Source organism: Andrographis paniculata, unplaced genomic scaffold (assembly GCF_009805555.1).
Source record: "Andrographis paniculata isolate CXL003 unplaced genomic scaffold, ASM980555v1 Contig71END, whole genome shotgun sequence".
In the NCBI taxonomy this organism is placed as follows: Eukaryota; Viridiplantae; Streptophyta; class Magnoliopsida; order Lamiales; family Acanthaceae; genus Andrographis; species Andrographis paniculata.
The window spans coordinates 5,204,842-5,493,199 of NW_026137608.1; the positions used below are offsets into that span (position 1 = coordinate 5,204,842).

Below are 288,358 nucleotides of genomic sequence, written 5' to 3' on the forward strand. Positions count from 1 at the left end.
CCGAAAATTCATACCGATACCGTACCAAAAACTTCGGTACAATATTCATACCGTACTGAAATTTTCAGTATTTTCGACACGATACGGTACGATAAGTTGATATTTCGGTATGTTCGGTAAATTTCTCCATCCCTAATCTTGTCGGACACTATTATCAATTTTTTTTAATATATATAAAATATAATTTAATTATTATATAAATTTTATATTTTTTTATTATTTTCTAAATAAACAAGTCGCCTTAATTCAAACAGCATCCCGACTAACCCCTTATATCAACATTTCTTTATATGTATATATGTATTTTATATTATTTATCTCTTTGAGAATATTATAATCAAATTTTTTTTTTCTTTTTAATATTACAATGAACTTAAAGATCGTAATTTTATTGAATCGATAATTGCAACTAAGCCCTACAAGTACAAGAAATAGCACATGGGACCATATATAACAAACAAATAGACTAATTGATGTGCTAGTGATAGTGATCGCATTTTTGTTTGACATATTTATTTTTATTTTTTATAATTAACTTCTTTTTTAATATCGCAATTTTCTATAAATATTATTTAAAAAATATATTATATACATATATTAATACAATATATATAACATATATATTTTCTTAATTCACAAAAAATTAATAATTCAACAATGTTTGGGTCATACTGGCACGGCCCGGTTCAAATCTGGGCTTGAAAAGCCAAATCCGAGCACAGTCCGATTTCAAATCGGGCTGTGCTAGCCTGGCCCGTTTGGCCCATTAAATTTTTTTTTTTTAAAAAAATATGATTTTATTTTTTCCTAATTCTAAAATAGTTTAATAAAATTTTATATGTTAAATGTGAAAATTAAACTCATAACCTCGTACTTACACCACGTAAATTAAAGCATTAAACTACACCTTCATTTTTAACATATTTCATTTTGTTAATATATATTTATAATATTTTTAAAAAATATATATTTAATTTAAAAATCGGTCCGGGCTAAGTACAAGTCGATCTTGATGGGCCTGAGCACGGCTCGGTTCATACTCGTGTCGGGCCAGGCATGGTCCGAAATTTTTCGGGCCTATTTTTTTTTATTTTGTCAAAACACAATATTTTCGCGTCAAATTCAAATCAAATTTTCGAACTGTACCAATTTTTGCCCGGTTCAATGAACACTACAATCATTGGAGCATGCTTTTGAAGAATCTCTTAAGATCAAAGGACTATTAGAGAGTTATAGAAAAGTGAATTCCTTTCATGGAAAAATGAACTTAAGTAATGTTGAATGGAAAGCAATTGATGGGGTGAAGATTATGGATATGAAGGCTAAGAAACTATTATTTCCAAGTCACTATATATCAATCCTTGAAATCATCTTGGATAAAAATTCAACCCAATGTATATGTAATTCCCAAAAGAAAAACTATCGATGAACTACTATGATACAATGAGCTCCGCGTAAAACTTTGCAAAAGGAATATAAAATATAAGTATGAACAAAGATGAGAGTGTCGATGAATATATCGAGTGCACTCTTGCTATTTTTAATAAATTATAAACTAATAAGACATAGGTAAAGGATGAAGAGATCACTGAGAATATTTGAAATTTTCAGAAAAATTAAATTTAACTATGTAGTGTTATTGATGATCTGCAAAACACCATATTAGTACATGAGTAGGCTAATGAAATTTCGAAATTTTTAAGAACATGTATTGAAAGTCACTTCTACATAATCATGGGAACAATGAAAACAAGGTTAAGGTTGATGTCGAATGAGAGGTTGTAATCGAAGTAAAAATAGACGTAATTTTGAGAAATTGGTTGTTGAGTGATTCAATGCTATGAACATGGATGTTTTCAATACGAATGTCCTGTTATTATATATTAGATATATAATTATTTATATATAAGTTTTACTTAAATAACAAAAATAGTAATAAATATCATACATTTTCTCCATCTGTCAAATTTAGAAATATTTTCTTTATAATTACAAATAAAATATTTTTAAATTTGACGGACAAAGAGAGTAGAAAATTAAAAATACGCAAGTTTGTTTCTAAAGTAGTATTATATATCAATTTTATTATTATTGTTATTTTTTTGTTTAAAAAACTTAATTAAAAAATAATAATAATAATAGTATATAAGTTCAAAACATATAAAACACAAATTTGTGGTATTGATTGATAGTGAAAGATAATAATGTGTTGTTGGACCATCTTCAATCTATTTCATCAAATTATGTGGTCAGTCATGGTAATTTCATTTCAATAATATACTCCTTTATATATATATATATATATATATATATAAATTCTTTTCAAATTTTCTTCATAGCTCATATTATATTATAATATACTCAATCTGTCCATATTTTAATGTCCTATTTAATATTTATACGTATTTTTAGATAATTAGGATTTTTGTCATAAAAGGACAAATTTGTTATTAGTCTTGCGTATAGAAAATGAAAGAGTAAATAAAATAAAGGCAAAATTGTAAATTTTGTGTATAAAAATAAAAAAAATGACAATAATTGTTGAACATTCCAAATAAAAAAGTAGGACGATTAGTTGGTGGAACGAGGGAGTATATATATATATATGGAGTAATACTTATCTTAAAATAAATATTTAATAATTATTAATTCTACTACAAGACAAAACTGCTTTTCTTCACTAATATTTTAAATAATAAAACAACAATATATGCTTTCATTTTTGTTGTAGCGTTTGTTCGGTGGTTTGGATTTTGAGGTAGAATTTAAATAGTAAAAGTTTTTGAATTTAAATAGTTGTATGATGTGATATAAATAGGTATTGATGTGATGTTTTGAATATAAAATTAATATTTAGTATAATATAAAAATAAAAAGTAGATATTTGATTTGATATTTTTTGGAAGAAAAAAATGGGATGAATAATTATTGAAAATCCAATCCCCCAAACAAACATGTTATGTGTTGCATGTAACAAAAATATTCAGTATATAAGCCTGAATTATTATCTCTAAATAACTCAAGTGGAAATTAATAAATAGTAATAATAACAATATTGATTTGTTCACTCGATCTTTTTCTTTTTTTTTTTTCTCGATTTGTCGTAAAGAGTATAAAAAAAAATAATATTCTCTCCGTTTTAAAAGTGTTGTCTTTGTTTTTTCATTTTGATTCGTTTCAAAATAATTGTTTTATTTTTTTATTTAGCAATTGCGGTCTCTATTTTACAACAAAAGTATTCTTATTTTTCCAAAATTACTCATAATTATTACTCTAACTTACTCTTTAAAATTCTTCAAAAAGTAAAAGTATTTTACTCTTTTGCATTATACTTTATACACATTTTTAATTAAATATTATTATTATTTAATTTTCGTGTCCACTCTGACACTTCTTTTAGGACAGAGAGAGTATATATTAATACAATACATATATAATATATATTATATTCATTCACAAAACTCAATAATTCAATGCAATATATATTATATATTACAATTCTCATAGTTCATAATTAATATAAAAAATACATTCATTAACAAATTTAAGGTAATGAAAAGTACAAAAACAAAATAAAAACACAAACATGCATGATTCCATATTTCATGTAATGATAACGAAATTATATTTTACATGTACACAATGGATGTGTTCATTCACCGAAAAAAAAAAAAAAAAAAAAAATCAATTAATTTCATAAAAGAAAATATAGTACATTCGTGCAATTTGAAAGTATTATTTCTTTTTAGGGCAGAGTTTATGAATTAAAAGTATTTTAATTATAAAGGTAAATTGTTTTTTTAATCTCGTAACTGGACCCTTTTATCATATTAGTTCTGTAAGTGGAGCATGTCGCAAACTAGTACTATTAATAAAAAATTTTCGTTGTTTTAGTCCTCCGGCGCCGGAGACGCCCGCATGGCTCACCGGAATCCATGTGTCCCGCCAGGTTGGCGACACCTGACGGACAGGTAGATTTTATTTTATTTTTTTTTTTTTTTCAATTGGACCAAATAAAAAAATTAAAAAAGGCAAATAAAATGAAAAATTAATTTTTTTAAAAAATAATAATAAAATAAAATCCACGTGTCCTTCAGGCATCGCTGACCTGACAAACACGTGGCCTCCGGCGAGCCACGCGAGCGTCTCCGGCATCGAAGGACTAAAACAGCGAAAAATTTTCACTTATGAAACTAGTTTGCGACACGCTCCACTTGCGGAACTAAAATCATAAATGAGTCCAGTTAAGAGACTAAAAAATAGTTTACCCTAGTTATAATGACTAGTTAAAAATAGTATAAAGATTATTTTATCCATACTAATTTCTCAAAACTTTAGAAACTTTTGGCTATTTTATTATTTGCAAAATAAAAAAATATATATATTGTATTAAAATGCTTACTAAAGAATGCAACCAAAAATTAAAAAAATAAAAATAAAAAATCATAGCATTATTTTTATGCTATGAGAATCACAAAAAATAATTTTAGAAATAAATAATGTAGTAAAATGAGAAGATAAGTTGTAAAGAAAAATAATGGGAAAAAAAAAATCAAAATGCTAAATACATAACTTTTAAAAAACTAGTTTTATTAGAGTCAAGAGTAAATTCTTTCAAGAAGCTTCTTTATCAAATGCTAATGTGTTAATTTTATCTTTAAAAGTATAAATTAAATTTTAATAATATATTTTATATTATTCTTATCAATTTATTTGTGTTGATTAAAATAAAAATATATACTATATTTTAAATAAAATCAAAATACATAAAAAAAAATATATTATTATATTTATATAAAATACCTTTAAATGTCTATAAATAAGGATAATTTAGATATTTCATTAAATAAGATTAAATAATACTAGAGAATCAGATTGTGTTAATACTCGTACAAATTAATATTATTGTATAAAATTTTTAATTATATAATCTGAATATATTCAAATAAATAAAAAATTAAATTAAATAAAATAATATTAACACAACATAACGTGTATATATATTATGTATATATATATATCACTTTGTGGACAGAGCATAAAATAAAGTGAAATTTGCAAGTGATCCCATCTCTTGGAAGACATACAAAAATATGTATGGAGGGTGGGGTAGTGGTAGGGTGGGGTGGGGGTGTGTTGAATTAATGAGGATGGTGGGCCCATGGGCTTAGGTAGACATTAAATTAGGTAGTTTTCATTTGTCCATTTCTGATATGTAAGGCCCACTTTCTATTGTGATTAGGACCACAATCAATCAAATTCATCTCATTTTCATTACATTAGCATCCCCACAGCCCCTAAATGCATTCAGAAGAGGATTTTTTGGTTTTATTCGATTAGAATTATTATATTTTTATTTGAATAATAATGTAGACACTAAAAATATATGTCTAAAATCAATTAAATATCATGTATTTTGGAAGAAAATAAAATTCCAATAAAATAAATATATGGTATTTAATTATGCACATATGTTAATTTTTGTACAATAAATATCAACCATTAGTGCAAAATCTGCTTAAAATGGAAGATATCGTACAAATATTACGTGCATAAATAGAGCCATAATAAATTTGGCAGCAAAATAAATTAATCTTGTCAATAAAGGAAGTATATAAATTAATATCTTCCAAACAAGGCAATGATATAAAGATCTTGTCAATAAAGGAAGTATATAAATTAATATCTTCCAAAAAAGGCAATGATATAAAGATTTTGACGAGAAAGGAAGGTGCATAATCAAATCCGTCAAAAATGGAAAACGGCATCCGAGGGAAAAGGAAAGATTATAAAATCTTTCCATCCACGTGGCACCATCCGAAAAGGAAGCCAAGGCCACCCTCCCCTATAAGTAGGAGCCTTGGCCAATTCATTTAGACACCGAAGTTCATTTGAAGACTCGCGCAAGGGTAAGTCTCTCTAGACTCTCTGCAATGTTCTTCATTGTTCTTCGTGTCCTTCGAAGCGTTCTTCGTCGAAAAGTCACCGATTTGGACAAATGATCAAATATTGGTTGACGAATCGATGAAGTTAACGTTCTTCGTCGTATGTCCGAGCCGGAGGAAGGATCAAATCTCTCAAAGCTATCGAGGAATCCATCAAAGCCAAGGAAGAGCCTCCAAAGTCGCTCCCAAAGCTTGAAGATGTTCGTCGCGTTCTTCATAAAAGGCGCAAACCAGGCCCTCTTCGATCCAAAAGTCAAAGGGACACGCCGCCAAAAGCGTTATGGAGCACTAAATCTCTCCCTCAAAGATCAAATTCCGTCGGATCATCCAAAGGAGGCATCAATCCGAAGCCGACGATCAAAATCGCCAACATGGATACCAAAGTCCTTCAAAAACCGGCGAAGTCAAACCGAAGACCAAAATCCCTTCGGATCAAAGAAGCCACCCAAATCCAAATTGGAAAAATGGATCGACCCGGAGAGAGAATCAAAGGATCCGAATAGAGAATAGGACCCGCATTAAATTTAAATACAAATATAATTTGTACAAATTTTGTGTTTATAAATATAACACAATTTTTTTGTCTACAGATTTTTGGCACGCCCAGTGGGACATCTCTACCTTTCATCTCTCTTTCCGTCGAATTCTCAAACGATCAATGGCTTCCTACAAAATCAAGACTTCCAATGCTGTGTCGAAAGCTGCTGCTCTAGCCGCCACCGCCAAAGGAGTCGCTGCTACTACATCAAGAACCTCAAGTGCTTCAATGAATGCTGGAGTGATGACACGAAGTATGGCTAAAAGAGTACTGTCATTTTCCGAGGATGCACATCCGAAAATCACAGAGCAAAACTCACTCTATGAGGAGGACGAAAGCTTCAAGAGTACCTCCGCACCGGGCACCCCTCAAGAAGTTGCAACTCGTTCGACCGCATCGAGTTATGCCCCGGTGATGACCACGAACGCTTCAAACATAGAAGACCAACTTGTTGCACTGGCCAAAGTTGTTGAAGGGATGTCTCAACACATGCAGCAACAAGACAATGTCATCGCAAAACTGCTTGCAAAATTGGACAAGCCGGAACCAACCAACCAGAATGCTTCGGAGGCCCAAAATGAAGCAGAAACATCCATGGATCAACGCCACGGTAAAGAAAAAATGGCGGGACCAATGCCGTTTCAAACATCATCTGACTCTTTCATCCATCTATCCCAACTTGACGAGTATATCAAAGGAGCTCTCAAAAGGGAGTTTGAAGGAAGTTCAAGGCCAACAAATATGTATGCCAAGCCTTACACTTCAAGGATCGACGCCCTCAAGATGCCGTTGGGATATCAACCACCAAAGTTCCAACAATTTGATGGCAAAGGCAACCCAAAGCAGCATGTGGCACACTTCATGGAAACATGCAACAACGCTGGGACATACGGCGATCTCTTGGTAAAGCAGTTCGTACGGTCATTAAAAGGCAACGCCTTCGACTGGTATATCGACCTGGAGGCTGGTTCCATCGACAGTTGGGAGCAGTTGGAGTACGAGTTCTTGAACCGGTTCTACAGCACAAAAAGGACCGTCAGTATGACAGAACTCACCAATACTCGTCAATGGAAAGATGAACCAGCAATCGACTACATCAACCGCTGGAGGAGTTTGAGCTTGAACTGCAAAGACCGGTTGTCTGAGGCCTCCGGTATAGAGATGTGCGTCCAAGGAATGCACTGGGGGTTGAAATACATCCTGCAAGGGATCCGACCCCACACTTTCGAAGAACTTGCTACCCGCGCTCATGACATGGAGTTAAGTATGGCTTCAAGCGGGATGCACGGACCACCAGTTCAAGAATCTTCAAAAGCAAAAAGATACGAAAGATATGATGCCGCAAAGAAGGGGAACAACGCCCCTATCAAGTCTTTTGGAAAAGAAGCCTTGGCCATAAAAGCGACGACCAAAGCACCTATGAAGATCCAAAGTAAAGAAAAGGAAGTTGCAAGGAAAAGACAATCAACTCAGACAGAAAGACCGCCAAGGCCAACCCTTAAAGAGTTGCAATCCAAAACTTATCCTTTCCTGGATTCTGACGTCTCGGGAATCTTTGACGATCTACTCAGAGAAAACCTCATTGAACTTCCGAATTCAAAAAGACCGGAGGAAGCTGGAAAGGTTGATGACCCAAGATATTGCAAATACCATCGTGTCGTAGGACATCCCATCCATAACTGTTTCATCTTTAAAGACAAAGTCATGGAGTTGGCTCATGAAGGAAAGATCACCCTTGAAGACGATTCTACTTCTGTTAATGTCACTTCAATCATGTTCGGGTCTCTCGAAGTTGACATAAAAGACAAAGAATCATATTGTCTCACTACCGAGAAAGGTGGCAAGGCGATCAGAGACAAATCGAGTGAAGAATGTGCCACGATAACTTTCACTGATGAAGATTTGGTGTTAGGATCCAAACCCCATAATCGTCCATTACTGGTCGTGGGTTATATCCATGAACAAAGGATTAACCGGATATTCTTAGACGGAGGAGCTGCAGTCAATGTCCTTCCTCTATACACATTGCAAAAATTGGGAATACCAGTAGATCAGTTATTCGAGAGTCGTATGACAATACATGGATACAATCAAGAGGGGCAAAGAGCACTTGGCACCATAAGATTGAGACTCTTAATCGATGAAATGGAAACTAACCCTTTGTTCTACGTGATAGACGCAAAGACATCTTTCAACGTTCTTTTGGGAAGACCATGGATACATGAGAATGGTGTAGTTCCATCAACGTGGCACCAATGCTTCAAATACGCTCAAAATGGAGTGACAAAGAAAGTTCTTGGAGACACAAAGCCATATGCAGAAGCCGAGTCACACTTTGCGGACGCCAAATATTTCTCTACAGAAGCAAAAAAATCCAAGGTACATGAAGATGTCAAAGCACCACAACCAAACTTGGGGGCAAAGTTAAGAGATAAAGAAAAAACACCTGCCTCAGGTTCTGCAGACTCATTAATTGAGCCTCTAAAAGATTTGACTCTTCCGAAGACCCCACTCAACCCAATCTCCCCATCACAGACAAGGAATGGAAAAGAAGAAAAAATAGAGGCTATGCGATTGCAAAAGGACAAAAGCTTTGGCCCAAAAGCCTACAAACTTCTCACAAAAGCTGGATATAATCCAAATGAGGAATCACTGCTGGGAAGGTTACCACCACAGACAACCCAAGGTTCGAGGGCTGGTCTTGGGTACATGCCACAAGCTCCCGTACGCATCGCTATCAAAAGGGCTGCAAATCATCATATCACCGAAAGCGAGACTTTGTCTTCCAATTCACCTCAAAAGGGGAAGAATGCAAGAGTATCGGTTTTCGAGAGGCTAAAACCTTCTGTCTTCACAAGGTTAGGACCAAAGATCAATAAAGAGAAAAACAAGACGAATTCCACATCAACAAAATATGTGGAGATGGATGAAGAAATCAAGAGCCGCTTTCCATCCCGCATGACGCGTCAAACAAAAATGACGATACATTGCGGTAAAGTTTTAAAGGCTAAATGGCAAACCGTTGTCTTCACCAAACCCAAAGAAGATAATGAAGAAAGTGTTGCATCATCCTGCTACATCACTGAAGGGGGAGAAGAAACAATGATTGAAGAAGATGCAGGAAATGCACCCGCCGCGCTTGAAGAAGGGATCAAAGCTGCAGTGGACGAGTTAGAAGAAGTCAACTTGGGAAATGAAGATCACCCAAGACCTGTCTATGTCAACAAAGAGCTGGGTGAGGATGATATGAATGCCTACATCCGACTTCTCAACGAATTCCAAGATGTCTTCGCTTGGTCATATAAAGAAATGCCCGGCTTAGACCCGAAAGTTGCGGTCCACCATCTAGGTGTGAAGAAAGGAGCTCGCTCTGTGAAGCAAGCGCAACGAAGATTCCGTCCTGAACTCATCCCTCAAATTGAAAATGAAGTCAACAAACTCATTGAAGTGGGGTTCATCCGGGAAGTCAAATACCCCCAATGGATTTCCAACATCGTGCCTGTAAAGAAAAAGAATGGACAAATCCGAGTTTGTGTGGATTTCCGAGATTTAAACGAAGCATGCCCAAAAGATGATTTTCCTTTACCCATAACTGAATTGATGATTGATGCAACGACAGGACATGAAGCGCTTTCTTTTATGGATGGATCATCTGGATATAACCAAATTCGTATGGCACCTGAAGACGAAGAGTTAACCGCCTTTCGTACACCGAAAGGTATCTACTGTTACAAAGTTATGCCTTTCGGATTGAAAAATGCTGGGGCAACCTACCAAAGAGCAATGCAAAAGATCTTTGATGACATGCTACACAAAAATGTAGAGTGCTATGTTGACGACTTGGTTGTCAAATCCAAGAGAAAAGAAGATCACCTGCAAGACTTAAGAAAGGTTTTTGAAAGGTTGAGGCGCTACCAATTAAAAATGAATCCTCTCAAGTGCGCTTTTGGAGTCACCTCCGGAAAATTCCTCGGATTCATTGTCCATAGTCGTGGAATTGAGATTGAACAGGCAAAGATAGATGCCATCACAAAAATGCCTGAGCCTCGTAACATCCACGAGCTAAAAAGCTTACAAGGAAAATTAGCATATATAAGAAGATTTATCTCTAACCTCGCTGGACGATGTCAACCTTTCAGCCGAATCATGAAGAAGGGAGTGCCTTTCCATTGGGATGAAGCATGCAAGAAGGCATTCCAAAGTATCAAAGACTACTTGACAAAGCCACCAGTGCTGACAGCCCCAATTCCTGGACATCCGTTGACGCTTTACATCGCTGCACAAGAGCGTTCAGTTGGAGCCTTGTTAGCACAGGAAGCCAATAAAGGGAAAGAAAATGCCCTTTACTACCTCAGCAGAATGATGACACCAAATGAACTAAACTATTCACCGGTGGAAAAGATATGCTTGGCGCTCATCTTCGCCATAAAAAAGTTGAAGCATTACTTCCAAGCGCACACTATCCGGTTGGTGTCCAAAGCAAATCCCTTGAAATATGTCATGTCAAAGCCTGTCCTTTCTGATCGACTCGCGAGGTGGTACCTGCAGCTGCAACAATTCGAAATCATATATGTACCACAGAAAGCTGTAAAAGGACAAATATTGGCTGACTTCCTTGCTGATCATCCCATCCCCGCTGAGTGGGAGTTGTCTGACGACTTCCCTGATGAAGACGCGTTTTTTCTCGAAATCACCCCACCATGGAAAATGTATTTTGACGGCTCATCACACAAAAATGGAGCTGGAGCCGGAGTAATATTTGTCACATCACAAGGAGAAGTCCTTCCATACTCTTTTGCCTTAAAAGAAAAGTGTTCAAATAATGTGGCTGAGTATCAAGCACTCATCCTCGGCCTAAAAATGGCGGTAGATATCAAGCAACGCCAACTTCAAGTATACGGGGATTCCAAGCTGGTTGTAAATCAAATCACTGGAGAGTTTGAAGTGAAGAAACCAGAACTAATGCCTTACTTAAAGTATGCTAAGGCACTCATTGAGTTACTCGGGGATGTCTCTATTGAATATGTCCCAAGGAAAGAGAATGGGCAAGCTGACGCTCTGGCTAAATTGGCATCGACTCTATCCATCCCGGATCAACAGGTGTATATTCCGATACGCAAAGTTTGGGTGGATTCCTGCAAGTATGAAGAAGAAGAATGTGTTGAAAAAGAAGTAAATCACCTCATCGAGGTGTTTGAAATTGAAGAAGAAGAAGAAGATTGGCGGCAACCAATATTAGATTTCTTAAAATATGACAAGCTCCCGAGTGACCCGCGCAGACGAGCAGATATCCGAAGAAGAGCTGCACGCTACGCCTACTTCAACGGCATACTCTATCGTCGGTCGTTCGAGAACATGTTCCTTCGATGCCTCGGCAATCATCAAGCCAAACAAGCTATGGAGGAAACTCATGCCGGAATCTGTGGAGCTCATCAAGCTGGCCCAAAGTTACACTTCCGAATAAAGAGGATGGGGTATTATTGGCCAACCATGGTTAAAGACTGTATAGAATTCGCACGGAGCTGCCAACCGTGTCAATTCCATGCTAACTTTATCAATCAACCACCGGAACCATTGCACCCAACTATTGCTTCGTGGCCATTCGATACCTGGGGCATGGACGTTGTAGGACCACTCACAAAGTCGTCCGCTGGACATCTCTATATCTTGGCCGCAACAGACTACTTCTCCAAATGGGCAGAAGCAGTTCCTTTGAAAGAAGTCAAAAAGGAGACGGTAGCTGACTTCATACGAGTCAACATCATTTACCGTTATGGGGTTCCTCGGTGTATCATCACTGATAATGGAAGATCTTTTGCCAATACTCACATCGACAAGCTTTGTGAAAAGTTTGGCTTTCAACAAAAGAAGTCCTCGATGTATTATGCACCGGCAAATGGACTCGCAGAGGCATTCAATAAAACACTTTGTAACTTGCTGAAAAAGGTTGTCTCCAAATCAAAAAGAGATTGGCATGACCGCATCGGTGAAGCTTTGTGGGCCTATCGTACTACATTCCGCACTCCAACACAAGCGACACCATACTCACTTGTATATGGGGTCGAAGCTGTCCTCCCATTGGAAAGACAAATTCCTTCACTAAGGATTGCTCTCCAGGAAGAATTGACGACTGAAGAAAATGTCAGATTAAGACTCGAAGAGCTAGAGGCTCTCGACGAGAAAAGACTACAAGCTCAACAAAGACTGGAGTGTTATCAAGCACGATTGTCTCGAGCTTACAATAAAAAAGTCAAATCACGATCCTTTCAAATTGGGGACTTGGTTCTTGCTGTGAGAAGGCCCATTGTGATCAACTTTCGTTCGGGAAATAAATTTTTATCCAAGTGGGATGGACCCTACGTTGTCACTCAGGTTTACACGAATGGTGCATACAAGTTGACATCTCAAGACGGACTCCGGATAGGGCCAATCAACGGGAGGTTCCTCAAAAGATATTATGCGTGAGACCTTCAAATCAAATCAAGACTCCTTAGCATGAGGATAAACTGCAAAATAACAATAAAAGCAAATTCAAGTTGCTTTGAACTACGTTATGACTTGATCCCTTTACCGGGTACGTAGGCAGCTTGAGATATACCTTCAAGTTCAGTCAAATAAATAAAGAAATAAATAAATAAGTGATAAAGGATTTGGGTGAAAAAAAAAATGCTCAAAAAAAAAATATATATATAAAAAAAAAAAGAAGAGAGAATTTAAATTTATTGATTGGCAATCAAAATGAAGAGTACAAATTGATCTTAAACATTAAGATTATACAACTCTTCTTTGCTAATATCCAACAACTCTTCTAAGCTTTTTAAGTATTCTTCGTCTTGCGCGGGGACATTCTCTACAGCGGCGAGTTCATCCTTGACTTCAGCAATTTGAATGGTGATATTCTCATTAACTCCTTGACGTCGCTTAATAAGGGAAACATTCTCTCTTTTTTGCTCTTGTAAAGAGCGAAGCTTCACGTCAATATTCTCCACACACCCCTCTAACTCCTTAATAGCTTCGCACTCCTCAACATGCCTCGTCTCAAGGTGCGACAGTCGATCTTTGATCTCGGAAATCTGTTGGTTACGAGCCGCTAAGGATACGGCGTCGATCGAGTCAGAACATGCCTCATCAAAAGATGCAGCGTCATCAAAAAGGGCCTTGACTCGGTCCTCAATATGAGAAATGTCAGAATACTGAAAGCTTTTCATTGATTGGAGCACTACATCAACCTCGTCCTTAATCGAGGAAAGCAAACGAGCTGGTGTCCTCAAAAGCTTACCCCGAAGATCCGACCATACTTTTCCTATATATTCGCGTTGGATCTCTTTCACAAAATTCGCGCCACAGAATTCTGAAACCGCGGGCACAACGGAATGAACAACTATTGGCTTGGTTGGAGCATCCTTTACTTGCTTATTGCAAACACCTCTAGTTTCTCCAATCACCTCAACAATAGAATCTCGGCTCGCCATCTTTTCATCCATACTCGGGATTCTTTGCTCCAACTGAAAAAGGGGATAAAAAAAAACGGATCATGTTAAAAAAAAAAAAAAAAAAAAAAAAGAGATAGAAGTTACCTCTCTCGCGAAATCGCTCGAAGAATGGTGTCGGCTCGAACGAGGACTTGACGGGTTGATGATATGAGGATCTCGACGAGCTCGCTTCCAATGAACATCATGCTCACTACTGCTTCGTTCAGAGACCGAGGGTACCGTCCGCTTTGAAGAACCGACATTGTGAGTACTTGAATTTCCATTGTTCCTCTCAGGAACACCCGAGATAAGTAGCGGCATTTTTCGAGCTTTATCCGATGGCTTGGTCTGATCGGTGGTCTTTTGTACCGGCAGGATATACTTATCCAAGAAAGACCCGCAAACTTGAGTCCACCACTTCTTGTATACGTCGGAAGAAAATCCCCTCGGAATCGCAGGAATGCGTGGAAGAATAACTTCGGCTGAAGATTTCAAGTAAGTACTTTGGTGCCAATGTTGATAGCCTTCCTCAAAAGCGCAGCAACGGATGTCTTTCAAAAGAACTCCGGGAATCTCTTGGAAAAAACCAAATTGACGGCAAAAACGATGGGGACTATACGGCTCCACGAAGCATCGAAATCCATCCCGCAAAGTCAGAAAACAAGAGCGAATGGAGATGAAGTATTCTTGCTCGTAGTCTTCGCGCTTCCCGTCATCAACAAACCGTACGTCGAAATCTTTCGTGATCATGGTGCAAGCCCAACGAAAGTAGTCACCGCGTAAAATCTTTCGGCATGCAACATCTGCTCTATACGCACGAGCACTAACAGCCCCGGAGTGCTTCACCATCCCCGGACCACGGATTCCCTTCCATACGCCGTAGTGGGTCTGAAAATACTCAGCGATCCATCCAGTCAAAAAGTGGAGAGGAATTGTCGACCGAACTTTCCCAGGACATGATGAATCCGCGATCTGGTTTAGCCCCCTATAAATACTGGTTAAGACTGGAATGGCCAAGCTTACTGGAAATCCCGACGCTAGGACACTTGCCATCCTGAAAGTCGAAGGACGTATCAAACCAACATCGTCGAGCGGAAGCACAAAGATGCAAAGCCAACAAGAAAGGAACGCTGCGAGAAAAGTCTCCTCAAGGTGCTCTCGTCCAACTTTGAGTTTGGCAAAAGATGACTCCTGCGCCTTCGACCATGGCTCGTGGGCACCAATCTCTCCGGTAGGATTGTAAGTCGCATCAGGCCGAGAAGAACGAGTAGACTCCTTGCCACGACGAATTTGAGGACGCTCGTATTTGACGGTCTTTTCGCACCAAAAAGAAATCCAGTCGGTTGTGCGGACGCCACGTCGACCTTTGTCACGACTCCGAAGAAGGTGATAGGCATGCAACAGGTATCGGCACGAACGGGGAACCAGCTTCCTATCCTCTTTACTGCCATATAGCTCCTTTGCGCTTGGTACCACCTCTTCGTAAAATGAGCCGAGTATGGGGAGGCCCGCCAAGGACGCCAAGTCACGGAGAGAGATCGACACTTCACCGGCGGCAGTCAAAAGGGTGTTGGTTTTGGGACACCACGCCTCGCAAACGGCCTTGACGATCTCCGGAGAATAGTCGTAGGAGAACAAGGAAGCATAGACCGCATCGTAAATGCATCCTCTCTTTAGTGGAATCTCGCATCGATCCAGCACATCCTCCGCCCATTCCCAATAGCCGGCCACGTACGAAAAGTTGCCATCAAAAGAAGGAAGACCATTCCAAACGCACGCCCCATCCATGATCCGCCGCCCCAAGGTTGGAAGTGGAAGAACATCGTTTGACACGTGTTGATGAAGTGAGGATTGCAAAGTATGCTTTCCGCCAGCAACATTCCGAGACCACGTCTTTGGAAAATTTGGGACCTCCAAGCGAGGGCGAGCAGCTCCGCGTCCTATGAGTGGTGGATGCACCAATAGACGAGTCGCCTTGTCCAGCGGTTGACCTTCAAACTCGCAAATCACCAACTCGGCGTTTCCAGAGGGGGAGGAGACATCCTTGAAGTAAGCCATCTCGCCTACAAAAAAAATATATATATATAAGCAAAGATCAAAAAAAAAAAAAAAAAAAAAAAAAAAAAAAAAAAAAAAAACACAAGAGGAATAAGCCTACCCTAGAATGAGAGAAATCAAAACTGTGAGAAGTTGAGAATGATAAGGTTCTCTCATGGTGAGGGGTTTATATAGTGTCTAAAAATTGAGATATGGAAAGACATGTATAAGGAAAGGAAGGAAGATAAAAATAAAAACAAAGAATAAAAGAAAGAATATATATATATATATGATATGTGTATATATATATATATTTTGGCAAATACGCCATTTAAAAAAAATGGCAAAGATGCCATTTAAAAAAAAAAAAAAAAAAAAAAAAAAAAAAAAAAGAGAATTTTGCAAAAAAAAAAAAAAAAAAATTGCAAAAAAAAATGTCAATTTTGCAAAAAAAAAAAAAAATGGCAAAAACGCCATTATTAAAAAAAAAAAAAAAAAGAAAAAAAAATGTCAATTTTGCAAAAAAAAAAAAAATTTGCATAAAAAAAAATGGCAAAAACGCCATTTACAAAAAAAAAATGCAAAAAAAAAAAAAAAATGGCAAAAAAAAAAAAAAAAAACGCCAGTAAAAAAAAAAAAAAAAAATTCTTTTTCTATGTTTCGAGACTCGTTCACGCCTTAAACATTTTGCGTCGGCTTAAACAAGTCTCGAGGGGGCATTTTGTAGACACTAAAAATATATGTCTAAAATCAATTAAATATCATGTATTTTGGAAGAAAATAAAATTCCAATAAAATAAATATATGGTATTTAATTATGCACATATGTTAATTTTTGTACAATAAATATCAACCATTAGTGCAAAATCTGCTTAAAATGGAAGATATCGTACAAATATTACGTGCATAAATAGAGCCATAATAAATTTGGCAGCAAAATAAATTAATCTTGTCAATAAAGGAAGTATATAAATTAATATCTTCCAAACAAGGCAATGATATAAAGATCTTGTCAATAAAGGAAGTATATAAATTAATATCTTCCCAAAAAGGCAATGATATAAAGATTTTGACGAGAAAGGAAGGTGCATAATCAAATCCGTCAAAAATGGAAAACGGCATCCGAGGGAAAAGGAAAGATTATAAAATCTTTCCATCCACGTGGCACCATCCGAAAAGGAAGCCAAGGCCACCCTCCCCTATAAGTAGGAGCCTTGGCCAATTCATTTAGACACCGAAGTTCATTTGAAGACTCGCGCAAGGGTAAGTCTCTCTAGACTCTCTGCAATGTTCTTCATTGTTCTTCGTGTCCTTCGAAGCGTTCTTCGTCGAAAAGTCACCGATTTGGACAAATGATCAAATATTGGTTGACGAATCGATGAAGTTAACGTTCTTCGTCGTATGTCCGAGCCGGAGGAAGGATCAAATCTCTCAAAGCTATCGAGGAATCCATCAAAGCCAAGGAAGAGCCTCCAAAGTCGCTCCCAAAGCTTGAAGATGTTCGTCGCGTTCTTCATAAAAGGCGCAAACCAGGCCCTCTTCGATCCAAAAGTCAAAGGGACACGCCGCCAAAAGCGTTATGGAGCACTAAATCTCTCCCTCAAAGATCAAATTCCGTCGGATCATCCAAAGGAGGCATCAATCCGAAGCCGACGATCAAAATCGCCAACATGGATACCAAAGTCCTTCAAAAACCGGCGAAGTCAAACCGAAGACCAAAATCCCTTCGGATCAAAGAAGCCACCCAAATCCAAATTGGAAAAATGGATCGACCCGGAGAGAGAATCAAAGGATCCGAATAGAGAATAGGACCCGCATTAAATTTAAATACAAATATAATTTGTACAAATTTTGTGTTTATAAATATAACACAATTTTTTTGTCTACAAATAATAATTTAAATATAATATTTTATGAGAAAATTAAATAATATATGCACTCATTTTGAACAGTTTAACGTGTTTGATTAGTAATATCAAATCTAAGTTAATAAAATTTAAGATAAACCGTATTTTTAGTATTGTAACTGTACCCCTTTATCATTTTTGTACCGTAAATGGAGTTTGTTGCAAACTAGTCTTATAAGTGAAAATTTTTCGTTGTTTTAGTCCTTTGGCGTCGGAGACTCCCGCGTGGCTCGTCGGAAGCCATGTGTCCGCCAGGTCAGCAACACCTAACGAACACATTAATTTTATTTTATTTTTTCATTTTTCTAATATTTTTTTAATTTTTTTTTTCAATTGGATCAAATAAAAAATTAACAAAAAATTAAAAAAAAATAAAAATTCCACATGTCCGTTAGGTGTTGCTGACCTTGCGGACACGTGGCCTCCGGAAAACCACGCGGGCATCTCCGGCGCCGGAGGACTAACAGCGAAAATTTTTCACTGATAGGACTAATTCGCGACATGCTCTACTTACGGGACTAAAAAACAATTTACCTTAAAATTTAATATGTTAATCACAGTATAATATAGGAAATTGTTACTGTGCTAAAAAATTAGTATTGTGCTGATTTTTTTTTAAACAATACACATCAAATATAAAAGCAACATATGTTTTTGTCACATATGATATGTACTGTTCGTAATAAAGATATGTGATATTTATTTATATTTACAATATAAAATTATATCATATATTAAAATCAATTATTATACGTGTTGTATAAGACTGTCATATAGTAAGAAAAATGGCACTTGGAAAGGCTTCTCACTCCTCGCAATCTTGTCGGCTTCTCTCCCTCACCCTCACTTTCCCGGATGAAAACTTATCACGGTTTTCCTCTGTAGAGAACTATTTCACATACCCCTAAACTTAACTACATAACAAACCCTTATCTATATGGGTTAAAGAGAATTGGGCTTGGGTTTAAAGTTTGGATTTGAGAATAAAGGATTGGACCGATCCTCTGGGCCGAGTTTAAAAGTGAGTCAACTTAAAATATACTATATTCGCTTCGACTACAATGGTCTTTTTTTTTTTTTTTTTCATATTGATTTTAGAATATTAATTATATCATCAAAATATAGTAAAAATTAAAAAAAAAATTGCAAAAATACTTACATTAATGTCTTATAATACTAATAGAATGATATTTATACAAAAAAAATTACACAAATATAAGGATATTTTTAATATTAAGTACAATGATGTAAAAGGTAAATGAAACTTTTCGAGACGGACGGAAAGAATATTTTTTTGGAGAGTCGCAAAATTCAGATAGTACAATTTGGAAAATTTTACAAAAAAAAAAAAAAAAACTGAAAATGAATTGCATGATAAAAAATTAAAATAAAAAACAAATAATTTATTTTTGGGTCTAGGGTTTGGGCTAAGTTACAATATTTGGATTGTGGAGTATTTATTTATTTATTTATTTTTGTTTTAATATTTCACGATCCATAGTTCTTTTTTGGGCTAAGTTTGATATCGGGCCGGATCATATAACAAAGAGTAATATATTAAGGTTGTGTTTGTTTGGGGTATTGGATTTTAAATCTATTATTCATCCAATTTATAGGGTGTGTTTGTTTGGGAGTTTGGATTTTAAGTTGGAATTTGAATAGTAAAAATTTGAATTTGAATAGTTGTATGATGTGATATAAATAGGTGTTGATGTAATGTTTTGAATGTAAAATTAATTTTTAGTATAATATAAAAAATAAAAAATAGGTGTTTGATTTGATGTTTTTTGGGGGGGAAAAATTGGATGAATAGTGTAAATCTTGATTATGAATTTAGGCTATTTATATTAGACTTTAAACAAAATGATAAGAAATTTTATATTTAAATACCCGAGTTTAAAATATGTATTTTTGAGTAATTTCACGATCGATATTATCTAAATCTTGAATTAATAAAATCAGTGGTAATGAAAATAAGTGATTTTATAATGCTTTTGATTTATTTATTTATTATATGATGTAGAATCCGCAATAACTATTATTCAAATATGTTCTAAAAAAAATTTCGGACAAATTTAATAGTTTCCAGACTATGCTGATAAAGCAAGTTACTAGGTAAAACATATATAATAGACAAGATCAAGTGACATCGAAAAAATTTGAACCTATAATTTTACTGTCACAAATTTTTGTAAAAAATAATTTGAAACAACACTTCTAGATTGGAAACTTCTTAATATTTAGAAGCAATTGTATCATGTTCTTAATAAGAATCCCTCTATTCGTTTACTTGAAAAAAAATTATTGCTTTTTGTTTTGATAATTTTTATATAAAATAGTGGTTGAATGCAATGTTTTTGAATAAAATTTTGGTGCTGAATATGCTTAACAAATCATAATAATAATAATAATAAAATTTGAAGAATTAAATAGTAAAAATTTTAAATAAAAAAAAATCCAAATAAACATATCAATAAATAAAAACAACTAACAATCACTTTAAACAATTAGGTAATAGACACGTGTTTGTCTACATTTTTTTTTTTTTTTTTTTAATGGAAGAAGGCTCTAATAACAAGTGAAAGATTATTATTATTATTATTATTATTATTATTATTATTATGTCCAACAAACATGCTCATTAGTATTGTTTTAGACCTAAATTATTGGACTAAGACATGCCACGTAAACTTTTATTATTATTATTATTATTTTTAATAACGCCACGTACACCTATATTTGGTACTTTTAAGAGTTGGAATATGATGTATACATATGACAACTTTTCCTTGATTAATTTTATTTTTTTTAAGTATAATTTTAATTGGTACTTGTCACTCGTTATATTTTGCAATTTTCTCCATTTTAAAGTATTTTTTTAAGTAGATTAAAAAATAATAATATTTTATTAAATAGTAAAAGTGTGTGAAAAGTTTTGATATTTTTGTCTTTTGACATTATGTATAAATTAATTATATATGTAATAATATATTTCTATTTAGATAAAAATTAAATATATTTTGATATTAATGTATAACTCTTTTTTACTAAAATAAAAAAAAAATAGTTTTTAATGAGACATACCAAAATGATAAAAAAAATACTTTAATTTATGATAAATGAAGTAATAATTTAAAAATTATTAATTTAAGTAGTTTGGGGCGGATTTTTTCCAAACTCATAACCTGCCCTAGACTTGGCCAAATTTAAATTTTCAAAACTCATAATTCGTTCCACTAAACAAAATTGAACTCGAATCATTTTAGTCTCATAAGTAGAATATATATTGGATTAGTCTCACAACTAAAAAAAAAAAATTTGCATAAATGATCCTCAAACATTGTCCACGTGTCACCCACACAATCTTCGGCTTACTACGACAGCAACTCCAACGCCTGCAAACCATTTCTTCCAACTTTTTTAAATTGTGAAACTAATCAAATATAGAGTTTAGTTATGGTACAAAATGATAAGGGACATATACGGGACTAAAAAACTAATTTTTTTTATTTTATACTCCATTCGTCCGGCTCTAAGGGTCTCATTTACCTTTTGCGTCATTGTATTTAACATTAAAAATATATTTATATTTGTATAATTTTTTTGTACAAAAATTCTTCTATTAGTATTGTAAGATATTAATGTAAGTATTTTTGTAATTTTTTTAAAAAATTTGTACTATATTTTGATATAACAATCAATATTCAAATATCAACACGCAAAAAATAAATAAAATCCTTAGAGCCGGACGGAGGTAGGATGTTTTTAAGTAGAAAATAAATTTTGAATAGATCATCGTGTTTATTTAACTTTTGATTTTGTGCATTTTCTTTTTCTTTTCTTTTTGTAAAAAGTTTGTTTTTTTCGAAATGAAAAGGAAATTTATGATATTGTATGTACTAACCACATCTTTTCCTAAAAGTCCAAAAGTTATTAATATCTTTTGTTGTTGTCCTTTCCATTGTGTATTTAAATATCTTCTACTTTAAAATCTCTTTAAACTATTCTTTAAATAAACTAAATCAAATATCTTGTCTTCCAAGTTAGCTCAAACTCAAGTCATTAGAAAATTTTAAAATCAAGATTAATCTTTATGTATTTATCCCTTCCTCCCATAACAAAATATTAATTTTTTTTTTATTTTAATCTGTCCCATAACAAAATATTTATTTATTTTTCTAGTAATTGTACTATGTACCTAACATTACAAATACTCTTACAACTTACAATATACTCCCTCCGTCCCAGATACCATATCCACGTTGCCGTTTCTGTACGTCCTATATACCATGTCACTTTCTTTTTTTGGAAAATGATTACACACTTTAATCTCATTTTAAAATTTTTAATTCTATTTTTTTTAATTTTAATAAAACTAATTAGTTATCTTAATCTTAATTTATAATTATTTATATTATAGAATAATTATTTTTACTAATACATTCTTAATTATCTGCTAATTACACCCCACCTAAAACACCGTGTTTACAGTGTAGCAGACACGGTATCTGGGACGGAGGAAGTATTACACAAATACCATTACCTTTATATCACACAATACTAATAAAGTTATTTTAGTTATTTCTACTTTATTCCTACTACATTCAAATATAATATTAATATTTATAATACTTCATGCAAAAAACAAACGGATACTTAATTATGGGACGGAGGAAGTGTTATATATTAAAAAGATAGGTGTACTATCTTATTAAATCAAAAATGGTTAAAGGACTAATTAGGGATTAATCAGCATAGTTCTAAAAACACAAAATATAAAATATTGGTATATGATTTGAATCAATAAAAACATATATTGTGTAGGTTATTGCTTAGTTTGTATATTTTACTATTTTACTCATATGTTGTATTAACATACTCCCTCCGTCCCGATCAAGATGACCAATTTGCTCAAGGATACGGTATTTTAGGCAGTGTAGATTAGTAAATTATTAATAATAAATTATAATATTATTTTATTATTTTTATATGATTAGTGTTGTTGGCATTTTAAATATTTTTAGAATTATATATCAATAAAATATATAAAATATGGATATCATTTTGTAGATAATAAAATTTTATATAATACAAATAAATAAATTTTTTTATTTATAATTAACTTAAAACTAATTTTATTAAATATAAGAAGTTTTAAATATAGATAACAATATTTATTTATTGAGGAAAAAGATAGAAATAAAGGAGTTTTGAGTGGGTCTTACGTGTAAATGTTAGAAATTTAATTTAATTAATTTATATTTATTAAATATATTTAAGATGAATAAATTTACTAAAAATAGAAATTGATCATTTTAATGAGACAGACAAAAAAGGAAAATGAGTCATCTGTAGTGGGACGGAAGGAGCACTTTTTATGGTGTGATGAATTGTATAATATGCATTTTGTGGATTATTATCATAAATTGTTTATTTATATGTATTTGTATTATATTAATTAATATATTTTTTGATATCGTTTTATATATTTTGTGCTATCAATCTATATTTTGTATAATAGCAACACGATGTTGATTAATCTCATTCAATACAATATTTTCTCCCAATCAAATTTAGCTTTGATGAATATCGTGTGTTTGTACGGGGGTTTGGATTTTGAGTTTTGGGATTTGAATAGTAAAAATTTTAAATTTGAATAGTTGTATGATGTAATATAAATAGGTGTTGATGTGATGTTTTGAATATAAAATTGATTTTTAGTATAATATAAAAAATGAAAAATAGGTGTTTAATTTGATATTTTTGGGGAAAAAAATTGGATGAATAGTGCAAATCCAATCCAATCCCCCGACAAACACAAAAATAATCAACTCATCAACTTTTATCTAGTTTTGTGAACCCAAAGACTATACTTAAGTTGATAAAATTTAAAATATATTTGATTTTTTGTTTTTTTAGTTATAATTAATTCTATAACCAATTATTGATAGGGATGACAATGGGTCGGGTCCAGCCGGACTCGAGATCCGACCCGAATACACATGGTTGGACTCGAGACCCGAACTGGACCCGATTATACCCAGACCCGACCATACCCGGACCCGACCCGAATAATACCCGACAAGACCCGATGGATCCGACAGACCCAAAATTATTTTTTTAATTTTTAAAATTTAACTTAAAATTGTACTCGAACTCGGATCCAGGCCCGGCATATATTAAAATTTATATATTTTATTCAAAAATTTTATAATAAAATAATAAAAATAAATAAATAAAACTAAAAAACATATTTTTAATTTAATTTATATTATTAAAAATTAATTTTTTCATATATATAATTAATATATTAGTAATATATTAGTCAGGTCCAGGTCTGGGTAGGGTTCACTATTGGACCCGAGACCCGACCCGGACCCGATAACGGTAACAATACCCGACTCGGACCCGGACTCGATGCCTGTATAATTGGACCCGATCCCAAATAAATGAATCGGGTCCGAGTCGGATCTCGAGTCTACCTGAACCCATTGCCAGCCCTAATTATTGATGGTTGAATGTAATCTTCCACGAGACATGGGTGTTGCTTTCATGTCCAAATTAAGACAAAGCATATATTATCATCATGTATGACCTAGTATTTTCCATTTTTATTACTATTTGATTTTATCAATTTTGTTTCAACGCAACGCAACCCGTCTACGTCATAAAAATCGAACTCCAAATATACAAAAATGATATATACCATATTTGATAAATTGATAAATTTAGCGAAATGGTATCTATTCTTCACTTTTTTGTAGATTATTATTAGCATTAATTTAATTAGTATGATGTGCCAAATTTTGTTTACTTATTAGTTTTCGATTATATTTAATTCGACAGGTAATTTACATCCATTAAAAAAAATTATACATTTTCGATAATATGAATAGCCTTTATAAACTCAATTGATTTTTTTTTTTTACCACATATTTATGTAAAAGCATGAAAAAATAAATGAAAAAAATTATGAATTAAACAATCTACTAATAAAATGATTATTTAATAATAAAATGAAAGTTAAAAAGATTAACGTAGTATATATTAAAAATATTTTAAGAAAAGTAAATTAATCCTATCTAATAATAATCTTTTCAAATGAACATAAATTATTTTATCTTATAATTAATATAATATATTAAAATGGTAAACTCTTTTTTTAGTCCCGTAGCTGGACCCCTTTATCATTTTAGTCTTGTAAGTAGAGCATGTCGCAAACTAGTCCCATAAGTGAAAAATTTTCGCTGTTTTAGTCCTCCGGCGCCAGAGACGCCCGCGTGGCTCGCCGGAGGTGACGTGTCCGCCAGGTCAGTGACACCTGGCGGACACGTGGATTTATTATTATTATTTTTTATTTTTAATTTTTTTTAATTGGACCAAATAAAAAAAATACAAAATAAAATTTAAAACAAATTAAAAATAAGTTTTAAAAAAAATTAAAAAAATGAAAAAAAAAAAAAAAAAAATCCACGTGTCCGCCACGTCAGCGACACCTGGCGGATACGTCACCTCTGGCGAGCCACGCGGGTATCTCCGACGCCGGATGACTAAAACAATAAAAAATTTTCACTTATGGGACTAGTTTGCGACAGGCTCCACTTACTGGACTAAAATGATAAAGAGGTCCAGTTACGGGACTGAAAAAACAGTTTACCCTGTATTAAAATAAACTCAAAATTAGCTCGAAAATTTGTGTGCAACATCGCGCAAAATACATACGCTTATTTAATACTTTTAAATTGAATTACGCAATAAATTTTACTAGTAAAATTTCATGGGTTTATATTTCAAATAATAATAATAATTACATGGTTCTTTTTATGTTTTTGTTTATATGTATACACTAGGATTTTTATATCAAAATAATTGGTAAGTATTATTTTGCATTGAAAAATGTTAGGTATAACAATAAATTGAATAGTAAAAATTCAAAAATAAAAACCACAAAATATAGATTAGATTCTTGTACATACTTTGTTGGTAATATTACCAAGTGAACGTTAAGTATTTTTCTCATGAAAGCGTATTCTTCATTTTATTTATTTGTAACTCATATATCGTCACTCTAGTGATCATATATTTGCTCGTGTGATACTTACATATGCATTGCGCGTACTTTGGATTAATTTACTTGAGATTTGATCTTGTGTTCTAATTTTTTAAAATTTTATTTGAATTGTTGTTCGAATGTGATATTTTATAAGAAAAAATAATACATTATTTATTACATAAAACCAAGGGATGGCATAAAATAAATAAATAAACATCTTAATTTTTTATATATTATTCTTGTAAGCATTTTTAAACCCTTTAGAACAACTACCAATGAAATAGACAATAATTTTGTAGGGGATTTATTTAAATGATCAAAATAATAATTTGTACCACATATAGTACCAAATTAAATTGTATTTAAATTTCATATACTCAAAATAATAATAATAATATATATATATATATAAATCCTAAAAGAAATGAATTATTTAATTAAAATGTAGATGTGAATGCAATTAGATCCCAATGGAATGGCTAGAAATGAAGCCACGCAAAAGGTTACGTAAACTGCCCTTTTCACCACTCAAGAATCATCACTAAAAATTGATCTATATATATATATATATATATATATATGGAGTTCAAAATATTTATTTATTTAATTTTCATATTAAAATAATAATAATAAAAAAAAAATCCATTTTATTAAATGTATTTAATTTGTTCTGGTTGATGGGTATTGCTTGTAGTGAGTGGTACTGTTTAGGACCACATAATATTATGGGCACATTAAATTAAAGGCATGAAAGAATCTTTATAATTTAGTGGTCATTTTCCAGCGCACTGGGTAAACCTCCGATCAAACATAAATCACGCTAGACGAATTATGTGTGACAGGTGACTTAAAATTATAGTAATTTTTTTAAAAGATTGTACCTTGGCCAAAGGTTTCATTTAAATATATTAAGAGATATTAATTTTTTTTCTACCTATGGTTATTTTTTAAAATTAGAATTTTTAACCGCTGCCATTAAAAAAATGCAATTCTATATATAGTATATATATAATAGGGGTGCCCGAAGCCCCTTCATAGATCTGCCACTACTTAATCTATAGTAGTATTTTATTTTTTTAAAAAAAATAAATTGTATATAATTATGTTAATTTGTCATCATTTTTAGATTTATTATTTTGTTATGTGTTTTGTGTTTTTTCTTTTTTATCCATTATTGTGGTAAGAAGAATTAAAGGTATATTTCTTTTAGATTAATTTTCCTAAATTTTATTATTTGGACTATGTATTTTTTATTAAAAAAAATATTTTTTTCTCTCATAAAATATTTCATCAAATATTATTTTAATACCAAATTTAAACCAATTTTTTTCAAACTCAAAAAAACAAAAAAAAACAAAAAAAAAAAACATACCATTAAAGGCTCTGAATCAGTTAAAGTAAACCAACATTCAACTCAAATTTTTGACATTTTATTTTATTTTATTATTTTGATTTTTTCTTTTACAATTTTTATGTATATGTTAGTGGAGCTACAGTTTCTTTATTTTTGTTCACGTATTAACTATATAATTCACTCTATTATTTTATTTTTTTTTAATTTTGTATTTATTTCTACAATTTTTAGAATATTGTTATTAATGGTATTTTTTTTCTCCCCTTATTTATTATTAATCTCCAATAATTAAAAAATATTGAACATTTTGTTGTGATTTTTTAACTTTTTTTTTACCAATTTCATATGAAAATGATTCAATACTATTTTTTTTATAGTTTTATTTTTTATATATTATATATTATATCCGATTATACATATTTGAGTAATTCAAAACAATTATAATAATTTTAAAATTTCAATAATTTGATAGATATTTTTTTTAAAAAAAAATAAAATCTTTTGTTACGGTTATTTTTATTCAAATATGGAAGGAAACAATGTTTTTTTTTCTATTAATTTTATAAAGTAGATAGTTTTTTTCTTTTAATAAATTTTAATTATTTATCTATATATAGGATTTTTCATATATAATTTGAAATTTCTTCTTTTCAATTTATTTTTCAAATGTACTTTTCATTTCTTCTTATCTGTTTATATTTTATAGTAATTGATTTTTACTCATCCTAAATTATTTTACTTATTTTTTTCTATGCAAGAACAAAAGGTCTACAAACAGAAATTATTATTGTTGTTGGAGGATACTACTATTTGGATTTCAGGAAAGTGTGTTGAAAGTCCGATAAAAGCTCGGCAAAGATTTGGTGATTCTCCCTTCTACCAATACTATATTTATTTTCAAATGCTAATATATTTTGCAGATAAATTACTGTAAAGAATAAAAAGAAGGTAAACATATAATATCCATTAATATTTTTATTATATTTTATAGATATTTTCTATTTTATTTATTTTGCAGATAAATCACGAAAAAGAAAAAAGTAAAATATTGATTTATTTGTTTATATATATTTGCAGATATTTTTTATTCTATTTATTTTGCAAATAAATCAGAAAAGAAAATAAACACATAGTATTCATATAATAAAGTATAAATATAATATTGATATAAAGATATATTAAATAATATAATTATAGTTTATATTTTTTCTATATAAATTTTATTTTATTTTTTATTTATGATATGTTATATAAAGATATTGAATAATATAATATTGTTCTACGTAATTTTTCAATTTTCATTTTATTTCATTATTTTTGGCATATTTTGATTTTTAAAAATTTTAAAAAATATAATTAAAATTAAATTTATTTATTTTATTTTTAGTATTAATTATGACTAATCATCTTAATTTTTAAAATTGATAAACAACAATTTATATAAAAATACAAATATATAAACACATGAGATAATATTAATTATTTTCTAAATATTATTTTTTTAAAATTAATTTTTTCTTATTAAACATAAATTACTTTTTTATTTTAAATAAAAAAATATAAACAATATTTATTTGATAAAGATTGTTTTATTTTATTTATTTTTCTTATTTTTTTAAGTATACTTTATATACTTTTATCATTCAAATATTTTGTTTGATATTAATTAATTATATATTATTTAAAATTAAATTTATATATTTATTAATTGAATATAAATTTTAATGATACATTCAATTGAAATTAAATTTGTATTTTTATGTTTTTATTTTTGTTCTTTTATTTCAATAAATTGAAATAATACTATTTTATGTTACATTTTATAAAATGTAGTTTGTTATTTGTGAAATATATATAGAAAATAGAAATATAACATTCATAATAAATATAATTATTTAATATATTTTGCAATTTTTACAATTTTAAATCAATTTTATATGATTATCTACTAATAATTTTATATATTTTAAATTGATGGTTTACTTATTTCAATATCTGCAATATTAAATTAAAACAAATAATTAATTATTATTCTGCTAAATTAAAATTAAATGTAAAAAATAAGTTTTAATAATTAATATAATTATTTTTTAAAATTTTTTTTAAATAAAAATTAATATTTAAACATACATGTATAATGTAATATTATTTTAAAATAATTATTATTTATATTTCATTTATTATTTTTTAAATATTTTTATTATATATATACCCGTACATAGCACGAGTTCAAACGCTAATTATAATATAAAATAATAAAATAGCAATAAGAGATTCTATCATACTATTATAATATAAAATAATAAAATAGCGATAACAGATTCTTACGCCATAAAATAAATAAAAATAAGAATAATAATGTATTACTAGCAAGATGAAATTAAGGCTTCTTTTCATTTGAAAATTAATTTCTATTTTTTAAAACTCTACAATTATATAATTTTTTTATAAAAATTATCATTGAGGTGCCCTCTTTCTATTTTTTTATTTTATTTTTAAATATTTTATTCATTTAAAATATCGTATTTAATATATTTTCCATACAAAATATTATATTCAAATAAGTATTCTACACTGCCCCACTAGGATTGATAGTTTTAATTTGGGTTCAACGTTTTAGATGATATAATTTTGATCATGTTTTCGTTTTATTCTTTTTTATTTAAAATAATTTTATAAATTGGATTTTAAAGATAAATAGAGATGAGTACAATAATTTTGCAATATTACAAATTTAAAATAATAAAAATATACTGAAACGAAAATAATAAGTATATATTCTGTCTAAATAAATATATATATATATATATATATATTTGTAAATCTCCAATAATAGGTTCCCTTTGGGGTTGCTTTCTCTCCAAATTAGTACAAACGTTATTTGGTCTGATTAATAATTTTTTTTTTACTATAATTAATTTATATATTGAGAAAAATTATGAATATTTTATTTTTATTTAATTATATAGCAGCAAATGTTGAACGCAATCAATAAATGCACAGGGAAAACGAGGGTTTGATGTCACGTCATTCAATATTTTATTTAGTAAATTAAATATTATTATTTCGAGGATTTAATAAATTAAATGGTCTTATAAATATGTCAAAGTATTGGTCTTTATAAAGATGCAGATTAATTTTATTGCTATTTTGTAACTATGCACAATTAAATTAGAAGTTACTATATTTTAATTTTAAATTTAAATAATCCAACATATCTATTAATATGGTGGGCTACCTTTGTATTTAAGTTTTAGTTTTCATTTAAATTTTAAAATACATTTATATATAAATGAATAATACTATCTATTATAATTTATATGTAATCGATAAAAATTAAATGTTTAAGAAAACAAGAGTTTAGGATACAGATTTATATAAAACAAATAAAATCTGTGGTTATAGTGGGGTTCATATTATTTTGTAAATAATAATAATAATGAAGAAAAAAAAAAAAGATTTATAGATTGTGTTATGGATTTTTATTTAAGCAATATGGGCATGTCGGTGCGAAGTGGCAAAAGAAATTTTATGGTTGGTTTTTGTTTTTTTAAAATATAAATTGATATTTTTAAATTTGTACGATTTTTTTTTTTATAGAAATATATTATTTATTAAAAAATATTTAAATAAAAAATCAAATCAAAACCAATTATAGGAGTTTGTTCTTTTTTGTGATTTAAAATTGAAATCAAAATTATTTATTCTAAAAAATTTTCGATAAGAATATAATATATTTTTTCACAAAATACTATTTAAATAAAATTAATTAAATCAATAATATATCCATTCCAAATCGATTTCAAACTACTGCCAGACAAACTAAACCCTATGTTGATGAATGATTTACCATAGGTTATTACACAATATTTCCTCTATTTTGGACAAATGTACCTTTTGTTAAGATTTTGTATCAGATCAATAATTAATATTTTATTGATCAGTAAAGTATGTAAAATAATACTGACATTTTTGTTGTTTATACTTTATGTGGATATGTTATGGTATATTTGTAATTTATATAAAAATTATAATATTTTTATATTAATATAATTATTTTTACTATAATAAAAAAATATATTTTCTTTTAGTAAAACGTACTAAAATACTAAAAGAAAATACTTTCACTCGTGGGACCCGTATCTCCCATGGATTGAATTGAAGAAACAAAATTAAAGAAATATCGATAAAAAGAATGTAAATGAAACAAATAAAAATTGAAGGAAAACATATTACAAAAAAAATGCAATAAAAAATAAATAAAGAAAATAATAGTAATCAAAATCTTGTACTTTTTCAATGACCTTCTATGAATTTGCTAAGATATTTTTGCTTAGGTTTCTAAATTTCTTGAGTACTAATACAGTCTTTTTCTTCCTTTTTTTTTTTTTTTTTAAATTCTCTATCGAATTTAATAATTTGAAAATTAAATTCGATAAGACAAATAACACTAGGTGAATTATGTGTGACAGAAAAAATCTTTAAGGCTGTCGGAAGTTTAAATCTATGACTTTATGGTCACGAATCTACCCCCACACCACCAGACCATCTCTTATAAAAGTCGATATGAACTTTCCCTTGAACCTCGTAACAGCAGACAGGATCCTCGGTCCCGGATCAATATTCAGTCTCGGAGTGCCCACACACATCTGCGGGCACTCTAGGACCGGGTCAAAGCCCGAGACCGAGGATCCCATGCGTGGTAATAGCAATTCTGAACAAAAGGCATCTGGTAGTTGGAATGTGATTTTTTAAAAAATAGTTTTTCTATAGACTTGGCTTTCTTCTTGACTCTTTGGTAAAATATTTTTACAACACTTTTTGTCTTTACTAGTAAGTTAGTGATAACATATATTTTAATTGAATTTTATATGCTCTTTTCGTTGTACTTAAATTATTCATTTTAGTTTAGATACGATATTTTAGATATTGGGTAATTAGTAAGTAATAAAAATTGTATTAATAAAAATAATTATACTTTATTAAAAATAATTATAGATTAAGATTAAAATTATACATTATAAATTTTAAAATTTGATTAAAGTGTATAATCATATTTTTAACAAAAAATGACAAATTATGTAGAACAAATGAAAATAGAAATAGTGGACATGGTGTGTTTGTTTGGGGATTGGATTTTAAATACACTATTCATCCTATTTTTCCCCCCAAAAAACATCAAATCAAACACTTATTTTTCATTTTTATATTATACTAAAAATTAATTTTACATTTAAAATATCACATCAACGCCTATTTATATCACATCATACAATACTTCGGGTCTGTTTGGTTCAAATTAGGGGAGGGTAGGGGAGGGAGGCAAAGGGAGGGGAAATAATATTAAAATTGTAATAGTGTGTTTGGTTTATATGGAAGGGAAGAGAGACTAGACGAGAGAAAATAATATTTTTGTGTTTTGTTAAACAATGGAGGGAAGAGAAAATATAATAATTTTACTATTTTACTTCTGTGTTATATAAATAAAGAAAATAAAAGTATTTAATAAAATTTGATTAATTTATTTATAAAATGTGATACAAAATTTATTTGTCTAATATAATAAAAACAATAATTACATTATTACGCCTTGGAAGAATCAAATATTTTATACATTAGTTATTTATTAAATTTACCAATAAGATAAACAATAGTTTTATGTATAAATAATAACACTATAACAAAAATTATATAAACTAAGTATATTATAAAAATATTTTATATTTTATAATTTATAGTTTTTTAATATTAATTAAGCTATTTAATCTTAATCTTAATTCATAATTATTTTTACTACACAATAATCATTTTTACTACTATACTTATTAATTACTTACTAATTATATTTTATTTAAATTTTCGCATCTACAATAATGCTCATATTACACGTCACAAAAAAAGTAAAATATTAGTATTAATGATATAATTATATGTTAATTTATTATTTATTAAAAAAATAATTAAACTTAATTAAAATTTTTAATTAAAACTATTTCAAAATATATAATATAATTTTAATATATATTAATATTTATTTGATATAAATAAATATTAAAATTTTAAAAGATTTTATAAAATTTATAATAAAATATGTAAATGATATAATAGATAATTAAATAAAAAAAAAATTGATAAAAGCTCTCCCTTCCGAATTCCCCAAAATTCTTACCTCATGGCTTATATCATTTCAATATTTCTTTAAAAATTTTTAATGTGAGACCTATTTGTAATCTCATATTTCTATATTTTTTATACATTAAAATTTTTCTATCACTTATAAACCAATTCATGTTAACAGTATGAACAAATTTATTATATATAAATTTATTTTCTGTAAAATAACATATTTATATAGAATACTTTATTTAAGGATAATTTTTAAATTATTTAAAATATATTTTATATGAATTTTTAATCACATAAATTATTTTTCAAACCAAATTCCAAAGCCAAAACACACAAATCAAACTCTAAGTAAACAAGTCCTAAATTAAATATTACTATTTCTATCCTACATAAAATTGTTCATATTTTTTACTTTCGTCCATCTTACATAATTTGTCATTTTTTTAAAAAAATATAATTGTAAATTTTTTAATTATATTTTAAATTTTATAATTTACAATTTTCATAATTTTAATTATATTTTCTTAAAAAAAAAACTTAATTTATAATTATTTATATATATTGCGACTACTTTTGTTAATATATTTTTTAATTATTTGCTAATTATATCACTTATAAAATTTTGCATTTACAGAAAAAAATAAAAAAAATGAATAGGGTATGAAATAGTTATTTGAATTTAAAATTTATTATTTCTAAAATTCTATTACACATTAAAAGACAGCCTAATAAACCCAAAAAGTAAATCTTTCTTTTGAACCAGTTGGATTTGAATGGAGATATAGATGTGAAAAAAATGTATTTTTATAAATAATAGTAACACAATTTAAAAATAAAAAAATAAAATTGTTTTCTTTTATTTTTTCTTTTAATATTAAAAAAAAACTAATAAAAAAAGAGGCGCACACGTACACAAACAAAAACAAAAATTAACAATAAAACCATATTTAAATTGTAGAGTGGAAGTCTAAACAGCAGCAGCAATGGTGAATTAGGCAGCCACCTACCCAACCAAACTACCCCCCCACCCCCACCCCACCCCACCCCCCGAAACAGGACACAGACAGTATGAACAGAATCAAACTCCAAACTCTCCTGGAACTTCTCTTTCCATGCTTTTCACCACCATTTCCCATTCATTTCCCAACAAAAACCTCCAACTAAACTCTCTACACTATAATATATATATATATACACACCAAAATACAATTCAGCCTTCCCTTTTCTACATACATACATATGCTCACCTGGGTCCTCCCCCACCCTGCCTGCCTGCTTCTTTCCTTTCCTTTCACCGCCATACACAACATATTCCCCAGAATCTTCTCTTTCCCAATCCACCGCAAGTGGGTTGCTGTTTTCTTCCCTCTCTAAGATTCTTCGACCAGAAAAAAAGTGTGAGACTGAAGGAGAAGAAATCTCAATTATGTGTGTTCAAGATGCCGAGCAGGTGAGTGAGGGGATGGAAGACATGAGCCTCCCCGGTAGGGATGATAGTCATGAGCCTCTGCAGTCAACTCATCCTGATTTTCCGGGCGGCAAGGCTTTGGATTCTGTTGATTTGATGGGGAGGAAAGGGTTTCCTGTGAGTCCAATTGATTGGAATCGATTTGATTTGATTTGAATTGAATGAATTGAATTTTCCATGGTTTTTTATTAGGGTTATTTATTTTGTAATTTTGGTCTGTTGATTCGTAACTGTTGCTTAGAATTTCTTGCGCCTGATTTGGGGGAATGATTTTTGTTTGCAAATCCTTGGGTTTTGATTGACAATTCATGAGAATTGTTGCTGTTTTGTTGCTGAGTTCGTCTATTAGTTTCAGATTCAGTTGCGAATTCACGCGGATTTCGTGATGCTTACCTTCTTCAATCGTATACAAATCGAATTTGTCTGTTCCAGTAAAAATTTGGGGGTTCGTTAATTTCGAGCTGTGGAGTTTCATTATCAATTATTGAAGTGTTGCAGGGATTTGTCTTTTCTGAAGCTAACCATAGATGTTTGTTTATCTAATTAATGAAGCTTCACCAAGCTGTTCTGCAAAACTCAGATTTCATTACGACGTTTCCTTTTATGTTTAACTGATTCCATCAGTTATCTTCCCGATTGATCTTAGTTTCTCAAGTTTCATCGATTCCTCCATCTCTGCAGCTCGAGAGCATTTCTGAAGATTCTGCTGCCGCAGACAGACGCCAGATGATGAATAGCTTCGTCCCTGTCCTCAGGTCCGGGGAGTGTTCCGACATCGGAGGTCGATCAGACATGGAGGATACTCATATTTGCATCCCCGACTTGGCTATGAACTTCGGCTACACATCTCGTTGCGAAGAAGTCGTATCCTTCTACGGTGTAAGCTCTTTTGATCCTCTGTATTGAATTTCGAATTTAATTCGATTAGTTGATTGAAATTGTCGCAAATTCGACAATAGGTGTTTGATGGACACGGTGGGAAAGGCGCAGCGCAGTTTGTACGCGACCACTTGCCGAGGATCATTGTCGAGGACGCGTATTTTCCGGTGGAGCTCGAGAAGGCAGTGACGAGATCTTTCATGGAGGCTGATGCTGCATTCGCTCGATCTTGTTTACTCGAATCTACATTGTCGTCCGGCACGACGGCGTTGACCGCAATGATATTCGGACGGTAAAAATTGATTGCCAAATTCATCTTTGTTGTCAACGAGGAGTACTTTACGTTAAAGCTGTTAAATGAACCGAGTAGCTTGCGAGCCAAGCTTGGCTCGGCTCGTTTTAAGAGCTCGACTCGGTTCATTTATAGAAATAAACGAGCCGAGCTCGAGTTCAAAAATTATTTTTTTATATATGAGCCGAGCTGTTCGTGAGTAGCTCAATTGAACTCGTTAGCGACAATTTATTTATATATTAATATAATATATAAAAAAATTTATATCACAATTTACATTTATTATTAAATTTTGAACATTTTATTATAAAAATTATGAATAAAAGTAAATATAATTAATTTGTATATTAAAAAATATATAAAATATGTATAAAATTCAAGCCGAGCTCGAACTCGAGCTCAAGTTCGAGCCTTATGAGTTGAGCTTGAACTTGAATTTGAGCCTAACGAGCCGAGCTCGAACCACTATTTTAGTTCGAATTTTTAACAAGCTGAGCCAAGCCTGTACCGTTAGCAAGTTCGAGCCACTATTTTGGTTCGAATAACTGATACTCGAGCTCGCGGCTCGTTTAACAGCTCTACTTTACGTAATATATTTGGATTTATTCGTTGTGTTGTTTGGCTGAATCTGTCGAATTCAAAATAGGTCGTTGCTTGTAGCGAACGCGGGAGATTGCCGAGCTGTCCTGTCCCGTCGAGGCGTCGCAATCGAAATGTCCGAAGATCACAGGCCGTGTTGCACGAACGAAAAGATAAGAATCGAGTCGCTAGGCGGGTACGTCGACGATGGGTATTTGAACGGCCAATTGAACGTGACACGGGCTTTAGGCGATTGGCACATAAAGGGCCTGAAGGAATGGGGAAATGCCGGGCCTTTGAGCGCAGAGCCGGAGCTGAAACTTACGACATTGACGAACGAAGACGAGTTCTTGATAATCGGGAGCGACGGGATATGGGAGGTGTTCAGAAGCCAGAACGCCGTCGACTTTGCGAGGAGGAAACTTCAGGAGCACAACAATGTGAAGCTCTGCTGTAAGGAAATCATAATCGAAGCAAAAAAACGCGGGGCTATGGATAATCTGACGGTGGTCATCGTGTGTTTCAATTCCGAGCCACCGCCTCCTGCCGCCGCAGCGCCGAGGTCGCGCGTGAGAAGGTGCATATCGGCGGAAGGGCTGCAGAACCTCAAATCCGCGCTGCATTGTTGATTTTCTTGTTGTCGTTGTTGTTGTTGTCCGAGCTTTGGACATTGTCTCTTGACGGGTGATTTAAGGAGGTAATAATTCGAGCGCCGGAGGAGGATGTATATCGACGGATAGAATTGATCGGCGCATTCTTACTACATTTAAGGTATCCGTAGTTCGGTCGTTTGGTCGTTTCGATATGTCGAATGGAGACAAGAAATGTGTGTATACGTTACTTACATACATACATACATACACTGAATTCGATTGTTTGCCGTATGGCCAATTTTCTCAACCCATTTTTTTTATGGTTTCTACAACATCGTATGTATGTATGTATATACTTATGTTCTTACTGAGATCATTCTTTAGTACTAAGCCTACGAACAAAACAAGCAAGCATTGCAATATCACTTTTGGACATAAATATAGCTTTTATGATTGGATTACGTTTCTCTCACAAAATCTAACCCGTTGAGTAAGAATACAGTTGGATCCAGCTCTTGACCTTGTGGTTATGACTTCAAACTTTGTGACACCTTCAAATGGTACTTGCTATATATAATTTGTTTAATATTATTTGTTCTATCAGACTTAGTTTGAAAATTATTAGTTCGATCGAAATTTTATTTTTCAAGCCTATTTTTACAAGATATTAGGTTTTGATAGAATTTACTCAAAATATATTCGAAGTATAGTGGCTATGATAAAATAAAAATTAATAATAAATAAAACACAATTCGATCTTTTTCTCTCTAAATGTATTATATTTTTCAAAATATTGATAGATGGCATAAGTTTTTTTGCCCCACTCCAAAGGGTTTTTTTTAGAGTTTTATAATATATTATAATAGTATTTTATTGGTTAGAAGGGTTTTTTTTAGAGTTTTATAATATATTATAATAGTATTTTATTGGTCAGTAGAAGTGTGTAAGAAATTTTGATATATATCTTTTTTAATTTTATTTATAAATTAATTATATATGTAATAGTATATTTGTAATTTAGATAAAAAATAAGAGTAATAGAAAATGACACTTTAGAGTGAAACGGACGAAAATGGTAAAAATAGTATTTTGAGTTGGGACAAGAAAGTACGTTGTAACGTGCCCAGAAGCTAACACACCTGGCGGCTAGGCCACGCCCGCGCTGAGACCCACACCAGTTGTCTCATGTGCGCAACATGCCCTGGATATATTATAGAATATGGGAGAGTTATGCGGAACACGTACCTGCACCAAGACATATTCCATCAATCAGCCGTACATGATGAAACGCTCGCACATATAAGACGGATTATGGTCGAAAACTTGGGGCGGAAATATCATGTGACAATACTCCCCAACTTCAAGTCGCAATCGCTTTCATGCGACGCTACTCAAGTGCACCGACGTAGGCGTCAATCCGTTCCTACATACCTATATTTTTTGTGCTCACCAACCGCTAGCGAGGTTTCCCAAAGCTGATCCACAATTTGCCCACTCTTCCGCTCGTCTTCGCACACTGTCTGGGACACCATTTGTTGCGGCTTGCACATTTTTCGCCCGAAGATTGTCCTTAACGTGATTTTTCCCTTACGAACAAAGCTCGGCCACCATGGCTCACTGGCAATGTCGAGCGCACTCCCTCCCTCAAGGAGTACTCCCCTCTGGAATGTCTAGCTTTGTTAGGACATGCTCATCTCTGACGTGCCACCGGCAGGCTCTCCCGCAGAGCACTGCTCACTCGCTCGCTCGCTTCGTCACCAGCATCAAGGTCCACTCTGATAACATATGTAACATGCCTGGAAGCTTACACACCCGCCTTGAGGTCTAGACCAGCCGTCCTTTATGTGTTGGATTAAAAATCCAATTATGGGTTAAATGTAACTATTTTGGCTATCAGTTAGATTAAACCTATATTAAGTGATTTATAAATTTATTGGGCTTAAATGTAATCAGTAAGTACAGACCTCCTATGTTCAGAAACTCGGTAGCTTATTAATTGGGTGATAAGACCAATTAATAATAATGGATAGAAATTAAGGTTGTGATCCCAGGTCTAGGTGCAATATTCATTACTTTTCGTATCTCATTGTGGAAGTAACGACAGAAACCCTAGATGTTTTCTTAGGAGGGCTTGCATCATAAGCTTGAATAACACAAAACCCTCAATTCATTTTCAGATCTGAATCCGACAACGCTTTTGGAATCATGTCAGATTTATTTACTTTATTTTTTATCTCAATTATTTCAACACGACATATTATGGACTTATGATTTAATTCCTGATAAGTTCTAACAATTGGTATCAAAGCGGTTATGTGTTGAATTATTGAGATATTTGGTAAAATCAATTATGTTAAATTCTAATTGAATCGATTTGTGCACGAGTACATCATGATTTTCTATTTTGGATCAACTAATCTGACCGAATCCTTGGTATCCCAATTTGAGCAAGTGGTCAATATTAGTTATTTAATGAAATTCAATTACAATAAATTTGGTGGATATATGCAATCGTTTGTATGTCGTGCCTGTGGATTCTTTAGAATATACATAAAACAATTAGATATATATATACAGGCATGTTCGTGTACAATCGTATATATAACTGGATAAATCAAATTAGATATATTTTCGTTATATCTATGCACATCTATTTATTTATTAATGAATATATGATTGTTTGTACTTGTGTATAAATATTTTCGATTTTATTACATTGGAATTAATTTGCAAACATACATCACTTTAGTATCTGTCCGAAAATGTTTGCATGTATGTAAAATCACGATAATGTGTCCCCTAGTATTTGAAATCAAAGTCGATGATTTTGTATTAATTTATTTTGCTTATTGTGGATCCGTATTGTACTTTTTGTTTGAAAATCAGATGTAAACTGAGGGTTGTTATTTATTTATTTACTTTCTCCGTCCCACTTAAATTGCTCCTTTTAGCTTAGGCACAGAGTTTAAAGTATTGGATAATTAGTAAGTAATTAGAAAATATATTAGTAAAAATAATTATGATTTAATAAAAATAATTTTATATTAAGATTAAGATACTAAATAATTTAATTAAAATAAAAAATTATATATTATGAATTTTAAAATGTGATTAAAGTGTATAATTATATTTAAAAAAAGAAAATAATAAATTATGTGAGACAAACATAAATAGAAATAGTAGAAAAATTAAGTGAGACGGATAAAATATTTATTTACTTTGGGAGTAATTTTTTAAATAGAAATTATTTAGTCCACTGGTCATTTATTACACGCTATACAAATTTTCATCCGAATTAGTTTGATTATTTTATTAGAACAACAAAAGATTGGATTGGAAATTACACACAAATGAGTATATATAATCACATATACATGTCATATGTGTATTGAAATAGGATATGCGTTCATAAAGACACATTTATTTATTTATTTTTGTTAATATTTATGAATAATCAGAACTCTAGATTTGTTATGAGATGTTTTATGATACAATTGAAATTGTGAATCATCATGCATTTTTGACAATATGTGTTTGTTTAAATTCAACTATAATCATCATGCATTTGTGCATTCTCCAAAAACTCATCAGTCAAAAGCCTAATTCGAACAGTGACAATATCATTTATTAGATAAAGTCTGACATGGACTATACCCATTGCTGCAATTTGAGCAATAACAATGTCATTTATTAGATAAAGGATCGATACGGACTCTATTCATTGCTGCAATGATCCATTATAATCCGATCAATTCCAAGGTCAAACTGTTTAATTAAATAAGCAATTGTTGTTACAATTCATGATAATAAAACAATTGTTGCCATAATTTATGATAACTCACAAATCCGTCTATAAGAAATTGTTGTCATGATTTATGATGACAACAAACATAATGAGCGTTTGTTTAATTAAGCCACAAGTAATGCAATGTGATATCCGAATATTATGTCCCAAAATTGACAATCAACTCAATCAGTGAGTGATCGACAAAATTTTAATCTGAATGTAAATCACACTGCACATAATAATTTTACTTAATAAATCAAACCAAAATTCTCTCCAAAGATTGAGATCTAACCAAATTTGAATCGATAAAACGTCGAGATCAAAACCCAACAATAAAAAATCGACCCAATTTTTCCTGGTAATGGAAATGAATACTCATATTAGACAACCAAAAAAATAACACAACGAGCATTAAAAAATATTACCAAATCGATCAACAGAACAACCCAATCATTGAAACAAATATAAGCATACAATATTGGCCTAAAGAAAAGTCAGCGATTAAGTAGTTACATTCATGTTTAGTGACATTTAATGTGGTGATGATAATTTGGTTATTTGTGTGTGAATAATAGATTTTTTCAAAAACAGAATATTCTTTGAGAACTACTTTATTGTCAACATTTAATTATCAAAACAAGTTGAAAAAATTGTCCATATCTCCCTTGTGGTTTCGAAATTCAACGTAAATTCTCAATTTACTTTAAAAATTGCATAGCACCACATATAATTTAAAAAATATTGCAAGTTTATGAGCGCTTTTACCGAACAAGTTTATCACTGGTGAGTCGGTAATTTTTCCAAAGACAATTGTTGATGTTGTTTGATAACTTGTGATATTGTTGCTAGTTTATTTTATAAATTCACATACGGAACATTAAGCTGTTTATAGACATGTGCATTCAATTGCGTATACACATTGTTATTTTTATGGAATCAGATTCGTATGCATTGAAAGCAATTTTGATTCTAATTTGATTTTAAAAAATTGAAAAGTCTCGATAAGGTTGAATTGATTATAAAATGTATACTAAAAGGATTTGTTCATTCTCCAAAATCTCATCAGTCAAAAGTCTAATTCGAGCAATGACAATGTCCTTTATTAGATAAAGTTAACATGGACTACACCTATTAATGCAATTCGAGCAATAGCAATGTCATTTATTAGATAAAGGATCGACACAGACTTTATCCATTGCTGCAATGATTCATTATATTCTTTTCAATTACAAGGTCAAACTGTTTAATTAAACAAGCAATTGTTATTATAATTTATGATAATTCACAAATCCGTCTATAAGCAATTATTGCCATGATTTATGATAACATATAGAACGAACATTTGTTTAATTAAGCCACTAGCAATGCAATGGGATATCTGAACATTATGTCCCAAAATTGACAATGAATTCAATCAGTGAGTGAGCGACGAAGTTTTAATATGAATGTATATAACACACAATAATTTTACTTAATAAATCGAACCAAAATGCTCTCCAAAGATTGAGATCTAACTAGATTTGAATCAAGAAACGTCGAGATCAAAACCCAACAATGCAAAACCGACGCAATTTTTCTTGATAATAGGAATACACAATCATAGGAGACAACTCCAAAATTTAGAAACCCGAACAAAAATGAAAATAACAAAATAGCACGAAATAGTACGAGCATTAAAAAATGTCACCAAATCAATCCCACGAGACGACCCAATCATTGAAACAAATATGAGTAGAAAATATTGACCTAAAGGAAAGTCAGCAATTAAACAGTTACATGTATGTTTATTAATATTGAATGTGGTGATGCTAATTTAGTTATTTGTGTATGAATAATAGATTTTTCCAAAGATGGAATATTGTTTGACACACTACTTTATTATCAACATTTAATTATCAAAACAAGTTGGAAAAATTGTCTGTAGTTTCCTTGTCATTTCAAAACTCAGCGTAAATTTCCCATTTACTTTAAAAATTACATGCAACTCCATATACCTTAAAAAACGTTGCAAGTTTATTAGCAATTTAACGAACAAGTTTATCACTAGTGAGTCGGTAATTTTTCCAAAGACAATGTTTTATGTTGCTCGATAACTTGTGATATTATTGCTACTTTATTTTATAAATTCATATAAGGAACGTTAAGTTGTTTATAGACATGTGCATTCAATTGCTTATACACATTCTTTATTTTATAGAATCATACTTGTATGCATTGAATACAATTCTGATTCTAAATTGGTTTAAGAAAATTGGAAAGTCCCGATAAGGTTGAGTTGATTATGGAATGTATACTAAAATAATTTGTTCATTCTCCAAAAACTAATCAGTCAAAAGTCTAATTCGAGCAATGACAATATCATTTATTAGATAAAGTAGACATGGATTACACCCATTGCAGCAATTTGAGCAATATCAATATCATTTATTAGATAAATGGTCGATACGGACTCTATCCATTGCTACAATGATTCATTATAATCCGACTAATCACAAGTTCAAATTGTTTAATTAAACAAGCAATTGTTGTTATAATTTATGATAATAAAGCAATTGTTGCCATAATTTATGATAACTCACAAATCTGTCTATAAGAAATTGTTGCTATGATTTATGATAACACACAAAATGAGCGTTTATTTAATTAAGCCACAAGCAATGCAATGTGATATATGAATATTATATTCCAAAATTGACAATCAACTCAATTAGTGAGTGATCGACAAAGTTTTAATTTGAATGTAGATCACATTACACACAATAATATCAAAACCCAAAAATACAAAATCGACCAAATTTTTCTTGGTAATGAGAACGTCCACTCATAAAAGACAACCCAAATTTTGAAACCCAAACAAAAAACATTTATTAGATAAAGGATCGATATGGATTCTATCCATTATTGCAATGATTCATTATAATCCGACCAATCACAACGTCAAACTGTTTAATTAAACAAGCAATTGTTGTTATAATTCATGATAACAAAGCAATTGTTGCCATATTTTATGATAACTCACAAATCCGTCTATAAGAAATTATTGTCATGATTTATGATAACACACAAAATAAACGTCCGTTTAATTAAGCCACAAGCAATGCAATGTGATATCTGAATATTATGTCTCAAAATTGACAATTAACTCAATCAGTGAGTGATCGACAAAATTTTAATCTGAATGTAGATCACATTACATACAATAATTTTACTTAGTTCGAATCAAAATGCTCTCCAAAGATTGAGATCTAACCATATTTGAATTGAAAAACGTGAGATAAAAAACCAACAATGCAAAACCAACATAATTTTTCCTGGTAATAAAAATGCACACTCATAGGAGACAACTCAAAAATTACAAAATCCGAACAAAAACAAAAATAATAAAATAATACAAAATACAACGAGCATTAAAAAATTGTAACCAAATCAATCTCATGAAACGACCTAATCATTGAAACAAACCTGAGCATAAAATATTAATTTAAAGAAAAATCAACAATTAAGTCCTTAAAATTCATGTGTAAGTATCAATAGTAAAATGAATATATATATATATATATATATTGTTTATTAATATTTCTATCTCAAATTGTTGTCTTATAGGTGAAATGGAGAATCTCAAAACCCTATAAATAATAAAAATAAAAAATTATTGATAATTCGGGTGGCGTTTTGAAAGCATATTTTTATTTTTTTTTAATTTTTTTTTTACAAATTTCATTTATAGTTTTTCTTCCAAAGATATTAATGAGAATATTCTTTTTGTATCTTGTTTTAGATTAAATAGTAATGTGATATTTTGAAGAAACAATAATTATAAGAAATTGTGAAAGTTAAATAAAAAAAAATTAAAATAGTTTTTTTACGACTTCAAACTAAAATCAACATTATATACTTGATACAATTTGCTATAAAGATATATTATTTTTTTTTATAAAACATTAAATTAAAATATTATTTAAATAAAAATTCAAGTCAAACTCATTTCCATTCAATTTCAAAGCACAAAATAGCACAACCATTATTAAAATCAACACCAAATTTAGGTATAAATTTTTACATTAAACATCCTTGTATTGAGCATGATATTAAAGTAAGGGAAATAAATAAATAAATAAATAATTTAAATGAGGGGAAAAAGAGTAATAAAATCTGTATTAAAGGTATATATAAATAGCATTTATTGTTACTAATAATTGTAAATGATTCTTCCTCTCCTTTCTTCATAAGAGCAGCTGCAATATGGAGAGGCAATATCTTCATATTAATATTTTTTAATCCACATTATAAATTTAATACACATATTTTAAATTTCTATATATTATATCAACACTAATTTAGAATTTTTACTTATAAAATAATAAATTTATTACAATAAATCTTGGTTACGTTTTCTTGTAATTTGGTTATATATATAAACAATAACTTGGATGTTGAATGATATTTTGTGGGGGAAAAAATAGTAATATATTTTTATAAAAAGAATTATAGTAAAAAATTCATTAAATCTTCTTTAAAAAAATATCAAATTTAAACTTTCTATTTAAATTGTATATTTTCCAAATGGTTTGTAGGGTTTTAGTAGATATTTAGTATTATAAAAAATCTTGAAAATATTATCAAATATCTAATTTTAATTTTTTATATTCTACTTAAAATTAATTTTATACTCAAAATATTAAATTAATATATATTTAGACGATATTATATAATTATTTCAATTTAATAATTTAATATCAACAATCCAAAATCCAAACTCCTAAACGAACACACTACACAAAATTAAAATAAAATCAGTACACAAACAGTCAAACACAAATAAATATATCCCAAATTTGCTGATATAACATTTATATAAAATATTTATACTCTCCACCCCTTAACAATTTATTTATTTTTTTATTCGGGTTTTTTTCATAACAAAATAATAATTATTATTATTATTATTTTTAGTAATTCTACTATTTACGTAACATTACACATATCATTCCAATTTACAATATATTACACATCAGTTTTATATTATACAATACTAATAAAATTAATTTAATCTTTTTTTAGTTTAATGATTTTTTACTTATAAGAACAGGATTTTATTTTTTTACATAACAATCCAAAAAAAGAAGTGAGTTTAATTTAAACTGACGGAGGTAATAATTTAAAAGAAAAAAAAAAAAAAAAAAAAAGTCAAACATATCTGAGTCAATCCAAAATCCAATGCTCTCCGTCCAAGCGCACGCCGAAGCCGTGGCGCCGAGCGAACATATGCACGGCTCGGCGCACGCCGGGCCAAGCATAGTCATGCCCAAACAAAACCCCGCCGGGCCGCAAAACCTTGTAAGCATTATTAATGTCGAGCCAAGCCGAGTGAAAGTCGTGCGCCGCGTCGATTTCAATCAAGTCGCCGTACACTCCCCACTCACACAGCCCCCCCAGCGCCGTCGTCGCCGAGAACGGCAAAAACAGCACCGCCGCCGTGGCGTTGCCTGCGGCGACGTTCTGCATAAACTGGTACAGCAAATAACTGTCGCCGTTCACCATTCCGAGGTTCCGGCCGCCGTCGTAGTACCCCGGCCACCCCCGGAAGTCGTCGACGCAGAGAATTAGGGTTTCGTCGAGACCGAGTTTCCGATTCAATTCCGCCATGTGAATCGCCGACGCGCCGAGGAACGTCCCGACTTCGATCACCGTCTTCGGCCGGACGCGGCGGAGGAGCCGCTCGAACACGGCGGCGTTCGACCCCCAGCCCTTCTTCCATTCGTCGAACAGAAGAGGCTTCGCGTGGGCCGGCGGGAATCCGGCCCACGGCGAGGAGCCGTTGAAAACCCGGTCGAGGATTGTTTGCCGGACCCGGTTAGTTTGAATCGGGCCGGCGCACCGGTTCGGGAAGGTGTTGTGATCCTGAAGATCGGCGGCGGCGGCGCCGCCGTCGGAAAATAGCGGATTTGTACGGCTGCAGAGGTATCCGAGGAGGAAGGAGAGGACGAGGAGGATCAAGTAGGCGATCGGATTGGCTAAGGTTTTGTGGGCTATGGTACGGAGTTTGTGGCGGTGGTCGTCGCGGCGGCGCGGCGGCGGCGGCGGGGATTGGTCGCCGGCGGTGCTCATGGTTTTTTAGATAGGGTTTTCTTGCGAGGGTTAGAATGAGATTGTAAATTTGTAATGTTATTTGGGGAAATAATAAATGTGTGCAAATATGTTAATATATTGTGGAAGCATTTTTTTTTATTTTTTGTTTGGATGAATTTAAAAAAATTCAAATAAATACTGTTTGGTTATTTTAGAGTTTTGTCTTAATTTTTTACCATATAAACAAATTGCAATGTTGTGTAACGGTATATATTTTAAATTATATTATAAAGTAAATATTTTATCCATTGCAATTTTTAGTAGAAATATATATTTTCTTAGTCCGTTATAAAATAAATATTTGGACGTTTTTGTCCGTTCCAGCATATTTTATTGGTCATTGTAAGAGGTTTAAATATTTTTATTTTTTAATATAAGTCCGTTATAAAATAAATATTTGGACGTTTTTGTCCGTTCCAGTATATTTTATTGGTCATTGTAAGAGGTTTAAATATTTTTATTTTTTAATATAAATTAATCGTATATACAATTATATATTTGTAATTTAGTAATATTATATTGGTATTAATATAAAATTATTTTAATAAAAATAGAAAAAACTATTTTTGATTGGTTATTCCAAAATAATAAAATGAATATATTTTAGTTTTTAGTAGTTGTGGATCTATGCATTATAAATACATATTCTTTTTATATTTATTAACATTAATACTATTCTTTTCATCCCATGAGAAAAAATATATATTTGAATTTTTATAGTAGATTAAAAAATATTACTTTTTCTGTCCCGTCATAAATAATTTATTTAATTTTTTGTCTATATCACAAAAAATAACCATATTTTTTGCGTAATATTTTCTTTATTAATAGAAATTAACTTATTGATTTACTTAAATGATATTAAAATAATTCAAATGTATATTATTTCACATACTTCAGACCAAAATAATATTATTTACTAAATTAAAATCAATCATTCGTTTCAAATTAATTTTAAATCATAACATAAACAAACAATATATTTAGGCCTTACATATTAATGTTGGTTTTCCAAATACTAAATATGCCATTATGAACCGAATTTTGAAAAGCTAATTTAAAAAATAATTAAAATTTTAATTAAATAAAAGTTTTGGCAAATATTTTAAATCTAACCGAATCTAAATTGAATATAGTATAATTATTAATATAAAATATAAAATATAATAATATAAATATATTTGATTCAATTAGAAAAAAAAAAAAAAAAATCAAAAACTAAAATCAAATTAAACGGAACAATATTTTTATACAAATCAAATTTGTTCGGCTAAAGAAAATTTTTCAACCATCCATGTTTCAGTAGTTTTTTTTAGTTGGATTCCAAGTTAAAATGTAACTCAGATTAAAGCTAAGTGTTCTATTAATTTATTAGACTTAAATGTATTTAGTAAATGTGTATCCTGCATGCAAAAATACGGTAACTTAATGGGATGATGAGACCAATTAATAATAAGAGAGATAAATTAGAATTGTAATCCAAAATCTAAACGCAATAACCATTACTTTTTATATCTTATAGTGGGAGTAAAGGCAAAAAAAAGCCCTAATGATTTTCTCAAGAGGGGCTTGCGCCATAAACCTGAAGAACACAAAACTCTCAATTGTTTGCAGATCCGAATCCGACAACGCTAATAGAATCAGTTTAGACCTATTAACTTTATTTTTCTATCTCAAACCCTCGACGCCTCATGTCACCTGCCCACACATGGTTTGCCTAGTATGACTTTCCCATCGAGCCTGGTTTGCAGGGTATTAGGTTCGGCCGGGAGTTTACCCAGTGCGGATTCCCACGTCATATAAAAAAAAAAAAAAAAGTTTAAATTCTCGTAAATTCCAAATTTTTTTTCCACAATGATTATACATATATATGATCATATGATCCATACCACAAATATTCATACAAAAAATTCATCAACAATCAAACAACAAACACAATATACATATATATATATATATATATAACCTCTAAGAAAAAACATATATCATCCTTACATGTCGAAGAATGGATTATACTTAAACCCCTTATCAATGCTGCTGTTGTTGATCGACAATCTCGCAGGTTGCTTCGCCGACGATTGCCGCCGATCATGCCGATGGACGACGTTCGGATGCGCATTCTCGTCCTCGTCATCGAACCTCGTCCATTCTATCGAATCATGTTGTCCTATGTTGTCCTTACACAAATCGCGCCGCGGTCTGTCGAACATTGAAAGGATAAGCAAGATGAATTGTCGTAAAAATCGAAGTATGAACAAATAAAGAAAATCTTACTCGGTGAAGAGCTTCTTCCTATTATCATCGTCGATTCGATCATCTCTGCGATGACAAATTCAAAGTAAGAATCGATACAAAATGTGTCGTAATAACAAATTAATTACTAACACTCGCCGGAAGTTATTTTTCGGCTCGACTACGGTTAGCTCTTCCTTTGCGTTAGGACAAGGCTTCTTCGAGTTCTCGGTTAGCGACAACAACATTGTTTCGTCCTCGGAATCGTTTTTCTTCCATTTAACCAACCGATTGAACCCCCAAAGCCCCGACTTCTTCATCGATTTTGCCTTTTCATCATTTCTATTTTTTTGAAACAGAGCATTGATTTTCTTCTTTCCATTTTCGATCGACTCCGGCGGGGAGCTTTCCGTCATGAGAATCGACTTCGATTCGATTTCTTTCTCCGTCGACGAATCAACCCAAAAAGGATTCTCCGTAGATGACAATACCGAAACACCAATTCGATCTTTTGGAATTCCCACACCATTCGATTTTTTTGACTCCAATTTGATCGGTACCATTCGATCTTCCTTTAGGTCTATAAAAGACCAATCTTTATCGCAAATTTGTGTCCCAATTATTACATCCTTCGTCCCGATCACAGCTCCTTGCACCGCTAGCCTCTGCAACAACGGCCTCTTCGACGAATGGTACTCGTCCTCCGATATGCATTTAGCCAAGAACAACTCCTACATTTATGTAACAACATCCTTACAAAAAAATCTCGAAATGAAATAAATGGTTAGATTTTTATTCCCTTTACCTGTAAGAAAATGAGTTTGTCCCTTAATACCGGCGGCGGCTCGTGGTCGACCGGCGGCGGCGTGAGGATGGTCTCGAGGAGATGTGTACGGAAAGACGAAACGTCGTCGTTGGGAATGATTCCTTCGTTGGATAGACCGATTAAATTGAGGATCTGGTGGAAGGATTCCTGCTGCCATTTGAGGTTGTCGGACTGCTGCTTGGAGAGGCGGTGCTCTGCCGCGGCAATCGCCGGCATACGACGGTGCTTTTTGAAGGGGAAAGGGAGGATGGTTTTGCAGATGGAGGTGATGGAGTCGTGGAGGGAGGTGTAGTAGGTGGGGGTGTATGTGTACACCATTTTCGTCTTCCTTGAAGCTCTGGTTTCGATTCAGTTAGGGTTTTGGGGAGATCTGGGATGTTCTGTTTTGTATGATGTTTTCTTTTTTTTTTTTTAATCTTTTTGTTTTTGAGGTTTTATAGATTGGATGTTTGCAGAGGAATTGGTGTTAGGAGCCTTTTTGACTTATGGGCTGTGGCGGTTGAACGGTAAGAAGATGGGAACTAGCCGTTGGGATTTTTGAACGTTGGTTCGCGGTGATACTGGAACGACGACGTTTTAATGTGTGTACTGTTGTCTAACGTATTAAAGGGGTTCATACGTATGGGCTTTATGGCCACTAACTGCACTGGAATTTGAGAGGAAATATTGGGCTTTGGCCCAATAATCTGTAGTTACTTTACATAAACAAATTTACAATATATATAAATATAAACTCCCTATACTCCCTACGCTACCGTGCAAGATTGTCGGTTACCTTTTGCAAGTAAATTTTTTAATATTAGTGTTATAATTGATTGTAATGAAAATGACAAAAATATTTATATTAGTATTGTGTAATATAAAAGTAATGACATTTGTGTAATATTAATGTAAGTTGGAATGATATTTATTATGTTAGGTACGTAATAGTAACATTGTTTTTAAGACGACAAAAATGAAAATGATTACCCTTTTAACAAAAAAAAATAAAAAAATAAAAAAAAAATAAAAAGATTTAAGCACATTTTTTAGGAGGCAAAACTGACTCAAATAGTTGACATACACGCCAGGGGTAAAGTGGTAAATCACCATTTATCGTGCCCTCCTTCAATCTGAAAAATCAAAGACGAACTAACTCAAAAAGAGGTGGCATGAAGCTGAATAACTGTTGTATATATTAAATTTTATTTTATATCGTGCCCTCCTTCAATTTATCGTGCCCTTCTTCAATTTAAAAAGTAGTGTAATAACATTTTTGTTTTTACTTTTTGACGTAAAAGTAACGATGTGATGTAAAACAAGGATATTTTTGAAGAAAAGTGAGGTATTTAATGAAATATTTACTTTGTAATTAAACATTTCAAAATAAAAATATGTATACTTTCTAACTAGACGGATGAAGTATTTTTTATTAAAAAATAAAATATTACCTCCATCAGGCTTTAAGAGTTCTAATTACTTTTTGCGTGTTAATTTTTGAATATTAATTATTATATCAAAAAATGTAGTTCAAATTAAGAAAAATTTATAAAAATTAAAAAAAAAATTGCAAAAATACTTCTACTAATGTCTTATAATACTAATAAAATGAGATTTGTACAACAATATTATAAAAAATATTAAATACAATAATACAAAAGATAAATACGAGGGACAAAAAGAGTATTGAAATATGAATATTTTTAAATGAAAAAAAAAAAGAAAAAAAGAAAATTGGGGGTTTAATATTTTTGGTGCGAGTAAAGTGAGTGTTTGTGTAAAAGGCGAGTAAAGTCACCCATCCTTGTCCGGCTGACTCACTCCGTTACGTTACTTTACCTTACCTGCGATGTCATCAAATCCAACTTGTCTAAAATTTCTCCCTACCCTACCCCTACCCTAACCCACCCCCCCCCCCCCCCCCCAACCCAACCCTATCCTTATCCATAAACACACACGGACACGGCCACTACACGCCCAGCAAACACCAAACACCTACAAATACATACATACATACATAAATACATATATATATATATATTACATTCCCAATCCTTAATTCCCACAAACCCACTTTCCAAACTCCACACAAAAATCAAATTCTAGTAATATATAATTATACAATGGACAGGTCTCAACAAAACCCATTCATCCCCGCTGGCGATGACGTCGACGAAGCATCCTCCGCCGCCCCATGCGGCGGCTGTTCCCGTCTCTTCTGCTGCGGCGCTGACACCTGGATTCCGGCGAAAGTCCGGGACCTGACGGAAATGGCGGCGGGGCCAAAATGGAAGAATCTGATAAGAAAATTTGGCCGGAAATGCAATCCGAGGAGACATACCGCCGGCGCCGGCGCGCAGTTTCAGTACTCGCCGGAGAGCTACGCCCTTAACTTCGCCGGCGATGAAGACGCTGCTCTTCTGCACAGCTTCTCGACCAGATACGCACCGGCGCCGGCCGGCGCCGATGGAGATCGGCATCGGAGAACTGATCTGTGATGATTGTATTGCAGTATTGTATTAATTAATTGATTTTGTATAATTGGATTTGATTATGTATGCTCAAATTAATTAATTGATTAATTTGAAATATAATTTGAGGTATAAAAATAGGTATTGGGTTTAAGGAGAGATGTTGATGAATACGTGGATGGTTCGATTGTTTCAATAATAATATTATTATTATTTCTAATGGACACGGTTTATCGAATTAATTTGGTGGAAGCTTCGACAGTTGCCAAGAAATCAGCACGTGTTTAATTAAATAATAGGGAGAAAATAAAATTTTATATAATAAAATATAAAATATGAAAAAAAAAAAAAAAAAACATAAAAGGCACACTTTAGATTTAAACCGATGCAAATATTGATTTTTCTGAAAACAAATTGTCTTAAATCATTTTTCAAATTAATTATTCCAACAGCATTTTTAAGCTTAGAATAGTTTCAATTAAATTGCTTTACATATAAAATAAGATTATTTATGTAATTTTCACGTTAAACTTTCGCTAATACGAGATTATTTTTATTTTTTAGATAATATGAAAATTTGTAATCGCTACTCGTTGAGTGTCCTCTGGATTGCAAACTATACCAACAAAGACAAATTATACTAAATGAACCATGTGTGACAGGTGGACCTGAAAATATCAAAAATTTGAACTCATAATCTCACGATTACGAGTTCACCCCTATACTACTGGACATATTAATCCTTCTAGAGTTTATATATATATTATTATTGTCTAAGTACATTATAAAGGTAAGCACAAATCACATTTATTAATCGCATATTAAGATTCTTTTGGACGACAAAGTGCACTAAGTAATTAAATGTTTTTATGATCATGATAAGCGAATACGTCTATTCAATATCAATGTTCAATTTCTAAAAAAAAAAATAGAAAAAAAAACATGGATTATAAGACTAAAAGCTTTTCGTTTATTCAAATCGGATTGTATTTTTTCATTTTGGTCAATAATTTATTTTCTAATATTTATCAACTTATTTTGATTTATAATAGTCGTAATTTTCTATATATCAAGTGCTATGTACATGCAAAAACATTATTAAATAATTATTTTCTTTTTGTTCCAAATTTTTTAATGGTGATATAATTAATTGAAGTTTCTTTTTAGATATATAATTACGGTTAATATATTCACTAGTATTCTCAATTTTATTCTTTCGTGAAATTTTATCTTTAGAATTAAAATCAAATATTTATTTTTTATTTATTATATTAAATTAAAATTTAATTGTGTATTTAAAATATCATATCAATACATATTTATATTATATCAAATAACTATTTAAATTCAAAATTTTATAATTCAAAATCCAAACCCAAAACTCCACGAATAAACACACGAAAAAACATAAGTATAAATTGAGCCAAATATTCGTATGTTAATTTATGCAATTAGTTTAATTTAATTTTGGATGTACCTATCTTTCATACGTGGGCAACTAATAAAAGTAATTATTTATATTTATATTTATATTTTTACTTTTAATAAAAGTAATTAGTTAGTGAGTGAGATACAAGTGGAAAGAGTGTTGACTGAGTCACGCAGGTAAAAAGGTGACAAGTAGTCAAAACCCAACCTTATCCACTTCCTTCTAGAACATTGATCATATGAATATCCACCTCATGCAATCAAATCTTGGATGACATGATACCGTCTGCTACACTGTAATTACGGTATTTTAAAATAAATATAATTAGTAGATAATTAAAAATATATTAGTAAAAATAATTATTTTATAATATAAATGGTTATAAATTAAGATTAAGATAACTAATTAGTTTAATTAAAATTAAAAAAAAATTAAAAAATTTAAAATGAGATTAAAGTGTGTCATTTTTTTTTAAAAAAAAGAAAGTGACATGGTATTGGGACGGACAGAAATGACAATGTGAACATGGTATCTGGGATGGGACGAATGGAGTATTTTATTACATACTTAGCCATTCCAGTGCCATTTGAAATCATGCGGCCGTTGCTACATTCCTCCCATTTTTTTTTTAATTTTTTAATTTATTTTTTAAATTTATTTTCTATTTTTCTAAATTTTTAAAAAAATTATTTTAAATTATAAAAATAAAAAATTATTTAAAATAATTAAAAAAATTGAATATGTGAAGAATAATAGTGAAAAATAGAGTTATAATTAAAGTAAAATTACTGTAACAAGTGCATATTTAGAGTTAAAACTATATAAATGGAGTTGATGAATTGGAAATGACTTTACGAGACTGTTTAATTTAATACTGATTGTTTAATTTAATACTATTACACTTCACGCAATAAATAAAATATAAATTATTTTGTGCATATTTTTGTTAAACTACAAGTATTATATAATTTATTGTATTCTAAAAATATATATTATTTATAAGTAGTATAAAAAAAATTAAAATATTTTTGTAAATTAGAGTCCAAATATTTCTGTTTAGTTATGTTTGAAATTGACGGTTAATTTGAGTTTTTATTTAAATACTACTCCCTCGTCTCGGCTACAGTGTCTCTTTTATTGTAGATACAAAAATTTAGAAGGTGTATATTTAGTAAATAATTAAAAATGTATTAGTGAAAATAATTATAGTATAATAAAATTAATTTTAGGTTAAAATTAAGATAACTAATTAGCCTAATTAAAATTTAAAAAATTATAAATTTAAAAAGTAAATATATACTTTTTGTTTGGACGGATGAAATATTAAAATTACAAGTGTAGTATAAATTTGCTGAAATATGAAGTCGGGCCCAGGCTGCTTTGATCTGGGCTCATTTCATCAAACTTGGACCCAAGTTAAATAGTGGGCCTAACTTGCCCAAATTAATACTTGTTTCTCCATATATATATATATATATATATATATATTTTAGTTAGGGTGGTTTTGATTTAAGATTGCCTATTTTATTTTTATTTGAATTGGAATTTAAATATTATTTTAGATAGTATTTTTATATATAACAAAATGATATAATAATTCTAACGAAAATCATGTAAATTGAATAATGCTAATTTTTATTTGAAGCTCAAACCAAAACATTCCCTTTGTTATCAAGTGTTTGACATTTTTTAAAAAGTGTAAACTTCATAATATCATAAAATATTCTCTAATTCAAATCAAGAGATTAAATATTATTTAGATAAAAAAAAAATTTGGAATTATTTCAGAATTAAAAATGAGAAATATTTTAATACTCCATTTAATATCATATAAATACATTTTTGATACAATATTTTATAGATAAAATAAGTTTTTGATGCAATATTTTGAATAAAAGTTCTATGTTTGATATACTCCGTCCGTCCGTCTAAGGGTCACATGTATCTTTTGTGTCATTATATTTAACATTAAAAATATTTTTATATTTATATAGTTATTTGTACAATATCATTCTATTATTATTATAAGACAATAATGAAAATATTTTTGCAATTTTTTATTAATGTGTACTACGTTTTGATGTAATAATCAATATTCAAATATCAACACGCAAAAAGTAAATAAGACTCTTAGAGCCGGACAGATGAAGTAATATATATATATTTTAAAATGTATGTAAATAGAGTTTGGATTTCTTATTTTACGACAATACATGGATATTTAGTTTTGTTTACACAATAAATTTTAAAAATTTGCCACTATTCAATTTTATTTTATTTTTTTTCAAAATATCAGATTAAACAAATTTATTATCTCACAAGGCTAGGGGGTGTCAATTTGTGTTTTTAATCGTGTTTGTGTTTAGTTGAGTTGTGAGTATCATAAAAAATCTATCAATTTGAACACAATCCAAATCTAATTTTCAACCAGAAACTCTAAACTCGAACACGGTATAAATTTTTTCCAGTAAGGTTCAAGTCAACCTAATTTTATTTTACTTGAAAACCCGAATAAACTTGAAACAAACCTATCTAAAAAAACTTGATACGAACAAAAAAATTTGAAAATGTTATTTTGTTCTCTATAATTAGCATATGTCTTTCATAATTTTAATTTTTTATATTATTTTGTTTTGTTTATATCATATCTTTTAAAATCATAAAAGAAAAAAAAAATTAGTTATAAAATCTGTTGGATATTTGATCGGTCTAAAAGAGGCCCAGCATCTTCGAATTTTATACGCGGTGAAAATATGAAACTGTCGGTGGTTAATACAACTTTGTATATGAACTATTCTATGGGTAAACAACTACAAAACAAGAATAAACAACACACGATTTGTTGACCTAGATCGGTATTAAAACCTACATTTGGAGATACCAATTCATGAGTCTTTCACTAAACCAAACATTTGGTTTACATCATTCAATACACCAAACAAATCTACAAAATATATCTTCTACCCAAACTCCTCTTTATTTTACAAACACTGACGGAGTATAATGCAGCAACAACTCCAGCAGACTCGCATAAAGTTAAAAGTAAGATGGATTCCATGTTGGTTATCTCTATTGGTTCCGACTTCTTGTTCACCTTGTTTTGGATGGTTTCAAACCTCCATTAACATACTTCTTAACTCAGTGTAATGAAGAGAAAACAAAACCTTAAGAAGTGTGAATAACTTTCACAATTCAAACAAATACATACAAGCAAAACACACACTCTCCACACATAAGGATAAAATTGATTGTGTGCAATTTTGGGGCAGCGAGTACAAGACAATAAATATCTTGTTGGGTGAGTGCAGTGAGTACAAGACAATAAATGTTTTGCTTGATGAGTGCAGCATACCAACATCTTTTCTTGCATGTCCTTTACATGAGATAACTCGTTTTATCCCATTTCATTAAATAAGCGACATGTTTGACTCATCAAATGTTGGCTCCTAGGTCAAGGTACGTGTCAGTGCTACAGGTTTTCCAAAATGTGTTAAACAACAGCTGCAACGGAAAATCAGGGATTTGGTCGTATGCCAAAAATGAAAAAAGATTTTTGTCATTTTTCTAACAAAATTGTGTTAAAACCAAATCAGATTTGGATTTTGGATTATCCGACCTAATTTCAATATTTCGCGGTATCAGGGTTGGATTTAGATTTTGGATTATCCGGCTTGATTTCTATATTTCGAGGTATTAGGTCAATTTGAAACCCGACTTGATCCAACCTTTTTTTTTTTTATGATTGATCTGCTTTTTAAAATAAACCTAAATCTACAAACTCAAATTTGAAAATTTTTTGGTCAAATAGATTCATTTTTTTGGATGAAATTTCAATTTTAACACTTCATAAATATTAAATCAAATGCTAATTTTTTTTATTATTTTAAAATTTTAAAAATTTCAAAATTTTCAAAAATCTTTTATACAAACGAGTTGGTCTCTGTACATTATCTATCAAATATAAAATATCAATATTTTTATTTAATTAACATACGAACAGTAAAAATGAGCTTTTGGATGGCATGTTGATGTACAAATCAATTCAACATATGTAGAATTACTTCTTAAACATTGATTAAATAGGGATAATTTAGTCCATTCACATATCTATTTTATATAAAAGATGAGATTAACATTCAACAATGCTTAATTAACTAGGGTGTGTCCTTTTTGCATAACAACCCCACACAATTCCTCCAAAAACAAATTAATATATTATACAAATTTATTAATATAAAATTAAACAATTATTCATTTAGGGTAAACCCCCGGTCAAACCCGGGGATTTGAACCAATGACTTCATGGTCACAAATCCAATTCAATGGTCACAAATCCAACTCCTACACCACCATGTCATTCCTTACGCGACAATAAATGATTTATTTTACAACAGGCAACAATTGTGTCTTCGCTGGAAATGAAATAAAAGTAGTAGTAGCCAGCATGTGGTTGCTTTGCTTACTTGTTCGATCATTTCATTTCATTACATTTAATTGAATTGGAACTGTCTTCAAATTAACTGTCAACATGACAACTACTTCAATTATATGTATTAGTTAAATTTTTAAATGTTTTTGTTATGAAATATGAAAATTTATTATAGGAAATAAAATTTTGTATGTTTTTATAAATTTTCATGTTATATATTGTACTATTTTTATTATAATATTTTTTTTTTTTTAAAAAAAAAATTGTATATGAACAAAACACTATTGATACACCACCTTTCACTTACATGAACTAACACAAATAAATCATACATACCGGCTAGAAAAATGGTCATATATAAGATCATATACAATGAGCCGTTCTATAAAAAGCTTTAGAGATGGCGTTTTACTTATATGTTCAAACATGTTTTTTTTGTGAGAGGAGAAAATGCATTTTTTCGAAAAATATAGAGTCCAAATTATATATATATATATATATATAGTCTCAAACCTTTAGAATTGAGGCATTTAATTTTGTGAGGCAAACAATAGTTGACATATATATATATAGTCTCAAACCTTTCATTTTCCTTAAATTACTCCCAATAAACGGGGTTTGTTTGCTTTGTATTTTGGTCTGAAGAATTTTTTTTTTTATATGAATACGAGGGATTGTACAAGTAATATAAAAATAATGAATATGTATAATATATTGGTTTGTCTCACATCTTTTGTTTTTTCCTTTTTTTTAAAAAGAATATTATTAAACCCCCGACGCCTCAGGTCACCTGCCACACATGGTTCGCTTAGTGTGACTTGCCTGTTGAGTTTCGTTTGCAGGGTATTAGGTTCGACCGGAGATTCACCTCAGCTCAGAGTTTCCACGTTATTAAAAAAAAAAAAAAAAAAAATGAAATGGCAGAAATTCTGTTAACATAATATAATTCATATGACACAAAGCATTTAATGATATAAGAATAGACAAACACAATATGATAATCAAACACAGTAACTAACCCGAGGAAATTAATTATATTCTTCATTTTTTCTTAGAAAAAAATGATAATACAAATCTACAGTATAATTAATTATGATTCTACAATCACACAATTATGCTGAGAAAGACAATGAAACAATCATACATTGCTTAACAAATTTGCAGATTCAATCATCACGCAATTTGTTAATCATCATTATCACTTCGTAATTACCATTTTCCAAAAAAAAAAAATCAAAAATCAAATTATCAAATCGATTAAAAAAAAAAGTTCGTATACGAAATCGAACCACCAATCACGACGGCGGAGCCTGGTCGCCGTCCTCGCACAGATCCAGCTGCGTCGGCGTCCGCAACCGCATCCTCCGGACGATTTCCCCGCCGGTCGCCGGCGACAGCGCGAGGCAACCGTCGCTCCACGTCCTCCGCATCGGATAGGAAACTCGATTAGATCGGCAAAATCCCGCTCGAGCGGAGGTGGCGGAGACGTCGCCGGAGTTGCTAGGGTTCCGCCTGTGCAACGCGCACTTGCAATTCTTATGGTAGGGGCGCCTCTGGACGTCGGCGTCTCCACCGGCGATGCATCCGTCGTAAATTCCCCGTAGGAGGCCGTGGTCTCCGGCGGCGATCGACATAATAGAGGCGGCGATGATATGCCGGCGGCGATGATGAATGGTTATGGAAAAAGTTGAGGGAAGGGAGAATGAATGAATGGGCGGGATGGAAGAGGCAGTTATGGGGGGCGGCACGTGCGGACGGTTCTAGAATCTACAGCTAAGCACGTGTGTAGGTGTTGGCGGTTGGCCGTAGGGGGGCGACACACCTTTATTAATTTCGGCTGCTCTTTAACTCTCTTTATTTAGATTTTTATTTTCTACACGTGATTTATAGAAAGAAATTTCGGAAAAATATCTAAAATTTATTTTTATTTAAAATATTAAGTTATTTGTTTTATACAAAATTTATACTCCATTTTCATTCAAATCTATATTTACTTTTTTTTGGATTATCATAAAAAGAAATATTCTTGTTTTTAAATAAAAAATATTACACTTGTATTTTTTTTACTATAAAATAAAAAAGTAACAATTATTATTCATTTTTATTAAAATTTGTGTCTGATTAAACGGACACACATTTGCATGCCGGAGGAGTATTAAATTTCTTTATATTAATTTTTTTATTATTTTCAAATCAATAAAAATTTCTTTTCAATACATATTCAAATACAACTTTTAGGAATTTTTTTGTGTGGATATGTGATTTTAATAAATGTGCGTGTAATTTATTGGATTTAAAAAAAAAAAAAAACTTTAATAATAATAATAATAGGGAGGGGGCATTGTTAATTGTTTGGCTACCAAACAAATAGGCTATGATAAATTACGTGGAAGACAATTAAATGATAATAATAGGAAAAGTATTTACGTGGAGTTTGATCTACATTGTGGAACAATCTTGATTTAAAAAATAAAAAATATATGGCATATATTAAATGATTTTTTTTTTTGCTTCAATTCTTTATTGTGTAACCTAAAAATATCCACAAATTTTTTTATTTTCCATGATAATAGATAGAAATATTGAAATTGTATGCACTAATAGGTTACTAATAGGTTACTTGGTTTGTCTTCCTCCTCTTTTATTATTATTATTTATTTATTTTAATTTTAATTTGAATAATATTTTCATTAAAAATGTGTTAGTTGAATAGTAAAAAATAGTAATTTAGAGAGCAAAGGAAGCAGTTTGTTCACATAATATTTATCAATGAAACATTTTTTCATAAATATTATTAAAAATACAAATATCTACATATATTAATATAGTATATATATTATACATTTATAAAAAATTAACTATTTAACACAAAATATTATTTTTTATATTACCAACACAGTTTCTTACAAAAAAAAAAAAAAATTAATTCATCTACAAACGCTGAATGAACAGACATGTTATTTTGACCAAAAACTCATGCAATAAACATTGGATAAATTTTTTATATGCAAATTATAATACAACATTTTTAAATACTATGTTCGTCCGGTTCTAAGGGCCTATTTATTATTTGCGTGTTGATTTTTAAATATTAATTATTATATAAAATTATAGTATAAATTAAGAAAAAATGACAAAAATACTTCTATTAGTATCTTATAATACTATTATAATGACATTTGTGTAAAAAATTATATAAATATAAGGATATTTTTAATGATAAAGTAAAATAACACAGAATGTATATGAGAACTTTAGAGTTGGACGGAGGAAGTATTATTATTTATACAAAAATATAAATGGTTTGTTTAAGTAATTTGAATAATTTTTAAAAAATAAATATTTATGTTGAATGTGAGATAGTTGTGCTCTAATTGGTGATTCATGTTCATGAAATTCACTGTAAAATTAGGTGTGTGTGATATATAATAGATGTATTTAGATAATATATATATAACTATAAATTTTAATTATATTTTACAAGATTATTTCACCTATTGCTAGGATATAATTATCTCATATATTACTATACTAATTATATATTTAAGATAACCATGGATCTTGGATTTTCTACTGTGAAAAAAAGGTTATATATATATATATTTTGAGTTTATTCTTTTGAGTTTATATATATATATATATATATATATATTTTTTTTTTTAATTATCTAAACTTCAATTTTTTCAAAATATTTACACATTTTCTCTTTAAAAATCTCATGATCATATATTACTTAAATAAAAAATCAATATAACCAAACTCAATGCAGACTTATAAACAATCTCATTTAATTCTTCGTTCTTTCATTTTACTTTTTGTAAAATAGCATTACATAAAAAATGCATACTATAATTCTATACACCTAATTCTTCACATCAAAATACCTACTTCCTTATTCGAGGTTCTACTATTCTAAAAAATCGCCGAAACTCTTTCAAAACATATCTAAACACGATCTAAATTCTTACGAGATTATGATACATATACACATATATATAACTAAGGATTAGAATTCGCGATTGTTTATTCATTTGGCTAAACACAAAAGACATATGCACACATTCAGCAAATCCACCCTTAGATCAATTCAATTCTTGAAAGTTATTTGGCAAAATAGCTAAAAACCCCTTGTGGTTTGCAAAATTCGCTAAAAACACCTCTCTGGTCATAAAATTTCATTTTATCTAGGCAAAAGATAGAGGAAGTTACAAAAATGCGAGCAATACATTCATTAAGAGGTGGTTTTTTTGCAACATTAAATAAACAAGTAGGTAAATCAGAATTTTAGGACCAAGGGGATTTTCAGTAAATTTCGTAAACCACATAGCTTTTTTTTATGTTATCTTGCCATGTTATTTAACATTCTTCCAAACAATTTTGATAATAGTAATTGTAGTAGTAAGTTCATCCCAAACTAGAATTTAAATAAAACTCATGAACAGCATATAATGCAATACATCCTCAAGAAACTCACGAAATAATTCAAACCAGTAACTAAACATCTAGAATGGAATACCGCACAAAGATCCCATGACAACAACAAAAGCCAATTATCATCGACAAATTTCTTGTTCCCCAGCATTCAAAGATTTTCACCAACAAAAGAATATAACAGCCACTGCTCTTCCATTAAAATTCACTAATAACCGATAAGAACAAATTTCAAAGAAAACATGCAGTAAATTGTTCAACAAAATTTGGCATAATCACTAAAGTCTTATTGCAGTAATAAATTTCTATTAAATCCAAAGGCAAGGATCTTAATCAAGCTTCACCGAAGAAAACAGATAATATACGAACCAGAACGAAGAAAGGAGCCCCACAGTGCCAGTAGCAAGCATAATCGCAAGAACCATGAAGAGAGAATAGCCGAGGTAAAGGGTTGCCGAGACAGGGCCGCTCAGACTCTTCAAGTCGAAGATCAGATAATTGATGGAGTAAAGGAAGATGTATATAGCAACAGAACCAGATGCAAAGAACGATTTCCACCACCATCTCCAGTCCTCCACACAGAGATGCATGTAAGTTAAGACGAGGGATACTTCAGCACAAACAACTACCAGAAGGATAAGTACGATGAAGAGAAATCCAAACACATAGTACACTCGGCCCATCCAGATGCTGGACATTATGAAGAACAGCTCGATAAAGAGCGTCCCGAAGGGGAGGGTACCTGCTCCAAGAACCAAAAGCCAAGACGGGTATTTCTGAGGTGGGATTTCACGGGGTATTTGGTTGGTTCTAACGGGATATTCAATGTGAGTTGCCTTGACGCCAAAATAGCCACCGATAAGAGTAAGGGGAACCGAGATACAGAACCAGAGCAAAATGAGTACAACGAATATCGAAAAGGGGATAGCTCCGGTGCTCTGGCTGCCCCATAACAAGAAGTTGAGAGTCGTAAGGATAAGGAAGGAAATCCCGGGGAAGAAACAAGCTACTTTCCATGAGATGGACATCCATCCCTTATGATCTCCGCAGAACATTGTCCTCCACATTCGAACTGCAACATATCCAGCTGCAAGTCCAAGAACCATATAGAAAAACAGCATGCCCGTTATCAGCGTGCCGCGAGAAGCAGGGGACATGAATCCGAGCGCAGCAAACATAATCGTCACGACTGCCATTCCGAGTATCTGAACTCCATCTCCAACCATGACACAGAGAAGCGACGGATTGGTGGGCGCCCGGAAAACATCACCCACAACAAGTTTCCATCCCGACAACTCCTCGTTCATCTGCGCTTGTGCTTCCTTGTCGAGCTCCTCATACCGAGCAAGATCGCGCCTGACAGTCCTTAAAAGGATCACCAGCACAATACCGGCCAAGAAAGTGATCACCATTAGAGAGTTAAGAATCGAGAACCAGTGCACTTTCGCTCCCTCCATCTTCAAATATGCATCCCACCTCGACGGCCATTTGATGTCGGTCTCCACAAACAACACCTCGTATGTAAAAGCCACCGGCTCGTTCTCCTTAATCACCATAGCCACTGTTCCTGGATCGCAGTTGATATGGTTTGGATAATGATCGTACATCTTTAGTTTCTTAAGCGAATCGGCATTGTGCTGGAAACTACAGGGCACCACTTCAAACCCGACAACCATGTATCCAGGTTTATCAGATCCCTCAATTCCAGTTGTAGGGATCACCTCGGCAGCATCCCCCGTGCCCATAACACGAGCCACATTGTTTTCCTCATACTTACGGACAAGAACTGTAAACTTCAGATGATTGAACACATAATAAGCATCCTGAACTTTCACACCAACAGGGAAACCAGTCCACCTCAACAAAAACCCTTCCTTCTTCGCATACCGAATGGCCGGCAAGTTATCCAAAATCACATTAACTTGGTACATCTCATCAATTCTCTCTTTCAAAAGCTTGAACTCGTCGGCAGACAACGGTTTAGTTTGGCACAGATAAATATCACTCTCATTTGTGAACATCTTAAACCTATAAGGCGAATTCTCTATCCTATCACCCATCAGAAATTCCCCCAAATTTTCAGCACTATCCTTAATTCCCTCGCTCGGACGACAAAATGGCAAACTATAATAGCTATACGGAATTTCAGTATCAATTGAGGTCAAGGAATTGACCTTCATATTCAAGAAATCACCGACTTCATACTTATGAGGGTAAGTGCCAGGAAGATAAAACCCCTCGCCAAATTGGGAAAACGCAATGAAGAAAACAAGTAAGATCCAGACCTTGATCCCGTGAAACGACTCCATTTTTCACCGTTTCCCTCCTAGATCTGGACGGCGGCGCCGATCGGGAATCCACCGACAAAAATCAGTCCTCTCTAAAGGGATTTCACTTCCTATCAAGATCTGAGAACGGAAACACACGGAATCTCATCAATCAACACACTCCTGATTCAGATCAAACTGCGTGAAAAACATTTCGAGAAAAATCCACAACGTAGAACAGCACGACGGGACAAAATCGCTATAAAATTGAATCAAAATTAGGATGAAAATGCAACAGAAAACTCACCTCAATTCAATTCCTCTCCAAAAGAGGAATCACTCACATTGAACGCCTGGACGTGGAAATTGGAGACGGGGCGGAGATGGAGAGAGCCGCAGCACAGGCCGGCAAGGTATCGTATCCGCCATTTATACCCATTTGGCCATTTCTAGCGTCGGTGCACAGATCCAGCCGCAGATGATAATACTTCGGTTCATTTATTTATTTCATTAAAATAAAAATTAAAAGAATTATTTAGAAGAATAAAGTTAGATAAATAATTTAGTAGTATTAATAATATTATTAATATATTTTTTTACTATTTTCAACTCCATTCATCTTTAGTCATGGCCAGCCACATACAGCATTTACTGCCCACAAATATTCGATATCCTTGAATAAAAATAATTATTTAATAAAGAGTGTTAAATATAAAATAATATTTTATTTAAACAAAATTAATAGTAAAAAATAAGGAAAAAAAAGCACTTCAAAGATAACCTTTAGGGCTCTATATTTTCATTTATTATTATTAATAATAAAAAGATTTCATTTTCATACAAACTTTGTGTTTTATAGCTATTTTACGTACTTCCTTCGTTTCGAAACGTTACTCTTGGTTGTATTGGATACGAAATTTAAGGAATATTGATATTATATTGACAGTGAGTAAAAAGTATAGGTAAAAGACATTTTTGCCCTTGTAGTATTATTTATGAAAATAAGACTATTGTTTTGAAATTGACAAAAATAGTAAACAAGACTATTGTATTGAGACGGATGGAGTAAAATAATAATATAATAATAATACAAAAAATACAAAAGAAATACATTATATCGTTTGTATACAATAAATATGCTTACATGTGATATGAGCTATTCAAATTTGTATAGCATAAAAGTTGTGACACAATTTTTTAGATAATTTATTGTTCCTATACTATATGGTGATACAATATGACGTTCTATAATCAATTTATTTATTTATTTAATTTTTATAATATGGGAATTCGAAATCGTTATCATTTGGGTGCGCTCCGAGTAATTTCGATCAAATTTGATAACTTGCAAACTAAGTAATTTATTTTACAATATGAAACTTGTTTTATAATGAATATATATTATTATTGCATAAGTACATTTGTTTAGTATTTTAGTTTAAGATTTTCATATGTGAAATATGAAGAATCGTGTTAATAATATAAAAAATAATATAGTTTTGTTAAATATTAATTTTTATGAAAGAAAATATATATATATTAAGAATCATACCCGTCGGAACAATCAATACCTGAGGCAAAATAATCGGTAATCGACCATTATTAAATATAATTAATATTATAAATGAAAATAAATCAAATTTTAATTTTAATTTTAATTTTATTATTAAATATAAACTAATATATGAATTACCTAAAGATAAATAACACAAAAATATCTATAGACGTAAAAATATATAAAACTATTTATATACAATACAAAATAAAATAGTATAAGTAAATTATACATTAAAGCGACGCATCATCTTCAAATTATGTGACACCCCAATATTTTATAATTCTGATGATTAAAATGTGAGGAAAAAATCTATATTCGGTAGCTAAGGAAAAGAAACGCTACAGAAATATTAATCGGAAAGTCGCCGAGAAAATATTGTCAAAAAAATGAGGAAAATTAAGAGGATGAGAGAATACTGTGATTGAAATAGGCGAAGATTATGTGTATAAATGGACAAAAAATTACATTATAATTTAGTTTAATCATAAAATTAAATCAATTATTTTATTATATTTAAAAATATATTAATTATAATATACTTAATAGCATTTAATACATATTTATTTTATTAAAAAAATCAAAAAAATAATAAAAAAGATTCGGTGAAGTAGACCCACACCGATCTCTTTTATATATATAAATAATAATTATTGTTGTGTAAATTTTATTTATATATTCTATATTTTCAGTAGTAATTGAGCTTGACGGCATATAATTTGAAATGTGTATATTCAAATTATGTGCCGACAGTTCACATTTTAAAACATGTATTATGGATATATTTTTATATACTGAAATTAATAGTAATAGGTATTGTATAAATTATTTTTAACTATAGCCATTTTATATATTATTTATATTATATAAATATAAATTGTATTATTATTTAATATTGTAGAACTTTTTATATTGTTATGCATATAGCTTTTATAGTTTACATTCTAGTATATTGTAGGATAGTGTGAATATAATTATTGGTCTATAAAAATATGTACACTACTCATTTGTAATCATCAATGTTTCATTTGTAATATATAATCTCTTTTTAGTATTTGTGGATGTTTAGCTAAGCCGGAAAATTTGTCTTAATAGCCGATATAGTGAGTCGACGAGGGGTGCATAGTTAACTCGGGGAATTGAAGTTTATATGTGACTCTATAAAGTCTTAAGTATGTTTGCCGGAGATTTGAGAGTTGGATTTGAAATTGTTAATAATAAAATTTTGAATATAAAGTTAATTATTAATATAATATAAAAATAAAAAATAAATATTTGATTTGATATTTTAAAATATAAATAAATAACAAAAATTTGAGACAAAATTACAAACAAATATAGCATTATTAATTCTTATATATATTTATTTAATATCCGGCCATAACTTTTTTTTTAATACATATATAATATTATAATTTTATTCTATTCTTTTATAAAAAATTTAATAATATATTGATTTTAATTATAATATATTTATACTAAAAAAGATTTATAATTAAATTATGGCCTCGACCACCTTCCATTTATCTTATTAATTATTGCCACTTTTTTTTTTTCTTTTTACTTTTTTTCAATTTATTATATTTATTTATTGATTTTTTCTTCTCTTAATTACTGATTCGTGCATTAATGGTTTTTTTTTTGTTTTTTTTTTTTTTTCTATTGTTATAAGCTTTCAAACTATGTATCAAGAGATATACGAAGGAGGTCTATAAATTGAGTCTAAATTAAATGGGGCTTCAAGTTTTTGTATTTTTGGTGATCGAAATTTTGATATTGGTAAAATACATGTTTGAGACAATAGATTTGTCGGGGAGAAATTGATTATTGTTGTATATAGAGACGATGGCGGGTGTTGTATGGATTGAATTGGATAAATTTTATTTGTACTTTGAATGAAATGTAATACTTTGTTTATGATGCATATGAAAGAAAAATGATTGCAATTGTATTTGTTCTACTCTAAGGTCTCCGAATCGATTAAAAAACTTATTAATGTGTTGTTCTTTTGGGGCCAAGTGCATTGCAATTCTCTATATTTGATTAGTTAAACTTGCAATTATGATTTATATTATGTATGATTTGCATCAACATGGGAATTAAGTTATGTCATTTTCAATGTTTTTGGAGAATTTTGAAATTTTGTAAATTTGAAAAAAAAAAAATATTTGATTTGATATTTTGTAAAAAAAAAAAATGTTTTTGATTTGATATTTTTTTAAAAAAATAAATAGTGTCAAATGAGTGAAAGTTGATTGTGCACTTCTTTCAACGTCTCTCGTGGGACTCACCCGACCCATTCAACCGGGTATGTCTGATGAGTATTCTCGTCACATTCGGTTAGAGCCTATTCGAAAACTAGATGGATAGAGTGTAGATCTTGTGAGGGGGAGTTTGGCACTTAATTTTCATGCAACCGTGGCGGAACAATAGATCTTTTAGGAATTACGCCAAAGGAACACACGCTATATTCAATACATAGATACACTTACAAACTTTTGTTAGTTTTTGGAGTTTTAGAAAAATTAAAAAATAATAAAAAATTTTAGTTATTTCATGTGATTTGTTGTGAAAGAAAAAAATTATGTGAAGAATAGTAAAAGGTTTGGTATTTGTCCACCTTCTTCGTGTTGATATGAAAAATCTTGTTTGAAGGATTGCGTGAAGATTTTAAAAATTTGCTTCTAAGATATTCCAAATCAAATCTTGAAATTTTGTATTTTCTGAATTAGAAGTTCCATTTTATATGCAATTATGTTAAAAGAAAAGGCTAAAATATTGCGGAATTAGGCCCGAAAAAAATAAAATACATGGTAAAAAAGATAAAAAATTTAATTGATTGTGATCTAAATATTTTGATATGACATTTTGTTCGAAGAAATATTATATTTTTTAAGTAATGGTCCGAGTGATTTTAATTTCAAATAGAAACCAAACACACCTATGATTTCTCAATTGTCAATGGCAGATACGAAGAAATTGACACTCGATTGTTAAAAAATCTTCGAGGAAAAAATCAATAATTCAGATCATATACTCTGCAAGATCTCATTGTTTCCATTCTACTATAATAAGTCGATCGATTGCAGATTATGGACATGTTTATGATGTGTCTGATGAAGCCATTGATTCGTTTTAAGCTACAATAAATCATGGCTGAGGATGCTTAGGTGAATGAAGGTGAAAATCAAGTGATCAGTTTCAATAAGTCGACTCCTATAATATTGATTGATTCAGGCAAGACTTGATCATTTGATTTTCACCTTCAAGGTAGAATACGGTACACTTGAGATACACACTACTAGTTTCGGTTCAAAAATAAATTATAGCCCTATAAATATATTATTAAATTTATTTTTAAAATAATATTAATGATAAATATAATAATAAACTTTATAAAAATAAAAATTATTTTAATCATATATCCAATAAAAAAAAGACATAAATACAAAGTGTATTATCAGTTAAAAATAAATCATACTATGATTATTGTAAAACTAATAGTATCATAATAATAATAATAATAATAATAATAATAATAATACTAATAATAATAATAATAATAATAATAACAACACTAACAATAATACTATGAATTCCAAATATTTTTTTCATTGCAAAAATTTTTGTACAAATAAAGACAAACAAAAATAAATTTAAATTAAATTTTAACCGGTAGGGAGTGCAGATGAGAAAGAATGGAGATGGAGAGAGAAAAAAAGTTGTTAAAATTTAATTTTAGAATTAGAATTAAATTGAATAATACAAAAAAAAATAATTAAAATTTAAAATTTAATACATCTAATAATAATAATAATAATAATAATAATAATAGTCTAATTATAAAGTTATGGGCCGGATTACGCTACAAGCTCTGACCACTTGCTCGTATTGCTCCTCTAAGAGCTGGTCATGCCGCTAAGATTGGATATGAATATAGTTCAAAGTCCACCAGGGCAAAAGGTAATTCGGCGAAAAATGTAAGTCCTAAATTTGGTTCATTTGAGAACACACCAAGTTGTTCGCGCGTCGAAGGTGATTTGATGATGAATATTGGATGCCCCTTGGCACAAGCCTCTTTCGTAGTAATAATTCTTAGCATTTTACTCTACAGTGTCTCACTTCTCTCGTTCTACTATAATGAGTCGATCGGCTGTAGATGAAATTTACAGAAATATTTTTTATTCGTCTTAAGACAGCTATGACGAATGATGGCCGAGGATGCGTTGGATTGATCATCTAATTCCATGATCCCATTGTTCTCAGTGTTGTACTTTAACAAGGCCGTGTCCTAAGTAGCCGGTATGATAATAGAACATTTTGCGAACAAAAATATATTTGACTAACTATCAGCAGTTACGATACCGAGTTTAGATCAAGTAGACTAATTATCATCAAGTATTTAGCTCGTCTTGACTCGTTAACAGAGAACGAAAGATGTGAGACATTGTAGAGTAAATGCTCGGAATTATTACTACATAACATGAGGCTTGAAAGAATTCAGGTTTTGGCGCCGAGTCCCATGGATTTCGGGCATCTTACTGCGACTAAATATTATTGAACTGCCGCTTCAACCGAAAAATCGATAGTTGGAACCGATAGTTCTTATACAATTCAAAATATACTGAAATCATAAAAAAAAATAAAAATGGAATCAATGTGACGGCTCCGCTCTCCCAATGTTCGAAAGCTAGTTCTGTCACTACTTTCGGTTCCTCTGAAAAATTCAAACTCACCCAAAATCGCATTCTAAATTGAAAGGTTCTAACTTGCCTAAGAAACTCTTAACTAAATAACTAATTGGGTTTTAGCAATTGGGCTTGGGTACGAGTACCTGAGGTTTGGGTTTGGATTAAAAGGTTCAGGCCGATTCGATGGGCCGGATGAAAAGGTGGATTAACTCATTTATTTATGGAGAGACGTGTTGGGATTAAATTACAAACTGCCAAAAAATTCTTTTAATATCAAATTCAAATTAAATTTTTTCCTTAAAATTATTTTAAATTGGCAGCATTGCTTTTATCTGTATAAACAACCATGAAAGAAGGATCTTGAATTACATTATTAAATTCGTTTGATTGGTAATCCTTTTTTTTTTTTTTTGAATTCAAAATTTTATTTATATTTTTGTTAAATAAAAGTGTAGGGGTTTGATTCTTTTGCCTCCAAATTCAAGGTTTTTATTATTTAGATTCTGTATTTTTTAAGAAAATATATTTTTTTTATAAAATATCTTATCATATATTATTTTAATATCAAATTCAAATTAAATTTTTTTCAAATCCATCAAAAGAAATATTCATATATCTAGACAGAAATAAATCACATGGTGAAAAAAATAATAAAATGAAAAGCTGTATATTTAAGACTTTGGAGCTTGTTAATATTTAATAGGATGTTTTGTGAGAGAAACAATATCTTATATTTTTGGAAAAAAAAATAAAATTATAATAGATGAATAGTGTCAAAAGATACAAAATTATATGTAAACAGACCCAAGTTTTGAAGATTTAATTAATTATGATCTAATTGAGATTTGTGTTTCAAATAAACTAAAAAAAGAAAAAATCAAGATCAAAGATGCAAAAAATCCATTCATTCTCCAAATAAAATTTGTGTATTAGTTACGGATAAAAATAAATTGTATATTAGTTTTTTGGAATTTGATTGTACTTTTCAGTTTGATTTAATAAATGTAAGATTTAATAAGAAAAGAAAAATAGAATATTTTTATAGAGTCATGTAAAGAATTACGAAGAACTTGCAACCAATGCATAAATTAATTTTATAAGAAAAAAATAAAATGACAATAAAAGATGAATAAAACAAAAGAAAATATTTTAAAACCTACAATAAAATATAATATTTCATAATCCTATATGTATATATCATTTTACTTTTTTATTAAAAGTATGAATATTAGTATTAAACAATGATAATAATTTTTTATTTTATTTTTTTGGTAATAATATTTAAGTTGTAAGAATTTTTTTAAAATTATGTAGTAATTACAATTACTAAAAATAAAAAAATAAAAAATTAATTTTGGACAAATTAAAGTGACAAAATAGATACATTCATTTAAAATATTAAAAATATAATATAATTATAATTACAATTATTTGGTTAACGGACTAACTTGCTTCAATGCTGACTAAAACACTTTCAACCCGCGTGAATAGACTCGTTTAGACCTGCATTTTAATAGGCCTAAAAAACTTAAAATCCAACCCTCTTTAAAACTGCGGTGAGGCGGGTCAACCCAATAGGCTCAACAAATGGCTCTAATTATAGTGTCGATGTAATAATTGGTCTATAAAATGATTTCAACTCCTCATTTGTAATCGTCAGAGATTAATTTGCAATCTAAGTTCTCTTCGCTACTTTTTTCTTTTTATACTTTCTCTCTAAAAAGTCCTAATTTTTTTCTTTTTCCTAATTTTTTTTCCTGAACTTTCTTCCTTCTTTCCCCTTCTTCTTTTCTTTGTTTTTTATCTTCTTTCTCCTTTACTATATTTATCTATTGATTTTTTTTACATTCCTATGGTTTCTCTCTTAATTACTAATTCGTGGATCTTTGGGTTCGGTGTGGCATGTGTCTTTTTATTGCTAAAGCTTTCAAGAAGACATATGATGGAGGCTTACAAATTGATTCTAATTTGGACTTAGACTTCAAATTTGTATTGCTTTACTAATCTCGTTTTATTTATATAGGTAAAATTCATATTTAAGACAATAGATTTGTATGGGGAGAAATTGATTAGCGTTGTATGTACTGACGATGGTTGGTACTATATTTTGGGTCGAAAGAGATGGATTTCATGCGTATCTTTAATGAAATGTAATACGATAATGTATTTATATATGGATGAAAAATAAGTTATTTGCAATTGGTTTTGTTTACTCTAAGATGTGACAACCGATTAAAAAACTGTTGTTTTTTTGGGGGGCCAAGTGTGTTGTAATTTTCTATATTAGATTAGTTAAACTTGAAATTGTTATCATTGTTATAAACGATAGTTATCTACTAGGCCATTCATTCCTACATTTGAATCAGTTTATATTTAGACCATCGAAAATGTATGATTGCATTAACATGGGAATTAAGTTATATCATTTTCAATACTTTTGGAAACTCATTTGATAAGGCAAGTCACACTAGGCGAACCATGAGTGGCAGGTAAATCTATAAGTGTTGGGGTTTGAACTCATAATCTCACTGTCACAAATTCACTCTCCATACCACCAGACCATCCCCTACAGGACAATATAATCTACTTTTCTTTCAATTGATCGGGGCCGATGTCAAAGACAATGATTTCTCAACTGTCGATGGTGGATACGAAGAAAGTTATCCGAGTTAGCGCCAACACTAACGGTTGTCGCATAATCATCGGGGGAAAAAATCAAGGTAGAATACGGTACACTTGAGATGCACACTACTAGTTTCGGTTCAAAAATACCCGCCAATATTTGATATGAATATATTTCCAAGTTCACCAGGGCAAAAGGTAATTCCGCGAAAAATGTAAGTCCTAAATTTGCTTCATTTGAAAGCACACCAAGTTGTTCTAGTAAAAAACGATGATGAATATTGGATGCCACTAGGCACAAGCCTCTTTCGTAGGAATAATTCTTAGCATTTTACTCTTCAGTGTCTCACTTCTCTCGTTCTACTATAATGAGTCGATCGACTGCAGATGAAATTTACAGAAATATTTTTGATTCGGACAGCTATGAAAAATGACGGCCGAGGATGCGTTGAATTGAGTCTAATTCCACGATCCCATTGTTCTTGGTATTGTAATTGAACACGGCCGTGTCTTAAGCTGCCGGGACGAACAAGTATATATTTTACTAGTTATAAGCAGTTAAGATACTGTGTTCGGATCAAGTGTACTAATTATCAAGTATTTAGCTCGACTTGACTGATTAACAGAGAACAAGAGATGTGAGACATTGTAGAGTAACTGCTCGGAATTATTACTACATAATATGAGGCTTTAAAGAATTCAGGTTTTGACGCCGACTTCCACGGATTTCGGGCGCTGGACTGCAACTAACGGTTTCACCGTGCCTTGAGAAGTCTTTGCTGTGCTTTTCAACCGAAACAAATCTAGGGCTTTCATTTTTCGCTGATTTGCCTTTGCCCCGGAGGAGGATTTGGAACTCGATGCGACTGACTTGTTCCGGGGTTGAACAGCTGGCGGCGTGCTGGAAGCTTCCGGAAGCTCTGCGCCCAACCCTAGGGATTTAGGCCTTATGGACACTCGGATTGGCTCGGCCATGCCCTGACCGTCTTTACCTAAGCCCTCACCTTCGACATATCCCATCCTGGCCATCATTTTTGAGCTGAAACCAGTAGTGTGCATCTCAAATGCGCCGTATTCTACCTTGTCAGATACTGGTTCGGTTTTAGAGTCGAATGATTTAGACTTGGGTTATCTCAGCGTCCATATTGCCTCTCGAGATGAAGGTTAAGGGCTGAGCCGCGTAGGATCCAACTCTCTTCCTTGTTTTCTTTTTGGCTTCCTTACCCGAGTTCTTGCTTGATTTTTTCAATTTGATCCTACACGGGTAAGGAAACCAAAAACAAAATGAGGAAGAGAGTTGGATCCTACGCGGCTCAGCCCTTAACCTTCGTCTCGAGAGGTAATATGGACGATGAAATAACCAAGTCCAAATCATTCGACTCTGAAACCGAGCCAGTATCTGACAAGGCAGTATACGGCGCATTCTGAGATGTACACAACTGGTTTCAGCTCAGAAATGATGGCCAAGATGGGATATGTCGAAGGTGAGAGCTTGGGTAAAGACGGTCAGGGCATGGCCGAGCCCATCCAAGTGTCCAAAAGGCCTAAATCCCTCCGGTTGGGCGCAGAGCTTCCGGAAGCTTCCAGCACGCCGCCAGCTGTTCAACCCCGGTACAAGTTAGTCGCATCCAGTTCCAAATCCTCCTCCGGGGCAAAAAGGCAAATCAGCGAAAAATGAAAGCCCAAGATTTGTTTCGGTTGAAAAGCACACCAAAGGATTCTCAAGGCAGGGTGAAACCGTTAGTCGCAGTCCAGAGCCCAAAATCCGTGGGACTCGGCGCCAAAATCTGAATTCTTTCAAGCCTCATATTATGTGGTAATAATTCTGAGCATTGTATCTAATCCGCAAAATAGAGCATCAATGGCAGAATCAAAGATAAATGTTTAGGCGTAGATTAAGCCGAAGGCCAAAAAAAGCAATTACATTCAATTCTCATGTGTGTCGAGGGGGTTGTTGACATCAACCACTGGTTGTTTTCGATTAGATTGTGGTTAAAAAAATATTTGGGACACTTTGATTTCGAAAACATGATTAATTTATTATTATTATACTCGGAAATATATGTTTCGCACTTCAGATGGATGCTAATGGTCATATGCGGAAAAAATAGTTGTAATATATTTATTTGAAAATATAATAGTTTTTTTGTTGTACGAGTCAACAATTATATTCTACATGTAAATATTGGATATATTAATTGTTCTATGCAAAGATAATGCTTGAAAATATTTATTTTTTGATAATTAGCTTTCTATGAGCATAAATTCGTATTCATCGTCGGCGGAGACTTAAAAAGTTGCAGTTATTCCGTTACCATAGTCTATAAGTATAGATCTGTATGCAACATCGGAGCTCAAAATTTTTTTGTATGTAATATGTTTTTTTGTAATATTGTAATATGATATTTATTACATGATAATGATGTTATTCATTAGAACTATTACAATTTATCAATTTTATTTCTAAATAATATTTCTAAATAATAAAATTATTTGATTTATTGGCTTAATTTTTTTGGAAATAAAAATTAAATGTCTAAATTAATTTCATAATTAATGCCATATATTTTAGGTGGATAAATAAAGTAGATTATATTTACTTAATTATAGGTCAGTATTATTGAATTATAACCAATAAATTTAATATTTTCCTTAATATAAATATATATTAATTTTCTGTTAATTTATATAATTAAGTTTGACTAAATTTTAAATTACTAAAACTACCTAAATAGATTTTTGTAAATTCAATTTGATATGCAATATTTATGAAAATTTGAAAAAAAAATATAAAAAAATATCTAAAAAATAATGTCAATCATTTTTCCAATTTTTTATGATAGATACGAAAGTTTATAATATTGAAAAATAAAAATTAGTATTTATATATTTCGAAAATAGTTATGACTAAAGTATAATATATTTGTTCGTCGAAAATACACATAATGAAATGATGACCGTCTATTATATAAATGTTTTATTACACCTTGCCTTCGAAGATGATGTTTATAAAATAAATATATGATGTGGCAAAAACAAAAATATAAAAATTTACTCTCGACGCGAAAACTTACAATGATTCAAAGTTCAATTAATGTACACTACAAGAAAAAATTATTTTTGTAACAAAATTTTTTTGTCTCTAAATCTACTTTTTCCGTTACTAATGACATTAGAGACGGAATTAGGAATGAAATTACGTTAGGTACGTGAACTTTAGGGACGGAATTCCGTTACAAATATATTATTTTTTTGTAGTGGTAATTTTCATTCATAATATTTTAAAATATATCCGTTTGATTTTTTAAATTGATACATACTGTTGCACACTTTTATTTTATTTTTTTGGGCGATTTTATACTTTGAACTAGTGATGAAAGAAAAATTAATTATTTTCGTATGAAATGATTTTTCCCAACAATTAGAAAATGATTTATATAATTATATATTTTCCATATTTGCAATGCTTAAATCAAGTACATATATTATGAAATTTATACAATAATTAATATTAGTGACAAATCGACAATTTTACCCATTAAATTAATATAAATTAGACAGATGTTGTGCGTGTAGCTTTTATAGTTTGTTACATTTTAGCATATTGTAGGATAGTGTGAATGTAATTATTGGCCTATAAAATGATTTACACTCCTCATATGTACACGCACGTTTTTCCAAATTTCTTTTTCTTTTCCCTAATTTTTTTCCTCGACTTTCTTCCCCTTTCTTCTTCTTCTTCCTCTTTACTATATTTATCTATTGATTTTTCTTTACATTTCTATTATTTCTCTTTTAGATTACTAATTTGTGGATCTGTGTGGCATATGTATTTTTATTGCTAAAGCTTTCAAATGATTTATGACGAAGATATACGATGGAGGCCTACAAATTGATTTTAATTTGAAGTGACTTCGAATTTGTATTGCTTTACTAATCTTGCTTTTGATACTGGTAAAATACATATTTGAGAAAATAGATTTGTAGGGCAATTGTTTAGGGTTGGATATAGGGATGAAGGCACTGTATTTTGGGTTGAAAGGGATGGATTTTATTTGTATCTTGAATCAAATGTAATATGCTGTTATGAAGCTTGTTTATGATGTATCTGTATATGGATGCAAGAAGAGTGAATGCAATTGATTTTGTTCTACTCTAAGGTCTGTGAATTCGATTAAAAAACTTACTAATGTGTTGTTAGTTTGGGGGCCAAGTGGGTTGTAATTTCTATATTAGATCAGTTAAACTTGGAATAGTATCATTGTTATAAATTGTAGTTGTCTACTAGGCCATTCATTCTGATGTTTGAATCGATTTATATTTGGACCATCAGTAGCGAAAATGTATGACTTGCATCAATATGGGAATTAAGTTATATCACTTTCAATCTTTTTGGTGACTTTTGGAGTTTGAAAAAAAATAAAAAAAAAAAAAAGTAAAAAATTAGTATTCGATTTGATATTTTATGAAAGAAAAAGTGTATTTGATGCGAATAGTAAAAAAAAGTGATTTTAAGGTGTGTTTGTTTGGTGGGTTGGATTTTGAGTTGGGATTTGAATAGTAAAAATTTTGAATTTGAATAGTTGTATGATGTGATATAAATAGGTGTTGATGTGATGTTTTGAATGTAAAATTGATTTTTAGTATAATATAAAAAATGAAAAATAGGTTTTTGATTTCATATATTTTTATCTTCACAGAGAGAGAAGAGATAAAAGAGAGAAAACTTAGTGACAGAAAGTCACGAGGTGAAATAAGCAGAATACTTTTAGTCTCTTTTTTTTTCAAGGATTATGTAAATTAATTGCAAATAATCTCCCAACGTTTACTTGCTTGATTCTTCGCATAAAATTCGAGTTTTGCTTTGTTTTATCCTCGTACAAATTTCGTATAACCCGGGCATTAGTAGGGTCGAAACATCGTATAAGAAAAGGGAAACGCGATCTAAAGTATATCCAAAATCGTGTATATCTTGCGAAATTCGATTTCTTTGTATTTTCATTCAATCCAGATTATTTCTCTAACAAGTTGGTTATGTAAGACATGGGTACACCTTCTGCAACGTCTATTGCCGGAATTACCCAACCTATTTCATATGTATGTCGATGCGTGTTGATGAAGAAGGGTGTGTCATGTGTGGATGTTTATTTCAGTCACGATCGGTTGGAGGTTTAAAGAAGAGTGTAAAATACCCTCACTTTAAGCGAAAAAAAAAAAGTACATGTAAAAAAAATCATGTAAATCCTAAATTTGGTTCATTTGAGAGCACACCAAGTTGTTCGCATCGAAGACGATGATGAATATTGGATGCCCCTCGGCACAAGCCTCTTTCGTAGTAATAATTCTTAGCATTTTACTCTACGGTGTCTCACTTCTCTCGTTCTACTACAATGAGTCGATCGACTGCAGATGAAATTTACACAAATATTTTTTATTCGTCTTAAGACAGCTGTGACAAATGACGGCCGAGGATGCGTTGAATTGAGTTTAATTCCACGATCCCATTGTTCTTGGTATTGTAATTGAACACGGCCATGTCTTAAGCTGCCGGGACGAACAAGTATATATTTTACTAGTTATCAGCAGTTAAGATACTGAGTTCGGATCAAGTGCACTAATTATCAAGTATTTAGCTCGACTTGACTGATTAACAGAGAACAAGAGATGTGAGACATTGTAGAGTAACTGCTCGGAATTATTACTACATAATATGAGGCTTTAAAGAATTCAGGTTTTGACGCCGAGTCCCACGGATTTCGGGTGCTGCACTGCGACTAACGGTTTCACCGTGCCTTGAGAATTCTTTGCTGTGCTTTTCAACCGAAACAAATCTAGGGCTTTCATTTTTCGCTGATTTGCCTTTTGCCCCGGAGGAGGATTTGGAACTCGATGCGACTGACTTGTTCCGGGGTTGAACGGCTGGCGGCGTGCTGGAAGCTTCCGGAAGCTCTGCGCCCAACCCGAGGGATTTAGGCCTTATGGACACTCGGATGGGCTCGGCCATGCCCTGACCGTCTTTACCTAAGCCCTCACCTTCGACATATCCCATCCTGGCCATCATTTTTGAGCCGAAACCAGTAGTGTGCATCTCGAATTTACCGTATTCTACCTTGTCAGATACTGGTTCGGTTTTAGCGTCGAATGATTTGGACTTGGTTATCTCAGTGTCCATATTGCCTCTCGAGATGAAGGTTAAGGGCTGAGCCGCATAGGATCCAACTCTCTTCCTCGTTTTCTTTTTGGCTTCCTTACCCGAGTTTTTGCTTGATTTTTTCAATTTGATCCTACGCGGTAAGGAAACCAAAAAGAAAACGAGGAAGAGAGTTGGATCCTACCCGGCTCAGCCCTTAACCTTCGTCTCGAGAGGTAATATGGACGATGAAATAACCAAGTCCAAATCATTCGACTCTGAAACCGAAGCAGTATCTGACAAGGCAGAATACGGCGCATTCGAGATGTACACTACTGGTTTCAGCTCAAAAATGATGGCCAAGATGGGATATGTGGAAGGTGAGGGCTTAGGTAAAGACGGTCAGGGCATGGCCGAGCCCATCCAAGTGTCCATAAGGCCTGAATCCCTCGGGTTGGGCGCAGAGCTTCCGGAAGTTTCCAGCACGCCGCCAGCCGCTCAACCTCGGTACAAGTCAGTCGCATCCAGTTCCAAATCCTCCTCCGGCGCAAAAGCCAAATCAGCGAAAAATGAAAGCCCTAGATTTTTTTCGGTTGAAAAGCACACCAAAGGATTCTCAAGGCATGTTGAAATTGTTAGTCGCAGTCCGGCGCCCGAAATCCATGGGACTCGGCGCCAAAACCTGAATTCTTTCGAGCCTCATATTATGTATCTCTCATTATATCTAATCCGCGCAATAGAGCATCAACGGCGGAATCAAAGATAGATGTTGAGGCGTCGACTAAGCGGAAGGCCACAAAAAGCAATTACATTCAATTCCCATGTGTGCCGAGGGGGTTGTTGATATCAACCACGAGAAACTTTTTCGCTCCAATGGTACTTCTTTGTAGTATTTTATAAGACAAACCTGTTTTAAAGGCCTTTTACATAGATAATTAATGGCGATGGGTGTGGAACTGATCCTAAACAACCAAAGAAAGTATCATGCGAGGTCGAGATAGAGAGAGATTAAAGGCTCGTTGATAGATATACTTCTTGGATTACTATTTCTAAGGTCTAGATGCATGATGTGGTTAATGCCTATGAAACATAGATGGTTGTTTTCGATTACATCGTGGTTAAAAAATATTTGGGACACTTTAATTTCGAAAACATGATTAATTTATTGTTATTCTTCTCGGAAGTATATGTTTCTAGTTTAGATGGATATGCTAATTATCTTGTGCGAAAAATGATCATTGTAATATATATTTTTGAAAATATAATAGTTTTGTTGGTGTACCAGTCAGCAATTATATTCTGCGTGTAAATATTGAATATACTAATTGTTCTACGCAAAAATGATATTTGGAACAATTTTTTATTTTGATAATTAGCTTTCGAGCGTAAATCTGTATTCATGGTCGCCGACGGCTTAAAAAGTTGCCGTTGTTCAGTCACCATAGTCTATAAGTGTAGATATGTATGCATCATTGGAGCTCAAAAAAATTTTGTCGTCAGGTCATAGTAGTCTACACGAGTAAATAAGGTGGATTGTTATACATGATAATGATATATTTATTACATGATAATGATACTTTATCCGTCTCTAACGGTCATATTTACATTTGTGTCATTGTACTTAACATTAAAAATATCCATACATTTGAATCATTTTTTGTACAAATATTTTTCTATTAGTATTATGACACTAATGAAAGTATTTTTGTAATTTTTTCTTAATTTGTACTATATTTTGATATAATAATTAATATTCAAATATCAACACGCAAAAAGTAAATGGAACCTTAAAACTGGACGAAGGTAATATTATTCATATCTTACAATTTATCAATAATATTTCTAAATAATATTTCAGAAGAATAAAATTATTCGATTTATTGGCTTAATTTTTTTGGAAATAAAAATTATATGTATAAATTAGTTTCATAATTAATGTCATATATTTTAGGTGGATAAATAAAGTAGATTATATTTACTAAATTATAGGTCAATTTTATAGTATTATAATCAATAAATTTAATATTTTCCATAATATAAATATATATTAATTTTCTGTTGATTTATTTAATTAAGAATGACTAAATTTTAAGTTTATAAAACAATCTAAATAGATTTTTGTAGTTCAAAATTGTATTCACTATTTATGAAAATTTGAAAAAAGGATATAAAAAAATATATTAAAAAATAATGTCAAACATTTTTTCAATTTTTTTATGAGGATATAAGAATTGAAAAGTTTATAATATTGAAAAATTAAAAAAGTAGTATATATATCTCGAAAATAATTATAACTAAAGAATAATATATTTGTTTGTCGAAAATAGGCATGATGAAATGATGACAGTCTATTATATAAATGTTTTATTATGCCTTCGAAGATGATGTTTATAAAATAAATATATGATGTGATAAAAACAAAATTATAAAAATTTACTTTCAGACACGAAAACTTCCCATGATTTAAAGCAAAATTAATGTAATTTTCATTCCTAACATTTTAAAATATATAGGTTTGATCTTTTTTAAATTGATACATATTGTTGCACACATTTATTTATTTATTTTGGACGATTTTATACTTCGAACTAGTGATATTAAAAGAAAAATTAATTATTTTCGTATGAAATAATTTATCCAGCCAAATAAAAAATAATTTATATAATTATATATTTTTTATATTTACAATGCTTAAATCAAGTACATAAATCATGAAATTAATACCATAATTAATTAATATTAGTTATAAATCGACAAATTTAGCCGTTAAATTAATTAGAGATGGACCGTTTTTGTGCATATAGCTTTTATAGTTGTATATTTTAGCATATTATAGGATAGTGTGAATGTAATTATTGGTCTATAAAAAGATTTACCCTCCTCATTCCTACACACGTTTCTTCAAATTTCTTTCTTTTCCCTAATTTCTTCCTTTCTTTTTTTTTTCCTTTTTTTTTTCTTCTTCTTCCCCTTTACTATATTTATCTATTGATTTTTCTTTACATTTCTATGGTTTACTAATTTGTGGATCACTGTTCTTGCCGTAACAGTTTGGGTTTGTGTGGCATATGTCTTTTTATTGCTAAAGCTTCCAAGCGACTTATCAAGAAGATATACGATGGAGGCCTACAAATTGATTTTAATTTGAAGCGACTTCAAATTTGTATTGCTTTACTAATCTTGCTTTTTGATACTGGTAAAATACATATATGAGACGATAGATTTGTACGGGGAGAAATTGATAATTGATTAGTGTTGTATATAGAGACGATTGTTGGTACTGTATTTGGGGTCGAAAGGGATGAAATTTTATTTGTATCTTGAATGAAATGTATCTGTATATGGATGCAAGAAAGAGTTATTGCAATTGATTTTGTTCTACTCTAAGGTCTACGAATCGATTAAAAAACTTATTAATGTGTTGTTCTTTTTTAGGCCAAGTGTGTTGCAATTTTCTATATTAGATTATTTAAACTTGAAATAGTTATCATTGTTACAAATTATAGTTATCTACTAAGCCATTGATTCCGAAATTTGAATCAATTTATATTTGGACCATCAGGAGCGAAAATGTATGATTGCATGAACATGGGAATTAAGTTATATCATTTTCAATACTTTTGGAAACTTTTGAAAAAAAAAAAAAGTAAAAATAAAAAACTACTATTTGAATATTCTTTGTGAGTTAGGTGAGGTCCAACTCATGGAATCATGTGTAGCAGATGGATCTGGAGGCGTTGGAGTTTAAAGTTATGATCTTACGGTCACAAATTCACTCATCCACACCATCAAACCATCCCCTACGGGACAATATAATCTACTTTTCTTTCAATTGATCGGGGCCGATGTCAAAGACAATGATTTCTCAACTGTCGATGGTGGATACGAAGAAAGTTATCCGAGTTAGCACCAACACTAACGGTTGTCGCATAATCATCGGGGGGGGAAAATCAAGGTAGAATACGGTACACTTGAGATGCACACTACTAGTTTCGGTTCAAAAATACCCGCCAATATTTGATATGAATATATTTCCAAGTTCACCAGGGCAAAAGGTAATTCGGCGAAAAATGTTAGTCCTAAATTTGCTTCATTTGAAAGCACACCAAGTTGTTCTAGTCGAAAACGATGATGAATATTGGATGCCACTAGGCACAAGCCTCTTTCGTAGGAATAATTCTTAGCATTTTACTCTTCAGTGTCTCACTTCTCTCGTTCTACTACAATAAGTCGATCGACTGCAGATGAAATTTACAGAAATATTTTTGATTCATCTTAAGACAGCTATGACAAATGATGGCCGAGGATGCGTTGAATTGAGTCTAATTCCACGATCCCATTGTTCTTGGAATTGTAATTGAACACGGCCATGTCTTAAGCTGCCGGGACAAACAAGTATATATTTTACTAGTTATCAGCAGTTAAGATACTGAGTTCGGATCAAGTGCACTAATTATCAAGTATTTAGCTCGACTTGACTGATTAACAGAGAACAAGTGATGTGAGACATTGTAGAGTAACTGCTCGGAATTATTACTACATAATATGAGGCTTTAAAGAATTCAGGTTTTGACGCCGAGTTCCACGGATTTCGGGCGCTGGACTGCGACTAACGGTTTCACCGTGCCTTGAGAATTCTTTGCTGTGCTTTTCAACCGAAACAAATCTAGGGCTTTCATTTTTCGCTGATTTGCCTTTTGCCCCGGAGGAGGATTTGGAACTCGATGCGACTGACTTGTTCCGGGGTTGAACGGCTGGCGGTGTGCTGGAAGCTTCCGGAAGCTCTGCGCCCAACCCTAGGGATTTAGGCCTTATGGACACTCGGATGGGCTCCGCCATGCCCTGACCGTCTTTACCTAAGCCCTCACCTTCGACATATCCCATCCTGGCCATCATTTTTGAGCCGAAACCAGTAGTGTGCATCTCGAATTTTCCGTATTCTACCTGGTCAGATACTGGTTCAGTTTTAGCGTCGAATGATTTGGACTTGGTTATCTCAGCGTCCATATTGCCTCTCGAGATGAAGGTTAAGGGCTGAGCCGCGTAGGATCCAACTCTGTTCTTTGTTTTCTTTTTAGCTTCCTTCACTGAGTTCTTGCTTGATTTTTTCCCGGAAGATTCTGCACCATTAGCCTTCTTCTTATCTGTTCTGACCGGCTTGCCATCAACAACCGAGAAATCATCATCCTCGCCTGCTCCTATTAACTGAATAAAAAGCAGGGGATATGTTTTGCGCAAAGTGTATATTGAAACAAACTTGAAAGTTTATGGGAAAGACCGCATTTGATACTAATAATACCTTCTCGAGACGAATCTTATCACTTGAGGACGGCATGCACGTGTGGCGTGTTCGCATCACCGTCACAAATCTGCGGGGAGTAAACAGAATCATGGTTCTACTTCAGAAAGCAATTCCAAATGTGAAAAACGATACGGATACATGGAAGAATGGACTTTTAACTCAAAATGCATCACGCAATTGGAATGACGGATACGAAAGGAACAAGGCTTACCTTTTCTTCCCGGATCCTTGGCATCCACTTTGCAAGCGATAAATGCTGGCTAATCTGCGTACCTGATAAACGAAAAGCGAGATTTAAGTAAAAGCAGCAAGCTTGAAAATAAACACCATGCTCGAATCAATAAATCCCATTAAATCAGATTACTCCAATTCTCTTTGACCATACAATGTGTGTGCCTCAAAATTCGAAAAATTCAATAATGTTATGAAGTAAACAAACATTAAATCTAAGAACGACACATTTAAGATACTGCTATTAACATACATTTATGCCCACCGGAGCAACAATGAGAAGTTCCACAGAATTCTAAGTTATCGCACAAGGATATGCAAGTATGCATTAATTCTATACTAAACGACAATTCCAGGCAAAATGAAATGTTTGTTGGTCCTGGCTCCACACAGGAACAATACGTACCTGGGAACAATCCCGTTGGTGCATTGGTGGAAATGATTCCATGTCTATGCCTTCAAGAACAATCCTCTCCAATTGCTACATAAAGTAAATTTATTCGTCAAACGAGATTTCAAAGAGCACAAGTGATCCATTACATTTCCAACAAGATTGTAAAAGAAAAAACTGAGGTCACTTCATTTAACACTAACAGATTTTGTCCATAGTTAGTTCAAATATGAAACAAATCCTGTGAAGTGGTGCGTGTATGTAGAAACGTGAAAAGATACACATGTCATTAGGTACAATCCAGTAGAAAGCCGAATTTGCTGATAAAAGACTAGGAAGAGGATCAGGGGATTTTAAAGGGAAATTCATACATAAAAAGAGTAAAGCTAAGAGTTATCATTCAAATTCAGGTTTCAAATTGGAAATCAATGCAACATAAAGCTCAAAATGATTTAGTTTCTTCATACTTACCAAATTTATCTTTTGAAGATCTACGCCACGTTGAATCATTCTCTCTCTACGCTTAATCGCAATCATTTCCTTACGGTGCTTCTTTTTTTCCCCTAAAATTGGAAGGTATACACACGATGCATTTGATCAGGCAAAAAGTAAAAAATAATTACCATCATAGATTGTACGGAAAGGGCTGCACTAAATAAACACCGAGAAAACAACAAACAATACCAATAAATTAGGCGTCACAGAAACCGATACCTGGCAAAGCCCTGCCTTTTTTGTCTCTGCGAATTTCTGAGGGATAAGACTGCATAACTTTTGTAACATGCTTTTTCTTTCCCGACACAGTTCTCGGATCTTTCACAAACATAAGGTCATCCAGATCATACGACTGAGAATACCGGACAGGTGTTAGCTTTTTATCCTTTCTACAAGACTGTCTTTCTAATCCAATCTTTTTCAAGCCGTACCCACTTGAAGATGCCATACAGGCATCCGAATCCATCTTTGGCAATGCTTCATCGTCGCTGTCTTCAGAAGAATCACTGTCATCGTCAGACACATCAGGAACACGTCCAACAAGCTCATCAATATTGACAATTTTTCTGACACCCCCAATTCCATTAAAGTAATCGGCAGCGACCTCCTCATCAATGTCCGAACCACTACACGACGAATCATCTTCTTCTGATGTTGCAGAGGAATCATCCTCCTCATCTGAGCCCGAGCTGTCTTCATCTGTATCTCCATCCTCTCCTTCATCATCCTCCTCACTGCTGGTATCGTGTACGTATATTTTTTGCCCTCCGATAACCAGATAACCAAGGTTTTCCTCAAGAGCTGCCACATTCTGAGACGTTTCAGCATTTGAACCAGATTTCATCTCCGGCATACGACCCTCCTCGGAGGAAGATACGGTCAGAGGATCGCTCTCTTTCTCCTCCATTTTGGAAGAGGTTCCGACACCTTCGAGAGGTGTTTCCCCATCATCGTAGAACCCCAATCCTCTATGCGAGCTTTCATCCAATGTAAAACTAGTCGAATCATACAGATACTTGACATTTTGAAACTCCTTAGTCGGCCCCTCATCCATGTAAGCGACAATTGGCGTCTTGCCCGAATTTATCAATACTATAGGACTTGACTTATCGAAATTAGTCCCTTGATTTTCAGTTTCATTTACAGTTGCATCATCTTCCTAAAAATCAGCAATTACAAGAAATACATCAAATGATCACTTCAAGTTCAAACAAGAATATGATTAACCTATTCCACCAAAAGAACTATTACTTGGCGTGAGAAGAAACAACACAATCAACAAGAAACCAGATTCTCATCTGCTAAACATAATCCATTTAAACCAAAATTAAAAATTAAGAAAATCAGTAGGAGGAAACTGTAGGAACAAGATTAACACTCAAAATCAATGGAGCAATTGAATACCTGCGGATAGTGATAACCGATAGCATTTCCTCTGTTTTTATTGGCGTTCCTTTTGGACACAAATCCTGAGTCGGATTTCGAGCCCTGATTTTCCCCATTCCCACTCGCGGATCTCAAGTTTCCATTCCCTAAACAAGAAAACCATTACAAACAAATACAAGGCATCGCCGTAAAATCATTACCCCCAAGTAATCCAGACCTCGGGAAGGGGAAGAACCATAGCCTGCCCAATCGGACAACAATCCGCCTTCCACAAAGAGGCCTCGACCACGTGAACCACCCCTCCTATTCGATTTATTCGAGCTTTTCTTACTTCTCCCTCCCATGGATAGCTACTCGATGTGCTTTCTGACACGGTTGCGGGATGCGATGGACGGCGGCGAACGTTGATTTCAATCGGGCTTCGGCTCCTTGACACGAAACTCGGATGGAATGAACGATTTGTGGCGATTCCCAGAGTTCTTGGGGAAGTATGGTGTTGTACCTTCTGAAAATTCGAGGCGCAAGGGTATGGTGTCCTATAAGTACAAGCAAGCAATGGATGCGGAACCCGAACCTACCCGGAATAATTCGGTCGGTTCTTTTCCGATCAATTAAGAAACCAACCAGCGGTTCGAACCACCGGCTCGCCTGTTTCAAACCGGCGGTTCCAAGGAACCGCAAATCAATCGGAACCGATTTACACGGTTCGGTTTTGGTTTCTATTTTCTCCGAATCCCGAACGCCGGTTCGAACGGCGGTTCATCAGTTTTGAAAAATATGCCTCACTTTAAAATGGAAGAAAAGAAGCAAAAAAGAGAAGAATGAGTAAAATAAGGAGAATGGAAGAAAGGTGGAGGAATTGGTGCGCGATGGCTTTGATGTAAAATTATTAGGGTAAATTTAATTTATTTATTTTGTACTCCTATATTTTATAAAAATAAAAATTTTATTCAAATTATTAATAAAAATGATAAAATAATTTTAAAGTTTATATTCATATTTTTTAAATATAATAATCTTTATTATCAAAATATTTTTATATACTCATATTTAAATTTAAAGTATAAAAACATCTAATATATGAATTTATTTTTTTGCCGGATTTTTATTATTTGAATTTTGTATTTTTTTAAAAAAAAAATTATAATTTTTTTTTATCTTATAACAATTTAATACAATAGTAATTTTTTATTACATCGGGAATGAAGGTATAGTCTATATAAAATTATGCATTTTTATTCAAATAAACTTTTGAACTTTATAATTGAATTATTTTATATAATATTTTCTAAAAAAATGCTATTTTTAAATAAAATTGAAATTTGACAGTTTTTGAATTAAATTAAATTATAAATTTGACGGTTTTTAAATTAAATTAAATTATAAAAATTAAAAAACAAATAATTTATTTTTTTTATTTTAAATCAATCAAAATATATTTTCTCAATCGAAGTGACATGTAACTATTTTAATATTTTTATCTATTTTTCTAATGAAAATATTTTTACTTTAATAAAAAATTATTTGTATACTTTATATAATATTGTTATTTGTTGGATTTTTTTGTCCACATGATCCATCCCATTTAGACACAGATACACTCATTTATGAAGCTCAAACACACCTGGATCAAATTTATGACACAACTTACAATATACTTATTTGGCCCACGACCCGCTGCCCTAATTAGGCCCTGACCCGCAACCCATGTTTATCATCTGCGTCCTTTTAATCTACCTATATAAGAGCAGGAGGCAGAGCACCTTTCTCATAATCTCATTCTCATATCTTCTCTCTACAACTCCTGCTCTCTAGCCTCTCCTCTCTCTCGCACCACTTTCCCGCGACGTTTTCCGGCGGTTCTTCAACGGTTGCCCGCTTTGTGGAGTTCCTTGGTATGGTGATTTTCCCCATGTGTTGTAGATTTGAGCCGCAAGGGACTCCCTCAACGTGAAGACTTCTGTTTTGCCTTGTTTCTTTACTTGTGGGGATTATTTTTATTTGTCGTAGGTAAGGGCCGGTGTGTTTCTGTTCATCGCGTTTTTTGGTGTGTTTCTGTATAAATTTGTATTTTCGAGTTAGTTTGGGGCTGAGTCTTCAAAAATCAAAACTAGTTCAAGTTTTTTTTTGCTTTGTTTACTCGATTTCTTAAATAAAATATTTAGATTTTTTCATATATTTTAACATTATTGAAGAGTAAATAAGTTTAAAGACAATATTATTTTGTTATTATATTATTATCTAAAAAATACTAATATAGTAAAATCTAATTGAAAAAATTAAGTGAATTCATATGATTTAGAGGAACGAGGGAATATTATTTTCTATTATAAAAATATTATATTCAAATAAAATTTTAAATGAATATTTTATTTTAAATCCATTTAAAATCATAAGCAAAGAATTTTAAAAATGATTTTGCTTGTTTAGTGTTTTTACAAGATAATTTTTTTATATAAAATTTAGAAAATCGTGATTACAATATATAAATAATTATACCTAGTATTTTTTAAAACCTGAAACGAAAGCATCAAATAGATGCACAAGAGAAATCTCCAAACCAAAACTGACAATGACATGCACAGATCGAAACCCATACAACTTGATACAACGACGACCAACAGAGCTAAAAACATAAACCGACACCCAGACGAGCAAATACTTTCGCACCACGGGGGAGGGGCATCAAGCTTGATGCACGGCGCATGCTATCCTCCGGCTCGAGCGCCATCATGTGCTCCGACATCCAACATACCGTCATCAAATTAGGGCGATTCGGCACGTCGCATCGGCTGCGCTCCTCAACTGTCCGCCCTGCGGCCCCCCAAGTCGGAAGCCAACAACGTCTCGTAGTACGCCAGTTTGACGCCGGGAGGGGAATCAAGCTCGTTGCACGGCGCATGCCGTCCCCCGGCTCAAGCGTCATTGTGCGGCCCGTCATTGACAACCCCGGCCGCGCCCATCGTTGAAGGTCGCTCGGGGTGCACCCAGCCATGTGCCGGGCAGAGGATTGCCACGCCGAGTCGTGCGTGCCAGTGTCACGTCCGACCCGTGCACATCCATCCGACCCATCGCCGGAAACCGGCCACCAGCCGACCCTTTCTCCGCCCGGAACACGGTGGCCGACATTAGGTCGGCGCCTGGGGCCCCACGGCTAGGCCAAACGGCCATCCTCACCCGGTGTCTCTCCAAGATACCATTTCCCTAAAGATACATTTTGAGCAAAATTCCTCGTGACCCTAGTAGACACTCAAAAGGCATACTAGGAGGCCATGCCAGGCCACCGTGTACCTTATGCAGGCTACAGTGGCACACAGATACAGTGCTCGCCCAATCTCGGCCACAGTGGTCGAGCAGTGGCACACGATGGCCAGGCAGTGACCACAGCGGCACACACTGTCTGACAACGTCTAGGCCACCATAATACGTCCTGCCATCCGACGTGTCCAATGCCCAACAATGTCGCCACCCTACGCCCGAATGTCGTACCGCCTGTCGATTGGCATCGGCACACATGGGGCACCTGGCACCCGACATGCCCCGGCCACCCGGTATACAACAGGCTATGGTAGGCCACCGTGTTGCTAGTGGCCGAGCAGCGGCAAACGGTGGTCGTCCAGTTTAGGCCACAGGACGCCTAGTGGTCGAGCAGTGCAGATGGCGGCCACCCAATCTAGGCCACTGTCGGCCACACGGTGCCTAGTGGCCGAATAGTCGCACACGGTACCCGCCCAGGTCCAGCTACAACGGCACATACTGTCTGGCAACATCTAGGCCACTGACACGTCCCGCCACCTGATGTCCCCAACGCTCAACAACATCGTCATCCTACGCCTGAGTGCCATACCACCCGTTGCCCGGAATCAGCACGCGTGAGCTAAATACTTTTAGACAAAATAAGAAAGAAACGCCCAAATCATCTTTTCCCATAGCCCCAATACCATATGCTTCCATTTTCATCAACCCTTAAATGGAGAAATCCACACAAGATTATATCCAAAAATTCCCAAACTTAAGCTTAATTATTTTGAAAAAGAACAGTATCAAAGTTGACTCAAGAGAATTTAACTTTAAATTATTTACACACATTCCATTTAGTCCCTCTACTATATCTACTTTGGAAACCAACTTGCCTCGAAAACTTATTCATTTTTAGCCAGGAGTAATATGTATTAGGCAAAATTGTCTAACTCCCTTGTAATTTTGAAAATGAGCGTAAAAATCTTATTTATTTTAAAAATTGCATAGCACCCTTTTATACTTTAAAAAATATTGTATAAAACTCCATTATGGTTTTAAAACTCAGCATAAATCCTCATTTTACTTTAAAAAATTGCATAATGTCATCTTATACCTTCGAAAATATTGTATGAAACTCCCCCGCCATGCAAAACATACATATAGAAAATCATCTTCTTATCATACGTTTTAATGGTGACGGGATTTCATACAATATTTTTTAAAGTTAATGGGGTGTCATTCAATTTTTAAAGTATAAGAATATTTTACAATAAATTTTAAAACTACACGGAATTATGAGCAATTTTACCTATATATTATATCATCTTACAAAAAATTAACATTCAAAATAAAGTGTTTTTATTAAAAAATAATAATAATTTAAATTTGTGTCCAGTCAAATAGACATAAATTTAACATAAATATATATATTAAAAATTATATCGAATAAAAAAATTTGAACAAACAAATCCATAATTAGACTTTTTTTAAAAAAAAAAAAAATTATATATAACCAACAATAAAAGTAGCTTGTAAATTTATTTATAAAAGTTAAAAATAGAAACTTTGTTTAGACAAATAATTTTGAAAGTTTTGAAATTTTGAAGAAATTGGAAAAAAAAAAATATATATATATATAATATTTTGTGATAATTTTTTCTAAAAAAAAATTAATACTATCAAATTTTCAAACTTGTAATCTAAACAAAATAATAATAATAATAATAATAATAATAATAATAATAATACTCTTCATTATTCAAATTTGTACTCAAATGTATCCAATTAGCTCAAGGTCCAATTTTTTTCTCCGTACAGTTAAAAATTATACATTTATTATTTTTTTACGTATAAGTTTAGAAATAATACTCCAAGTATTTCAACTTAATTTAAAGAATAATAATATTTTAATTATAATAAATAAATAAAAATAATATAAAAATAATTTTATTTTATTTTTTTATATAAAAGTAATGATGTAATATTAAAATAAAAATATTTAAAAAAAAATTATATTATTTTTACAATAATTATTTTATAATTAAACAAATCAATATGAATATTTTATGAGTGAGTATATCCCATGCGAATTCATTTAAAATTCATTCACAATCTTTAATTTCTATTTCTATTCACATAAAATATAAAATAATTTTACTAAATTAATTAAATACATATTAAAATTTTTTTAATTTTGGTATAGTTAGTTAGATGGTCAAAAATAATAAACTATTAATAATAAATTATGATACTCCAACTAAGTATTATTTTATTATTTTTTATATATTAATATTGTTAATATTTTACAAATATAAATAAATAAATATAATTAAAAAAATTAAAATATATAAACATTTTTAATATTATATTTAATAAAATATATTTTCTGTATCAATTAAAAATATTATTTTTATTTATTTCACTCTAAAACATTCTTTTATATTTTAATAAAATAATTTTGCAATAATACCAAAATAATAATAACTTTTACCTAAATATAAATATATTATTACATATATAATTATTTTATACATATGACAAATATATCAAAATCTAATAAAACATTAACTATGGAGTATTTCATAATTTATTATAAAACTCCATAGAACATTTAAATATGAATGAAATTATTTATTTATCGAAAAAAATTAAAATAAAGGGTATATTTCTTCTATCCCAAATTTGGAGTTGTCCTTCTTTTTAAAAATATAAATAAAATAAAATAAAATAAAATTTAATATTTATTATAATTATAAAAAAAAAAATATGTACACAATATATATATATTCTAAAATACAAATAAATGAAAATTTAAATATATATATTGATATAATATAAATTTATAATTCAATCATATCATAAAATTTTATTAATTAAATTTAATATATATTTATATTATTTTATTTATTATCCGTCAAATCTATAGACGAAACCACAAAGACAGTTCAGTAAAATAAAACAGGAAGAAAGAAATTTAAACAAAAAATAAAATAAAATAAATCAATATTTCAAAGCCTAAACAGAGGAAAATTATAAGAAAACTTAAATCTGATGAGCGCAAAAACAACGAAAGAAGACGAATCCACAAACAAAAAAATAATAAACTAAGGAGGCTCAGATTCGCCTTTTATCATCAGAAGAATTAAGAAAGCGGCAAAGCCTGCCATGGCTGCGAAAACCAGCAAACCCAACGAGACGACGACGACGGAGATGAATCGAACATCAAAACCTCGTCACCATCTCATAAAGGCCCCCTGACATCACCTCGCCAAGATACAGGCTCGCTCGCAACAATCTGATGCTTTTTTCCGATCTATCGTCACAGCCTCAATTGATTTAGGGTTAGGGTTCAGGATTTAGAACAAAAGGTTCCACATATCATCATCATCATATCATTATCACTGAAGGAAGGGCTGTTGAATTAGGGTTCGGTGATCATCGGCCGGCGTGGGCACAGAGAGGGGCAACCGCCCTTGAAGAACTCCCAACCTCTCCGCGCACAGACGACGGCGGCCTCAGACTTAAACTAATGAGATTTTGGGTGAGGGAATGCCTTTTTTAGGGTTTATATGCTGCAACCGCTAGACTTGCCCGACCGGTTCCGTCGCCGGCTTTTTCAAACCGGAATCGGAAACCGTTTTTTATACGGTTCGATTCGGTTCCTGTATTTTCCAAACCGTGAACCGCCATTCGAACCAACCGTCTGATGAAGAAAGAAAGGTAAAAAGGAAAAAATTGGGGAGTAGTTGTTGCTCGGCGGCCAAGGAGAAATTATTAGGGCAAAAGCTATTATGTAAGGGTAATTTATTTATAATTAAAATTAGACGAAATAGATGGATAAAATTAATTGAAAATTAGATAATACATTTATCTGAATGATATGATAAAATATATTAATTATTTTTTATTTTAAAAATATTGTCAAAATATGTGAGATATGCTAAAATAAAAAATATTATATGATATAAAATTTCCACGGAAGTATTATATTTTCCTTCTTCAACCTCTACAATATATGCCCGTCAAGTAATCCAGGGTCTCGCGGTTTCCGAAGTTAATGGATTCATATCCTTTGGTCCGGTTTTGAACAGTAGTTTATTTATTTTATTTGGGTTTATATATATATATATATATATTTTTATGGGCTTTAAAAAAAAAATTAAATTTGATATTAAGATAATGTATAATAAGATATTTTTTTAAAAATTTTTTTTAGAAGCATATAGTTCAAATCGTAGAAACATGACTTTGGAGATGAAAAAAACAAACCCAGAGTTAGAATATTTGCGGAAATATAAATTTGTGTAATTATTTAAAAAAGAGACATACAATATTCATATACATATATATGGTTATATATATATATGTGGGACCCAAATAATTATATATAAAAATATACGAACACTTCCCTCAAACTCAAGGTAATAAAGTAGAAACTAACTTAAGTTTGTCCAACAATGTGGAGAACCAGCCTGGGAAAAGGGACTTGGTGAAGATATCCGCAATCTGATCCTCGAAAAATACAGGAGATAAGTGAACAGTACCTGCACGAACATGTTGTCAACAAAATGACAATGAACCTCAATGTGTTTTGTGCGCTCGTGAAAGACATCATTATGATAAATTTGAATTCCGCTCGTGTTGTCACAATGAAGGGAAGTGGAAGGATGAGGAACCCCGAAATCAGAAAGAAGCCGACGAAGCCAAATAAGCTCTTAAGTCAAATTGGCACGATATTCATACTCTGCATTGGAGTGAGAAACAAGTGTATATTTCTTACTACGCCAAGAAACAATGGAATTCTCCAAAAAAAAAAAAAAAAAAAAGCAATAACCTGTGATGGAACAACGATCAATGAGATCACCTGCCCAATCATTATCAAAGAAACCAGCAATGACCAATGGAGAGTCAACAAATAAGTGAATGTCATTTAAAAGTGTTTCCTTGACATAGCGAAGGATGCGCAACATAATAGTATAGCGAATTGTCTGGGGTTTAGTCATGAACTGACAAACATGAACGCCATGAGCTATGTCAGGTCGAGTGACTGTCGAATAGATTAGGGATCTCACTAACTGCCGATAACGAGAAAAATCCTCTAGTGGAGTGCTATCGAGAGGAGTAAGTCGGCAATTCCCTTTGAGAGGGGCGGATGCAATTTGGTTATCAACCATACTTGAACAATATATGATATTAGGGGCATATTTCGCGTACGATAGATAGATACTATCCGAAGTGTCAGAAATCTCAAGATCAAGAAAGTAGCGGAGCTGACAAAGACTCCTCATGTCGAAGTGTCGATGGAGGTGGGTCTACAGATCGGATATACAAAAGGTGTCGTGGCCAGTAATAACCATATCATCTATATAAAATAAGAGAATGATGATCCCCGTAGAATAATGACGAATAAATAGAGTATAGTCATAAGAAGATGCAGAAAAGCCATACTGAAGAAGCGCAGTGCTAAACTTAGCAAACCAAGCTCGGAGCGCTTGTTTAAGTCCATAAAGGGTACGGCACAACTGACATATCTTCCTTGAAAAATCTAAACTACGTGTAGGAGTCATGTAGACTTCCTCAGACAAATCTCGATGAAGAAATGCATTCTTCACATCCAACTATAATAGCTGCCAGCGTCGAACAACTGCAGTAGCAAAAGAGACAACGAACAAATGTAAAGCGAGCAACGTAAGCAAATATCTCATTTTAATCAATACCGTACTCATGCGAGAAACCCTTGGCTACGAGGCGAGCCTTGTAGTGCCCACAAACCATAAGAGTGAGTTTTGATCTTGTATACCCACTTGCAGCTAATAGGTTTCTTGCTAGGTGGGAGATCTACAATATCCCATGTGCCAGTTTTTTTAAAAGCTTGCAATGTCTCAGACATAGTGTTGCACTACAAGTGATCATAGTTCGCCTCACAAAAGGTCCTAGGTTCAGGGTGGGATAAAATGACAGAAAAACAATGGTAATCAAGTAGAGATGATGACTTACATGGGTGGGTCGTCGATCAGTGGCGGCAGGAACTGGAATGTCTGGATTACCAGTCACAGACTCAGATGCGCAGATGGGTCAATTGATGGTGAGGGATCTGCATCAAACAGACCATCAGAAATTGACGAGGGTTCGGGACCTGCAGAAGGATGTGAGAAATCTATAATAAAGAATGAGGACTCTGACTGTAAGGGAATGAAAATTTAGACTCAGAGAAAAACAACTTATGCTCCCAAAATGTAACATCACGAAAAATACACAGACGATTCAACATAATATCCAACATCGATAACCTTTGTGTTCTATCCCATATCCTAGAAAACAACATAAACGGGTGTGTGGCTCTAGTTTGTTTCGTTCATGAGGAAAAAGATGAACAAAGCTGACACAACCAAAATGATGAAATTGAAAGTAATCATGTACCTAGCGGAAGAGTCTCTCATAAAGTGTGGTATCCTGAAGGACATATGAGGGTAAACGGTTAAAATTATAAACAGCAGTAAGAGCAGTCTCATCCCAAAATCAATCTGGACAAAAGGCAGATAATAGCATAGCTCGAACTGTGTTTAAAATATGACGATACTTGCACTCTTCCCTACCATTTTTCTGAGATATATAGGGACAAGAACGTTGTACAAGAGTATATTGGGTGGACAGAAAACTAAAAATGACAAAATTGTATCATATCAAATGTAGTTTGTAAGGTTTCGAGTTCATGAGGTTTTGATTTTGAGGAGCCGGAGATTTGGAATTCCATATTGTTTACCCAAGCTCTTGAACGAGGAGACAAACCAAGACAATGCACGGGAGTGATGCTTGCTGCAATGCTAGCTTTTGAAAAGTGATGACGCTTGAGGATTTCTTCACATTAACATAAATGAATAGTGGGCTTGCAAGCCTCTCCCGGGTCACGAAATTTGTTGCTGTCATGCAGAAAGAAAGTGATTGTGTTATAAAGAATACTAGCAAAGCTACTAGGCAATGGAATGCTGTTGCTAGTGCTATTGCTGCTACTGAGAACAAAAAGTGTCTAGAACTTTTCATTCAGCTAGATGGTTTTCAGTTTATTATTAAATGACTGAAAGAGGCACAAAAATTGGGGAATGACTCAAGTGATGACTTTGTAGAGGAATCAAGTACCGTGGTTGTTTCTGAACAAGATACGCTAAAAAATGGAATGAATGTTCATGATTACAACCTGCTGGTGATGAGAAAGTATCGGAAGGTCTGGTGCTTAAGAAGCAATGAAGTCTGTAATGGTACCCTGCTCACCTAAAGCTCTCTTGCAAAGCATACAATGGTTCACAATCCAGATTCAGTATCTCCTAAGCCGAGGAAAAATGACCAGAAGGGAAAAATCCCCATGGAGAGCGAAAAATAAGTGTTTGTTTCTTACTATGCCAAGAAACAAAGAAATTCCCCCCAAAAAAACAATAACATGTGGTGGAGCGACTATCAGTGGGATCACATGTCCAATCAGTATCAGAGAAACCAACAAGGACCAATGAAGAGTCAGCATACAAGTGAAGACCATGTGTTTAGCATAGTAGCATAGTGAACTGTCCGGGGGTTAGCCATGAACTTACTAACAACATGAATAAAATGAGCTATTTCAGTGCGAGTGACTGTCAAATAGATCAGGGATTCCAGCAACTACCGATAGCGAGAGGGATCCTCTAGTGGAGTGCCATTGAGAGGAGTAAGTCGGTAGTTTCCTTCGAGAGGGGTGGATGCAATCTGGCTATCAGTCAGGCCTAAACGAGATATGAGATCAGAGGCATATTTCGTCTGAGATAGATAGACACCATCCGAAGTGTCAGAAATCTCAAGGTTGAGAAAGTAGCGGAGCTGACCAAGACTCTTCATGTCAAAGTGTTGATGGAGGTAGGGTCTGTAGATCGGATATATTAGAGGTGTCGTCGCCAGTAATAACCATATCATCCACATTCAATAAGATAATGATGATCCCCGCAGAAGAATGACGAATAAAGAGAGCATAGTCATAAGAAGATGCAGAAAAACCATACTGAAGGAGCGCAACGTTAAACTCGGCAAACCAAGCTCGGGGTGCCTGTTTCAGTCTATAAAGGACACGGTGCAGCTTACACATCTTCCCTGAAAAATCTGAACTAGGTGTAGGAGTCATGTAGACTTCCTTAGACAAATCCCCATGAAAAAATGCATTCTTCACATCCAACTGTAATAGCTGTCAACGTCAAACAATTGCAACAACAAAGAGACAACGGACAGATGTAAAGTGAGCAACGGGAGCAAATTTCTCCTTATAATCAATACCGTACTCCTGCGAGAAACCCCTGACTACGAGGCGAGCCTTATAGTGCTTAATAGAATCATCAGAGTGAATTTTGATATTGTATTCCCACTTGCAGCTAATGAGTTTCTTGTCAGGTGGGAGATCTACAATATCTCACATGCCAGTCTTCTCAAAAGCCTGCAATGTTTCAGACATAGTGTTGCATTACAAGTGATCAAAGTTCGCCTCACGAAAGGTCTTGGGTTCATGGTGGAGATAAAATGACAGAATAGCAATGGTAATCAAATAGATGAGAGGGATGATGACTTACATGAGTGGGTCGTCGATCAGTGGCGGCAGGAACTGGAACGTTCAGAGGATCAGTCACAAACTCAGGAGGCGCAGATGATGGACATTGTCAGTGCAAAGAATCTGAATAGGACACGAGAACTGAGTTTGCACCATTTTCACGAATGCAGAGTAAATTGAGGCAAGTTCAGACTGGTTCCGCATAAAGTAAATCCAAGTAAAGCGAGAGTAATCATCAATAAAAAAAAACACAAAATAACAAAACCCAATAAGAGTAGCAACGTAAAAGAGCCCCTAAATGTCAGAATGTACTAACGAAAATGGTTTATCAGCAATAGACAAGTTATTCATAAAAGGTAAAGTTGGTTGTTTTCCAAGCTTACAATGCAAACAATCAAATGACTCAAAACAAACTGAACCTAAAACACCTGTATTTGCAAAAGACTTGAGTTTAGATAGGGAGTCACGACCAAGTATGAGGTGCCAGTGATAAGAAGATGAATGTGAGACTGCATGGAAATTGATGGTGTCTGGCGAGGTGCGAAGGTGTTCAAGCTCAAACAACCGGCCCGTCTCAAGTATCTGATCCGTCTACGTGTCCTGAACCTGCACACTAGAAGAAGAGAAAATTACAGTAATACCTTGCTCAACCAACCGACCGATAGGCGCAAAATTTAGGGTTAATTTGAGAATGACATAAACATTACAAAGTGAGGAGATGAGATATGTCTAATATGGGTAATGCGCATGGAGGTGCCATCAACGGTAAGTATATGAGGGGATGAAGTGACAAGTTAGGAGGAATATAAAAGACGATGATTATGTGTCATATGATTACAACAGACAAAATCAATATACCATGTGTTTTTACCCAATGTCAAGACTAAAGAAAAGTGGACCAATAGTGGTAGCAACAATGGCAGAGAAAGAAAAAGATGACTGACCAGCCTTCGCATTCTTGGGACAATGTGGACGGATATACCCTTTATGATGATAGTAGCGACACTTAACTTTAGAATAGTGAATAAAAATATGATCAGCATTCGGGCAACTGCGACATTTATAAGACTGAGGTGGCTGGGCATCATTGCGATTATCCCTGCGATGAGAAGTAGATGAGGAAACTGCCAAGGCCGAATCAAGAGTAGGAGTTTTGAGTATCTTGAAACGAGTGTCATCAAACAAAAATTTCCTTTATCGTTGTCTCAAAGGAAGACAAGGGATGGGGATGAAGCAAAGAAGCACGCACAGACTCATATTCTAGATCATACTTCATCAAGAGCTGAATAAATCGAAAGTGCTCAATATGTATATATACTTCATCAATTCGATCCCACATAGACTGATAGTAGAAAAGAACTTGTTCCTATCCTAACTCGAGTCATATGTCAGTGCATTCAATGACTCGATAAGCTGATAATAATGCATACCCCTGGTTGACTGATATAGATGCTGCAAATAATCTCAAACTTTCTTGGTAGTGTCCATGTGGCGAAGTTGAATCTAAATGGACTTGGAAGAGGTATTCTGACTCCAAATAAAAATAATGTGAATGCTACTATCCCAATCATCCAAGGCCTCTTGATAATCCATGAGCTCCTTATTAGTGAGGGGTGCCGTAGAAAAAAACAAATTTACATTAATATCAAAATACCTGTAACTTTTATTTAAATTATAAATATACTATTGCATTTACAATTACTTTAAAACTATTAAATACTTGCATTAATTAATAAAATACTACTCTTTCGGTCCAGCTAGAAAATATACATATTTATATTTTAGGACATCTAATTACAAAATAACCCCTTCATTAAATACTTCATTTTTTTTTCCACAAAATAATCTTACTTTACATCACATCATTACATTTATACCAAAAATTAAAGGCAAAAATATCATTGCACTATTTTTACATCCATACTATAATTAAAATATTATTAATTTCTAAACTGAGTGCCAATAAATGTTAGTTCTTGCTTGAATTGATGGATTATTATTTTTTTATAAATTACAATTTTAAAGAATTTATTTGATTTGAAATGAAAAGAGTACGTACTCCCTCCGTTCAGTTAGAAAGTATACATATTTCTATTTTGGGACGTCCAATTACAAAGTAATCATTTCATTAAATACCCTATTTTTTCCACAAATACCCATACTTTACATCACATCATTACTTTTATACTAAAAAAGAAAGACAAAAATGTCATTTTACTACTTTTACCTACCAATTATAATTAAAATACTATTATTACTTAATATCTGCGCTAAAAGTAATTGTATACTTTTAACTTGGACGGAGGGAGTATTATATTAAAATTATATATATATATATATATGTATATGTATTTACCGGACAAAATGTAAGTATGTTCTTATTTTTTTGGGAACGCATACAACAAATTGCAGAAATGTGAGGTTTGACTGATAAAGAAACAGTTAGGCAATTTTTGGATGGAAGAACCAAACCTTGCTGTAAAAGCACACCCTCAAGCTTCACCGCCATGGCGGTTTCGCTGCTGCGATTTCCCAGCTCCCCGTCCTTGGTTTCTCCATTAACCTTCAACTTCCTCTTCCGGAAGCCCAAATTCTGCAAGCCTTTCCAACTCATTGTCCATTGCATCTCAACTGCTTCAGCTCCCGCAGTTCAAGCGAACCCTTCGGAGACAGCCCCAAAATGGGAACCGTTTCGCAAAAAGAAAGTCGTTATGCGCGTCGGCTACGTCGGTTCCAATTATCGAGGTTTGATGTTTACTCGATTAGATTTCTCGTTCTGCCGCATATCTTTTATCTTCACATTTCGCCTGACTGATTTGGTGCTGAAATACCTCAGGCTTGCAGATTCAGAGGGATGAGCACGAATTATCTAGTGAGATTTTTTCTTACTCGTTAGAAATTAGTAGAATCATTCTATGATGATGATGCTCTTCTTATTTCTGCTTGGGTAAAATTTAGATGAAAAGTTCTGGTAAAAAAAGAAAAGAATAGATGTACCAGTAATTTGCTGAAGCACTGAAAATTTGTTATGCAGCCATTGAAGGGGAACTAGAAAAGGCTATATTTAAAGCCGGTGGAATTAGGGATAGCAATTTTGGGGATCTGAACAAAATTAGTTGGGCGCGAAGTAGCAGAACTGATAAAGGGGTTAGCTAGCTACATTGTTGCTGTTTGAGCTCTGCAATCGATTTCGGTGTCTATCTGTTGGTGCATTTTTATGGAACTTTTGCTAATCAGATATCACTTGTTAAATTTTCAGGTTCATTCATTGGCAACGATGATATCGTTGAAAATGGAGATTCCCTCTTTTGCTTGGGAAAATGATCCTAACGGATTCGATCTTGCTAGATGTGTTAATGTTCATCTTCCTGATAACATAACGGTTTTCAGTATCTTGCCTTCGCAAAGGTATTGAAGCTGCCTTTTCAATCAAAATTATGCTCTCACACACACTGACACAGACACCGACATGTGTTCCGAGATAATAAGAGGAAAATTACTTTTGGTTCAAAAGCTCCATTGGATCAGTAAATTTGTGTTATGAACAAACCAGTAGTAAATTGTTGCACATAATAATATTTAATTTCTATGTTTGAATCTAGAGATTTAATTGTTGTCATCATTTGCAGAAAAATCTGTTACAATTTATGAACTGATATTTGTGTATCATATATATGGCTGGCTATGTTCCGTGGCTTCCTGCCCAATTGAATTACTCTGCTAGGGATAAAGTTCTGTATACAAGAAAAACAAGCAGTAATGAGCCCTGTAACCTACACTCTGCGAGGCTAATAACAGCTATGCTTGCTCTATAAACTTGCAAACTTAATTTATGCTAGCCACGATCAAATTCATGTCTTTATCATTTTTAATTTATGGGCTAGTTGGAATGCTGTGCACATGGAATGTGTTTTTGGTGTTTACAATTTTGTTCTTGTGCAAATATAACTTGCGGGTAATGTTGTGCAGTATCCGCCAAAGGCATAAATGATATTGATGAGTTCTTTAACGCAATCAAGTTGCAAATTGTATTGATGAATGCTATATGATTTTAGGAAGTGGAGAGACTAAAAGCGGATTAGGGATTGATATAGTATATATACCTAAGCTAAATCTCCATTTCAAAAAGCTGCACCAGTAGCTTATTGGTTTGGAAACTGCAAAAACTATTCTTATAAGAATGATCAGATGAGCTGGTATGTACCGGGGTGTTCCTGGTTCACATATTTATCTCTGATTTTTGGTTGCCTAGGATTGTAAATTAATGATCGATATTCTTGGTTGAAACCTTCGTAAAATGATGCCTCCTCCTCCCAAATAATTTGAAATCTGAGACCAACATCTAATGGATTGCTCATGTGTAATGTCCGACCCAATATATATATATATATAATGTAATAATGCAATTGTGTTTATGGTTGAGCAGTACTTTCAAAAGTGACCAAGGAAACTTTCCTTCTCGCCAAATGATCTTGCTCGTCAGAGTTTAGGTTTTAAATTTTGTTTTGTGAATTCCCTATTACTTGAAAATTATTGCACTTTGTCATTTAACATATGCCTCGGTTGAGGTCTTCTTTCTCCAATCTGAAGCGACCTTATAAATTTCTTGCATTTTTTCACTATGTTGGAAGTTACCTCACTTGTTTTGAAATTTATTTGTTCTATATATGTCAGGAGTTTTGATCCCCGAAGAGAATGCAACATCCGCAAATATTCATATCTTCTTCCTGCTGAAATTATTGGAGTAAAAGAGGATTCTTCGGCCAGTGAAGCTGATCATCACTTATCGGATTTTAATAATATCCTGAATGCTTTCGAGGTTTGTTTAATGCTCAGATTAGCTTCTTTATCTTTTCTATGCCTGGTTTTCTTCTATCAGGTAAATTTAGATATCTAGAACTAGTCGCGTTATTTGTTATGGAGATATTATTTTTTTTCTTGGTCACATCTTGCAAAAGACAGACCTTTCCTTTTTCATCAATGCAATGCCACATGCTGTTTCAGGGAGAACATCCATTTCACAATTATACAATTCGGTCGAAATACAGAAAAATTCTTCGTAAGGAAGATGCTTCCAGAAATGGTTCAGTGTCGAAGAACTCAATGTTGCAAATTGGCTCTGAGCCAGAGGAAAGTGATAATGAAGATACTCTTGAATTCGATAAATCTCTAGTGGTAGACCATGGGGAGAAGCAAAATTCACCTGGAACTGACAGAACTCCAAATGCAGAGTTCAATGAAATTTACAGCATTGACGATATGAACGAGCAAAATCGCAATAAACCTGTACTTGCCAAGTGGTTATATGAACCCGACAAGAGAGACAGACTCAGCGGTTCACATTTCAGAAAGATTTTTCAGTGTTCTTGTGGAAAATTGGAGCAGCTATCTGGTTCAACTTATGTGGAGTTATCGATTTGCGGAGAGTCATTTATGCTGCACCAGGTAATTATAGTTAATAGTATTATCATCATTTAGCGGCCCTAGTTATTGTTGCAACATTTAAATGATCTTGTAGTAAATGAGATGCAACTAAATCAGCAGTTCGGATAGCAATTAGATAAACATAATTGGTTCATATTAGTTGGAAAGAATTTCATCTACTAGAATATACTGCAGGAAGCTATCTAGTGATTATCGTAAATGCACCTAGGAATTTCAACTTTTGATTGCCAATCCTCTTGTCATATCTTCGTACTCCCGATTGTACTCTTTCTATTTCAAACTGTCTCTGAATGCGGGCATTCCGGGATTTTTATTTCTCTGATTTTTTGGCGATTTGGCTTTGGAACTAGAGTTAAAGATTGGAAGATATACAGGCAGAAGTAATCATTTTTATCCAAGAACTTTCTTTGGTGTTAGATGAATTGCTAATGCCAATGTCCGGGACTTATTAAAAATAAGACTCAGACTTGGCTTACAACTTGGTTCGAATCTGGACTAATAAATGGGTCATGATTGTTAGAAAAGAGCAATAATCTTTCTTCCTTCATTGCCCCTGCATGTATTCCTTCTTAGTAATCGAACGTGGTTCTAACCAGTGAATGCATTTGATTGTAAGTGTATTATACTTGTGCTAATCTCGTCGTATGATATGACCACAGATCCGCAAAATGGTGGGAACTGCCATTGCAGTAAAGAGAAATTTACTCCCAAGAGACATCTTGAAGCTTTCTCTTTCAAAATTTACGCGGATTGTCTTGCCCCTAGCTCCACCTGAGGTCTTGATCTTAAGGAGCAACAACTTCACCGTTCGAAAAAGACCGGGTGTGACAAGGCCGGAGATGTTGACATTGGTTGAATCAGAAGAAATCCTCAGGTTTGTCAATCAGTTCTATTATTCTGTAATGTTGCCTCAGTTGTCTGCGTTTTTGGATCCGTCGAAGTCCCCTTGGAAGGACTGGGTAGAAACATTGGATGCAAACACTCATATCCCGGAATTCCAACTCGATGAAGTCAGAAATGCTTGGAAGTCGTGGAAAGAGATATTCGATAGTCAAAAAAAGGCAGGATTGTAGCTTTCGAAGGTAATCTCTTTTACATTTTGCAGAAGTTGCATTTTTATTGAAATAGGGACCTATTTATTAGTTTGATACAAAACCTGATAGCTTCAAATTGTAAAAATTTAATCTAAGATAATAGAAACCTAATTTAAAGAATCACAATGACGGCATTTAGGGTGCTGACTTGACATAATCAGCAAGCTAATCCTAAGGAATTAGCAAATCATTACACAATATATAGCACTATCACTGAGTTAGCACATTAACTTGAAGTAATTAGCAAATCGTCAGATAATATATATTATGTTATATAATGTGGTATATATTATGTGATGATTTGCTATTTTCGATAATTGGATCAAATACTATTGTGATGAAATCAAAATAATTTGTTAAAATTAGGATACATTTTACTATATATATTTATATAACATACTGTTCAAATATGTGTTATATTTTGTATCTATATTTTCTATTTTCTTATAGACATTTGCTAATTTGGTCAAACCAAATCTGAAAAATATCTCAATATTACCTTCGAATTCAAATGGTAGAAACCAAGTTGAAATCGAAGATGATGCAATCAGAATAATCCATTGAGGTATTTAGGGTTGAGTTAGAGTCGGAAATAGTGCTCTAATACTAGAGCCGGTAATGGGTCGATTCGTATCGGGTTGACTATTTTAAACGGGTTAAATTACTCAACCCTAACCCGACCCGTTTATTATCGTGTCGGATTTGTGTTAACCCGTTTATTATCGTGTCGGGTTCGGGTTCACTCGTGTTCACTTGTATATATAATTAAGTCTAATGTCTTGATTCAAATTAAATAATTTTTTGTTTTGTTGTCGTGTTATGTTAGTTTTTATTGGTTTGAGTCTAAATTAGGTTGAATTATTTAAAATTGAACTTAGTTTAAATTAATTTACGAAAAAATTATTAAATTATGATTATTTTATATATATAATAGATATATTAATCAATATTAATATATTATAATCAGGTTGTCGTGGCTGTTCGAGTTGAGAGTCTCAACCCTAATCCGACCTGTTTATTATAGTGTCGGGTTCGTGTCAACCCGTATACATAATCGGGTTGAAATCTTTAATTCAAACCCAATTATTTCGATGTCGGGTCGGGTCCGGTTTTGCCAACTCTATCCAATACTACGTTACATTTTGCAAAATGTCATTCTATCTTTTTTCTTTATTATTATTATATAAAAAAAAATAAAGTCCTATTTTATCGATCATTACCTCATCGAACAAGGAAGTACAATGCTCTATTCTAATTTGTAATGTATACTATCATCGCTATTGAACAAGACAATGCACAAAAGTTGAGCAATAAATCAAATCAAGAACCTAGTCGAATCTTACAAACCTCTATTGTTTGCAATACCAACGACACCATTTTCACAAAATAAAAAAATGAAATAATTGAGAAACTACAAACAAAATTGTATCTATAGAAGTGATAAACCATACTGCAATGTCAAATATTGCCTCAGCAATACATCTTTCACACCAAACAACATGAAATCTTACTGCACAAATTTATACATATTCGAAAACGATCGATTATTCACAGTCGTAATCGTGCGTAAATAAATCACCGATGCAGAACTTTGGACACTTTCTACACAGACATGAACTCAATCTGCATCAATTTCATATAAAACACATACCTTCCGACGAATTTAAAACATGCGAGAGTATATAGATACAATATTTATTGCTTTCGAATTCTTACCTGAGGAAATTTACGCCTTCCCGATGCCAAAGCATAACAGGGGGCATATGTAAGAACATAACCCCTTTTTCTTCTTTGCCTTTGTCTGCCTCGGCATCACATTCCTCCGAGCAACAAAATCAGCCATGTATTGTACAACATCCTGAAAATAGAAAAACCATAATCAGAGTAATGCTCGTAAGTTTGGTTCAAAATCGAACACCGGGATGTACCTGCGCACCCAACTTTATAATATCCTTTGGTGGCGCCTCCAAGGGCGTTTGATCAGCTCGAAAGATCTTTAGGCTCGATAGGAACCTAAACGAGTCTGGCAAAGCAGTTATTTGATTGTCACTTATGTCAAGCTCTTCGAGCATCTCCAGGTTTCCAAGCGACCGTGGCAATAATTGGAGGTCTGCGAAATTCTTCCCGACATTCAGTTTTCTGAGGCTTCCCACAAATCCAAGAGCTTCGGGTATGCTCTCGAGCTCGTTGAAGCTAACATCGAGCTCTCTTAAACGAGAGAGATTGCCTATTGTTGAGGGCAATCGTCGTACTCGATTATAGTGCAGAGTAAGAATCTCCAAGTGTTCAAGCTTTCCTACTGCTTCCGGAAGAGCTTTGAGCTGATTGAAATCCAATCTCAGCTCCACAAGCAACGAGCATGATCCAATCATGTAAGGAAGTTCTTCGAGATCATTCGTTTCCAAGTTCAGTTTCTGTAGAGAACACAGGTTCCCGATTACAGCAGGTAAGCTTGAGAACCCGTTGGAACTTAAATCAAGATTCATCAGATTTTTCAAGCTGCCGAATGATTCTGGCAGCGACTTCAACCGGTTCGCTGCAAGATCAAGGTCGGTTAAATTCTGCAGCTCACCGAATGACTCTGGAAGATTTATCAGCTGGTTAGCGCGGACTTCGAGCTTCATCAAGTTATTGAGGGTGGTAATGGAATTCGGGAGAGCCATGATTCGATTTTCCGATAGATATAATTCAGATACAGTGTATAGCTTTCCTAGAGACAATGGAAGCCACTCTATATCTTCCCTCAGTTTGCCGCGAAGATCCAAAACACTTGCGCCGGTTTTGGCCGAAGCTTCGATTACTCCCGCCACTTTCATGAGGTTCAATTTTTCGACTTCTCCTTCCCCTGGAAAATGCAGAGTTAATTGCAGCCATTCTAGGCTTCTAGCACACCAAATTTATCTCAGATTTCTTATTTTCTGAATCTTATGCATATATGTTTAAGCAATCAGTTCTGATGAAACAAATACTTCTGCAGATAATATGAAAAAAAAAAAAAATGCCGTAAATTGTATAATATCCATTTGATCTTTATTATAAATATGTAATAAACACCATCTCCATTCAAAACCTACCTGATTGTAAATATGCATGTCATTATACCAAGTCTTTTCATTTCAGTTTGTAAAGATGAAGTCATGGCTCCTCATCATTCTACAAAACTATGAAGGGTTGATCAATTTTTTGTTTATTTATTTTATTCAAATGAGGATATATAAGAAATTTCAGTTTATTTACATGCATCATTAGTATTTTCTGTCCATATTTTAATATAACAAAACTGAATTTCATACAATAAATAAATAATATGGCATATTATGAATTTATAACAAAATACAAATGGGTATTATGATGTAATTCACCAAAAAAATCCTGCAAAATTGAAGTCAATGGTTCACTCTAACAAGCTACAAAAAATTAAATTATCATGGCCAATGATCTCGTCCATTGTTCCACTCTACATCAGCAATTGAAGACTTATAACAATGGTGTCATAACTAATCGATCTTATCTACACCTTTGACCTAAAGGAGCACTGTATTTTTTATTTTTTTTATTTTTTCATGTTCAACGCAAGCATTTAATTCGTTAACACTTCTTTTTCAAGCCGTCAAAAATTCATCAACGAATATGTGAAGGATGTTTTTCTGTTAGATCATAAAAAATTAGCATATGAATTTGCAAAAACTACGAAGCTCTTAACCTAAAGTTTCACCCAAATCAAATAGCAAAAATCATATATAATTGAAGTACAAAATTACAGAACCCTAACCTGAGAATGCAGAAATTGCCTTCGAAGACGTAATTATGGACGTAAGAGGCTTCGATTCACCAACATGATCAGCATCTTCTGTATCAGGATTCTCTTCACTCTCCTCCTCGTATATCACAGCCATCCTTTCATTTCCACTACCAACACCGCTGCCGCCGCCGCCGCTCAAATTAGGCGTTTCCTCTACAACAGGATCACCAGACACAATCGCCGAAGCCTTTCGGATTAATCCATCAAACACTTGAAAATTCCTGTCCAGCTCAACCAATTGAGCCGCCTCCTTCCGCTGCTCGTGGCTGCGGAAAGCGACCATCGCTCTCTTCACATCCTTCAGCACGGCGAACAGCTCCGGAGGCGCGTCTTTCCTCGGACGAAGCTGCTCGATCCCCTCCAACTGGAGCCGTTCCTCTGCCTCCACTGTTCGGAGAACAGAAGCCGCCGCCTCAACCTCCTCAATCGAAGGCCTCGGCGGTAGCGATCGGTAGATTGAAGTGATTTCCTCCACCGTTTCCGCATATGCGAGCGGCGGATCCTTCGTCGCCGCCGAGCTCATGGCGGAGGAGCGACGATCGGAATTCGCTCGAGATAGTATCTAAGGCTTTTCAGTTCAGATACTGCAACGCCAGCCGGCGCCAGCAAGGCTTATATTTATTGAAATTAATTAAAATTTAAATATAATTATTTAAATATATTTATATTATTATGACACATTTGCATGCGTAGACCATAATTATTGACGAATTAAGTATATATTATTATTAATTAATAATGGTATATATGAACGTACATCAATATATACTATGCTATAATTTTAAAATCAGTTTAACTCTGTTTATTCGTAAGATTTTATTCATTATTTTACTATTTTTTTAAAAAATATCAAATTAAATAATAAATTTTTATTTATTTTATTACACTAAAATTTAATTATACATTCAAAATATCATATCAATATATATTTATATCACATCAAAATTATTTAAATTTAAAATTTTACTGTTCAAAATTAAAATCCAAAACCAAAACATTACGAGTAAACCCACTCATTTATTTTTTTATTGGGCACATGTGAAACATAAATTCAGCTGTTTATTTAGGGTTTGTTTGCTTACAAAATATTATTCCAAAATAACAGAGACATTTAGAATTGATACATAAATTTAACAATAATAATATCAGATTGATAGTAGGTGTAAAATATTTCCAAAATACTAAAATAATCCTATTTTATTGTAAAAAATAGGGATAATTTTGTAAAAAAATAGGAATGTAATTACAAAATACAAATAGACTATTGTTTTGGAATTGACGAAAATAACAAAATAATACTATTTTTTGGGACGGATGGACTATTATATTTTTTATTGTTCATATTTTTTTAAAAAAATTCATATCAAAAATCTATTTTTTTATTTTTTATATTATATTAAAAATTAACTTTATACTTCCTCCGTCCCGTTTCTATCTATTCATTTACTTGTTGTACGGAATTTTAAAAATATTAGTATTATATTATGATGTAATATAAATAAAAGCAAAAAAAATTAAACTAACTTTATCAGTATTTTATGATATAAAAATAATGACATTTGTCTAATATATTGTAAATTAAAAAGGTATTTGTAATATTAAATAAATAATAGAATTGCTAAAAATAAAAAATAGATATTTTATTTGTGACAGACCAAAATAAAAAAAAATGAATAAATTATTTAGTTTTCCTTACTAAGTGCCAACAAAATCCTGATTTTTTATTTTTTATATTTTTTTACAGCACAATAATCGTCTTATAAAATAGACTGGGTGTATTTGTTTAATATTTTAGTTTAAGGATATTTTTTATTTATACTTAGAAAAAATTGTATCAATAATATAAAAATTAATAATATTTTATATTAAATTTAAATTTTTATAAAAAAATATAATATATATGATATATATTTAAAATTATATCAATAAAATATTATTTTATGAAAAAAGTCCGTATATGCTAACAATTTAGATAGGATAAACTATTTTTTAGTCCAGTATATGACTCATTTATCATGCTTTAAGTGGATCATGTCTGAAAATAGTCTTTGTAAGTAAAAAATTTTCGTTAAAATGGTCATTCGGTGCCGAACTCGCCACGTAGGCCCGCCGTTGCTAACGTGGCGCTGATGCAGCTGACATGCCATCGCCACGTAGATGCCACATGAATGACACCTGGAATTTTTTTAAATTTTATTTTGCAAAATGCCTTTTTTTTGTAAAATTTTTTTAGTCTCATATATAACCTTACTTATCATTTCTAGCACATTTAAATGGACTCTGTCTGAACATTGTTCTGCAAGTAAAATTTTTTTTTTCTAAAATGATTCGACGTGGCATCTACATGGCGATGACATGTCAGCGTGGTAAATCCGACACCGGAGAACCATTTTAACGAAAAAATTTTACTTATCGAACTATTTTAAAATATAATTCACTTAAAATTCTAAAATGATAAAAGAGATAAAAAATACGAGACTAGAAAATAGTGTGTACCAATTTTGATATTATGTTGGTTTTAATTTGACCAGGGCTATTGAGCATGTCACCATAACTATTATTGTAATCTGACTATTATTTACATAATTAATTAATTAATTAATTAATTATACTTGTAAGTGTAACTGAATAAGTGCACGTTTTTTCCCATTCAACTTGCCGGCCAAGTTCTCTTCTTCTTTTTTTTCCTTTTTCTTTTTTTAAAATAAAAATATTTGGAATTTGAACTTTAAATTGTTTTTTTCGTTTTCCAATTAACTTATTTTAATAAAAATATACTGTATTATATATTCTTATATTCCCTCGCTCCCGTCAACACTATTTTCATTTTTGTTTGTCTTGAAATAATTGACACATTTCTATACTTGATAAAAATTATTAAATTTAAACATATTTAATAAATATAAATCAATTTAATTAACTATAGTATAACATCATAGATGACGACGTAGGATCCACTCAAAACCCCTTTATTTTTATTTCTCTTCTAAAAAAAATAAATATTTTTATCTATATTTAAAACTACACATCTTTTATAAAATTGATTTAGATTAATTATAAATAAAAAATATTTTTTTATTTACTTGTATTATAGAAAATTTTATTCTCTACACAATAATATTCATATTATATATATTTTTTAATTGCTATATAATTTTTAAATATTTAAACATATATTTTGATTTTTTTAATCATATATATTAAATTTAGTTTCAAATTATAAATATTATTAATTATATAAAAAATAATATCATAACTAATTATTATTAACTAATTAAACATCCTTATCTTAAATATCGTGTCCTTAATCAAATGATTCAATTTCGGTGGGACGGAGGGAGTAAAATATTAAATTAACATATTATTTAAATTTAAATAAAAAATTCATATAAAGACATAACAATTTTCTTAGTAATATAAAGACAGAGTTTTAGAAGACATTTGTTATAGAGAATGAAATTGTAATAATAATTATAATAATAAATAAAATTGCATAGAAATTTTTTTAATAGAAATTAAGAATTAATTCTTTTATAGAGAATGAGAATTAATATAAAACTAGAATTTAGAAAATATATATATAAAAAATGTAGCAAATTAATTAATGAGAATCTATGAAGAAATAATTTTATGATTTTTTTTGTTTAAATAATAAATTAAATACGGTGTTTTGTAAGATTTGTAAAAGTAGTAACAATTAAATAATTTAATAAATTAGATATAATATTTTGTAGAATTGAGATGATATAATTTTTAAATAATTATAAAAATTAAAAGTATAAAAAATTAAAAATGAAAATAAATATATTGCATAAATATTCAATTATCTATGACAAAAGAAATGATGTAATTTTCATTTATCTGGTCTCATCTCTTTATAACAATTAGGGTCGGCCCAATTTTCATGGGTCCGGGGACGACGGCTCAATTTATAAGTGTGGCGGGTTAGATATGACTTGAAAATTTTGAATTTATTTTTAAAGATTCAAATATAATATTGTTTTATTCTTTAGACCAAACTTATTTTTGCTGTATTTTGATCTAAATATTTTTAATATAAATGAAAAATTAATGATAATTTTATAGTGATATTATATTATTGTTTTAGGACGAATATATTGTACTAGGACGGAGAAAGTAATATTTTATATTAAATATTAATCAGAATAATATATATTTTATAAATCGGACAATAAAAAAGTGTGTTTGTATGAGAGATTTTGCAAAAAAATCCATTATTCATTCAAAATTTTTTCGTTCGTTAAAAAATATCACATCAAACACCTATTTTTTATATTATTTTAAAAATTCATTTTATATTCAAAATATCACATCTAACACTTTTTATATATATATATATATATATGTCAGATCATATATAAATTTTCAATTCAAAACTTTTAGCCAACTCAAAATCCAAACTACAAACAAACATTAAAATCACAAATTTAACATATACTCTAAAAAAATAAATAAATAAAATAAGGAAAAAGGACCGTTGAAGAGACAAATGGCAGGCGGCGAGCAGCAGCAGCAAGATTTTTGGAGAAGACGAAAACGGGACATGACAGACATGGAGCCTCCATCTCCATCTCCAATCTCCATCCTCCATCGATGCCCGCCACTCGCTCCAGGGGCCTTTCTCCTTCCATTCATATGGAAATTCGCAGCATATATTGCGCTCTCCAAACTTTTCGGAATCCTCTCCCAATCCATCCATTCCTTACAATCTCCGCCAATCTTTTCTTCCTCTCCCCTCCACCCGCCGCAGGCGCTTCTGCTCATTGTTCCACAGAATGATGATGGACAGTGTTCCGTTGGAGACTGCGGTTTCCGATTCCGGCTCCGAGGATAGATCGTCGCCGACCGCCGATTCGCTTAGAGAAAAAGAGGGCCGAACCGACGACAGCAATGTCCGGAGCACCAGCGTGAAATGCAACGTCGAAAATGGCGATAAGGTTGAGTATTACGGTTGGGTTTATCATTTGGGAACCAATCCGATCGGCCACGAGTTCTGCCACTATCGCTTCCTCTTCATCCGCGGCTGTTATATGGAGATGTATAAGCGCGATCTACATGAGAACCCAGGCATTGTGTGTGATACCTTTTGCCCTAATTTTTATCTTCGTTTTTATTTTTCCATCCTCTGGTTGCGTGATGTCTTTTGATAATGTTTCAGAGTGCGCATGTGCAAGGATCTATACGATGTTTTGTATAGATTTTTTAGGTGTTGAAATTGATGTATAGATTGAAAATTGAAAAAATGATGCTGAAAAAAAATACTAGTGAAAGGTAGGGTGGGATTGCATGTGGTTTGGGATGTTTTTGGTGTTTTGAATTTGAATCTTTTTGAGTGAAAAATAGTTTTTAGATGTGATCTTTTTGTAGTAGCGTTTCTTTGAGTTTTGGATTGAATTTGGGTTCGGGAATAGCAAATCTTTGAATTGAAATAATACTCAATGACTGATGTTTTGGATGAAAAATTGGTTTTATGTATAATACATTAAATGAAAAATAGTTATTGATTTAATGGTTTTGAAGGAAAAAAGAAACTAATTGTGTGAGACCAAATAAAACTTTACAGAAACACAAGGTTTTATGCCTCTTTTTATTCCAATACAATTATTTTTTATTTTATATTTTTTGAATAGATCTGCCTGCAATTCTTTGTCAATCTTGTTGTGACTTAACTAGCTAACATGTTAATGTATAGTTTAGATATGTATTGACCAGTTGTTTATTGTTAATTTATGCGGTATTGTATATTTCAAATCATGATGTGCTTGAAAAATGAGCCACTATGACTTAGATAATTAAATTACTGTCATATTGAAATCTGTTTCAAGTTGAATGACTCTGGCCAGATATCTTTTCTGCAGAAACCCATCCGGAAAGGTGTCATAGGGGATACACTTATGGTGGAGGATTTAGGTTGTCGGGAGGTTAGCCACAATGTAAGGCCATTACTACTCTAACGTAGGTCTTTAAGTGGAATAAGACATGTCACTGTTCCCATGGACATCTGCTGTATACTGGCTACATAAGTTTATCTGTGTTTTTCTATATATTATTGCACTTCTACATGTATCCGATATATTTAGGTACACGAGCTGTGTATGTTCCATTAATATAAAATAAATGCTGATCATGTTCTCAATAATTGTGTAGGAAGTGTATGTGCTGAGGTTTTACAATCGATTGGATCAAGCTAAAAGGGGCGAAGTAAGTGTTTATGATATATTCTCTTTACATAGAAACGATTCTACGGATACACAAATCAAATGATAGTCTTGATTTATTAATTATATTGCAATCATTACCATCATCATCATCTTCTTCTTCTTTTCGTTCTGTTTGTTAGTTTGGTAAAGCTTCTTGCTATGTGTTTTCTAATGTCCTTTGAATACGTGTCGGAGGTTTTTGTAACATGGGCTTGCATCATATTGTTAGATTGGAGAAACATATACTGGGATGAAACCCATATTCATAGCAATTGTAGAAGAAATTATTTAACCTATTTATTTATTTATATTTTATGTCTGATATGATTAGATTATATATAGCATGTGTTGGGATATGCATATTCTTATGCCATACCGTGCATTTGTCTTTTCATAGTATCTACTGCTAGGGTTTCGTTGTTTGTGCTATTGACGTATTGCAAGACATTTTTATAGATATAATAAACTTGTTTTTGGTATCTCTCATTAATAAATTATTTGCTTGTTGCAAGATTGCTTGTGCTACAGCTTATGATGCTAAAAAATGGAAGGAGGCATTTGATCATGCTAAGCAACAGGTATGAAAGAAAATTTAAAATGGCCTCCCATTGTTATTTTGTGCAATAATGGAATTTCTTTTTATATCATTATATCAATTAAGTAACCAGTAGAGAATCTTAGGGCCACATCGAACAAATTTGGCACATTAAGTATGCTAATATCTTGAAGAATAATTTATAATTCAGAGATTTCTAATTAATTTTTTGCTTCACAATATTACCCACCCCCATAATTTGTCCTAATATTACCTGAATGTTTCAACAAGGCAAGGATGCTTTACCTTAATCATTTAACAGATCTCAGTGTTTAGTCAAAACATTGTGTCCTACCAGAATGACATAGTGTTTGATCAGGAATTTTTTCACTTAATAATGAAATTTATTGATGATATATTGATCCAATGTATATACAGAAATGTGTTTCTATAAAGATTCATATGAAGTCCTAAAGGGTGATAATATTTAAATTGTTAGATTTATATATCTATTCTTTCAACACAGTTTTTCATCTGTGATCTGTGCTTATGTTTGTATACATGTAAATATCTTTAAAAGCTCTGGATGTGTACATTGCTTTGTAAATGGATGGGCTTAGGAGCCAACTCTGATACCACATTGCAAGACCATCTTACTAAGTAGTTCGAAGGCCTATTTCATTTTACTTTTATTTACTGAATCTATCCAAAAGTTTTTGAGGAAAATGTGGGATATCAAGAATGGATTAGAATGAAAATAGTATTGTTGTTTTCTTCTTAGGATGTGTTTGTTTGGGGGTTTGGATTTTGGATTGGGATTTGAATAGTAAAAATTTTGAATTTGAGTAGTTATATGATGTGATATAAATAAGAATTGATGTGATGTTTTGAATATAAAATTGATTTTTTGTATAATATAAAAAATAAAAAATAAATGTTTAATTTGATATTTTTGGAGGAAAAATTTTGTGGGAATAGTAGAAATCCCACAAAATCCTTCAAACAAATACACCCTTAGTTTACAATTCGCTTGATGTAATTCATGAATTAATACTTTTACTACTAGACAAAACGGTTCCAATCACTAAAAATTCAAAACTGTTTTACATGCATGGGCTTGCATGTGGAGTGACTTATACATATGTATATATTTTTTATAGGGACAACAAGAGATCTCAAAAGGTGGAAGTGTAAGAGACAAGTTGACTATGGAGGATGAGTAAGCTTAAATACTTCCAAATATTTTATTTCTTTAAGAGAAAACAAGTCACTCAATTAATTTCATGTGAACAATGAACTGCATATGAAAACGTATGGGTGCATATATAAACATAAATTAGCTATAGTTCTATGCAAAATTTGTGTACTTGTCTCATCTATATGGTCATACTTTTTCTATTTTACACATGGAAGCTGCTATTGTGTACTAAGATTGATTTCATTTTGGAAGAATAAATCTAGAGGGGCCTCGGGCTGGAGTACGAAAATATGCTCATGGATTGAGATGGCTAGTAAGGAGAAAATCAGGAGGTGATCTATTTTTATTTATCATCATTGTTAATTCTTGTAATTGACTCACTTCTTATATTCCATTGTTATTTCCTATTTTGAGTAAATATAATAGTAACATCCTTGTCATTCTTGCTAGTTTTACTTAAATAATTAGCACATTGGAAAATTACATGCATTTTGTATATGTTTTATATCTGAAACATAGAAGCATCTCAAATCAAGTGTTATCATGCATTTTATTTATTGAACCTATTCGTGCTCTATAAACTATGCTTATATAGAATTACTATTGTTTGCATTTTGCACAGACCTAGGCTCACTTTCACGCAAAGCCTTGAACCTACATAGTGATAGTAGACTCGATATGCTTTTTGATACGGATACTGGAGATGTGGTTGATGGGCATGAATGGAAATGTGTACGTACTATCAATGGTAAGGTTTTATTGACTTGTTTGATTTATTTAGTTATTTTCTTGAGTAATACTTGTATTTAATTGTCTTTAACAACTTGAGCAACCATTAATATCATTTGTCAAACAAACTCAATTTTTTGCATGAATTGCTACAAATCTTGAAAGCACATAGTACTTTATATATACATAAATTAATTGTATATGCATCACTTGTGCTTTAATGTATATTGTAAGACTAAATAATATGTAATTAATGATGCATTTTCCTACTAGTTTTAGCTTTTAGGTAGATGGTCATTTGGCAATTAAATGGATAAAATATATTGTGTAACTTTGATTGTATACTTCAAAGTTGTGTAGATTGCATGTTCAAATTTTAATCTAGTGTACAATATAAACTAATATAGTTGTGTTATTCCTTCTGAACTTTCTTAGTAAATCATAAGTCGTAGTTTCATTATTTATTTGTGGTATATAATCTTAAATCATGAAAGAAATTACAATTATGCTTTATGCAACATTCTCAAAGCACATTTCAGTATACGCCACTTAAAGTTCATATATATTATGTGTGTGTGTTTTCAGTCTTCATATCTCAAATTGTAGATTATTTATAACAGTTTTTGTTATTATAAAACATTATGAAACTAATAACACAAAATGATATAGCTTTTAAATATAATTTGGTATAGATCTTAATATAAGATACTTTGGCTCATCATAACCTTAATTTGGTTTTCAGGTGTGAGAATATTTGAAGATGTAGCTGCCTCCAAGGTATATTATCTTAGGTTATTTGCATTTTAATATTCCCTCATCAAATACTTGTAGAAATTTTTTTGAAACATTATGGTAGTTACTTTCCACTTTATTTTTTACTTTGATAAATTTCTGAATTAACAATCCTCAATTCTATCCCCTTCAATAATTGAGGTCCTGTAATTACATATGCTTTATGTATAACATGCAGCTGCTTTAAGTATCTCAAAAAGAATAAAAGTTATTTAATTAGCTAGTTTTCAGTACATTCCTTGTTTTATAGGGTGGCAAAGGTGTCCTAGTCAAAGCTGTTGGAGTTGTTGATGCAAGTGCAGATACGGTGTTTGAAGTTTTGTTGAGTTCAGATCGGCTTAAAAGATATGAGTAAGTTGCTTAGGTTACTGTTATTGATGCTTTGTTTGCTTGGTTGAAATCCATCTAATAGTAGTTTGCAGGTGGGATACATTGACTGGTGACATTGAGTTGGTTGATTCTGTGAACGGACACTATGATGTAGTGTATGGGACATTTGATCCGCGTTATCTAACATGGTAAATGATTAAATCTTTGTTTCATATAGTCACTTAGATAGGCTGAGGGTCTGCTTTAAGCATGAGTGGCATTTTGTTTTTTAAAATCCTGTAAGTTCTTATCAAATTAAATTTAATTCCACTATTTGGTATTTCACTGATTTACCAGAGTTACCATCCAATTTTTATTGTACATTTTTAATATGAGTTTGGCCTTAATTGAGTACTTTGTTTGTTACTGAATTTAGTTGTTTACTGAACTATCAAGTTTATCGTATTTGATACAGTATGTAAGGCTATTTGAGTATTTATTTGATTAGATTAAACGGTTAACTTTAGTTAAACATTATTTTATATAACTTATTGATTAGTTATATATCCATATACATTAAAACCTATTTCAAATTGTACAGTTCATATAATTTAAAATGATCAGACTATCTACTTACTGGTTTATGATTGATCTAATTCATTCAATAACTTAGAAATTTGCACATGCCTATTTGGCTTGGCTTTGTGAAGTTACCTATCTTTGGTAATTTCATGGACGTAAGTGTAAGCATTGGCAGTGGAAATAAGGATTCAACACAACGAGATTAGCAATGATTTGTGCTAATTATTCAATGCAGGAGACACTCAAAAAGGGACTTTGTCTTTTCTAGACGATGGTTTCGTGATCAAGAAGGGACTTATAGTAAGTGTGCTTAATTATGCTTTTTCTTGATGCACTTTTTACATTGATGGTATGTTTGTACAATCATATGTGATTTGTAAAGAATGATTTGTTAGTATCATATGGTTTGAATTCAAGCAATGCCAAAGAGAAACCATGTGTTGATCAAATGTTTGACAATAGCTTCATCATTGAACCATTGCACTATTGGAATTTGAAACGTATGTTGAAATATATAGTTTAGTAGGCTTTTTTTAGTCTTCTCTTTCTAAGTTTGCATGGCATCCTCTTGAACGTCATAAAGCTGAAAATGCTAAAGTTATCACACTCATGAGTGAATAAAGACATGGAATGAAGATTAAAAATCATAAATATCAAAAGTCTATTTTAAACTCTTAAGAGCAGAAATTACGAGAAGTAATTATGAATTTATTGCTTAGCAAATGCTTAAAGTATGGAAAAGTGGAAAGTGGAAATACTTTGTAAGATATGTTCTTCTATTTTACTTGAAGAAGCATAACTTTACTTGTGATTGATAATTTGATATATACTTACCAATGCAGCAATTCTACAGTTTCCATCTGTACACAAGAAGCGGCCTTCAAGATCTGGATATAAGCGGACAAAAATCAATCGTAAGAATATCAAACCATCTCTTATGTATATTGCCATATTTTTGAACTATAGAATACTAAGTAGATGGTGCAAGCATACATGTATGCGGTTGATTTCTTTCCAGGCGAGTAAACTACATAGTTCTAATTTGCTAGAGTGAAAATATAAAAACATAGTTCTAATTTGCTAGAGTGAAAATATAAAAGTTTACGCTGGCAGTATGATTGAAAATTCTACGGTTGTGTTCTTTTGTGAATTTTACACAAGATTTTTATTACTCAAATTCTTTTTTCTTTAAAAAATATCAAATCAAATAATAATTATTATTTTTAATATATTTTACTACAAATTTAATTTACATTCAAAACATCACATCATCGTCTTTCTATATCACATCAAACAACTATTCCAATTCAATTTTTTACTATTTAAAATTCCAAACCCAAAAACCCAAATCCACAAACAAACACACCCTACATTACTTACCTATATTGCATAGTATGAAAAAAAGATCATATGTATTATAATGGTCCGTATTTAAATGATTAAAAAGAATGCATTACATGGTATAGGTATATAGTTACCACATATTGTGAACCGATGGAGGTCATGAACAAATAGTTATTTCTACAAAATTTACACAAATATCTTAATGCTCCTTCTTCTTCCTGTTCTTCTTTTTCTTTTGTTTGTTTGTTTGTTTGTTTAACTGTTTATTAAATTAAGATCTGGTTCAGTTTTCCAACAAAATGATGCTTGGTAAGTAGCATACTAATTGTCCCCTTCTATTGACTATGGGGAATCACCACTATCTTAAGAATGTTTGTTCATGCACTTTCTGTTCTTATGGTGCTAAAGATAGTTTCACCATTAAGCATAGATTCTTAGCTGTAGACAAGTGCTTATTTAGAGAATAGTCTAGCATATTCATTTCCATCCAAGCATTCTTGAATGGATAATATGAGGTTTATGATAGCTAGACTATAAAAATATTCAATAATTCTTTTCACTTTTCACGTAAAATGTCCCTATCATTTTCCAGTGCCCTGTAATGTTGGGTATAATATTCTTACTTACAGCACATGCTTCCAGAGTACTGTAATATTGGGATACTGTAGAAACAGTGTTAGGAGCTTAAGGTCAAACACTTAAACTGATATACTTATGGGGGACAACAATCAATTACCACATAGAAAATGATAGTTAGAGCCAAGCTATAAGATCCATCCTCAATGAATCTCCACGTTTAGCAAGGAAGTTTGCTAAATTATTTCCACTTCTTGAAATGTGATAGAAGATAATATCTGGATGCTTTATAGTGCCTTTTCTGTTGTGTCCAGATAACTGTAAATATGTCAAGTTTCGTAATTCTTCTTCTTGTTATAATTTGTTTTACTTTTTCTCCTTTTTAGCCACAACTTGGGAGATCAGAAAGTTAAGCTCCCAAGCATCATCAAGTAATCCTCGATGTCTCGTGACACAAACTCTGGAGATAAACCCCAGAGGCTGGCTTAAATGGAGGAATAACCACTGCCCAAAGTTTGAACGGACTGTTCCATATGCATTGTTGAGTCAAGTAGCAGGTCGGTAACACTTCTAAGATACTTTTCTGCTCAGTATGTTGTTAGGAATTGCTGATCAAACTTCTTGCAGTTTTTGCTTTATTAGCTATGCGGAAACATAAGCATTCATCAAGTATAGTTGCATAATTATCTTATTTGTGGCTATATTTGCTTATTTGTTATGCAGCACTCGACTTTATCTACCTCAGATATTTCTAATAAACACATTATCTTTTGTTTTTCCCCAAATGCCACAATAAATCTCAACAATGACAACATGACTTTTACTACATGGGGATTGAGTTTTTTGGTTGAATGAATTCTTTGCATAATGTACTGAAAACTTGAATTAATACATATTTAAAGAGTTTAAATTTTTAGTTTTGCATTCAATTTAATTAAACCAATATAGTTGGCTCCTAGCATGTAGATGGTATCCTTGTTTTGATGTTTTTGAGGTGAAATAATGGTTGGCGTGATGATTTGGGGGATATAGGTAGATTGATGTAAAACAGGGTTGAAAAACACAAGTAAACAAACCCTTAGGTTTGGTACCATGATGGAACTTATAGTTTGACTAAGATTTGATAGTTTCTCAACAATATTGTACTAGTATCTAATATTAAGTTCAGATCTCCGTTGGTATTGGAACATGCGTATTTCATTTGCTAGACTTTATAGAAAACAAGAAAAAGATAAAGATGATATTCACAAGGATTTTGAAAGAACTTGTCTTTTATGTAAAAAGAAATGTCTTATATGTTCATCTAATTTGTTGCCATGGTGTGGTCCACATATTTCTTCTTTGTTTTACAAAAGAATATTACAAACTTGAAGCAAATGACACTGTTCATATAATTCGATGCAATAACAAGCCTAACAGTGTATATATTTTTTCAAACAACATTTTTGAAAATTTCCAGGTTTAAAGGAATACATTGAAGCAAATCCTGCAATAACATCGGATTTTCCTGGCACAAAAATTGTCGATTCAGAAGATCTTTCTCAAACCAGTAGAGAACTTGAGAGTGCTGAGAAAACAGATGAGTTTTATGATGCAACTGCTGATGCCGAGTCATCTTCAGATTCTGAGGACAGTGAAAGTGACTCAGAAGCCACTGAGGTACATAAAACCTCTAAGCATGGAAAAAATGGATTGAAGTTTCTATAAAATGATCCTGCAGTTTCGATAACTTGTACTTTATTTTGAAGGAAACAAATCTGCTGAAGAGTGGTCCGCAGTCCGTATCATGTTTTTCACTCATTCAAAGCTCAGGTACTAATCCGGCTATTGCAGCACTTTGTTTTTTAAAATATATTTTTTAGTTATTTTGTATGTATACCTGATTTAACTTAAGCTGGTTCTCGCCACCAGAATCAAGTGATGAGCTGGACTCAAATGTACCTTCTATCAATCTAGAACCAAGTGAGTTTCCTGGGACCATGAGAAGAGCTGTGGACGAAGATGATAAAAATTGCTGGATTTCCCCAAGTGGTTCTGGATTCATGATCAGAGGAAAGACATACTTGAAAGACAGTACTAAGGTAGTTCCATAAACTCTTAAAAATCAGTCACGCTTCCATGAAAGTTATTTCAGATTGTCTTAATTTTATTGATAAGAAAGGATTTTATAGATTAAGAGGTAGGATTCACAAATCACAATAGAAGGAACCTAAAACTAAGTGATTAGGGGATCAGATAAAGAGGTATAGGAGCTGATTGTTTTTGTGCTTATAATAAATACTATTGTTGTATTCAAACTCGACCACTATAACATCGGATTTTAATAATTGCATAGTTAAGAGTCTTGACCAGAAGATTCATCCTTAATTTGGAAATTTGTTGAGGCTGCTTACATAAACTGATTGGTCATAACTTTAGAAATTTGGAACATTGTCCAATATCATGAGGTTATAGCTTTTTGTCGATACGTATTATATTCCTCCCAATCAAATGATCAGAGAATTTTGTTTATCAAGCTTATGCCGTGTGACGTGCTTTCAGATAAAAGGTGGACAGCCACTTCTCAAACTCATAGCAGTGGACTGGTTCAAGGTGGAAGGCTGTTTATCAAATGCTGCGTTGCATCCAAGAAGCCTTGTTCAGGTTAGCCCATAAACATAACATAGTTATCATTTATGATCACTCAACCATCCCCTTGTTCGTCTTATTTATTAAATGATTCTGTTTGTAATGGCACAGAGTGAGCAGGGGAAAAAGCTCCCGTTTATTCTGGTTGTAAATCTTCAGGTGCTCGCTTTTTCTTGAACGACTACTATTACAAAAACTTGCAATTTCTACATACTGTAGCAGAATCTCTTTATGAATTTTAGAAAATGAATATATTTTAGCTGATGAATGAGATGCTGGATAGGATTACATGACTGAATCTAATTCTCTTGCAAATGTTTTACTGAGGCAAAATTTTATTGGTGGCTACTAATTCAGATCCCATCGAAGCCGAACTATAGTCTGGTTATGTATCATGCTGCAGACAGGCCCGTAAGAGAGGATTCACTGTTGGGTAAATTTATTGATGGTACCGATGCGCATAGGGACTCTAGGTTCAAACTTATTCCAAGCATCATTGAGGTAGCTAACACTTTATGCTATTTTTCAAAACATTTCTGTTCTGACTAACCTTTTCCTACGCATATCTTAATTTCGTGCTTGTTACAGGGATACTGGATGGTAAAGCGCGCAGTCGGAACAAAAGCTTGCATGCTAGGAAAGGCTATAAATTGTAAATACCTCAGGCAAGACAATTTTCTGGAGGTGAGTATCGGATCATCATCCTAAGTACTAGTTGTGAAATCCATATTGGCTACCGAAATTCTTATCTATTGGAAGACTATATGATGTTCCATCCATCCACCAATTATATGCTCGATTGAGCTGGACACGGATTTTAATGAATATAATATATTAGTTAATAATAATTTAAGTACATGATTGAATTAACGAAGTTAGAGAAAATTTTGTAAATAAGTGTAATGTTAGAAAAACATAAATTAAAGAGTTTATAAGAATATTTTGCTTGGAAAGTGAATATTTTTTTTTGGACCAAAAAAACGAGGAAGCAAACATATTTTATATGCATTTTCCTACGAATTTAATCATTTAGGTTTAACATAGTATCAAAGGGGAAGTCCCGAGTTAAGCGACTATATAATATGGTAATTAATGATGCATTTCATAAGTTTAAATTTTTAGGTGAGATGATCTTTTAATATCATTATCAATGAAATTGTACTTATGTATGGTTGGATACAGATTGACGTGGACATTGGCTCATCTTCAGTAGCGAAGAGTGTGATCGGGCTTGTCCTAGGCTACGTAACCAGCATTGTTGTTGATCTTGCAATGGTTATAGAGGTTCGTCGATTGAATTAGCTAACAGTTTGTTCTTCGACAATGATTCATTAAAGTTAATTTATTACAGGGAAAAGAAGAATCTGAACTCCCGGAATACATCCTTGGAACCATCAGACTAAATCGCGTGCAGCTCGACACTGCTGAATCAATATGATTCGATCAATACTCGATTTGCCCGAAGCACTAGGTACATTATTTCAATTTCTGACTTGTTGTGACAATTATTATGGATTAGTTTTGATTTATCCATAATATGTTACAAAAATTTTGTATTGAAAAGATGTCTGGGGGCAACATTCTGCTGCTCACCTCAGCTCAAGCCTGATTTGTAATGTTTTGTTCTCTATCTTGTCATATGTTTGTTAAATTAAGGGTCATAGTACTAGATGTATTAATTAATTTTGTAAAATTTATACAGTAATTTATTTATTTACTATCATTTGTTATTTTGTAATGTTTTTTTTTATTTTTTTTTTGTATTATTATTGCTCTTCCCATCTTTTTTGGGATGATATAAAGTTGAAATTCAATAATTTTGGGGGAAAATACAAACAAAAGAAGTTATTTTTGAAACAATCCAATTTTCAAACATATGTAGAGAGAGTCCAGCAGCAGTTTCTTTGGAATTTTTTTTACTTTTATAATTTCTATTATTTTATAAAAATACACTATAAATATTTCGTAAAGTAAATAAAAATAAAATAAATTCATAAAGAAAATATCAATTCACATCAATTTTTAACATATCTTTTTTCGTATATATTTAATTAAAAAAATATATATATATTTATTTTTACAAAAACATCTAAAAACAACACAACTAAATATTTTAATACCTCTTTTATTATTCTGCATACAAAAAAATGTGTTGTCTGTGGGTTTGAGTTATTGGGTTTGAATTTATAAATAGTAAAAATTGATGCAGTGATGTTTTAAATGTAAAATAAATTTGTAGTATAATATAAAAAAATAATTATTTGATTTGATTTGATTTTATTTTTTTAAAAAATTTGACTAATTAAAACCTCAATAAAATTTAGAAAAGAACACAACCTTTTAACACTGAAAAACCAGCTCTAAGAGAAGACAACTTCGACAAAATCCTTTTACCACGAATTTTATTGACAAATAGATTATTTGCAAAACATCCAAAAATCAAAACCAATCCCTCCAACCAAACAAGAAAAAAAATATACTAAACACTATTCCCATCTAAAAAATCCACCTTAAATTCAAAATACTTTCAAAAAACAAAAAATATATATATATATACTTCATATAAATTATCGATGGATCGATCGATCTAAGGGCAAGCCGAGTTTTTTCCCGGCCCTCCATGGAATAGAAAAGCTCCCCAATTCGCATATTCACCTTCCGGCGTCACTTGTATGGTATAGCAATTACTCTCATCCATAATCACGACGGGAGTTGGGGGCGTGGTTAGCGCGCCATTTTCATCGACAATTTGCATGTTTCTTATTAAAGCTGCTTTTTTGAACCCTTCTGAAGCAAAATGACCACTCCCCATTTCGGTCGTTGTATGCCCCGATGATGGATCGCGGATCGTGAATATTTCACCCCCAAAATCGACAGTCGTATTTGGACTAGTCCATAAAAGAGTGAATATTTCTGCTGGCCAGTAGCCCACTGTTTCGCCCCCGAGCTCTAGCCACCAGGCATCCGCATCCTGTAACAATAATGACGGAATCGGAATAAAATTAGAAGGGGGAATTCTTTTTTCGATTTTACGAAATAAAATCAAAATACAAAATAATAATACTAAACAATATAAAAATACTTTTTATAAAAGTCAAAAATAAAACCGAATAAGTCAAATATTCAACTTGAAAACAATATATATTTTTTGATACAATTTCTTGTGCCATACAAAAAGAATCAATCCATCTAAAAATACTGAGTAAATAAAATTAATATCGAATAAGAAATAGTACGTATAATTTTTGATTAAAAAACAAAAATAAAAATAAAAATCAACACTTGATATTTTTTTTTTATAGATTTCTTTTAATTTATTTATTATATAAAACATTTAATAGTTAACCAAAGAATCATATCTCATTTATCAAAACCTTGATAATATATCATTTAACAATTTTTATTTATTTTTATTTTTTTCATATGATTCAATAGATTTCTTGTATGATTTAAAATATATATATTTTTCTTTTGCTAAAATAGAGAAATTGGAAAACTTTCGACAAAGTTTTTATATGATAATAAATAAATAAAATAATAATTACCTTCCAAACGTGCAAGTTAATTTCTAATTGATCTCCATTGTACGTCGAAGCAGCTGCGAAGGATCCTCCGACTAATACTTTTGTACTGAACTGAACAAACCCTGAACAGATCAAATTGTAACACCCTGTATTCTGGTAAGCATCCCTCTGCATGCAAAAATAAAATTAATTAAATTAAAATACACACACTTGACGCCGATGTATGAATATATATATATAATCGACAAGAGAATAATTACCGATCAAAGATCAATTTTTTTTTTATTCAACAAAAACTACTCACAAAATGAAAGACTCTGTATATATGGAGTCGATAATCCTAAAGTTTAAATAAGAATAATTGCAAATTCTTTTAAAAAATCCTAAACCGTTGAGAAATGTTGATTTGAAATCGTAAACAGATCTCATATAGACAAAAAATTATTGTACGTCATGGCAAAGCAATGATTTTGACCCATTCGATTATTTTGGATGTATCGTGCATTTTTTGTCTAATTTTGAGCACAAAGACAAAAGAATGAAATAAAGAAAGGATAAGTTGGTAAAATTTGACAATACTTAATTTCTTAAAGAGTGAATAAAATCTTAAAAATAGTAATTTTGTCACTATTATTTCAAATTAATGACTACTAATTGCATCAATATATATATATATATGCAATGATAATATGCACCGCCATGCATGCAAAATTTTATAATTTCCTTCATGAATGAAAAAAAAAAAAAGACAACGTTCTTACAGTCCAATAGACGAACAATCTTGGACGGTCATCGCCATATTGCATCGGGTAAACCTGTAATAAATAATTTTAGAGGCTATAGAGAAAGAGTTATACGAGTCGAGCTCAATTTGGTAATCATAATATCATTGAGTTGAACTAAGATCTTAAAAAACTACAAACTAAAATGGTTACTTCACATATATAAATCAAGCTCGAGTTTGAACTGAAATTTGCCGAGTACATTTCATCTAACAGTTGGATTTGAGTTTAGGATTTAAAATAATACTAAAAATGAAGTATTAATATTTCACATGATATAAATAAATATTGTTTTAATTTTAATTTTTTTTTTAAAGTTTTTAGGTAATATTCTAATAAATATAATATATTTAATTCTCCACTAATGTCCCTCGTAAACTTTTTTTTTTGTAATGTTTTAAAAAAATAATAAAAAATGAATAATGCTAAATGAAAAGTAAATATATAAGAAATGTCTATTTATTTGAGTTTGAGAATTTATAACTCAATCAAAATGCTTTTCTAGAAGATAAAAGTATCATTATTTCTTAAAAAAATAAAATACTCGGCTGGCTCGATTCAATTCAATTCAAATAATATGATACATTAGTACCTGCCAACCAGCTTCAACTGTGTTGAGATCATCAGTTTCGAAAGAACCCGCACTTATCCACATTTGTGCTAAGCTAAATTCCTCTGTACTCTCCACCTTAGGTGCCCAAACATTAAAAAACGCCTTTGCTCCGCGAAACGTCCCATTTACCCTCGCAATTGAGTGCTGCATATCGATTTATTTATTTCTTTTAAACAAGACTTTCTTGAAAATAAGTTATCGAATGATTAGAATTGTCCTAATATCTCGAAATACAAGTAGATTGCGTACTTTAATATATAATATATGCATACAAAAAATTGTATGCACACGCACATATATATATATATATAGACACATACCTGGTGATCATCTGAAGCTGTTGCTTTTGAATTCCGGCCTAGTTTTCGTCCAAATCTTTCAATAGAACTTGCTCGGAGTAGATCTTGTTCGGTTGTTCTTCGAATAGGAATACTCCCTTCCGGACACGATTCATTAGACTTTGTCCAAATTTGAAAGTGTCGATCTTGCTTGCCGGTCATTGACAACATGTTCCTCTTCAAACTTTTCGGTGGATCCTACAATTTAGTTAAAAAATACATTTATACTCATAGTATAATCTAATAACTTTTTACTTGAGATAATTAAATTTAATTTGTGATAGATAAAAAATTTAGGATAGCTATATTCGTATAAAAGATGATACAAATCATTCATAATTCCATGAAATTGAATAGTAAAAAAGCAATGTTTATAATGTTTTGTTTTATCTAGTTAACAATTAATCAATATATCATTAGTTATAATTATACTGTTATAATTATATCAGAAACTAAAAATATTTTAGGTAGAAATAATATCATTAGATGTTATAGTAGATATCACATTATCTTATATTTGTTTAGGCCAAACTTACAAGTTTCATTTCAATTTTTTTACTATACAACAATCACAATTTCTATTTGTTTAATGTCTCAATTTTAAGTTTTTTTTTTTTTTTTAATAAAGTATGAAAATTTAGTCAATAATATAAAAATAATATTTTAAATTGAATTTTTAATTTTTATGAGAAAATAAAATATATATATATATATATAAATACATTGGAAATTGTGTTAAGAAAAATTGGTTGAGTGAACAAATCTACAATATTTTTTATCGTAAAAAATATTAAGGATTATAATCTTATATATATTTGAAATAAATATGTTCGAAATTCAATAGTATAACTCACCAATAAATTATGTCCTTTCAAGAGTGGATGATCGAAGGCGGGCTGTTGATGAATCAAAACACAATCAACGATATCACCATCGGGGCTCTGTGTAAAACAAGAAGAACAACAAAACAGCTGAATAATCGAATCGAATTAACTGTTCGAACATAAATAACATGACAATAAATAGATTAATGTTGCCTGAATGGTCTTGACAGCAGGTTTATTCATTTTACTCAAAAGAGCTTTGATGTTGTCCGACTCTGCGATCTCATCTCCCGTCATGAAGTTCCGAATACGAAGCTCTGCATTTGCGTAGGAGACGAAGAACACTACGAAGAACAAGAAAGATGAAATCATTGGCAAGATTTGGCGGTAGAAAGAAGCCATTTTGATGAAAAAAAAAATCTTATCATGCACGAGATTAATGTTTCGTGTAGCTTAGTAAATCTTATTTATATATAGTGAGACATGTGTATGAACCCTAAAAATTAAAATTTTGAATCATAGTAAATTCCATAATAAGAGGATTCTGTGAATTTTACCAATAATATAATTCTGCCCTCTTCTATGTTTCATCTTATGTTATTTAAGGACATTAATCGAATTAATTATCTAATATTTTTGTACATATATAGAGATTGTATTTTTACCATTTTAAATCCAAATATATATTATTCCAAAATCCACATATATATTATTCACTTGCACGATTTTGATTAAAATATAATATTTTTTTCTTACAAAAATATCGTATCAAAATATTATTTAAACAAATATATTAATTTAAAATTTATTTTAAATTAATTTCAAATTACAATCAACCAAAGCAAATTCATAAAATTTTCTTCATTAATTAATTATATTTTTATTTTTATCCTCCCAAGCCTACTATAAGAGAAGGTGATGGGTAAATCCAAATTACTTTTCTCTATTTTTATTTGCCTCATTTAACATATATAAAATATATTTGGGTGCTAGGATTTGCCTTCCATTGTTCCTGATTTTTCCTTCTTTAAAATATATCAAATCAAATCATATATATATAAGATTTATTTAGATAAAAATTTTGGAAGATTTTAGAAATTTGAAAAATAATAAAAAAATTAGATACTTGATATGATATTTTGCTAAAACACGATATATTTGTATAATATTTTTTAAAAAAGTTAAAAAATTGATTACTAGTGTAAATATATATATATATAACTATAGACTTTGTTCTTTCAATAATTCTTACACAATTTTTTATACTTCACATAAAAAAAAAATTTCATTGTCAACAATCTCACAAATCAAACACACTGTATTTAACTAGATTCATTTGTAACATCATATCAATTTCAATTCCAATTTTTATCATTCCTAATTCAATACACTACAAAAAAATATCAATTTTGTAACGAGATTTTTTCGTTCTTAAATTCATTTTTTCCGTTACTAATGATATTAGAGACGGAATTAGAGATGAAATTACGTTAGTTACGTGAACTTTAGGAACGGAATTCCGTTACAAATATACTATTTTTTTTTTTTTGGTAGTGAATCCATCTCTCAACAAAAATGATAGAGACAACTATATTATTTTGCGAAGTAATTAAAAATTAAAACCAATCCCTCTAAGCAAATAAGAATACATATTAAGAACTATTCCAATCTAAATTCACTTTTAAGTTCTTATAACTCTCAAAAACACTATACTTCACATAAATTGACGATCAAAATCGCTCCAAGGGGCAAATAGAACTTTTTCCCGGTCCTCCATGATAGATAAAAGTTCCCCAAATCGGATCTTTAGTCGGTAGATGCACTTCCATGTTATAGCAAGTATTCGAGTCTATAATAACTTTGCTAATCGGAGCGGGAATTAGTGCGCCATTCTCATCGACAACTTGCATATTTCTAATGAAAGCTGCTTTCTTGAACCCTTCCGAAGGGAAATGGCCACTCCCCATTTCGGTCGTCGTGTGCCCCGATGATGGCATCCGGCCTATAAATACTTCGCCTCCAAAATCAACGATCGTATCCTTACTACTCCACAAAAGTGTGAATATTGATGATGGCCAGTAGCCCACGGTCTCTCCTTCAACCTCTAGCCACCATGCATCTGCATCCTAACAATAAAAATGCATATGTATCAAAGTTGGTCCTGACTTTCGAAGGGTCTGAAACGAAAAAAAAAAAAAAAAAAAAACCCTTATATAATTAAATAAAATAAATTTTCTAATTTTTTTTTTAAAAAATAGTATTAAAAAATATTTATATATATATATCAAATAAGTTCTACATATAAAAATTATATATATACAACAGACCTCTATTTATATTGGTCTTGAACAAGCGTTCCTTTCGCCCGGGTCAGGGTGATATGTATGTACGAAAGCATAAGTAAAAAAATTATGCAATTTAATTTTGTGTTTGAACAATTTAAAATATATATATATATATATATATAAAGGTATTTTGATGTGATAAGGTTAAAAACCATTTTAACTTAAGGAAATTTACCAAAAGGAAAATGTTATTAAGGTGAATAGTATTTATACTGCTAATGGAGTAATGGTGTTATAATTTATTTTAAAACCTTATCTGTTATAGTTAAAACTTTGAAATTATTTAATATGATTGAAAAGGTATATTTTTAAAAATTTGACATTTTAATCATATTTCTTAATTTTAAGATTAGTATATTATATAAATTAAAAATAAAAAATATACAATTTTGACTTCAAATTGATTATACTAAACAGGCTAATGCATTCCACAGTAACAAAATTATCATGCTTTAAAATTTTTTAAATCATAATAAATAAAATTAAAAGTTTAAGTTTAAAAACAGATAAATTAATATTTTTGAAATAAAAATTGCTGTTGAATTTATTATTTTAAAAAGTAGATTTCCAAAAACCCTATATTATCAATTTATATTTATTTAAATTATTATATATGTAAATTAATTTTTATTTAAAACATCACATCAAAATAAAATTGATTGAATTTTTTTAATATTTTCAAAATAGACTAAAACACAAAATTACCACTGAACAAATGGATTAGAGGGAAAGCTATCACCTGTTTTAGCAAATTTATTATATCCTTCGATGGACAGTCTTATTAGCCAAATTTATATTCAAATATACATTATAAAAAAATATAATATATTTGTAAAGAAAATTAGATACGGACAACATTAGCTAAGTGAACTTTAGGGATATAATTTAATAAATTAAGTCACTAATTCTATTCATAATGTTATTAGTAATGAAAAAAATTTGTTACAAAAATACTATTTTCTTGTAGTATATCTATTTTTGTTTCTTGGGTACCCTTTATTTATTTATTTATTTTATATATATATATATCTTTACTAGTTCTAAAAGTAAAAAAAAAAAAGAAAATTCAATTATTGCTCATTCTCCTTTTAATGTGTGCATAAATATATGAACACACAATTTACTTATTCTTTAAAATATAGTATCCACAAACTTTTATTATATCTTCAACATCTTTATTAATTTTATTTAATACATAAATATTCGATAAATTTGCAATATAATTATAGTACTATTATTGTTTAATAGTTCAAAAGTGTAATAATGTCACTTATCATTTAACAAAGGCGGATTAAGAAACATTTTTCACTGATATTACAACATATAAACTTAAGAATAATCGGGTAGCGGCTGCAAGTTTCCACGTCATTAAAATAATAATAATAATAATAATAATAATAATAACATAAATTTAAAATTCTCGATGTAGAATGAAAGATACAAATAATTTACCTACTATAATAATTTTCTAGGCTTCTTAATTGTTTTTTATGCTCTTTAATATAAGCATTTCAAATTTTGAATGAGCCACTAATGATTATTTTTAATTCATTGAATAAAATAGGGTAAATTGTTTTTTTTTTTTAATCCCGTAATTGGACACCTTTATCATTTTAGTCCTGTAAGTGGAGCCTGTCACAAACTAGTCCTATAAGTGAAAATTTTTCGTTGTTTTAGTTCTCCGGCGCCAGAGACGACCGCGTGGCTCGTCGGAGGCTACGTGCACGTGGATTTTTTTTTTTTTTCATTTTTTTAAATTTTATTTTAAATTTATTTTAAATTTTATTTTCCTTTTTTTATATATATTTTTATTTGGTCCAGTTGAAAAAAAAAATAAAAATAAAATAAAATAAAATAAAATCCACGTGTCCACCATGATCTGACGGACACGTGGCTTCCGGCGAGCCACGCGGGCGTCTCCAGCGCCGGAGGACTAAAATAACATATTTTTTTTCACTTATAAAACTAGTTTGCGACAGGCTTTACTTATGGAACTAAAATGATAAGGTCCAATTAAGGGAAAAAAAACCAGTTTACCGATTAAAATAAATAGGTACCTTCCAAATGTGCAAGTCAATACCAAATTGTTGTCCATTGTATGTGGAAACAGGTGTGATGGATCCCCCAACCAATATTTTGCTGCTGAATTGAACAAAACCTTCACACAACAAATTGTAACATCCTGTTTTCTCATAAGCATCCCTCTGAAAAAATAAAAATAACGTTATCAAAAAAAATAAATAAATAACAAAAATAAAACACTACAAGAAAAAATCATTTTTGTAACAAAATGTTTTTGTTTCTAAATCTACTTTTTCCGTTACTAATGACATTAGAGACGGAATTAGTAATAGAATTACGTTAGCTACGTGAACTTTAGGGACGGAATTCCGTTACAAATATATTATTTTTTTGTAGTGAAAATACACACGAGATATGACCTAGTAATTATTATTCAGTAGAAACTACTCACAAAACGAAAGATTGATATTTATTTATGAAATGGAAAATCCTAAAGCTTTAAATAAGAATAATTACAAAATTTTAAACGAAAAAATTTGAAAAGTAGAAAACGTTAATTTGAAACCCGAAATGGTCACACATGGACAATAAACATTGTATGCCATGGAAATACGGTGAATTCGATTTGTTGGTTGGTTTCGGATGATAAACATCACTACAAGAAAAAAATCATTTTTGTAACAAAATTTTTTTGTCTCTAAATCTATTTTTTTCGTTACTAATGACATTAGAGATGAAAATATGAATGAAATTACGTTAGCTACATGAACTTTAGGGACAGAATTCCGTTACAAATATATTATTTTTTTGTAGTGCATGGACGAATTTTGTTTACTTCCAAACTCAAACACAAAAAAATAAGAATTAATTAGTAAGAATATTTGAGAATGGAAGTGATAATAGGATCTTAGAAATAATAATAATCTTGTTCTCACTCCAAAAAAAAAATAGTATATTTGTAACAAAATTCCGTTCCTAAAGTTCAGGTAACTAACGTAATTCCATCTCTAATTCCGTCTCTAATATCATTAGTAACGGAAAAAATAAATTTAGGAACGAAAAAACTTCGTTACAAAATTGATAATTTCTTGTAGTATCTATAAAATAAAATAAAAAGACAACATCCTTACAGTCCAAAAGACGAACAATCTTGGAGAGGTGTCGCCATATATCTGCGGGTAAACCTATAATAAATAATTTTAGAGGCTATAGGAAAAGAAATTATACAAGTCGAGCTGCTCCATAACTCAATCTGTTAATCGTAATAACATTCTTAAGAAAATATACAAATAAAATGGTTACCTTATATATATATATCAAGCTCGACTTTGAACTGAATTTTTCTGAGTATGCATGTTTCTTTAATGGTTGAATTTGAATTTAGGGTTTAAAAATAATAAAATTTTAAATTATGATCGTATGTGATATGACATAAATATATAATATTTTTAATAAAAAAAATAAATATTTTGTGTAATCAAATTAAGTTTCTTTTTCTTTTTTTTTTTTCAAAATAAAATAAAATATTCGACTCGTCCAATTCAAATAATAGGGATGCATTAGTACCTGCCAACCAGCTTCAACTGAGTTGAGATCATGATTCTCATAAGTACCTACCACTACCCACATTTGTGTTAAGCTAAATTCATCTGAATTCTCCACCTTAGGTTTCCAAACATTAAAAAATGCCTTTCCTCCGCGAAAAGTCCCTTTTGTCCTTGCGATCGCATGCTGCATATCGATTTTTTCTTGTTTAAAATAAGACTTTAAAAATAAATTATCAAATGATTAGAATTGTCCTAATATCTTGAAATACAAGTAGATTGTGTGCTTGAATTTTACCTTGTAATATATTATAAATGCGTGCAAAAAATTGTACTCACAATTCTATATACTTCTTTCGTCCCTTAACAATCTATCAATTTTTCTATTTTGGTCCGTCTAATAACAAAGTATCAATTTTTTTTAGTAACTTTCTGTTAACATTAAAAATACACTTACAATTTACAATATATTACACAAATGCTATTATCTTTATATCACACAATACTAATAAAGTTATTTTAATCTTTTCTATTTTATTCATACCACATTCAAATACAATACTAATATACCTAAAACTCCGTGTAAAAAACAAACAGATAAATAAATAAGGAACGGATGGAGTATGTATATATATATATATATATGCAAATTATTGGGGGTGAGATTATATCCCATATACATAAGTTGTATGTATATATACACAAGAGAGAGTGTGTCCGATGTGTTTTCTTTGATAGGTTTTGAAAAATTTTGGTTTGAATTTGGTACTAAAATATTGTATGATGAGATATTTTATGAGATTTTTTCGAAAAATACATAATCCAAATAGTAAAATTTTTGAGTTCTGGTGTTAAAGAAACACACCCGTTCGAAACTTAAAGATGAGGTTAAAAGATTATTAACATGAGCTATTTGTGGGTTTAAAATTGCTAAATTCTTATTTTAGCGTAGCTAAGACATAAATAAGTTTAATCGAATTAGATAATCAAAGTTTGTGTTTTCCATTATTATTATTTTTTCATTATTGCATTATTTATCTTAACATAGAATAATTAATTTAAAACACACCTCATGGCCTCCTTCATCTGTCTTTGAAATCGGACTTAGTTTTCGCCCAAATCTTTCGATAGAACTTGCTCGGAGTAGATCTTGTTCGGTTGTTCTTCGAATGGGAATGGTACCTTCCGGACACGATTCATTCGACTTTGTCCAAACCTGAAAGTTTCCACCTTGCTTGCGGGTCATTGACGACATGTTCCTCTTCAAACTTTTATGTGGATCCTACAAATCAAAAATACATTCGATCTAATCACTTATTTACTTTAAATAATTAAATTTGCTGATAAATTGGAATTTAGGATAGCTATATTAAAAATAAAAGATAATTTAATTATTCATAATAATTGTATGGAGATTAATGGAACTAATTATATATAAGTTTCCTTTATTTTTAATATTTATCCTAAGCCTTACTACAATAGCGGCTCATGGCCCAAATTGCTTAATTAATATAAAACAAATACACCAACAATGTAATCTTAATTTTTATTTATATTTATATCATATTAATATAAATTATTTTTGGCAAAATTTTAAATTCAATACTTTGTAATTCACCGCGCCACAGTGTTGAATATCATATTCATAGCTAGCAAATAGCACACGCTAATGTTAATTACAACACATCGTTTATATTAATATAATACAAGCACATCGTATGAACTAAAAACAAGACATAGACATGGTAATGTTAGTGACAGTCATTTATATTTATATAATACAAATACAATACATAAATTAACAACACACTATATAGTTTCATACAACACATGCTAACATACACTTGTACAGCACACGTGCAATTATAAACAAATGACACACGTCATTATTACAAACAACACGTACTATTTTTAATAATAACTTGTGCAATTTTTGTATTTTATGGGTGTTGATTTAAAAAATCAGTACGGTATTGATTTTTCAAAATGAGCACGGTAACCTTCCTCCTTGTAATTTCTTAGGCTATGTATATTTGAAAGATTTTATGTTTGATTTTAGCTATTTCAATTTTATTTTTTCTCTAAAAATATCAAATCAAATATATACTATTTATTTATTTTAATACATTAAAATCTAATTTTACAATATCACATGTCAATATATATTTATATCACATCAAATCACTATTTTTTTAAATTTTAAAGCCAAAACCAAAAATTTGAATTTTTTTTCACTAAAACCAATTTTCATAAATTTCAATTAATACAATAATCATAATCGTATCAACGGGAAAGGAAATTTTTTTTCACTTGCTCTTTTGGGAAGCGCGCTACAGAAACCGCCACACAGCAAATCGTTACTTCTCCATCTCCATGTTTGAGTTGGGGATTTTTCGCGATCAACTTCGATTCTTCTCCGGTTCCCACTTTCTTTCCTGTAAGTTCTTTCGACATGATTTGGTTCCTCTGTTCGCGGCAGAAATAATTTTGTATTCGTTGTATGCATTTTTATTTTTTTCAGTCTGATTTATGGCGCTGTGCGATTGAATTTTATGGTGGTTTTGCTCGGTTTAGTTGTTTTGCTTCTGTGTTTGTTTCGGGTTACGTTTAAATCATGTAAGAAATAGGCACAGAAACTCTACGGTGTTCCCAAATTTTTGAAGCTCTGCGATTTTCAACGAAAAATTCATTTGAGTTCTTGTTTGTCCCAAAGAGTTGAAGGAAAAGGAATGATGATAGTTTGGTTGGTTCGAATGATTTTTCCGATTTGTTTCTTTCAAATGCTTGAGTGAAGGTAAAGAGACGATTTCCTTATTAGTGACTTTGAGGAATTCCTTTTAGTTTGTTTTTTTGGATTTTATTTCGAAATTTTCTCCTTCTTACATTGTGTACGCTGATGCTTCGATTTTGGTAGGGTGGAAGGAGTTTTATTGCAAATGTTAATGAGTGTGTGATGATCATTGATTGAGCCACTAGAATGGTGTTAAAATTGAAAACTCTGTAGTTGTGCACTTGTGCTTATGTAAATGAAAAATCACACAAGTTCTCAAAATGTGTGTCTGTGTTGCTTTCTTTCAAATAGGTCTCGGTATCTCTACTACGTGCCTTTGCACACATTTTCGTGCGGCTTAAGATGTCGTATCTAGCCATGGATTCAGGGAATATGAAGATTTATTGATGTAACTTAGCTCTACACTGATTTCTTTTCGACGATCTTTTTTTGTGTGTTTAGTTTTATGTCTTACATTTGTGTGGTTTTTATATGACGGGTTTTTAGTGATTGTTCCATGATTCATTTAGCGTCTCATAGAAACAAGATAAATCAATAAAAACAATGAAATGATATTGTTAAGAACGGGATTCCAACTTAGAATCAATTAGTTGTAATTGGAGTAGCCCTTCACCTGCTAGGGGAGTCCCAACATTAATTTCAATTTGAGATATTCAACAATCCCCTCGAGATGATAATCTAAAAACTTCATCCAGGATCAATTCCCAATACGGACATTATAGATCTAATAGCTCTAATACCATATTAAGAAGTGAATCCGGGATTTCAACTTAAAATCAATAATCAAACCGAGTCAACCGATTGTCCAAAAGTCTCAAAACTACTCTCGATTAAATACTACTACTAAACCTTACTTACTATAAGTTGAGTGTTTTTTTTTTTATTTTTTCCATTACAATGGCAGGTTCTGTCGAGAAATGGAACAAGCGCGAAGTATGGTGGTGTCGAAAAGAGTTTGGGAATCCGTAAAGATGTATACAGTTCAGTGCGCCAAATGTTCGAAATGGAGGCTCATACCAACAAAAGAAATGTACGAGGACATACGAGAAATGATTGCAGAACAGCCATTTATATGTGAAACAGCTCGCAAGTGGCGGCCTAATGTATCGTGTGAGCACGAATCTGATGTGAACCAAGATAGCAACATGTGTTGGGCTATGGACAGACCAAGCATTCCCCGAACACCTTCTGGCTGGCAACGAATTATCCGTGTCAGGGCTGAAGGAGGAACAAAGTTCGCTGATATGTAAGTACATCATAATAGTTGTTTATTAAGGTGTGTCTATTTGTGGGTTTGGATTTTTTAATAGTAAAAAGTTGAATTTGAATAATTGTTCGATGTGATGTAAATAGATATTAATGTGATGTTTTGAATGTAAAATTGATTTATAGAATAACATATAAAAGAAAAGTAATTGTTTGATTTGATATTTTTTTAGGAAAAAAAAGAATTTGAAAAAATTCATGGTAAAATCCACAAAAGAACACAAAATTTTCTTTGCTGATATGTTTAAATGTGACTGTACGTACGTTTTCCTTTCTTATTTACATTGGCTGTTGCTTCATCTTGGCAGCTATTATGTGACACCTGCTAACAAGAGGTTGCGTTCGAGGGTTGAACTCGACAGGTAGCAGTTTTTATGCGCACTTGTTCGAAATAAGATGGTGCTGGATGGTTTTCCATTCGATAGATTTCTTTTTTTTTTTTTTTTAAATTAATCGGCGAGAGGGATGTTTGGACTATATTATGTTTTAGGTACATTGCAGAGCATCCACACGAAGGTATCAGCGCATCTCAGTTTTCGTTTCAGCCTCCAATACCATTGAGCGGGAACTATGGTGCTAGGCGTCGCGCCCATTCACCGTCTTCAAATGAGAATGCCGCTCGACTGGAAGGTTATTCAATATCTTTACGCCGCGTTTTTCTTTTGGGGATTATGAAATATTGTAGATGATTATAGACGAAAAATGGTAAAACACGGGGACTATATAGAGGTTTAAGTTTGCGCGCCATTGATGTGTAGCTATGCTTAAGAAATGTAAAAAGTTTATTGTTCTCGTTGCAGTTCAGCCTATTTCAAACATTAATACTTCGAACAATCAGATGAACACACGATGCGGCAACCCTGCAGCCGGCAAGACCATGTAGAGCGATGCTTGAGGTGGAAGTCGAGGTACTTATAATACTTTGTTATTTTGTGTTTTCTTGGGTTTGGCAGTCGAATGGAGGTTGTTCTTGAGAGTGTTCTTGATCATACACTAGAATCTTGTTTTGAATGAACTATTTTGTTTGTTTGTGTATGTGTGTATATTTTATAACGTGGGAATTCGTAGAAAATCTCTTATGATAAGGTGTCGGCATAATTTGAATATATAATCTTGTGTCGTAAATTTGTCCACCACACCAACTCAACCACCCGTGTAGGCATAAGAAGGGTAGGAATCTATTTTATACTATACACTACGAGTGTGTTTGTTTGGAGGATTGGATTTAAATTCAACTATTTATCTAATTTTTTTTTCCCAAAAAACATCAAATCAAACACCTATTTTTTATTTTTTATATAATACTGAAAATTAATTTTACATTCAAAACATCACATCAATACCTATTTATATTGCATCATACAACTATTCAAATTCAAAATTTTTACTATTCAAATCTCAATTCAAAATCCAAACTCCCAAACAAACAAACATATTTTCAAATAGTTTTCTACTTATACTTTAGATTCATATTATTCGGACATACACTAAGTTAATGATAATATGTATTACATGGACAATTATTATGTACGTCCGCTTATGTATTATATTATTATATTATGTGTTGCCTGACGTTTCCTACTGTGCTGAATTTAATTAATGTTGGTTATATTATACAATAATAAAAATACCGTCAAAATAGGTTGAGCCCGTCGGGTTGGCCCGTCCCATATTACTTTTAAGAAGGATTGGATTGTAATTTTTTAAACTCGTTAAAATGCGGCTTAAATGGGCCAACTCGCATGGGCCGTGGGTTGAGAGTGGGCTAGCCCGCAGTGGGCGAGTTAGCTCGCAGGCCAAATAAATATAATAATTAGTACCACTCGTCTAACTAAATGTATTTTTTTACTATTTTTTACTATCGCATTAAAAAATTATAATAAAAGTAGTCAAATATCAATACGATAATGTATTTTAATTTTATATAAATTACAAATATAACATTATAAATACAATTAATTTATAAATAATGTACAAACAGTAAAAAATATCAAAATCATCTTATACACTTTATTTAATAAATAAAGTATTATTATTTTCAATCTACTGAAAAGTGATATTTTAAGTTAAGACGAATAAAATAAAATTTATATTATCATTAGCTTAAATAAATTATCAATATTGTCTGCACTGTTTTTCTTCTCCAACTATATTATCATGTCATTTTCGATTTTTCATCATTTGTTTTCTTTGTGTTCTATTTTATTATTTTATAATTTTACAAATTCATAAAATTAGTTATGATTTATTTTTAAAATAGAGTATTTCTTATTATTAATTTTTTTAAGTATACCAACTAATAATATTTAGAATTGAAAATTTTTATATTTTGTATTTATTGTAAAATATTTATTGTTTAAATTCTACAATAAAACTATTTTTAGCTATTTTTAAATACTAATTAAAAAAATATTTATAATATTAATATTTTTTTAATATTTAAAAAAATTTCATGGGCTAGCCCGCTTAACTTTCCACCCGCCGGTGGGTTGGATTGGGCTGATGAAATTTTGATCCGTAACGCCGCGGGTTGGCCCACAAATAACCCGTTTATTTGCGGGTTATTGTGGATTGTAGGCCAATCCACCCACTAACCCATTTTGACAGGTCTAAAAAATACTAATAAAAATGGAACTGTTTGTTTTTTTTATTATTATTTATGACGTGAGAATTCGCAGCAGCTAATTGTAAATTTCCGGCCAAATCTAGTATCCTGAAAACTGCGTCAAGACAATTTATTATGATAGATGCGATAAGAAGTACGTATGTAGCTTAGATGCAATTTATTTAATGCGTGTAAGCATAACTAGAAGTCCACTCACTTTGCGTACCATAATTTCCTCTTTATGCTTCCCAGGACTTTTTTGCTGAAAATATATAATAAAAGTCAGTTAAATTCAAGGTTCGATATAATACTACTATTAATTAATATAGTATATATTTTTTATAATAATAAATATCTATATTTATTTAAAACTCTTCCAAATTTCTATAATATTTTAAAAATATACTATTCTTCTGTCGATTTTAACAAAAAATAAATGTGACTATTATAGACAGTAGTCGACAGACCCAAAGAATATTTAAAAACAATATTAATTTATTGAAGAGATCAAATCATTCTATTAAATACTCTTTCCACCACTTGTTTACGGTTCAATTTAAAAGTTTATTTTTTTAAAAAAAAATTATGTTTGGTTTACGGTTCAATTTAAAAGTTTATATTTAAAAAAAAAAATTATGTTATATAATAATTATTCTTATTGATATATTTTTTAAATTATTTATTAATTATTTTATTTTTATATTTATATAATTGTTTTTTTTTTACAAATATATTTATATTAGTATTAAAAGAGACTAAATGAAAATATTTTTGTAATTTTTTAAAATTTATATTATATTTAATATAATAATTAATATTAAAAAATTAAATCCACAAAAATTAAATGAGAATCTTAAAACAGGATAAAAATAATATATTTTTCTTAAATTTTCGTCCCGACTAACATAAATACTTTTATTGAGGGCCAGAGTATAATTTTTTTTTTTTTTTTTGGAAAGAACAAAACATTAATACCCTGAGTTGATAGAGCCCAATTGCTGTCGGCGCCGACATGCCACGCAAAGTACCCACCCAACCCCTTCTGCTTAGCATAGGCAACCTTAGCACCAATGGCCTGAGTCTCATCGTACCCAATCCACGTCGTCCCAGAATAGCAATAATTCCCCACAACGGTCGAATTATAAACCACACGCGCATTATTCCGGCTTATAAAGCTCCTAATTTCACCGTATCCCATCGCGCCGCTCCCCGCACCCGCCGGCCCCGACGCCGGCGCCAACACGCCATTGTTTCCGGCGCTCTTCAGGCGCCAAGCATAGCCGTAAAACGGCACGCCGAGCACCAGCTTCTTCGGGCTCAGACCGGCCTGAACCCACCGGTCCACCCCGTAGCTGCCGCTCACGACCGGGTTCGGCCGGTCGAACAGCTTCGCGTGTAAATTGGTGAAGTCTCTGTACCAAGAAGGATCGTAGAAATCGTACGCCATGGCGTTGACGAAATCCAGGCTGGAATCGATCGCCGCCGTCGGATAATTCATTCCATTCAGATCCGACGAGTAGTAAACCGCCGCCGTCAGGAGGAGCGCCGCCTTTCCGGTGGCCGTGGCCTCGGCGGCCGCCGCCGCCCGCCATTCGGTCACGAGGGTTCCGAGGTTGTTCATGTCGGAATTCGTGTCGGGATACTCCCAATCCAGATCGAGGCCGGAGAATCCGTAACTCCTGGCGAGTTTGATGGAGGAGTCGATGAAGGATTTCCGGGCGGCGGGCCGGGCGGCCATGGCGGCGAAGACCGACCGGTTGGCGGATCCGCCGCCGATGGAAATTAGGGTTTTGACAGAGGGGTTTTTCCGGCGGACGGTGGCGGTGAATTGGGCGAAGGAGGCGTTGTTGGAAGGGGAAATATAGAGTTGGTTGGTTTGGGGGTTGAGGGCGACGAATGCGCAGAAGAGGTGGGTGAAGAGAGTGGAGTCTATGGATGAGGCTGGGAATTGACTCTCCGGGAACCAGTAGCCGCCATTGACGGCGGCGGAGAAAGGGAGCTGCAGTTGGAGAAGACAGAGGAGGAAGGCTGAGAGTGAGAGGAGATTAGTGTCTGAAGCCATGGTTATGGAAATGACAGTCCAACTTTACACTTTGCCTTCAACAGGTTGTGTGCGTATATATTAGGCGGCTAAATTCAACACTTTGCTCACAACATACCGCGCACACGGTGTGCTGTCAAACAGTACATGGTTTACTACCGGCAGCAGCACATCGTTCGTATTTATATAATATAAATACAGTACATAAACTAACAACACATGTTATAGTCTTTTACAATACAAATACTACCACATAATGTTATACAATACAGTATAATTACGAAGCTAACATCATCTATCATTAATATAACAACATGTGCTGTGTATAATAAGACTGTGTACTGTTTGTATATATTACAGGTGCTGCTGAATTGAAAAAATCAGCACAACACCCTAACCGTTCACATATATATATATTCACTCTGTTTATGAATTATCAATAGTATTTACTATGATGTTCTTAAAATAATATTAATATTCTTTTTTTCCTAATTTAAAGTATTTACTCTAGAGTATTTATTTTTTATTTTAATAAAGTAATTATATATTAATATTAAAATATTTTTATTTTTTATTTAAATTATAAATATATCATTATACATATAATTAATTTTTACATAAAATTGAATGACAAAAATATCAAATCTTCTTACGCAATTTTCCTGACTAATAAAATACTCTTGTTTCTTAATTTCCTATAAAACTCTATAAATTAAATAGTGTCAAAACCTTCAAGATTATTGTGTAAGGGTGTGTTCGTTTGTAGAATTTTGTTAAAATTCTACTATTCATCCAATTTTTTTCCCCTAAAAATATCAAATCAAACACCTATTTTTTATTTTTTATATTATACTAAAAATTAATTTTACATTCAAAACATCACATCAACACCTATTTATATCACATCATACAACTATTCAAATTCAAAATTTTTACTATTCAAATCCCAACTCAAAATCCAAACCCCCAAACAAACAAACAGGGTGTGTTTGTTTGAAGGATTTTGGAGGATTTCCACTATTCATCCAATTTTTTCCCCCCAAAAACATCAAATCAAACACCTATTTTTCATTTTTTATATTATACTAAAAATCAATTTTACATTCAAAACATCACATCAAACCCTATTTATATCACATCATACAACTATTCAAATTCAAAATTTTTACTATTCAAATCCCAATCCAAAATCCAAACCCCCAAACAAACACACCCTAAGTAGAACTTTAATATTTTACATGTATATTATAAGTGTTGGAAAATCAAATATATGAACGTCAAATCAGTACAAAGTGAGATCATCTATGTTATATATTGTGCATATTATATTTTCTTAATTACGGGAAATCATACCACCTAAAAGCACCGAATAAATAAACTCTATATTAAATAAATTTAATTTATTTTCAAAATATCATTAAGCTTTAAAATGTTTTAAAAATTAAAAAATTACAAAAATAAAAAATATCCCCGTATATTTAACTAGTATTATTTTAATTTATAATTAAAAGATAATATTTCATAATAATGATCTAATTCATGGTCAAGAATTAGGACCTTCGTATTAGATAAGTCTCACTACTATTGGTAGTAATAGGTCGATACTTTTCTTCCACTCACTTAGTGTAATTTATGATGGCGTTTCTTTCAACAATTTTTTTTTATTTAATTATTTAAATTCTATAATTTTTTTAATATATATATATATATTGTGAAATATTACAAAATATTTCAGTCAATATTACTTTAATATCAAATTTAAACTAATTTCTTCCAAATTTATCCAAATAAATACATTCTTGGAAATATGGGCTGGTTTTCAATTCTAATTTTATTATTTACTATTTTTTTAAATGCTTAAATATATTTATTTTTTATATTATAAAAAAATTAATTTTATATTTTATCAAAATATATATTAATATTACATCAAATATTTATTCAAATTTAAAATTTTATTATTTAAAATCGTAAACTCAACCCTAAAACTTACAAACAAACACACCTTTTAGTTTGAGGTAAAGGTGTTTGGCGAGCCTATTGCAAGGAAATAGGTACTATAAATTTAAATTTGATTTTTTCTTTATTTTATTTATTAGAGCTGTGTGTGTGTGTGTGTTTTTTGTTTTTTTATATATATATATATATATATATTTAAAAAAAAAAATTATGTGTAATCACTCACTTTTAATAAAAAAAAAAAAGTAAAAATAAAAGTACTGCTACCGTTGAAATTATTATTTTCAACCGGTTTTTTGAATTTGAGCCGGTTGAATATTCAATGATCTTAGTTTATATTAAAAAAAAGGTACCCAGATTTGATATGGTAAATTTTGAATTGAATGCGTAAAAAGAAAGAAAAATAAAATAAAATAAAATAAACCAACGTACATGAACTGGAAAATAAAATAAAGTTGGAAATGCTAAACATAAATTGACTAATTGGATAAAACAGTAGGAATTTAATGCTGGAAATTAAACAAATTCAAGTTTTTGAAAATTTATAAAGATAGAGTCAGATTGGTTCTTTCTACAATTTTTTTCACACGTTGTTTTTTAAAAAATAGTAATATACTACACATATTTATTATTTTTATATTCCCTCAAAAAAATTCATTTCTAACAATCTTACTAACAAACACATCCGAGGAAACTACATAGAATGGAAGAAAATAAATACAGAAAAACAAAAAAAAAAAAAAAAAGAGGGTAAAACACACACGGAAGTATGTCCTTATGGATCCGATGCTAAAATATAAATTTTACCTGCTGAATAACTATGATTAATTATATATATATTAATTAATGATATAAAATAAAATTAATTAAAATCTTAAGTATTCAACATTGTGTTGAATGAAAAAAATTTCAGCACATAATTTTTGTTGGAAGTATGTGAAGTACGAAGTTTATTTGGTTTTAGTTTTAATTTAAATTTAAATTTGAATTTAATATTAATGTTAATTTATAAAATTGAGCTCATTGAAATAGTTAAATTTATATCAACTTCATAACAATTTACTTTCATTTTTCAGCCTACCGGTTGAAATTTTCGTGCAGTTTCCACGAACAACCTGTAATAGGCCGAAATCCTTGCGATTGCAGTTTATTCACTAACCTCGATTTTCTTAATTTCTTGTGAAATTATTTGAGAATCACAACTTCAAAATTCTTGAACTTTAACTTTTTGTATATTATAAAGTATAATAACTTAGGGATTTTGTTAAAATTTTGAGGTTATAAAAATTGGAATCGGAATTTTGGCTTGAATTTTACTTTGTATTGTTAATTTTAACATTAACAATTTGACGACTACAGTGCGAAAAAATATCATTATTGTCGGATGTATAGAATATCCGTCTCACCTAAAAGTTACAATCATTAATTTATTTATAAAAATTGGTTTGGGTTTGGTATGAAAATAATATTTGATGAAACGTTTTGTGAGAGAGAAAAAAACGTATTTTTTTCAAAAAACGCAGAGTCCAAATAGTAAAATTTGAGGAAACTCGGCTAAATAAACATACTCTTAGTCTTTTATTAGGAAGTCCAACAATTGTTTAAAATATACTTCATCAAATGTACTATTCTAAAGGATTTAAATATATTGGTGTTATGAATACTTTTAGCTTTTAAAATGTAGGGTTCCATTTAAATAGAGGTTATTGGAGTTTGAAATTTTGAGTATTATTAGTAATAATACAAATATGATATTTTATAAGTAAAAATAAATATTAAATTTAATTTTTAAAAATTATTATTAATAACTAATACCAAAAAATTTAAAAATATGTATTCTCTGTAATTTTTAATTCAAATTTCTGAATACGTCATTTTTTATGTTTGATTCTTAGTATATATATATTTGGAAATTTTATTTATTTAATATGTCGGGTCTTGGTTGATGTCTTCATTCAAAGTTTTAAATGATTTTCTGGAAAATTTGAATCCATTATATGCAGTCAGTCAATATTGGATGAGATTTGGATATAATTAATGAATGTAACCTCCATTTATATACTCCTACATATTTTAAAATATTTTGATATTATTTATTATTTTTTAAATATTATATTATTAAATATCTATTTTTTCATAAAATAGTATATTAAATATATAATTCTTTTATTATTTTTTAAAATTTTAAAAATTAAGAAAACCCCTGTATAAAGCCTAAATACTTTTATTCCAACATTGAATCATATCTAGCCAGCTTCCGTTCAGATTTCATGTTGTGCTTACCACACAAGAATTTAGGATATGTATGAATTATTAAATAATTAAAAATAATTATAATACAGTACAAATAATTATAAGTTAAGATTAAAATATAATTTATTAGTCTAATTAAAATTTTAAAAATTTAAAATATGATTAAATTGTATAATTTTTTTGTTTTTTTTTTTATAAAAAAAAGACATGAAATTTGATAATTAAATATGATTTTGTGATAATTAAATGTGATCGGAATCAAATGTTCGGATGAAAACTGAGGCGGAAGAAATTCAAACTGAAAATTTAAATATCACATAAATCGATTCACAGAGGTTCGAACCTCGCATTGTATATTAAAACGAGTAAAAAAAGATATGTACACATATTAGGAAAAAGTATTCGTAGTCTAGTTATGATTTGAAAAGTTTGCACCATATATTTTCTCTTATAATTTAAAAATTGTATGAGATCTTTTTGTATTTTTTAAACACAGTACAAAATTCATTTTTTAGATTCTATGCTATATTTTAAAAAATACAAACTAGTATTTTTGAAACACCGTACAAAATTTATTTTTTAGATTCCATGCAATATTTTAAAAAATAAAAAAGAATTTTACGCAATTTTTCAAAACAAATTTGTCTAAATTTTATGCAAGGTTTATTGCATGTGTACGTATCCCAAGCTAGACCGATCAAATCTATATCCCGAATAATCTCTTTTGTATTATCGGGATCCAACCTCTATTGAATAAGAATGAGTTAGATTTGTGTTTCTTATGTAGAACAAACCCTTCAACTTCTTCTTCTTTCATTCTTCGCACACCCAACATCCAATAGTAGTTAAAAACAAGTAAATTATAATTATCCCAACGTAGGGCGTGTTTGGCAATTAGCTGTTAGCTGATTCAATTAGCTGATAGCTATTAGCTGATTCAATTAGCTGGTTTGACTAGCTGATTCGATTAGCTGTTTGTATTAAAATGTTTGGTAAAACAACTGTTTGATATTAGTTGTTTATACGTAAAATGACAATTGAGGACATTTCTATTTTATTTTTGTTTCTAATATATTCAATTATGTTCTTTTGAGTTTAGAATGTTTAAAATTTTTTGTTATTAGTTATTGAAAATTGTAAAAGTGTTATAAAAGTATTTATTTTTATTACAGTTAGATTTAAAAAATAAATATATTTTTATTAAAATATATAAATAGTTTTTTCTATTGAAAATGCTGTAAAATATAAAATAGTAAATTTTTCGTGTATATATTTATTATGTTAGTTATCGATTAGTTCATTATATTTATAATTTTTAATAAAGTTAATTTATTTTTAGTAAAAAATTTATATAATGTAATTTTAATATAAAAAGAAATTATTAATATTTATATTTTCTATTTTATGTTGATTTTAATAAATTTATATATTTTACAATTAAAATAATTTTTATATAAAAATTAATTATTTTAAATTTATAAAAGTAAAACTATAATATAATAAAATATACTAATATAATTAATAAATAATTAAAATATATTTATTTGTGTAAAATGCATAATAAATTTTTAAGGGCATATAAGGAATAAAATTTTTTTTACAGAACAAACTATTTCAAAACGTTGGGTAAGTTAGCTTTTCAGAAATTAGCTTTTTTGGTCCAAAAAGCTATTTCAAAAAGTTAATTTACCAAACACCTAAATTAACCTTTTGACTGGTCAAACAGCTAAAAGTTGTTCAATAAGCTAAAAGCTTTTCAAAAAGCTATTTGCCAAACACCTTCTTAGTTACAAAGTCCGTTGTAAATATTGCAAACCCGTAAATTGACTAAGGCTGCCATGGGGAGTTTTGGGATTTTGAAAAATTTTACATTTAAAATTATTTGAATTGAATATATATATATAAGTAATAATTATCAAAATAATTGTATGATGTGACGAGGGGAGTATTGTATTGATGATGTAATAAAAAAAATATTTTGTATATTATAGGGATATGATGTTATGAGAGGAATGTGTTGTAATAAAATGAATTATATTTAATTAAAAATAATAATTTGTAAAATAGAGTGAGTTTATATTATTTTTTATTAACTTATGATACAATCTATATGTTAATAGTAACTTTTCAAAAACACATCAAGAATGTAATTATTTTTCTCGAACAAGACGACATAAAATGGTTGTAGTTCCCGTGCTGAATTACAATATATAATTCGACACAGTACTAACAACATGTCGTATTAGAGTAATCACCATATTATATTATAAGAGACAATAAACAGCTTATATTAATTTAATACAAATATATCATATATTTAAGAACAATAGTTATACACTATATACTACCATATACATTTAAAGACATGTATTGTTTGAAAAAATCAAATAAACTTCGTACTTAAAATCTTAGCTATAAACATGGGCATAAAACACATCGTGTATTATTTAAAGACATGTATTGTTTGAAAATTCAACATGGTATGATAACCAATCCCACATAAAATACCCTCTAGTTAAATTCCATTTATAGAATTTTTCCAAAATTCCATTCTTAAAATCTCCGATCTAAACATATTTCTTTCTGCGTAAGAAGTCTCCTACTAATTAACATATGCAATGAAATTGAATGCGAATTCATTACAATATATACAAATAATGTTTGTGGTATATATAAGTGATAGGGGTTAGAGTGCGGATTCGATACTATGCAATTCGTGATGATATAATCAACACGTACAAGTAAACTTATTATGAAAATACTCTCTCGGAATGGAACAATTACACAGACTAAGAAATGATACTATAATATAGAAATTGAGTAGGTACAAAATAAAGTGATGTATTACGAGAATTTATTAAAGATTTGATGGAAAAAAAAAAAAGTTTAGATAAATAGAAAAGATAATGACAAAATGATTATTATTTGCTAAGAATGGGTGATAAAGTTGAGAATGTATATGCTTTTGTATTATATATAAATTATACATAAATTTGGGAGATAATTAGAAAATAAAAACTGACATAATTTTGACGGATATTATTTTACACACGAAGGTGAAGATGATACACATTTTTCTTGATAGTTGGATAAAAAATATTTGTGTACAACAATGGAGTTCGTAGGTATTATGAATCACACCTTAGATATATAATCTGGCACAGCTTTTGCCAAAATCTTGTGTCTTTTGGACCCAAACTGAGACGGCTTTCTTCATCTGAATTAGTTAATTAATTAAATGGTGTCGATGCATGCAAAGAAATACAGTTAGTACTTTTGTGTTCAAGAAAAAGAATTACAAGTTTTTATTATAGTTATGTTATTTTGGACTTTGGTTTTCATTTTAATTTTTTTTACTATGCGATGGTCGCAATATTTCTATGAAAATATTAAATACGAAAAAATAGAGTTAAGTTTGCTAGATGAAAGGAATATAAAACAAAATTTCAAAAGATCATGCAATGCAACCGGTATGTATAGTTAATTTGCATTTCAAACTAATCACCACTGGTCAGCCTGTACCATTTAAACAAAAATTAAAATCAAATTTTCATTTTTTATTTCAAATTCAAATCAAAACACTTAAATCATATTTTGTATGTTATTATTATTATTATTTCCTATAGAATATTATTTGCCTAAGTTATAATGTAAACGAATAATAATTAATTTTTCTTTTGTTTTATAGTAAAAAAATATATATATATTTTTTAGCAAAAAAAAAATAAAAATATGAACACTGTTGGATGTCAATTAAAAAAAATGAAAATAATATTTAAAAATTTTTAAGAAATAGTAAGAAAATTAAATTTTGAATCTCCATAAAAAGAACCTTAATTATTGTAACAATGCAAAAATGCTTACTAAGTTTGGGAGTTTGATCAGAGGGTTGTTCTTTAACCGGGATTATGGTATCGATTTCTTGACATTTATCCCCAAGGGTCCTTTCCCAATTCTCAAGCTCGAACAAATAAGTATACACATCCTTTCTGCATAGAACAAAACACTCTCAATTGAGTTACGACGTAGAATATATGTACACACGTGTGTGTGTATATATATATATATATATTTATCGATCATGAAACACTAATTCATATTTTTTGGACCTTAAACTCATGCAGGGCATGTAAGTTCAGGGAATTTCTAATAAGGCTCCTTTGATATAGAAATTATTTAAGTTTGGAGTTAATTGAAAATTTTTAAAAATAGTAAAAAAATTGAACATATAATATGATATTTTATGAAAATAAATAATTGAATAATATAATATTTATTTTTAAAAAATGACCATTAAATAAATAATATCAAAACTTCTAAAACTATCTATATAAACATAGCAATGATATTGAATTAAGGTCTAATGAATTCATGAAAAGTAGCATTTAAATGATCTTCAAGGAAAATAAAACAAATTAGAAAAAAAAAAAAACCTATACATAAATTAGAAAATAACCGAGCCAACCTGCTCTGGCTCAGTTTCAAACCGGGCTGCGCTTGGGCCTAAGTTTTCGGCCCTGCAAGCCGGTTTCAGAATCAGGCCGGCTCGAAATTGCTAGCTCAATTTATGAACAAGCTAACAATATATGAGATCAAATCAAGAATATGAAAGGCATTGAATTAATAAATTATTACCTATTATTCTTGATCAACATTTGAACCACTTGTGCCCAACAAATAAGCATGATTCGGATGATTCTATACACAGCCGTGGATAGAACGAGATTGTATTGTTCCCTGTTGTTGTTGAGCTCATTCTCCTTCAAATCCATAACTTTGTAAGCCAGTTTCAGTGTAAGGTTGGTGACTTTACTGATATAATTCAGCCAATTCGCATCGCTCGTGTCTTGTTTATACGGCTGTTTCTGGAGAATCACGATGTTCTTGGCGAGCTCATCGCGCTCGTTGGCCACGATGACCAACCGCAGCTTTCCAAACATAACAGCAAAAGAAATTAGGGTTAGTATGCCCTTAGTTTTCAAGGGCATTTCTGAACTTGATTCAAGAATCTCCCATGTCTTCGCATCGTAATTAGTTTTCCCATCTTGAAGGGATATCATCTGTTCCATGAATTGAAACATTTAATAAGCTTATTCGTTGTAGAAGTTAACAATTATTAGAATCATAAATTTAGCCGGTAATGATACATCGATATTCTTCTCATGACTTTACATGTACTTAAGTTGCAAAAGTATCGGTTTTATTAAGGAAAGATGAAAATTTTAGTCTTATATGTTGGTTGACAACTCCATAGTGTATAAACAAATAAATTATGTATACCATCATTTAAAATAGTACTTCTTCCGTCCCAAACAAGGTGCAACATTTACTTTTGGTACGGATTTTTAGGTGGGTAATATTAAGTAGGATAATTTAGAAATTAAGTGATGTTATGGAGAAAAAAATGTATATTTTATTTTTTATTTGGATGATGAAAGAGGATAAAGTGTGGGATAGAGATTAAATATGATTAATTATTTCCCATTTTGAAAATATTGTAGGGTGTTTGGGACATACCAAAAAAAAAATGTTGCAGAGTGTTTGGGACGAAGGAAGTATCATATAGGATGTTATTAATACTAATTATCTTTCTTGTCATGTACATTTTATTAATTTGCCCTTTAGTCCTATATTTCACAAAAATTAAATAATTGTTCATGTTTCTCCGTCCACCACCAATCTATTCATTTGCATTTGGCGTCATTGTTTTTAACATTAAAAATATCCTTATATTTGTATAATTTTTTGTACAAATTTTATTTCATTAGTATTATAAGACACCAATAAAAGTATTTTTGTCATTTTTCCTTAATTTGTACTATATTTTGATATAATAAATTAATATTTAAATATTAACATATAAAAAGTAAATTAATAGATCGACAGTGTGGACGAAAGTAGTATATATATATAGTCTAATGAACATGCAAAAAAAAAATGTATAATTAAATCAAAATCAAGAAGATATATATATAATAAGAGTAATAATTGACAATAAAATTAGACTTACAATTATCTTAAATTTCTTGTCACAACTATAATTATAAAATGAAATTCCACAACACTCTTCCTTCAAGATGATATCATGTCAAAATCTCTTAATTAAGATTAATACTCAATACGGGTACATACATGTTATGAAAAAAAATCGGACTCTATCTTAAAATCAATCGGTGATAAAACACTAAAACATAAGAGATAATGGTTAAATTTACATTATTTCTCTGAAATAAAGAGGATAAGATGATCTTGTAGTTAGGGTTTATTGTATATCTACCTTTCGATATATGCTGGAAGCATGGCCTTGTATTACAGGATTTGATTCAAAATCACTTCTCTTGGAAATTCTTTCCTGCCCATTCTCACGTAATAATAACTGCAATAAACATGAGGGATTCAAAATAAAAAATAAAAAAGGGATAAATTATCATATAGAAACATCCCTAGCTAATTTGTGGGATTCAATTGTTGTTCGAGAATTAATTTATGTGTGATGATGTCTACCTTAGTTGTCTGACTATCCATGATGATCTTAGACAAGTCGAGAAACTTCTTCAAAATGGCTTCATCCTCTCGACGGAGAGGCAACTGATTCGATGCAAAGCTAATAAATTTCTCTTTGTTGAGATACAATTGATCGTCTAGAAGCACTCGAGACATGTTTATTTATTTATTTTTTTCGAGTATTCCAATCTAGCTAATTGGCAATGTTGTATTTTAATTTGTGATGATGTCTTCATGAGACTTTGGTTTTATTTCGTTACACATCCCAAGTATGGAATAAAGGGAAGTGGAAAATTCAGAATTAGTTTGAGTGTACTGATGCACATTTGTAGATCCTTTTCTTCTTCTTCTTATGTTAAAATATGCAAAATGCCAAAATCTTTTTGTATCTATTTTTGGCATATGAAGGTGTATTGTTGCAACGGTTGATCGACACTATTTTAGGAAACATGCACACAAATAGTAGGTTGACCGACTCCCGACTTTGAATGTATTAAAAAGTGTCTCATCCACGTTGAAATGAGACAAACAAATATGTCCCGTAAAGAGAACGTGCACGAGAAGTCAATGAAGTGTCTCTTTCATTATGCATGGCATTTATGACCTTGTACACACTGTACAAAACTATACAGACAACTTTGTCTTGTGTGTGCAGGATGTGTATTTTGTTTGTATGTTAGTGTTTGAATCATCAGAGATTCGTACACTTCTTGGACGTTTTTTTCTCCACCTTACAAAGTGTTGGGAGGTGTATTCATGGAGATTTGAAGCCGACGAAATGAAGGAGTTCATAGAGTTAAAACCTAATGAGATAACCATTTTGGTATGTTAGTTTACTCTTAGTTTGACTGTTGGTCTGCTGGAGTTGTTATCGAGTTGTAACTACTAGTCCATTTGAATTTGTAAAACAATATGGAGTTTGGTTAGAGGATGGGTTATGTAGATTTGTTTAGTATCTTGGATGGTGTAAACCAAGTGTTTGGTTTAGTTAAGACTTTTGGATTGAAATTCCATTTAGGTTTGAATACCAAACTGAGTAAACAAATCGTGTGTGTTGTTTTCTTTATTTGCAGTCACTCAGTCATCGATTTGTTTACAAACACACACTGTTGTATTAGCCACGAGACAACAGTGCAGTATAAGTTATATTTACGTCGACATGTTCTACAACTCCGTTGTGCATGTAACTCCGAGGCGTTGGACCTCTTATTCGATCGGTGCCCCGGTTTCCAACATCTTCGCTATCGGTATTTTATTTTTCTTAGTTATTTGACATAATTTGGTCGGAATAAATTCAATGTCACATTAAATAAATAGATAAGTTGGGGAGTGCTCATTTGAGCCGACATGTCAATTTTTGCACTATTGTAATCTACGATGTTGTGTTGTGCAGCTCGAGTTGTAGGAGTACTGTACATCTGATCCTTCGACTGATGGATAAAAAAATTTGTTCGGTCCGTAAATTTTTGGGCCACGTGCCATAGGATTTATCCAAAGTTTCACATTTGACATGTATAAATATTTCATGTATTTTTTCTGAAATATATATGGTAAGTGAAAGTACCTAGCTTAGCCGATACACTATGTAGATTATTCATATCAAACTAGTAAAAATTATTTTCTTGTTGTGTGTGTTTCTTTTTTTTTCTTGATTTTCCCTACTTTTGCAGTATAGCATATACTCCTTCTGTACCATAACAAAGTATTCATTTTTTCATTTTAATCCGTCCCATAACAAAGTATCTATTTCTTGAAACTGTACTATCTATCTAACATTACAAATACTCTTACACATTATAATATATTATATAAATGTAATACATACACTAATAAAATTATTTTAGTCATTTCTACTTTATTCCTATTACATCTTAATATAATACTAATAATTCTAAAACTACATGAAAAAAACAAATGAATATCTAGTTACGGAACAGAGGGAGTATATTTTTCTTATAAAAAAAAATGAAGACTGCATTTAAGTGTATATACTTTTGAAACTTCTGATGTTATTAATTAATGTGACAAAGATACCGCATTAAATATTTATATTTTCATGAAATATTGTATCAGATATCTAATATTTTTTAAAAAAAAACAACTATTTTATAAATCTCTTACATAATGCATTTATCTTTTTAAAATCATAACTTGACTCTGTATCGGATTAGTCCACAATTAAAAAGAAAAATTGTAGAAATGGCCCCCAGGGGCCAAAGTTGCTGTCGTGGTACGCCAGAGATCTTGTGGGTGACACATGGACAATATTTGAGGATTATTTCTACCAAAATTTTTTAGTTATAAAACTAATTCAATACATGGAACAATTTTTCCAATTTTTATTATTGTCAAAAATTTTTAAACAAAAAAACTTTCACCTACCCGGAGTAAAAAATTTACATTCAATGGGTAAACTATTTTTTTTATTATCATATCTGACTCCTTTGTCATTTGATGACTTTTAAATGGACTCCATCTAAAAACAGTCCCACAAGAAAAAAAAAAAAAAAAAAAAATCGCTAAAATTGTCCTCCGGTGTCGGACGTACTCGCTACGTCATTGACACGTTGGAGTACTATTTTAGCGAAAATTATTTACTCTGCGTGACTATTTTCAAACATGATCCAAGGTCAAACATGAGACTAAAAAAACAGTTTAGACATTTTGTAAAATAAAAAAAATATATATAAAAATTTTCACGTGTCGCTGGTATGGCATTGATGTGGCGATGACATGTCAGCGCCGCCACATCAGTAACAGTGGGTCAGGCATGGCGAGTCCGACACCAAAGGACCATTTTAATGAAACATTTGTACTTACGATACTATTTTCATACACGGTACATTTAAAATTATAAAATGACAAAAGGGTTATATACCGGACTAAAAAAAAATAGTTTATTTTTTTTTTAATTTGAGACATTACATTTGAAATCTATTTTTCATTAATAAAATTCAATCAGAAAGTCATTGGCTCAAGACAAAATTCTTGCTTTGGAGTTCAGAAGAACTCTACTTTGCTTAACTATCACTCCCAGAAATTGTATCTATTATGATAAAGCATGATCCTAATTCTTGGAATTTTTCCTTTATACTTTTCTGTCACGGAAATCTCAACCTCTTCAATAAATTAAATAATAATACAAATACTAACACGACCCCGACTAAGCTCATTAATATATTAACTTTGGAAAAAGTACTTACAATAATCTCTCTCAAAAAGAATATATAAATATATGTGAAAAATTTGATGAACAATATTTTGGTGTAGTTCTTCATAGTATTTTTTTCTTGTTTATATATATATATATATATATATATTTGTTTTAAATATGATGGAGCAAAAGGAGAAATCCGCACGAATTGACCCCTCGATCGAGCTGCTTAAATTCATCGAAGAAAAGATCGAAATTCTTGAGCTGCCGTTAGAACAGCCCTTCATACGCAAAGTTCCTAAAGAATTTCTCAATGGCCATGCAAAAATCTACGAGCCAATATCGATATCCATAGGCCCTTTATACTACAAGATGGAGGAAGAACCGGCGAAGGAGTTCAAGAAATGGTGCTTGAAAGACTTCATAGATCGACTCAAAAAGAAAGGATCTTCGAAGAAGGAGCTCGTGGGGGTCATCCTCGGCATGCAACAACAAATTAGGGAATGCTATGGAGATTTGGACCATGATATGAGTGATTTTATGCTTGGGCAGATAATGCTACTGGACGGCTGCTTCATTATGGAGCTGTTTCGCCATCGAGATCTTGGTAAGGATATGGTTCATGGGAGTAAGGAAAAAGTACCTTTAGTTACCTTGCAACAAGACCTCCTCAAGATTGAGAACCAGCTGCCTTTCTCAGTTCTCAAAACTCTCGCAAATCTGCTCGAGAAAAGTAACTCGGTAATCAAATTTTAGCGATAATTTGCTTGAGATTGTGATATTTGAGTATTGTGTGTTCTTTTTGTGTTTTTCTTTTTAAAATTTCTAAATTTAAAAAAAATGAGGTGATAATAATAGATTGATGTGATATTTCTAAATTTTGTTTAGATAAGAGTTTTCAGAGGTTCTTAAAAAAATTTGAAAATAATAAAATATTAGATATTTGATTCGATATTTTGTTAAATGAAACCGTTAATATATTGATTAGATATTTTTCTAAAAAAAAAATACGGCAAAATTTTTTATAGCTCCCTTGCAGTTTCGAAATTAGGCGTAAATCTCACATGTACTTTTAAAAGTTGCTAAGTTTCGAAATACAATGGTTATGAGCAATTTTGTCAAAAGATACTAATAAAGAGTGTTAAAGCTACAAAAATTGTTTATCTAAACAATTTGTGTTTTCTAAAGGGTAACAACACGACAGAGGGGCTAATAAAATTAGCCCTGGGATTTTTCAACATTCCAAAGCCAAAAGATCTTCGAACCAAACCCCGGCACCTCCTCGAACTTGTCCTAGATGCCCTGTTCTTCACCAAAATCCCTACTACTCATCACAACATTCCCGTCGCGCCTGCTTCGAGCAACGTCGGCCATGGCGTCGAGAAACGCAGCAGCAGCATCATGGAGGCGAATAGCGCGTCGATTCTCAAAATGCACGGCATAACCCTGGAGGCATCGGATTGCGGCAACGGCCTGGCGATGGTGGAATTCAAGAACAGTACCGGGAAGCTCCGAATCCCACAGCTGGTTGTCCAGGAATCCACCCAGACAATGTTCTGGAACCTTCTGGTCTTCGAGATGTACTCGTGCCCGAATTCCAGGATCTTCACGTCCTACGTGGTGCTCATGGACACCCTGATCGACAATGTCGAGGATGTCCGGGTGCTGCTGGAGGCGAAGATCCTGGTATCGAGGAACAACGATGTTAGCAGCCTGGTTTCTTTGTTCAATGAGATGTCGGCTTATGTGAGCGCGACGGACTTCTACTTCGAGCAGCAGGTGCGGGAGATGAGCCGTTATTGCAGGTCGACAGGGCCGGCCTTGCGCGCGTGCAGCTTGAAGACTTACAATGAGTTCAGGTGGGATCCTCTCAACAGCGCCCTCATATTTATCCTTACTATAACTCAAACGTTGTTTTCGATCCTCGCCTACAAGCCGAAAGGGAATTGATCGACTCATTTGTTAAATGACTATCTCATTTAAAAGTTTAAACTTGAATAACAGACATCATTTATTTATTTATTACGACATCATTATTGAATAAGTCGCTATCTGCTATGTTGTATAATATGTTTATTGTATTAAAATCACAATATATTGTATTATACTACATTGTATTAATATATGTTGAGTGGTTTATACATTGTGCTTTGTTATATAATTTGTTTATTATGCTGAAATCGGAATATATTGTGCTACATGTAATTATATAATATGATATTAAAATATGTGCTATATATTATATTAAGATGTGTTATTGAATATGCGCAACTTTCTTCATAAATATGTTGATTTGACCTAATCAGCGTAGTAACTAAAGTGGTGGTGATAGATATATTGTTTGCACACATATATTTAGGGTGTGTTTGTTTGGGGGTTTGGATTTTGAGTTGGAATTTGAATAGTAAAAATTTTGAATTTGAATAGTTGTATGATGTGATATAAATAGGGTTTGATGTGATGTTTTGAATGTAAAATTGATTTTTAGTATAATATAAAAAATGAAAAATAGGTGTTTGATTTGATGTTTTTGGGGGGAAAAAATTGGATGAATAGTGGAAATCCACCAAAATCCTTCAAACAAACACACCCTAAGTCTATCTAATTATCTTGTTTACATAGGCATGGTGAACTGAATAAACCTCTAAAGTCTAAACTTCTATTTATATACATATTTTTTAAAACTTTTGATACTATTAACCTAACACTGATTTTTTCACTATTTTTGAAATTCTAAATCTCTTATCTAAACGATAAATTTTGCATTTTCTTTCCATGAGTGTAGGATTACATTTTCTCATCAATAGACCCTAAAATAAATAGAATAAATGTTAAAACCTACAATCGAAGCAAAGGCTACATTCACTACTACTTTATTTACTTTACTCCATTAAAATCTTATTCCTTGTTCCTTAAAGAACACAAATGTTGTAACCAACAATGCCAAATGATATAAATAGCGACAAGAAACAACATATAATAATAGATTCATCGGAGCGAGTAATATTTTCTAATTTGTGTGCGTGCTCACATGCTATATCATGATGACAAGCCAAGACGGCCAATTCATTTCTGCCGATGAAAGTGCACTCACTTCACAAATTCTTGCTCGTCATGCCTTCGATGGGAAAGAAACTTTCAACGTGAAGCTGATTATTTCTGTGGTCAAGCATATCATCAGCATCACAAGAAAATCTAATTCGGTACTTATTATGTATCTTATTACAATCCTCTTTAATTAGCCTTTTTTTCTTCGACATGTGAATGATTATATCTTCGTGCCGTGAATTACAATATAAAGATTATATTATAAGTAAACATTAATGGAATGAATCCAGGAACCTCAGAGAAGTAATATTGAAGGAGATAAAATCAGGAACGATTCTTTGGAAGAAGATGCACAGATCTTAGGAGCTATAGTGAATCGGATTAATGAGATTTACTTAGAGGTATCATGTTCACATTTTTTTTTTCTTTTTATAATTTACTTTTTGGTTACTTTGTTTACTTTTGAGATTTTTTGTTAAAAAGAAATTTTTTAATATGAAATCCTCAAACTTTTTTATAAATATTTATTATTTACTTTTACAAAATATTATATTCAACTTGTTAAAAAAATTCCAAGTAAACAAGCCTGTGTACACTTATGGAATTTTCTATTTTTATTTTTATTTTTTGGAAGTTTGATCAAAAATAAAATAAAATAAATTGTACGTGTTTGATTATCAATTTCATCATGTCATTTTGAATTAATGTATTTTGATCTTATAAGACAAAAATTCACAATTTTGATCTTGTCATCAAGGTACAAACTAATCTTTTGATTCATATACTTACTTATTTTTTAGTCAAAATTATATCATTTTTTATTATTTACTAAACTTATTCATAATTTATTTATAATAATAAATAAATAAAAATTCTTCATTTACAATTTTACTATATCTACTTCAACGAATAATAATTATTTTGGCTACAGTTAAATCATACTTTCACTTTTCACTAAAAATATTTCATGAATATTTCATAATATTTTAATAATATTATTATTATTTAATATCCGTATATATGTAAAACTGCATAATTTTGACGGATAGAAAGATATTAAAAATATATATCTATATATATGTCAACATTTTATAAATAGTTCAATAGATCATTGTAGTGATCAATGAATTGAAAACCAATGTATAGTGTCTGTTTTCAATTTTTTACGATCTTAGACACTATTTCTAATAAAAATATATTTCTCGTATCTTATAAAAGCAAGGGATTTCCTAGACATCTTCGCATAGATGTCCGGAGATTTTTCTTTCAGGTCTTATCGGTCACATATAATTCGTTTAGTATAACTTGTTTTGTCAAATCTAATTTATAATAAGCTATGTTCGATCGGAATTTACTCAGAGCACGCTCAAAAAACAGCAGCTGCAGGTTCCACATCATTAAAAAAAAAAAAAAAAAAAAAAAAAAAAAGAAGAAGAAGAAGAAGAAGAAGAAATTAAAGTTAAAGTTGAATCTTAAGACCATTAAATATATATGTATACATATATTAAAATCAATTGGTCAAAATTATTATTTTTTTACTATTCAATTTTTATTTTCTTACAAAATATATTATATTAAATGTCCAATATTATACAATATATCAAATCAAATAATTATTTTCATCTCGAAAATTTTGAAGCACCAAAATAAAAATAGAAGAACACAAAAGAACACACCCCTAATCCGTCACACCCGAATGTGATAGATAATTAGCAAATGTGTCGATGGAGGAGGGCATTTTGTGACAATGAGCCTCCTTGAGTCACTCTCGAAGTACTCATGGAGTGCTAAGGTTGTCATAGCTTTGGCCGCTTTCACTATCAACTATGGTGAGATTTGTCTAGTCGAGCACCTTAACACCGAGTATCAGCTCGCCAAAGGCCTCACCGATCTCATGGATTTTTCTCAAGTGACCACCGAAGGCAACAAACTATATAACAAGTTACTCATGATCACCGAGCTTTTGAGCGAGCTAGTGATCGCGGCAGATTGTATTATTGAGGTGGAAGAACTATCGACAAAATATCACGCACAAAAGGTCACGAGGTTAAAGGATACTGCTCCTCAAGCCGCATATTGGATCATATCAAGCCTCCTCACCTGTGCTTCGGCGCTCCTTGACCCCTTTGGCAGCATGTATGTTCTTTCTTTTTTTTTTTTTTAATAAATTATATAACACTTGATTGTATTTTAGTAAAAATATATAAAATATTTTATATTTTATTTATTGCATAAAATCCTCGTGTTAAATTAAAGATCGTACATCTTCATCCAGAACTGGTGTTTTATTATAAATGAAAAATTCTAAATTTTATAAAAATAAAAAAGGTAAATATATTAAATAGTCTATTTTTAATATAAATAAATAAACTTTTATATAAAATAGTCTATTTTGGAGACAAACTGTCAGAGTTTTACAAAAATTTAGAAAAATAAAGGAGTTATTAGTTGTTTATTTTATATAAAAAGACTATTTTAAATATTTTGATTCTTTTATTTGTATATAACTTGCATTTAGATATGTATTTACAATTAACTTAAAAAGTATTTTGTACAAACTTTAATTCAACATAATGGGGTTTCAACGGAATCAATAAAATCCTTATTTTATGTATTGTTACTAAAAACACCAGAGTTATATAATTTAACTTTCTCTTTTTACTAAATGTTTCGACTTAATTTCATTTCATAATCGCGCCTTTTCTTTGCCTCTTTCTAACAGGCCTAGCTCAGACAAGGAGATTCTTACAGCCGTGGCTCCTAACATGGAATCATTAGGACAGTTCAAGAACGAGCTTTCAATTTGTAGGGAATTAATTGGTAAGCCACGGGCTGATTAATTCGACAAATTCATATATAGTAATCAGAAATAATGAAGTAGTTTATAAGTATGATTATGGTGTAGAGAGGGACGAAGCAAGGGAAGCGTATCGCAAAGTGCAGGAAAGAATGCTGTCGCCTTGTGTCGTCAATTTGGACATACTCCAAGTATTGATTCGGTCCAAAGAAGATCGACCGTCACTCTATGATGGTTCGAAAAAAACAAATGTATGTTCTTTGCCATTCTCAATTAGTTCATTCACATGCTCATTATTAGAATTGTTGTGCAAATCTAATTCTTCAAAAACTTGGCTCATTAATCATAAATAATAGATCGAACTCAAAAGATTATTGCGTCGAATAGGCTTAGCTGAAGAAGGTAGATAAGGCTCAATAATGTGACAAGATTGTGTTTTTAATACTCTTATCAATTTTAAATTTTTTGCTATTATAAAATGAATAAAGCATAAACTCGATCAATCCAAGAAGATTTCAATCGAATTCAAGCTCATTATGTATTTTAAAGAACTTGAGTTCAGTTCGATCACTTCTCTATAAAAAAAAAAAAAAAAAAAAAAAAATTGGTGCTAATTTTTGTATAGGCGTTTGCACCATGCTGACATCACATCGTATACTAATAAACAATACACAATATTACTACAAGCAAAATATCATTTACATTAACATAATACAAATACAATGCATGAACTAACAACACATGATACAATCTCACACATCACATCCAACAATTAATTTTAACATGAAATACTTTTATACATCACACGTTGTTAAGTATAAACAAATAGTGCATGCTTTTATATCACTCGGCATATGTTGGGTGACATAAAAATACGTGCTATTTGTGTATTTTATTTGTTCTGATTTGAAAATTCATCACAGTAACTATTCTCTTTTAGTATATTAGGACAGCTTTTGGTACCAATTAAAATTGTAATGAGAAAGGAGCGTCAATATACTAAAACTGGGACAAGTCTTTCACGCTAAAATGACTTTTATAAAATAGTAGTAGTAGATAAAAATTCAACTCCAGTTTGAAAATAAGATATTCCACTTGAATAACAGATATAATCGCAAGAATCCAACAAGATATATCTAAATATATATATATACACACACATAATGTGTTATGTATAATAATCGCAGGCACATCTTAATGAGTTGAAGTTCAAAAATGTGATGCTGCTGATTTCGGAACTGGAGCTTCCACCAGAACAGCTAAATTTTCTTCGAAAAATTTTTGACCAAACAAACCGCATGGCGATCGAGTTCAAGATAGTCTGGCTACCAATAGTGCAAAAAAATATGTCACTAGCCGACGAGCAAGGTTTTAAGGAGTTACGCGACCAAATGCCTTGGTATTCAGTAGATCACCCTTCGTTGATCGATCAGGCTGTCATAAGTTACATTAGAGAGTTATGGAACTTCGAAAACACGGCTAAAGTGGTTGTTCTGAACCCTCAAGGCAAGATATTGAATTTAAATGCTTTACCTATGTTATGGATTTGGGGTACTAAAGCCTTCCCATTGACTATCGACCGAGAAAAAGTGCTTTGGGCCGAAAGCAACCAATGGAGTCTTGAACTATTGGTGGATTCCCTCCATCCGCGCATTCCCGAATGGGTATTTATATTCGACTCTCTTAATTTGCACGTATTTTTAATCGATCGATATTTTAGAATATGAACTATGAGTTTTTAGGCAATTACTTCAAGACTAACAACCCTTTGTTGTTGAGATTGAACATAATAAAAGATTGTGTTGAAGAGTATCAAATTCTTGAGTCCGATAAATAGAATAAGTGTTTCGGAAAGTTAAAGGCTCCGTCTAGATATATTTTAGAGGATGTTCGGAGTTTGGGGTTTGGATTTTTTTTATTATTTTTAGAATAGTCTAAAGTTATTGATGTCGATAAGAGAAAATAATTATTTGATTTAAACTATTTTTTTTAAAGTTATTGTATATATAAAATGTAAAAATAATAATATATAGACCAAACAAGTAAGAAGGAAATTGTGAATAAAAGTATGGTTTTAATAGTATGTAAAGTAGTTAAGAGTGTTTATTTAAGATTTTTTAATTTAGATTCGGAGTTTGAGAATAATAAGTATTTAAATTAAAATAGTATTTGATGTAATATAAATAGACAAATATTATGAATGAAATTTTAATTTTTGTATTAATATTAAATAAAAACAAAATAAGAGTTTGATTTAATGGTTTTGACATAATAAATAACAATGGACCAAAATTAGAACTCAAAAGTTTAATCCTAAAAGGTTGTTTTTCATAAAGAATTTCTTTTTCTTATTTAATAGCTTAAGAGGCATGTTGATAATCTAACTTATTTTTAAAATAGTAGAAGATGAAAAAGTGAATACATGTTTGATGTGATAATTTAACTGTTAGATATGCCTTGAATCTAATTTGTCACTTCGCTGAGTTTTTATGGGAGTCTCGCTGCCCAATCAGCAAGTCGGGGATCAAAGGGGCGAAGCCCCCCTTGCTTGGGTCCGGTGGAACGGAGTGGCCCCGGCCCAATTGTATATAGTGTTGGGCATTTGAGTTCATATTGGGTTGAGCACGTCTTATATATTCTTTTAATTTATTTGAATAGACTTAGAGATACGTAACATTGTCATCATTAATAATAGGTTCTTCGTTTTTGTCTGTAGACGTAGCCAACACGTTGTTAGTGAACCACATAAATTTGTGTCTTCTTTACGTCTTTTGTTTGTTATTCCATCATTAACCCTAATCCGTCACAACAATAACGATTTCGATGGCTTTCATAGATCAAAGACAACAAGGTCGTATGCATATACGGCGGAGAAGACATTGACCAAATCCGCGAGTTCACGGCAGCAACAAAAACCACGGCGCAGGAGCTACAAGTTCCCATCGAAATGCTCTTCGTGGGAAAATTAAACGAAGGTAGGCGAGGCAATGTCCGGTACCTCTACCACCTCGTGTCGAGGGAGATGCTCAGCCACATCTTCCCGCCGGAGGAATGCTACGACTACATTTGGTACTTTTGGGAGAGGCTACGGAGCATGTGGCAATACCGAAAGAAAATCAGCGTTGAAGGCGACGAAATCTTGCAGCATCTTAACGACATGCTGTCCTTTAAGGACAGCGAGACCGGATGGGCAGTTTTTAGCCGGGGAAACAACGAGACGGCAAAGGGGAATGTAATGAAGCTTTTGTCCATATTCGATAAGCGCGAGGAGCTAAAGCGCAAAGTGGATCGACAACCGGAGAATTTTGTACGGGTGCTCGACGAGATGGTGCGCGCCACCGAGGCCGAGCACTGCAATCGCCTTATAATGCTAGTGAACGACAACATGCCTGACCGCTTCGTCTGCGCCGACTGCGGTAAGGATATGGAGACATATTACATGTTCCGTTGTTGTAACGATTGAGCTCGCCGAGGTTTCGATCGCTCTTGGTATTTACCATGTTTTGTTGCGTGGTCTTATTTGTCGGAAAAATGAAGCGTTACAGTGATTTGTTCACACTAGGCGAATCATGTGTAGCAGATGGACCTAGAGGCGTCGGAGTTTAAACCCATGACCTCACGGTTACAAGTTCACCCCTTACGCTACAAGTCCATTCCTTACGGGACTTGTATTGATATAATTCTTGTGTTGTTGTATCATGTGTTGTATGTTTTTATTGTGTGAGACTATGTGTTGTATTTGTATTATATTAATATAAAAATATCATATTTGCTACCTGTATTTTATTCATATATTATGTGATATTAATCCATGTGTTGATGGCAACTAAATACGAGGGTTGCGCTTGTTGTGGCACTTAACCCAACAACTTACGGTACGAGCTTAACTTAACCTAAGTAAGAAAGGCATCTATGTCAAGCAAAGAACCGCAAAGTACCAAGGTTCTGTATGTGAAAGTAAGAATAAATAGTTGAATATATTATATTCTCATCTTCTCACTTAATTTGTCTTATATTTCTATTTTTGTTAGTCCTATACAATTTGTTATTTTTTTAAAAAAAATATAACTATACACTTAAACCACATTTTAAAATTCATCATTTATAATTTTTTATTTTAATTAAAATATTTAATCATATTAATCATAATATATAATTATTTTTACTAAATCATACTTCTTAGTTATTTATTAATTACATAATACTTAAAACTCAGTGCTTAAGCTAAATAAGATAATTTAACTGGGACGAAGGGAGTATTAACATAATTTATATATTACTCCCTACGTCCGCATCTAAGAATCACATTTTGCGTCATTGTACTTAACATTAAAAATATCCTTATATTTGTATAATTTTTTGTACAAATGTCATTTTATTAGTATTATAAGACACTAAGTGAAGTATTTTTATATGTTTTTTCTTAACTTATACTACGTTTTGATATAATAATTAATATTCAAATATCAATTCACAAAAAATAAATGGAACATTTAGAGCCGGACGAAAATAGTATGTTAAGTTAATCTCAAACTTAAACATCTATTTTTGGCATAGTGACAAAACCACTTTTTGCTGTTGTGGTCATTGGTTTACGAAAACAGCAACTCTGGACTTCCTGGTGGAGTCCAATCAAGCAGCCCCTTTGTCCCTTCAAGTTTGGTGGCTGTTCAAAGACAAAATGGACATCTCGCATTTGTCCTTTTGTGATCAGAACTGATTTGATACAACATCATTCCTTGGTTGGATCGAAGGGAATTTATTGCATGTCATTTCATGGTTGTTGTGTGTGTTTTTAACATTGTTTGAGATTTGTGGGAAGGTGTAGTAGTGTGATTTGTGAGAGTGTAGTAAGAGAATTATTGTGTTTATCCTCTCAACCACTTCCTTTCCCACCTCCATGCATTAAGTGAGTGATTTACTTCATTATCCTGCCGGAGAAGTTTGGTGATCGAAGGAAGGTCGGAGTTCCGATCAGGGGAACATTCGAACTCCGTGCAGCCCAGCTATGTGTTAGTTGTTAATACGCGTTTGTAACAACTTATACCTGTGGGGGGAAATTTCCTAGGTAATTAATTTGTAGTTTGGTTTGGTGGAGGTTTGGGTGTTTTTGTTATTAATTAGCACTGATTAATGAACATCTCCTGGATTGGTATCCCCGGATGTAGGATGGTTTATATCCGAACCGGCTAAACAAATAACTTGTCATTTATTGCTTGAAATCCTTTCATTTATTTCATTGACAAGTCGGTGTTATAACTGTGATATAACTACGCTTCGGAAGTTGATCCATTTGAATAAGTGTACGAGAATTTATTGAAGTAGCACTTATTTCCATCCCAAAATAGTATTTATCATCTTATAATATTTTCTTTAAAAAGAATATTATTATTGATAAATAGTTCTAAAAATTTCAAAAATATATTATTGATAAATAGTTCTAAAAATTTCAAAAATATATATGGACAACATATAAGGATTATATAATTAATATTCAAAGCAGGGACATAAACATTGGTAATGGCAGTGAAATTAAAACCTTAAACGCCGGATTCATAGGGATATGCATGCCCCCTGTCACGTGCCATCAAGTCAACTAAACCACCAATTTTTACTATTTTCACCATACCACAATTTTTATTTTATTTTTTTATATTTTCTAAAATAATCTATTACAATACCAAATAAATCACCACTGATGCTTTGTTTATATATTTTTAAAATTATAATTTAATCTCTTAATTAAATATATACATATTCAACCTTCGTTTACTTTATAATATATCATATTTAATAATTATTTATCTAAAAATACATATTCATTCTTTTTGATATATTATTTTATTCGTCCCATAGTGCAATATTTGATTTGCTGTACAAAATTTAGGTGGATAATAATATTAAATACATTAGATTGGGAATAAGGTAATCTGACGAGAGAGAAATATATATTTATTATTATTTGAGTTATGTAATGAGAAAGAGAAGTATAGTTAATTATTTTCGATTTTAAAAAAATTGTAAAGTGTATGGAACAAATCAAAATAAAATATATTGCAAAGTATGTGAAGCAAAAGGAGTATTTTTTTTAAGATATAAGGTTTACAATTCAACAATATTTTAATATTTATATACTTGCACATTCTATTTAACAAATATTACATCGGTCTCATTTATAAGTAAATATTTATTTTTTATGCAAAATTTTAAAAAATAATACTCTATGTCTCAAATATAGTGCAATATTTATTTTCAGCACGTAAATTTAGATAAATAGTATTTCCTCCGTCCCAAACAGCCTGCAATATTTTATTTTATTTTGGTATGTCTTAAACACTTGCCACATTTCCAAAATATGAAATAATTAAACTATATTTAATCTCTACCCCACACTTTATCCCATCACATTACCTCAATAAATATATATATTTATCTCTCCATCATATCACCTAATTTCTAAATTATCTTACTTAATATTATCCACCTAAAAGCTAGTGTCCAAAGCAAATATTGTACGTTGCTTGGGACGGGAGAGTATTAAATATAATAATTTGAAAATTAAGTTGACATGCTGAGAGATAAAAGTGTATATGTATTTTAGTTATGTGGGGTAGATATTAAATATATTCAATTATTTTTTATTTTATAAATGTTGCAGAATGTCTGAGACATATGAAGTGAGTAGTATTTTAATTATAAATTAATAGTTAAAAAGTAGTATAAGGATAACTTTGTCTTTGTTTTTTTGTATAAAAGTAATTATGTGATGTTAAAGTAAATGTATTTGTAAAAAAAATATGAGATCTTCAAAATAATTATTTTGTAATTGAACAATTCAAAATAAAAATATGTATATTTTGTAAGTTTACGTAGAGAATATAAAATATATTTAAAATGCACACACTACAAGAAATTATCAATTTTATAACGAGATTTTTTCGTTCCTAAATTTACTTTTTCTATTACTAATGATATTAGAGACGAAATTAGAGATGAAATTACGTTAGCAACGTGAATTTTAGGAACGGAATTCTATTACAAATATTCTATTTTTTTGTAGTGACATTGTAATTGTATTTATGAATTAAGGACCAAAGTAGTATATAATTTTAATAATAGTTAATTATTGAAGATTTATTTAGTTAGTCATTAAGCATTTTTTTTTGCATGTATTAATAAAAAGAATAATAACAATATAAATCGGGCCGGGCTAGGTGAGGTACAAGCCGACATGGATCGGCCCAGACACGGCCCGGTTAATGCTAGTGCTGAGTTATTTCGGGCTTATTTTTTATGTCCAAAAATTATTATTTTTTGTGGAATTATAACCGTATTTTATTTCATTTAGGGTGTGTTTGTTTGATATTTGAATAGTAAACTTTTTGAATTAGAATAATTGTATTGTTTGATATAAATATGTGTTGATATAATATTTTGAATGTAAAATTAATATTTTGTATAATATAGAAACAAAAATATGCATTTAATTTAATATTTTTCGAAAAGAAAAATTGATAAATAGTAAAAATCTCGATAAGTTTGCCAAAGAAACACACTTTTAGGGTGTGTTTGTTTGGGGGTTTGGATTTTGAGTTGGGATTTGAATAGTAAAAATTTTGAATTTGAATAGTTGTATGATGTGATATAAATAGGTGTTGATGTGATGTTTTGAATGTAAAATTTATTTTTAGTATAATATAAAAAAATGAAAAATAGGTGTTTGATTTGATGTTTTTGGGGGGAAAAAATGAAATGAATAGTAAGATTTTGTAACCGAACACACCCTTAATGAATGTCTATCTTATATTTCATTTTTATAAATTTGATTACTGTATTTCTTGTGTAATCATTGCTATTTTAAATAAAAATATATTTTCTCACAAAATACCAAACTTAAAATACTAAACAAAAAAAAGTTAAAATAAGACTGAAAAAAATAAAAAAGGAATTATATAACTATTATATAGAAAATATGCATTAACATTGCCAATATTAATACACCATTCCAAACAAACTTGGGTTGAATTTTATTTTAACCAAAAACAAAATGATAACATTTCAATCAATATTTTTAATATTTAAAGAAAATCTCTATTATTTTTCCAAATGCAGATGAAAATTTATTTTTTGGAGAATTTAGGAAGTATTTATTGTGTATTTTGGGCACGTGATATATTTCATTAAATTTACTTCACACTATTTTTCTCATACTTATTAAATTGTGTAAATATTTATATATACATACATTGCAATTTTAAAAAATGGTTGCACTTACAAAATTCAATAAAAATTTATCAGATAGTGTTTTCATACTAAACAATAATTATTTGTGGAATTCATTATATTCAATTAAATCTCTCGTAAGATAATGCAAGAAAAGTACATAGATGTGGATTTTTTTTTTCCTAAAGACAATTGTCAAAATGAATTAATCTAAAAAAAAATTATTTAAAAAAATATATATTCAACTTTTAGTCATTTTAAATCATCTTTAGTCATTTTATTATTATTATTATTATTATTATGGGACAACATAACTTGGTGTGTTACGGTTTGTTACTTGTTACGGAAATTTCAATAAATCAAGATGAGACGATCAATGACACAATAATTTGGTAACTCAGTTCGATCACAATGATCTATGTTTAGAGCGTTGTCAAGCCAGTAATTTTACTATAAAATATGCAAGCACGTGTTAAAGTGAGAATACATGGATATTCATAGGCTAATGCTAATAATATCCAAATCATATCAGTATAATATCTAAATCATAACCCCAGATTTTATGATATAATCAGACTTCATATCTCAACATGTTTAAGTATAATTTTAACATCGTATTTTCATTATTTTTTATTCTATTTTATTATTCTAATTGATTAGGTTGGAAATACTACAAATGTGTAGGTTTAGACATAAAGAACCAACGAAAAAGAAAAAACAAAAATACTACTAAACAATAATTTTTATCTTAAAAACCTCAAAAAATACAAGCAAACAAACTCATTAGTTTTTTTTTTTTAAGGTTTAAATTTGGGTTTAGGTTTAGGGTTTATAAATAGTATGAAAATTTATACTAGTATTTAATTTAATATTATAACAATAGGTTTTTGATGTGATATTTTGAATTAAAATTTAAATTTTTTTTATAATATATTAAATAAAATAATAAATATTTAATTTGATATTTTAAAAAAAATAATAATAAATAGTAGGCAATTGAATTGGTATATTTTGTTTAGATAGGTACAAATATAGAATAATATATATGTTATTATGTTATCCTACAAAGTATTTACACATATACCTAAATTTTCCACATACCATTTCAAGAACAGCACAAGTTTATGAATACTTTTAAAGTTTCGATTTTCATGATCTCCTATTTAATGAATTACCTAAAAATAACTACAATCTTAAATTACAACAAATGCATCCAAATCCTATTAATTATTACATCTAAATCTGCAATCAAAATATCTTAATTACAATTTAAGGATAGAAAACTTTCTTTTTAAATTATTTTTTATTCAATTTGCCTTAAAATAAATCCAATGTTATGGTATTGAATATTATCATTCAGCGTATATATGCAAAATAATATAAATACAACATATAAAGTGATAACTCTCATAATATTTCATACAACATATAGTACTATTGATCTTAGCACAAAAATGACGTAAACACAACATCGCGTGTAAAATATAAATTAATAATATATGATAACACTTTATACAAAACACAATCAATTTGTTCACCAATTTCCCATAAATATTATTACAAAAATACTAATATACACACATTAATATAATATATACATTATTCATTCATAATATAAATTATTTTTTTATATTAACAACACAGTTTTCTATACTATACAGAAAAAATCAATTTATCTAAAAATATTAAATGAACCGACTGAATACATTAATTCAAGTCATATATTAACAAATTAGATTGTATATATTATTAGTACATTAACCATTCCAAAAAAATGATCCTTGAAACAAAATCATAATCCAAAAAGTTCTTACATCCAAAAGGCAAAACATTAAAAAGAATTCAATCTCAAGAAAACCCCACAAACAAAATTAGCAAAGTAATGAACATAATTTAGCAAAATAAGAAGAGACAAGACTAACCCTAAAATCCCATTTCCATAATTCTTTATAACCATTTTTTTTTAATGTTTATAGAGTGAGAGATGGTAATAAGGTCATTAGATTTGTGCCCTAAAAGACAACCCTTTTTACATAAACCTTAAAATGAGACTCTTGTCATAGTCAAATAGGGTAAATTAAAATTCTATAATTGAATCCCACAAAAGGGAAAATTGGGAGTATCATTAGCATTCAAGTACTAAATTATTACCAAGCTTCTGATGAGTACAGATTGTTCTTTATAGTGATTTGTCACACCAACCCCATGTAATGACCAAACTGCCCTCCAAGAAAATAGCCTATTCTATCCCACTCATGGAGGGGCAATCCTGGAATTCCAAACCAACATTATTGATGAAGACAACCTTAACATTTCCAAAACAGCATTTTCAAATTTTCATTACCCACCCAATAAAAAAAAAAAAAATTAATTATGTAAAAGAATTGGCTCAGGCTACCCGATGAACTGTTTTTGTAAAAAAATAATTTTTTTATTAAATAAAGAATTGAGAGTATTTGTTTTTGTAAGCTTGAAGTTAAAGGTAAAGAAAGGTTTAGGGGTAGAGTGAGAAAATGGTGGGGGGGGGGGGGGGGGGGGGGGGGGGGGGGGGGGTGTAAGGGTGGGGTGCGAAGCAGGAGATAAATACTCAGAAAAAGTCTTCCACTTCCGAAATTGCATGCTTCTCTCTGGTCCCATTTGATTAAGAGAGAGGTAATAAAAATTACTATTAAAATGCCCTCCATTATTCGAATCCATAAAGCTCCATTATTCTATCCCACTGTACACATGCATATATACATACACATATACATACACACATATATACATACACATATACATACACACATATATACATACATACGCCAATCTGTACCTATACCCTTATTTCCAATTTACAATTTTTATACACATCTTTTGTCAGCAATCACTAGTTTTTAAAGAGAGAGGAAGAAAAAAAATAAAAAGGAAAAAGACAAAAATTAATCTTGGCTTTTAGATATTAAGGTGAGAAGAAAAAGAACTGATTCGATTTGGTGTTATTGTTGGGTTGAAGAGGCAGTAGTCACTTTGTATGTGTGTCTGTGTTTTTATTGGCCATCGCCATCATCATTGTCCATTTTTTTGCTCGAGATTCAAATCAGTGTGTCTGCACGCAGACACGGCGCACTGTAGCAGCCCCCCCCCCCTCCCCCCCCCGTTCGATCGATCGATTGATTTCCCGATCTCTTCTTTTGAAGGTTTGTCTGAATTTTTGTTGGGGTTTTGGGGAAAGTCACTTTTTGGGGGAAGTTCAGAGTTGAAAAGACTCGACCTTTAGAAGAAAGGGGTTTGTGTTTGTTGTTTGTGGGTTTTCTTGAATTTGGGGGAAAAAAATTTTTGAACCACCATGACTGTCGAGAAAATTAGGGCTGACGAGAATTGTGGCAATTTCCCTGTCGGGATGCGTGTTCTCGCCGTCGATGATGACCCAATTTGTCTGAAATTGCTCGAAACCCTTCTCAGGAAATGCCAATATCACGGTATGTTCTTGCTTTTTTTCTTGTTGTTGTTCTTGATTTGCTCTCTAATGGTAAATTTAATTGAAAAATTAATTGTTTGTGGGGTTTGACTTGAGAAAATTTCCCCCAACTTTCTTGGTTACCACTGCTGATCTTTAGTTTTTTTGTTCTGTAATTTTGACTTGTAATCTTAGTATCTATCCTACAGTGAATCTTCGATGTGTTTGACTTTCGAAATGTTGTAATTGATCCCATGGATCTTGGATTTCTCAAACACTGCAGCCATTAACGTTGTAAGGAAGTTCTGTAATTTGATTGTCTGAAATGAAACTTGGAATTGGATAATTTGTTGCATCAAGAGATAGGTTTTATGTTCTTGAAGAGTTTAGGTTAAGAATTAAGATCCCATTTCGAAAGATTGATGAATTTGTATGTAATGGCAAGTATGTATGTCCAAAGGGTGAATATAGTTTGATCGAATTTCCGACGAAAATTTGTTGGCAGTAACAACGACGCAGCAGGCGAGAATGGCGCTGAAAATGCTCCGGGAGAATAAGGATCGATTCGATTTGGTTATCAGCGATGTCCATATGCCGGACATGGATGGATTCAAGCTGTTGGAACTCGTCGGCCTCGAAATGGATTTACCTGTCATTAGTACGTTATTATGTTTTCATTTCGTCGTTTTTTAGGACAATGCTGAAGAATTCGGATCGAATTGAACGATTCTTTTGTCTTGTTTAGTGTTGTCTGCAAATAGCGATCCGAAACTTGTCCTGAAAGGAGTCGATCACGGCGCCTGCGACTATTTGGTGAAACCTGTTCGGATCGAAGAGCTGAGGAACATTTTCCAGCATGTGATCCGCAGGAGGAAATTCGACTCGAAGAATCAAACGAAATCCAACGAACAAGTTAAGGGAAATGATTCGAGCGGAGAGGGTCACGGATCGCCTGTGGGATGTAATTCCGATCAGAACGGGAAATTTAATCGGAAGAGGAAAGAAGAGGAAGACGAGAACGACGAGAACGGGAACGATGGTGAAGATCCCGCCACGCAGAAGAAGCCTCGCGTCGTCTGGTCGATCGAGCTTCACAGGAAGTTCGTCGCTGCGGTTAATCAATTGGGAATCGAAAGTAATTTTCTACACTTCCATCTTTTTAACATTGTTCGGCTGTTAATTTTGATAATTTTCTTGCTTTTGTTGCAGAGGCTGTTCCGAAAAGGATTCTCGACCTGATGAACGTCGAAGGACTTACGCGCGAAAACGTCGCGAGCCATCTCCAGGTACTGGTTGCGATTTCGATTTCGTTACGTCGATCGAATTCTTTAGTGTACGTCGTAATACTCGATTCGTTATACGTTTGCAGAAGTATCGACTTTATTTGAAAAGAATCAGCTCCGTTGCGACCCAGCAAGCGAACATGGCGGCTGCGCTTGGGGTGAAGGACCCGTTTATGCGTATCGGCCCGTACGAGGGGCTCGCAGATTTTCGATCGTTGGCCGGGTCGGGGAGACTTTCAAATGCCGCATTGTCGCCTTACGGCCCGGGGGGAATGCTCGGGAGGCTAAATTCTCCGGCTAACGTCAACCTCCGTAATCTCGCTCCTCCGCCGCTCGGCCAGCCGGGTCACGCTCAAAGCATCTCAGCGCTCGGGAAAATGCATCCCGTCATTCCCGCCGCGGGTCAGAATCCGGGTTTATTTCAAGGGATCCCGTCGTCGCTGGAGCTCGATCAGCTACACCAGAAGAAGTACTCGACGAGCGCGATGAGTTTCAACGCTTTAGACGAGTCGAGGATGTATGGAGCGTCTTCGAACGCGTTTACGGACCCGGGAGTGGCGCTTGGCAGCACGAGCAATATACTCAGCGCCATCCCCGGGAGCAATCCGATGATGCTGCAGGGGAACTCGCCGCAAACGCTGAGCGACGGCGGGTTCGGGAGCCAATCGTCGCACAACACGGCTTCTTTCAACTTGGATTCCTTCAACGCTGGCGTCAATAGCTCGTCGAATTTGCTCGATCCAGGCGCGATTGAATCTTCAAAACTTCAGCAGAATCCGATACTCTCAAGCGGGGATCCTTTCCAGAATCAGCTTCCGGTGAGCTCCGGGAGGGACGACGGTTTCTCGATTACACCTTATTATTTATCGAGCAACTCCATTGACATTTCTTTGGACTTGCAGTTCCAAGAAGGCTTAGTCGTCGGCGACGTGCAGAATATCCCGAACCAGAGGTGGGGCGGCGGCGGCGAGCAAGGCCCGAATTACGGTCATGGGTCGAAGAGTAATTTTGCTTCCATGAACGCTTGTGTTGCGGACAGCGGCGCGTCGTCGATGACCCGGAACATCGAACAAGAGAGCAGCGGGATGTTCAACCAGAAAATCGGGATGTTTGTGAACGGAAGATTAGGTGGAAGCAACGGGTTGAATCTCGTCCAACCGAACGAGAATGAGAAAATGGCGAATGAAACAATCGCGAGATCGAGCGACGCCTTATTCAATCATCGTGGCGGCTACGGTTCGTTGGATGATATGATGAACGCGATGATCAAACGGGTACGGTAAAAATTTTTCGAAGTTTACATTATTCAATATGTCGAATTTCTCTCGATCTGTAATTCGTCGTTTGTTGGTGTGTAGGAGCGAGAAGAGCCGGTGCCGAATTGCGACTACGGGTTCGACGATTACGGCTTCGGCGCCGGGCTGTGAGGTTTCGAAGAAGGGAGACGAAGAGAGACAAGTTCCTCGTAAAACTTAGGCTGTGAAAACGAACCATTCGAATTCGTCGTGTTGTGTCTATATATGTGATGTGTTTTTATTTCATCTGAGAATCTTTGGATCTTCGTAGGTTTGTCTTAATTTGTTGCTGTTCTCTTTTTTTTTTCTATGTTTTTATTTGCAACTGGAATTGGCACTGTAGGATTCTAAGAACAGTAATGTGAAGTTCTGAACTGTTAGTTAATGGAATTGACCTATGAAATAAGCATTCAAATGTGACTGTTGTTGATGCCTGTTTGAGCCAATCTATTATTATCACACTGTAATAAAACAGTGTCATAAACTATCCAAGAAAACTTTCTTTTTTTTTTTTCACAAGAACAGAAAGGTCTCACCACTTACGAAAGCACTTCGGTAAATTTTCACATCATGGAAATTTACATAAATATAAATTGTTGACATAACAGCACAACTTTCTGGAAAAAAAGACAGTTAAAAATTGCAGAAAACTATTGCCATTTCTTGCAGGAATTTATAGAGATCCTTCCACAAGGCTAAGACATGTTCAGACATCCGGAACAAAAGATCGATCGTGTAAGCTCGCGATTGTGCGAAAACATAGGTTATCTAGAGTGCAATAAGATTTAAATACAAGTAGCTAGAAAAGAATGCGAAACAAGAAACTATAAGAGCCATTACCGTAAACTTGCTTGCTTTGGATAGGTGTCCGGATTTCGTCCTGTATGGGTTGATCACCGTGTAGAATGCTGGATAAAAGGTAAGTGTATTTTTCCGGTGTGTAACTATTCCCCTTCCCAGCCGAGTTTTCGGGCTCTTTGTTCCCACAAAGAAGTTATTTTCCTCTCCTTTGCAAGAAGAACCTCCGATCGCTCTCTGGCTGCTTCACAGGTTTCGGTAGCAGCATTGCACTTTTCGGCTTCCCTTTGGTATTGAGAAGCCAATCTTTTTGCTTCCCATAAGGTAACATTCATGTGTTTAGAGTGCTCTTCCCCGACTGTTTCTTGCAGCTTCAGTTCTTCGGATAGTAAGTCCACAAATTGCTTCTCCATCTCTTCCTTGAGATCAGGATCATCTTTTCCACAATCTGCTTCAACGAAATGTTTTGAGAGGTTAGTCGGGATTTCACAAAATATGTCGAGAAGCATTATAAAGACATAAAACCCGGAGTTATAAAACATGTATGTGTATACAACAGTAAGATTTGAACAGGAAATACATATCCATTGTCATGTGAGGAAATTACAGCTAAGCTTGGTTTTATTTTGCATCTTGAAGATATCCATGACTATAAGATCACTACCTTAGCTCGAATCTCTAAGAATGGATTTATTAATCGTCGTTGAAGTATTTTTCTTATGTTATATCACACATTGAAAAAAGTTAATATAAATGAGTAGCAAAAAGGGACACAATTCAACATTGATTCGAGGAAAAAATAAATAAAACACTAGTTTTCAAGTATAAAAAGATGCATCGATCAAATGCTTTAAGCTTGTTTCTACCATCAAACAACTTGAATAAATATCAACCATCTTTACAAGAAAAATGAAAATCAGCTTCTCTTTTATCATTGTGTAACGAGTACCTTGAAACGAATAACAATGCTGTTTCAGTGTTTTCAAACTTCTAATATAGGCAAATGAAATTGCAACTCATAGAAATTAAGATTCAAAGTACTATTAAGCAAAAAGGAACTTTGGCACAATCGTCTTATATATTTCAGAGGGAAAAAAGGGGATGGTTTCCAATGACATTAATTTTTTTCAAGGAGAAAATGAGTGCCGAACATAGATGAAATTATATTATAGTAATCTCCATCCTTACCTGAAACAGAGAGATTAGCCAACCCTGCAAGGAAACAAATATAAAGTGCAAAGTGTCAGTAAAGCGAAATGTTCTTATTCACAAAAGGACTGAAACAAAACAATGGTGAAATAAGATTATATAAGTGCATAAATAGTAAACAAAAGATCGTTGAAAATCAATAAGAAAGAAAAATGAGCTAGATATTAGTAAGAATTCTAAAATAGTGAATTGTAAACAAAAGATCGTTGAAAAATGAGCTAGATATGAGTGCTTTCGAATTCTAAACTGCAAACTTAACCTGACATCCTCACTTATCCCGTTCAACTTTCTTTTGTATAGATTTTCAACGATCTTTGTTTACAATTCATGCACTTATATCCCTTTCCCTTGCAAGCTGTTATCTAATTTGCTCCTGGCTTTAAAGTTCGTAAAGGTCGGGGACAGCAAAATTGCACAAAATACTTCTTGGAAGCAAAGAACTGGATTTCGGTATTCCTATTTTCTCTCCAAATCATCAACATTGCAGTAGTTTCCCAATCCATTCCTATACCTTAAAAACCACCTTGCGTTTCTCACTACAATTGCCCTTAAAATGCAGTGGCATCGAACACAAACACACAAAGAGATGGAACAATTATAACTTTGCAGATGATCCAGCGGAAAAAGGTAAGCAGAATTATTAGCCTTCACATATTTGTCAGTTAGTTATATGCCGACGAACAGTTACTACTTTCTTCAGTTCCAACAGAACAGTACAAACACGAACAATAAATTTTCAACGAAATGGCGAGGAATTAAACTAAGTATCAAATAATCCACAATCGAAATTCAGCTAAAGTACACTACAAGAACAACAGAAATACCATCAGAACCAAAAACACACCAACAATGATCTCAAATAACAAAAACAAAAAATTAGGGCACAGAATTCCAGCACAAGCACAAACAAATTAGAACAATCGGATCGGGAAGTAGCAGGCGGAATCGTACCGGGAACAATCTGGAAAAGCGATTGGGGAGGCGCGCAATTGCAGACGCAGGGAGGGCAAGAAGAGGAGGCCGCAGCAGTAGCAGCTCCCTTGAATTTCAAGCCTTTCTGGAATTTAAAATAGAGCGCCGGCCCACATACACAGAGGGCGGAAACGACTGCAAAAATCACCAAGCAGCAGCGCAAGCAAGCCCCCGATCTTCTGCTCATCTCTGTCCTCCCCACTTGTATCGCTCTGCTCTCCTCTGCAATTGCAATGGCGAGTCGAAGAATATTGGATCTCACAGTGGGGTGGGCTCATCAAATTGAATGCGCATGTGGGATCTGTCGATCTGTAACCACGCGGAGGAGACGATTTGTCATTTTTTATTTTTTTTTATAATAATTGGGAATTTAGATTGAGAAGTTTTTGGGGAAGCAGTCGGTGAGGGTTTTTTTTTTTTTTTTCTTTTTTTTTTTTTTTAAAAAAAAAAAAGAAGATTTCTAAGTTGGATGATATGACTTCTTGTTCAAATGTCGCTTTTATATTCTTTTTCTTGTTTTTTATTTATTTATTTTTATAAATAATAAAATACTAATATATGTATATAATATAACTATTATATAATATTTATAAAAAAGAATTGAAGCTTAAAATTTTAACAAATATTTTGTAAATATTAATTCATAAATAATTTTAAATCCATGCAGATCAAATCCATAAGTACGAAGTGTATTTTTTTTATGAGTCTGAAAAAAAATTAATTTTGATTTAGTATTAAAATAAATATTTTGTGAGAAAAAAAAAATATATTTAAAATATATATATATATATACAAAGTTCAAATAATAGAAAATTTAGGTTTTATGGCTATTTGATGGCTAAAGAAACATACCTTTAAATTACTCTAATTTATACTATTCTTTAGTAAGACTTTAATACTTTCTCCGAATTTTATTCTAAAATAATAACTCGAAAACATATTTATAACTTTTATATTATACTTAAAAAATTAATTTTATATTCAAAATACTACATTAATATTTATTTATATTACATAATATTGCTACTATTCAAATTTAAATTTTTTAGTATTCAAAATTTGCATTACAAGAGTGCAAAAGTGATATCTCCTCTAGCTGGAGCTAATGCATTTAAAAAATAATTATTATATAATAAATATAATTATAAATTAAAATTAAAATAAATTATCAATTTAATTAAAATTATAAAATTAAAATTTTTATTAAATATATAATTATATTTTTAAATAAATATATATATATATATATAAGACTGATAAATAAAATAAATATTTTATAAGAGATGTATTTTTATTTTCCCTTTGGGACAATAGCAATAACAATACAATCTTCAATTGTATTGCCCTCAGTAATTCATCATAGGATTCTTGCAATGATTCTTCTTCCTCCTCGTATATTTCTGTAATATACTTTTCTCCATTTCTTCACAATAAGCTTTTCTTGCCATGCACAACTTCGGCAGCTCTCTACGCTCCCTCCAAGTCTTTGTAATAATCTGAAATCCACTTTTCGATGATCTGAACTTCTTGCCTCCTCTGATCGACCAGCCAGTCGGGATCGTCCGCCGTCGCCGATCGAAGGTCCGTGTGGTGAGCTCCTGCAATGGCGATGGAGGAACAAACAGCAGACATTGGAGGCAATGGACAATACAAAACAACGTAAGATCGAAATGCTGTCGAAAATAAGACAAGAACGCACCTTTCTCGGCGACGAGAGCCACAATGGTGTCGGATATGTTCTTCAGCACGCTGATCGTCATATTCGGTAATGCAAAAATAATAATAATTAAGCATTCGTCGATATTACCAAAAGCAAGAAGAAATGATCGAGAATTCGAACTAACCTTCCTCGGCTCCATGGATCTTGCAACCCGTTCGAGAATATAATGTTGCTTCCGAACCTCTTCAACACCAATTTGATGTCCTGTCATGACAACTCAATAATTCAGCACTGTACTGACAACATATGATATAACAACATATAGCACAATTAATATTAATATTTCCTCAGTTATTCAATTATGTGCTCAGCACACCTGTTTGGTGTCTTCTCATGACAACTATCTATAATTCAGCATAGTATCAACAGATAACACACAATTTATATTAATATAATACAAATACAACATATATAACCGACAATACATAACAATTGGCCAGACAACACGTACTACTATTAATCTCAGCACACGTCATATGTACTATGTCATTGAAAATATGTTTTGATTTGGTCCAATCAGCACTATAACTTCTACCCTAATTTAGACCTAATTTCTTCGAAAAAAAAAACTAATGACGACGACAATTAAGCTTACCGTGCCGCCGTACTCGGTCGTGACCCAATGTGGACGAGGCCTCACTCCGTAGTTCTTCTCGCAATCATCCGAAAACTCTTTGTAGCTAAACGACGACGGAGGGAACATACTCTCGTTCGAGACGACCATCGGCATAACCATCTCCGTGCACGCCTAAAAAAGATCGATCCATCGATCGATTATCATCCCTATTTTCATCGCGCATATAATAAAAAAATACCTAACTCAAAAAAAATAAAAAGATCGACGATTTCACCTGCCAATTCCAACCGCTGAGGCCATGATCGTCGCTCGGATTTTCGAGGGCGAAGCATTTCTGGCTCGACGAGTAATTGTAGTACAAGCTTGCGGCTGCAAAGGCTCGGCTCAGCTTCGTAGCTCCCGGCGGGAATCCATCGATAATCTTGCACATCTTCAAAAAAAAAAAAAAATTAAAAAATTAAAAAAATCGAAATCGAATATTAGATCGAGAGTCTGTTGAGGAAGAAAATCGTAGTTCGACACACCTCTGTTACGGGGTAAGCGGGAAGCGGCTTCAGAAAGTTTGCGGCTGTCGGGTAATTCACCATCGCCGTGTAAACGAAGGCTTCCCATAGCCAGTCTCGCGCGGAGTATATGGATCGAACTTGTCTGAATTCAGACAAGATCAGCAATGTAAGTTAGTACTACAGACAACTCCCCTGTTTTATTTAAGAAACTCGAGTAGTTCTACACGTACTTGCAAGCCCGGAATGTTCGACTCAGCTCGGCTAATCCTTGTTTGTAGGTGGATAGGGCTTGGAGCTCAGGCCAGCTCCCCTTGATCACTTGAAAACAGTTCGAACTTGCTTCCTGACCAATCGATTCATTAAACTTGTTGGTAATAAGATCGACAACTTTTACGATTCTCTGTAAAAATCGACAAGTTTTATTACATAAAGAAAAGACCTTGAAATCCTGGGAAACAGCATCGTAGAAACTTGTCCATGGAGTGATCTTATCGAACTGTAGAATTGGAGCTGAAGAAGCCAATGCTCCAATGGCTACGTGAGGGTATTTCAGTCTAAACCAAGCAGCAAGCACTGCACATGAAAATAACCTTTATTATGTACATAATATTTTTTTAAAAAAATTAACAATATTAGTTGAACTTAAAAAATTAAAAACAAAACTCAAAAAATATTCTCTCTTTTTTATTATTATATAAATATCACTATTTTTCACGTTAGTAAGTAAAACAATTTTATTATATTAGTAAAACTCAATTCCACAAAGGTAAAATTTTAACCAACAATTTATATCAATTGCTAATATAATACTATGAATATATTTGTAAATCTTATAGTACTACAAAACACTGTCCCAATTGATCTAGAGGAATATAATATAAAAAAATAAAAAATAAATAAAAAAATTATTAATTTGATAGTTTATATTAGTATTTCCCTCCATTTCACTAATTTTTTGTTGTTCAAAATAAAAATATCTATTTTATTTTAATTAGTACTCCCTCTTTTTCAATACGGTCTTGTTTATCATTTTTGTTCGTCTCAAAATAATAGTCTTATTTTCATAAATAATCATATCACCATAAAACTACTGTTACTTTTTCATTATTATTACAGCCACTACCTTTTACACTGATACACTCACAATGATAAAAAAAAAAAAGTCTTTTACTCGTACTTTTTACCCACTACCAATATAATATCAATATTCCTTAAATCTCGTGTCAAACATAACCCAAACTATAGTTTTGAGACGGAGGAAGTATGATATAACTATATAGTACTCCCTCCGTCCATTTTCTAATATCCTAAGTAATATCTACACGTTTTTTTAGGTAATTAGTTTTTTTGTTGTAAATTGACAAAATAGTCATTTTTTTGTGTATATATATAAAAAGATTTTAAATAAGGGTAAAAAGATAAATTCTATGTATAAAAATAGAAAGAGGACAATTTTTGGACGTTCCAAATAGAAAAGTAGACATTAGTTCGTGGACGGATACAGTATTATAAATACTCTCATATTTATATTTATATTTATATTTATATTTATGCATAAAACTATAATCAACTATAATTATAATACAATACTTATAAAATTTATACAAATTTGGGTGTGTTTGTTTGAAGGATTTTGGAAGATTTTTACTATTCATCCAATTTTTTCCCCCCAAAAACATCACATCAAACACCTATTTTTCATTTTTTATATTATACTAAAAATCAATTTTACATTCAAAACATCACATCAAACCCTATTTATATCACATCATACAACTATTCAAATTCAAAAATTTTACTATTCAAATCCCAATCCAAAATCCAAACCCCCAAACAAACACACCCAAAAAGTAAATGTATATACTTGTAAAATAGAGTGAGTAATAACTACTACATAACCTTGATGAGATTTGTTTGGTAGTATATCATTATCTATTAAATGCCACAGATTAAAGAGACAGGTTAGATGCAGATTTCTAAAAACTTCCAAACACGGCCTTAGCTGGAAAGAAAATTTCCACGAAAACAACGTCCACATGGTGGAAGGAAGTGTAATAAGTAATAATTTCTTCACGTAACGTCAGTTTCATTATTAAGGGCGTGTTTGGATTGAAAAACTTACTTCCACCGTAGGATCCTCCGAAGGCCACAACTGGAGACGCTTCAGAAGACAGATTCTTCTTCAAGCTTCTTATCAGAACTGCAAAGTCAGCCATCGCTTGCTGCGAGTTCAAAAACCCTAGTTTCTTCGCCGTCGACGTCGATTTATTCCCAAACGGCTTCGATTCTCCGTAGAATCTATGCTGCAATAATTCAAACAAACCAATAACATTGGAATCGACGAATGGATAGGATAATCATGATCTGAGAATTCATAATATATATATGTATGTATGTATGTATATATACCTCGATGAAGAGAAGAAGGGCGTTGAATTTGGGGGCAATGTCGGGCAAGAAACCTGTGTTGGCTGCAAACCAATCGATGTCTCCTTCGTTGCCTGTGTAGACGAAAATGGGGCCATTTTTGTGCCAGAATTGGGTGTTGATGAGATACTTTTGGGGGAAAAGTTTGTAGCTTTGGGGATGGAATGTGAAGTGGTCTAAAGTTTGGGGGAAATAATGGGTTTTGTAGGTTATTGTTGTTCTTGGCTTCGGGTTTTTTAAGGAAGATGAACTGTAGATTAATCCTGGGAAGAACAAAGATGGAGGACCTGAATCTGCAGAAGCTATGGTAAGAAGAAGAAGAAGGAGGGAAAGGAAGGAAGAAAGCAAAGCCATGGTTATAATTTCGATTTCTTTGGGGGGTTTTAGCTTTGAAGGGTGGGTGCACTAGAAGCCATATTTCTGCAACAAACGCCAGCACATTGCTGGGGATGGCAGATCCTGACCTGTTTTTTTTTTTTTTTTTTTTTTTTTTTGGGAAAATCATGGAAGCTCCATTTTTGGTTTTTTGTCACCTACAGTGGTTCTGTCAGAAGCTGTTTTCTTTCAATGGTGTAATAATTGGTGGGGGTTTTGGAGAGGTCCATGGACTTCAGGACCGGATGGATCTGGTTCGTTGATGTGTGGTGTGGATTTGTCGGGTGTTGGAGGCCCAGGGTGCTGTTGAGAATGGAATTATGACAATTGTCAATTTAGTCATTTGTCCTCACTAGTGTGGGATTTGACGAGTCAAAGGATTTTTGATATTTATCGACTTTATTATTTAGATATTTGCTCATTTTACGTATACTTCCTACGTTGTCGACGATTAATTAATTTTTGATAAAATTTGTTTTTTTACGTAAATTTTTTAATATTAGTATTATATTAGATTAGATTAGATTGTAATGAAAAAGATAAAAACACTCTTATTAGTACGGTGTAATATAAAAGTAATGACATTTGTGTAATATATTGTAAGTTGAAATGGTATTTATTATGTTAAGTAGGTAGTCAATTACTAAATTAGAAAAGTAACCTTTCAATGTGACGGAGGAAATATTTTTTTTTTAATTCATTTAAATTGATTTATCAATTTTTTTATAATAATTGTACTTTATACATGATTTTAAAAAATTATACAACAAACTGTGATTAAAAAAATATATTTTGGTTTCAATTTAATTAAAATATGTTAATTTTAATTCCAATATAAAAAATACATCAATTTTAATCACTAAATAATTTCAAATCAATTTTTTTAAAAAATAATTAATATATTACGAAAGACACATAAAAGTATATATATATTTTTTCTATAATATTTTTATAATTCTTTATATCTAATAATAAAACATTTAAAATTATAAATACTAAGCAAAACTTATTTGATAGTTTTTCACCCCACCATCAAAATTTTTTGAAATGTGTCAAAAGATTTTACAATTTTATTGTTGTTTGTTTATACAAAGTTTTTCCTCATCATTTCAAATGTATAAAGATAAAATAATTAAAAATCATCAAAATTATACAACTAAACAATGGCACATAAAAATAAATCTAGTAAAAATAACAACTGAGGAAGTCATAAAATAAAAAAAAATATAAATAATAAAACTATATATATATAATAACACAAAATTGCTTATAATTCACACATGGTTTAAAAATTCGACATTATATTCTCCGAATTAAAATTTGAAAGTTCAATCGTATTTTAAAAAAAATTGCATAAAATTCTGTTGATGTATTTTTTCAACAAACAAAAAATAAAATCCGAAAATAAGAAATTATCTTCGAATTTGATATATTTAGTGTCTGAGATTATGAATCTCTAAACACTGTACAGTACAGAAAATAAACTGGAAAATAAAAACTACAGATTGGAAAATGAAGTGGTGATCCCCAAAAGCAATTCTCTTGAATTTGATGTCGATTGAAAATCACTGAAGATAAAAAATCTGCATCCTTAAATATTCCCTAAAAAGACGTTTCAGAACCGTCGCCTGGTCGGTTACAGCAACCCGCCCACTAATTTCTCCTTTATTGACACGTGCCTTCACCCGTTTGGCCAACTGCATACCCAGCCGACCAATCCAGAGACTAACTGACCGCTAGACCAAACGACTCTTTGGTTGCCCCATCAACCGACTGAACTACTGTTCACTCAATTAGGCGACTAATTAACAGACCTTCGCTTGGTCCAAACTCCGTATTGACCAACTCAACCGATGGCGGACCAACCGACTGCGAACCAACCGACTGCAAACCATCCGACTTATTGATCCGACCTGTTGACTATCCGACCGCGGACCTTCCGACCTGCGGACCGTCTGACCTGTAGACCGTCCGACTCGCTGACTATCCGACTCGCTGACTATCTGACCTGCGGACCTTCCGACCTGCGGACCGTCCGACCTGTAGACCGTCCGACTCGAAGACTATCCGACCTGCGGACCTTCCGACCTACGAACCAACCGACCGGACCAACCGACCGAGGACCAACCGACCTACCTATCTAACCGCAGACCTTTCGACCTGCCGATCCGACCGAGGACCAACTGACCAGACCAACCGACCGAGGACCAACCGACCTGAGCACAAATTTTTCTCCTTTTCCACTCGACTTCGTGTCTAACTTCCTTTAAAATCCTGCAATCCTTATTTTACTTTTTTTTTTTTTTTTGTGCGTAACAAATTCCTTTGTAATTTTGAAAATATCGCATATAATTCACAAAAATGAGAACCTGTGCAATATTTTAAAAGCACAAAGAATCTCATACAATTTTTAAATTGTAAAGGATAATAGTGCAATTTTTTTATACCACAAGTATGTTATAAATAATTGTCATATAATAAAATAATATACATAAATAATCATTTATTATTAAAATTAATAACGTATTTTAAGCATAACAACAGATGTCGTTGTAGTATAGTGGTAAGTATTTCCGCCTGTCACGCGGACGACCCGGGTTCGATCCCCGGCAACGGCGATTTTTTGATATTTTTTTACGTACCCAAAAAGTAGATAGATTTATGTAATGGGCCGAAAGGCCCAAATTATTCACATGGCTTCTATTAATATTAAGCCCGTAATAAATATGAATATTTTGGACTGCATTAGTTTATCTAATAAAAATACAGAAATTATGAAATTATATTATTGCTGCTAACATATTCATAATCATCACGTCATTTGCATATATTGTTGTTGTTTTTTAATATGATTTTGTTTATTATAAATTCAAAAGAAAATAGAATTCAAATATCTATATTCTGTGTGTTTAAAAGACATTTTTTAATTTGCATGTATCTTAAACTTTGTTTGTTTGGAAATTTTTAAAAACTTTTTACTATTCAACTTTTTTTTTAAAAAAAAATATATATTAAATTAAACATTTTTTTTCTTCTTTTCTTATGCATAAAAATCATCTTTTATTTTGAGTTATTGTACATAATATATTTTATTATAATCTCATGATGTAAATATCGCATAGTAATTTTATTACGATTTTATCTTCTTCAACCCTCCATCTCCATTGACAGAATAAGAAAGCGAAGAGATTGTCCTGTAAGAGATGACCTAATAGAATTAGGGTGGACTCGTGCGCGTGACGTCATGAGTTCAAACTCCATATGCTTTCGGGTTTTACCTGTCACACCTGATTTTCCTAATGTGACTTGTTTTATCGGACATAAATCACTGACTATTCGATTCAATCGGAAGTTTACTCAGAGCACATTCGAAAAGTAGCCGTTGTAGATTCTCACGTCGTAAAAAAATAAATAAATAAAAAAAAACACATGGTTCGTTTAATGTAATTAGTTTTGTCAAGCGTAAATTGCATACTATTAGATTCAGTTGAGAGTTACCCGCACAACCCATTTGAAAAGTAGCGGTCGCAAATTTCTACATCATAAAAAATAATAAAAAAAAATGAAAAAAACAATGAAGAATTCATTCACTTAGCCATTTGGTTTGCAAAATCCATTGTTTATGAACTTGTTGTGGATTACAGCTCTTGTAAGTTCCGATCGAGTCGTGGTCACCTATTGTTGTCTCTTCCGGTATCGCGGCATGGATCAGACGCGTAGACAATCTACATGGAACTTGTTGACTATTACATGGAACTTAAAATCTACATGTCCGATGCTGACAACGAAGACAATTTTTGTGTTGGGGACTTTCGTTTGCGGATAAATAAATAATGGTTGTGTTTCCCTTGAGACGGTCATTCCGCATCCGATATAGTATCAGAGTTTGGCTAGGTCTCGAGTTCGAGTCCTACCGTCCTCATTTATGGCATATGCATATGCAAGTTTCACATACCCACTAGGGATGTCTTACCCGTATTTGTACAAATATATGGCTTGAAATTTTAAATGATCATTATTTTTTCTATATGACTATTTTTTTTATAATTATTTTGTAATGGTAAAAAAAAATGAAAAAAAAAAAAAAATTGATTGAGATAATATTCATTTTTGGCTCTAATGAAATAACATAAATAAATTATCATTTATTCATGTAAAATAACTAACTCTAATAAACAAATGTCGTTGTAGTATAGTGGTAAGTATTTCCGCCTGTCACGCGGACGACCCGGGTTCGATCCCCGGCAACGGCGATTTTTGTTTTGTTTTTTTTCATTTTTTACTTATTTTGGGCCAAAAATTAAATAGATTTTATGTAATGGGCCAAAGATGCCCAATACGATTTAACAACCGCCAACCAATGTAGATTAGAAAACAATTAAATAGTGTTACAATATGAGTTTGTTTGATCGGTCAAAAGAATAAAATATATTTTTATATGTATTATTTTTATACTATCTATATAATTTTTTACTCTATATTTTAGATAACAATATCCTGATAATCAATCCTGTAGAGATTTTTAATAATATGATATCATAAATAATAGCAGAAAAGGAATAGTAGTTGATTTTATGGAGTGGAAAATAAAACCACGCCAAATATAAAAAGGTCACATTATTGCGCTGGTCCTCCTCACTTTAATTATTTCCACAAAAACCCCTCCAAACCTAAATAATTTCCCACTCATTCATACCCCAACTCTCTACTTCTTTCCACACCCTCTCCAGACCTCACCATGTCGGCCGCCACCGCCACCGCCGCCGCCGTCCATGTCCTTGTCTTCCCATACCCTGCCCAGGGCCACATGATTCCCCTCCTCGATTTCACCCACCACCTCGCCGCCCGCTGCGGCGTGGCCGTCACCGTCGTCGTCACCCCCCAGAACCTCCGGCAACTCAACCCCCTCCTCGCCGCCCATCCCCGTTCCGTCACCGCCCTCGTCCTCCCCTTCCCGGCGCACCCCGCCATTCCCGCCGGCGTCGAGAACACCGTCGACCTCCCCGCCGGCGGATTCCGCCATATGATGGTCGCCCTCGAGGGCCTCCGCCACCCCATCGCCGACTGGTTCCGTACCCACCCCTCGCCGCCGGCGGCCATCATCTCCGACATGTTCCTCGGCTGGACCAACCACCTCGCCGCCGAGCTCGGCGTCCCCGGCTACGCTTTCTTCCCCTCCGGCTTCTTCGCTATCTCCTTCATCCGCTCGCTGTGGTGTCAGTCGCCGGAGCTCAAAAACGGCGACGACAGAAACACGGCGGTCGGATTCCCAGAAATTCCCAATTCCCCGATTTACCCCTGGTGGCAGTTATCCCCAATTTTCCGTAGCTACGTAAGAGGAGACCCAAAATCGGAATTTATCAAAGATTCTTTCCTGGCCAATTTCGTAAAAAGCCATGGGTTGGTAGGCAACACGTTCTACGCATTGGAAGGTGTGTATTCACAGTACCTCAAAAAAGTGCTGGGTCACAACCGGGTCTGGGCAATCGGACCCGTATTGCCCCGGTCCGACCCGATCCATCGGGGCGGACCCAGCTCCATTTCGCCCGACGAGATCCTCTCCTGGCTCGACACGTGTCAAGATCGCAGCGTGGTGTACATCTGCTTCGGGAGCCAGGCCGTGTTGACGAACAAGCAGATGGCGGAGCTGGCGGCGGGGCTGGAGAAGTCCACCGTGAAATTTATTTTATCTGTGAAGGCGGCGACGCAGGGGCACGCCGCCGGGATGTACGGCGCCCTGCCGCCGGGGTTCGATGGTCGGGTCGCCGGGAGGGGTTTGGTGATTCGGGGGTGGGCGCCGCAGGTGCTGATACTGCGGAACACGGCCGTGTCGGCGTTTCTGACGCACTGTGGGTGGAATTCAGTGCTGGAGAGTATCGCCGCCGGCGTTCCGATGCTGGCGTGGCCGATGGAGGCCGACCAGTTTCTGAATGCGACGCTGCTGGTGGATCAGTTGGGAGTGGCGGTTAGGGTTTGCGAGGGGCGGGAGACGGTGCTTCCGGCGGAGGATCTGGTGAGGTTTCTGGAAGGAACTGTCGGGGATGAGTGGTCGGAGAAGACGGCCCGTGCGGCGGCGCTGAGGAAGGCGGCGGCGGACGCCGTTAGCGACGGCGGAAGTTCGGTCAATGATTTGGAGGATTTTGCGACTGAACTTTGCGGAGCTGTATCGTTACAATAAATTTCAAGATAATTGAATTATTTGTCCACGAAAGAAGATTCAATTTTATATTTTTAGATTTTTTTTTTTTTTTATTCAACTATTACGTAATTTTAAAAATTCGATTATATGTATATTTTTTGTTACACGATGTTTGAATGTTATATTCTTTTGTCCGTTAATTTTATTTTTTTTCCCATTACCGACAAATTTAAAATTAAATTCATTCAACAATTTTTTTCGACATAGTATTATTAAAAACATTCTATATAAATATATTATTACACAATATATATTTTATTCATTAATTATATTTTACACAAATATATTTATTATTTTTATTATATTATAATTCATTCTCTTTTATTACTATTTTAAAAATATATATATATTTATTACAAACCCAAATTCGTTGATTTTGTTTGCTATTTTTTTTATATATAATTCTCACTATATTTATTTTATTTTTTTATAAAAATTAATATTCAATATAAAATATTATTTTTATATTTATCGATATGAATTCCTGTAATTTACATAAAATTATTTCAAATCAAAACACTAAATAAATAAATTTGTTATTTGTACGAGACAAAGAGAGTACATCCGTTTCATTCAATGTATTCTTTTTAAATATTTATAATAGATTAATAAATAATCCTATAATATTTTATTGATTAATAGAAATATAAAATAAATTTTATATATTTGTTTTTTATATTTTCTATATAATTTATATAAATTAATTGTATGTTTAATAATATATTTATAATATTTACGTGTAAAAAAATAGTTAACACGTTCTATATATAATAATTATTTTACCTCATAATACCAAACATGATATTAAAATAAAACACACACGCAACTAACCAAACCTTTTTAAAAAACGATAAAATTTTAAACTAAAAAGATAAGGTAACATAAAAATATTAAGCAACATTTTAAATAAGACATTAATAAAATTTAGACTCTATGCATATAAATATTTTGTAAAATATTTGGCACCATTTATTATTAACAATAACTTTTTTTAAAAATATATATATTACATCAATTTTTGTTCATATAAAATATCATATTAAATACTCAAATTTTACCATTTAAGTTTTTATTTTTTTTTTTCAAAATTTTAAAATTTTCAAAATTTTTATCTAAATAAAACGAAAATAAGATTGACTAATTATTATGTCATAGAGTTTAACAAACAGTTGTGATTTAATATTAATTTGAAATAAAATATTTATTTTTGAAAACATATATATATGTATTAGTATAATATTTGTAAATATATATATTTTATATAAAATAAATATTAATTGTTCTAAATTGAAATCACAATCAAATAAACTAATATCATTTGTCTCTCGGATATTATGCTTATTTATTATTTAAGTATATCCATCAAATGATGCTTACCTAATGAATATAATATTTTATGACAAAGAAATAATATTTTATATAATAATTATTTTATCTCAAATACATATTAAAAAAAATTAAAACTAAAACAAAGAAACAAGTTTTTGTGTGTTCCACATGCTATATATTTGTTAAATAATGTTAATTGACTTTTATATATAAATAAATAAATAATGATGTACATCTCCATGCGCAAATTTCGCATATATATCCCGTCCAATTTTTAGGTAGATCATCTAACAAATAGACACCCCTTTTGTTAATTTTCATTTTATCTTATTTAGTCTTCCGTCATGTCTTGAACAACCCTGAAAAACATTAGCAATTATATTTTGCCTTAAAAAATCATAATATTATTCAAAATTATACTTCCTCCGTTCCGGAATTAAATATTCATTTGTTTTTTGCACGTAGTTTTAAAAATACCAGTATTATATTGAGATATAGTAGGAATAAAGTAGAAATGATTAAAATAACCTTATTAGTATGTGTGATATGAAGGTAATGACATTTGTGTAATATATTGTAAGTTGTAAGGGTATTTGTAATGTTAGGTAGATAGTACAGTTACTAAAAAAGGAAATGGATACTTTGTTATAGGACGAACTAAAATGGAAAAATGGATATTTTGTTATGGGACGAAGGGAGTATTTTATTTCTAAATATTGTGATAATTTTCAAAACTATATTTTGTTATAAATATATCATTTTTTTTTTTTTTTTTTTATCAATCTCTTGTGAGTAATATACAATTCAACATATTTACAATAGTATCATTCAGTAACTTAGGGTGTGTTTGTTTGGGGGTTTGGATTTTGGATTGGGATTTGAATAGTAAAAATTTTGAATTTGAATAGTTGTATGATGTGATATAAATAGGATTTGATGTGATGTTTTGAATATAAAATTGATTTTTAGTATAATATAAAAAATGAAAAATAGGTGTTTGATGTGATATTTTTGGGGAGAAAAAATTGAATGAATAGTAGAAATCCTTCAAAATCCTTCAAACAAACACACCCTTAATATATATGTATATATATATATATAAAAGAATTTATTTTATTTTTTTTGTTTTTCATCTAACATAATTATTTTTATGATTTTAATATTCTTATTTTTGAATCTCTATATAAAAGGTAAATGATTAATTTTGCTTGATGGACCAATTATCTCATTTTGTTGATTGAACATCATATATTATTAATTTAGTTGTACAAATTAATGCTTTATGAAGTAAAGTAAACATTTTGTCAAAGAAATGACAGTTATGTTTAACTAAATTATAAATATTACGTTTGAGATTCCTATTAGCGGATGAATAATTAATAGTTGCGTTGTCTTAACAGTAACTTAAAGATTGAGTTGAAAATAATCTATTTAATTACTATTTTATTTATGTTGTACTATGTAAGATTTAAAAAAATTTAAGTGTGTATTTAATTATTTTAATAACTGGATTATAATAAAATATATATAATATGAATATCATTTTCTACCAAATAAATTATATATAGAGGGACTATAGTCAAAATTCAAATTAAATTTCCTACATATAAGGATCTATTAATTCAAGTTTTTTTTCATAATTATATATAGAGACTATAGTCAAAATTCAAATTAAATTTCCTATATATATATAAACTACTTTAAACCATGCATAAGATCCACATAAATTAACAAATAAAACAAAAATATCCATCAAGGCCAACTTCTAAATCCAACAAATCAATGTAGAAATCAAATAAGAAACAAAATATATGTAAGTTTAATAACCTAGACAATTAAAACCTAATTTAATGAATGAGTCCCTAAACAAGTGTTTATTCGTGGAATTTTGGTTTTGAATAATAAAATTTTGAATTGAAATAATTATTTGATGTGATATAAATATGTATTAATGTGATATTTTGAATGTAAAGTAAATTTTAATGTAATATAATAAATAAAAAATTAGTGTTTAATTTGATATTTTTGGGGAAAAAAAATAGTAAAATTATGATGAAAATCTCACAATTATATACTCCCTCTGTCCCTTAACAATTTATCCATTTTTCCATTTTGGTCTGTCCCATAACAAATTATCTATTTTCTTTTTTTTAGTAATTGTACTATCTACCTAACATTACAAATATCCTTCCAATTTACAATATATTACACAAATGTCATTATCTTTATATTATACAATACTAATAGGTTAATTTAGTCTTTTTTAACATTTATTTCTACATTATCTTAATATAATACTAATATTTTTAAAACTCAGTGAAAAAAACAAATAGATATATAAATATGAGACGGAGAGAGTATGTTTTTGAAGTGTTTTGAATTTTTGAGATATTTTAATAATAGTAAAAGGTTGAATATAAACTAGTCATATTACATTTATAAATATTGAATATTATGTTTTAATACTATTCATTAATTTTAATTTTTGAAAGAATATATATATATATATGCATATCACATTATTTATTTATTAATTTTTATAAAACATAAAACTAAATACTTAATTTTTATTATTTTAAAACTTTCAAACCTTCAAAAGTTTTGAATTTGAATTTTGATTTACACAACATTTTACAAAAGAAAAAATATTTTTATTAGAAATAAGACATTGAATAAATTTAATATAGACATGACACCTAAACCAACCAGACCTTTAATTTTGAAGACTTAATTAAAGGACAACACCCTGGCCATGTGACATTGGATTGATAATGGGATTAAAATTAACTAGAATAGTATTGATTAATTATTGGATTAGTTTCTCAGCTCACAATATTTATTCAGTATACATTGATAAAATAATTTAAAATATTTATATGCAAATATATCCAAATAATACATTGCTAATTGGAAATATTCTATTGATGGTAGCTGCTCAGCTCTATAAGGATACAAGTGATTGACAACAACTGAGCAGCACTCCCAGGAACCCTGACTTTGTTGTTACAACGCCCTCCCAACCTGCTATATGTTGCACCGGCGCAAGATGAGAAGCTCACCTACTTGTCCGATTTGCAATACCAGTCCTGAAATTAACTATCATTGTCTTTTTCAATGCACTTGGAATAAGACTGTTTGGACGCATTTTGGGTTCTGTGCGCAAGCAACCGCGGGAAGACCTATCTAATCCTTCTAAACTAAGGGATTTTGGATCAAGACCGATAAAATTACTAGTCCAACAGTGATGTGGTTTATTTGGAGAGTCGGAAATGATTATGTTTTCCGTAAAATTCCTCCTCGACCAATGGAGACGTTTACTAAAAGCTACCTTCATGTGAACTTGTTCAAGAAGCTTTTTTCAAAAGTCTCCGGAAAAGCCCTATGTACCAAGATCTGCTTTATGGCACCCCGAAAGATGCGAAATATTTGTCGCACATGCTGACGGTAGCTTGCGAGGATCGGAGTGTAGAGCAGGCTTCGGCGCAATTCTGAGAACCCATACAGGTGTTTGGATAGCAGGAGTTTCTGATTTCGCAGGTAGATCACAAATTCTGAAAATGGAGTTGATGGCTATATACCATGCTATTCATCTTGCTGTCAACCATCATGCTCTGCCTCTGCTTTGCTACTCGGACTCGGCCACGGCCATTAGGCTACTCCAAAATGATATCGTGGATACTCACCCATAGCGTCTATCCTTATTTCAATTCAAAGTTTGTTGCGGCAATACCATATGATTCGAATGCGGCATATTCATCGTGAAGGAAACCAAATAGCTGACCTTCTAGTCCGTCTTGGATCAATGGGCGATGAAATATTTACTGCTTGGGCATACTCCCGGATGATGCCTTAGCGCTTCTTCAAGCCGATTGAACCATTTAGATGACGGCTCTATCTTGATTTTCACGGTTGTTTAGATCTTGTGTTTTTCTTTATCATTTGTTTTGTTTTTTCATTGTTTCTCTTTTTCCTCAAAAAAAACATTCAATCAGCACTCATTCTCATTGGTAAATAACTTAGAATATTTAGATAATACTATACAAAAACATCAATAATATTTATATGTAACACAATTAACATTCATTAAGCACATATAAGTAAAATAAAGTAGATTATACATATAGATACAAAAGCACATGGAAAATATTTAGTCAATAATATATAAAGATAAATATTATGTAGCAACATTTATTCGACTCATGTTGTTAAAATTGCTAAAAATATTTAGACAATAATAAAATTTTCTTGGTAACAAATATATTACTAGTATTTCATATTCCTTTGAATCTTTCTTAATGCACTTTTTTTATGGATGACATATTTATGTTGTTAACAAAATTATTGGGACTCTAAATATTTTTCTAATATATTTCATTTATTAAATTTTTATTAATAATAGATATTTATTGTATAAAAATTAATATATATAATTAACTATCATATCTTATTTTTAATTTGAAATGTTTCTTTTTTTTTTTTGGTAAATATTGTTATTTTAATATGCTTTTTCTTTTCTTTTTTCTTTCTTTATCATTTTATATATTAAATAATTTAAAAAAAAATTTTACAAAAAATAAAATTTGAAAGTTTTATCAAAATTATATACTACAAATATTAATTTTTATTAAGTTATATATTTTTTAATTGGTAACATAGAAATAGCTGTGGAAGAACGGTGTTTTGAAAGGATCAACATATACCGTATATAGTTATGATACACTGTATGCTCTAATATATAATATTTAATAACACAGCACTATGTAAATATATATATTGTATATATTTATATCACATATTAATCTGATCAAATAACATCATAGGAATTTGGTTGGATCAGCACTTATGTGACACCTAAAAAACACTGATATTTGATTTAATGACATTTACATATTACTTGGCGAATTCAATAAATCGACTGAGAAATTATTTTATGACAAATAAATTCCAATTTATATAACTTACTTACTAATGAATTTTCTTTTCATTACAAACGACTTACTCCCTCCGTCTCATATCTATATATTCATTTGCTTTTTGTATGGAGTTTTAAAAATATTAATATTATATTGGAATAAAGTATAAATAAAAATAAAAAAACTAAATTAACTCTATTAGTATTATATGATATAAAAATAATAACATTTGTGTAATATATTATAAATTGAAAGAATATTTGTAAGGTTAGGTTTTACTAAAAATAAATAAATATTTTATTATGGAACGAACCAAAATAAAAAAATAAATATATTGTTAAGGAAGAGGCCAGTATTTTATTTTGCAAATGGGCTTGAACTATAAAATCATAGAATGAACAAATTATTTGCCTGTGGAATTGATGAATATATACATGTCGAGCCCAACTCAAATCATTTCATGCCCAATTAACAATTTTTCATTTTATTTTTATATCATAATCCCAACCCAGCTGGAAATAAATTAAATCAGTCAAATTCAACTAAATTATTGCCTAAGGTAATTGTTAACTGTTAAATTATAATATAAATTGTCTATTAATGTTTCTCTTTTGTACATTTAAATGCATTCAATTTATTCAATTTTAATAGTACCCATTTTTGTTATTTTATACTAATACTAAAACTTATTTAATTTTAAATAAATTAAAAATATATTATTATATATATAATTATTTAATTTATATATAATAATTAAATTTTTTAGAAAAAAAAAACATTGAACATTATGTAACCTTGTTTGTTGTTTGTCCATACTCAATGTAATAATTTATATATATTAATATATATTTTACTCTATCTTATTATATCACTTAAATAAAAAAATAAATAATTATTTATCTCTTTAATTACATTATTTAATATTCAAATTATTATATTTAATCCTCCCACCTAAATTCTAGATATATCTCTTGAAACGGAAGAGAGTAATACATTTATAAGATAGGACTCTTGGCTTTCAGATTGCTTTATTATGCTGAAACTATTTGAAGAGACTAACAAGGTTAAAATTGATCAAGTTGGTACAACGATTAAATGACACATTCATTGAACTTCCACACCAAAAATTTCCAGTCTTTTTCACTCTTGGAGGACTTGGGCCAAAAAAATGTTAAGTTAGGTAGCCAGGTTGACACAGCTTTTAATTAATTGTTTCCAAATTTGGTACACTATGTTCTTAATTAATTGTGTCTACCCCATAAAGAACCTGTTCTCATACCAATATCTTAAAACTAAAAGCAATCTGTGCAAATAGACAGATAGATATGGTCTTATGTAATGAAAGTGAACACCAACAACATCCAATAAACACACAAACTTGACCTTATTTCATCCACCAATAACTCCCAATTCAAGCTGATCAAATCATGTAAAAATGGCAAAAGAAAGCTCAACTCCATTTCAATTTGGAAGCAAAACACTGTACAGATCATTGAAGAACACGTGTATATATATTTGTATAACAAGTAAGAACAGCATCAACCCACAATCCATAAGTGTAAAAACTTTGATACCATCAACAAGAACTCCATAAAACAACCAAATACCAAACAGAAGATCCACATTCAAGAGCATAAATTAAGTTCATATAACTAACTATGTACTGACTGATTCATATCACAACAAAGTTGCTACCTATTTTCCGAATATGGATTTGATCCACCAGATTCCCTTGGTGTCCGCCGGCGCACTGTCGCCGTCCGGCGGCGTCTCCGACTGCGGCGTCTTGCGCAATTTGCTCACGTCATACCCATTTTCTTCAGCCTTACCCACAAGCTGGTTGTAAATCTCATCCTCTATATGAGACTTCCTCGACAGAATCTGGAAGCCAACAACACAATTTCAATTTTCAAACACCATAACAATGTCTAGAAAAGGAATTAGGGTTCAGAGATTGAAGAACACCAACCCATAGATACTTCCTCGAGGGCTGCCCAATGACTGCGTATTGATAATCGTCGTCGATGTAGAGAACCCAGTAGTCTCCGACGATTGGAATTATGGGCAAAAATGGGGGAAGATAGAATTTCACTTTGAGCTTGGCTTCATCGCTGCTAGGGTTAGCCTTGTAAGCTGTCCCCTCGATGTAACTCCTCTTTCCGCCGCTCCACGTCTCGTTCAGGACAGTGACGGTGGCGCCGTCGGGTTGGAGGGTGTAGGTCGCCCTCGTGTCCTTTCCATCACTCGGCTGGAAACGCGACGGGAACGACGCTATTTCGTACCATCTCCCCATGTACCTATTGATGTCCAAACCCTTCACCGTTTCCATTTCCTTCGACATTTTTGGGAATTAAGAATTTGAAACTTAGGGTTTTTGATTGGAAGGTTTGGAGTGATTTTATAGAAAGGTGTGGCGTTTATAATCGGTGGGGGAATTTGATTGGCAAACCTTGGGCGCTACTCCATGACTCGAAATTCGACTAGATAGATGTGCGACATTGCAGTCGTCGGCCATGGAGATGGAAGGGATACGTGGACGATTAACAGCCATAGTTCTGCCCATATGGTTTTGAGCAGATTAGGGCTTATTTTAGGGAGTCCAGGGATTTGAAACCCGCTGGACGATGATGATGAAAAGCAGCGGTGTCGATTCGTCAGGCGTAGGAAGTCCAGGACCTGCATCAGAGTAACTCAATTATAGCATGTATGATTTCCGAAGGTTCTCGAATGCGTCGGATGCTTGTGGAGTCTTGGGGAAGGTAAATGGATAAATGACGGAAATTTTAAATATTAAGAAATGTAACAAAAATATATTTGGCCCATGCAGGTCTCGAACCTGCGACCTTCGCGTTATTAGCACGACGCTCTAACCAACTGAGCTAATAGGCCAATTTATTAATTTTAACATTTTTATTTGATTTATTATAAGATCTTTATTTTAGTTTTAGAAAAGTTCTTATTCAATTTTGATTTGAAATATGATATTAAATTGAGTTTCTGTTAAAATTTATTTTAATATAATATCTTGTAAAAAAAAAATAGTATATTTTTATTAAATTTGTGAAATCAATAATACTGAGATTTTGAATTTAAAATTATAAAAAAATAAAGCCATTCTTTTAAAAAAAAATTACCATTGTTGGCGATATTTGTAACCTTATTTTGTTTTATTAATTAATAAGTTATTTTAATTAATTATGTTTACATTAATTAGAAAATTTTGGTGTCGAATGTGATCCTATGAATAAATAGTATTTGTATTGTTATAATTTAAATGATAAATTGATTTTGAATGTAATACTTTTGTTAGATATTGATAAGCTTTGGCTTTGTTTCTTTTTCAAAATATAAAATTAATATAGTTTTTTAGAAATTAGTATATTATATATTCATTATGTTTATATTATCTATATAATTTTATATAATTCACATAATAACAATAATAATAATAATAAAACAAAAACAAACACATCCTAAGTCTCTTTTTACTTCTACATATTAAACAACATAAGCTGAATATATGTGACTATTTATATAATCAAATTGGAAACAACGGTCCGTTATTTTTAGGTTAAATTGTATAAAATTTACATGTAGTTTGATAGAATTGTACGAAATTTCTCGTACTTTTAAAATTGCATAAAATTCTCTTGTAATTTTATAAACTCTATATTTAATCCCTAGGGCGTCTTTATTTAACGTTGTTTGACTTACGCGTCGAAAATGCAAAAAAGTTTCAGAATCTTCATTTCTAAACATTTGAAATTGCAAATATATTCATTATTTTTATTATTTAACTAAGAATTTTTTTTACCGTTCATTAAGACTCAATATAAGATAAATAAATATATTTATAATTTTAGAATTTTAAAATGAGTATTTTGAAATTCATTTGTTGTTTTAGCGTTTGTAAATCAAACGCTGTTAAATAAAAACGATCGAAGGAGTTAGACGCAGATTTTATTAAATCACGAGGAAGTTTGACGCGATTTTAAAAGTACGGGGATTTTGCGCAATTTTGTGCAATCACATATAAATTTTGTGCAATTTAACCTTATTTTTATATTTTATTTTTCGTTATGCAACTTTTTACCAATTTTAATAAAATATTATTATGATATATACAATAATCGTTGACATTTTTTAATTTGTTTTATAACAATTTGTGAATGTCCTTTTTATTTTTGGCAATGGACAAAATTGCTTTCCATGTCCCTTGCAACAACCTTTTCATTTTTAGTATTTGTAGGCTGCAGGAAGACTGTCACAGCAATTGTGTTGCAGACTGAAATTGTGGACTTGGCTTTATCTTTTTATCAAATCCATTAAATGCCCACAAGAGACAAACTTGATATTTGGAGGATGGTCAAACTCGTGCAGGAACATTGGAAAACATTCCATCAATTTCTATGCTAAGGGAAATTAACGAGAAGGGTGCTCTTACCAAGGATGAATTGTATATAAAATCAAAGAAGACAAAATGTGGTGTGAGTGAGTTGGTGTGCAAATTTTAGACAAAAGATTATTGAGAGAAGCTCTCACCACTCATCCAGTTCAAACTTTTCAACATTCTAAATGTGTGTTCTACACTTATATCAATTGGAGAGGTCTAAGGTGTTCGGAATTAATGGAGTTCCAACCGGAGGGAATGATCAAGCTCTGGATTTCTATGTTATGCTGTCGTTGTTAGTACGAGGTTGTAGCAAAGTATTTTATTGGATTAGCCATGACTAGCATTAGAGTTAAATGAATCGTGGTTGTTTGTGTCCATAATCAGTACTGGTCAGTGGAATTCCTCCTGGATTGGTATCTCGGATATAAATTTGTTGATAATCGAACCGGGTCAACAAACACCTTGTGTCATTGTTGTTTTATGTTCTACATGTTTTTCGTTGTTATTATAACTGTGAACCGTCCACGTTTAGGAAGTTGGCCTTTAAAGTGTTCGAATGTGTTTGTTCGGTAAACCACTTTCCCAACACAATTGATATATTTTATTTTTAAAAATAAATTTATCAAGCTTAATATACATAATAAATATAAATTAATTAAATTAAATTACGATAAATACATTTTTTATCTAAGTTTAAAATTTATTATTTTTTTATAAAATTAATTTATGTTAATTATAAATAAATACATTATATATCTTTTTTTCTTTACAAAATAATATACTCATTATATATACGTACTTTACTTCTTTTTTTTTTTTCATTATCAATATATTAAATTTTATTAATTATTTTCATAGTTTCTGTCTCTCCCCATAATTAGTGATAAAAATAAATAAAAAGAGAGAAAGGCACGTGTCTGAATACAAACATGGAGAACCTGTTTATCCGCCATGGATCTGTGGGTGCTATTCTCGCCATGGCTTTCTCCTTCGATTTCCTTCTTTTCTTCTTCTCTCCTCCCTTCCTCCTTCCTTCACCAGATTCCCCTCTGGTCTCCAATTTCCAATTACAAACGACACAGAATTCGTGCCAATTTCCATCTATTTCCTTATCTGAAAAGACATGATTGAATATATACTCTTCTCCATCCTTCTCCTTCATTTCATTCACGCCGCCACAGTCGCCGCCGCCGCCGGCCAGCTGCCGCCTCCGCCGAAAAAATGGATGACTCTTACAGGTATTCTCATTTTGAAATTTTGTTTTCATGAATTTGGACAAATCGACAAATTCAAAGCTCATCGAACAATTTTGAGATCCTTTTTTCTGCAGGTAATCCGCCGGAGGTTGTGGCGAAAGGCGGCTACTCCGGATTTTTCCCCGACTCGAGCCGGTCGGCTTATCAGTTCGCCATTGACAGCGGCATTCCGGGGACAGTATTGTATTGCAACCTCCATTTCACTAAGGATAACGATGGCTTTTGCATTGCCGATATAAATCTCGGCAATGCGACGAATATCGAAGAATTAGATCCTCGTGGACGGAAGACATACGATGTATATGGACAAATTATTGATGGATGGTTCGGACTCGACTACCCTGCTCAATTTATTTTCGACAATGTCACATGTAAGTAAGTCGCAAAAACTCAAAAAAATATCGTAACAAAAAATATTAAATATGTTAATATTTTAATTAAATTATTTAATTATTTTAATCTACAGTTACGTTTACTATATAATAATTATTTTTACTAATACATTTTTTAATTACTTACTAATTAAACTTTATCTAAATTATCGAATCGTCCAAAATCCTTTCCCGACTCTTAACCTTAGTTTCCGATTTTAACAGTATTGAGAGTCTTACTCATCGTCTTAATTTGCTATCTATAACAACGAAACGTTGTTGTTTCCGAAACAGTGCGACAAAACATCTTCACGAGAATGGCTGTGTTCGACGGCGAGCCGATCACGGGACCATTCGATATAAAGGAAGACGTCAACAAGCAACCGACGAGGCTATGGTTGAACGTCGAGGTACATTGTCTTAATTCGCCGTATTCGAACATGTTACAACATTGTCCTAATAAAAATTCGACGGCAGATCGACATGTTTTACAATCAACACAATGTTGTACCGGAGAGGTATCTCCTAGAGCAACTCAACGGACTTCCCGAGTTCATTTCATCTCCGGAGATCGGCTTCCTCAAGGCGATCCGGCCAAAATTGGGCAATGCGCAAACAAAGATCATTTTCGTGTTCCTTGACGAGATGAGAATCGAGCCAACGACGAAAACGCCGTATGGTACGATCCTCAAGGATCTTGCAACGATCAAATTGTTCGCATCCGGGATTGTTGTCCCCAAAGAGTACATTTGGCCGATTAGTAAGGATCGGGTTTTGATGCCGTCGACGAACGTCGTGCAAGAAGCTCACCGGTTAGGGTTGACCGTTTACGCTTCCGGCTTCGCGAACGATAACTTGTTGAGTTATAATTACAGCTACGATCCCGCCAGGGAGTACCTACAGTTCGTCGATAATCCTCTGTTTTCGGTCGACGGGGTGTTGTCTGCATTCCCGTCGACCGCTTCGGAGGCGATCGGTTGTCTGAATCCGGACAAGAATGCTCCTCGGGAGATCGAAGGTATCGCCGGCGAAACTATACCGTATATTGTAAGAATGAGATGTACTTATTACATTGAACTTGACGGTTCGTTATCATTGTGCCGTAGCTTTGATTATATCGCACAACGGGGCTAGCGGCGATTATCCGGGATCGACCGATCTCGCCTATCAGAAAGCTGTCGATGACGGCGCTGACGTGATCGATTGCGCTGTTCAAATGTCGAAAGACGGGACTCCCTTCTGCTCGGATAGACCTGACCTTATGAAAACCTCGACCGCCGCCATTCTTTACATGGATCTCATGACGAACTATCCGGAAATTCAAGCTGCCGACGGCGTTTTCTCGTTCGATCTGGCGTGGAGCGAGATTCAAGCTTTGAAACGTAAAAGAAACCGCGATCGTACTTGCTTATTTACACAAAACTCACGAAAAACTCACTCATATCGTCGTATTGTTCATCAGCACAACTCGAGAATGCCTTCGATGGCGAACTCGCGAGAAATCCCGCAAACAAGAACGCCGGAAAGCTCGTGACTCTCGCCGAGTTCTTGGAGATTGCCAAAACACGTGTGGTCTCTGGCGTACTAATCGACATTGAGGTACATCGATCTTTCCTACAATGATTCTATTTCAGCTGTTAAATGACAATCTCACTTAAAAGCTTTCTGACACCCCATTTTCCTCAGAGCGCGCCGTTCCTCGCAAAAAGGGGTCTCGACGTGGTTGGTGCAGTCGAAACCGCACTTCGAAACGCAGCGCTCGGGAATCAAAGAGTCCTAATCGAATCCGACGACACATCGGTGCTCTCAAGGTTCAAAGACAAGCCAAACTACCAAAGAGTTCTTTACATCAACGCGACGATGGGCGGCGTCCCAGAACAAGTCGCGAGCGAGGTCAAAAAACACGCCGACGCCGTCTTTGTACACCGAGACGCTATCATCATAGCCTCCGACAACTTCGCCTACAACTTCACCAACACGGTCGAAGCGCTCCACGCCGCCCACATCTCCGTCTACGTCGGAATCCTAAAGAACGAGTTCCAAAACTTGATCTTCGATTACCTATCCGACCCTAACATCGAGCTCGCCACGCTCCATTCACTACACGTCGATGGCGTCGTCACGGACTTCCCTGCCACCGCATCAATGTTCTCGAGTAAGTATAACTGCTAAGATATTTTAAATTTTCGAGTTTAGATTTAATATATATTTTTTTTTTTTTTCAAGGATCTTCTTGTACGAAAAATGGATCAGCATTCGTTACGAAACCTGTTTCGCCGGGCCTACTATACGCAGCAGCTCCGGTGGCGGCTCCACCCCTCCTCAGCACGGAGGAGGTGGTCGATCCACCGTTGCCAGCGGTAGCGGCGAATACGACACCGCCATTGGGTGGTCCCGGAGCTTCGACGGCGGCGGCGCCGCCGCGGCCTAAGCAAAATTCTTCTACTACACTAAGGATTAACCCTGCGGGCTTCTTGTTGGCATACCTTTTGGCAATTGTTACATTATTTACGTGAAATTGAAATTAAAAGATTCATGTTTTTCATACATTGTTGAGAAATGTTTGTACATTCTTTGACCTGTTAATTTGTGTTGGTTTGGTTTCTTATAATAAGTTTAAAATTTAAAGAAAAAGAAAATTAGGAGTGAGCAAAATATTGAAAAATTCGATCCCAACAAAATCGAAATTTAAAATTTAATTTGAATTTTTTAGATTTTCTGATTTGTTCAAATTGAATATTTTGTAAATTTCAAATTTTCAAATGGGTAGACAAATTTAAAATCGGAAATATAATATTTTAATACATTTTATTATTATATATTTTTAATATTTTAATTAAAATAAGAACTAAAATTATATATTTAATATACTTATTTTATTTATTATATATATTTAATAGTATAAAATAATCATAAAAATATGAAATAAAATATAAAATTTTTAAAAATAACAAAAAAGTAGAAAATTTTGGATTTTTGGATTCATTTTGAAATTTTTAGTTCGGGAATTTTCGGATTTCAGTTATTTTCTAATCCGTTTGAATTTGGCAAAATTCGAGCAAAAAAATCGGAATGCTCACCCCTAAGAATACTAAAAAAATTAGGTTTAAAAAATTACAGGGCAAAAGGAGGCTCAGATCTGTTGTCCGTAGAAGGCAGAATAGAGACGGCGGCGACGCCATGGCTGCACGCCGCCGGTTGCCGGAGATCGGCCGTCCGGGCGGACATGCCAAGCCAAGATACGTTCCGCGTTTTCTCTATACCAAATTCGTCGGCTCAGAAAAATACGAATCAAGACAACATATATATCATCACAGCCTCTTTATAATCCAAACCCTCCCAAACATCACCACCACTACAACACAACCACATCCACAGCCGCCGCAGCGCAGCCCAGCAACAGTTTCGATTTTTTTTTTTTTTTTAATTATTGGTTTCTTTCAAGAAATAGCACAGACAGGACGGATAAGGTACCATTACGAGGATCACTTGTCTGTGGAAAGGGCTGTTAGAACGATAAGATTGAGAAATCATAGGGTGTTCTGGGAGGGGTAACCGCCCTGAAGAATTCCCAGATCTACCCTGAAACCCTCATTCTGGATCTTCCGAGCCGACGCAAGGTTCACTGCAGCTTGTTTGTTCGTGTATATGTATGCAGGGTAGTGCGTAATTACTTAACTACCCTCGCAGTAGCCTGTGCATTTACGTAAATAACCTCGCGGTAAATTCTTTTATTTTTATTTACAAAATATTTTATTAAAAATAGCTTTGTTTACTCCAAACATTTTCACATATATGATACTATTAATTTTTTAAAAAATATCATATAAAATATATTTTTTTTCTCATAAAATATCAAATCAAATATTAAGTTTTTATTTTTTGATTTTAATCTTATCAAATTTTTAAAATTTAAAAAATCTCCAAAAACTCCAGTAAACAAAGCTTTTTCCACCATCCCATTTTATGATATATATTATATGTTTTACTTTGATTGACATTTTTGTATTTAAAGTAAAATTTACTAAGACCATTCGCAATGGAGATATCCGCTTTTGGGTATTTTCACTACTTTTTATTATTTACGCCACTTTCTCTGCTACGTTAATGGAGATACTCTCTTCTATTTTATATTCGGAACAAAGATACTAATCCTAATTTTTTAATAAATTTTTATTTTCAAATTATATATATATATATATATTATTTTTTAATTATAGTTTTAATTTTTAGTATTAATTATTTATTTCATTATTATATTATATTATTATTTGTTAGATTTAACAAAAATTTTGAATTTGAATAATTATATGATGTGATATAAATAGGTGTTGATATGATGTGGGAATGTAAAATTGATTTTTAATATAATATAAAAAATAAAAAATAGGTGTTTAATTTAATGTTTTTGAGAAAAAAAGAAAAAAAAAGATAGAATAGTGTATTTAAAATCCAATCTCCAAACAAACACACCCTAAGGATGAATAGTTTATGAAATTTTCTTAAAATTTTATTATTTATCTATTTTTTTCTTAAAATATTAAATCAAATACATATTTTTTATTTTATTATATTATAATAAAATTAATTGTTGATTCAAAATATTGATTTATATTTCATCATACAACTATTACAACAATTCAAATTTTTTAGTATTTAAATCTCCATACAAACACATTTTAAATCAAAACATATTTAATAAATATAAATCAATTTAATTAACTATGTAACATATAACATCGGACATCATTTACCACCCAATCAAAAAAATTTATTTCTATCTCTATCTTCAAAACACAATTTATTACTATTACATTTAAAACTCCAAATATTTTATAAAATTAATTTATATTACTTATAAATAAATAAATAAATAAACAAATTTTTTATTTACATATATCATAGTATGAAATTTTATATTTTACCAGTGACATGCATATTAAATAATATATTTTTAAAAATTTAAATACATATTCCAATAATATATATTAAATTTATTTTAAATCGGTCAATATTATTAATTACTGTTTCATTAAAAATTAAATTAAATATAATATATTTTTGAAAAAAAATAAAATTTCAAAAAATAAATATATGATATTTAATTATGTATATATATTAATTTTTTATAATAAATATTAACAATTAATGAAAAAATCTTTTTAAAATAAAAAATATTGTACAAATATTATATTATGTGCATAAATAAAGTCATAATAAATATGATAGAAAAATAAATTAATTTTATCAATAAATAAAATATATAAATTAATATCTTTCCTAAAAATCAATGATATAAAAATCCAATCAACTTAGTAGAAAATTAAATATTATAAAATCTTCTATTGACAAAGAACACACCAAGTGACATCATTTAAAAAGAATGAAGAGGTCACTCATCACCTATAACCCATAACCCTTATACCTTTTTCCAATTGAGAAAGGAAGGCGGTGCTGGATCCGGCTGGTTAGCGGTTCAATGAATATTTAAACCGAAACGCCAAAGCGGTTCGGTTTATTAACGTTTTCGGTTTCGAACCGGTTGGGCATGTCAACTAATAATTGTTGAACTGAAAGTGCAGACTTCAGAGCGAGAGAAAGAGAAAGCGAGATGAGGGCGAGAGGCGATGATGAACCAGATTTGGGGCTTCCCAATCCATCCATACCTTCTCTCGCCTTATGATTTCTCCTCCACTCTCACTCTCATCCTCATCTTCTGCTCTTTTCGAGCTTCATATTCAGATCCATCAATCAACGTTTATTTATTTATTTATTTTCTGAGGAGGAGACACAGAGGCTGTGATGATACTTTTTCTCTAAGCTTTCTCTACGGGGAAGGAAGGGATGGCAACCCGGCCCGTATCTTGGCGGGGCGACCCGGATGGCCCCCATCTGCTGCAGCCGGTGGTTTCGCAGCCATGGCGGGCCGGATCTTCCCTTACCTGACCGACCGACTGACCGACGGTTACCAAATCTGAGCCTCACACAGTAATTTTATTTTATAGTGTCTTTAAAACCCTAATTTTACTGAGTCGGTGGAAATGAAACCGGCGGTCGGTCAGGTTCTTATTTACTTTTTTCACGGAAACAATTGAACCGGCGGTTCGGAACCGATTGGGCAAGTTTAAATAAACCGGTTGCGGCATATAAACCATAAGGATGGAATTCCCTCACCCAAGATCTCATTAGTTTAGGTCTGAGGCCGCCGTCGTCTGAGCGCGGAGAGGTTGGGAGTTTTTCAAGGGCGGTTGGCCCTCTCTGTGCCAACGCCGGCCGATGATCTCCAAACCCTTATTCAACAGCCCTTCTATGACGACAATGAAGATGATGAACTTGTTCTAAATTCTAAACCCTAAACCAATTGAGGCAGTGATGATCTATCGGGAAAAAACATCAGAGTATTGTGGGCGAAGCTGTATGTTGGCGAGGCAATATCAAGGGACCTTTATGACATGGTGATGGGGTTTTGATGATGGATTCATCCCCGTCGTCGTCTTGTTGGGTTTCCTGGTATTAGCAGCCATGGCAGCAAGCTTCGAACCTTTTCTATTTCTTCTGATGAAAGAAGGCGAATCTGAGCCTCAATTATTGTTTGTTTTTTTAAGAAAAAAAAAAAATTCTTGTTTTTGCACTAAAGATTCAGATTTTGTTTTTCTTTTTTACAATTTTTTCACTGTGTAGATCTTAGTGTTTTTATTTTAATTCCGATCTCTTTCCTTCCTTTCTGGTCTTGGTCTCGACGATCATTAAAATTTTCTTGAAACTTGTGAAGAATATGTTACAGAAAAAAAAAAAAAGATTGATTTGGTATCATAGAAGTGAACTAAGATATTAGGTGAGGCTCAGATCTGTTGTAGACAGAATCAGGGCATGGAGGAAGAACCGGCGGCGCCATGGCAGCACACTCCGGTTGCCAGATAAGGCCGTCCGGGTGGCACAGCCAAGATACGGGCCGGGCTTCCCGAGCCCAATTCGTCAGCTCAGAAAAAAAAAGGAATAGAATTATCATCACAGCCTCTGTTACCCTCAGACGGATAGAGGAAGAAGATGAAGATGAAAATGGTAATGAAGATGACAGTGTAGTAGTAATAGTAGCAGTAGTAGTTGAGTAAAGCAAAGGATAGCTATGGTGAAAGGGCTGTTGCTTTATTTAGCAGCAGAAATCATGGAGCTTGCAGAGAGAGGGATGCCGGCAACCACCCTTAGAGAACTCCGGCAACCTCGCCGCAGCCCTCATTCCACCTCCATTTCTGAGCTGACTTTGATTCGATGATCCTCTTTGGAGAGGGATTGAATCTTTTATGTGTTGTTTCCAACCCAGCCCATTATCAATTTGCTAATGATATTGGGCCCAGCCCAGAAACATAGGTACCCATTAATAGGCCCAAATGTGACTGGTCGTGCAAATTTGCTCTATTCGCCAAGCCCATTGACGTTTTGCTTGTTTGATTCTTAATTTATAAAATAAAAAATAATCCCTACGCCTTAAATGTAATATTTATTATATAATAAACACGAAAATTAAAAAATAAAAAATGTATACGGTTTTTTTACTTTTGATAAAAATAAAATCGTAGGAATAAATTTAAAAAAATGAACATAACGAATAAATGGTAATAAGATTATGCTAATTGATAAAATCATTTCCTACTTAATAGAAGATATAAGAATCTTATAATTTTGGTAGGTGGGGGATATTATAATTTGCAACTTTTTTTTATAGAAAATGAAATTACCTAAAAATAAATATGAATACAAAGTTCCAAAAACTACATAGTTTTCATTTATTTTTTTAAAAAAATAAATCCCGGAATAAAAAAAGCAATAAAAATAAAAAAAGAAAAAAGAAAAATGAGGCTCAGATCTGTATAACCGCGGGTCGGGCAAGGTAAGACCCACCGCGCCATGGCTGCGGAACCACCGGCGGCTTATCGGAAGCCATCCGGTCAGGCCGCCTAGCCAAGATACGGGTCGGGTTACTTCCCCTACCATCGAATTTCGTACGCGAGAAAGCTCGGAGCAAAACCAGATCCAAAATCATCACTGCCCCAGATATCCGACCAATTTTTGCCCATCCATCATTATCCATCTCTCTCTCTCTCTATTTATCTATCTATCTGTCCATCCAAATTGGCTGAACCAGAAAATTGAGTATATATATATATATTTATTTATTTATTTTTGCCTGTAGATCTTGTCGAGGACACGACCATACAGTTTGAGCGCGCAAGGATCAATGGAATCCTAGATCACGCAAAGTAAGGGCTGTTGGTTGCGAAGGAAATCACAGCGGCCAAGAGAAATGGGCAACCACCCTTGAAGAATTCCCAAATCGCCTCTCCAGCCTTCATTTTTGCTTCGAGCTTTCTCGCTCTTCTGAGAAAATTAGGGTTCTGTGCGTATTTATACGAGGGTTAGCTAACCCTAGATGCATACTCAGGCCCAATTTGATAATGAAAACACAGCCCAGGCCCAACACCCGGAAAAATTCATAATGCTTTTGTAACAAACAAAATTTGGAATTTGCTTATCCAATCTATTTTTTTTTGGCACGGTGTGTGTAGATAATTTTTTCCTGTGTTTTTTTTTCTTGGATCTTTTACTATTGAGTTAATATATTAATTAGAAAAAAAATTAAAATTAATAGATTGATTATATGAATAAGTGTAACATATATTTATAAAAAATTATAATATTAAAAGATTATGAAATTTTTTATATAAATTAAAAATATATATATTATATTAAAAAAATAAAACATAAATTTGGCACATTATTATAGTTTCTTTTATAAGAATATATAATTTTTAAATATAAATGGATATGGAATGTGTTTGATTTGTATTTTAAATATAAATTAATTCTAACTATATAACTATTATAATTTTTTATAAAAGTAATACATTTTTTCAACTCTAAGGGTTTTATTTACTTTTTGCGAATTGATTTTTAAATATTAATTATTATATCAAAACATATTACAAATTAAGAAAAAATTGCAATTTTTTTTTAATATCTTATAATACTAATAATAGTCATTTGTACAAAAATTTATATAAATATAAAAACATTTTTAATGTTAATTACAATACTACCAAACGCAAATGTGACAAGCTTAGGGAAGCCGTATTACTGTTATTTTATTACACAAAATAAAACATCAATTTAAAAAATCAACTTTAAATGGAATACAAATTTACCCAATATAACCTTACTCTACACCATGTTGGAACCGGTCTGTTAATATTATAACCGAAACCATAAAAAGTCGATTTCGGTTTAATGGCGGTTCCGGTTCCGAACCGGTGGTAAACCGGTTAGGCATGTCTATATAATAATACGTTGAAATGAAGAACGGACTCAGAGTGAGAAAGAGAGGGATGAGAAAGCGAGATGAGGGCGAGAGGCGATGATGTAGATTTAGGGTTTCCGAATCTATCAATCCATCCATCACTTCTCTCGCCCTATGATTTCTCCTCCACTCCCACTCTCGTCTTCTGCTCTTTTCGAGCTTTCGAATCACAGATTCAGATCCAGATTGAGCAAAGCTTATTTATTTATTTATTTATTTTTATTTTATTCGAGGACATGGACAGACTGACTGACCTCAAGCTCACTTGGTAAAGGTAATGGCGCCGAGGCGAGGCTGTGATGATAATTTTTCTCTAAGCTTTCTCCACGGTGAAGGAGAGGATGGTAACCCGGCCCGTATCTTGGCGGGGCGACCCGGATGGCTTGCATTTTCAGCAACCGGTGGTTTCGCAGCCATGGCGGGCCGGATCTTCCCTTTACCCGACCAATACCAAATCTGAGCCTCACATTTTTATTGTTTTTATATTTTTATTTTTGCAAAACCCTAATTTTACAGAGTCAGGAAATAATAATTTGATTTTCTTCTTTTCTTGTTCTGTTTTTCGTATGCAAAGAAGCATTACAAGGGTACAAACATATATGTATATATATTTTTCATAATTATATTGATTTCATTAGTGTAGATGGGTGAAATAGATCAAAGTCCAATAATTTGATGAAAAATTTTCGGATCCGAAGAAGAATTGGAGTAAGATATACATATATATATATATATTCATATAATTATATTGATTTTAGCTCAACCGTTGCAGTATATCCAAGAAGAATAAATTCCAATTAAACGAGTGATTTGATTTATTCCATGCTATGGTTTACAAATATAACTTTCTGGGCAATCCTTACATCATGAGACGAACCATTCCAAGAGTGTAGTTAAAACTCAAACTAGATCATAATGAGCAACAATGGATTTCAGTAATTAGCAATGAGTAACATCACCACCAATAACATAGAATGGATCATAGAAGAACAAGAAAATGATTTTATTTCAAACCAATCTTCCCTTATCAAACAATCTCAGAAACTTCCAATGATTTCATGATAAAGCATAGCAATCCCGAGTAGGTTCTCCCTGATGAACAGGGTCTCGAAATCAACCACGCCTCAACCATGTGGATATTTCATCATTGACTGAACCAATTCAAGATTCACATTCAGAGAAATGTAGATGAATAATAAAATATAAAAGCAAGTCTTAATTTAGATAAATATACAAGGGGCTCAGTGATATTTAACAGCTTATCTATCAAGAATTTTCTGAAGCAGAACTGGCATAAACAGCTGTAAAAACAATCATCACAGCCCAGGAATTTCACACCCAAGTAAAAATTCAACAAGTAAACTTATTAGATGTTTACACTAAAACAGTGGCTCATATCAAGAAATTCAACCATTATCCTGTTTCTTGCTTCGTCGACAAAAAATCTCAGAAGCGCGGATAAGTAATCATAGCCAAAATTGTAAACTAGCCAAGGAATTGTAGATTCCAAAAAAATCAAGATCATTCATATAACAAATTTCGGAGGCAAAACAAATTTGAGAACCAAAAGGATTGGAAGATCATTCAATAATGTCGCCGCCAATTTGACACAGATCAGCCGTGGAAAGAAAGGTACAGTTAGGCAAATCTGCAACACTAGACGACATCGTTTTAGCACGAGCATTGGGGCTTCATTCATCAGATATGAATTCCGAGGAGCCCGGGAGGCTACGTGCAAATCAGCATAAATTCAAAGATCGATCGATCGATACAAGAACAAAATTGGGGATTCTACACCGAAACCCTAAAAAGAAAATCAAACCCTAAATTAAAATTCAGATCTAATAAACCTGAAGTCAAATAAGACTCAGATCTGCGTTAAATCTACCAAATAACAAAATTGAAAGAAACAGAGACGAATGAGGCTCAGATCTGTGTTGAATCTGGCAGATGCCCAAAACCGCCATGGCTGCAAATCCGAGATACTCGGTTGCCACGCCAAGATACGGTCCGGTTACATCTTGCCAGAATCTCCCGCTCCCTTAGAAAATCATCATCACAGCCTTCTCCAAGAACGAGCAAAAGATGAATAATAATAATAATAATAATACTCCGTCCGTCCCATAACAAGAAAGAATGTAATTAGCTAGCAAGTATAAGCATAGCCAGAAGAAGCACATTAGGAAACATGATTCTTGTTAAGGTTGTGGAATCTCAGGGTTCCATAACCATGGAAAAGGCAAGCAAAGCAAGTCAGGGCTGTTAGGGCTTCGAGAGGAAAGTGAAATCACAGACGAACAGAGAGGGGCAACCACCCTTAGAAAATCCCTCTCCGCCGCCTCATTCTGGGAGCAGGAAAAAGAATGGATACCAAACCCAAATTGCTTTCCTGCCCTTTTATAGGTCCACGGACTACCTCGCCATATTTATATATATATATATATATATAATATTTATATTAGCTATAAAACAAATCATATATACTGTTCATCGTATATTTTTTTTTCAAAAATAAAAAATATAGTCAAGAGTCAAGACAGTCTTACACAAGGAAATGGCCAAATTTACAAATGAAGAAGCAGAGTTCCAAAATGCAGAAAGGTAACCAAAAAGCTACGAAAAAAAAAAAACAGTTACGGGAAAGGCTCAGATCTGGAAAACGACGGGCGAAGGGAGGGCAACGCCGCCATGGCTGCGGAATCCGGACTCAAATGATCCGAACCCGCCCCGCCAAGATACGGGTCGCATCATCCCCGCCCGACCCAACTCAGAGACTATCTTATCATCACAGCCATTTTCCCGACGGTAGTACTTAGGAGCGCAGCGTAACACTCAAGCGAACCGAAGAAGAAGAAGAAGAAGAAGAGGAAGACGAAGACGAGGACGGAATCTGCTGATCGATAATTAAGGATTAGATTTGGAACAATGGAATTCCGAAGAGTTGCGTATCTCAACCTATGACTATTTCACAGGTAACTCAAATCACAAATCAAAACACATACAAACACAGCGCGCGCGCAATGGTGCGGCGGCGTAGAGAGGGTTGTTGATGATCGATCGGAATAATTATCCGATGAGATGTCGGGGCATCATGGACAGGCGGAGAGGGGCAACAACCCTTGCAACAACTCCCGCAGAACTCTCCGCTGCGCTGCCTCTGAGACTGAGTTGGGATTTTGGGTGAAGAAGGAAGAACCCTAGCTAGACTTTATATAGACGACGCCGAAGGCCGTTTTGCTTATCGTATTGTACGGTCAAAAAATGTGTAACAAACGTTCTTCAACTTATTAAAAATAGAAAAATAATTAATAATATAATAATAATGATATTTTTTTTATTTAAATAATAACAACAATCTGAATGGAATGTTTCTGTATCCGGATTCCGGTAATGTATTCGAAATGTGTAACTTTATCTCTACATATAAAAATTATAAAAAAATTAATTAATTTTGAATTAATCAAAATGACAAAATTATGTGTTGATTGATTCATAGTGAAAAATAAAAGAGTAAAAATTATTTTTGCTCTTATTTAATATTATATTTTTTTCGTCCCATAAATATAGTCTTGTTGTGTTTGACACAAAATTTAAGGAATATTAATATTATATAGATAGTTGGTAAAAAGTAATAATAAATGATTTTTTTACCCTTGTAAATATATTAGTGTAAAAAGTAGTGAAAATTATGTAATAATAATAAAAAAATAGAGATAGTTTTATGGTGATATGATTATTTATGAAAATGAGACTATTGTTTTGGGATGAACAAAAATAGTAAACAAGACTATTGTATTGAGCGGAGGGAGTAATTATTAATTTTGGTTTTATTCAAAAAAATTTTGTCAATTGTGGTTCCATTCAAACAAAAGTTTATCAATTTTAATCTTAAGATGGTTGATTGGGACTGAACATGACCGTGCTGGATGACTCAGAAGGCGACTGAGCGTCCCAGGTAACCAACACAGCCGTGTTGATTACGTGCACTCGTATTTTGAACACAACCATGTCCTGCTCATGTTCATGTCCATGTTTTAAACACACTTTGTTCTTGCCCATGTTTCTGTCCATATTCTCAACACAGCCATATATTCTAAATCATATTCACGACCTTGTTCTCAACAGAGCCATATATTCTAGACCATGTTCACGACTTTGTTCTCAACATAGCCATGTTTAAGGTCATGTTCACGACCATGTTTTCAATATAATCATATTATAGGTCGTGTTTATTATTATTTTCACTTATTGGTTAAAATTATTTGATATATATATTTATAATTCGACAAAAATATTTTTTTTACAATTATTTCATAATATAAAAAATAATCAAATTTTTAACATTTTTACAAAATAATTGCAAAAGAAATAATAAAAATAATAATATATTAATATATATTTTATTTTGATATTTTTGATATCAAAATAATATTTTAATTTTTTTACTAAAATTTTTAAAATATATATAATGATAAATATTAAAAATATCAAAAAAAAATATATATTAATATACTTATTTTTATATTTTTTTGCAATTATTTTTTTAAAGTATTAAAAATTGATTATTTTTTATATTACGAAATAGTTGTAAAAAATATTTTTGTTGAATTATAAATATATATATTAAAAATAATTTTAACCAAGAAGTGAAAATAATAATAAACACGACCTACAATATGATTATATTGAAAACATAGTCATGAACATAGCCTTAAACATAGTTGTGTTGAGAACAGGTCATGAACATTGCAACATGACTGTGTTGTGAACATGAGCAGAAACATGGCTGTGTTGAGAACATGTGCAGGAAAATGGTTGTGTTCAGAAGTGCAGGGTAATCAACACGGCCGTGTTGGCTACCTGAGACACCCAGTCACCTTCGGAGTCATCCAACATAGCCGTGTTCAGTCCCAATCAACCATTTTGAGACTAAAATTGATAAATTTTCGTTTAAATGATACCAAAATTAATAAAAAAAAATTGAATGTAACCAAAATTGATAATTATGATATTGAATGAGACCGAAAATGATTTTTACTCAAATGTAAAACACAAAACCAACACATTCATAGTTTATTTTTTCATGGAAAATTTATTTTCTTTTATATTAAATATAATTTTTACTATTATTTAGAGCATCTCTAACTAATTGTCCTGTCCTGCATAGTGCACTACGGAGAAAATGGGAACTCAATCGGATAACGTCAATTTCGGGGTGGGTTATTTTGTAATTTCGCTTTTTTAAAGATTTATTTTGCAATTTTTAATATATATATCTCTAATTTGTGTTATTTAAAGTACTGCATTTAATATTTATGTATAAATTCTAATTAATTATTAAAAAAATATTTGTTTTATTTATTTAAAATTTGCATAAAAAAATAAATTGATTTAAATCAGACACAATATATGTTCAAATGCAAATAAAGATTAGAGGATAATAAGTTGATATGAAATTGATAAAAATAATAATACTATATTCTTTGGGTGATAATACAAAAAAGTTAAGTGTTATATTCCCTCCGTCCCAAGAAGAAGTATCAATTTGCTTTTCGCACGTAGTTTTAAAAATATTAGTATTATATTAGGATATAGTAGAAATTACTAAAATAACCTTGTTAGTATGTGTGATACAAAGGTAATGACATTTGTTGTAAGTGTATTTGTGATGTTTGGTAGATAGTACCGTTACTAAAAAAAAAAAAAAAGAAATAAACACTTTGTTATGGGACGGACTAAAATGAAAAAATAGATATATGAGACGGAAAGAGTATATAAATATAAGAATATAGTATACTTTGGAATAATTTTAGTAGTATAAGAATTTGGAATTTGGTAGCGCATGTTTGGTTTTGGACTTTTAAAATATATTTGTTTGTAGGATTTTAATTTGTAATATAATTATGTTGAAGATAATTGATTTGTTTCCAATGTAATGTAATGAGATGGTGTGGTGGTTTGAAAAGAATTTAAATTTGGTATAACTAGATCAAACTCGTAATACTCATTGTGAATTTTATATCAAACAAAGCCAACATTTCAATCTATAAAAATAAAAAGGAATTTTTGTGATTTTTCTACAAAATTTTACATCAATATATATTATATTAAACAATTATTCAAACTATTTAAACTAAAAAATCAAAATCCACAACGGCATTTTATATTTTGTCCAACAGCAACAAATGAATAACCATCAGACCTAGCCAAAAAAACAATCAGCAAAAACAACTAACACCAAAGTCATAATTTACTCCCCTTACTTGAACTTCTATCCCCCGTGCACGGAGCATATGCCAAAATATTATACATCATAATCATGAGGACTTCAGCTCCTCCTCACCAGTATCGACGACGGTCAAATCACGAGGAATGAAGTTTGAAGGAGAGTATACAACGATGTTCATCTAACGTTGTTTTGATTGCAAGTTGCTCATGCACCACTTCACGCAAGAGTTCACGGGTTTAGAAAAGCTGACTCGTCAAGTCCATCGTCAACTCCATCATGGTCAATTCCTGAAAGTCATTATACAAACCTTCCAAGTTTGATTTCGGGGAGAAAATAGCGAAGTAAACAATTTCTTTTTCTGGTTTGGGATGGATTTTGTGATGTGATAACAGCATGGTATTGAACGTTGGGTACGGCGGTTTGCAGATGTCTTTCTTCAGGTTGTCATGAGCAAACTTGACCATCTTTGAAATCACCAAAAAGTCTTTGAAATCACCAGAAAGCCAAGATTCAAATGGTTAGCAAATCTATCGATGGCAAAAAAGAGATTACCCATCTCGGTGCCAATGGAAGAACCATTTGAAATGGGGACCACGTTGTAACCATAAAGGCGAAACAAACATTGAAACTTCATGGTGAGTTGCCTAACTTGCAGACCTCGTCTCTCAAAATTAGTGGCTTTGCGGCCAGACACCATGAGAGTTACATCCGAATTTGATTATATCACAATTTTATAGCGCAATTGCTCAGGATTATCAAAAGGTAGACGTAACAGCCTGTTGATCAACTCTTGGGTACAACTCGATCAATTGTCCAAGGATGTATGTCTTGTCACTATGAAACTTCCACCAAGACAGTTGTAGGAAAGTTAGCATAAAATTCTCTAACAAATTTGGGATAATACCTTGTCAAACTAACAACCCAATAAAAAAGTCCATTTTCCCGTAAGTACTATGTAAGTCCAACGTTAGTGTCTTGGAAACTTGAATACCATTTCGCTGATAAAGCTTTGCAGGTTCAGATCGTCGTATTTATATCGTTTTGCCTCATCATCAAAATGGGTTTCATCCATAGCACATTCTGGAGATATTATCCGAGGAACATCACCATGTATTCGAGACTTCTTCCGTTTAAGCTTTTCTCTCTACAGATTCTTCTTCCGTTCTTTTTTTTATTTTTTTGGAGATTGTGACGACTCAGGAATATCAACTTTAGCTTGTCGTTTGGCCAAGGGGACTGTTGGAACACTGTTATCATCAATATCAGCCGATGATTTATCATGTCGGGAGTATCATGAACCATAACATCTGTAGGTGTAGGGACCTCTGTTTCAGTCTCAACAGGTCCTTGATTTGCATTTGATATTCCAGAGTCGTCACAACCTCCGAAGAAAAAACGGAAAAAGAATCTACAGAAGCTGAGAGAAAAGCTTAAGTGGGAAAAGTTTCGAGAACATAATGATGTTCCTCGAATGATTTCTTCAGAATGTGCTAGGATGAAATCAACTTTGATGATGAGGCAGAACGATATAAATACAACGATTTGGACCTATGAAGTTTATCGGTGACATGATATTCAATAGTCCACAACACACTGACGTTGGATTCACGGAGTACCTACGGAAAAATGACTTTTCCATTGGGCTGTTAGCTTGATGAGGTATTATTCCAAACTTGTTAGAGAATTTTATGCTAATTTGCCTACCTGTCTTGGTAGAAGGTTCACAGTGGTTTCACAAGATATACATCCGTGGATAATTGATCGAGTTAAGCCCAGATTTGATCAACAGGTTGTTACGACTGCCTACTGACAATTCTGAGCAACTGCCATGTAAAATTGTGACAAAATCAAATCGGGATGTAACCCTCATGGTGTCTGGCCGCAAAGCTACTTAAGGAGACGAGGTCCGCAAGTCAGGGACTCACCATGAAGTTTCAGTGCCTGTTTTGGTTACAATGTGTTCCCCACTTCAAATGGTTCCTCAATTGGCACCGAGATAGATAATCTCTTTCCTGCCATTGATAGTTTTGCTAACCATTTGAATTATGGCTTTCTGGTGATTTCAAAAATTGTCGTTTGCTCATGGTAACCTGAAGAAGGACATCCAAAAAATTGCCGTATCCAGCTCTCATTACCTTGCTGGTGTCACATCACAACATCCATCCTCCCATACCAGATGAAGAAATTGTTTACTCCACCCATTTTTCCCCAAAATCAAACCTGGAGGGTCTGCATAATGATTTTCAAGAACCGACCCCGATGGACTTGGCAAGTCTATTTTTTTAAGCCCGCAAACTCCTGCGACAAATGGCGAGTGAGCAACTTGCAATCAAAACAATGTTAGATGAACATTGTCGTATGTTCACTCGTGCCATCAACCACATTCCTCGCGATCTGACCGCTGTCAATGCTGGTGAAAGGAGTTGGAGTCCTCGTAATTATGATGTGCAATGTTTTGGTATCTGCTCCACACAAGAGGAAAGGGATGTGTTAGTAGGGGAGTAGATTATGCCTTTCATTTCTATTTATCTTACAATTATATACATATTTATTAAAAAATAATACATTTAATATTTATTTTCCATTCAACATATTATATTAAATCACTTATTTTAATTGATTAATACACAAAATTCATCAATATATTTAAGCACTTTATTGCTTCAAGTAAAAATTCATGATGAATGATTCACCCAAGACAAACATTCCATTAGAACATCACAGGAAATGAAAAGAAAATACAAATCAAACAGCTAATAACCATCAAACCTTGGGATAAAAAAGTTATGATTTTTGGCAATTTATTTCTATTTAATTACAAATCAAAACACAAATTACAAATTTATTTCTATGTTATGGCCAAAGCCAAATGGAAATAATATCCAAATGCTCAATGATACCTGGAATTGCAAACTTCAAGCTTTCTTGGCATAACTAAAATGATCACATGATCCTGAATTGACCATCGAAGCTTTACGTGTAACTAGGAGATTCGCCGATCATTTCAAATTCTTACAAAATAAACCAGAAACCAATCGAAAACTCAATTAGTTTCGCGACAAATCACACATCCAACTAATCACCGCATACCAAAGAGACATGGCCGCGGACCAAACAAGATCCAAAAGTGTTGTCCCACTTAGTCTCAAATCCTTACAAAGAAAACAACCTAAAGAATGATTGAGAACTCAGTTAGTTTCACTACAGATCACACATCCGGACAATCACCACATAAAAAAGAGACATGGTTGCAAACGAAACAAAATCTGCAGTTAATTGACGATTTATATTATAGATCATCAATCAAATTAGAAAGGAATTCTTTTTCATCGATTATAAAGTTAATCTATATGTCATTCTATAAAACACTACCATTGGCTTCAAAACAAGTCAAATAAATTTTCCATCAAAGAAGATATCTATTCGGCATTTCATCGATTCATTGGCACACCACAACCAATACTTTTTGTGCAACTTTCTCAACAAGAAGCAACAATAACAAAAGACTCGACGAAATCATGTACAAGAACAAACACAATAACAAATATAATGAGCTCAAGAAATTATTATGCAAATCATCTGTTCAGCACAATCCAATAATACCTGCCAAGATCAATTTCAGCTCGAAATGGAAACAATAAACCCTAATTGATCTTAATTCGGCAACATGTGAAAAACAGGGTAAGTAAAATTATACCTGTTGCTGCAAATACTATATGTTCATATAAAAAACTAATTTTTCTTTCGAAATTGAATCTAAATCTTAAAAAGTAAAAATAAAAATGTAAGAATGAACACTAAGAAGATTATAATAAATACAGATGTAGATGACGAAGGTAGAGACTGTTTCTTCAAAAGTTGGGAGTTAAATTGACCTCTAAGTAATTAACCATTAAAACAGACTTCATTGTTCCTTAGAACTATGATAAAATTCTTCCTCGGATAACTGTAAATTCATCCCATAGAAGAACAGGCAGGTTGAAAAATCGGATAGAATTCCTAAAAATGGAGAAACAAAATCTTAATGGGGGAGGAAAAGACAGGAGGGAGGAGGCTCAGATCTTGCAAAAGAACACAGGCAATGGGACGGCGGCGCCGCCATGGCTGCAGAATCCGGTCACAGAGGATCCGGGCTTTCGCCTAGCCAAGATACGGGCCGCGAAATCCCAGCCCGACCCAACTCAAAGAAGAAACCATCATCACAGCCTCAGATTGATCGCACGCGCGTACCGAAACCGGCGGTTCGAACCGAAAGGTAATCATTGCAGAAAAAGGGTATGTTTGGTTTTGAATGAGTTCGTGTATGGATTGAATTGAAATGGATCTCGCAGAATATGTTCGATATCCTTCGAGCTCTTGCCGCCGACGCACAGCGACGCCGGTGAGATCCCGGCGACGGCGCGTCGCGGCGTAGAAGGGTTGTTGATTATTGGCGCAACGAAATTCATTGGCAGGCGGAGAGGGGCAACAACCCTTCGAAAAATTCCCGCAGAACTCTCCGCTGCGCTGCCTCTGAGTTGGGATTTGGGGAAAATTGAAGAACCCTAGCAAGCATTAAGTAGACGACGATCAAGGGCATTCTGGTCATAAAAAATGTACGGTCATAAAATTGAGAATTGTTGTAGATGAAGATGCGTTTGATTTTTTAAACTACAGAAAATTGATATTTTATTTAAATAAGAAATAAATCAAATTATAGAAATGTTTTGGACTGCGCTACTGAATAATGAATTATATTGGAGACTGTCTATTGGGCCTAAAAATTAAAATAGGCCCAAGTAATTCTGGCCCACCATGGCCCAACAATTCTGAGAACATCCCACTTTGCCAAATTGAAAAGCTCAGTAATTCCTCATCTAGGCGGACAATAAATGGTCCAAATATTTTTTTTATCCGTTCCTTGGATGTAAGTCAATTTCTAGGGTTCTTTTATGGCCTTTTTTTTTTTTTTTTTTTTTGAAATGATTGATTTCTGCGAAGTTCTAAGAGTTGGACAATTCCTTCTTCTATAACCGTGTTCAAATTTGTCAATTTCGAGGATTTTTAGATTTTATGTTTTGTTCATTCGTTACATTTGATTTTTGTCGATTGATATCCACGTCCTTTTGGGCATTTTTCTGTTCATCCCTGCCGTTGAAATTTAACTCAGAATTTATCAATTCCTGTGAAGTATTGGTGTGTTTGTCGAGGACTTTGGATTTTGAGTGTGGGATTTGAATAGCAAAAATTTTGAATTTGAATAGTTGTATAATATGATATAAATAGATGTTGATGTTATATTTTGAATGTAAAATTGATTTATAGTATAATATAAAAAATAAAAAATAAGTGTTCTGATTTGATATTTTTGGAGAAAAAAACTAGATGAATAGTATAAATCCAATCCAATCCCCAAAACAAACACACTTGATTCGCGATCTATGGTGTGTTTTTTCCATTAAAACCTTTGTCCTAACTCAAATCTTTACCCAAAACTTCTTTAATATTTGTGACCTATAATTCGTTGTCTTTCTTCGTTGACAAGAAACACAAAAATCAAATAAAAAGTAAGGCTCAGATATTTTAAACAGCGGTGAAGAGACGGCGGCGCCGCCATGGCTGCAGAACCCGGTCACAGAGGATCCGGGTTCGCCCGGCCAAGATACGGGTCGCATCATCCCCACCGACCCTACCCGGACCATATCATCATCACAGCCTTTGATTTGGGACGAATATATATATATATATATATATGCATACATGCAACAGGTTCTTCCTCTTATTCTTCTTCAGCTCGGCTCGGCTCGTGTAGGAACCGAAAAGAAAAAAAAAAAAAAAAAAATACAGACGCACACCGGACAAGTCCGGTGGCGTAGAAAGGGTTGTTGATAATCGATCGGAAGAATTTTCCGATGAGATGAGGGGCTGGGCATCATTTACAGGCGGAGAGGGGCAACAACCCTTAAAAAAATTCCCGCAGAGCTCTCCGCCGTGCTGCCTCAGAGACCGCCGAGTAGGGATTTGGGGAAGACGATTGAAGACCCTAGAAGGCACTAAATAACAAATACCAAGGGTAATTTGGTCAATTCCAGCGTAAGGGTTTTTTTACAGTATTTTTTTCGGAGACTGCATTAGGTTCGTTTGTTATTTCTGATAATCTAAAGACTAAAAATATAGAGCTCTTGTAGCTCAGTTGGTTAGAGCACCCGTTTAGTAAGCGGGAGGTCTTGAGTTCGACTCTCAACAAGAGCAGTTTCTTTTTTTTTTGCATCAAACAGTGGTTTTGGAGAGACAAAACTTCCAGATTTAGTTGAGTTTCCGCTCTTAAGAAGACCATTTTTCACTTTTTACCATTTTGCATCAATCTTAAACCTAATAGAGTTTTTAGAGACAAGGATTCTGAGGTCGAATTCACACGGGCTCAACGGATGATTTAACATTAGAGTTTTCAGAGACAAGAATCCGAGGTCGAATTCACACGGGCTCAACAGATGATTGAATCGTGTTCGACTCTCAACAAGGATCATTTTTTCTCTTTTACCATTTTGCATCAATGTGAAAGCTACAAAGAGTTTTCCGAGACACAAGAATTCGAAAATGAATTCATGGGGCCAAGAGATCATCAATAAACTCGAGAAACAATTAAGCAGCATGAGTTGCATCAATCTCAAGGCTACAAGAGTTTCAGAGAGACAAGAATTCGAGAAGGAATTCATGGGTTCAAGAGATCATCAAGAAACCCGAGAAAAAATTAAACAACATGGCGACAAGAAGCGCCTAATATTCAATCCCACCAATTTGTTTCTATTATAGACCAAAAATAAATCATATTCCCGCGCTTTAGTTCAAACATGCAAAGGGCATACAAGAACTAGTGTAGTGGCTTCAAAGTTCAAAGAGAGATGAACCCTTGTGGATCAGACGCCACAAAATTCAACCACTGTAATCAAATTCAATGTTTATACTAACAGTAATATCACACTCAAATTAACAAACTTCCGAGCAACCAACGATGCCAATCTACCTATAATAATCACCTCTAGACAAAACATAAATATCAATAGCAAGTAAAGATTCACAAATTTATTAACAACCAATGCAAAATAGTTCTATAGTTACGAGCAATATCAGTGTATCAAACATCAAAGCACATTATAGATAAGCATAACGACAATGAGTAGACTCAATACAAACAGTAGGAGAATCAAATCACCTCACAAGCACCATTTCATCAGTTTCGACCCAAAGGCAACGACCTACAAGCAAACGTTTCCTTGAAATCAGATTTCTTCGAGGATGTGAAAATCGACGCATAGATTTCCTTTGTTGCATTTGCCGGAGCTACAACAGCCGCCTTTAACTTCTTGCTCGATCCGTTGGCACTAGTTTTGACTCCATTCCCCTCAATCCCATGTTTTGTACCGGTTAGCCGTGCAACTTCTTCTCCATTGGCATCACCATTCTTAACCTTCTTCGACCTCTTGCCATTATCTTTAGCCTTCAATTTCTCCTCCTTCATCTTCTCCCACAGCTCCTTAACTTCATCCTCGCTCCCGTTAATCACCATTTTATCACTCTCGACAAATTCCTTGTGACAAACCAAGCAAGTGGACGACTTAATCTCCTTAAAGCCCTTAGCACTCAATACATGCCCGCAGGTTTTGATCATGAAGAACTTATTTTTTCCGTTGAACTCCAATCCGGTTATCGGGCACTGGAATCTCACATCAGCAACCTTCTTATCTCCGGGAATCTCCGACAGTTCCACCGGAATCATATCCTTCAATCCCTTGATGTACCCAAACGCCTTGGGAAGATTTTTTTTCAGCAAAGCTTCAACCAGAGCCTCCTTATTGAACAAATTCCCCAATTTATCGCTAACCACTGGATGCCTCAACGGCTCATTGGAAAGGCTACAATTGATGCATTTGGAGAGGCGCATTTCATTCGGATCGACCTTGTCCGGCTTCTTCTCCGCGTACATATTCAAATAACAGTCCCGTGACTCCGCCCCTGTAGCGCCTCCATCGCCGCCGCCTCCGAGGAGGCGGACGTGGAGAGTGAGGGTGGAGAGAGGAGCGATCGATGGATTCCGGAAGAGCGAGGTGGAGTCCGGTAGAAGCTTGCCATTAAGCGTGAAGAAAACGGAACTCTCTGGAATCGGAGAAGCCGAGGAACAAATCGAAGATTTCAGGCTGCGGAGGGTGAAACTAGGGTTAGGGTTTGGGAAAATTATGGCACGGGGAGGGAGTTGGAGATCGGGCGATTGAACGAAAATCTGGAAATTCCGAGAATTAGGCTTCATGTTTGTTGACGTTGACTGACCAGAGAGCTGGATTTCCGGCGAGACGAAGAAGAGAGATGGCGGAGACGAACAGCGCTTTAAGATCGGCGGAGAGTCTCGTAGATGGAGGTGATGACGAGACGCCTCCTGAAATAATAGATAACCGACTTATATTTAGACCCGACCCGAATGGCTAGTTATATGGACCGAATCGGGTCTTGAAGTCTCGGGCTAACCCGTTAAATATATATTTAATATTTACTTTTTTGTTTCAAAAAATCTTATTCAAATGTTTTCATGGTGTTTGTTTGGGGGTTTTGATTTTGGGTTGGAATTTGAATAATAAAAATTTTGAATTTGAATAATTGTATAATGTGATATAAATGGGTGTTGATGTGATGTTTAAATTTAAAATTGATTTTTAGTATAATATAAAAAAAAAAAAATAAATGTTTGATTTGATATTTTTGGGGAAAAAAAATTGGATGAATAGTTGGATTTAAATCCAATCCTCCAAACAAACACACTTTATATTGTTAAATGAAGCTAAAATCCAATGAAGCAATAAAACTTGATAAAGGTGTGTTTCCTAATGAGGTTTTAGGGTTTAAAACTTTAAAAACTTTTTATTATACCCAAAAACTTGATAAAGGTGTAATTTACTTCTAATTTTACTATTTAATTTTTTTTTTCTTCCAAAAATATCAAATCAAACATTCAATTTTTATTTATTTTATTATACTAAAATATAATTTTAGTGTCAAAGCATCACATCAGTACATATTTATATCACATCAAACAACTATTTCAATTCAAAGATTCAAAATCAAAACTAAAAACTAAACAAATATGAAGGGGAGTAAATACCCACAAAATGCTTTTCTTGATATTCCTCAATGTCCCGACTATTCATCAAAGTCAAATTCGGAGCATTTTTGGGAATCCTACAACAAGATTGGTTGGTTCTTTGTCTTACACACAAGAGGAACCATCACTTGATTTTTTTAATAATGTCATCAACATCATAGACTGTAAAATGATTCAATCATGATCAAGGAGGGAGAACACAAGAACAAAGCAGATGCAATTAATCACTTCAAATCCTTAAATTCATCAATCCGGAAAAATTCAGTTCACGAGTCAGTCAATTTTCCAAGAAGTTTCTTATACTAATGACGGCACAAAGATGTTCGACTAGCCACTAATGATAAAACCAAATCTTCGAAACGTTAAATGTAATTATATACATATGCAATTGGCTTTACATATCTTTTTAGCTAACTCTTTAGTCTAAATCATAAGATCATTCAAGTGTATTATCTTGAATCAAACCAGAATGTTCCCCAGCATTCTATCACTTGCAGACATTTTAAGATTGTAACAGAAAAAGAATTTAGTATGATAATCTATCTAGCCATTCTAGCCTTCTAGGATTGTAAAAAAAATGAATTTAGTGTAATAAAACTATTTAATCTGGAAAATGGCTGCACTGCAAATTCACGAACTGATTCTAAACAGAGAGGTTGAAGCTGTGAAAAACACAAAACTTTGAATCCATGAACACATAAAAGCTAACATCATAGAAATCAGAAATTCGAATCGAAGAAACAAATGTAAATTTGAATCAAAGCCAGAACACATAAAAGCTAACATCTCAGAGTTCAGCAAACAGAATAACCTTGAAAATTAAAAGTTAAAGACATTCAGGCAGAGAGTATTACTTGAGGCAAAACCCTAGAAATTAACTAACTCACAGACGCCGACGCTATCAGCATCGAAGAATAAACAAATAAACACACAGATCGTTACTTGAAAAAATATATATCCAATTGTACGATTAAACCAACCCTAAAACCTCACAGAAATCGATCAAACAGGAGAAAAAAAAAAAAAATTTGGACCATTTCTCGATTTATGCGTGTCATCCTTGCGCAGGGGCCATGCTAATCTTCTCTGTATCGTTCCAATTTTATCGGATGTCCCCGAAGGGACGAACAGCATTGCTTGTCCGCCATAGAAGAAAGACTACTGAGCTTTTCAATTTGGCAGTGTGGGATGTTGTCAGAATTGTTGGGCCTATAGTGGGCCAGAATTACTTGGGCCTATATTCATTTAAGGCTCAGTAAACGTCCTCAGAATAATTCATTATTTCCTTAGAAAATTTCTGAATTTATTTTTTTTTTTGCACATATATAATTCAACAACTAAAGCTTCAGAGAATAAATAGAATTTATGATTTATTATTATTATTTATTAATTTTTAAGCAAGCAGATGGAACTAATTTAAAGCAACCATTGATGGTAAGAGTAGTCAATATCAGAATGGGTCCGCACTCTTCAAGGCATGGGTTGGAATTATTTCAGAATGGTCCTCCTAAATATCCCAATCCTTATTAGTGCACCCCCAACTTCCAATTGTTAGCAGTTAGTCCCCGCCCCACCTCCCCGGCCAGATATAATTACGCCAATAGTACAATTCAATATTGGCCACAAACCTCACCTTTCGCTTTTCCTTTTTTTTTTTTTTTTTTTTTCATAATAGTACCTATCTCTATTAAGTGATAAGTAATTAAGACCATCTCCAACCCTCCATTTCATTTTTTTATTTGCTATAGTAAAAATATAGTTGATTTATAGTAATTTTACTCCAAACATAAATTTCAATTTTTACTCTAAAAAGTATATTCTCTATATATTTCTCTTTTATATTATTTTATATAACTTTTCATATTTATAAATTACACCCCAACTTTAATTTATTTTTACATTAGATCCATACACATATAATTTATAAATTATTTAAAAATTATATATTACTTTCCAAAAATTAAAATTATATCACTTTTAAAAAATAAAATTATACATTATTTTTCAAAAAAAATAAAATTACATACAATTTTTTAAAATATAAAATTATATATCATCTAAAAGTATTTTAAAAAATTTAATTAAAAAGTAAAGTAAATGAAGAGATAAAATGTAATAAGATTAGTGATATTTGTTGTAAATAAATGTTGAATAAAAAGTAATAATTAAATATTAGATTTGTTGACTTTGCGAAAATTAGTAATAAGATAAATTTAGTGAACAAATTAAAAAGAAGAGTGAAAATAAATTTGGCGGACCGAAAGAGTAATTATAATAATAATAATAAAAATAGTATATTTTTGTTATGATTTCATGCACGTTTTATTTTATTTTTTTCAATGATCAAATATGATTTTGTGGTTGCATACTTTGAATTTTAATTTATTAGAACTCATAATTTATGGTTACGAAAGCTCATTGGCTTATTTAATTCATTGTAACATGTTTTATTCGACTCTTTAAATGTTTGAATTTTCTTTTCTATTCTTTTAAATATTTAGATTTTAGTAAAAAAAATTTCTTATAAATTGAATTATGGATTTTATTTTAGCTTTTTTTTTTTTTTTTGGGACCAAGTGTGTGCCTCGTGGCGTTATAATATCATTAAATTTCTATGGCCAAAACACGATCATGTCTTATCACTGTCATGGATGGCCCTTTGTGAATTTGACTTTTTTCTCCAACGTTTATATTATTTATTTATTTCATGATGTAAAATATAATGTAAATAGTAAATTATTTTTAATTACATCATTAAGGTAATATTAAAATACTGTGTGTTACAACCCAATTTTTAGATTTAAGGCTTTTATATATATATAATCTTTATGATTATTATTATTTTGTTATGATACAACTTTTTAGCTGGTATAATTTTGATAATTTTATTATTTTTTATTTATTTTTAGAATTTTACTGTTATGTTTTGTTTGTGATGAAATTATAAATTGGATCGATTATGGTAGACATAGCTACTAATTCTCATTTCTTTCGCTACCAACGTCGGTGCGTGGCAGCTGCAGTCTGATTTTCTGCACGATTCTTTTACGTGTTATATATTATTCTTGATTTTTTCGCTTCATAGTATGACTCTTAATATGGATCGTGTAGACGCTTCCGGGATTACTGTTATTCTTTCTGGTGATAATTATGATTTGTGAGCTGAATCCATGAAGAGTTTCTTGATTGGTAAAAGATTATGGCGCCATGTTACTGACGACTTTTCTGCACCGGTTGCTCCGGTTGTCACTTCTACGGCGCCCTTCAACAATAAGGATCTCACGGACTATCAGAATGCCTTGGGTGAGTTGAATAGTAAGAACCACATAATTCTTACTTGGATTCGGAATACCTCTTCCAAGTCCATTCAGATTCAACTTCGCCGCATGGACACTGCCAAGAAAGCTTGGGGTTATTTGCAACATTGATATCAGGCCACTAGAGGTATGCATTATTATCAACTTATAGGTCCTTGAATGCACTGACACGACTTGCACCAAGATATGAATGAGTTCCTCTCTACTATACAATCTTTGTGGGATCGCATTGATGAGACCGACATACAGGTTGAGCACTTTCGGTTGATCCAGCTCTTGATGAAGCTTGGTCCAAAATATGAGTCTGTGCTTGCTTCCTTGTTTAATCGTCATCCCTCGCCTTCCTTGGAGACAGCGATGAAGGAGATTTTGTTTGAGGACACCCGCCTGAAAATGCTCAAGGCTCCTACTCTTGATTCGGCCTTGGCAGTTCCCTCTTCCACTCCTCATCGCATAGATAATCGCAAGGATGCCCGACCACCGCAGTTTGATAAATGTCGCAGTTGCCCGAATGTTGATTATCTTTATATCTATTGCCCTAAGGTTGAGTGTCACTACTGTCATCAGAAAGGCCACATCCGTCCTCAATGTCCCAAGAATCCCAAGGCTTGTCAATCCTCTTCCGGCTCTTTCTCTACCATTGTTGCTGCCACTAGCTTATCACAGTCGCTTCAACCGTCTCCCACTCTTGAGGACCTAAGTCACATGCTCACTCAGGTTTTATCAATTCATCATTCATTAGCCTCGACATCAGATAACAATACATGGTATATTGATTCATTCTGTTGTAACCACATGACACCTGACCCTCGCCTTTTACATTTCTCCCAACCCGTCACCTCATCCTCTCCTATACTTATCGCTGATGGCACCTCCATGTGCATTACCCATACTTGCCAAATTAGCCCTAAACCTTGCGTCTGTTGGTTATTTGGTTGAGCAGAATTTTACTATAATTTTCTTTTCTTCTAGTGTGCAGGTTCAGGACACGCAGACGGGTCAAATACTTTGGACGGGTCGCAAGACAAGCCGCCTATTTGAGCTTGACCACCTTTGCCCTCGCCAGACACCATCTCTTTCCGTTGTAGTCTCTTCTTCCTCTTCCTCTTCCTATTATTGGCACCTCAGACTTGGTTATGTCTCCCTATCTAAACTCAAGTCTCTTGAAAATACAGATGTTTTAAGCACAATTCGTTTTGAGTCTTGTGATTGCTTGCATCATAAAATTGGAAAACAACAAGATTTACCTTTTTTGAATAACTTGTCTATTGCTGATAAACCTTTTTTGTTAGTACATTCTGACATTTGGGGGCCCTCTCCTATTGCTACTCTTACTGGGTTTCATTATTTTGTGCTTTTTATTGATGATTACTTTCGCTTTACTTGGGTTTACTTTGCGTAAGCAGTCTGAACTTGCTTCCATTTACTCTGCATTTGTTAAAATAATGCAAACTCAATTCTTGTGTCCTATTCAAACTCTTTGCACTAACAATGCCCTCGAATATAATGATTCTATCTTTCTTAGTTTTTTGTCCACCAAATGTACTCTTGTCCAGCGTTCTTGTCTCTACACATCTCAACAAAATGGTAGGACAGAGCGCAAGCATCGTTATATTTTAGACACAGTTCGAGCCATGCTGTTATCTGCCAGTTGTCCAGATCGGTTCTGGGGCGAGGCTGCTCTTACTGTTGTTTATAATATTAACCGCTTACCCTCCTCTGTCCTTCAGAATATTATACTTTTTGAGAGGCTCTTTAGCCAGGTACCTGATTACTCTCATCTTGTGTCAGCTTTGTTCATCTTTCTCCTCATAAAAGTAACAAATTAGAACCACGCACCCGTCTGTGTTGTTTTCTTTGGTATGGGATAGAACATAAAGGTTATCGATATTGAGATCCTGTGTCGAATCGTCTACATATCTCTCGGGATGTTACTTTTTGGGAACATAAGTTCTTTACCTTTGAGTTTAAATTTTCCATTCCCTTTGAGTCAGAGTCCCCGTTCTTTGTTCTGGATTCCTTTCCTCCTCCTGCAGGTCCCGAATCCCGTATGTTCATGTTCTGGATTCCTCTCATCTTTCTGCAGGTCCCGAACCCCCGTCCGTTCCTGTTTTGATTCCTCTCCTCCTCCTGCAGGTCCTGAACCCCCGTCCATTCCTGCTGGTTTGTCTGATGCTGATCCTTCCCCACCAGTTGACCCTCCTGCGTCTCCTGAGCCTGTGCCCGACCCTCAGGAAATCTTAGTTCCTGCCGCCACTGATCGGCGACACACCCGTGTAAGTCGTCCTCCCTCTCATCTACTTGATTATCATTTTTGTCATTTTATCTCACCATGAACCCAGGACCTTTCGTGAGGCGAACTGTGATTTCTTGTGGCGCGACGCTATGTCTAAGGAATTGCATGCTCTTGAGAAAATCGGCACATAGGATATCGTCAATCTCCCTCCTGGCAATAAACCTATTAGCTGCAAGTGAGTGTACAAAATCAAAATTCACTCCGATGGTTCTGTTGAGTGCTACAAGGTTCGCCTTGTAGCCAGGGGTATTTCACAGGAGTATGGTATTGATTATGAGGAGACATTTGCACGAGTTGCTCGTTTGACATATGTCCGTTGTCTCCTTGTTTTTGCCGCTGTTCAACGTTGGAAATTATTACAGTTGGATGTGAAGAATGCGTTTCTTCATGGAGATTTATCTGAGGAAATCTACATGACCCCTCCACCTGGCTCAGATTTTTCAAGGAAGGTATGTCAGTTGCCGTGCCTTTTATGGACTGAAGCAGGCGCCCCGAGCTTAGTTCGCCAAGTTTAGTGCTGCGCTCTTTCAGTATGGCTTTTCTGCATCTCCCTATGACTCTGATCTCTTTATTCGTCGTTCTCCTACCGGGATCATTATTCTCTTGTTGTATGTGGATGACATGGTTATTACCGGCGGTGATACTTCTGGTATATCCGATCTACAGACTTACCTTCATCGACACTTTGACATGAAGAGTCTTGGTCAGCTCCACTATTTTCTTTGACTTGAGATTTTTATGCTCCAGATAGCATATTTCTATCTCAGACGGAATATGCATCTGATCTCATATCTCGTTCATGTCTGACTGATAGCCAGATTGCATCCACCTCTGTCTCGGGGAACTGCCGACTTGCTCATTTCGACGGCACTCCACTAGAGGATCCCTCCCGCTATCGGCAGTTAGTGGGATCCCTGATATACTTGACGGTGACTCGCCCTGACATAGCTCATGCAGTTTATGTTGTTGCTCAGTTCATGACTAATCCCCGGACAGTTCACTATGCTGTTGTGTTGTGCATCTTTCGTTATGTCAAGGGAACACTACTACAGGGTCTTCATTTTTTTGCCAACTCTCCATTGGTTCTTACAAGTTTCTCTGATGCTGATTGGGCAGGTGATCCAACTGATCATCGCTATATCACAGATTATTGTTTTTTTTCTTGGGAGTTCCCTTGTTTTTTGGCGCAACAAGAAACAAACTCTCGTTTCTCGCTCTAATGCAGAGTCTGAGTATCGTGCTCTTTGGCTTCGTCGGCTTCTTTCTGATCTCGGGGTTCCTCAGCATTCTTCCATTTCCCTCCATTGTGACAGCACGAACGCAATTCAGATCTCCCATAATGATGTCTTTCACAAGCGCACCAAACATATTGAGATTGATTGTTACTTTGTTCGTCAGCATGTTCGTGTAGGCACTGTTCATCTATCTTCTATCTCTTTTGAGGATTTGACTGCGGATATCTTCACCAAGTCTCTCTTCTCATACCGATTCTCTACATTGTTGGGCAAATTCAAGTTGATTTCTACTTTACCACCATATTTTTTTATATATTGTTATTTAGGACCCACGTATGTATACACTCTCTTTTTAAGTTATAATAGAATTTCTATTTTATATAAATATTCAAACATCTGTTATCCAAATTTATGCTATTTTATTTTTTAATTGTCATCAATAAATATTTTTTTTAGTAAAAAAATATATTAATATTTTTATATTTTTTACTATAAAAAATAAAAAATTAACAAATTATTCAAACCATCGTCAAATTATAGAGCATTTAAAAATCTACAAATAAAAATAGGCCAACATTATTCATTTCATCAAAAGTAAGCGCTACATGAAAATTTTTGGAAAATTTTAGAACTATTGTTGTTATCATTATTATTATTTTATTATTATTATTATTATTTTGGTTTAAATATTAGGTTGGATGTTAAATTATGTGAGATGAAATGGTGTATTTTTAATAAAAATTGCATAATTAAAAAGAAAAAAAAGCATCAAATAAGCATATATATTTTTCAAAAATATTAATATATCATATATATTTATTATTTTTATATTTCGTATAAATCATCTTCCAAAACAAACATATTGTAATTTTATATGGAAAATATGATATGACATCTTATTAAAGAATCACAATGAAATTATTATTCAAACTAAATTTTAAATTCAAAACACAAAATCAAACAAGTTTAAGTTGTGTGTTCTTGTATCAAACTTCAGTTAATACTCCATCCATTTTAGATAATTTCTCAATTGTTTCTATTTTCATATGTTCCATATAATTTGTTTTTTATTTTTTATTTTTATTTATAATTATTTTTACTGATATATTTTATAATTACTTACTAATTACATAATACCTAAAACTGTGCTCTTGCTAAAATAGATAAATTAGTTGAGATGGAGATAGTATTTATTATTAATCACATTTTTTCTTTCCAAAAATATAAAATAAAATACTTATTTTTTATATTTTATATTATACTTTAAAAAAATATCACAATCATACAATTATTAAATTCAAAATTTTTACTATGCAAATTCCAAATTAAAATTCAAACCTCCAAACAAACAGTTGTACGAATGAATCTTACTTGTGGTATTGTGATGCAAACAATAATGTAATATATATTACTTTTGAAGAAAAATATACATTAAAAAAAAAAAAAAAACTCGTGAACAAATTCTTGAAAGGAATGAACGATTGCCTTGTACATACAAGAATCTTTAAAATATTAATTTATTTTTTTTAAATAATAAAAATTTACATAAACGAACCGAGCCAAATGATGACATGAGAGGTGATGAAATCAAACAACTAATTCTTGAAGGGTACGTTTGTTTGGGGGTTTGGATTTTGAGTTGGGATTTGAATAGTAAAAATTTTGAATTTGAATAGTTGTATGATGTGATATAAATAGGTGTTGATGTGATGTTTTGAATGTAAAATTGATTTTTAGTATAATATAAACAATGAAAATAGGTGTTTGATTTGATGTTTTTGGGGGGAAAAAATGGGATGAATAGTAATATTTTGTGTAAGTCCTACAAACGAACACACCCGAAATGAATGAGAAATTGAATTTTTTCAAAAATAATTTATTTTTTAAAAAAATAAAAAAATTGACATTTTGTATAATATTCCTTCCGTCCCGGATATTTTGTTTGTTTACGGTAAACACGAGAATTTAAGAGAGAGTATAATTAATAAATAATTAAAAATATATTAGTAAAAATAATTATCATATAATAAAAATAATTATAAATTAAAATTAAGATAGTTAATTAGTATAATTAAATTTAAAAAAAAATTATAAATTAAATTATTTAAAATAAAATTAAAACGTATAATTCTTTTAAATAAATAAGACTAACGAAAATAAAAAAATAGACATGAGAAGTAGCATTGAATGAATTTTTTTTTATTATTTTTAATTTATGTTTAGTTATGAATATAAACAGAGATAAATAAAAACAGGGGCAGGCAATCAAGGAAGATAAGCTTTATTCTCCGAAAAACAAATGCCATTCTGCAACGTGGCCAAGACACAATCCAACTAACTAAAACTCCTCCTCGAATTACTGCACCAGACTCGAACAAACAACCAAACAAATCACAGAAGATTGATTCCATGGCATCTTCCAAATTCTCACATCTCTACTCTACTTCTGCAGTCAAATACTTCCCTTTTTCTCTATATTTTTAATTTCCTGAAATTAATGTGGCTCAGCTTTCTTCACCACAACGACAAATACTGTTGCTTGTCAGACATCTGTATTTATTCAGACAAGAGAACCCTCGAGAGACGGGTATCGTCGTACAAAGCTGCTGCTGCTGCTGTTGGTTCGGAATTGCAGTGCAAAATACACAGCACAGCACACCTTGAGGGTTTGCCATGGCCGGGAGTGGAGTTTTCGCTGAGATAATCGATGGGGATGTGTTCAAGTACTACGCTGATGGAGAATGGAAGAAGTCCTCTTCTGGTAAGGCCGTTAACATCGTCAATCCTACGACGAGGAAGACTCAGTACAAGGTTCAAGGTAATCGATCAATCCCCTTTCGATTGTCGTCATGAATTGTGTTTCTATTTTATCCCCGCAAGGTGTTTGTGAAAATTCCCCAAAGGAAATGTGATCTTTAGCTCTGTGAAGTGATCCGTGTGGTTTGGACGGCCACGATTTACTTTAATTTGATTTTTGTATGCTACATCGAATTTAGATTAGATATATGAATGATGAATTCTCGATAATTGTTGGTTGATTCTTGTTGAATAATTTAGCAGAATGCTTTCGGAATTGTTATTGGTAGAGTTTTGAGATTTTAAGGTTGGAGGAAAATGTGATTATCTAAAGTTCAAACATGGCTGTGTCTTGTCCGATCAGCTTGTACTCAAGAAGAGGTTAACAAAGCCATGGAAATAGCTAAAGCCGCACAGAAATTATGGGCGAAAACTCCACTGTGGAAGCGTGCAGAACTTCTTCACAAAGCTGCCGCCATTCTTAAAGAGCACAAAGCTCCAATAGCCGAGGCTTTAGTGAAGGAAATCGCCAAACCGGCTAAAGATTCCGTCACCGAGGTAGAATTTGAATTTTCTCGTTCGATCATTTGCTCGTTAGACGATACAATTGTGGAGATCTTTGTGTTCTTTTAGCGTAATTTAGAAATGTGGCGTCGTTCAGGTTGTTAGGTCGGGCGATCTGGTTTCTTATTGCGCCGAAGAAGGGGTTCGAATTTTGGGGGAAGGCAAGTTCCTTTTGTCGGATAGTTTTCCGGGGAATGAAAGAACAAAGTATTGTCTCACTTCCAAGGTTCACAAAGAGCAAATCTTTATAACTCTGTTTCCGGTTTTCTGATTAGTTTCTTACAAAAGCATAATATCTGTTGATTCGGCATTGTTCTAAAATTTTCAGATTCCGTTGGGCGTTGTTCTAGCCATTCCTCCTTTTAACTATCCCGTCAATCTTGCTGTCTCCAAAATCGCCCCGGCTCTCATCGCTGGAAACTCTCTCGTCCTCAAGCCTCCGACTCAGGTATATGTCAGATCGATTGTTGGTTGTTGTGATTGGATGGATGGAATATTTTTTCTAGAATTAATTGCTCGATTCGACGAACAGGGTGCTGTTTCTTGTCTTCATATGGTACACTGCTTTCACTTGGCCGGTTTCCCAAAAGGACTCATCAGCTGCATCACCGGAAAAGGATCCGAGATCGGCGATTTTCTTACGATGCATCCCGGAGTGAATTGCATAAGGTATATATATATATATACATATACATATACACGTGCTGATTGGGTTGCGCCGATATCGAATTTCTTTTACGTGACGCGCGGTTTCGGTCAGTTTCACAGGTGGCGACACCGGGATCGCAATTTCGAAGAAAGCCGGGATGATTCCTCTGCAAATGGAGCTCGGAGGAAAGGACGCGTGCATCGTGCTCGAGGACGCCGATCTGGATCTCGTAGCGGCGAACATCATCAAAGGAGGATTCTCTTACAGGTAACAACCGTCATACTCTTGAGTCGACGACAAATGTTTTGACATTGCTCGGCATTTTACGACAGCGGCCAGAGGTGCACGGCGGTGAAGGTGGTCCTCGTCATGGAATCGGTGGCTGATGCGCTCGTCGAGAAAGTGAAGTCGAAAGTCGCTAAATTGACGGTGGGCCCGCCGGAGGACGACTGCGACATAACTCCGGTGGTCTCCGAATCGTCGGCGAACTTCATCGAGGGTCTGGTGACGGATGCAAAAGAAAAAGGTGCTACGTTTTGCCAAGAGTATAAAAGGGACGGGAATCTCATCTGGCCGTTGCTGCTCGACAACGTCCGACCCGACATGAGAATCGCGTGGGAAGAACCGTTCGGGCCCGTCCTCCCGGTGATTCGAATCGGGTCTGTCGAGGAAGGCATTCATCACTGCAACGCGAGCAACTTCGGGCTACAGGTAAAGTTTTTATCGAACTCGATCGGTTCGACTGATGAAATCTGACAAAATCGAACGTTTTCTCAGGGCTGCGTCTTCACGAAAGACGTGAATAAGGCGATTCTGATCAGCGACGCGATGGAGACGGGGACGGTTCAGATCAACTCGGCCCCAGCTCGCGGCCCCGATCATTTTCCTTTTCAGGTAACTCGGGTTGCTCTTGCAATCGAATATTAGATCAATGTGTTTGTGTTAAAATATATTTACAAAATGAGAAAGGTTAGGGGTGCTGAATTTGAAAAATCAGCACCATTCTCATTCTTCAAAACAGCACACATAAAATATAGAAACCACACACTGTCTTTATTATATACAATATGTGTTGTTAGTTCATAATTATAGCTTATGAGACTATGTCATGTGCTGAAATAAAGTAGTGTATGTGTTGTGTTAGACTATATCATAGGTACTGTATATATATTATATTAAAGTATATTGTATGTTGTTTATGGTAACATGGTGTGCTATTAAGTATAGTGTTGAATTTAACCCCGCCGCCTTAAAGAATATATATTATATTTACGGTAGTTATAGATTCTTGGTCAGATGATTTATATATTATTATAAATATATACAAAGTTGTTATAATTGAAATAGAGAATTTCAATTTTTTATTCTAAGAATATGTTCGTGTAGGGTATAAAGGACAGCGGAATCGGGTCGCAAGGTATTACGAATAGTATTAATATGATGACGAAGGTTAAAAGCACCGTGATCAACCTGCCGACCCCGACGTATAACATGGGCTGAGAAGAGAAGATTTATATGTATGGAGAGGCTTGTTGAAAGAGGTCTTTTTAGCATGAATAAAATGTTTGGATTTATATATATATTTATTTTATGTATTTATTTATGTATGTATGTATTTGGGCTTTCATGTAGTAACTGATTAATGGATTTTTGGATATGCTTTTTTTTGTTTTAATGTAGAATATTACATTAAATTATATATATAAAAAAAAGATATAACATCTCATCGTGTTATAATGTTTTATAAAAAAATTAGAGTTTGTAGAAATTTATACAAAACTCGTGTATATAAAAATATAATCCAAATCTTAAATAAAAATATATTATTTTATTTCGTATAATATTAAATCAAAATACATATAATAAATCACAGGGCCACGTCAATGTTGAAAGTAAGACTTTCTAATCTCTTTAGATTCCTCTAAATTAATTAAAGAATAAAAAATTAAGCTAACCATACAAGTATTTAATTATAATTTATAAAGGATAAAAATATTAATTAGTTTATTCTAAGAATCTGCTGCCTTCCAAAAATATCTTGGTTATTTATTGCTAATATTATTAACAATAAATAAATAAATAAATATCATAATATCATATAGAAATGCCCATACACCATATATACATACATTTGTTTACTGCAAGTTTTAAATTTTTTTCGATGAGAAGGTCTATAAAGAGTTGACTTAAACCCACATGTGAAATAATAATAATAATAATAATAATAACATAAATGGTGAATTACAGATATAATAGCTGTATTTTAAAGTTAATATTCCTTCCGTTCTGCAATAAGGTTGCCATTGATTTTTTGCGTATTGATATTTGAATATTAATTATAATATAAATACGTAGTACAAATTAAAAAAAAAAACAAAAATATGTTTATTAGTCTCTTATAATACATATATAATGATATTTTGTCGAGTAAATTATTCAAATATAATAAAATTTTTAATGTTAAGTACAATGACGCAAAAACCAAATGACAACCTTCCTGCGGGACGGAGGGAGTACATGAAATATTGAATATAAATATTTACAAGGTGTTAGTTGAAATAGTACAACGAATTTGTGTGACAAATATAGTTTATTTAATGTAATTTATTTTGCAAGCTATTAGATTTGATCGAAATTTATTTGAGCATTGCAAAGGCGATTATAAATTTTTATGTTTAAAAATATATATATATTTAAAAATATTTATAACATGAAAATCCAATTTTAGGCCTATCGGGACCAATGGAAAACTATGTGAAGTCCAGGTCTATAAAGTCGGGCTTTGCCCGAGCTATTTCTTTAAAATTTAAAAATATTTTAAATACCCAAACATTTTGCTACAACATTCACATATTTATCATGGTTTGTTAGGTCGTAATTTGAAACGAGTTTGAATTTTTATTTAAATAATATTTTTATGTAATGTTTGTACAAAAAATAATACATTTTTCGTTCTATTGGAAAAGTGACATTTGCTTTTTGCACGTAGATTTTTGAATATTAGTATTATATTGGATTGTAATAAAAAAGACAAAAATACCCCTATCAGTATGATGCAATATGAAAGTAATGACATTTATGTAATATAATGTAAGTTGAAAGAGTATTTATTATGTTAGGTAGGTAGTACAATTACTAAATTAGGAAATGATAACCTTCTTTTTGGACGGACGAAAATAGAAAATGGTAACCTTTCGATGAGACATAGAGAGTATATTTTTATTAAAAATATAATGAATAATGTTGATTTACCATATGTAATAACTAATCTTACCTCTAAAACATCATTTTTTAAAAAAAAGAAAAAAAAAAAAAAAAGATCGATTGTGAAATTTTAATTTTGTATTTGAATTTTGAATAATAAAATTCAAAATCAAAATAATTGTTTAATAATTGATATGATATAAATACATGTTATATTTTAAATACTTCCTTCGTCCCGGAACTAAATATTCATTTGCTTTTTGTACGTAGTTTTAGAAATATTAGTATTATATTGAAATATAGTAGGAATAAAATAGAAATAACTAAAATAACCTTATTAGAATGTGTTATAACATGTATTATATATATTATATGATCATATACTCTCAATTTTTGTAATATTATTATTATATTATATTAATATGTGACATATGCTGAAAAAAAATTACATACTCTATAAAGTATTTATGTTATACTATTAATACTCCCCCGTTTCATATACCGTATCTGCTACACTATAGACACGATATTTTAGAAGGAGTGTAATTAGTAAATAATTAAGAATGCATTAATGAAAATAATTATCTTATAATATAAATAATTATAAATTAATATTAAGATAACTAATTAGTTTAATTAAAATTAAAAAAATAAATTAAAAAATTTAAAATGAAATTAAAGTAGGTAATCATTTTCAAAGAAAAAAAATGACATGAAATGTGTGACCGACAAAAACGACATCCTGGATATGATATGTAAAACGTAGGGAGTATAAATTATTGTGATAATATTAATTATGATATATCCTATATGTACTCTACCGTATTCTAATTAAAGTTATTATTATTATTATTATGCAATGAATGAAGCCCTAAAACAGAAAGTTCCACACACACACATACATGTCCACATTGTACTAATTCATACAACTGCTGCACTATATATATTTATTGCAAATAATTAATAAATAATTAATAATAGTACTAATTAATACTCCCTCCGTCGGGACTCGATATTTTAGATAATGTAAGTTATTAAATTTTTAATAATAAATTAAAATAATATTTTATTTTATTTTATATGTTTAATATTGTTGGTATTTTAAATATTTTTAAAATTATATCTCTATAAAATATATGCAATATGTATATTATTTTGTAGAGAATAAAATTTTATATAATACAAATGGATAGAAAAATATATTTATTTATTTATCTTTATCATTATCGTAAATTAGTTTTATAAAAAATGAGGAGTTTTAAAGGTAGATAAAAATATTTGTTAATTGAGGAGAGAGATAGAAATAAAAAGATTTTGAGTGGGTCCTACATTAAAGATGTCAGAAGTTTAATTAAATTGATTTATATTTGTTAAATATGTTTAAGATTGATAAAATTACCAGAAATAAAAGGGATCATCTTTTGTGCGACGTACCAAAATAAAAATGGGATCATCTGTGCGGGGGCGGAGGGAGTAATATTATTTAATTTATTTATTTATTTATAATTAAAAGAGAGTAAGAAACATTGTATGAATATAATGAGAAAAATTCCTTTGTCGGCCCTTCTCACTGCAAAACAGATTTTGGATCATCGTTGATATTCTTACGTAATTAATTATTTAATTAATTAATTAATACTCTTCCCTTCCTAATTATTTTAATATTTTTTGTTTCGATATGAATCTTTATGTGGACATTTTTGGAAACCAAATTCACTTGTTTTTATAAATTGTATTTAAAAAATAAGATGAAAAAATAAATATGTTATGTGTAAATAAATAAAAAATCATAAATTTTTTTGAGACATCCCAATTAAAAATAAAAAATTTAAAGTATGTAGTCCTATATACATGTATATGTATGTATAGCTTGTCTGTTAGGTATGTGTATCAGAATATTATTGCACTTATTTAATGTATCTGTTATGTTTGGAAATAATATATATATATATATATATAATATTTTCACAAATATATAAATGTTTATTATTAGAAATAATTTGATTAAACAAACATGTCCTATATTCAAAATTATCTTTTGCATGGGAAACAAACTAAATAACTGTATATACATACATATGTATAAGTATATGTATTGTATATTAGCTGTCTGTATATTACCTATGAAGAATATTCAATTAGATAGATATACTAAAGTATTTAATTTATATAATTGGTAAAATATACTCCCTCCGTCCTAAGAAGAAGTATCCATTTGCTTTTTGTATGTAATTTTAGAAATATTAGTATTATATTAAAATATAGTAGGAATAAAGTAGAAATGACTAAAATAATCTTATTAGTATTTGTGATATAAAAGTAATGACATTTGTGTAATATATTGTAAATTGTAAGGGTATTTGTAATCTTAGTAGGTAGTACAGTCACTAAAAAAGGAAATTGATATTTTGTTATGAGACAGACTAAAATGGAAAAATAAATACTTTGTTATGGGACAGAGAGAGTATATACATTGTAGGTTGGAAAAATTAATTTAATTTAATTATTGATGTCACAATTATGAATTATCAACCATGATTCTCTCGTCAAAGCAAAGCAAATCAAATCAATCCAAATCAAAATACTTCTCAAAGTGTCACACATAAGTTACTCTTAATTTTTTACTATAATATATTTATTTTTTAAATTATATAGCAAAAAATAATTATAAAAATATAAAAATTTAGGTATACAATAAGTTTTGTTACCGAAATTTTCCATTTATTATTTTTATTATTGAAAATACCAAAATTTTGGTATAGTATAATACAATATCAAAGTTTTTGATACTATAACGATATATGATTTGATATTTTTAGTATTCAAAATATCGTCATATACCGATAATTAACTGTATTATATCAAGATTATTATTTTAATTTTACTATTTGGATATAAAATTATCAATTTGGTATCAATATATATATATATTTGTTATATTGATTTTTTTGGTAATTAATTCCCCTTTGTTCTAATGTTGGTTCCGCAGCTGTATATTATGTATGAGATTAAGAATAGATAAGTATAGTTAAAGTTTGTCGGATGTGACTATTTAACATCTATATAATACTCCATTCATCCTACATAGGATGAAATATTTAAATTTAGGTGAATAGTATTAAGTAGAATAAATTGAGAATAAGTAATATAATAAGAGATAAAAATGAATATTTAATATTTTTTATTCGAGTTATGTGATGAAAAAAAAATATAATTAATTATTTTTTATTTTTAAAATATTGATACGTGTTAGACAAACAAAAACAAAAAAATATTTTCTTGTAAATGATGGCCTGGTGGTGTAGGGGTTGGATTTGTGACCGTGAGATCATGGGTTTAAACCGTGCACACTTTCGGGTAGCGGCTGCGGTTTCATAACATAAGGTTTAAAGTAGACTTTAAGTTTTTAGTAGATTAGAGAGCAGTTTAAAGTTTTAAAACCAACATATATTAAGTATATATATTTTTTTTATTTTGTGTTTTTGAATCAATATATCATTTATATTAAATATGAAAAATTGTATCGACAATATAAAAAAATATTAGTAATATTTTATATTGAATTGTTGAATTTTTGTACATGGATAAATTATGTTTATATATTGTGTATATGTATTTTTTTTATAAAAATCCATTGAGAATTGTATCCCAAAAATACTATTGAATGAACAATTTTTATTTTTTAAATAAAAGAATTAAGATTTTTTGTAACTTTTAAATTTAAAATATATATTTAAATTTTCTACTATACAATATAATTGTTTTTATAAAAAATATATCGAATTTTTAATAAACTATCACATCCAACTATTAATATATCAACTAAAAAAACACAATATAAATTTATGTAAAAAGAACACGAGTAATATAATTTTAATTTACCCTCAAATTAAAATTAAGTAAACCAACCAACTACAAAAAAATAATAAAAATAAATTAATATATATATATATATGTGCAATTGTAATTATTTAAAATATAACTGTGAATGTTTGGTAGAATTGAATTGATTTATTATCGTGACAAATTTTTATAGTCTTTCCGCCTCATTTAAAGGTTGTTATTTTTCATTTTCGTCCGCCCCAAAACAAGGTTACCATTTTTTAATTTAGTAATTGTACTACCTACTTAACATAATAAATACCCTTTCAACTTACAATATATTACACAAATGTCATTACTTTTTTATTACACCATACTAATAAGGGTATTTTTGTCTTTTTTTACTACAATCCAATATAATATTAATATTAAAAAATCTACTTGAAAAAAACAAAAGCCATATTTCCAATTGGAAGGAGGGAGTATGTTAATTGAAGGTTAATTGTATAAATAAATAATTAATAGTAGTATTAATTCAACTCTAACATTTGATCCTTGCTGTGTTATTGGTGGCCTGTCGGCAGTATTAACAATAATATTAATTTGTGGTCCTGTGTTACAAAATATAGATAAATATTTAGCACAATTAAATTAAGTAATGTCAACTTAGGTTATGCCATAACAAACTCAAATCGCAATTTTTCAACATAAAGTAAAAAGTAACATAAATAAAATAATGTGAATTAGGTCTTATAAATATGAAGTTGTTTGGGTTGCCAAAACATTATAAATTTTGTATTTTTATACCAAAAAAATACTTCAAATTAAAACAATAAATAAATATACATTTTATTTAATTATTATCACAAGCGTGTTCTTCAAGTACAATCAACTCAAGTACAAAGAAAATTCGACACATATAATTTTAGTCTTATATATGGAGTATATAATTTCGTCCGTCAGCCTCTAAAGGCCACACTTATTTTTGTGAGTCATTATACTTAACATTAAAAATATCTTTATATTTGTATAATTTTTTGTACAAATTTTCTTCAATTAGTATTATAAGACACCAATCAAAGTATTTATGCAATTTTTTCTTAATTTGTTTTACTTTTTGATATAATAATTAATATTCAAATATCAACATGTAAAAAATAAATGAGACCCTTGAAGCCGGACGGAGATAATATATAATTTTATCTTATTTTGATTTTTAAATATAATATGGGTCTCTTCGATTCCTGTTATGATTTTAAAATTTGATTTAGATAGTAATTGAATATATTAGTTTATTTAAAAAATAGGTAGTTATATAATATAATATCAAATTAGTATTTAAATCAAAATTAAAATACAATTAAACATTAAAATTCAAAAAATAATCCCAAAGAAAAGAATGCATTAATAAAAAAAAAAAATAACCCTACAAACTTCTCATTATATAATTAGTGCATTGGGAATACAATTTTTAAAATGGGAACCACAAATGTAAAAATAAAATTAAAAGGTTGTGGGGACTATATAATTAAAGCTATGGTATTTGTTTTTTATGATTCCAATGCTGCAATAAATATGTGTAATTCTGATCCCATCACCATGGTTACCTTTAATAAATACTCGTTCCGTCTCACATAATATGTTCCTATTTTTTATTTTCGTCTGTCTTATATAATTTATTCTTTCTATTTTTAGAAATATAATTATGCACTTTAATCGCATTTTAAATTTTAAATTTTAAATTTTTATAACTTTTTTAATTTTAATTAAATTATTTAGTTATCTTAATCATAATCTATAATTATTTTTACTAAATAATAATTATTTTTACTAATACACTTCTTAATTATTTACTAATTATACTTTATCTAAATTGTTGTATCTACAGTAATAAGCCCGAAATATGTGGGAATAGAGAGTATGTTTTAAAGTTATTTTGGAGTTTTCACTTTATTTTAAAAGTATTAAATTGAAAATTAATATTTAATATAATACATGTGTAAAAGTTTTTTTTTTGGGATATATAGTATTATTTTAGAAAATAGCTGTTTTTATAGTTAAATAAGTTAAAAATATGTACTCCCTCCATCATGCAAATGTATGCTCATTTGATCGGTATAAATTTTAATAAAAGTGAATAATAATTGTTAATTTTTTCTTTTATAGTAAAAAATAGTACAAAAATTGAATGGTTTTTTACTTAAAAAAGAAATAAAAATATTTTTTGATGACAACTCAAAAAAGAAAATGAGCATAAATTTGAATGACGGATGAAGTATTTGATACCATCAACTTATTGGTGTGGTAGTAAAATTGAAAAAACTGAAATTTTCAACAAATTAAAATAGTTTATTTTCAATGACAAATAAAACGATTCATTTCACCTCACATCCTATTTGATTCTATTTAATTTTGCTACACTTTCACTACATTTTTTAATATTTATGTAGTGATTTTTTCATTGAACTTGTTTTAAAAGATTTTTATACAATATTTAATTATGGATTCTTGAATTTTCAGCTTACTTCTTGAAATTACGAGTTAACTGAAAAAAAATCTTTCAATTTTTTGTTTTGGCATATGGTCAAAACTTTTTTTTACTTGTAGTGCAACCATTGCCGTCATAATTCAAAAATAGTAAGGACTATACTTGTTGTAGACACTCACAACAAATGTGAACTATTTTGCCTCATTGGTTCAGATATGAAATAAAGACAAAAATGTTGTATGAGATTAGTCAAACTAATGTCGGATATGTGGAAAAACATCTAATACCAATTATGCGCAAAGATAATTAATTTGCATCGATTTTCATGATCAACAAAGAGCTGTATAACCGGTATGGTAACAAAAGATTGGTTGTGAGTAAAGTTTGAGAGCAGAGAAATTGTTATTTGAGGCTCTCATCCTTATCCCCTCCTACCTCTATGTACTGAAATGTTGTTTATGACTTTATCCCGCCGGATGAATCGCTAGAGTAAAGTGTTACCGTAGTTCCAACTAGAGGAGATGACCAAACTCCGAGCTGCCTTATTTTGTAGTTATTGTCCATACGCGTTTGTAAAGAGTGTGTTGAGAGGTTTTGTGGTTGTTTTAGTTATGTAATCAGGATTGATTATAGTAGAACTTCTCCCGGATGTAGGTTGGTTTATAATCGAACCGGGTTATCAAATATATTTTCTCATTTATTGTTTTGGAGTTATGCATTTATTTCATTGGCAATGTGTTATTATTAATATGAACTAACCACGCTTCATGGAGTTGATATTTAGTTGATATTCGAAGGAGGTTTGGTCGAGCAATATTTTCCAACCTTTAAACGAAGCGGTTACCCTCTTCGAAATTTCGAACAAGCTATGCAAATTTGTTTTATCATTTTAGTTGATCTTTGATGGTTTTAAGGGGTGATAGTCAGTGGCGACAGACTAAGAGTGAGAGGAGGATGTTTTGAAATTAAACCTGTATAATAAAATAATTTTAGAGTATATAAATAGATAGCATATATTTATATAAACTCGATGATTCAATATAATATTTTCTCCGCCCATTTGGTAAGTATCCATTTTGCTATGTTCTATTATTCAAAGAAAAAATATTTATTTATTTTAGTCAGTATGAACCTTGCTACATATTACATATCTTTATATTTATATTTATTTACATTAGTAACCTCACAATAACTTGATACATTATAAGGGTAAAATAATTTTTACATATAAAATTATCATCAACTATTACTAAAATATAATATTTATTAAAATTTTGTACAAAAAGTAAATATATACTTATAAAATAGATGAAAAGAATATATTTATTACATAAACTTCTTATTCCAAGAGTAAAATTGTAAAATAGGTAGTATGAAGTGACTCATAAATATTTTGCAAAAATAGAATCATCAATTATGGAATAACTTATCTAAGTCTTACTTAATAATAAAATATGGAATAATTTTTAATTAATAACAGATTTGTTTTGTTTTGTTTTTTTTTTTTTTTGGTATAGAATTCTATTATTATTTCAGATTTTTTTTTATTGATTTTTTTTTTAATGTGAAATTTGCAGCCACTGCTGTTTAAATACACTCTTGATAAATTCGCAGTTGAACCTAATAATCTGTAAATTAGACATAGGTACGGCAGGACAAGTCACGTTGAACCACTATATGTTGATAAAAAAATGCCTAATAATTTTTAAATAATGATAGTCTATTTTTTACAAATATCTTTGCTGAATATAATTATATTATACAAATTAATTTTTATTTTTATTTCATAAATTAGAAGATGCCGATTAATGTGTAGTCTTTAACTAAAAATTTTATTATATTTTTCAAAATATTGTGTTAAATACTTCATTCAAGACCTAAAATATTTTCAATTTTTTGGTACAAATTTTAATATAAATGTATATTTTTTTGTTATTTTTTATTATTAAAATTTATAAAAATTTAGTATAATTGTTTTACTAAAAATAAAACAGAGATATTTTCGGATGAAAAAAAATGATCACATTTTTATGTGCCAAAGAAAATTTTATTTTTCATAAATTTTGGAACTGTAAACAGTAAATAATAAATTAATGAATAGTTTACAAAAAAAATAATAAATGAGAGGAAATTAATCCCTAGCTATTTCTCTAGCAAAATATAATTTTCAACTCCTAAAAATAAATAATTTATTGAAAGTAATAACAAAAACGGTAGTTTTAAAAAATTAATTATTAATTAAAAATAATATAATAAAAATTATAGTATATATAATGGATTTGTTCACTAGTACTTCTATTGAAATGACTTTTCAAATAATATAATATACATATATTAATATAATATACTTTATTCGTATAAAATTATAGTTTTAATTGAGTTGAGTATGACATTTAAGAAATATTAATATTATATCGGTAATTGATAAATAATATAGATAAAAGATTTTTTTTGCTCTTGTGAGTGTATTAGTGTAAAAAATAGTGGCAATTGTGTAATAAAAATAAAAAAATAGTGGTAATTTTATGGTGATATGATTATTTATGAAAATAAGATTATTATTTTAGAACGAAAAAAAATGATAAACAAAACTACTGTATTGGGACGAAAGGAGTATATAATATATATATTTTTATCTCTTCGTAAAAAGTTAACAATATAATAAGTATATGTATTTATTATTGGCTCAAATTTTTTTAAAAAATAATAATATATTTTTTTTTATAGAAGTGATAATTAAAAATAGTGTAAAAATAATTTTGCTATTATTTTTTTCTAATGCAAATATAATGATGTGATGATAAAATAAATATATTTGTGAAAAAAATATAATATTTAATAAAATAATTATTTTTTAATTAACAAATTTAAATTAGAAATATATATTTTCTAGTGGTAGAGACGAAGAAAGTATTATTTTTTATATTTTCAATAATTTTTCATATATAATATTAAAAATATATATAAAAAGTGAAGAAATTCAATTTCAATGAAATCTAATAATTAAATATTAAACTTTTTAGTTTGCTAAATTCAGCGATAAGAATAGATTTGAAGCAATACATATAAAGGGAAAGGAGGGGGAAAATGTAAATAATCCTAAGATGAGAGGCGAAGTATAATTTCCGGGAAAATTTGAGAGGGGGGCTTTTGAAAATAATGAATTATGATTAATAGAATAATGAGAGCAAATCATGAGGCAAATCCCAGTATTAATTAACATCCCTCCCTTATCATTTATTTATTTTATATATCAGACTCAGACTCGGACTCAGACTCAGACTCCCCACGTCTTTATATAATCCGCCATTTCAGTTTCTCCTTCTCCTCATCATCATCAGTTACTTCTTTCCATATATTTCTCTGCTCATTTGATTTTTTCTCCACAAATTTCCTCTCCCCATCGCTAATGTCTTTTTCTCCGATCTACAATTCAGTTTAGTTGAATTTAGTTGCAGGATTTCTAGGTTTCTTACGGATCTCAAATGCAGCCTGTGAGCAGAGAATTCGCCGCCATGGCAAACATCAATCCGCTGCTCAGCCACCACCAGATGCAGGAATACCATCACAGTCAAGTTCCGCATATGCTGGCGGCGGCGGCGCAGTTCGATACGGCGGCGGCGGTGTCGCACGATGATTTTCTAGAGCAAATGCTATCGTCTGTGCCGACCTCCTCCGCTTCCTTCCCTTGGGCAGATGAGCATGCTCCGCCGCAGATGGAGGAGCAGTCCGCGGCGGTGTTGGCGTCGAAACTGAGGCAGCATCAGATCAGCAGCGGCGCTGCTAAGGCGTTGATGCTTCAGCAGCACATGTTGCTCTCCGGCGGTCTCCGCTCTCCCGTCGGAGGCGACGGCGGCCTCCTTTCGATGCCGCATGATGATCACAACGATGGCGTTGATGGAGCCTCCTTCAAGTCGGCTAATCCGGTCAGTTTTTAATTTGAACTGCAATTGAAATGGAGAAGGATATGGCGAGGAAGTTGTTCCTCTTTTTGTGGAATAATTGTTGGAATTAATTAACTGTATATGAACAAATTTTCTGGTGATTACATTCAGGCAAATGATGCATCCGTTAAAGCTCTCTTCAATGGCTTCACTGGATCCCTCGGTCAAACATCGAATCAACCACAGCATTTCCATAATCCTCAGGTATTGTAACGTGCTTCACTTCGCAATATCTCGATTCAACATTTCCATTCTCAAATCTTAAGGAAAATTGAAATTACAATCTATGGAGTGATTCAACAGTCTATTATCACGCAGGTTCAAAGTTTCAATTCTACCGGCGCAGCGTCTGCTGCAGCACCGGCGATGAACCATCCTGCTGCGAGCGGTTCAAGCGGCGGAGCAGCAGCGGCGCAGCCGCGTCAGAGGGTGAGGGCGAGAAGAGGACAGGCCACCGACCCTCACAGCATCGCCGAAAGGGTGAGTATGTAAAGTAACGTCTGCCATAACAGTACAAATTCAGTTTCCACCATTTCTCTTTCCTTTTTCCCCCAAAATTAATTATCAATCATGCTCCTGATTCGTTAGTTTCTGATCTGTTGCGGTGATTTTGAAATGTGAGCAGTTACGAAGAGAGAGGATTGCGGAGAGGATGAAGGCACTGCAGGAGCTCGTACCGAACGCCAATAAGGTCATTTCACACTGCTCCATTACCACCCACCATTAAAACCTCTACTGATTGAAATCAAGCTGCTCTAATTCAACGTCTCTTAACAATTAATTTCAAAATCAACTCTCACCGTTTCATCGATTTCTTAAACATTTCCAATTAATTTACCAAATTGATTAGGGTTTACGCTGTTTAATTTAGGTCTTAAACAAGATTTATTTTATAGCTAAAACACGAATTGCAATCTGACACTGAATCTGAATCATTAATTAGTAAACAAATTCAGCAGAGTTAATCTTAATCACATGTGGGGGGTGCCCATTGGGTGATTGAGAATGAATTAGGTGGGGACTTTGCAGGGCTGGAAAGCATATAATTATAGAGGAATCATATCATAATCAGCTGATAAATAAGTAATCATCAAAGATTTGTTAAATTAGTTCGAAGCACAATTATTTAATCATGATTCCAAACTAAAGTAATTAGTGGCTTGATCATATATACATTATACTATTACATGATAGAAAATTAAAAGCGATGCTGTGATGATACTAACAGTTTTTTGTTATTGAAATGACAGACAGACAAAGCATCCATGCTCGATGAGATCATCGACTATGTTAAATTCCTCCAGCTACAAGTCAAAGTACAACTCTCCTTCCCCTCTCCATTACAGAATTAAATAATATATCAAAAGTGGCGGATTGCGTCACATCATCAATAGTAATCCCTGTTAAATTCTTTGGTTAATGATTCTTTTGTGTTCACAATTTGGGATGGGGTTAATAATCCCAATAAGATTTTGTGACATTTCTTGCAAATGGTTCAAGATTTGAGGGTGTATAATTTTTTTAGATAATATAAACGACATCATCTAATATGGATGGTATCAGAGCTTTAAGTTTCGACCGTTTATCTATGTTTAGGTGCTGGTGAATCGATCATTTATATTTACATCATGTAATAAATTTGTTGTCTGTGACAGGTTCTAAGCATGAGCAGATTGGGAGGTGCTGCAGCTGTAGCTCCTCTTGTTGCTGATATGTCATCTGATCAGGTAATATTCGTTCCCCATCAAAATTTAGTAGTGTTCTGTTCTTCTTCTTATTATTATTATTCTCATCTAAAATAGGTAGAAAGCAACAAAACATTTCAGGTAGAAAAAGCAAAAACAAACATGAGAGAAATTGATAGAATTAAATTTGAAGTAGGGTAGGGCGGGCAGCCCCACATCTGCCCCCAAAATTCTGCATCATCACAAAACAACAAAACCGTAAAGTATCACGCGTGTCCCTTTTCAGATTCCATCAACCTCACTTGTCCTTCAAACCCACCAGATAGGAAATCCCTATTCTGTCCCCGCCTTTTAAGTGGGGTGGGGGCATAGTGATAAAATTGATTGTTTTCTTACACGATAGGATGTATCATATGTGCTTGTTTGCCACAACGAAATTTCAGGGACGGAACGGTAACGGCGCGACGCAAACGGCGTCATCCTCGAATAACGATGGGATGACGGTAACGGAGCACCAGGTGGCGAAGCTGATGGAGGAGGACATGGGTTCCGCCATGCAGTATCTTCAGGGAAAGGGTCTCTGCCTTATGCCTATCTCCCTCGCCACCGCCATCTCCACCGCCACCTCTCACTCCGCCAGAAAACCACCCCACGCCGCCGCCGCCGCCGCCGCCAACAACCCCCTTCTCGCCGCCGACGCCGGAGGCCCCACTTCTCCCAGCATGTCCGTTTTGACCGTACAGTCCGCCGCCATTGGCGGCGGCTGCGGCGAACACTCCCTTAAAGACGCCGCCTCCGTTTCCAAACCGTGAAGTTAACGGAAAAGGGTAAAGTGAGAGAAGTGTAAAAAGACCAAAAAGGATAAGATAAAAAGGTGGGGTGGGGGTGGGGTGTCGTTTTATCTCTCTACTTATTTTTTTTAGCCGTCAAGTGACTCAAGTCTACCGAAATAAGTATTTTATTTTATTTTATTTTTTTTAATATATATATTTGTGGAATACTTTTTATGATTAATTTAAAAGTATAATATTATTTCAAGAGTGTACGACACGGCGCCGTATTTGTGTGGACTTGGAATTTCTCAAATGGGCCCGATTTGACCCGACCGGACCCAACTAACCATAAGTGTATTAAAATTGTGCTTCTTTTGGGCCTATATATAAATAAAGCACCCGCAGCGCGCTACGCCGCTTGATTAAGCGACCAATAAATCGTCTGGATGAATGGTTGTTCAGCCGTTTTAAGGGATTGGATGGTGATCGCTTGATTGGACGATCGGTGAATCGTTAGGACGAATGGTTGTTCAGTCGTTTGAAGGGACTGAATGGTGGTCACTCGAGTAGGCGACTGATTAGTCGTTTGGTCTAGTGACCAGTTAGTATCTGAATTGGTCGGTTGGTCAATCGTTGGATTATTCGGTAGGTTCAGTCGGTGGATGGTCACATATATATGAGGAGTGGTACGGATGACTACCTGTTATTACGTAAATGTCCTTACTACTGTAATATTTGTTATTTTAGACAATTCTACTTACTGGTAATATTGTAGTGGAGTATGGGTAAGTTGGTCAATTAACCTCACTGTTGTCAGTTATACTGGGGATATTGGGAGTTGTTGAGATTTGTGTTTTTCCAATTTCATTAGTTAATTTGTAGTGATTTAGTCGTAGAAAATATATTGATATGGATATCATTTTGTAGATCGTCAAATTTATTTTAATACAATAATTTAGTTATAATATTTTAAATCTATGATATTGTTGAGCAAAACATAATAATAATGTATAGGACTTATAAATTGGATTGATGTATAGTCCAATGGGCCTGATAACGGAGGTTGGTCAAAAGAGGAAGTCAAGCGAAGAAGGATGAGACGGCCGATACGGAGGTCGGTCGAAAGAGAAAGTCGGACGAAGAAGGATGAGACGGCCGATACGAAGGTCGGTCGAAAGGGGAAGTCGGACGAAGAAGGATGAGACGGCCGATACAGAGGTCGGTCGAAGAGGAAGTCGGGCGAAAAAGGATGAGACGGCCGATATGGAGGTCGGCTGAAAGAGGAAGTCGGGCGAAGAAGGATGAGACGGCTGATACGGAGGTCGGTCGAAAGAGGAAGTCGGGCGAAGAAGGACGAGACGGCTGATACGGAGGTCGGTACGGAGGTCAGTCGAAAGAGGAAATCGGGTGAAGAAGGATGAGACGGCCGATACGGAAGTCGGCCGAAAGAGGAAGTCGGGCGAAGAAGGATGAGACGGCAGATACGGAGGTCGGTCGAAAGGAAAGGTCTATTAATTGGTCGTTTAATTAGGCGGTTTGTTAATCGCCTGATCGATTAGCCGGTGACTTGATCAAACAGTAGTTCAGTTGCTTGAAAGGGCGGTCAGTTGGTCGCTTGATTGGGCGACCAATGAATCGTCTGGACGAATGGTTGTTCGGCCGTTTGAAGGGACTGGATGATGGTCGCTTGATTAGGCAACCAATGAATCGTCTGGACGAATGGGTGATCGGCCGTCTCATCTTTCTTCTCCCGACTTTATTTTGTTGGACCTCCGTATCGGCCGTCTCATCTTTCTTCGCCCGACTTCATTTAAGACCCTACTACCATTATCAGGTCCATTGGACTATACATTAATCCAATTTATAAGTCAATTCTCAAGAAACCCTATACATTGGTTTTTTCTTACTCAACAGTAAAATAATGAAAAAAGTGGGAGACCGAATTGATCGGATGGAATGACGAGAGAAATAAATAGAATGAATTATAAAAGTATATTTTAAAGAGCCAACACTGGAGAGTCGGTTGGCCTGAAATGGGAAGGATTGAAGACCACCGTCCAGGGGAAAGTCGGTTAGTGATAACAGTTTATTTTGACATATTTTATAGTTTATTTTTATTTAATTAATGTACAGGGTTTTCGAGAAAGAGCTTAGGGTTGTGGACTGGTGTATGGTTCAATGGGCCTGTTAATGACAGTGGGATCCTAAATGGGTCTCAATATAAGCCAAACGGCCCAAGTGTTATTAAAAAATGAGTTTTTTCGGGAGAAACCTGTGATTAAGATGAAACGGCCGATACGGAGGTCGGTCAAAAGGAAGACGGGCAAAGAAAGATGAGACAACCGATACAGAGATCGGACAAAAGGAAGTCGGGGAAGAAAGATGAGACGGCCAATACGGAGGTCGGTAAAAAAGGAAGTGGGCTTCTAAAGGCTCATTCGAAGGAAAGGCCAGGTAATCGGTCGCCTGATTAGGCGTCCTATTAACCATGTGAGTGAATGGTTGGTCGTTTGGTCAGACGGCGGTTTGGTCGTTTGAAAGGTCGGTCGGTTGGTCGCTTGATGGTGCGATTAAATGAATTGTTTGGTCGACTGATTGGTTGGTCGTTTGGACGGACGGGTGTTCAGCCGTTTGAAGGGACTGGTGGTGGTCGCTTGATTGGGCGGTCAATTGGGCTTGATTGGGCGATCGATTAAATCGTTTGGACGGATGATTGTTCAGCGGATTGAAAGGACTGGATGGTGGTCGCTTAATTGGGCAATCGATGAATCATCTGGACGAATGGTTGTTCAGCCGTTTGAAGGGACAGAATGGTGGTCGCTCGAGTGAGCGACTGATTAGTCGTTTGGTCTAGCGACTAGTTAGTATCTGGATTGGTCGGTTGGTCAATCGTTGGGTTATTCGGTAAGTCCATTTAAAGAGGTAAGGTGCCCAGAGGCGGTCGATCGGTCGAGCCTGTTGGGTTCTGTAACTGGTGGGGGCGGTTGGTGAAACAGTTAAAACACGTGTCAATGGAGGAGGAATTAGTGGGCGGTTGAAAAGAAATTTGGACAAAGGGCAAAATAGGTAATTCAAATACGTGTCAATGGAGAAAGAATTAGTGGATGATTGAAAATAAATTTAGACAAATGGCAAAATAGGTAATTCAGGTGTCAAAACCCTGCCACCATTAGTATATATCAGTAATAATATACATAAAGTATTAGTCTTTTTGCTCATTCGGTTACGTTGCGTTTGGTCCAAATTCCATTTACATACAAAAACGACAACGATGTTATGTTTGTAATAATTCAAGAATGATTTTAATATAAACATTGTCTTGCTTGATGTCGTTTAATATGCCACATCACTTTTTTATTATATAATATATATATAAATATATTTAAGATTAAATATATTACAATTGTAATAAATAAATAAATTAATTAATTAATTTAATTTTGATGAACATGAGTGCACGTCGTTTTTGAGACAAGGACATGTCACTGAGAATCAAATAAATATTAGACACGAGATTTTGTTATGCGGAAAGATAAAAGGAATAAAGAATTTCCCCTTTTTATTTTATTTGTGGTTGGTGTTTACTTGAATTTATTTTATTTTATTTTTCAATCAGTGTTCTTTCGATTAGATTAATGATTAATAACATAATTTTTTTTAATCAGTGGAATTTTAGTTTATTAGGTTTGGTTGATTTTAATAATTCGAACATAGCTAACTAATGATACACTGTTTTTGTTTATTTGTAGTTATATACAACAATCATATACTCCATATACAATGAAACAATGCGTTTGCACATATAATATAATTTTCAATAAATATTATAAAAATATATTATTCAAATGCACTTGTATAATATATAATATATATTTCATTTATTTATAAAAATTTTAATACAATATATATATTTATATTACTGATATAATTCTGCCGTACACACGTAATATAAAAAACATATACACTAAAATACACAAAATGAATATACTCATTATAATATAACCACACATAAAGTATAAGTGTACAGTGTATATATGACTTATAACTTGATAATAGAAGATGTATTTTAACATATTGTGCAAATATACGTTGTTATTTTAACAAGCAATATATTATATTTTGGTAGTTATCTTATTCAAGAGATTCGTAGAATTTTTATTTTATTTAAATAATTTGTATATCATTATAAATATATACGTATTCTTATAATTGAAATAGAGAATTTCAGTTTTATATTTTAATATGGTATCAGAGCCAAATTCTCTCCGCGTACATCTATGACTCGTTATATCATATACATATTTTTATATTTTATTGATGTATCTGTTTATATTCACGGTCACGTTATTTATTTTTATGTCGACTACGTCTCTACTACTCCACTGACAGAGTATACTTTCGACTCTAACGCCGTTGAAAGTCCTGTTTTCGACTCTAACTCTATTGAGAGTGAGAGAGTCATGTTTCCGAGTCTAGCTCTGTTGTGGGCAAGCAAGTCTTATTTCCGATTCTAGTTCTATTAAGAGTAAGTGAGTCCTGTTTTCGACTCTAGTTCCGTTGTGAGCGAGCGAGTCTTGTTTCCAACTCTAACGATGTTGAGATTTCTGCTTTTGACTTTGATCCTGACTACATCACTTTCAGTCAATCTTGGCGAATTCAAATTCATACATAGAAGATCTCGGCTATATCTTTTTCGGTCACTTCTGACAAACTCAAGTTTGTTCGATCTTATATCGAGTTTGAGGAGAGATGTTAAAATATATTTAAAAAAATATATTATATTTATGATATTTATCTTATTTAAGAGATTCGTAGGATTCTTGCCTTATTTAGATGATTTGTATATAACTATAAATATGTACGTATTCTTATGATTAAAATAAAAAATTTCAGTTTTATATTCTAATATATATAAACATAACACAGTTATAAATTGACAATATTTGTCAGCAGTATAAAATTTATATTAACATAAGTCATATGAATCATATAAACTAATACAATTATATACAATGTTGTTTATATATTAGAATATTTATCTTTTATAATTTTATTTTTTCATTATGATAAATAATACAAAATGAATTCAACTAATACAAGCATATTCGAGAAAATTTTATTTTAAATATTATCATAAATAATTATTTTACTTTAAAAATATTGAATATTTTTTTTAAAAAAATAATATATCATCCGTTGTAAAAATATGTTCATTTCCTTTGTAGTGAGCACAAATACAAAGAAAATAAATGATTTTTTCAGAGAAAGTAAAAAGAAAAAACAAATAAACCAACTTTATGTGACTCCATTTACTTTATTTTTTTTACAATTTCATTTACAAATATAAATTTTTTAATAATATTTATATATAGATAAATAAATAGATTTACATAAATAGGCAACCTTTAATAACTTAAATTAAATTAAAATAATAAATATATCAATATCTAAAGAGAATGGTAAATTTCTTAAATAAATAGATACAAATATATTTACTATGGTTTTAATTTTTCTCATTTGATATATTTAGCTCGAAAAAATAGAATGAATAATATATTATATATATATATATGTTATTTAAAAAGTTAAATAAAATAGTGGCTTAATGGATCAAAATAATATGTAATCCAACTGGGCTTGCAGTTCAATTCCAATTAAAACTCTGTCACATCAGTTGCAAAAAGTTGCTACCCATTTATTCTTATCCATAAAGTCTCCAATCCAATTCTATTCTATTTCTCAACATAACATTTACTTTAAAGTATTATTATTATTATTATTATTAATAAATAAGTTTGTAAGAATATTTTGATAATCTCATTTTTGTACTTTCTATATAAAACATTGATATAAATAATAATATTATATTGTTAATTTATGTAATTTACAATAATATTTTACAAGGATCCATTCAATTTTTATAATATTTTATTGGATTAGAAAATTATGAGGTATTTATTTTATTTTTTTAATAGCTATTTAAAATTCACAGATATATTCAATTCAAAATTTTAAAATAAAATCATTAATTATACAAATAAAAAATGAAATAATTAATTATACAATAATTTATAGATTTAAAAATTCCGGATTTTATTAGAATCTCATTTAAAGTTATGAAAAAACTTATTTTTTATAAGCATAAGATTTTTCGGATTCTTATAATTTTTTTTTTTAAAAAATATATACTATTATTATTTATTGATATATATATAATATATGTTAAATAATATTTATTATTATTATTATTATTATTATTATTATTATTATTATTATTATTATCATAACAAAATTGGACCAAGTGTGTGAGCCCAAATGCCACATGCAATTCAACAATTGGACTGAGTTTACGTGGATACTTAAAACAAGTAAACTTTATAATTGTATATATATATATTTTCTTTTTTAAAAAAAAAACAAGAATGTGTATTATGTGTTTGAAGTTAATAATATATACTATATTCGTCCAAATTCATAATACTATTATTTTTTTATTTGTGTTTGAAGTTAATAATATATACTATATTCGTCCAAATTCATGATACTATTATTTTTACCATTTTTATTTGTTTCAGTTAATAATATTATTTTCTATTTTAATAAAAATAATCGTACGTTAATATCAAAATATATATTTTTTTTCTATTACAAACCTCAAAATGTTACATTGAATCGAACAAGAGAAGTATATCTTTTATTGAAAAAGTTATACAACATACAATTACTTATAAATAAAGTTAACAAACAAAAATGTCAAACTATTATTGCATATGACACAAATGAGGCTGATGTGACTCGAATTCGAAGACCTAAACGGTTAAAGAAATGTATCATTAATTTATTTATCCAGAGTCTCAATCTATCAACACAATGCTAATTATATTTAATCACAACCTAACAAACTCCAAATAACTTACTTAAATGTAATGAACAAAGGTTTATACTCTTTAAACTCCATTTCAATTTATTTATTTTATTTTACCATGCAATTTTTACAAATAAAAACATACATCCTCCGTCATTCAAATCTATGCTCACTTTTCTTTTTGGGTTGTCATCGAAAAATATTCTCATTTTATTTTTAAGTAAAAAATCATTTCATTTTTGTACTGTTTTTTACTATTAAAAAAATAACAATTATTACTTACTTTTATTAAAATCTGTACCCGGTCAAATGAGTATGACGGAGGGAATATTATTTAAATTAAAATGCAAACTCAAATGCAAGAAGAACACACACGAGCATTTAGAAAGTTCAAATCACATAACTATACATATTATAAAATACACATTTAGCAAATGTTATACTAACATTTGAAATAAGTTCTATCGATCATATATCAACTTAACACAAAGATAACTTGATAGTCCAAAATCACAATAACATAAAAATTGACTTAATTTATACCTCTACATAATTTACAATTATTCTATTTGATGACACAATACATCAAACACAAAAATGCGTACAATGCGAATAAATATATATATATATATTTTAAAAAATTAGTATAAATTCAACACAATACTTTCAATTTTGATATTGTTTATCCCGACAAAGCCTAAATTTGCAAAAGAGTCAAATTTATAAGTTTTTCATATTTAAATTTGGTCCCTTTAAGGGCTCGAGTTAAGTTCATATTTGTTCAGTCAAAAAATTTATATGAATTTTGATGATTAAATTATATATTGTTGTTTATGTTCAATCCATTAAGCAAATTTTTATTAAAAGTTAAATAAAACTACTTAATTAATAATAAGATATTACTATTTAATTATTTCAATTAATTTGTATAAATATATATTTTAGTTATAAAAAATTGTTCATTTAAGTTTTTTAAACAAATATTCATTGCAATATTGCTTATAAAGCAAAGCTTGAGTTTGTTTTGTTTATAAATAAATGATTTAATTATTTGTGAATTCAAATCAAAATTAAGTACTACTATTTATTTTTTACTATTTTTAATAAAAACATATTTATTTTTAAAATTTTAAATATAATATCCAAATAATATTTAAATAAAAAATTTTAAATCAATTTCAAACTAAAAAAAAACTTTTAACTTGAAATTTTTGTTTTTATTTAGCTCGTTTAATTTGAAAAAAAAAAAAAAAATTAAAAAACATGAACAATCCAAATTGAGTTGAATTTATATACAATTTATTTCTTTAACATTTGTCAATACATTAGTATAACTAATGAGAACTTTTATAAATATTATTATTTTTTTAATTTTTATGTCAAGCTATTGTATTTGATTTAGATTTGTAGTATTATTTTCAATGAAAAAAAAAATTATTTTATTTTCAGTAAAACAATTTATATTGCATAAATACTTAAATTAAACCTATATTTCATTTTTTATTATGTATCTTTTAAAAATACCGTTTAATTTTATTTTTATATTACATAAATAGTTAAATTAAGAATTTCAAAAAATAACGTTAAATACAAACCACATATAACATATTATCGTCGAATTATTCCTTTCATATGTTTTTCTATTGATACTGTAATCTTAATTTATTCTCGTTATCAACGATTCTTGTATATCAATCATGACATAAAAAAATTTGTCTTACGGCTTACATAACACAATTTAATTACTTGTTATATTATTATTTTCAATATCAATTATAAAGTAACATTTCATAATAATTTTTTTTAAATTTTATTTTATAGTACAAATAAATATTATATAAAAATACTTAAATAATTTAAACTAATAATATAAATTTATGCTTATTTAAATTTAACTTTTATAGAGATTAAAGATTTAAAATATAATAAAATATAATAAAACCGTTTGCAAGGATGTGTTTTTTAGAGAATTTTGTCTCGAATTTTACTATTTATTTATTTATTTTCAAAAATATCAAACCAAATATATTTTTTTTATTTTCTATATTATACTATTATATTAGATGATTTAAATGACTGTTATACCTAAAAATTTAAGTTTATAGGAATACACATAATTAATTTATTCATCTACATATGGGAGTCAACGAACATGCTACTTCACATGCAAGGTGTTAAATACGAGACTTGCACATAAATATATGCTGGATGGGGCGGTAAAACTCGAACTCAAAACCTAAAATTTTGATACCATATTAAAATATTTGCGGAATGAAAATTGTATATTATTAGATAATAGAGTTACAATATGCATATATGAAGGGGTATATGTGGGCCTCTAATGGGCTATGTATAAGATATATATATATATATATAAAAGAACAACTCATATCAAACTCAATAGAATACAAATCAATTTGAGCTTTTTCAACAATGCAGAGAAACAACATAGGAAGAGGGACTTCGTGAAGATGTTCATAGTCTAATCATCGGAGGAATCAAAAGATAAGCAACAATATCTATACGAATATGTTGTCAAACAAAAAGACAATCAATTTCAATGTACTTTGTGGGTTCATGAGAGACTTTATTATGAGACTACACTCGTGTTGTTACAATGGAGGGAAGTGAAAGACGGCTGAGGAACCCAGAGATCAAAGAGAAGCCAAAGAAATTCTGAAGTGGAATTCGTAAGGGCACGATATTCACACTCGGCGCTAAAGCGAAAGACAAGTGTTTGTGTATTACTACGAAAAAAAAAATAAAAGAATTCTTAAGGAAGAAGCAAAAGTGTTCCCTTGGCATAACGAAGAATATGCAACACAATAGAGTAGTGAGCTATCACATGAACCGCATGAGCTATGTCAGGGTAGGTGACTTTCAAATAGATTAGGGATCCCACCAAAAAACGATAGCGAGAATGATTCTCTAGTGGAGTACCATTGAGATGAGTAAGTCGACAGTTCCCATCGAGAGGAGTGTACACGATCTGGCTATCAGTTAAGCCCGAACGAGATATGAGATCATAGACATATTTCGCGTGACATAAATAGATATCATTTAGAGTGTTGGAAATCTCAAGACCAAGAAAAAACCGGAGTTGATCAAGGCATTTCATGTCGAAGTGTCGATGGAAATAGGTCTGCAGATCAAAGATACTAAATGGTGTTGTCGACAGTGATAACCATATTATTCACATACAATAAGAGAATGATGATCTTTTTATAAGAACAACGAATAAAAAGAGCAGAATCATACAAAAAGTAGAAAAACCATACCGAAGGTGCATGGTGCTGAACTTGGTGAACCAAGCTTAGGGCGCCTACTTCAAAAGACTAGAAAATGTACGACACAACGTAAAGACCTTCCTGGAAAAATTTGAACCAGGTGGAGGAGTCATGTAAACTTCCTTAAATAAATCCCCATGAAGAACAACATTCTTCATATCCAACTGTAATAGTGGCCAACATCGGACAACCACAACGGCGAGGAGACAACGGACAGATGTCAATCGAGCAACTAGAACAAATGTCTCATCATAATCAATATTGTACTCCTGTGAGAACCCCTTGCTACAAGGCGAGCTTTGTAGCACTCAACAAAATCGTCATAGTGAGTTTTGATCTTGTAAACTCACTTGTAGCTAATGGATTTCTTTTCAAGTGGGATATCTACGACATCCTACGTACTTGTCTTTTTAAGAGCCTGCACTTTTTCAAACATAACTTTGAACCACAAGGGGTCAAAGTTCGCGTCACGAAAAATCATGAGTTTATGGTGAGATAAAAAAAAAACAATAGTAATCAAGGATATGAGAAGACAACGACTTACACGGGTGGATCGTTGACCAGGGGTGCAGTAAGAACTGAGATCTCTGCAAGGTCGGTCACAAGCTCAAGAGTCGCATACGAGTTAGCTGGAGTCGAGAGATCAACATCAGGTAGACCATCGGAAATTGATAAGAGCTTAGGACCTGCAGTAGGAGGATAGAAATTGAGAACGAAAAACAGGGACGTTGACTGAAAGTGAATGAAAATCTTGGACTCAGATGAAAACATCCTATGCTTCTAAAAGGTAACATCCCGAGAAATATAAAAACGATTTGACATATGATGCCAACATCGATACTCCTTATGTTCTACTCCATACTCCAGAAAGCAATACAAACGGGTGTGTGACTCTGATTTATTCAATTCATGAGATGGAATTTGAACAAAGCTGACACAGGCAATCATGTATCTAGCGAAAAAATCTCCCATAAGACGTGGTATCTTGAAAGACAGAGAATGACAAATGGTTAGTATTATATACAACAATAAGGATAGTCTCACCCCAAAACTGATCTGGACAGGAGACAGATAACAACATGACTCGAACCATGTATAAAATATGACGATGCTTGCGCTCCGCCCTACTATTCTGCTAATATGTGTAGGGACAAAAATGTTGGACAATAGTATCATGGATAGACACAAAACTAGAAAAAATAATTATTATATTCAAGAGCATTATCAGTGCAAAGAGTTTGAATTGGACACAAGAATTGAGGTTGAACTATTTTAGCGAAAATAGTGTAAATAGAGACAAGTTTAAATTGGTTCCTCATAAAGTAAATCTATGTGAATAAAAAATAATCATCAATAAAAAAAGACAAAAAAGAATGACAAAACAAAGCACCAGAACCCATTAGCTGCAAGTGAGTTTATAAGATCAAAATTAATTCCGATGATTTTGTTGAACGCTACAAAACTTGCCTTATAGTCAAAGATTTTTTGCAAGATTACAATATTGATTATGATGAGACATTTCTACTATTCAAATTTTAAATTCAAAATCCAAATGCCCCAAGAAACACACTCTATAATTATAATATAATTTTAATTTATTTTCATTATTTACTATTATTAAATATTCCAAGGACTTAATTTGAATAAAAGCTAATGCTAATTAAAGTGGAATCCAAAAGTTAGTGTACAGGAGAACTCCTAAAAAATTGCAAAATGAAAACTTAGGGAAATGTAATCTCAATCCCCTTACTTTTGGGAACTAATAATTGATTTATCACCATTAATTATTTCTCTATGCATTTTTTTTAAAGTCACAATATATAATTCTATTTTAAGGTTTTGTTTTAATTTTTAATATGTTTATAATGCACATATTTTTTTATAAAAAAAATTATTTTTCTTAAAATATATTATTTAAACAGATCCATAATTACCATGAGAAAACAATATACCTGTTGATGCCGATTTTCAATAATAAAAAGTAAAATCCCAAAATAGAGATTATTTTTAAATTTGATAAAATAAATGCCTGAGATTAAGAATCTCTAGACACCGTACGATACATAAATAAACTAGAAAAATAAATACTACATACTGAAAAAGTAAATGGTTATCCCCAAAAGAAATTCCAGTGAATTTGATGTCGATTGAAGATGTTTTTGCCAGTTGCGAATCCTTTCTTTAAATATTCCCTAAAGAAACGTTTTGGAATCGTCGTCTGTTCGGTTACATCAACCGCCGTCAACCGCCCAAATCCTCCTCCATTGACACATGTCTTTAACCATCTCGCCAACTGCTCATGCCAATTACAGGGCTTAACCGGCTCGACCGACTGACCAATCCGGATACTAACTGGTCGGTAGACCAAAAGACTCATTGGTCGCCCAATCAAGCGACCACCATCTGGTCCCTTTCAATCGGCTGAACAACCATTCATCCAGACGATTCATTGGTAGCCCAATCAAATGACCAACTGACCGCCCTTTCAAGCGACTGAACTACTGTCTGACCAAGTGACCGGCCAATCGATCAGGCGATTAACAGGTCGCTTAATTAAGCGACCAATTAGCAGACCTTTCTTCGCTTGACCAATTAACAGACCTTTCCTCTTTGTCCGACCTCCGTGTCTGCCATCTCATCTTTCTTAGCCCGACTTTTATTTTGACCGACCTCTGTATCAGCCGTCTCATCCATCTTCGCCCGACTTCTTCTTTTGACCAACCTCCATATCGGCCGTCTCATTCTTCTTCGTCCGACTTCCTCTTTTGAACGACATCGTATCGGCTCTCCCATCTCTCTTCGCCCGAACTTATCGTGTCCGACCTCTTTTAAGACCCTGCTACCATTATTATTATTGTTTGTACTCAACAACTTGCCTCATCCCACCCGACTCCTAAGCGTCACTTCTCGTGATGTTTAGGAGTTTGCAGGCCATCATCCGAGGCCACGTCAACCTCAGATCCGACCAACATCATCCGAGGCTACGTCAGCCTCTGATCCGACCAACATCATCCGAGGCTACGTCAGCCTCTGATCCGACCTCCATTTATCGCGGACTGGTGGTGGCCTGCGCGGTGGTCGATCTCGTACTACCATTTTGTCCTTTAACTCTACTTCGAATGAGCCATCTTTTCTGTCCCACTTCTTAGCCACTTTTTCTTCAGTACCTTCCCCTTATTCGTCGTCTGGTGCATACATCTCTGTATCGACACTGACCATTTGACGGAAGTTGTGATCTTTTTCTCTAAAAAGGGATTATAACCTCCCTGTCTTGGATAATAAACTGGCCAGATCTTTAACGTCGTGGGCCATTAAAGCCTCCCGCAGTCGTATATGCATATTCTTGACCACCAGGTTGGTCATCTCGCTCTCCTCAATGACTGTTGGGCAACGTTCCTTCATTAGACGCATCCGCTCTATGAACTGATAGACGGTCTCCTCTGGCATTTGTCTGATCTCCAGAAGGTCTGTGAGTGAGACTGTCGGAAAAGGATTAAAGAACCTTGCATGAAAGGTCGCTTCTAAGCCCTCCCAAGTTTGCAACTGTCCTGGCGGAAGACTGGCAAACCAAGAAAAAGCTGTTCTTGTGAGAGATAATCCAAACAACTGTAGTTTGTGAAACGGATTATTGCCCACTTCCCCCAATTGAACCGTGAAACGTCCCACGTGCTAGATAGTCGAAGCTCCATCTTCTCCCGAGAAAGAGTGGAATCAGGTGGCCCATAATTTCTCGGGAGGGGATGCTCATTGATGATTCTCTCTGGAAATGGCCTCTGATAGGCCGGCCTGTTCACCGTTTGCGGATTCATTCCGAAATGCACCCGCAAAAATTGAGCAATGTCTTCTGGATCCACTCTGGGTGGAATAGGGTCGAAAACAGGAATGAGATTAGGAGCCTGTCCCCCCAACCTCTCTTCTCTGGGGACGGTTGGCTCGGATGAGATGGGATTATGAGCCTGTCCCCCCAACCTCTCTTCCCTTACGATATTCAGCTGAGTATTATCAACTCTTGGTCCCAAAGGAACATTATTTGGAAAAGTTAGAGGAGTCTTCCCCCTATCTGTTCGGTTGAAAGTTGTGGCGTTTGGAAATGTACTATCAACGTATGATGGCCCTGCAAACGTTGATCCTGGAAAAGTTGCCTGAAAGCGAGAATGTGACAAGGCTGGAGGCATGTTTGAATGTAGTGTGACTTTGGAGAACGCCTGATCCAACATGTTCTGCATTAGATTTTGTTGCTCACGCAACATGTTCTGCAAAGCCAAAGTTTGCTGATTGTTCAAATGTTGAACATAAGACACCCAATCAGCGGGTGCTTGGGGGACTTCCCCTGCATCTGGCATAGCAGATGGTGAAATAGTTTCTCCCACCGGTGATGAAGATACTTGGGGCTGTGAGCCTGCCATATGGATTCTTCTGATGATTCGGCCGGACCTCAGTCGTATAAAATTCTCTCTTGACATAGGATCAGCAATCTTGTCTTTCTCCTACTGTGGTCGCCAATTTGTTGAGTGATTTTTTCAACAATAAAAAGTTAAATCCGAAAATAGAGATTATCTTCGAATTTGATAAAATAAATGCCTGAGATTAAGAATCTCTAGACACCGTACGATACATAAGTAAATTAGAAAAATAAATACTACAGACTGAAAAAGTAAATGGTGATCCCCAAAAGAAATTCCAGTGAATTTGATGTCGATTGAAGATGTTTTTGCCAGTTGCGAACCCCCTCTTTAAATATTCCCTAAAGAAGCGTTATGGAACCGTCGTCTGTTCGGTTACAGCAACCGCCGTCAACCGCCCACTAAATCCTCCTCCATTGACACGTGTCTTTAACTGTCTCGCCAACCCCTCATGCCAATTACAGGGCTTAACCGGCTCGACCGACCGACCAATCCAGATACTAACTGGTCGCTAGACCAAAAGACTCATTGGTCGCCCAATCAAGATCCACCATCTGGTCCCTTCAATCGGCTGAACAACCATTCGTCCAGACGATTCATTGGTCGCCCAATCAAGCGACCAACTGACCGCCCTTTCGAGCGACTGAACTACTGTCTGACCAAGTGTCCGGCCAATCGATCAGGTGATTAACAGGTCGCTTAATTAAGCGACTAATTAACCGACCTTTCTTCGCCCGACCAATTAACAGACCTTTCCTCTTTGTCCGACCTCCGTATCTCCCATCTCATCTTTCTTAGCCCGACCTTCATTTTAACCGACCGCCGTATCGGCCGTCTCATCATTCTTCGCCCAACTTCCTCTTTTGACCGACCTCCGTATCGGCCGTCTCATCTTTCTTCGCCCGACTTCCTCTTTTGAACGACTTCCGTATCGACCGTCTCATCTCTCTTCATCCGACCTTATCTTGTCCGACCTCCATTAAAACCCTGCTACTATTATCATTATTATTACTATTATTTTTTGTACTCAACAATACTCTACCAACCTTAATCTACTTAAAAAAAAAAAACACAAAGTGAACCAATCCAACATATTATATATAAAATTACATACATTACATACAAAAATAATTGTAGTAATTAATTTATAATTTATTTTAAAAATAAAAATAATTTATTATATCTTTCAAGTTTGATTTCTCTATCTCAAATAAAAAAATATATATATTTTTACTTTTCCATTCTCAATTCCATATACTAAACGTACCCTTATTTTTTTACTTTTTCCATTCTCAATTCCATATAATAAACCTCCCCCAAATGTATTTGTACGACGATTTTGAATTTTAAAATTTAAATTTAATTAATTATTTAATATAATATAATATTAATTGATATAATATTTTTAATATAAATTTAATTTTAATATGCTGTTAAAAATATTAATATTTAAGTTATATATATTTTTAAAAAATTCATTTGCAATCTATATAATTTTTTAACAAAAAGATAGTACTTCTTTTATCTCACTTTATCACATCTTTTTTTTTTTTTTTTTCCGATTGTCCTATTTATTTTGCATTTTAATTTTTTTTTATATTACTTTATATCTTTAAATATATATGTTTTCAATTTTAATTAGACTAATCAATTATACTAATCTTAAAATATAACTATTTTTATTATATGATTGTTGATATATTTTTTCAACAATAAAAAAGTAAAATCCGAAAATAGAAAAATATCTTCGAATATGATATAATTAGTGCCTGAGATTATGAATATCTAAACACCGTAGAATACATAAATAAAATAGGAAAAATAAAATAGAAGACTGGAAAATAAAGTGGTGATCCCCAAAAGCAATTCTCTTGAATTTGATGTCGATTGAAGATGCCTTTTTTCGAACAGCACCGGATCCTTAAATAACCCCTTAAAGAAGCGGTTTGAACCACCATTTGGTCGGTTACAGCAACTGCTGTCAACCGTCCACCAAGTTCTCCTCTGTTGACACGTGTTGCTACTTCCTTCAACCGTTCACCAGTTGTAACTTCCTCCAACCGCCCTAGAACTGCCTCTCACGACTTGAACCGTCCCAGAAATGCCTTTCGTCCGACCTGCATATCCACTGCCATGTCCCTTCTTGCCCGACTTCGTTTCGCCTGACCTATGTGCCACCCGACCAATCCGGAGACTAACCGGTCGCTAGACCAAACGATTCCTTGGCCGCCCCATCAAGCGACCACTATCTGGTCTCTTGTCCGACCACGTATCGTCCGTCTCATTCTTCTTCACCCGACCTCACTTGGTCCGAAATCCGCATCAATCGACCTCCATATCAGCCGACCTCCGTGTCGTCCGACTCAACCGACTGCGGACCGCCCGACCTGCTCAACCGACTTTGGACCATCCGACCTATTTAACCGACTGAGAACCAACCGACCACGGATTAGCCGACTGAGAACCAACCGACCGTGGATCAACGACGGCGAAACAGCATCCTCTGGTCGCCTTATCTCCTTAGATGGACGGCTGGTCCAACCGACTTACTTTTGACTCTGCTACCATACCGTCTTACCTTGGCCCGTCCGTGGGCCAACCAACCAATTTACTTTGGTCAGGCTGCAGATCAACCGACCAATTTCCTTTGGTCAGACTGCAAACCAACTGACCTGCTTATCCGACTGTGTACCATCTGATCTCCTTCTTCGCCCGACTTCCTCTTTCGATTGACCGCCGTATCAGCCGTCCTCCGTCCGACCTCATTTGGTCCAACCGCGAGACAACCGACTACGGACCATCCGACCGGACCAACCGACTACGAACCATCCGACAGCGAACCAACCGACCGGTTCTATTTGTCTTATCTCCTTAGATAGACAACTGGTTCAAGAGACTATCTTTTTGACACTTCTTTGCCCGACCTTTGTCTTGACAGACCTTCGCGTCTGCCGATACTTCTTCTCTGCCCGACCTTCGTTTTGACAGACCTCCGCGTCTGCCGATACTTCTTCTTTGCCCGACCTTCGTCTTAACCGACTTATGGGCCGTTTGACAGACCCATCCAGAATTCTACTGCTATTATTTATTATTATTATTTTTTTTTTTATGCTCAATAATAATATTTATTTTTACTATCATATTTTTAATTATTTATTAATTATATCTCTTCTAAATTCTTGTACATATAATAAAATAAACACCATAAGGGATGAAGGAAGTATTACTCTATCTTATGTTGTAAATATACTTAATAATTTTGTAAATTAAAGTTTAAAATCAAATGCATCATAAATAAATTATAAAAATATACTCCATCTATGATCTATCTATAATTAATATATCAATCTTTATGTAACTTTTACAAATAATAAAATATTTATACATCCAATATAAAATTATACAAATCCTACTCTGAGTACTGTCTTATTTTAATTTTTAAAATATTTAATCGATGGTAATGTAAGTCTCTCCGTACAACAAATTAATAAGTAGTATATATTTTAATTTATTACGTTTAATATTACATTTATTTATAAAATATCAAATTATTTATCATTTATTTTATTTTATTAATCAATTCATGTACTTTCTCAAAAAGGTTATTTTACTATCAATTAGTATAATATTATATTCATTAAAATTCTAATCTAACGCAAACAAATATATATTTAATGAACAAAAAATAAAATTTATTCGTCAAATTTATATTTATTTTTTTATTTTTCATAAAATATTAATTTGTATTTAGAGTAAATAATTTATACACACTTCTTAATTTGTAATTTTTAATATTATATTTATTTAAAAACTATCACTATTTATATATTCAATTTATAAAAAAAACTTTTTATCACATCATAATTTATTCATACACTTACTAAAATAATTTTATTTTTATCAAATTACTGTATTCAATTCAAATGAATATTAGGAGTAACAAAAAGGAAGTGTGGAAGGGGTCACGAGTCCCCACCGTACCATAGCCAATAGTAAAAAATGGTCACATCAGGTCGGTCCATTCCGCCACCCAATCGGACGGTTGGTGCATCGCCACGTCGCCCTAACCAATCCCTAACAGACAGCGGTTTCCGTCTTCCCCCCACCATTCCTCATCTCTCCCCCCCCCCCACCCCTACCCCCCCACCCACCCTGCCTGCGTATTCCCTTCCGTCCTCTTTTCCCTGGACGCGACGACATCAGCCACAAGTGGTGCGCCTCCAAAAGTCATCGCATGGAATAATGATGCCATCAGATTAAGATACCTTTCCTCCCCGACCTCTCTTCCCCCTCTTTATAAATGGCCGCCGGTATGTCCTTCCTTCTCTGAACATCGATCAATCCATGGTCGATTAATCAGCCATGGCAAATGCTCCTATTCATTATATTTACTAATATTCGAATAAACAATTGTGTTTACGCAGGAGCGAAATTCGGCCGCCGACATTAACGAATTGCTGCTTACAAAAATTGGGGGCGATGGCGACGGCGACGACGACGACGATAATTCCTAATTCTTCATCGGTTCGAAACTCGAAACCCTAATTTGGTCTTTCCAAAAATAGGTATGCCTTTATACATACAACAGATCTGGCCAGCTTATTGTCTCTTCTGAATTGCAATTTTGTAGGTCAGGAAGTACACGCACTCCAACTGGACCGTGTATATATATATATATATATATCTAGAGAGAGAGGGAGACAAAGATAGAGAGAGAAAGAGACTAAGACTGACAGAAGAGAGTGAGCACACGCAGGCAATTGTATGGAGTGCATACCTTTGTTTATACGTGTGCTCACTTCTCTTTCTGTCAGCTTCCACTCTCTATAATTTCTTGTTTATCTCAAACCCCCCTTTGATTTTCATCCATAACTCTCTCTCTCTCTCCTCTCCACTCCACTGCACACTGCGCAGAAAAATTAAAATAAAGGTAAAGTGTTTCTGGCTGCAATTCCGAAAAGATCATCAATTCAATTCACTTGGGTTTGATTTGTGCAGCCACTTGGAATTTCCCAGAACCAAAAACACAGACAGACAAGCTTATCCACAGAGTCAAATAGTGGATAACTGTGCACTGCACAGTAGGAACACGATAAGCACTATTTATTTCATTTTTTATTTTTGATTTTGCATTTTCCATGGTTGTTGTTTGTTACTATCTTCTTACAACCATGAGAATATAGTAAGGGTTATCCTGATTAATTGGGAAGGATGGAAGATGTCTGAAGGAGGAGGAGGCGTTGCTTTTGATGTTGCTGTCGGAGAGGACGGTTTGGATTTCCGAAGGTACCCTCTCCTTAATTAATAGCTTTGCTACTGTTATGATTTAACGGATGTACTTGTTTAACATTTTTTCTTTTTTTTTTTTTTTTTTTTTGCTATTTTTTGGATTTTTTCCCCTTTTCTGCAGCTACAGGAACACTTTGTTTCATTTCCAGTTCTCACCAGGTTTGTTTTTTCGTCTCAAAATCTTGAGATTTTTATTTCCTTTTTGTGTAGTCTGATTCTTTACATGGATTTAAAATTTTTGAGGTTATTTTATGTGGATTTGAAACCTTTACATTTGATTTTATTTCTTTCTCCTTTTTTTTTTCTAAGAACATAGAATTGTCACATAATCCGTGAAGGGATTGTAGATCTAGTGTAGCTGAAGTAATTAAACACTGGGAATATACACATGGAATCATGGGTGTGATTATGAAGGAGAAAAAGATAATTAAATCTACTAAATCTACGGGCTGGTTGGATTTTTTTTTTTTTTTTTTGTTTGGAAATTTTTCTGTGTATTTTCTTTATACAACTTTTCTTCCTAAATCATCCATCTTCAATGGTGGATCAAGGTTATTTCTTGGCCAGCTGCAGTCACAATTTGGTTCTCTATGTTCTTCCGTTGTTTTTTCCTTTTCTTTTTTTTTTTTTTTTAAAAAAAAAATTCTTCATTTTTTGGGCTTAAATGGCTAATCCTGTGTGTTAGAACAAAATAATGAATATATGAATTTTTGTTAATCTCTAAAGTGATCTGTTTTGAAGAGATTAAATTCGATGTAAAACTTGTTAGTTTGAAGTGAATTAAGTTTCAAGATATTGTTGCCAAGATAAACCTTGTCTTGTTCTTCCTAAAGTTATATTTTGGCTTCATTTGAGACTAATCATTTTTTTTGTCTTTTGTTATTTTCTTTCTGTTTCTCAATCACAAATTAATTTCTGTTAAAGTTAATTCGGGAACATCATAATAAAATGAATGACTCTAGTGTTTGGAAAGTTAACAAAATACTTTCTTGCTAGTGTAATAAGCTGTCACATAATCCGTGAAGGGATACTCCTTTCACATTTTAGAAGATTGGGGTTCAATTTCCATTAGACACAATAATATAGAAAGAATATATATATAATAATAATAATTTATATAAAAAAATTTCCGCATAATCCAATTTTATCATCGGTGTTATGAAGAAGCTATCTAAATTTGTCTTAATTTCCATGGCCAATAACCGTCATGATTAAAGCCGTGCTTATCCTTCCATGGCCGTCATCTTTCTTAAAGGGAATTCACATGTTAACTATCCATTTTCCTCTATATCTACACCCTTCTAACGAAGTTCCAAATCCCGTAGACCTTTTTACCGTTTAGTTGGCTATATTTCTTGCACAAAGAGGGAAGAAACCGGTTGAGGGAAGAATCACAAGAAAAAGTTTTTAGCTATTTGATATTTGAGCATAATTATACGGTGTCCGTCAATAATATCCCGGACTTGAAAAAAGTCCGAAGAAATGACAATTTTTTAAGTTTTAGGACCCTCGAGAATATATGCATGTGTATATTGGAGAATAGATAGAGAGGGGAAGAGGGAGAGTGGAAAACACACTCATGTATAATTCAAATTCAAAACCTCTTAAGAATGATGACATTTGACCTATACATAGATACATATATATATATATATTTATAGGAGTAGAACAAATAAACTATAATCATTCTAAGAAAAAAAACAACTTAAATCTAATTAGATTTAGTTAAATAATATCTACCAAATCTAAATAATATTATCTTTAAAAAATTTCACTGAACTTTGATAATTTAGAATTAATTCTAACAAAGTCCCCTTAATCTTGGATTAGGGCTAGGTACCACATAAGATGTCTTTTTGTTTCTATTTGTATACTTGACAAATTCTTTGTGAGTGGATCGGCTCATTGCTCTTTCACTTTTTCTTGGATCATGAGAAAACCGACTAATAGCTTTGCTCACAAAAATCTCAACTAGTAGCCATGTCATGTGGACCAAAGTCTCTAATATGTCAATTATAGGATGTGGGGGTGCTTCCTTTTTGAAACCCCTAGAGCTTCAATCCCCATGAAGACCACGTATAGAACAATTGCAATTAGGAGATTTTTGTAACCCGCAATTCTGGCGAAGAATAGTTTGAGCTTTTTGCATTCAAATTGCACTCTTTATCCCGAGTATGAATGGATTCCAATCTGATTCACAAATCAATGTGAATAGTTGAAAATCATACTCGATCACTTGGTTGTTAAGGAGTTCCTCTAGTTCATCATATGGAAGAGTGCACTAATCATCCAATGGTAAATTGGGATCGAGGTTTCCAACTATTCCTTTTCCGTTCTGCCTCGTTCAATGGCTACACTCCCTTCGATTTACTCTTGTAGAGTGGCTTTTTGCCATTAAACACAAGATCTTCATGTTCAGATCTTGGATTGTTGAATGCATACGCCTGAATTTATCTTCCAACTTCTCCCCATCATCTAATTACTAATCGAAATTTGTGTTGGAAGACGGAAAATTTGTATCACAAAATAGAAGCCACAATCATGGACCACACCATTATTGTTCTACTTGGATTGTTTATGAAAACTCAAATGGTGTCAAATATAAAATCTTGAAGTGGGGGCTCATTTTGCACTTTGTTATGAAGAGCTAGTTGCTTTGTTTCCACTTCTTTCGACGATAGAAAGTGTTGGCTCTTCGTCTTCTATGAGAGTCATGTCTTTTCTTCCAAAGACTCAAGTTGGCTTTTGATTCATGTGGTTTGCTCCGGCTTTTGGACAAATAATGACTCATCTTCTCACATTTGAGCATTTGATATGACTTTTGTAACGATTACCTTTGCTAGAGCCTTTCGCATCATAAGAGGAAGTCTTTCCTTGTTTTTTTTTGTCTCTACCTCTATTTCCCTTTGGTAAGGAGTAGTTGACTATCTCCGACTATGATGTGTTCCCGTATCCATATGCGCTCCTCAAATGCTTTTAGATGTCCAATAGCCTCTTCAAATGGCATGGTCTTGAGATTAAATAACTTTTCAATTCATGCAATAACTGGATAATATTTATTTGGAATGGTATTGAACAATTTCTTTACTAAGGATGCATCATCCAATAGCCTCTTTGTGCATGAGCACTTTGCGGAAATTCTACTTAGCTTCCTTCGTGTCTCACTCTATTCGCTTACTTTCTAATTCACCTTTTAATCCTTGCAAATGTGCCGTCTCGACACGTTCAATCCAACAAATTTGGTTTTGAAGCAATCCCATGCCTCATTGGCAATATTTCCTTTTGACTTCAATCCTCGTCGACTTATCCTTTCTTACCACAACACTAATGTCTTTCTTCGGTTCGATAGCATGGCCCCGGACTTCCATTATGGCTTCAACCTTGATCGACCAACTGGTGTAATTTATCGCCGCAAGTTGTGGGTAGACGAACGACACGGCCGCACACTGCGGAACGATTGACATTGGGTTGAACCGTCGATATTTGGGCCCCTCGAATATGAATATATATATATATATATTATGTATATTGAAGAATAGATAAAGAGAGAAGGAGAGAGTGGAATACCTGTATTTTTCTAATTCAACATCTATAAACAAACTATAGAAAAAGAAAAAAAGAAAGGAAAAAAAAACAAAAAAAAACAAAAAAAACAAAAACTGATCTAAATAGACTTGTCCGGCATGAATACCAACCTTTTATTTTGGTTGGCAGAAACCCTAATTTCCTGTTTGGGAATTACGCTGCAAATTAAAGAAGGGGGACTTTTGATTCTCCTCTAATTTTTTCAGATCCATCCATTAATGTATCCATCCATCCATCTGTGGGTCGATGATTGAGAGGAGAGGGAGAGAGACTCCATAGACTTGACAGAAGAGAGGGAGCACTGGCACACGATTGTATACAGTCATTATACCTTTGTCTGTGCTTGTGCTCTCTTGTCTTCTGTCACCCTTCTCTCTCTCTCTGTTGCTCTTCATCCCCTTCTTCAATCCCTACCTGTTTTTTGTTTTTGGTTTTTCACCCTTTGCTGCTGTTGATTTTTTTTATTTTTTTAAAATTCTTCTGGTTTGCTTGATACTGTTCACCTTCCTTGGATCCTTTTTTTTTTTTCGATTTTTTGTATATCCGTGATTTGATTTTTCATGTGCAATAGGAAAAATCCGATGATTGGGTGGGTTAGAGACATAATTAATTTGGAGGTGAGCGTTTCTGTTGGAGAGGACGACTTCGATTTCGTGGAGTTACACTGATTGGGGTGAGCTTCTTAACAGATTAATTATATCTGTGTACTTTCTTGATTATATATTTATTTGATGTTTTTGGTTTCTCTCCCTAAAACATAGAACAATCGTTGTTGTATTCCCCATAAAACAATCGTTGTTTTATTTGGTGTAAATCTTTTACATAATGCTATTTTAATGGTTTATCGCCTTGAATTTTGGCTAGTCTAAAAAAATTGTTTATTTTGTGTATATTTATTTATTATTTATTCTTTGCTTTTTGTTGATTATAAGAATATATGTTGGAGGAAATGCTAAAATGGATGTATATATATATTTTTTTACATGTAGATTTTTTTTTTTTTTTTTGTTTTTAATTTGACCTTCACCCAAGCTCATAATTTTCGAATTTTGATTGTTATTCTAACGAATGAAGTTGTTACTTGCAGTGAGCTTCTTTGGTATGATTTATTTTCTTAAAAGTTGGAATTCCTAATTTGTGATCATATTTATTATTTGGGTGTTTTTAGGTTAGTTTTTTATTACCTCGTTGAGTTGAGTTTTATATTGAAATGTGTGATATTATGTCGATACATTGGTTGGGCATGTTATCATTCTTGTTGTATCTGATCTCAAATTGCAGTTTTGGTGGTTGCGTCTTTTTATTAGATTCATTCATCTTGTTTGTTCGGATAAGGTATATTTAGGTTTTGTATTGTTGTAATTGAAGATGATTTCGAAGACTTTCTATATTCTATGTTTTTATTAGATCACGGCAGAGTTAGTCAAAGCTTTTTTGTTTTGTTTATTACTTTTTGGGTGGTGCAATGTTGTTAGGGAAAAATGAAAAAATATATGAAAATTTATAATAATCATATTAAATTTTGATGTCGCTACTTATAAATTTTACACTTTTTTCCTTAAAGTTCCACCATTAACATGATTGGTGGCTTTCGCAACGTGATCACATTGTAAAAGGTCTCAAATTATTATCATACTAAAATACACGAAGAAAAGATGTTATGAACTTATGATCAAATTGTTGACAATATGAAGAATTTAACAAGATGATGTTTTTTAGCACCCACAGATAGGACCAGAACAAAAATATTGCCCAAATCTAACACTTGGGCAGAACCTGTCACTTGCCCAACCCCTGATGAAATTTAGAAATTAGGTAAATTGATACTCACAATCTTCTGTTTATTGGGATAAGCATTTGAAGGAGCAGACGTCAAAGCACCAATAAGTTTAAAGGGTTCATTCTAATCTCATTTATTTTCTTGTATTATTATTACTATAATAATTTGAATATTTTAGATTTTTTACTATTTTAGTTTGACTGTGTTTGAATTTTTTAGTTTCATTTTCCAGTTAAATTATGTTAATTTGATATTTTATATAGGAAACAGAGCAGTGAAATAGAGCATGGGAGAAATAAACTGTCTGTAACAGAAATATCTGAAACAGAGCAGTGAAATACTGCCCAAATCTAACACTTAGTAATATTAATGCTTGTTGAAAAGTTGAGATCTTAGATTTCTCAAAAGATGTCTTGTGCTCTTTTTTTTTTTTTAGGTCTAAATTTGCATTCGGTTTGGTTCATATGTTAGCATCTACACTATGCACAATAATGCCCTTGAGATTTTATAATATTTTTTCCCCTAAATTCGTTTTAGGATATGATTTATCAGTTAACATTTGTACAATTTATATAATCCTTCTTAAAGAGATTATGATATTCTTTTCAATCTAAATTTATATTCGAATATGGCTTATCAATTTGCACTTGCATCATGTACTACATATATCACCGTTTTGAAATTTTTTTTATATAATTTATTCTCTAAATTTATATTTTGTTATGATTTATGAATTAGTACTTACACTTTGTGTATTTGGGATAACCCTGACCTAAGGAAACAACACATAATAGAAATTGAGGTTGTTGAATACCTCGTCTTTCACATCACCTCTAAATTTTTTGGACAAGATGAATCATGAAATCCTGTTGATATCCATGACATAAATGTATGTATTGTTATGAGTGCTTCAAATAAGATGGTAGTTCGTGTTATAGTATTTTCACTAATGATTCACTTTTTGGGAATTTATTATTTCACTTATTCTTGACATATTATCTTTCTTTATTGAACACTACAGGTGTATATATTCCAATCTTTTTTTTTTTTTTGTTTGCTTCATCTTATATGATCATAGTGATTGTATCATTTTATTTATAAAAACTTAATATTTAGTCGGATCCGTCAATAATAATTTGTGAATGAAAACTAAACTATTAACATACTTTTGAAAATGTTGAATGCTATTTGAATATCTTTTGCAATTTCTTACATTGAATGTTACTTGAATCACTTTTGTAGCTTCTTGTATTGTATTTGTGAAAATATAGGGTGTTGTTTTACTCTTTTTTATAACTTCTTATTCTGTATACAACAGGTCGAGGACTTGCATATATACATACATACATACACACAAATTCATTCACATAGCACAGATAGTATGTGACTATATGCTGCTCTAGCCAGTTTCACACACGATCATGACAAATTCATTCACATAGCACAGGTAGTATGTGATTACGTGCTGCTCTAATTTGTCATGATCGTGTGTGAAACGGGCTATTATTATTTTAAGTTGAATCAACATTTATGGAATAGCTCGTTCTTGTTGTAACATGATTTAGGATTAAAATTGTTTGTGCTATACAATTGTGCAGGTTTAATTTGTTGCCATATATGCAAAATCTTTCATTCCATGATGCTATGTTGGAGTTAGAAAGCAATTGGTTAGTCAATAATGCTAAGAAGAATTCTTACTGAATATGAAATAATCTTCTTATCTCAATGTTTAAAGTTGATGATTCTATTGTTTTGTTTGTTGCATCTACTGGTAATGTATTTTTGTGTACATCAGAACATGCATGCTCGTCATACCATAGTTTGTAGCTACAAAAGTTTGAGGAATAAAATATTAGCCGTTGGATGATAATATTATCTGAATTTTATTGTAACAAAATTTGCTTTAATCATTAGTGTTATTGTCCAAAATTTGATGATTTGTTGGATGATAATATTATTTGGATTTTATTGTAACAAATGTTACTTTAATCATTAGTGTTATTGCCCAAAATTTGATGATTTGTTGGATGATAATATTATTTGGATTTTATTGTAACAAAGATTACTTTAATCATTAGTGTTATTGTCCAAAATTTGATGATTTGTTTGTATATTATTATTCGTTCAATTTTTTAAAATAGAGATTAATTGCTTTACTCTTACAGTTATTGGCTATGGAACTTGCAACAAAATTTGATGATTTATTTGTATATATTAATTCGTTCAATCTTAAAATATTAATATTCATATTTTATTAAAATGATTATTATATAATCTTATTTAATATTAAATTAAATATTTACTCTATTATTTTATTTTAAAATTTTTATTTTTGGTTTTACTATTTTTTTCAATTGAACTTAAATCTTATTTATCATATATTAATAATATAAAAATAATATAAAATTATTATATTATCGTTGAGCCAAGTGTGTATTCAAATGAATTATTAACAAATTACTAAAATTAACGACTTCAAGTTAAATCTTTGAGGTTATGTTGGATTTATTTTTAGTAAGATGACCTTTTAATTTTTCATTTTAACCTTGGGAACTCCAAGAATCTTTAGTTAGTGTATTTGTGTTTATATTTTTTTTAAAAAATTATTATTTTATTTTATAAAATATCAATTAAAATATTATTTAAATTAAAAATCAAATTTAATTTTAAACCATAATCAAATAATAAATCTCAAATTTTGTTGAATCTTTATTATTGATTCTTGGAAATTACAAAAAATATCAGAAAATTATAAAAATATTATAAGTAAAATAATTTTTATTGTTATTTTCACTTTAATGATAAAAATAAATTAAAATATTAATTTAGTAATTATAAAACTTTCAATATTTTGAAAATAATGAAGATATTAAAAATAAATATTTAACATAAAAAATTTAGTTATTATTGTTATTATTATTATACACTTGCGCATATTCGATTAATTAAATATAGGTTTATTTGGTTTTGTTTTCACAACCTCGTTTTTACAATATACACACTTATGTCATGAATATCATAGAATTTTTCATCTTGTCCAAAGCTTACAAGTAATGTGCATAGTATAATTGTCAGAATTTTGAAAGTATCAAATAATTCATTTAAAAATTGATTGTGAGCTATCAATAAACTTATCTCAATATTTAATAGTAACATTGCAATGTATATATATATACACACACACACATATGTATATGTATTTCAAATGACTTAGAAAATAAGTAATGACAAGTAATTAATGTCAATCTGCTATCCACAATAATAAGTTTGGTACTAACACATCAATTTTATGATTGACAAGAATTTTATAAAATATTGAACAATATATGTATATATATATTTCAATTTTATTTCTTTCTTGTTGATTTATCTTGTAATTTTTAATATTTTCACCAATGATTTTTTTTGTTGAAAATTTATTATTTCTCTTGGCTTTTGATATATTATCTTTTCTTATTGAATGATATATATATATATATATATTTGTTAATCTTGTTTTTTTTTTTTAATTTTATTTAAGAGAATTGTATCATTTTATCTATAAAGAATTAACGTCTAATCAGATTAGTCCATATAATTTGTGAATGAGAATTCAACTATTAATGGACTATTGAAATTATTGAATGTTATTTGAATATTTTTTTTTTAATTTTTTATATCATGTTTTCAAAAATACTAAATGTTATTTGAATCTCTTTTGCAATTTTGTTTATATAGTATTTTTCAAGATACTAACTGTTATTTGCATATTTTTTATAGTTTTTTTATTTTATGTACAATAGGTCGAGGATTCCTTCATATGTTCGATTTTAAGGTCTCTGCATCAATGTTAATAAAAACAAGTTAATTACTCCTTACCTTTAAAGCTATATGTATATATATATATACCTACAAACACAAATGTACACCAATTCATTCACATAGCATAGGTAGTATGTGACTATGTGCTACTCTAATTTGTCATATAATTGTGTGAAACTAGCAATTATTATTTTAAATTGGATATTGTTATTATAAAACAAGTTATGATTAAAAATACTTTGTGGTGTTTGATTATGCAGACATATACCCCTTGGATATTATGTTGAAGTTAAAAAGTAAGCGATTTTTCAATAATGTTAAAAGTTTGCCGGATATGTTGAACCGAATATGAAATGATTCTCTTATCTTAATGTTAAAAGTTAGAGATTCTATTATTGGTGATATATATGTGTGTCTGTGCATGCTCTCCTTAATTGATACAACAACTTGAACGACGATCAAAATTAGGAACAAAATACTAGCTTTGGATGTTAATGTCATCTGAAAGTTTGCTGCAAAAGAGATTGTCTTTTGTTCATTTTGTGTAATTGTGTAAATATCATCATAAGTAAGTGGTCAATGATTCTGATGAAAATTTATAATGGCTATAAATCGCATGTCAAATATAAACTATCTCAAAAGTTGATAACAAAATATTGTTTGCAGACTACTAATTAAAATCTTTTATTTTATCTAGTTGAATTTTTCCACATGATTTTTTTTTTAATTTAATCTTTCACTTTCTTGAATTTTGCTTGTCTGAATTTATATATATATATATATATTATTTACTTTTTGTTGTTTATAAGAATATATATTGAAAATATGCTAAAATGGATATATATATTTTGAATTATGAGATTTTTTTTTAATGTTTTTTTTGTTCTTTATTTACCCTTTTTGTGCATGATTTGTTTTCTTAAAATTTGGAACCCCTCATTTGTGATTATATTTATTTTCGGTTGGTTTTAGGTTAGTTTTCGGTTTCATCTTTGATTTTTGTATTGAAATGAGTGATGTTGTATCAATACATTGGTTGGGCATGTTGTTGTTCTTGTTGTATATAATCTCGAATTACAATTTTGGT

The 288,358-nt window shown here is 31.9% G+C and overlaps 23 protein-coding genes, 3 long non-coding RNA genes, 9 other non-coding genes and 1 pseudogene across 46 annotated transcripts; 15 read left to right on the top strand and 21 right to left on the bottom strand.

Moving 5' to 3' along the window:
* Nucleotides 1-34,593: 34,593 nt before the first annotated feature.
* On the top strand, nucleotides 34,594-37,633 carry LOC127264959 (probable protein phosphatase 2C 27). The gene is made up of 4 exons (XM_051294573.1): nucleotides 34,594-35,017; nucleotides 35,582-35,779; nucleotides 35,860-36,071; nucleotides 36,718-37,633. Exons 1-4 carry the CDS (start codon nucleotides 34,859-34,861, stop codon nucleotides 37,277-37,279), a joined length of 1,131 nt encoding a protein of 376 aa, XP_051150530.1. The 5' UTR covers nucleotides 34,594-34,858; the 3' UTR covers nucleotides 37,280-37,633.
* An 8,584-nt stretch (nucleotides 37,634-46,217) lies between these two features.
* On the bottom strand, nucleotides 46,218-47,138 carry LOC127264844 (uncharacterized; annotated as a pseudogene).
* A 1,503-nt stretch (nucleotides 47,139-48,641) lies between these two features.
* Nucleotides 48,642-50,675, bottom strand: LOC127264924 (uncharacterized). 2 transcript variants are annotated; one of them, XM_051294521.1, is made up of 4 exons: nucleotides 50,197-50,675; nucleotides 49,545-50,122; nucleotides 49,434-49,478; nucleotides 48,642-49,358 (listed from the first exon to the last, which is right to left on the bottom strand). In XM_051294521.1, exons 1-4 carry the CDS (start codon nucleotides 50,533-50,535, stop codon nucleotides 49,151-49,153), a joined length of 1,170 nt encoding a protein of 389 aa, XP_051150478.1. In that variant the 5' UTR covers nucleotides 50,536-50,675; the 3' UTR covers nucleotides 48,642-49,150. The 2 variants fall into 2 exon arrangements, with proteins under 2 accessions (XP_051150478.1, XP_051150479.1); XM_051294522.1 differs by having other exon boundaries at nucleotides 49,551-50,122; nucleotides 50,197-50,672.
* A 12,460-nt stretch (nucleotides 50,676-63,135) lies between these two features.
* LOC127264907 (transmembrane 9 superfamily member 11-like) lies at nucleotides 63,136-65,701 on the bottom strand. The gene is made up of 2 exons (XM_051294499.1): nucleotides 65,532-65,701; nucleotides 63,136-65,365 (listed from the first exon to the last, which is right to left on the bottom strand). The coding sequence occupies exon 2, from the start codon at nucleotides 65,264-65,266 to the stop codon at nucleotides 63,287-63,289; it is 1,980 nt and encodes a 659-aa protein (XP_051150456.1). The 5' UTR covers nucleotides 65,267-65,365; nucleotides 65,532-65,701; the 3' UTR covers nucleotides 63,136-63,286.
* An 18,971-nt stretch (nucleotides 65,702-84,672) lies between these two features.
* On the bottom strand, nucleotides 84,673-88,525 carry LOC127265006 (uncharacterized). Its single transcript, XM_051294644.1, has 8 exons — nucleotides 88,245-88,525; nucleotides 88,046-88,173; nucleotides 86,861-87,800; nucleotides 86,618-86,709; nucleotides 86,162-86,236; nucleotides 85,736-85,797; nucleotides 85,522-85,591; nucleotides 84,673-85,427 (listed from the first exon to the last, which is right to left on the bottom strand). Exons 1-8 carry the CDS (start codon nucleotides 88,369-88,371, stop codon nucleotides 84,759-84,761), a joined length of 2,163 nt encoding a protein of 720 aa, XP_051150601.1. The 5' UTR covers nucleotides 88,372-88,525; the 3' UTR covers nucleotides 84,673-84,758.
* A 13,696-nt stretch (nucleotides 88,526-102,221) lies between these two features.
* LOC127264867 (putative tRNA pseudouridine synthase) lies at nucleotides 102,222-107,591 on the top strand. 2 transcript variants are annotated; one of them, XM_051294421.1, is made up of 8 exons: nucleotides 102,222-102,572; nucleotides 102,664-102,699; nucleotides 102,862-102,974; nucleotides 103,087-103,235; nucleotides 104,502-104,646; nucleotides 104,832-105,272; nucleotides 105,932-106,354; nucleotides 107,334-107,591. In XM_051294421.1, the coding sequence occupies exons 1-7, from the start codon at nucleotides 102,335-102,337 to the stop codon at nucleotides 106,343-106,345; spliced, it is 1,536 nt and encodes a 511-aa protein (XP_051150378.1). In that variant the 5' UTR covers nucleotides 102,222-102,334; the 3' UTR covers nucleotides 106,346-106,354; nucleotides 107,334-107,591. The 2 variants fall into 2 exon arrangements, with proteins under 2 accessions (XP_051150378.1, XP_051150377.1); XM_051294420.1 differs by lacking the exon at nucleotides 107,334-107,591 and having other exon boundaries at nucleotides 105,932-106,492.
* Nucleotides 107,592-107,817: 226 nt separating this feature from the next.
* LOC127264866 (plant intracellular Ras-group-related LRR protein 5-like) lies at nucleotides 107,818-110,771 on the bottom strand. Its single transcript, XM_051294419.1, has 3 exons — nucleotides 110,139-110,771; nucleotides 108,295-109,211; nucleotides 107,818-108,224 (listed from the first exon to the last, which is right to left on the bottom strand). Exons 1-3 carry the CDS (start codon nucleotides 110,689-110,691, stop codon nucleotides 108,093-108,095), a joined length of 1,602 nt encoding a protein of 533 aa, XP_051150376.1. The 5' UTR covers nucleotides 110,692-110,771; the 3' UTR covers nucleotides 107,818-108,092.
* A 3,956-nt stretch (nucleotides 110,772-114,727) lies between these two features.
* Nucleotides 114,728-126,732, top strand: LOC127264956 (protein ENHANCED DISEASE RESISTANCE 2-like). Its single transcript, XM_051294570.1, has 22 exons — nucleotides 114,728-115,261; nucleotides 116,048-116,122; nucleotides 116,337-116,390; nucleotides 116,902-116,967; nucleotides 118,085-118,143; nucleotides 118,375-118,454; nucleotides 118,745-118,870; nucleotides 119,594-119,628; nucleotides 119,894-119,994; nucleotides 120,066-120,161; nucleotides 120,770-120,834; nucleotides 121,377-121,448; nucleotides 122,841-123,011; nucleotides 123,914-124,113; nucleotides 124,203-124,266; nucleotides 124,366-124,535; nucleotides 124,996-125,097; nucleotides 125,194-125,241; nucleotides 125,440-125,583; nucleotides 125,671-125,766; nucleotides 126,265-126,366; nucleotides 126,434-126,732. The coding sequence occupies exons 1-22, from the start codon at nucleotides 114,965-114,967 to the stop codon at nucleotides 126,518-126,520; spliced, it is 2,310 nt and encodes a 769-aa protein (XP_051150527.1). The 5' UTR covers nucleotides 114,728-114,964; the 3' UTR covers nucleotides 126,521-126,732.
* A 937-nt stretch (nucleotides 126,733-127,669) lies between these two features.
* On the bottom strand, nucleotides 127,670-131,565 carry LOC127264845 (uncharacterized). The gene is made up of 7 exons (XM_051294387.1): nucleotides 131,377-131,565; nucleotides 131,194-131,280; nucleotides 130,322-130,537; nucleotides 129,981-130,145; nucleotides 129,368-129,421; nucleotides 128,628-128,774; nucleotides 127,670-128,053 (listed from the first exon to the last, which is right to left on the bottom strand). Exons 1-7 carry the CDS (start codon nucleotides 131,563-131,565, stop codon nucleotides 127,670-127,672), a joined length of 1,242 nt encoding a protein of 413 aa, XP_051150344.1.
* Nucleotides 131,566-132,893: 1,328 nt separating this feature from the next.
* On the bottom strand, nucleotides 132,894-138,320 carry LOC127264846 (uncharacterized). The gene is made up of 4 exons (XM_051294388.1): nucleotides 138,144-138,320; nucleotides 137,097-137,261; nucleotides 135,566-135,712; nucleotides 132,894-133,289 (listed from the first exon to the last, which is right to left on the bottom strand). Exons 1-4 carry the CDS (start codon nucleotides 138,318-138,320, stop codon nucleotides 132,894-132,896), a joined length of 885 nt encoding a protein of 294 aa, XP_051150345.1.
* A 1,070-nt stretch (nucleotides 138,321-139,390) lies between these two features.
* On the top strand, nucleotides 139,391-142,219 carry LOC127264972 (methyl-CpG-binding domain-containing protein 2-like). Of its 2 annotated transcripts, none has more exons than XM_051294590.1 (5): nucleotides 139,391-139,511; nucleotides 140,770-141,111; nucleotides 141,440-141,493; nucleotides 141,622-141,761; nucleotides 141,932-142,219. In XM_051294590.1, exons 2-5 carry the CDS (start codon nucleotides 140,783-140,785, stop codon nucleotides 142,012-142,014), a joined length of 606 nt encoding a protein of 201 aa, XP_051150547.1. In that variant the 5' UTR covers nucleotides 139,391-139,511; nucleotides 140,770-140,782; the 3' UTR covers nucleotides 142,015-142,219. The 2 variants fall into 2 exon arrangements, with proteins under 2 accessions (XP_051150547.1, XP_051150548.1); XM_051294591.1 differs by having other exon boundaries at nucleotides 141,937-142,219.
* Nucleotides 142,220-143,762: 1,543 nt separating this feature from the next.
* LOC127264708 (class V chitinase-like) lies at nucleotides 143,763-145,809 on the bottom strand. The gene is made up of 2 exons (XM_051294210.1): nucleotides 144,712-145,809; nucleotides 143,763-143,998 (listed from the first exon to the last, which is right to left on the bottom strand). Exons 1-2 carry the CDS (start codon nucleotides 145,796-145,798, stop codon nucleotides 143,976-143,978), a joined length of 1,110 nt encoding a protein of 369 aa, XP_051150167.1. The 5' UTR covers nucleotides 145,799-145,809; the 3' UTR covers nucleotides 143,763-143,975.
* Nucleotides 145,810-152,954: 7,145 nt separating this feature from the next.
* LOC127264998 (uncharacterized) lies at nucleotides 152,955-156,689 on the bottom strand. Of its 3 annotated transcripts, none has more exons than XM_051294631.1 (5): nucleotides 156,494-156,689; nucleotides 156,267-156,341; nucleotides 154,625-155,049; nucleotides 153,854-153,978; nucleotides 152,955-153,206 (listed from the first exon to the last, which is right to left on the bottom strand). In XM_051294631.1, the coding sequence occupies exons 1-5, from the start codon at nucleotides 156,647-156,649 to the stop codon at nucleotides 153,118-153,120; spliced, it is 870 nt and encodes a 289-aa protein (XP_051150588.1). In that variant the 5' UTR covers nucleotides 156,650-156,689; the 3' UTR covers nucleotides 152,955-153,117. The 3 variants fall into 3 exon arrangements, with proteins under 3 accessions (XP_051150588.1, XP_051150589.1, XP_051150587.1); XM_051294632.1 differs by having other exon boundaries at nucleotides 154,625-154,917; nucleotides 156,267-156,365; XM_051294630.1 differs by having other exon boundaries at nucleotides 156,267-156,365.
* Nucleotides 156,690-159,821: 3,132 nt separating this feature from the next.
* Nucleotides 159,822-161,776, top strand: LOC127264960 (UPF0481 protein At3g47200-like). Its single transcript, XM_051294574.1, has 2 exons — nucleotides 159,822-160,388; nucleotides 160,836-161,776. The coding sequence occupies exons 1-2, from the start codon at nucleotides 159,825-159,827 to the stop codon at nucleotides 161,595-161,597; spliced, it is 1,326 nt and encodes a 441-aa protein (XP_051150531.1). The 5' UTR covers nucleotides 159,822-159,824; the 3' UTR covers nucleotides 161,598-161,776.
* Nucleotides 161,777-162,656: 880 nt separating this feature from the next.
* On the top strand, nucleotides 162,657-169,259 carry LOC127264945 (protein SIEVE ELEMENT OCCLUSION B-like). 2 transcript variants are annotated; one of them, XM_051294553.1, is made up of 7 exons: nucleotides 162,657-162,850; nucleotides 162,986-163,096; nucleotides 164,401-164,831; nucleotides 165,418-165,515; nucleotides 165,601-165,743; nucleotides 166,680-167,156; nucleotides 168,329-169,259. In XM_051294553.1, exons 1-7 carry the CDS (start codon nucleotides 162,689-162,691, stop codon nucleotides 168,953-168,955), a joined length of 2,049 nt encoding a protein of 682 aa, XP_051150510.1. In that variant the 5' UTR covers nucleotides 162,657-162,688; the 3' UTR covers nucleotides 168,956-169,259. The 2 variants fall into 2 exon arrangements, with proteins under 2 accessions (XP_051150510.1, XP_051150511.1); XM_051294554.1 differs by lacking the exon at nucleotides 162,986-163,096.
* A 7,315-nt stretch (nucleotides 169,260-176,574) lies between these two features.
* LOC127264781 (two-component response regulator ARR12-like) lies at nucleotides 176,575-180,149 on the top strand. Of its 2 annotated transcripts, XM_051294312.1 has the most exons (7): nucleotides 176,579-177,176; nucleotides 177,660-177,812; nucleotides 177,900-178,289; nucleotides 178,364-178,440; nucleotides 178,524-179,255; nucleotides 179,340-179,711; nucleotides 179,796-180,149. In XM_051294312.1, exons 1-7 carry the CDS (start codon nucleotides 177,044-177,046, stop codon nucleotides 179,862-179,864), a joined length of 1,926 nt encoding a protein of 641 aa, XP_051150269.1. In that variant the 5' UTR covers nucleotides 176,579-177,043; the 3' UTR covers nucleotides 179,865-180,149. The 2 variants fall into 2 exon arrangements, with proteins under 2 accessions (XP_051150268.1, XP_051150269.1); XM_051294311.1 differs by having other exon boundaries at nucleotides 176,575-177,176; nucleotides 178,524-179,711.
* A 216-nt stretch (nucleotides 180,150-180,365) lies between these two features.
* Nucleotides 180,366-183,067, bottom strand: LOC127264783 (uncharacterized). The gene is made up of 3 exons (XM_051294313.1): nucleotides 182,691-183,067; nucleotides 181,719-181,742; nucleotides 180,366-180,978 (listed from the first exon to the last, which is right to left on the bottom strand). Exons 1-3 carry the CDS (start codon nucleotides 182,896-182,898, stop codon nucleotides 180,677-180,679), a joined length of 534 nt encoding a protein of 177 aa, XP_051150270.1. The 5' UTR covers nucleotides 182,899-183,067; the 3' UTR covers nucleotides 180,366-180,676.
* An 898-nt stretch (nucleotides 183,068-183,965) lies between these two features.
* On the bottom strand, nucleotides 183,966-188,453 carry LOC127264672 (uncharacterized). The gene is made up of 10 exons (XM_051294167.1): nucleotides 187,924-188,453; nucleotides 187,637-187,817; nucleotides 185,954-186,087; nucleotides 185,745-185,857; nucleotides 185,533-185,656; nucleotides 185,283-185,438; nucleotides 185,027-185,179; nucleotides 184,556-184,635; nucleotides 184,411-184,460; nucleotides 183,966-184,309 (listed from the first exon to the last, which is right to left on the bottom strand). Exons 1-10 carry the CDS (start codon nucleotides 188,293-188,295, stop codon nucleotides 184,179-184,181), a joined length of 1,494 nt encoding a protein of 497 aa, XP_051150124.1. The 5' UTR covers nucleotides 188,296-188,453; the 3' UTR covers nucleotides 183,966-184,178.
* Nucleotides 188,454-190,862: 2,409 nt separating this feature from the next.
* On the top strand, nucleotides 190,863-190,934 carry TRNAD-GUC (transfer RNA aspartic acid (anticodon GUC)). Its single transcript has one exon. It is a non-coding gene; the product is annotated as a tRNA-Asp (tRNA).
* Nucleotides 190,935-192,497: 1,563 nt separating this feature from the next.
* Nucleotides 192,498-192,569, top strand: TRNAD-GUC (transfer RNA aspartic acid (anticodon GUC)). The gene has a single exon. It is a non-coding gene; the product is annotated as a tRNA-Asp (tRNA).
* A 348-nt stretch (nucleotides 192,570-192,917) lies between these two features.
* Nucleotides 192,918-194,645, top strand: LOC127265060 (UDP-glycosyltransferase 89B2). Its single transcript, XM_051294731.1, has one exon. The coding sequence runs from the start codon at nucleotides 193,055-193,057 to the stop codon at nucleotides 194,492-194,494; it is 1,440 nt and encodes a 479-aa protein (XP_051150688.1). The 5' UTR covers nucleotides 192,918-193,054; the 3' UTR covers nucleotides 194,495-194,645.
* A 7,542-nt stretch (nucleotides 194,646-202,187) lies between these two features.
* Nucleotides 202,188-203,235, bottom strand: LOC127265024 (temperature-induced lipocalin-1). The gene is made up of 2 exons (XM_051294673.1): nucleotides 202,727-203,235; nucleotides 202,188-202,638 (listed from the first exon to the last, which is right to left on the bottom strand). The coding sequence occupies exons 1-2, from the start codon at nucleotides 203,096-203,098 to the stop codon at nucleotides 202,453-202,455; spliced, it is 558 nt and encodes a 185-aa protein (XP_051150630.1). The 5' UTR covers nucleotides 203,099-203,235; the 3' UTR covers nucleotides 202,188-202,452.
* Nucleotides 203,236-203,572: 337 nt separating this feature from the next.
* On the bottom strand, nucleotides 203,573-203,646 carry TRNAI-AAU (transfer RNA isoleucine (anticodon AAU)). Its single transcript has one exon. It is a non-coding gene; the product is annotated as a tRNA-Ile (tRNA).
* Nucleotides 203,647-206,115: 2,469 nt separating this feature from the next.
* Nucleotides 206,116-209,293, top strand: LOC127264742 (glycerophosphodiester phosphodiesterase GDPDL7-like). The gene is made up of 8 exons (XM_051294246.1): nucleotides 206,116-206,388; nucleotides 206,481-206,777; nucleotides 207,072-207,187; nucleotides 207,255-207,795; nucleotides 207,884-208,159; nucleotides 208,240-208,376; nucleotides 208,464-208,932; nucleotides 209,004-209,293. Exons 1-8 carry the CDS (start codon nucleotides 206,274-206,276, stop codon nucleotides 209,291-209,293), a joined length of 2,241 nt encoding a protein of 746 aa, XP_051150203.1. The 5' UTR covers nucleotides 206,116-206,273.
* Nucleotides 209,294-217,163: 7,870 nt separating this feature from the next.
* Nucleotides 217,164-217,281, bottom strand: LOC127265114 (small nucleolar RNA Z278). The gene has a single exon (XR_007841907.1). It is a non-coding gene; the product is annotated as a small nucleolar RNA Z278 (small nucleolar RNA).
* Nucleotides 217,282-217,362: 81 nt separating this feature from the next.
* Nucleotides 217,363-217,457, bottom strand: LOC127265113 (small nucleolar RNA Z223). Its single transcript, XR_007841906.1, has one exon. It is a non-coding gene; the product is annotated as a small nucleolar RNA Z223 (small nucleolar RNA).
* A 60-nt stretch (nucleotides 217,458-217,517) lies between these two features.
* LOC127265116 (small nucleolar RNA U36a) lies at nucleotides 217,518-217,604 on the bottom strand. The gene has a single exon (XR_007841909.1). It is a non-coding gene; the product is annotated as a small nucleolar RNA U36a (small nucleolar RNA).
* Nucleotides 217,605-217,717: 113 nt separating this feature from the next.
* LOC127265117 (small nucleolar RNA snoR134) lies at nucleotides 217,718-217,867 on the bottom strand. Its single transcript, XR_007841910.1, has one exon. It is a non-coding gene; the product is annotated as a small nucleolar RNA snoR134 (small nucleolar RNA).
* A 182-nt stretch (nucleotides 217,868-218,049) lies between these two features.
* Nucleotides 218,050-219,402, bottom strand: LOC127265039 (uncharacterized). The gene is made up of 2 exons (XR_007841876.1): nucleotides 219,132-219,402; nucleotides 218,050-219,019 (listed from the first exon to the last, which is right to left on the bottom strand). It is a non-coding gene; the product is annotated as an uncharacterized LOC127265039 (long non-coding RNA).
* A 2,725-nt stretch (nucleotides 219,403-222,127) lies between these two features.
* LOC127264794 (uncharacterized) lies at nucleotides 222,128-228,343 on the bottom strand. The gene is made up of 2 exons (XR_007841847.1): nucleotides 225,259-228,343; nucleotides 222,128-224,820 (listed from the first exon to the last, which is right to left on the bottom strand). It is a non-coding gene; the product is annotated as an uncharacterized LOC127264794 (long non-coding RNA).
* A 172-nt stretch (nucleotides 228,344-228,515) lies between these two features.
* On the top strand, nucleotides 228,516-228,589 carry TRNAT-AGU (transfer RNA threonine (anticodon AGU)). Its single transcript has one exon. It is a non-coding gene; the product is annotated as a tRNA-Thr (tRNA).
* Nucleotides 228,590-229,396: 807 nt separating this feature from the next.
* Nucleotides 229,397-232,671, bottom strand: LOC127264937 (uncharacterized). Of its 3 annotated transcripts, XM_051294542.1 has the most exons (3): nucleotides 232,523-232,615; nucleotides 231,493-231,565; nucleotides 229,397-230,768 (listed from the first exon to the last, which is right to left on the bottom strand). In XM_051294542.1, exons 2-3 carry the CDS (start codon nucleotides 231,532-231,534, stop codon nucleotides 229,569-229,571), a joined length of 1,242 nt encoding a protein of 413 aa, XP_051150499.1. In that variant the 5' UTR covers nucleotides 231,535-231,565; nucleotides 232,523-232,615; the 3' UTR covers nucleotides 229,397-229,568. The 3 variants fall into 3 exon arrangements, with proteins under 3 accessions (XP_051150499.1, XP_051150500.1, XP_051150501.1); XM_051294543.1 differs by lacking the exon at nucleotides 231,493-231,565 and having other exon boundaries at nucleotides 232,523-232,671; XM_051294544.1 differs by having other exon boundaries at nucleotides 231,489-232,634.
* Nucleotides 232,511-232,613, bottom strand: LOC127265118 (U6 spliceosomal RNA). The gene has a single exon (XR_007841911.1). It is a non-coding gene; the product is annotated as a U6 spliceosomal RNA (small nuclear RNA).
* An 8,022-nt stretch (nucleotides 232,672-240,693) lies between the features above and the next one.
* Nucleotides 240,694-244,002, top strand: LOC127264883 (NADP-dependent glyceraldehyde-3-phosphate dehydrogenase). Its single transcript, XM_051294449.1, has 9 exons — nucleotides 240,694-241,154; nucleotides 241,497-241,690; nucleotides 241,794-241,922; nucleotides 242,025-242,144; nucleotides 242,229-242,365; nucleotides 242,457-242,612; nucleotides 242,678-243,056; nucleotides 243,123-243,239; nucleotides 243,732-244,002. Exons 1-9 carry the CDS (start codon nucleotides 241,010-241,012, stop codon nucleotides 243,843-243,845), a joined length of 1,491 nt encoding a protein of 496 aa, XP_051150406.1. The 5' UTR covers nucleotides 240,694-241,009; the 3' UTR covers nucleotides 243,846-244,002.
* Nucleotides 244,003-255,130: 11,128 nt separating this feature from the next.
* Nucleotides 255,131-258,526, top strand: LOC127264994 (bHLH transcription factor RHL1-like). 2 transcript variants are annotated; one of them, XM_051294625.1, is made up of 7 exons: nucleotides 255,131-255,785; nucleotides 255,915-256,007; nucleotides 256,107-256,283; nucleotides 256,429-256,494; nucleotides 257,054-257,119; nucleotides 257,459-257,530; nucleotides 257,932-258,526. In XM_051294625.1, exons 1-7 carry the CDS (start codon nucleotides 255,345-255,347, stop codon nucleotides 258,298-258,300), a joined length of 1,284 nt encoding a protein of 427 aa, XP_051150582.1. In that variant the 5' UTR covers nucleotides 255,131-255,344; the 3' UTR covers nucleotides 258,301-258,526. The 2 variants fall into 2 exon arrangements, with proteins under 2 accessions (XP_051150582.1, XP_051150583.1); XM_051294626.1 differs by having other exon boundaries at nucleotides 255,132-255,785; nucleotides 256,122-256,283.
* Nucleotides 258,527-276,962: 18,436 nt separating this feature from the next.
* On the top strand, nucleotides 276,963-283,568 carry LOC127264986 (uncharacterized). 2 transcript variants are annotated; one of them, XR_007841866.1, is made up of 7 exons: nucleotides 276,963-277,126; nucleotides 277,241-277,340; nucleotides 277,447-277,746; nucleotides 277,815-277,897; nucleotides 278,027-278,102; nucleotides 278,227-278,264; nucleotides 282,262-283,568. It is a non-coding gene; the product is annotated as an uncharacterized LOC127264986 (long non-coding RNA). The 2 variants fall into 2 exon arrangements; XR_007841865.1 differs by having other exon boundaries at nucleotides 277,815-278,102.
* Nucleotides 283,569-288,358: the final 4,790 nt, after the last annotated feature.

Excerpts from the sequence above, each read along its gene's own strand:
- LOC127264708 (XM_051294210.1), bottom strand. The coding sequence starts at position 145,798 with ATGGCTTCAGACACTAATCTCCTCTCACTCTCAGCCTTCCTCCTCTGT. Across the intron at positions 143,999-144,711 it reads TTGGGCTCTATCAACTCAGG|CAAAAAAGTCCTGGGAAGCA; the intron begins GTATTAATGTTT and ends ATATATTTTCAG.
- LOC127265024 (XM_051294673.1), bottom strand. The coding sequence starts at position 203,098 with ATGTCGAAGGAAATGGAAACGGTGAAGGGTTTGGACATCAATAGGTAC. Across the intron at positions 202,639-202,726 it reads CCTCGAGGAAGTATCTATGG|ATTCTGTCGAGGAAGTCTCA; the intron begins GTTGGTGTTCTT and ends GTTGGCTTCCAG.
- LOC127264781 (XM_051294311.1), top strand. The coding sequence starts at position 177,044 with ATGACTGTCGAGAAAATTAGGGCTGACGAGAATTGTGGCAATTTCCCT. Across the intron at positions 178,441-178,523 it reads ACGTCGCGAGCCATCTCCAG|AAGTATCGACTTTATTTGAA; the intron begins GTACTGGTTGCG and ends ATACGTTTGCAG. Across the intron at positions 179,712-179,795 it reads TGAACGCGATGATCAAACGG|GAGCGAGAAGAGCCGGTGCC; the intron begins GTACGGTAAAAA and ends GTTGGTGTGTAG.
- LOC127264972 (XM_051294590.1), top strand. The coding sequence starts at position 140,783 with ATGGAACAAGCGCGAAGTATGGTGGTGTCGAAAAGAGTTTGGGAATCC. Across the intron at positions 141,112-141,439 it reads GGAACAAAGTTCGCTGATAT|CTATTATGTGACACCTGCTA; the intron begins GTAAGTACATCA and ends TCATCTTGGCAG. Across the intron at positions 141,494-141,621 it reads TCGAGGGTTGAACTCGACAG|GTACATTGCAGAGCATCCAC; the intron begins GTAGCAGTTTTT and ends ATTATGTTTTAG.
- LOC127264866 (XM_051294419.1), bottom strand. The coding sequence starts at position 110,691 with ATGAGCTCGGCGGCGACGAAGGATCCGCCGCTCGCATATGCGGAAACG. Across the intron at positions 109,212-110,138 it reads GGCAATTTCTGCATTCTCAG|GGGAAGGAGAAGTCGAAAAA; the intron begins GTTAGGGTTCTG and ends TGCATTTTCCAG. Across the intron at positions 108,225-108,294 it reads TTATAAAGTTGGGTGCGCAG|GATGTTGTACAATACATGGC; the intron begins GTACATCCCGGT and ends TTCTATTTTCAG.
- LOC127264783 (XM_051294313.1), bottom strand. The coding sequence starts at position 182,898 with ATGAGCAGAAGATCGGGGGCTTGCTTGCGCTGCTGCTTGGTGATTTTT. Across the intron at positions 181,743-182,690 it reads GCTTTTCCAGATTGTTCCCG|GGTTGGCTAATCTCTCTGTT; the intron begins GTACGATTCCGC and ends GTTTCCTTGCAG. Across the intron at positions 180,979-181,718 it reads GGCTAATCTCTCTGTTTCAG|ATTGTGGAAAAGATGATCCT; the intron begins GTAAGGATGGAG and ends TCGTTGAAGCAG.
- LOC127264960 (XM_051294574.1), top strand. The coding sequence starts at position 159,825 with ATGATGGAGCAAAAGGAGAAATCCGCACGAATTGACCCCTCGATCGAG. Across the intron at positions 160,389-160,835 it reads TGCTCGAGAAAAGTAACTCG|GGTAACAACACGACAGAGGG; the intron begins GTAATCAAATTT and ends TGTTTTCTAAAG.
- LOC127264998 (XM_051294630.1), bottom strand. The coding sequence starts at position 156,649 with ATGTCTCGAGTGCTTCTAGACGATCAATTGTATCTCAACAAAGAGAAA. Across the intron at positions 153,979-154,624 it reads ATGTTGATCAAGAATAATAG|AAAGGATGTGTATACTTATT; the intron begins GTAATAATTTAT and ends TGTTCTATGCAG. Across the intron at positions 153,207-153,853 it reads TGATCAAACTCCCAAACTTA|ATGAAGAAAGCCGTCTCAGT; the intron begins GTAAGCATTTTT and ends TAACTAATTCAG.
- LOC127264994 (XM_051294625.1), top strand. The coding sequence starts at position 255,345 with ATGCAGCCTGTGAGCAGAGAATTCGCCGCCATGGCAAACATCAATCCG. Across the intron at positions 256,495-257,053 it reads TCGTACCGAACGCCAATAAG|ACAGACAAAGCATCCATGCT; the intron begins GTCATTTCACAC and ends TTGAAATGACAG. Across the intron at positions 257,120-257,458 it reads TCCTCCAGCTACAAGTCAAA|GTTCTAAGCATGAGCAGATT; the intron begins GTACAACTCTCC and ends TGTCTGTGACAG.
- LOC127265060 (XM_051294731.1), top strand. The coding sequence starts at position 193,055 with ATGTCGGCCGCCACCGCCACCGCCGCCGCCGTCCATGTCCTTGTCTTC.
- LOC127264846 (XM_051294388.1), bottom strand. The coding sequence starts at position 138,320 with ATGACCCGCAAGCAAGGTGGAAACTTTCAGGTTTGGACAAAGTCGAAT. Across the intron at positions 137,262-138,143 it reads CAGATGAAGGAGGCCATGAG|CATGCGATCGCAAGGACAAA; the intron begins GTGTGTTTTAAA and ends ATCGATATGCAG. Across the intron at positions 133,290-135,565 it reads TTGACTTGCACATTTGGAAG|GATGCAGATGCATGGTGGCT; the intron begins GTACCTATTTAT and ends TTTTATTGTTAG.
- LOC127264672 (XM_051294167.1), bottom strand. The coding sequence starts at position 188,295 with ATGGCTTTGCTTTCTTCCTTCCTTTCCCTCCTTCTTCTTCTTCTTACC. Across the intron at positions 185,439-185,532 it reads CCGCTTACCCCGTAACAGAG|ATGTGCAAGATTATCGATGG; the intron begins GTGTGTCGAACT and ends TTTTTTTTGAAG. Across the intron at positions 184,461-184,555 it reads GATCCATGGAGCCGAGGAAG|CGTGCTGAAGAACATATCCG; the intron begins GTTAGTTCGAAT and ends TATGACGATCAG.
- LOC127264945 (XM_051294553.1), top strand. The coding sequence starts at position 162,689 with ATGATGACAAGCCAAGACGGCCAATTCATTTCTGCCGATGAAAGTGCA. Across the intron at positions 164,832-165,417 it reads CTTGACCCCTTTGGCAGCAT|GCCTAGCTCAGACAAGGAGA; the intron begins GTATGTTCTTTC and ends TCTTTCTAACAG. Across the intron at positions 165,516-165,600 it reads AATTTGTAGGGAATTAATTG|AGAGGGACGAAGCAAGGGAA; the intron begins GTAAGCCACGGG and ends ATTATGGTGTAG.
- LOC127264959 (XM_051294573.1), top strand. The coding sequence starts at position 34,859 with ATGTGTGTTCAAGATGCCGAGCAGGTGAGTGAGGGGATGGAAGACATG. Across the intron at positions 35,018-35,581 it reads TGGGGAGGAAAGGGTTTCCT|CTCGAGAGCATTTCTGAAGA; the intron begins GTGAGTCCAATT and ends CCATCTCTGCAG. Across the intron at positions 35,780-35,859 it reads AAGTCGTATCCTTCTACGGT|GTGTTTGATGGACACGGTGG; the intron begins GTAAGCTCTTTT and ends ATTCGACAATAG.
- LOC127264742 (XM_051294246.1), top strand. The coding sequence starts at position 206,274 with ATGATTGAATATATACTCTTCTCCATCCTTCTCCTTCATTTCATTCAC. Across the intron at positions 207,796-207,883 it reads TGCTCCTCGGGAGATCGAAG|CTTTGATTATATCGCACAAC; the intron begins GTATCGCCGGCG and ends ATTGTGCCGTAG. Across the intron at positions 208,377-208,463 it reads GCGTACTAATCGACATTGAG|AGCGCGCCGTTCCTCGCAAA; the intron begins GTACATCGATCT and ends CATTTTCCTCAG.
- LOC127264883 (XM_051294449.1), top strand. The coding sequence starts at position 241,010 with ATGGCCGGGAGTGGAGTTTTCGCTGAGATAATCGATGGGGATGTGTTC. Across the intron at positions 242,366-242,456 it reads CCCGGAGTGAATTGCATAAG|TTTCACAGGTGGCGACACCG; the intron begins GTATATATATAT and ends GGTTTCGGTCAG. Across the intron at positions 243,240-243,731 it reads CCGATCATTTTCCTTTTCAG|GGTATAAAGGACAGCGGAAT; the intron begins GTAACTCGGGTT and ends ATGTTCGTGTAG.
- LOC127264937 (XM_051294542.1), bottom strand. The coding sequence starts at position 231,534 with ATGAATAGTCGGGACATTGAGGAATATCAAGAAAAGCATTTT. Across the intron at positions 230,769-231,492 it reads AATATCAAGAAAAGCATTTT|GAGGCGTCTCGTCATCACCT; the intron begins GTGGGTATTTAC and ends CTATTATTTCAG.
- LOC127264845 (XM_051294387.1), bottom strand. The coding sequence starts at position 131,565 with ATGGCTTCTTTCTACCGCCAAATCTTGCCAATGATTTCATCTTTCTTG. Across the intron at positions 130,538-131,193 it reads TGAAAGGACATAATTTATTG|GATCCACCGAAAAGTTTGAA; the intron begins GTGAGTTATACT and ends ACTAAATTGTAG. Across the intron at positions 128,775-129,367 it reads GATTGTTCGTCTATTGGACT|AGGGATGCTTACCAGAATAC; the intron begins GTAAGAACGTTG and ends TTTTGCATGCAG.
- LOC127264867 (XM_051294421.1), top strand. The coding sequence starts at position 102,335 with ATGGCGGTTTCGCTGCTGCGATTTCCCAGCTCCCCGTCCTTGGTTTCT. Across the intron at positions 102,700-102,861 it reads GGATGAGCACGAATTATCTA|CCATTGAAGGGGAACTAGAA; the intron begins GTGAGATTTTTT and ends TTTGTTATGCAG. Across the intron at positions 105,273-105,931 it reads AGTCATTTATGCTGCACCAG|ATCCGCAAAATGGTGGGAAC; the intron begins GTAATTATAGTT and ends ATATGACCACAG.
- LOC127265006 (XM_051294644.1), bottom strand. The coding sequence starts at position 88,371 with ATGGGAGGGAGAAGTAAGAAAAGCTCGAATAAATCGAATAGGAGGGGT. Across the intron at positions 88,174-88,244 it reads TGGTTCTTCCCCTTCCCGAG|GGAATGGAAACTTGAGATCC; the intron begins GTCTGGATTACT and ends TTTCTTGTTTAG. Across the intron at positions 85,428-85,521 it reads ATAAGATTCGTCTCGAGAAG|TTAATAGGAGCAGGCGAGGA; the intron begins GTATTATTAGTA and ends CTTTTTATTCAG.
- LOC127264907 (XM_051294499.1), bottom strand. The coding sequence starts at position 65,266 with ATGGAGTCGTTTCACGGGATCAAGGTCTGGATCTTACTTGTTTTCTTC.
- LOC127264924 (XM_051294521.1), bottom strand. The coding sequence starts at position 50,535 with ATGGTGTACACATACACCCCCACCTACTACACCTCCCTCCACGACTCC. Across the intron at positions 49,479-49,544 it reads AAAAATAACTTCCGGCGAGT|AGATGATCGAATCGACGATG; the intron begins GTTAGTAATTAA and ends TTGTCATCGCAG. Across the intron at positions 49,359-49,433 it reads AGGAAGAAGCTCTTCACCGA|ACCGCGGCGCGATTTGTGTA; the intron begins GTAAGATTTTCT and ends AATGTTCGACAG.
- LOC127264956 (XM_051294570.1), top strand. The coding sequence starts at position 114,965 with ATGATGATGGACAGTGTTCCGTTGGAGACTGCGGTTTCCGATTCCGGC. Across the intron at positions 118,455-118,744 it reads AGTAAGGAGAAAATCAGGAG|ACCTAGGCTCACTTTCACGC; the intron begins GTGATCTATTTT and ends CATTTTGCACAG. Across the intron at positions 124,536-124,995 it reads ACTTGAAAGACAGTACTAAG|ATAAAAGGTGGACAGCCACT; the intron begins GTAGTTCCATAA and ends ACGTGCTTTCAG.